At 46.2% G+C, this 245,648-nt stretch overlaps 1 protein-coding gene and 6 long non-coding RNA genes across 9 annotated transcripts; 1 reads left to right on the top strand and 6 right to left on the bottom strand.

The window, feature by feature from the left end:
- Positions 1-6,837: 6,837 nt before the first annotated feature.
- On the bottom strand, positions 6,838-11,429 carry LOC121077499. Its single transcript, XR_005824091.1, has 2 exons — positions 11,191-11,429; positions 6,838-10,139 (listed from the first exon to the last, which is right to left on the bottom strand). It is a non-coding gene; the product is annotated as an uncharacterized LOC121077499 (long non-coding RNA).
- Positions 11,430-19,148: 7,719 nt separating this feature from the next.
- Positions 19,149-149,753, bottom strand: HS6ST2 (heparan sulfate 6-O-sulfotransferase 2). Its single transcript, XM_040572474.1, has 2 exons — positions 149,111-149,753; positions 19,149-22,071 (listed from the first exon to the last, which is right to left on the bottom strand). Exons 1-2 carry the CDS (start codon positions 149,626-149,628, stop codon positions 21,369-21,371), a joined length of 1,221 nt encoding a protein of 406 aa, XP_040428408.1. The 5' UTR covers positions 149,629-149,753; the 3' UTR covers positions 19,149-21,368.
- Positions 29,808-36,607, top strand: LOC121077317. Its single transcript, XR_005823982.1, has 2 exons — positions 29,808-30,112; positions 33,444-36,607. It is a non-coding gene; the product is annotated as an uncharacterized LOC121077317 (long non-coding RNA).
- Positions 102,647-130,046, bottom strand: LOC121077316. Its single transcript, XR_005823981.1, has 3 exons — positions 128,905-130,046; positions 104,351-104,462; positions 102,647-103,013 (listed from the first exon to the last, which is right to left on the bottom strand). It is a non-coding gene; the product is annotated as an uncharacterized LOC121077316 (long non-coding RNA).
- A 5,019-nt stretch (positions 149,754-154,772) lies between the features above and the next one.
- On the bottom strand, positions 154,773-164,203 carry LOC121077551. 3 transcript variants are annotated; one of them, XR_005824141.1, is made up of 4 exons: positions 164,108-164,203; positions 163,400-163,691; positions 158,443-158,585; positions 156,934-157,017 (listed from the first exon to the last, which is right to left on the bottom strand). It is a non-coding gene; the product is annotated as an uncharacterized LOC121077551 (long non-coding RNA). The 3 variants fall into 3 exon arrangements; XR_005824140.1 differs by lacking the exons at positions 156,934-157,017; positions 158,443-158,585 and adding an exon at positions 154,773-154,851; XR_005824139.1 differs by lacking the exons at positions 156,934-157,017; positions 158,443-158,585 and adding an exon at positions 160,965-163,118.
- Positions 164,204-186,414: 22,211 nt separating this feature from the next.
- On the bottom strand, positions 186,415-193,058 carry LOC121077553. The gene is made up of 5 exons (XR_005824142.1): positions 192,753-193,058; positions 190,470-190,590; positions 189,760-189,889; positions 188,397-188,536; positions 186,415-187,144 (listed from the first exon to the last, which is right to left on the bottom strand). It is a non-coding gene; the product is annotated as an uncharacterized LOC121077553 (long non-coding RNA).
- A 964-nt stretch (positions 193,059-194,022) lies between these two features.
- LOC121077562 lies at positions 194,023-210,117 on the bottom strand. Its single transcript, XR_005824156.1, has 5 exons — positions 209,888-210,117; positions 207,158-207,295; positions 204,225-204,332; positions 202,075-202,278; positions 194,023-196,983 (listed from the first exon to the last, which is right to left on the bottom strand). It is a non-coding gene; the product is annotated as an uncharacterized LOC121077562 (long non-coding RNA).
- Between the last annotated feature and the right edge of the window lie 35,531 nt (positions 210,118-245,648).

The raw sequence follows: 245,648 nt of genomic DNA, 5'->3' as shown, positions 1-245,648 counted from the left end.
GATAAACGGGGTGAAAATTGCCGTGGCCTGCTCAGCCCAGAGCCGGGCCGTGCTCAAATCCAGGAAGCAGGGACAAGCCCTTGGACAGCCAGTGCCATCACCCCGTTGCCCCCACACACACGGCAACTGTTCCGACTTCTGTGCCCAGAGGAGCATGGTAGCACCAGCAGCTACACTTTTATTCACCTCAGCACCATCCAAGCGGTAGTAAAAAAATCCCTGCCAGATTTTTGCCAGCAAGAGACTACAGTGGGGAGCAAGCCCTGGCAGCACGGTCATTAAAAGCAGGGAGGGCTGAGCTGCTCACGGGACACATCACCCAGCAGTGTGAGGAATAAAAGCGGGCACGCAGGACTTTCTAGGAGATTTTTCTTGGCAATGAGTCTTGCGTTAGATGTAAAACCAGTAGCTGTGCTGCCGGTAGGGCTCCAGGTTGCAGTCTGTAGAGCAACGCATGTCTGATGTTCTGACCTACAGGCAAGAAGGAGGTGAGGAAAACCGGGAAAACCAAGCTTGCCTGTACCTTTGGGCCTGCACAGGGCCACATTCACAATGATGAGGCACCGGTGTTTCTGGCTGGGCAGAAGGATGGGTGGGGATTTGCACAACAGAAGCTCCGGGCAGTTTTAGATTTGGCACAGGGATCTCGGAGAGGAGAACTCCTCTCCAAAAAGAGCAGCCTTTTGACAAGGTATCCCTCATTTCCTTAATTGAACTGCCCTTTTGCAAGGAGCATCCCTGAGCCGCACCATCCTATTGCATCTTCCTCCCGAAATCTGATGCTACCCTGCTCTGATGGTGATCGGTTGTTGATTGCAGAAAAGCTGAATCATGAAACGGAGGTTATAAACAAGGTTATTTTTAACAAAGCAAATGAAGCTGGCATGCAGAAGTCGGAGCAAGGGGCTGCCAGCTAGGGCTCTCAGGTCCCAGTCCTACCCCAATACTCCCCATATCCTGAAGCAAATTACAGTCTCTCTAACCTTTAATTTACCTGCTTATAACAGGGACAAAGCAGCAGACTCCAGTTGTGCTTTCTTTGTACGACAAAGCTCCTGGTGTGACAGTGCAGCAGTGCTGGGAGCCATGCAACGCCAGGGGCTGGCTTTCGCTATCGCCCAGCACCTTGCAGAGCAATTTCCAGAAATGCAAAACAATCACGCAGTCACATGGTGCTTCAACAATGTTCATAGACGCTTTGAATGCGGAGAGAGACTGCTCAGTCTGATTCCCCCCTCCCATATTTCACAGGCTCTTCTGTTTCATTTCCCACATGGAGCCCAGTGATTTGTGCTTCATTTTACTCCCTGAAAGCTCAAAATATACAAGTTCTGTAGCCCAGAGTCTCATGTTACATCCTTCAGGCACCCGAGTGCTGTAGGGTGTTTGTTGTAAGATACCAGCCCATGGGGAGGGAAGTCTGGTACCCCTGCGGCTGACTGCAAGATTTCCTGGTGATGCCACTTCTTATCGCTCTCTCAAGAACTTACATTCTTCACAGAAAAACATATTTAATTTCCACTGGGAAAGATGTATCAACTCGGGGAAGTGGGGGACTGTGGCTGGGACTGTGTTGAGCCCTCCACACACTGCCCGAAGAGTGTGAACAGCCCCACATACTGTTTTTTTGGAACCTTCTGTACTCCAAGGCATGCCCCGGTTAACAAGCACTTCGGGTGTCTCTCCACCTTTATATAGATAAATAGTAAGGTTAATGAACTCTAGCACTTTTGAAAATATTTTGTAAATAAATAAATATATATGTATATATTTATAGGTATACGTTATATATATATACATACACACACGTAAGTTTATGAAAACTTTAGGTTTGAAAGTTTTCTGCCGTACTTTATTACAACCCTGCTGTGGCTCCTTGTTTCTGGCGGGACTTACCTTTCTCGCTCAGATTTTCTTCCAGCTAAACATTGATTGCCCCACAGAAAAAAGAAACCAAGGCATTGGCGGATTAGATCCTGAGTGAGTTCTGTTCCCGCTGTCCATTCACTGGTGCAAAACCCTGGCTCGCCTTCACCTGCCTGCTGTGCAAGCGGACGTTAAGCCCCCTCCGCGTGCCGGGGACACACGCCTGCACCTTGGCACAGGTTGGTGACGCCCATGCCGGGCACCTCCGGTGTGGCTGTGAGAGGTGGAACAGGACCAACCTTGCAAGCCAGTTCCCTCTTGCAGGTGCCTGCAAGGACATGTGGCTGCATGCCAGTGGATAGAATAACCATCGCCCCGCGCTAGTTATGGGGCAGGGATGCTGCAAGGCGGCTTTAATGAGTGCTTGAGACGCCTCTGTGATCTGTAGATGAAAGGTGATTTACAGCTGCAAATTATTGTTCTTCTTCATGTGAAGTCTATTATTTTCTGGTGTCCCTCATTTTGACTCACGCTGGAGCCCGTATTTGGAGTGGAGCAGGCTGAGAGGCAGGCTTCTCTCTGTGGGTGGCTGTGTAGTTGCTTTACATCCCAGCTTCTTGTATGCCTTAGAAATGTGTGATCTGCTCCGAGCATCCGTTTGAAGCAGCCTGGCAATGCCCATTCTCAGGTAACTCGGTCTGGGGTTTGCACAAAACTGCAGCACTCCAGCAGGTTGCTTAGCTGGTGGTAGTGGAGAGCCCGTATTGGAGACTGGATATGCAGCTGGGTTGTGTATCCCGGGGACAAGCAGAGGACCATCTGGGTGCACCTTCGATCCTGCTGCAGGGAGAAGAGAAAGGAATATAATGGGCCTCCATGCTTCTGGCTGCCCCGGGGAAGGGGAGGGGAGCAGAGAGGACCAGACAGCACCCACCCAGTCTACAGCTTCTCATTTGTGTCCCAAAACCTCCTGGGCAGCAATTACAGAGCAGGAGAGGTTTGTGTCTTTGGCACGAGTCCGGAGGGAAGGGATATCAATGTGTTTTTTGTGAGGGAGCAGGTAGATTTGTTGTTCTTCCTATTAAACTCACTATGAACCACAGCACACTCATCCCATCAGGCTCTGGACAGTAAGAGTCCTTTTGCTCTTTACTACTAAATAAAACAGTAGAAAATATCACGTGGTGCAAGAGGGTTGTAAGGTGGAGGAAGAAATACCTCTGCTACCCCACACTGCACAGGGCTGCCAAACATACACCTGCAGGAGGGCAGGACTGGTGGCTCCAGGGGGACGTATCTGTCCCACCCCAGGAGAAAAGGGCATCTGCAAACACCGTGACCAGGAGCGACTCCAGCACGGAGCATGAGTTCATGCTGCTGCACTTGTTGTGCAGCCCTCCAGCTGGGAAATAAATGACCGCTCACAGAGGCCAGCACGAGGAAAATAGAGATTTTCTCATTCAGAAGAGACCTTTCAGCCCCTTTAAATCCTGCCTCCTGTCCAGACCAATTTCCCCTTTCTTTCCCAGGGTCCATCTAAAGAGCAGCAGGTTTTAAACCCCTTTAAGTGCTGAGTTTCCCAGGTAGCCTCATGTACCAGTGACCGAGGACTGAAAGGAGCCTCCAGTCCCACCACAGCCCCTTCTCTACTGCCAGCAGCACCGACTCCACCAAACCTTCCCCAACAGCTGTTTGCCCGAACAGTTAGTTGGTCCAGGGCTGTCATTACCCTCACCATTGACACAACAGTCACGCTCTAATTTCAACATTGGCTCGCTCCCAGCAAATCCATTTGGGTCCCATTTTGGGAGCGCCGCGAGCCTGTGCCCACAGCACAGCTGCCACCGGCAGCGGCTGCGCAGAAGGGCACCCGCAACATCACCCGTGCGGGCGGCTGGGCTCCCCGAAATGCAGGCTGCTGCTGGCTCCCGCCGGTCCCTAACATCCCCTTGGGGACCAGCCATGGCAACAGCCCTGCCTGCCTTCTGCAGAAGCACCGCCAGCGTGCACGCGACTACCCGCAGCTTTGTAGCAGGAGCAAATCTGTGTGCTGAGCAGAAACAAGGCTGTAGAGCTGTGCCCCGGTGACAATATATATATATATATGCACAGAAGGAGGCTGTGTTTCAAAAGCATTTGGGTCTCTAGTGCCAGGACCGAGAGGGATAATTAACACTGCGGTCGTTCTCTGGGCCAGTCTCACCTTTGCACCACTTGCAGACCCGGGACTCCTCTGCATCCCCTGCTGAGGGACCTGGTGCTTGGGGACGATGCTGCAACCCCTCCCCGACACCATCTCGTGGCACAGGGAATCCTCTGAGGTGCTAGAGAGCTACAACCAATTCTTGTTCTTGCTGTTAAAGGCTGCAAGACTAACAACAGTGCGAGTCAAGCACTGTTATGGGGAGCATCTGGGAGGAAATTCATTGCAGCTCCCATCAGTACTGTGATAAGCCCTAAGGAAAACAGGGAAAGAAAATGTGTGCAGAGGATTCACCCTTACACCACCGTAAAGTCCTGCTCAGTCTCCTTCCCTATCCCCTGGTCTTTAACATGCTCTCGTGTTGCATTTTCTTGCTGCAAAATTTTCTTCAGAAGGTTTTTGTCCAGGGCAGAGGGGCTCCAGGTCCACCATTACCCTGCCCAGCACTCGTGTCCTGGGTGATGAAATCCAGCTTTCTGGTGAGAGGGTCCTGCACCGAATTCCTGTATCGCTCTGTGACAGTACTGACCGAGAGGAATATTGCCAAACTCTCTAAAACCTAATTCCACTCAAGCAGATATTGTTTTAAATGGTCACTGCTGAATATTGCTGGTCTTACGAGTGGTAAGGCCAGTTTTCTGAGCAGCTCAGAAAATGACATTTTACGTAAAAGCTCTGCACATCAGGATCAGTTTGCCATCTCATTAAGATACACACTGTTAAAGTATTAGAAATATTTTATTTTTAGCAGCTGCATTTTGGCAATTAACAGTTTTTAATAACCACAAGTGATGTCAAAGTGCCACACCCTGAACCGAAATCGCTTCTGGCAGGTGGGGCCAGACTTCTCAGCTTCCCCCTCCTTTTAAACAACTGCTGCAGCAAAGAGACACTAAAAGGTGGGAAAAAAACACACAATCTTGCATTGTGGTGACATTGACAGATGTGATGGTGCGGGCTGTACATGACGTTGTGATTTTTTATTAATAACTCTGCACTGCAGAGCTCAGGAAAAGAAGAAACGCCTGAGTGCGTGGGGAGGACAGCTTTATTCTTTGGACTTGCAAGGGAAGGAACATAGCGGTGAAGGCAGAAACACTGGAGGGGAACGAGGGCTCACAGGAGAGGCAATGGGTGTCTGGGAGCACCAGGTGCACGCAGCAGACAGGACCCCAAGCGTCACCTATTTCGGCTTTCAAACAGGCCGTCTTGAACCTTCCCTCCTCTCCTACCCAGCCCTGGAGGAGCCGCTCTGCAGGGAGGGCACGGGCTGTGAAAGCAGCCGAGCGAGAGTGCCAGCACGTGAGGAACATGCTGTCCAGAGTCACGTCGCCACGCTGCCGAGGGGAAGGAAACCAGGCTGTAAAGGGAGGGAGGCAGGAGGGGCAGGAGCTTCCGGGGGCAGCTGCTCTGCTCTGCTCCTTGTCGTCTGAAGGACGAGTGAAAGTTTTTGCTCTTTGGGTAATTACTACAGACACTTGGGTTTTGCTTTCACATGCCCTCTTTTTTTTTTTTTTTTTTTTTACTTTCTTTCTTTAATTAACTGTGAACCCCATCGTGGCTGTGAAACACGGATCTGCAGAACTGAAGCTCGTATAAGTGCAGTGATTTACGAGCCTCTGGAAGTGAACTGGCATTTCTAAAGAACCCCACCCAGGCCTGGCAAATACCAAGGGAGCGAGATGACTCACTGCCTGCTGGCACTCACTGCTCTCCCCCGATGGCCACAGTCTGCAGCCAGTTTGGGTGCACACAAGACGGTTGCGGCGACTGAATCCCTGCTCCCAAAGTGACGCTAATTTCCACCTGAGAAGCACCTGCTGTGACCTCCTGGTCCCAGGGGAGGTTCGGATGGGAACAGCAGCAGTGTTGCAAGGCTGGATTGAGCTGTAATCACCAGAGCTATGTGCTGAATGAACCAGCATGTTGACACAGCCTCTGCCTCCAGCAAGGACTAATAACCTGCCTTGAATTCACAAGCGCTCAAGTCACCAGAAGGCAGAGGAGAGCCCTGGAGAGCAGCCTACCTGGCAAGCTGTGGCAGAAGCCCCTTTGCTTTGCTATGCCGTGAGACCAGATGAGAGGATAGATGGGCTTGAGAAAGCTCTTAAAAAATCCTCTGTTTACTGCAGGAGGATCAGTCGAAGAAGCAATTGCCCTCTAAGCACCTGACACAGAGGCGAAGAAATCAGTTCAGCCATTTGCAGGTGTGATCTTGGCTAAAAAAAAAAAAAAAAAGACAAAGGCGTTACCACTTTGCTAAAATGGCCCCTGCCTACTCAGCTCTCTGCTCCCTCGCATTAATGCAGCCATATCTGACAACTGCAAAGTCCCTTTCGATTGCTGTGTTCCCATCGAGCCACACCGAGCTGATCCTCAGCCTGGCTCAGGGGGCATCTCTGGGCTCCCCAGGGACCGCCAGCCCAGGCAGCCACCCGCGGGCACACCCTGTCCCAAAGGCTGGCTCTGCCACCAGCCCGGCCATGCGCAGCCCCCTTCCCGCGCACCCGCGGAGTGGCGCTGGCTGCGGGTGCACCTTGGGGGGTTTGCCTACCAGAGCATGTGCTGAGTGCCGACGGTGCCCGGATTCCTGAAAGCGAACCAGCTGGGCTGGTTTTTCCTTGCCTTTTTTTTTTTTCAATAGCTACCCATCCAATATCTGCCGTAATAAAAAAGGCAAATCAGAAAACAATGCGGTCTGTTTGTGTGTTGTAAACTGGGAGAACAGCTGCTACTCCTAGGCTGAACAGGAAACGTTGGTACGAGAGCCATAAAAAGCAGAGTTTCTACTTTCAGTTGCTGTGTCTTCCTGCAACAAGCAGCTTCTGCCAGCCCTGCTGCCTTTTTTTTCTAACTAAACTCACTGTAGTAGTGGGGAACAAAACACAGGAAACAACTCTGGCTCTCAGCACTGAGTTGGGGCTTTGGAGAGCCTGAATTACATCCAAGGAGGAGAAAAATTGTTTCCCGATGGTGCCCAGTGTGCAGGGAATCTCTAACAAACACCAGCCCCGGTGTGCCCCTCCAAACCACAGCACCGCCTCTGAACACAACTGGCTCTGTCTGCCCTGGAAACCTCTCCCTGCAGATCAGGGCACCGGGAGGCGCTGTGGTTGGTGTGCATATCCATTCCTGTTGGAATCGTCTCCATCTCTGACTTAAATAAACCTCCCTGGCTCTCTGGTGGACTCAAGATGTGGCTGATGCTGAAGGGAAATCCTTTTCCAAACAGGTCTCTGTTTCTTCCTCCAGCATCACCTGTCCAAGCACTTCGTCAGAAACTAAAGGCTGCTCTAAATTTGATCCTGAGCCAGGCTGGTCAGTCCAGCCTGTATAGTCCCCACTGTATCAGAATACAGAAATGCTTTGTTTAAGTATTAGTCAGCCATTATTATTTTTTTTTTCTGATTTACAAAAGGTGTGCAAATTGCAAATGACTGTGGGAGAACAGGAGAGGTGAGAAAGACTGCGAAATGCCACACATTCCAGCAGGGCCACCGCTCACACCGTCAGGGCTCCAAACTTCCGTCCCCAAAATGTAGCCCAGTGCTTACCCAGCTAGGTGAGCCCAGCATGAGCTGCTGTGTCTCCATGCAGCTGAAAAGCTGGAAACCCTTCCCCACTATTTAACTAATAAAATGCTGGGTGTCAGCTTTGCTCTCCCAGGCTGTTGCTAGAGCTCCTTATCCCCAGTGACATGTCTTTCGGGGAGTCGCATTGGCAGACCTGGAGCCCCTCTGAAAATTTACACAGCTGGGGGCATACACACAAAAAAAAAGCACGGAGGCAAGTGGAAATAAATTGGAGATGTCTACTCTTTTCTGAAAATAATTGTGTTTGACGGGAGAAAACTTTTGTCCTATTTTTTGTTTTATCAGTGGAACAGCACTTGACAAGACCACTGCTCGGCTTTTCTTTTCTTGCCGTGCAGAGGGAAATATTTCTGCCTTAACAGAAGTGATGCTTCCTTACAGACAAAAAAGCAGCCCTTAACAGAGCTGCAGTACAGACAGCTCATCAAAGCTGCAACAAAGATGCCGTTGTACCGTAACACGGCTAAGCAAACAGCCTGCTAACGTTATCATTCAGGCCTCACATATGCGGCACTGCAATGACCATTAATAACAGAATGGGCTAAGTTCTCATACCTCTACACAGATTTCAGCCTTGCTCTAGTAGTAGCCCCGCTCTTTTCCCACAAAGCCATTGGTGAAAGCAGTCATTACAGAAATAGGGCCCTCAGAGCAGCCATGTGACATGGCACAGCGCACTGAGGGTTTAACCTCCCCAAGGCTCCATCAGTGCATTGAGATTTTATCACCGCTTCCTCACATTCGCCCTGCGAGTAGGGAAAGGAGACTGCATTGCTGCCATCATACCTTGGCCTTTACGCACAAGCACCGTCCAGCCAAGGAAACTCTGGGCATGGGAGGTGGTTGGAAGGCTGAAAATATCAGTCCCAGCATTTTAATATCAGACTCGAACATTTTAATAGGGCTCTGGGTGCCTTCAGATTGTCTTGCTGAGGGTGCTATGGTGCGTCAAAGCACTTCCCGTGTGCACACGGCATGCTGGTGTGGAGCAGGAGCACAGGTAACATCGAAAAGGAGCAGGGAGCTTGGACGCGCTCAAAATGCAACATTTTGATGCTGAGGAAACAGAAGGCTTTTTTCCCCAGCTAAAACTCTGACAAACATCAGCATAGTCAAATGGCACGCTTCGCTTCCAACAAAACTGCTCCTGCAGCAGCCCCAAACAGCCACACTGGGGCTTTGCTGCTGAAAGACCCCCAGTTTTCCAAGGGAAGAGCGTGGGAGCGGCTGGGGAGCAGGGCAGCACTCGCAGCATTGGTTTTTCCGTGGCTCCATCTAGCGTGTACAGCCCGGAACGTGGTGAGAGCCTTGCACTGAACTGAAGGACTGGATGCAATCTGAAATAGATTTAAAAATACAGGCAGTTAACGTGTATTTTCAGAGAAAATGTTTGCTCTGGTAGAAACTCTATCATTTCGCACCGAAAAACAGCTACTGGGTCAGCACGGCTGACTGGCTGCATTTTGCATGCTCACAGAGTCTGATTTCCCATGGTTTTGAACCAAAAATTAAAAGGTCAGAAAGACTCTTCTGTAATAGCAGCTCTGGCCTATTTTTCACCTATCACTTTTCCATTTATTCATATCTTCCTCAGGGACTAATCTACCTATTAGAATAATAAGGTTATTTTCTGAGTCTAATCTAAGAAAATAAATTAAAAAGTCCAAACCTTCCATTAGATCTAAGAGAGACAGCATTTCTCGGTCAAGGAGAGCCGAGACACTCAGGAATATTCGTCCAGCAAATAACATTTATTAATTATGCATATTCATACACACAGCCATGGACGGCAGGCAGCCTCCACACGCAGACTCATAGAAGGGTGCCTGCAAACTAATGTGTTAAGTAAACAGCTCTTTTATTGGTCTAAGTAGTCACATAGTAAAGGAGCTCCCATTTCCAAGTATCCGTGGAGCAAAATAATAGAAAAGCTATTAAAATCCAGAGAAAGATAGATTGCATTATATTGCCTAAATTAAAGCCTCAATTGGTACGAATGTAAACATTAAGGTTCCTACTTTCCTCCAGTTCTGAATACCAAGCAGATCTTGGCCAGCACATATAATATATCCCTTCCATAAATGTTTTTTTTTTCCCCCCTCTAATTTTTTCTTTAATCTTTGCATTTATTCTGAGGCCAAAGGCGTGACTATACTGGAAAGAGCAGATCCGCTACAGCTTCAGGTAAATAATGTGCAAGGAACAACTCACCCTCTGCACTCCATGCCAGCAATTGGCTGGAGGACCCCGTGTCCTGTGCTCTGCACGTCCCAGCCCAGCCTTCTTCCCCGGGGACCAGATGGGGCAGGGGAGCAGATTTCATCCCCTGAGGGCAGCGAGCGAGCTGGGATGTGATGAGATGTCTGCGTGTCTCTGCTGCTTGGCGTGTGAGGGGAGAATCTCAACACCTATATTTAATGTCACGATATCAGACCCACTGGGATTTGATCTAGAAATGCATCAAGAAGCATTTTGTTCTAAAAAAAAAAAACAACACCTTGTCCATCACCCCTCTCAAAGGCAGAAATGCCACGAGCCCTCTGCGGCGAGGACTGCTCCGTCTTCCACCTTCCTCCTCCCACCCCGAGGGAGCCACTCAGCACCTCACTGCGGGCATCTGAGCTGAGAAAGAGCCACCCCACCGGTGTGATCTGTGTCTCCAGCCGCCGTGCGTTTGAGGGTTTCATAGCTGGCTGCCAACTGATGAGCGAGGCCCCCGCTGAGCAAATCAAAATCTCGCAGAAAAGAAAAAAAAAAAAAAAAAAAGGCTTGTAACCAAATCCTTTTGTTGAGCAAATCCGAGGTACATCCTGCTTAATTAGCAGTCCTGAGAATTAATCAATTAATCAGAGACATTTCCCAAGCTTTGAGCTCTGGAGCAGCGTGCAAGCACAGGGGATGGCCAAGCCCCTGTGTGAGGTCCGCGAGGAAGACGCGCGTCCCAGGGTGAGAGATGGTGATGAAAGGCAGCCGGGGCTCACTGCCCTCTGGGAGCAGCTTGCTCTCTCTAAAATAAAGGTGGCCACGCCAAAGGGAGTGTGAAACACACTGTTACTGTGGCAATGGGAGCCACAGGAGGTGCAGAGCATCTGCCTGCCTAATTTTAAAGAACTGGGTATTCCTTTTTGTGTAGGGCTGTGGTGGAGATGGGGAAGATTCAACTGCAATCCCTTACCCTGGCTGGGAACTGCTGGTAGCCAAGCACCTACAGGGATATTTCCGGGAGAAAACCCTTGCTTTTCTCCCCAGGACAGCGAAAGCCATTGCTCCAGGGCTGGATCCCAGGGAGAGACAGTAACACCGGCTGATGCAGAAACCTCTCATCTCATTAGAAAGCCAACGGAAAAGGCCCAGTGCAAGGAGAACCCACCCCATTAGCCACAAGCAACGTACTGGGGTAACTGGTGGGTGCTTGGGCCCTTTGAGGGGCAGCCTCAGAAGGCCTGATCACCCCACTGAGCCCTCCCTGACACCACTGAAGCAAGTCCCAGAGCACGACATGGCACGACATCATGTGAAATGGCTCACCACGGCATCACACAGCCCACAAAGCCGTCCAGAGAGATGGGAGAGGTGCTAACACTGCTCCTTCTCAGTTGCTTGCAGGAATCACCAGTGCTGGGGATGCAAATAGCAGTGCCAGTGTGTCCTCCACCCACTGCTGCAGGGTGAAAGCTCATTTTAACAGCTGACCCTAATGAAAAGTAGATTCACCTTGCTGCCCCCCTCCCACCTTTCAGACGCCAAGGAAAGGTGCTGCACCCCTCTGCACCCACATTTGCAGGGAACAGAATCACCAGCCCAGTGGCTGGTACCAGCTGAAAGGTATTTATTTAAAGGGAACTGAATGAACTGACCTATGCATATTCAGAATGTGCATTAACACCCAGACCTTTTTTAAGAGCCTGTGACAAACCTTCTGGGTGGATGAGACGATTAGGTTGTCTCCACTGGCCTCTTGCACGTCGTGGGCTCCTGCTATGGTTCATCCAGTCGCACTAACACTGAGGCCAACAACTCCGTCTGGCAGAAGCAGCTCTTGCAGAAAGGCAGCCAAGCTTCTTCTGGAGACAATACGAAACTGAGAAGCCCCCGCTCCCCTCGGTGGCTTGATCCAGTAGTTAATCACCCCCACTTAGAAATCTGTGCATGAACCAGTAACGTGAAATTAATGATTTCTTTCATCTTCCTCCTTGGCAGCCTGCTTGAGCTGCTTGTTCTGCTGACAGTAATGATTCAATAATCTGAAAAACATTGTACTTCGTTTACAGTACTAACAGCTGAGTGTACAGACACAGAGATTTTATTTGTCCTTAAGGAAATGCTGTTCTGCAGTCTGCAGAAGGTGACAGAATGAGTCGCCTTTAGATCTTAATTTCAGATGTTGCCTCTGCAGTTTTTGGTTTGTGCTTCAGCTTGGTACAGAAGTGACAGAAAAGCAGCCAGGTCAAACAGGCTCATCCGGGGGTTAGGACTCAGGGCACGGTTTGCCAGGTTTAGCAAAGAACGAGAAGGCAGTGATGTGGGGGCCCCGATCCCCCTTTTTTACAGTTTGCGGGTTGCACAGCACCAAGACTGCAGCAACATCTCATCCACCTCTCAGATGGCTTGGGAAGGAAAACGCTGCCCTAAGAGCGCATTTAGCAAGTGACATTCTGCTCAACAGCTGAATGTTTCTGGGGGAAACGTGAGAGTCAGCTGCTTCATTTCAGATTTTCCTATCCCCATCCAAAATATGACCCTCTGTTTACAGAAAATCAATGCAGCAAAAGCAGATAATGCCACCCCTCTGCCCCGCAATGAGGAAAAGAGATCATCTTTGACAAATGCAGAGGGCCACAAAAAGTGCACTGCCTTAAAGAGCCATCAAAGTAATTTTAAAATCAATGTGATGCTTGATAAAGAGCCAGCACGACTCCCTCCAGATGGGCAGTGACATCCTGAAAGGCCTTGGGAGGGAGTTAAAATTCTGCAGGCAGCACTTTGCACGCACGGCAGCCGATGCAGCATTCTGTCATCCACAAAAAAAAAAAAAAAAAGGGAAGAAAAAAAAAAAAAGTGCATTGCAATGGCGTGACCGGGCGGTGCGGGGAAGCGTGCACCACGGTGCGTGAGTCAGCAGCGGCCGCGGGCCCGGCGAGCTGCAGGCTCTGCACGGAGCCAGCCCTGCAAGCGCGTGCCTCCAGCACAGCCGCTGCACTCTGAAGGGCACCGAGGCAGCCAGCCAGCGTTCGTTTTAATTCGTGCTCTCTCCCTGACCGAGCTCTAGGGCGCGGTGGGAGGGAGCAGCCCTGTTCTTGCTGCTGCTGCAAAAAAATCTCTGACCGTTTGAGAAACTGCTTTGGCAAACCGTGCTTCTCCTGCCCGGTCCGGCAACGGGAGGCTAGGTGCGTGCCGAATAGGGCCTGGCAGCCGGCTTATTCTTTTGGCAGAGCCCAGTGCGGTGTGGCCGCCCCGGGTAGGATCTCAGCACGGGCTGAGCCACGGCTGTGCCCCAGCTCTCCACTGTTTGTCTCAGCAACGAGCACCCAGGTGCGGTGTCCCAGCTTAGACACCCACCGAGGGCAGCACAAACACCCTACCTGGACGCAGGGACGCCTGGCAGCATGCGGCACCGCCTGGGTCACCTCCGCCTGTGGGTCCTCCGTGTGGAAATTCGGAGTGGGGCATGCAGGGCCTGAGGGAAATGGCTCTGTGATAGCCTTCTCGTTATTCTCATACATTTATACAGAATACATTTTTCTGTATTTTAAGAATTCAGCGTACGGCTGCGTTTATTCACAATTCATTACTCCCAATAAGCACCCATATTTTTTTGTATGTAAATAAACAACGCAGCCCCATTAATTTTGCACAGCATCACATTCAGTTCTACGATTTTTAATTAAAGGTGAAATAGCAGCTTGTGCAGCCTCCCCATCTCCTCACTCCTGGAGAGGATGAACTGCTTTCAGCCCCACTCCAGACCCCCTCTTCCCTCCACCCCCATCGGCTCCTCAGCAAGAAAAGATCCCGGGGCCAGCACCATCAGCCTGAGCTGCAGAGCAGCAGGAAGGTGCTGCACAACCCCCTGCTTGAGGCATGACACGTGATTTAAAGCATTGCTGCTTGTTTCTGACCAGACCACAGCTGCGTGTATGCCATGAGCCCATCGTGCTCCCCATCTCCAGGGTGGATGGGGGATTTTGCCAAGCAAGTGGTGCCCTGGCACTGACGCCTGCGCTGGGCAGACGGGTGCTCTGGCTGCAGCCCTGGCCCCCCCAGAGCCCAAATCCAGCTGCACTCCCTCTCCCTCCCTCCTCCCGTGCAGCTCTCTGTGCGGTGCGCCAGGTGGTTTCCAGCATGGGGAGGTCACCCGTGCTTGTGAATCCCCCGTGTGAACAATTTTGATACAAAACACCCTTTTCCAACACCTACCGCTGATCTCTCCGGGGGAGAATAGATGCTTGTAAAGAGAGATCTGGGAAATTTGTTTTGTCGGTTCTCTCTCTTTCGTCTGTACGTATTCAGAAACCAAAGGAGCTGCCACTGGAGAGAGGGAGATGGTGGGTTAGGTGATGGGGAGACGGAGCCACGTTGGAGGGAACTGCTCACTGCATTCACCTTCCCACACAAGGAATTAGCCTACCTTGATCTGGTGGGGAGGATTTGTTTAAAACACAAAAACGGAAGACTTATTTTTCTACTGAATCAAAATAAACACATGCCCATAAAACACCTCTGAGGATGACAACAAATGGGGCAATGCCAGCAGCAAATGCACTGCCCAGAAGCAGTCGCAGCACAACTTATCCTCCCAGAGTGACTACATCCACAGTGCTGGGGAAAAGGGGAGTTCCTGACGTTGGCCTTCAACCAAAAGCAGCAGAAATTATTACGAGTGTGGCAGGTCCCAGGAAAACACAAAAATGCCAGCAATGACTGTAAATCTGTGAGTGATCTCTGCAAACAGCTCGAGGGGACACAGCCTTGGTGTGTACCGGCCACAGGCAGTGGCACATGGGGACAACTGGCACAAGAGAGCTTCCAGCCACCAGTGCCACAGGCATCCCAACCTCGACACGAGTCTGGCATTATCCAGCTGTGCCAGCGGGTTCCCAGGACGGCCAGGGCTCAGCCAGGACATGCCTTGCAACGCCTTCCCCGCAGAGAGGATTTTGGTTCTGTGTCTGTTGACAGCTGCAGGGCTCCTGAAAGCAGCACCCTGCAGCCGGGCTTTGCCCTGCTGCTCTCTGGGATGCGACCCGGTGACGTGTGCTGCAGGGACAGTGCACGGTCCTGCGTGACAGCAGTTGCAAGGGTTGTTGCCTCCCGCTGCAGCAGAAAGGCCGTAGCAGTTCGGCACAACCCTGCAACAGCAGAAGTCGCATTGATTTGTGTCTGTGCAGGAGGACAGCTGTTGAGGGGCTTTGGGCTCCACAGGGCTCCAGACTCATCCCAGTGTTGCTGATTTCATTTTAAAAGGAGTCAAAAGGTGACCTATGAAAGCCAGGTCTGCAAAATGGTTGCCAGAGAGACACACCGGGTCTGCTCCAAGCATGGGGACAGATCGGCTCCCCGGTGGGAACTTTCCCAGGGGTCCTGCTGCTCAGAGGTGCTGGGGTCCCTCCCAGCCACGCAACCGCTTTCTGCACCGTTTCGCCGATGCTGCGGAGGGTGCTGCAACCATTCAGGTAGCCTCCATTCATCAGTCATTAGGCAGGCGTTGTCTGGCATCTGGATTAATCCCACTTTTAATTATTTTGAAACTGTGCGAGATTTCCCAGGCATTCAAGATTACGTCCGCGCTCGCCGATTCCGCAGCAATTATTCGGATGTGATGCTGTCTGTTACGACGCTTCCCAGCTCGCCGTGCCCGGAGGGGAAATTCCCGATTTCTCCCAGCGGAGCGCGCGTCTCCGGGCCGCCGGGAGCCCCCCGCCCGCCGGCAGGGCACGAAACCCCGCTTTCCGCGGAGCTGTGGCTGTGTCACGGCGAGGGACCGGCCCCCGGGGAGAAGCGGAGGCCGAGCAGCACCGGGAGGAGGGCTCCGAGGCCCCGGGGCTCGGCCCCCGCCAGCCCGCCCGGTCCCGCCCGGCCCCGGCTCCGGCTCCCCCCGGCTCCCTCTGGCGGCCGCGGAGCCGCAGCTTCGGCTGGGTGGCTTTTTAAAAAAGCTTGAGGTCGCGAAAATGGCCATCCCGGGGCAGCGGGATTCTTTGACCTGAAAGAAAAGGTCAGGTTGGGCTCCTGGATCAGGCTCGTTCCGGATTTCCTTCAAATTTTAAGGGGGATGTTTAAAAGAAAAACGTCATTTCGAAGATAATAACAGAAATGTGACTTGAGAACCTCAAAATAGCTGTTTTTTTCCGACCTTTTGTTTGGCCTAAACACCCCTTGAACTCATCCTTCCTTACTCTAGCTCTCATCACTCTCGAACTTCCTTTACAAGAAAATTCACTGTTCGCTGACAAAAGGAACACTGAGCCACCAGACAGCAAATTTCTGCTGTGGGGCTCCTCATCAAGGTCAGGTGGCTGAGAACTCTTCAGCAGAACAGGGGCTCAGATGAATGCATCCTTCGAGGAGTCATTCACAGCCCTCTGTCCACGAACGTCCAGTAGAAAATACAGTTTGCGCAGTTTATAGTTTATACCGAGGTTTATGTCAACAACTTCTTGCAAACATCCTTGCAAGTGAAAACCTTATTTGCAGTCATACAAAGGCAAATACAAGTTCAGAGAGCCGAGAATACCAAAAAGCTGTTTTCATATTCTGAAAATGAACACTCAGCCCTCGCTCTAAATGTTTTGATTGCTTTGCATATATATTGTTTCAGCATTTCATTGCTCCCAACACAAAAAGTGATATAACCTCACCTGGCTGGCCTAATGCATCCTTTCAGAGCTGAACTGCATGACAAAGCTACTGGGTAGAGACCACAGGTAATTTCGCTGATAGATCCTGTTGAAGCTTCGAGCCAAATTTGATTTTGGGCCTAAACTCGTCACTCAGGTCTCTGGGGATAGCAGAACAGTGATATTAGCATTATGGCAACACAGTTGACTCTGAACTCAAGAAATGGGTTAAATGAAATTACACTCTTCCCTGATGAGGCTGGTGGAACGGGGAGATTGCTTCAGGAAATCCAGAATTGAATTTCATAGGTAAGAGTTCAGATGTTTTGCTGTGTGCTCACGACGGTGCCGTGCACGCTGCTCCTCCTGGGCACGCTGGAGCCGCGGGTAGCGGCGGGCTGGGATGCCCAGCATGGCTCAGGAGGGCCGGATCCAGCCACAGGGGACAAATGTCCCCCTGTCCCCTTGAGAGCTGTGCTCACAGGCTGTGGGTCCCAGCTCGGGGGCTGGTGGGGAACATGTCCCTTAGCGCCTCGGCACTCTTGATGGCAAAGGCATGCAAGGAAACATGCAGCATGTCCTGTCTTTCGTTACTGCAATTTTAAAATCATGTTGAGCCATTTCTGGATATTAACTCTGGGGAAGCCTTACCTGACACCTGGGACAGCCAGTGTCTCGAAGGGGCACTAAAAGCAGAGGGGACCACACCGCCAAAGGGCTTCCCCCCCTCCCCCCCCGAGGTCTGGCAACAATCAAAGCTTTCCCAGCTCCACTCAAACGTTTTGGAGACAGGGACTTTTTTTGTAAGTCAAAGATTTAAATCCATCACCTCCTTGGAAAACATTTCGCAGCAGTCTGGGTCTGCAGCTGAAGGTGTGCATTGGATTGGCAGGTTCACTCAATTACCTGATGTTTCTGGCTGAAATTTGAGAGGGGATGTATTGGTTTTTCTTCTCATCTCCTCGGTGATTTTCATGAGCTGAAACATCAGTTGCACTGCATCCATTAGGTCTCATTCATGTCTCTGATCGTTTTTGATATTGTGAAATTTTTATAAGTTACATGAAATAGAAATCCAGTTAGTTCACTTTTACTCACAGATGACACAGTGCAATCAAATATATATTACGCTATACTAAAACATATAATTATGTTATACAAATAGGTTGCAAAGTTCATTGACAAAAATTAGCTGAGCAATTCCCTTCCAACAACCCCTATGTACTAGACACCATCTAGGTAAGTTTTAGTAAATGTAAAATATTTGCCCCAAATACAGCACTTTGCAAGACCACTGTAGCTATCAACTTCCCAATCTGTTGGAGGGCAAACTGAACAATCCAGCAAAATTGCAGATCAATTTTGTTGCGGAAGCCAAGATGGCTTTTAACATGACAGATTCCTTTTAACATTACAGATCAGTGCTACCCATCTCCATCTCCCAGTTTCACGCCAGCTGCCCCTGCACTGATGCTGGCAGCACTAGTTCTGCTTCATCCCCATCTGATGGAAACTCAGAGACATCTCATTGCTCAGAAGAGTCTTAACATGTGTCCAGGCTTTTCAAAACGTACCAGAGGGCCTGAGTGCTACCTGGTTCATGGATGTAGCTCCTCCGCTTCTAAGCTTGTCCAAACACATCCCCCTTCCTCTCCATCCTGCAGCAGTTTTCCCAACTGACAAAGTACTCCTCTCAAAAGGCAACCCCCAAACCATTTGCTTTTATGCCGGACTTCACCATTTGGTGCTTTTTTCATTGCAGGGAAGCACCTTTTGTGACCTCCATGCCATTAGCAGCTCCACTGGCAGCACTTCCAGCATACAAATATATAAAGCCATGTCAGTCAACTGCTTGTGCGCTGGCAGATCCCTCGATATCCCCATCCGCAACACTCAGGCTTCAAAAAGCCTTGCAGAGAAAACGCCCCACAGGTACTCACAAAAGGAAGGACACCTCCATCCTTACAGGGAATTGGATTAAGCCAAGGCATAGGCTTCTACAGACACCTCTGAGTCTACCGGCCCCAGTGTTAGTCCTGCTGATCTGAGGGTACATTTTGTAACCACCAAGAAAGGCCTCCATCCAAATCATAAAAAAAACCAACATATTTTCTAGTTGATTTTGGTCATTCTGCTCCTTTTCATCTCATCTGCTTTTGCATCTAATTCTGCTTTATTTTTATTATTATTATTATTATTTGTGCTTGACAATACCCCAGGAAGCAATAAAGCAGGGCGCACTGGAAACTGCAAGGCAGCACCTCCTGGCGCCAGCTCTGATGCAAAAATGGTGGGTATCATACAAAAGAAAAGAATAATCATATGTATACAAACACACATACATGTACACACACAGGAACAATCCCTCAGTGATGCAGACCATTGACAATAATATTTAAAATCAGCAGAAACCACCACTGAGAAAAGCTCAGAAAAGCAGCTAAAATCTGTGCAGTAACTACCGAACAAGAGAAAGTCCAAAGCGGCTTTGCTCTTGAAGGCTGTAGTTTAAATACACTTCAGAAAAGCCATGATTTTAAATTCCTATATTTGCCTGCCAACAGCTATTTCATTTGAGTCAAAATTACCATTCTGAACTGCACAACTGCCAATGCATCTTCACATAAAGAAATAATCACATGAAAATCAGAAGACTGTAGTTAAATTTTATTTATCAGTTCTATTGTTAAATTACACAATCAAAGTCAGTGGATCGGCTTGTAAATCTACACAATAAGACAGCATCTACAGTGGAAATCAGTAGAATTTGATATGATTATGACAAAACGGTATCCTTATATTCGTACATCCCCTATATACAATAAACAGTATACACAAAGAAAATGCAACTAGTCTCTGTAAACCATGCACACCACAGCATAAAAACAAAATGCACCTTCAGCAACAGGCCCTCCAGCTCGCTCATGGTTAAGTCCTGTTTCCAGCAGTGCCTTTCAGTTTTAAGAGCGCATTACTTTCCCTCATAAAAAACAAAGTACAACCGAGACATCATATTGGCAACTGCAGTTCTCATTTAAAAAAAAAAAATGCTGTACACGACATTATTCTCTCTTCTGAGTTGCTAATGCAGGGTATTGGTTTGCAGCCGTGCTTTTCCTTTGCCCCAGGCAGGATTGCTGCCCACCCAGGTCGCAACACAACGTCAGCTGTAACACAACCTTCAGCTAACTTAGGCGCGGAGCCTCGAGACGTTTTTAAAGCCTCCTTCTGCATTTCATGCCCCCTGCCCTCTTTGTGTATATAATATTACAGGCAAAAGGAAATAGTGCAAGTGAGCCTTGTAAGCATCGTGTATACCGGGACGAAGAATGCCGTTCTCAGGTGCCTCCGTCACCCAGCACCGAGCGGGGAGCCAAGCAGACACGCGCGCACCAACCGCGACCGAGCACGCAGACAGCGATCGCCGTTCAGTGCAAAGCTCAAGAGCGCTGCAGGCTACGTACAAAATTTCTGAACTCGCTGAATTTATAACCAAACCCTTACAGTGCTTTTTTTTTTTTTTTTTTTTTTTTTGCATAGAGATTATAGGAGCCCCTCACCTACAGCCCCATCTCCTCTCCCTGTTGGTCTTGGTGAGCCTGGTCCTGCTGGGGCCGATGGGGCAACAGCTCCAGCTCCAGCAGTGCCTGCATCCTGTTTCACCATGCAACTTTCTCATACAGTGTAACTATGGCTATGGTAATACTTGTTTCCATCATTTTTAGTCGTTGCTAGTCGGTCGTCACTAAGAAGGGCTCAAGAGTGTAAAAAACCAGCCCTATTTTTATATTGTGTAGCAAAGATTTACTGCAAGTAAATCCTAATTCAAGTGTAAATCTACTTCTTCAATTGAGCAATTCTCTTTATAATATTGCTGGGATTAGAGATTTTTATGACTTTTTAAAGACACTATACAAATATCCGCAACACAATTTCATCTAGTTTATATCACCAATTATTAAGGAATAATAAGTTCAGCATTATGTATTCTAATGGGTAAGAAAGACCTAAAATTAGATACTGTCACAAGATTATAATTGGTAAAAGGCTTTATGAAACATGAAGATGTGCTGTAACTTCTCCAGAATGGTTAAAATCATATTGACCTGAAAATTTCTGGAAATAATGCCTTTAACGTTGGCATTGAGTATGTATGTATTTATTTTTTTTTTTAATATGAGTTAGACCAAGCTTAAAACTCTAAACAGCAGTAGGTAGAAAAAGTTTAAAATTTTAAATATTTATATAACTAGAGAAATTACTTCTATTCCTTTTAAAAGCCAATATTATACATAAAACTAGTCAATATTCTTTCTAGACCTTTACTGTTCCCTTCATTGTCCATTCATTAACTTGGTAAATATCATAAGCAGTTGGTGCCCTTTGAAAACACATAATTAAATAAAATTAAGATAAAATCAAAAGGAAAAGGTTTTGCTCATATACTGTATTGTGAGAGTATGTTAAATGCTCATTATTAGGAAATGAGTTTGCTTCCCAGATAGGTTTCAGCAGAGCATCATAAACATTTTCCAGCATCCCATTTTGTATTCATAACTAATTTAAGGATTTTTTTTTTTAAATAAATGTCCAAGCAACCATTTCCGATGAGCTTACTTGGCTCCTGTGTTTCATAAATAATCCAACAAACCTAAAAAGGACAATTTAATTACGCACTAGGATTAAGTGTTCCACGTACAGTACAACATTTACTGCAAAGGCAACTGCAAAGGCAACATTTTAACCTCTTTTTGCTTCAAATATTTAAGAAGCTTAATTTGTCTGGACTACTCTGTCGGCTCCGATTTGGGTGTTGGGTTGGGTTCTGCTTTGCTTTCGGTGTCCAGCGAGTCTCCTGAGAAGCTCCCCCCACTACCGCCGCCACCGCTCCACGTTTCCTATGTAGTCAGTGCTGGAGCTGTTTTCGCCCTGCTCTTTCAGGTGCGCCTGCTTCGCCCTCAGGATCTTGCGCTGCTCCTGGCGTTTCCGCCGTGCTTCCTGGTGCTCCTTCTGCCGCATGTACTGGTACCGCTGCAAAAAAAGGTCTTTTGCATAATCGTACAATTCCATGTCTAAAAAATTGAGGGCCTCGATGCGCTGCTGAGTCTGCTCGTCTATCTCCACGCTGGAGGCCCTTGTGCTATTGTACTGCGTGAACGGCGAGATGAAGTTCATGTTAAAAGTTTTCTCAAAGAGATACTGAGTCTTCCTTTGAAATTCAGTAAGGCCGAAGAAGGCCATGCGTTTCAGGTTCTCCTTGGCACTGTCTAGCAGAACCTTGTTTCTCTGCTCCTCTGGCATGACCGACAGGTTGTAGCATCCCACCAGGCTGAGATCGGACAGCATGCGGACCTGGCGGTTATTGGCAAGGTTGTAGGGGCAATCCATGAACTCCTGGAGGGAGCAGCCCGACCAGTCGTCCCCCGTGTAGCAGCTGGGCAGCTCCTCGGTGGTCGGGGATCGCCCGTCGCAGACATGCAGGGACGCTTTCCACGTGGCTCCTCGCTGCACGTGGCGCCATTCGCTCAGGTATCGGGAGACAGGGTCACGCAGGATGGTGATATAGTAGAAATTCCTGCAAAGGGGAGAGAGAGGCAGAGCGTTTAGTCTCCTGCGTCTTGAGCGCACGGCATATTAACAATCAGAATCAATAGAAACTTGGAGATGCACTTAAGATGCTTTCAGAAACCCTGCTGCAGAGTGCTCCTCTGTGCGCTCACCTCTCCGAGGTGAAGGATAACTGAACAAAGTCGCTGTGGGGGAACAGAAACGGTTGAACAGAACACGTTGCTCTGCTTAACGGGTTTGCATCTACACAGGCTGAAGGGAACCCCAAACTTCCATCTCTGGTGGGCTGCCCATGTAGTAACATGCTCATGCTGGGCATTAAGAGATCCCCTCCCATGACCCACGATGGCATCATCAAAACATCTCCTGTGGTGGAAGCCCGAGCCCAAGCAGGCACCGGTAGCTCTGGCTTTTCCATGGCCACACCACTTACAGCCCCTTCCAGAGGAGCAGCACAGGCTGCTCCCCAGGCACGTGGGAGCTTCATTTGAGAGCAAAGTGTTGTTTTGTGCACAACCGAGCTGGGCTGACAACTTTCTGTTGCCTGCAAAGTGCTGCTTATACGACTTGTCACGGTGAGCAGCCGTGGGTCTGAGCTGCACAGGCCCTACAACAGTGCTATGCCTGCAAGGAGAACATTTCCTGGAAGACATTTCCTTTCACAGGCCAGATAAATGGGATGTCCCCAGAAGACCCAACCTCCTTGAACTGAAACGAAGATCACGGAAAAGCCCAGGCAAACACCATTTTATCCTCCTGCTTTCACCTGATACAAAGATGAGAGAGGATAGAGAAGTAAATAACAGGAAATTAAACGGTGCATTACAGCGCTTTCTAACAAAAGATATTCCAAGGGAAGTGGAGGCTTTTGTTTGGAGCAGCAGGATGGTGGCACACACAGGGAGGCTGCATGCACGGCTGTGACATGACAGCACGCGCCAGGGCAGCACCAGAAGTGCTACGGGCTGCACTTCTCATGGGGAATGTCCCTGCCCAGTGCCCAGAGGTAGCAGGATGCCCTGCCACACAGTGCTGTCAGGGTAAGAGCAATCTGCTTAAGTAAACTGAATTGAGGCAGCTCAATAAGCAAATAGTCCTGCCAGGGAAGCTCACTCCCCCGGGATGAGGACACAGAGCAGCGTGTGCCCAGCAGCCCCGAGCCCCCAGGCTGGGACCGCCATGTCCTGGGTGCTGCGTGAGGAGGAGACGGGGTATTTCTTTGCTCTCCAGGAGACATCGTGGCTGGCCACCCTCATCCAAGCCTTTGTTCCCCATCGTTTCCTTCAGCAGAAAAGCCACTAGATGTCAATGTTTTACAGAAAATTGTCTCTGGGTGAACTCGAAAGTGAATCACAGGCTCTGAAAGCATCCAGTAGCATGGGGGACAGGAAACAGGGAGAGTCACCATTTCCCTTCTCTTTTAGAGCATCCAAGCTTATAAATGATTAAATAAATGGAAAGTACTATAAACTTGCAAAACCAAATACAGCCATGGAGCCTGATAAAGCCATCAGTGGCCGACACAACGGCACCTCATGTCTGGAGAGCCAGGACGCCACGATCAGCCCTGCCACGTGTTTGCAGGCTCACCCTGGCGCTGCTGCAGCCACCCCGGGCTCCGAGGGCTTTGAACACAGAAGCAAATATGTTCCATGAGCCAAGGCCCCTGCCATGGTCCAGGGGAAGGTAATTTTTCCCAAAGCGTCATTGCAAAGCGTGGGCACAAAGAACATCTCCAAGGCAAACCCAAACCCCTTCTTTAACAGCTGCCAGAACTCCTCGCAGTTGGATCCAGTTTACTACCATCCTGCGCTAAAATAATGACCCGATCCCTCAAGCAATAACAAGTTAGTACCATAGCCGTGGCATGCCTATATATAACATATAGTATGACCAAAGAGGCCGTAGCAAAGCCCTGCTTACCCCTCTTGTACCAACCGGCCCCGCTTTCGCACCATCAGCGGTTTGAGGAGGCCGGGAGCAGAGCGGGATGCTGCTTGCTGAGGGATACGGCCAGCAAACCCACATGCTCTAAGGTCATCACAGCAATCGATGGGGAGTTAATGCAAGAAGGAAAACAAATCCCAAGCCAAGATCAATGCAGTGAGCATTTTATCATAGCTCAAATTCTTCAGCCTCTCTCCTTTTGTGCTCTTTGGTCATAGGCAGTGACAAAGTGCCTCTCTTTGCTGCTATTGTAAAAGCAAAAGAATGAATAAAATGTGTATGTTGGTGGAAGAAACTGTCGTAATGGATCACCATCACCCTAGGTGGCCGATCGCCTCATCCAGGCAAATACCTCCATCAGTACCTGTCACAGGAAGTTGAAGGAGCCCAGGTGAAGGAGGCTGAACAAAGCCGCTTGCTCGGCTCTGCAGTGAGGATGGACGTGGCCGGGCTCCCTCCAGCACCTTGTGCTCAGGAAACCAGGCTGTGGGCAGGCTTATGGGACGCCCCACGCAGACCCTGTAGCTCACCTGCTCTGAAGCACAGTACCCTACAAACAGGCCCAGCACTGTACTTCTTAGTTATGCCATGTCATACGTTGCTTTGTCAGCTGCTGGGCCCATCTCAGCTGTCTTGTGCATTTCTCCCCTTCTTCAGTCTCCCTGTTAAAATTCTACTGGAAAAGGCACCATTCCTTTTGGGAACACCAGCTTTTGGGTTAGCCCCAAGCCACACTGATCAAAGTTCGAAATCATGGCAGCTCCAAAAAAGCAGCCACACTGCTGTGCGTTTATCTGAACTGAGCTTCAAAAAGTCACAAACGCTTTAATGCACCATCGAGTGAGAGCTGTGCCAGAGACGGATTCGGCCATCAGTGCTTAGAACACCCTTCTGCTGCAATTGGGAGGCAGATTCAAAGCTTTGCAATTATTTTTAGCTCCGTACGTAACAGCTTGTTCCCTCTGCTGTCTTAACAAGGGGGTGTTGAGCTCCTGCCCATTCCTTGAAGCTTGTGCTTCAGAGCCCGAGACAACATGTTTGCAGGTAGAGCTCAGACTTCACTGTGAATCATCCCTCCAGCTTAAAGAACTGCCCTCTTCAGAAATACAGGTTTCCTAATAAAGTTTAGTTGGATGCCTATGAAGCAGAGAACAAAAGTTGCTCGCAGGCAACTTAGAAAGTAGGTTGACCCTGGGGCCACCAGGAGTCTGTGATGGTACGACAGTCACTTGTTCCTGGTAGCTCCCTGCACACAGCTATTTCCTGAGGACCGCGAGCACCGAGCAGTCTCACGATGTTGAGTTTGCTCCCTGTGCTAAACCAACTGCTCTGCTTATCACATCATTGCAAGGTTAAAGCGAGAGCATTTTGGGGAGCAACGAACTATTTGCACATGAACCATTTCTGTAGAGGAGCTCGGAAAAGGTCAGAGGCTCTCTTCAGATAAACACCCAGCTAATGGCTCACACCCCCTCCACCAGGGTGAGAAAGCTGAGCCAGGGAGGCCGTGATCCAGCAGGTCCCACACCACACCACTCTTCTGCCTGGGCTCCGATTCAGCTTTATGTGCAGCCCTGGCACAGAGGGCCTCTTTACCTGCCCTAAGAGAGCAAAAGACAAACCAGCTCCCAAACCAGCCCTGGTGCTGGCTAGAAATAGGAAATTTTTGGTCTGTGTTACTTCTACCACGTGTGGGAAGATTTTTGCTAAAAGTGACCAAGCAGAGCATGCAGTCAGTGCGCAAACCTGCTTTCAGCTGTCCAGTTCCTCAGCCCACAGCAGCCCCCTCTCTTTCCTGCACAGACCTCGGAGAAAATAAGAAGCAAACTGAAACCTCAAAGACCTCCGGTGAATCTCTCTGAGGGGTTTATTGAGATGGAGCCATCTGCTCTCTTTGAAAGATAATTCTGTGGTCATATAGTGCATCTGTGCCATGCCGTTCCCCACCTTCCCCACCTCTGCCTAGCACAGGGGCTGAATGAGAATCTTTTTTTTATTTTTTCAATCTAATGATTTTTTTAAAAAGCATCCTTGTAGCAAGCTTCTAAAAGCAACATGAAAGGAAAAAAAAAAAAGGCAAATTGAAGTCAAATTGAGGAGGTGTGAACCCCTAGGGGATGACAGCACTGAGTAAAGTCAGAGACTTCAGAGCACGTGGGGAGCTTGCAGCTCCCTCGCTCCTGCTTTGCCACCCCACCATGAGCGGCCTGGCAAAACCACTGACAGCTGAGCAACCCAGGGTCTGAATACAGCACCCATCTAGGGGCCTTACCTATTGCACCTACTCCCAGGGAAGGACACCTTAACCCCAATGGAAAGGCTTCAAACCACTGCTCTGGGGTCCAAGAGAACACTAATTCCACAAGGACAACAACTGGGGGGGGTTGGCTCCACCCTTTTAGGTCCTGCTGGTGCCAAGGCAGAGGAATATCGATCTCCGTCAGAGGACAGAGGCTGTTTAATTGCTCTTTGAGGCAGAGGAAGACTGGAGGTCGGGTGCTGGCAGCTGCCGTGCCTTCAGCCTGGAAACCTGAGCCTGGCTTGATGGAGCCGTCAGCTAGGAAGCACGAGATGGAAGCTGAAAGCTAACCACCTACTCAACATTACACCCATTAGTGTACGGATAAGCAGGGGTGGGACCGAGTGACCTTCTCCCATTTCCCCTAAGAGATGAGGTTGTAGCAAGAGGGGCTCCCAAAGGCTACAGAGGGGGAGAAACCGACAGCCCTTGCACAGGGAGCACTGCAGCCCTGACATCCCACTCAGACTGTGCCTGGGGGAAAGGTAAACCAGGACAACAGAGCTTTGGTGCACGGCTGAGGAAGCAGAGCTGTGATTAGCAGGGGGAAATACTGGGGCAGTCCCATTCTCCCAGCAAAGCTAAGGCTACCCTTTAAACTTGCTCATGCACATCAGTTTGCATCTAGGTCAAGCTCATCCAGGTGGTAAGCCTGGCTAAGACGGTTTGGACATGCAGATGGGCTCGTGCAATGAATGGGAGGCAGTTTTGCAAAAGTGTCTCCAACGCTTTGGTTGAAGACGGGGGAGAAAGGGAAATTTGGGAATGTTTCCTATTCTAGGAGATTTTTTTTTACAGACTTTGTCGTATATTAACAGGGCAGTGCGAAACCCCATTACACCACAGGTGAGGACAGACATTTTGAAAGGAAAGTTTCCTTTGAATGGAAAGGGCAGGGGCAGAGGGACAGATGAGATTTGTATCACGTCCAACAGAAAAGCAACTAAAATGAAATAAAACCCTGCAGCAGGGATTCTGCATATGAAACTAAGGATAAAGAACTGAGCTACTGAAAAAAAGAAAAATAATCATATGGTTGGTGACTCGGCACCAGGAACAACGTGCAATCAACCAGAATTGACTAATGGCACAAGGACGAGCAACATCCTCACCACCCTCCCCATAAACTGAACTAATTTATAAGAATATTCTTTTCATCTTTAAAAGCTGAGCTGTTGTTTTGGTTTTGTTTTTTTTGAGACAGCAACTTTTCCTCTTCTGTAGTTCATCTGATGAGAGGAAGATGGTCCTACACATGGGTCCAGACCCTGTCTTTGCTCCACCACCACTCCAAAACACCGCTGCAGCAGGCTCCACACTCTTCCCTTACCCTGCACCATGCGCAAAAGGTTTGTGCACTGCATAACTTTACAGCGTAGCTACGGGAGGTCAGAAACACCAGCGGTGCAAGTCTCGCAGCACCACAGGTTAGAAATCCTCCACGTGCAACTCCAAAGCTGCCAAACCCTGCAGCTGATGTATTTTAACTTTCAGTAGATGGGGCACGAGGCCAGCGTGGCGTGGGTCTCCCTTGCCCATCCATCATCCCCACCACGTCTCCAGGAGAAGTCAAACTCAATTACATCAGGCCGGGTGCCCAGAGCGCCTGGCTCCCAGTAGGTGAGGTTAATTCCCATAAAGAGTGGCCCACCGAGAATTTGATTTGCTAATACTGCAAATTGTCCCTCAAAGAGAAATACCCCTGCTGCCTCATTTGTTAGAGGCAGGCATCTGTCTGGAGATCGCTCAGAGAGAAGCGAGATGTTCATTTAATGCTGTGACTCACTCTAATCCTTAACAAACCGTGTCACCTACGGACACAATTGAAAGGATGGGGTGAACATCCTGGTGACAGCCCTTCCTCCTCCGACCAAGCATGCTTGGGAAAACCCCTTCATTCGTAAACCCCCCAAATGAGAGTACCACTTCCTGGCTGAGAGATGCTCACGCAGGACAGTTTGCAGAGGCTAGGCCAAAATATTTGGCAAGCTCTCACCCACATTGCTGGGAATCAAATGCTTGCATCTACTCCAGATTGGTCCCAGATGCTTCACATCAGTGATTTGGATAACAACAGAAGCAGCAGCTGAAAAGCATCACCCACCCACTTCCCCCAGTGCTTCCCTGTGCTCCCAGCCCAGCAGATGAGGGAAAGGGCCCCGCTGCTGGCCGTGGCAGCACGGAGCGGGGCTGCTGCGCTCCCCAGGAGCTTCAGGAGGAAACTCTCACGCCCAGCATCCCATGGTGGCAGTATGCATGGAGCAGGATCATTGCAGCCGGTCTGCTGCCCTCACCTATCACCTCCCCACCTCATCCCCCACCCCGAGTCCACTGGGTGCCTGCTCAGGGACCCAGCCCAGGCGGGCCGGGAGCAGGGCCGGTCCTATTGCTTTAGCTACGAAGTGAGACATCTCTTCATTCCGTCATTTCAAACCGAATGCCCAGATCCGCCTCGTCCAAAATTCAAAGTACAGCAAAATCTAGCTGTATAAATGACACCCTATTAAAGAAGTACATCTTGAAAGTGCAGTGCAAACTTTTTTTTCTTCCTCCACAAGCAGTTCCTACAGCAGTGGCTAACGCCACCACCTGTTGCAATACCTGGCGGAGGTGCCATCAGAACAGCAGCATTCCCTTTTACAGCCATTTACAAGGTCAAATATAAAAAAATATGGGAAAGGGGAGAAGGAGGAGAAAAAAAAACCTGCTCTTCTCTGCAGCAGTCTGCAAAAGTACACACACATGGACTTATATTCCTTTACTCTGGTCTCAGCATGGCACAGGAGAATCATAACATGCATTAGCCCAGAACAAGGGCCTAGGAGGAAAGGAGATAAGTATTTCAGAGCTGTGAATTAAAGCCTTTAGCAAATGTAAATTTACATTTCCTCTAAGTAATCATTATGTTTTCACTTCTATCAGCACCCAATGAATCACAGAGATGTTTTGTCTAGAAACACTAATGGTGGGGGTAGGAAGCCAGCAGCCTACCCACAGTAACTGCAGCAGGAGAAAAATGCCAGAGGAACCCATAAAAAGGAGCTGGATTTTGCAAGAGTGGCAATTACACCAGCCCATCGTTGCCCATGAAATTATCAAATGGGAAAGATTTGCAAAAAAGCAGCACTTTAGGCACAGAGGAAGGCAGCATTTGAAGATTTTTTCAGCTCAAGGTACCTGTTCATATATGTGCGGAGCTGGTACCTGGAACACAAGTATACTGAAAATAAGGTTTTAAAGAAGTAAAAAATATGCAGCCTCACACACACACATGCTCCCAGCTACCCTCACGCACAAACTAATTGTCCACAGCATTGCCTGCGCAGGGGAGAGCTGCCCTGCAGATTTGCCAGAGTGGTATTAATTTCATAATTGCCTGTATTATTAAGATCTCTGCAGGATACCCTTGCACACAACCAATTCAGCAAGAACAGTAGCCTTTTTCACTTTTTTTTTTTTTTAGTGGTGGATAAAAAGAGAAGCAAGCTTCCATTTTTAGACTCGGCAAATAGAAGAGTGACTCAGCGGCTGGATCCGTCCCCGAACTCGCCGCCTCCACCCAGAAGCCTCGCAGGGGAAATGTGGCAGCGCCCAGACCCATCCACCCAGCCGAGGGGCTGCAGGGAAAGGGGCTGAAGCGCCTGTTGGGAGCACCCATCGCCCACCACCGCCTACCCGGAGCAGCAAAGCTTCCCACCTCATTAACTTCGTTACACGATAGAGGCGTCTGGATGGAAGGCAGCAGTGGTGCTGAGGCAGCCCGCTCTCACTCTTACTGGGACCCTGGAGCCGCATGTGGGAGGTAAAACCCAAGGGAAAGAGAGGAGCTGGCAGAGGAGCCCCAGCTAAGAACACGTCGCACTGCCCCTCTTGCTAGGTGCTGAGCTGTAGTGATGCTGAATTTGTGGGGTTTGCCTCCAGCGTCAGGCAAGGTCTTGGCTTTTTAAAGTGCCTTTCTTGCCGAAGTCAGTTATTCCTTAAAAGAGGTTGCAGAGCACAATCCTGCCCTTAATGCACGCTAGGAAAAATACAGGTGTGGGTGATGTCTTTTGAAAATTCACCACCTGAAATCCACATAAGTACCAGGAACAATCTCAAACCCACATAGTACCAGGAACACCTTCCCACTCCCCGTGCAAGGAACCACGCAGACGCTGCAGCACCATCCCCGTCCCCAGGAGCTGTGTCACACAGCACCTCCCCGGCGCACGGCAGCCGGCACCTCCCCGTTCTCTCCTATGGATTCATTAGAAAGCATGGCAGACCTCCCAAAATGAAAAGGCAGGCAGGCTAGGCTACTGCAAAAGAGCTGGTGAATAACCACAGGATGTTGCCATAAATCAGATATTTACTACAGTATTTACCCTATCTAAATGCTGTTGCAGGAATTGGTTTCAACTTGTAACTGATATTTCTGTGGCGTGGAAGATAGAGGTTTGCAAAGCCGACGCTCCATAAGCAGCGGTTTACAGAGATGGAATAGTGGCAGTTTTTCATTTTCCAGAGTCCGCTCACCCTTCCAAAAATCTTAATGCCTCATTGATTCATAATACAGTACATAAAGATTTCATTTTTTCCTGCCCACAGTGATATATTATGGAGGCAATCTATTTTGCCACTGAAAAGTTTGCTTAGTAGAAAAATTTGGAGTTTTGACATTCAGGAAATTACAGTCATCTGTAAAGCACGATTGATATGCCAAGGCTAACATTTTCATTGCACTTATGGAGCCAGGATAACTATGCTAAGATATTTATCATATTCTAAAAAATTCCAGATTCTTGTTTATAAAAAGTGTATATTTAGTATCAAAGAAAAAGGCTTCATCTTTATATTCATATACATTTTAGATACGCCTTAAACGCGCTAAGCCACATATTCTCTGACCAGATGAAAATACTTTAATAATTTAACAGAAATCAATACTTCAGATAGTCTCTGCTTCGCGGTGACTTTTCAAGCAGGTGGCGCACAGCCGCGCACGCTGCCACGGTGAGCGGCACAAAAGCAGCACGTGGGATGGGGACTGCTGCTCTGAACCTGCCACCAAACGGCCACACAAACAGGACACGTGAAACTAAAGATTAGTGAACCCTGCGCACTTTACTTGTAAACTCTGCTGTTAATATCGTCTAGGAACAAGATGGTTTAGAGGGTCCCAGTCTCAGCTCAACACATATATTTGTCTTTTTGTGAACATATGAATGCGTATTTAGAAGCTGTACCTATCCTATTTCCTCAGCACTCACTGTAATTTCCTAATCACTGCTTGAATCACAGTAACATGCCTCCCAACTGCTTCCTATATAAAAATACGTACCGTTCAATAGCCCTGCCCCAACACTTGAGAAATCTCGGAGCTTTCAAGATCATACACATTATCTTTGAGAACTTCATATATCCCACAATGGGGAATTAACTCCAGAGAGGTGTTTATAAAATCATTTGTTACTATATCAGATCTAAATCAATTCTCTTCAATAATACATAAAAGATCAAGGTTTGGCTCATGTGAGAAAACGTAAGGCTGATGTTCATTCCTTCACAAGCCATTTGCAGATAATCTCCCATACGCCAGCTAACATAGCTCATGATAGGTTACACAAGAATGCTTTTAAAATCAAAAGCGAACATATACACTGTATAATAAAAGCACATTAATGCCACTTATATTTTGCTTGTCATAATTATTGGACATACAGAAACGCAAGGAAAAATCTTTCATAGTCTTTCTAAAATTTTGTCAAAGGAAGGCATCTATTGAAAATGTATTTGAAATGTAATTAATGAACTGATACTAATATATTCTCATTCCTATTGCTGAAAGGGGCTGAGGAATGGACAACGTATTTATAGCTGCAGCTTGCTACAATTTTAATTTCAGCTTTCATTGATTTCATTTAGCACCACGAGACGGTATAATGAAGAAATCTGTATCAATTGAAAATACCAAGTGTGCTCCTGCCCCACTAGGGCACTTCAGTAATATCACGTAATGAAAGGGGATTCTCATTTAATTGAATTGGAAATGAAACACATATTAGCTAAGAAAACTTAATCAGCGCAATAATATTAAAATGGGCCACTCAGACAAACTATTCTGATTAAGTCACTTGCAAACATTTCTGTAATCATCACTGAGACTTGTGGTGTTAATGATTTAAACTCACTTTTCTACTCCAGGGAACAAAACTGTAATTTCATGGTAGACAATTAGAATATTTTAAACCTTCTCTCACACATTACAATAGAGTCTCCTGGCAAAAGCACAGGACCCAATCCTGCAAGGAAATGTCCAGAGCCTCAACATAGAAGAAGCCTGCATGAATGCCAGCGTGTCGTCAAACTGTTTGATTTAAGCCAGGAGACAGCCCAGAAAGCACCTCATGTGCTCACTTGCTGGTGAGCCCTCCTGAAGTACTCACGGCAGCTCCTTTCCTGACTTCATCTTTAATCTTGACTAGTTGCTGATAGCACACACCAATGCACCGTAAAGCTGTGAGCTTTAAATATCTCCCAGCAGACCAGGATTTTAAAAAATCTCACTCACCCATAGTTCACATAAATGGATTTAAAATGTTCATGGAATAGCAGAATGCATTTCTAATAAAACTTTGCCGATGTATCTGTTGTGCCAAAGCTCAGCTGGGAGACATTTTTATTTCAGCTAAGCAATCAAGAATTTCCAGGTATCACAAGAGGAGCAGAACATCCCGTTTCCAACGTCTGCTCATTCCACCGCATACATTTAGTAAAAGCATGTTTTACTTAGTCTGAATTAGTTACAACAATGCCCCTAGAGAGGCACTTTTGTGGAAAATGACACTTTTGCCTCTTACACAACCCTGAACCAATGCAGGGATATGTCCATCACGTTGTGTTGACAGGAGGACCGTCTACACGGTCCAAGCGTGTGACATGCCTGGGAAGCAGAGACTGAGCTGGCAATACCTAATCAAATGCTTTCCTGGTGGTCGGCGAAAGCACATTCAGCACAGATATCAGCTAAGACACATTGCGTTTTTACGGATTTCAGATGCCTCCTACATTGTTCATTAATCTCTAGCATTAAGACGTTCAGAATCCAATTTTAGGACAGCCAAAACCAAATTCTGTTTTTGCATCTTTTTCAGTGCCGCGGAGCAAACTTCAGCCAAACTGGCAGCTGCACTGAGGTCACTGCAAAGAGGAGACACAGCAACCTGGGCCAGCCGAGGAGAGGAGCCCAGCTCCCTTCTGCGCGAGCTGGAAGGGTGATGACCAGCATCGCTGGGCAAAACCCACTCGAACGCACAGCACACAAACGACACTGTTTGCTCTGCCTCTCTCGCAGTGAGAACACCACAAAGATGGACCAAAACCTGACCTTTTCCTGAGCATCCTCTTGCTGTGATTCTTAAGCCCTGAGCCTGCTGCGCTCACCATCCTCAGCTTCCCAGGCAGAGAGCTAACCAAACAGACGGTGCTTTGAGCCCTTGGCCAGACCAGCTGGAGAAGTCTTGCTTAAGACAGACGGCATATCCTTAAAAACACCTTAAAAACAAACCGATTGCAGCTGAAGCCAAAGCAAACCTACCAGCCAGACCAAAACCAGGAGAGGCACCACCAGCCCAGCCCCAGCACGACCAGCCTAACACAAAATAAACATCTGGTCAAGAAGCATCCGTGTGTGAAAAAGGCTGCAAAGTCACCGCTTTGGCGTCTCTATCCAGGCTGCTCACATTCCTACTGATGCTAAAGGGAAGCAGACAGATCTAGCTAGAGAACTATAGTTCTCCTCTTTGAGGACTTTCTAAACATCAAATGAGGCCAAGCACTGAATGAGTGCGTTGAATCAGCACAAACCGTACTTCATCCAATAAACCACAAAAATCCAGTGTTATTCAGTGAGGTTCACAGGTCCTTCCAAAAGAAGCTGCAATTGTTCCCATCCCTCCACCCTACTCCTCAAAATATGAAAAAATGGCAAAACACTCCCCTATAAGCAGCAGGAAATGGTTCAAAATGGCATCATTCTTATCCGTGAGCATCTCCCGAATGGTTTTCAGAAGACACAGTTCTACTCCTGCATGGATTATAAGCTGGCTAAAAATGTGTGTGACATTTTAATTATCAAGTACAAATGTTACTGCAAGCAAGCAATGAAACAGATGGTGTCCTGAATTTTACAGTACAGCCACATTTTCCGGCTCAAATTTACAGTTCACCAATCAGGGAGCTTCAAGTCCTGACTTCACTGCGTTTCCCCTCACCATCTGAACCACTGCAGCCAAAGACGCTGGGAGTGCAGCTTTGGGAGCAGAACCACGATACAAGTCAACTTGCTCCAAGTAAACACACAGTCTGTTTCCAGTGAGGAACCAAAACAGAGCACAAATCTATACACCTCAAAAACATGGCACGCATGAAGTGGGAGAGTACTGTTGCCTTGGAAAAAGAATAAAAGAGATGAAAGAACAATTGCCCTGCTCAGGGGAGCAAAGAAGGAGATCTCGCTACTTCCATCTCAGTGAAGGACTTCCTGTGTTTAACTCCGTGCTTCCTTCAGTGCATCCTGCCTGTATCAGCTATCGGCCCCCAGATCTCCTCCTCTTCCCCTCCGGTGTGTTCTGCAGTCCTCTTGAAGGGGAAGGGACACAAGTGGATGCGTGTCCCTTCAGGACCTGTCAATGCAGAGTCCCGCAACACCACGGGGTCAGAGAGCAGCACGCATTTCTGTCATGCATTTCTTTTCCTCCTTTGTTACCAAAACCTATCTGTTTATATAAATGGAGAAACAGGAGTCGCAGGAGAACATAAGTACCAGTGTCACGCAACACGGAGAGGGGAAAGGAGGACTTGGGGTCCCCTTCAGCTGACCACAGCTCCCCGGGCATGTTCAGCTGTGTCTGCACGTTATCCGTGATGGATAGCCTATAGAAGACCCTTGTCAGGCTGGATCTGTCCTGTGGCTTTCACAGATCTTCTGTAACCCCTTACCGAAAACAACGAAGAGCTCCTGGGCTTACAGCACCGTGGCAAACAGCAGGAGCTCATAACCCAGCTCAAGCAATGCAGGAGGAGACAGCATGTGTCCAGTGACAGGGGGGACGGAGCTGCAGCAGCTTCCTCGGAGTTCCAGTAAGAAATAGGACGAGTTTTCGGCTATCACTGTCTTTGTAGCCAAGCTATTTCCCCTGTCAGGCTGAGGAACATGCACTGCCCTCGCCGAAGGGGCTCCTGATTTAACAGGCTGTGGCAAAACTTCATCTCTGAGAGCTTTCCTAACAGTCTGCTCCATTCATCTTCACTACTGCAAGCCTAAAACCCAAAGGGGAGCCACTGCCTGGGCTTACGGCATCACTGCTGTAATTACCACGAGGAAACATTTTCTGGGAAGGTGTCCCAGAATATAATATGCTGAACACTTCCTCTCGCCACTCACAATACTGAGTAATAACCCCTTCTCCCAACATCAGCGCTCGGCTGCCTTCCAGCCACCTCTGGGAGGACAGGCACGCTCTCCCCGCAGTGCCCAGTCTCCAGGGATGGGCACGGGGCAAAGCTGTTCCCACTGGCTGCTCACAGATGCGAAAGCACAGCCATCCCTCACCTGACAGCTCACTTCTCAACAAGAGGGTGAACAATCCTCTTTCTTTTCTCACGTTTCACCTTCTTGCAGACATTCCCTGTGACGTGCAAGTACTTGTGCAAAGGCAAGTGGCAAGGTAAGATACTGTACGGCCAAGGCACAGCCACTTCGGGACCCCAAGCTCTTCCAATTTGGCTTAGAAATGCATCCAGGAACAGAGTTTTGGAGGCTCCACAGCCAGGCAGTGATGCTTGGTTCACCCTGCTAGCTGGAAAAGCACTTCCTGTGAGGGCTTTGCCTTTTGCACGCAGACATGCTTGCTGTCACTTAATCCAACAACGTGCTGGCACCCAGAGCTGCAGATGGCGAGGTCCGCGGTGCTCTTCCAAGCCCACCTTGGGGACTTCTTCCTTAGAGGGAGGCAAACAGGGAGGCTTGCAGAGCTGGAGGGAGCCAAGGGCAGAGTTTGCCTTGGAGCACAGGTGCTCTCACGATTGCTTCTCCCCTGAGTAACAGGGAAGCCCACCCGGGTCTTTGTTACCAGGGAGAGAAGGCAAAGCACCGGCTGGCACCACCGACACCGGGGTGCAGCCTGGTTTGCAGCAGATCGATGCTGTCTTGTTTGAACTCAGCAGACGGGCGCTCCAGAGGATGAAGAAGTGCAGCACAACAGTGCGGGTTCTGCTCAGTCACGCCGGCAGCTGGATTGCTCAGATAAATAAACCTGAAAATCAACTGCTTCTGAGTGACAATGGCCTCTTCCTAGGTGTCCATTCCTGGAGGGGTTAATCTAAACCAATCTAATTTCTTCCTCAAATTGCACAAAATCCAATAAGCGCCAGGCAGCAGTGTCTTTTCCCATTTAGCAGATTAAGAAACTGTGTTCTACTGACTTTATCTGAACAATTCATTCCCACGAAATTACACTGGGCTTTGAACCTGAGGTTGATACACTCCATTATATCCGCAGGCTGAGCCATCCGCTGAGAGGCCAGATTAATGCACTGCCAAATGCCACCTGAGCAAGGTTTTCTGGTGAAGCGTCCAAGCAGGGACGTGGACACGAGCAGCGGGGTGCAAAAGGTCTCCCCCCTGCTCACGGCAGCTGCGATTTGTGCCAGGGCTCAGCAGCATCTTTAACTACATGTCAGCCCCACTGTCATTAAAACAGCAGCACCTGCATAACTCTTTTCAACATACTGAGACTGGGCTTCTCTTCACATTATTTTAAACAAAATGACACTTTCTCTAGACGCTTAAATGCGCCCCAGTCTCATCGCATCAACAGAGGAAGCATATTTTTTCTGTTTATGTGAAAGGTGATATTGGATGCATCATACATTGAAATCGTTTGCTGGCTTCCTCTCTCAACATAAATAAGAGGAAAGAAAGTCAGAGAAGATTGATTTTAAAGATGTATACATATGCATGCCCATTCTCTAACCTAGAACATTATTAAATTCTTTCATATATTCATGTGAGGACTGCAAAAGATTGTGGAAGTAGAGATGCTATCACTCATACTTTCCCGCAGTAAGGATTAGGGAGTTTTTCTCCTAATAAAAGCTATACGTTTGAATAATACACGCCCATCCAAGCTCTAGTTAGTACCAGCCAACACCTGTGGGGCACACAGCTCACAACCCAGTGTTGTGGCACAGACCTGCCTGCAGCCCAGGAGTTGGACCTGGCTGCCCAGAAGAGCAGGAGCGGGATGGAGCAGCTTTGCTGGCGCAGGGCAGGCACGGAGCACATGCTGAACCTCCTCCTGCGGTACAAGGTGCTAGAGCAGCAGCCCAAAGAGCGCAAGACTGAGCAAGAGATCTCTCATGCTTGTCAAAGCGTTGACCTTTTCACAGCTATTAAATGCTTTTTGACTTGTGAAGCTTCCACAGGTCTGAGCATCCTCTACCGAAAACACATCCCGTGTGCCCCATCCAACCACTTCCCAGCCCTAGCAGAGCTGAGCCACAGCCAGGCCCCACCTAAGCTACGTTACCCAAAGGCATTGCAGAGATCTGCTGGATTGCAAGTGATGCCAAATTCATCTAAACAGCTTTATTTATGAGTGGTGTTACATCCCGCTTCCTGGGCAGACAGATCTGCCACTAGAATTGCCTTTTTCTGCCTGCAGAAACTGTAAGTCTGCATCAACATTACATGATTATTTTAAAGATGTTATTTAGATAGCTCCATGGTAATGCGTCTGTACACCAACCCCAGCCTTGCAGAATTTGCATAGCAGAATTTTTATCACGCTTCTTAAAGATTAATAATTTAAAGCAAGTTGTAACTGTGCTAAGATTTAGTCTTACGTTTTCATCACTGCTTTATATTCTCATAAATATCCAACATTCCCAAGTATATAGGAACCTGAAATGGTATTCAAGAGGAAAAACTGCAACCAATATATCTTCCATTTATGGAATTGAATATAAGATCATATTCAAAGCGCTGCATTTACTGTCTGATTTTGAATACATAAAATATATAGCCATTACAAATTCACCTCTCATTGCAAAGCTTTGTTCTTGTAGTGACATAACTTATTGCCAGATTAGAGCCCTAAGTATAGCTAGACCGTTTTTCATCTTCTCCGTTCCCACAAACACGACTCGGAGAGACAGGTCATGCTCTCTATCAAAGTTGTGCTTACCACACAGCAATATTGCAACACGTCCCATTATAGTTATGTCTGCAGAGACTGTGAGCACAGACTTGGCTGCAGGCACCTCCTAATGGAATTACATAATTGGAGGCATGTCATCTAAATCTGAACAAATTGGATTCCCTTGTCATGCACTATTGAATCAAAACGGAAAGAACACTCCACGCTGTTATCTACGGTAAACCAAAGACGGCAAATCCGGCGTCACTAATATTTTGATAATGTGATGTTTATTAAAAATGGGGCGGGAGGACGAAAAGAGAAAGGGTTCATGTAAGGCATGCCAACATCGTGTTGCAGGCAAAAATGAGCTCATCTAAGTTTGGTTTCAGACTGGGAATTACATTAATGGCTTATGACGCTTGAGATGTTAGAAGAAACAATGGCAGAACTATGCAAGGCCAGCTGCCTGTAAGAGCCAGGGGAATGGAGATGAGGACTTCAGGCCCTTCCACCACCCGTTTTAGAAAAAGCAACAACCACCAAGATGTTTTCTCAGCCCCTGCTCTACTGCTGTTCCCTCCCATACCGGGTAAGCAGTGGTTTGGTGGCATTAACATTCACATCTTATAACCGAATTCTCCAGCCCTTGTAATTCATAAGCATGCCCTGTTTTAGGTTTACAAGTATATCAACTTTAATTTGGAATTACTGAAGGAATCTTAACTAGGGAACGATAACTGAGCTTACTGAACTGTGCATTCAGGGCAAATTTTCACTGAGCGCTCGACTCAACCTCCAGTTCTGCACGTATGAAAGAACAGAGGCATTAATTACATTACCAGAATCACTAATCAGCTCACTGCATCTTTACATTTCATCAGCTAACTGCTGGTGCAAAATCAAAGCCTTTTTTTCCTTTAATTTGGCTCTCCAACCCTCACCACAATATTTCCATGCACACATATCATGCATTCATTAAAGAAAAAAAACCACAACACAACAACGAATTCGGATGCCTTGCAGAATTCACAGTTCTCCCAGTTAATTGCTGGAGGACTTGGGCTCCCCAGCCTGCACTGAGCCATCAAGGGCATCCCGAGGATGGAGATGGGGCACCCGAGGCAGCGGCGTGCAATGAGAAGGGGAAGGCAGCATCCCAACTCAGGTCCAAGGCCCGCAGGGGTTTGGGCGACCGGCCCGCAGTTTGGTGGTTTCTGACAGCAGGAGGGGTTATCTGCAATACAACTCGAACACGGCTAGCACACTGCAGAAATTCAATTTTTAGGATTACGTCAGCACGCTGCACTTTAACTACAAAGGTATCGGCTGCTTCTGCCCCCCACCTCCAGCAATGCTGCATTTATGCAGTAGGTGTGCCAACGCCTATTTATATTCGGTGCGAGGGAGAAACGCTGTCAAATCACCAAATTACCTCAAGTTGCAAGAGCACACAGCACACAGCAGGGGGAGAAGTGTTAACTACCTACCTACCCTTTGCCTGCAGATCAACACCGAGAGGAGTCAGCTAAATATTTACTTTGCACTACCTGGGGCTGAAAATCTTCCCAGGAGCTGAAGGGCTCAGTGGCAACACCGGGCAGCCCAGCTCCTGCCAAGCATCCCTCTGGCAACAACGTGGGCAGAAGTATGCTGAGTCCTGGCCCTACAATCCATTGCAGAAGCGACCCCCCCAAAGCTGTAGCCCCCAAATTCTCTAAGTGGGTGTAACTGCCAGCTATTGTAGAGAGCCATTAATCCATACAGACGAAGGAAGCACGAGAAGAACAAGTGCTCCTCCAGGTTCCCCGGCGCTGCGCCATTCAGCCACCAGGTTGCTCCAGCCCTGGCAGTGATGCCGTCTCACCCTGACTCCTCGGCTGCTTCGGCACCGAGCTCCTGGGATCACTCACAGCATGCACCAGCACGTCACGGAAAGCAATAAATGTCACAGGTCTCCCACAACGGGCAGAGAAGCAGTAATAGGAGAGCTCATGCTCCCACTGGGACTGTCCCACCGCCGCTGAAAAATGGTCATGTCATCCTGTTTTGACGGCTCACACAGTCCAAAATACTGTATTAATATTTAGTGACGTTTCTGGATCTAAAGAGAGGGAGAAGGGAAAGGAAACATCACCAAGCAGCCCGGTATTTTGCTAGAGTTGGCAATAACTGACACAACTTAAATCTAAAGATTACTAAATTGCATGGATGCTACCTGATCCCTAAGCATCCTCGGGATGAAGGCCAAGAAGTTTCAATATTTCCCACAGGAGCATTTGCTGTGCAGATTTGCCCACCCCAGTACCGGCCTGCAGGAGCTACACCAAAATTCCCTGATTCCACGGCTCTGCACTCCTCTCACATCTTGGAAATTGTTGCTAAATAAATTGCCAAGCATGTTTACCTGCTCCTGTCAGGCTAACAGTATCACAGTGGAGTCAACTGGCCACAGCGTAAACCCAACCAAACCGGATTACTGGCTGCAGCATCCCCAATTCTTTTATCAAGCCATCTTTCATTAATCTCCAGCTCCAGCCTCCTCTGCCACAAAGCTGCGACCTTCCTCCTGCGCCCACCTCCACGGAGACCAGCCCTCCAGCCCGATGGCACCGCTTTGCTTCCATTGACCAAAGAGATCCTCTGCTGTGACTGTGGCGCACGCAAAAGACCTGAAGGACGGCCTAAACTACGCAATACATCCTCCTACCTCCACGTCAAGCACCAGCCTGTTGCAAAGCCTCGGCACATCTGGTTGCGCAAAGGACCTCGACCACGTTGCAAAGGCTGAGTCTCGCCAGGGCTGGATGCTGCTGTGCTCACGCCCTCGAGCCACACGACTCACGCCACCAGACAACGCGTGCTCGACACCGCCACGGCATGCACAGGCTGCTGCTCTAGTTAACAAGCCAGGGGCTGAGCTGGGGAACCTCCAGGGTGGGGAAGAGCAGGTCTGCATCTGGCATTGGAGCAGGGAACTGGGGCTGTTGCAGGCTTTTTATCCGATCTGGCCTAGGCGGAGCCAGGGCAAACAGGTTACGAAGCTCATTCTTGCACTCAGCTCCCTTTACGTTAGCAATATCAGTTCATAATTAATATATTACAACTAATTAATATCACTAATTAACGAATCAAAGCAAGGGCAGGGAGATAGGAGAACATTATTTTTGATAGCTGTGAAATGCACTAACAGGAGCCAGCTGGGAAATGACTCCTCTCTATGGGGAGTTCTTGCTAGTTTGATTTTCAATCAGAAAAGCTCTAGTGAATATTTAAAGAATGAATTATTATAAGAATAGAAAGAAGAAAAGCTATAAAGCACTTTGCATTTCCACTCTAAGAATAATTTAGAATACTGGGGGGGAGGGGGAACATTTCCAAACAATTATCTGCCAGAAATGTTTTAAACTGATTTTTTTTTTTTGAACAACAGTTTTTAACATTAAGCAGGTCTAACAGACCAGGCCAGCTCATAAGAGCCAGTAAACCAACCTTCCTAAAAAATAGCCCTGCTGGAATTACCTGCCAAGAATGCAGAATTGATCCTAGGAAGTATAAATAGGGCTTTTATACCCCAGCCTTGGGATGGCAAGCCTCCCACTAGTCACAATGTCCATCGGCCTCATCGCGGGTCACAGTGGGGCTGCCGCCATGTTGCAGACCCTCAGCAAAGAGCCACGAATTGGTCCTGTTCCCCTCTTGTCCTCCCGGCCATGGGAGCCCAGGCTTTGTTCGGCGCAATGGTCCATGTGGCAGAGGGATGGGGGATGCTTCAATTAGCGCTCACACCTCATTAAAACCTCTGCTTGGGAAGAGCCGTGCTGGAGTGGGGTCTGCACGCTGGCACTTGGCTAGGGTGGGGAGAGAAACCCTGGGGAATCGCCCCAAGAGTCCTCGCCTCTGGGGAGACCTCCACCAGGGCTCTCAGGCTCGGTCCCCCTCCAGTGCTGCTGGGGGAAGCTGCTCACCCCCAGTGGTGGGGTGAACACTGGGGATGGGTAGGGTGGTGTTGGGGTTACACAGTAATAACAGCTGGTTAGGACAATAAATTAGCACCTGATTAACAGGAGCGTTGGCTGCAAAACACCGAGTTAACAGAAAAAAAAAAAAAGTGGTAAAAGGCTGCTGCTATGAAACAGGGAGATTGCTTTAGAAACTACTTTGTCGGGGACACATCTTGGAAGTTGTGGGTTTCAAAGCAGAAGGAAGAGAAGTGCTTTTGTGGAGGAAGACTTCCCCAGTCGTTGCCCGAGGTCAGGATTTGTTTCCCAGGCAGGCAGCAGCCTGCAGCATCGCTGTGTGATTAAGCACAGACTCCCCATACCAGGCAGAAGAAGGGGCTGTGGCATCTTGGAAGCTGCATGTGAAAGGCTACGGTAAGCATTTGGGATGCAGAAAATATATTCAGGACAAATATTTATTGGGTCAGTAGTTACTAGTGAGGAACAGAAGCTATAAAGTGGAGATAACAAGGAATAACGCTGCCACAATGGGAAACTGCACTAATGACTTAACAGCTCTTTGCACCTCTCTCTAAAAACCTCCTAAGGGAAATCTCTTATTCAGTGCTGAAGCAGCAGTGGTGTAAATCTGCTCATCATTACATCTGACCCCCCTGCACTCCCTGCAGCTGCTCAACCTGCTACCTTACAGCCCCTGTGCCCACCAGACCCCGTCGCTGGCTGCTGCCTCCCGTCACGCCAGGCCCCAGCAGGCAGGGACAGGAGTCCCCTGGGCTCGGGGACCGGCCACGCAGGGATACAGGACTGGCACAGGCACAGCAAAGGGTGACCTGCACCCTGCCCAAAGCCCATCACTTGCCACGGGACCATGCACAGAAGGCAAACGCAGAGTAAGCAACTCCACCAGGCAGGAGAGACCGAAAACGCAATTAAAAAAGAAAAGGCAGTTTAACTGTCTTTAATTAATATTCCAAACTACGTGTAAGCCTTTAACACACAGCAGGATTGCAGTGAAAGATTTATGAGATTGGTTCACCTTTCTCGAGTGCTGCCTTGGGTCATCAGCACAAACTTATCAACCCATGTACCAGTGGAGAGCTAGAGTGAGAAGGGAAGGGTAACATCTGCAAGGATGTGATGTGACCTACTTTTACAGTAATTTGAATGCATATCTGAAAAAAAAAAAACCTCCAAAATTTTAAGGGAGAATTATAAATCAAGGCATGACAGTAAACAAGTAATTTGTGAAGTTGTACTGTCTACTCAGTACAAACAAGAGATTCATCAAATAATAAAATACTACTTTAGAAGAAAACAAGCACAATTATTTTATAATTACGGCTGCTCTAGTCTTCTGAGGGCAAGAAACCTTCCTACCTCCATAGAATCATAATCAAGACTCATCAAAGTCCTGTAAAAGCAAATCAATATCTGCTCTTGGCAGGACGAGTTAATTAATACTGGAGCGTTCTCCTGAATGCCTCCCTGGCTGTCAGTCTGAACGGGGCAAGTACAGCTCTTTCCGAATGCTCTCTACAAAAGCACACAGCACCACGGCAGCTGGGGGCGGCAAAGGTTGCCACGTCCCTGCATGTCCAGACACACGGGCACCCTGGCCCTGCACGGGCTGCGCTCCTCTCCGTAAAGGGCACGGGTGCCCAAGCATTCAAAATCGGTACAGAGCAATCAACTCCATGCTCATCTGGATCCTTATCTCCACCGAAAGGCTTGGGGGGGAGACGACTCAGGCGGCACTAGGCAGCTAATTTTCTGGTTTATCTACCACCACACATGCAGGAAAATCAAAGGCGCGTCCTTTTCACCATTACTGCACTAGCAGAGCTGGTCGCTGGTTACGTCTGGTTATCTAACGTGCTGCCGCATCACACATCAGACACAAAAGCTCATTGTTATCAGATAAATGACTCGCACTCTGCCCCTCGCCAGCAGCGATGGCTCAGTGGGTTAATACTCTGTGAGAGACTTTGGAGATGCCACTTCAAATATTGGCAATCAGAGCACAAGCTTTCATCATTCCAAGGTAGATCCACTGGAGCGCCGTGCCATTTACTGGATGCCTGTTCAATTTTATTTTATTTTTTTCCTTCTTATGAGACCTTTAAAGCCGAGGTCTTGTCTGCCCTCTGTGATTAGCAAAAAATTTCTCAGCCTTCCTGAAAGAGCAGGGGCTCACACAGCAGGAAAATTACAGCCAAGAACATGACAGCAGTTACATGCCCAGAGCACGAAAGAGTGAGACACACTCAGCAGATTGCTTTGAAGCAAAAGCTCAGTAAAACGTTATTAAACTTATTTTTAGCCTCATTTCCTGAAGATATCAGCCTCTCATGAGCACGCTGTCTGTCCATCTCCCTACTCACTCCCCCCCCCCACCGCCCGCCAGCCTCCTAATAATTTTTTAATCATTTGCCTTATCTGAGAATCCCTTGTTAAATTTGGATGGAGGATAAATAAGAGCCCAGAGGAGACACAGGGGGAAGCACCCAGCTGGCAGTGGGGAGCCGGCACCACTGGGGAGCAGCCAGCCCGCCAGCACAGCTGCCTCCCAGTTCACCTGCTGGCCCTTCCCTGCCTGCAAGAGGCAGGAGAGGGAGCTGGGAATGCTGCAGCAGAAAGGGAGATGAACCGCAGAAATCCACAGGAAAACAGGGTTTTTCTTATTGCTTTGAAATTAAACACATGTACCCCATGGAGAGCCATCTCCAGCCCTATCTTCCATCCTTCCCCTCATATATTACGTTTCACATTCCCTACCTGATCTGCTATTCTTGGAAAACTCTGAGGGCTGAATCTGAGCTGTTCAGCAAAACACGACAGACTTGTAGAAGTTACAGCTACCACTGAGACGCCAGCACCCGTTGTCACCGGCAGAGCTGTAGGAATGGTAGCAGTGACCCGCACGAGCAGCATGCACTTTTTCAGTCTAAGGCAATTCCTTCTTGTCCCCACACTATCTGCCCTTTGGCTGCAAACTTTAATGGAGCTGCGCAGTAATTTTTAGCATACAAAACTGGCAGATGCAGCTACTGCTCAATGGCGTTGCTGATCAACAGCGTTTACTACGTCCCAAGAGCACCAGCGATGTTTTACAGAGATCCCACAAGGACTGTGCCCTTGCCAACAGGAGCTGATGCATCACCTCAAATCAGGCATAAAAATGGGACAAAGATGCAAAAAGACACATGACTAGGAAAAGCCAGCTCTGCAGAGCAACACTGTTTATTTACTTGCATTGTTGCTTAATAGATTTCTTGGACCAAGCAATAGGGAATGCAGCTACACTCCACCCTGGAGCCTTCTTTAATGCTGTACCTTTTCTTTAAAATGTGAATATAAGTTTAATTTCTAAGTCACCTCCAGCTATTATTCCACACTCAGAGCACGCAGAGCCTGTGCATGAATGGTAAGGGAGCAGCCGAGGCCAGGCACCGGGATTTACTGTAACTCCCACTGCCCGCTCCCAGGAAAGGAGATGTAGGTGCTAGCAGTTGGCTGGGAGACAGAGTTTTCCTTTGCACAGTTACCACAGAGTGTCTTACTGTGACGATGGGGAGAGACTTCAGGCAGCAGAGGGCTAAGCGGTAGCAATACCTGCTGCTGGAGCCCGGGTAAGCAGCTGGGCAAACGTGCTGCTGCCCAGCCTGTCGCCGACGGGTTCTGCCCTCGCAGGAAGGCAACTCACGTGGACGCCGTCCTCTGTAGCGGCGAACGCCAGAGCAGGCTTCTCCTTTCAGTGCAACTGGCTCTCCACGAGGCTTCGCCAACGCCCTGCTTAGTGCTAAAACTCCCGGCTGGCGAGCGCCTGCCTGTCCAAGCTGGATATTCAAGGGGAGGCTCCTGGGGAAGCGGCTTTGCTTTTCATCCCACGCCCATCCCCGCCTTGCGGGCGAAGCGAGGGCAGCCGGCCACCACACGCACACGCCCGCAGCCTCTGCCCTTCGCAGCGGGTTCGCAGCAGACGGGCCCCCTGCTACTTCTGGCTGAGGGATGCCACGGACATCACCACGCCGTTTAGCATCTGTCAGGGACAGTGCTTCAAGCATTTCTTCGGCAGGTCTGGCTGAGAGGCTCTCATTATTCAAGAGAGAAAGCTAAGCAGCGTGGCGACGAGCTTGGGGGCAGTCTGGTCACAAGCAGCCGAGCCCCTTGGTGCAGAGCTGGCCGCCCGGGGCCGTTCCCTGTCCTGCGCTGGTTTCTGTGCTGAATTATCCTCTCGTGCTCCCCCGCCCAAAGAAAGCTATGATCACACTGGTAGAAACGCTCCGCTGTTTTAATTAAGATGCAAGTGCCTGGTATCCCGAGCTGCCTTGTTGTACACAAAGAACAGACTTTGCGTTCTTGCCACTTCAGGCAAAATATTTCTCTTCCCAGCAGTCAAGATGTTCCTCCGAGCACCTTATTTTCCCCCATACCCAGTGCTCCTACCACTCTGCCAAAGGCAGGCTCTGAGAGTGGGAAATGCTGCAGACATTCATCTTCTGCAAGTCTCATCTTTCCTGTGGATTTGGCAATTATTGCAAACAACACAGGACGAGCTCAATAGTAGGTGAGTGAAAAATTGGATCTGACAGTACTAATTGAGCCTGAAGTCCCATTTACTGAAAATGATCTGGCATAATTAAAAATTCACAACTGGAGACCAGTTGTGGTGAACACTATACATTATGGTTTCTCTGAATTACTCCAGGAAACACACACTCTCCAGGCTTTGGACTTGCAGCCAAAACAGCTCGTGCCACATTGATGGAGTCATCTGAGTCATCTTGCAGTAGCTCCAGATTTCGGGCGTGGGAGGAGACGGCCCCTGGCACCCAGCACGCATCCTTGTCACAGCACGGTGGCGGCTATGCCTGATTCACACCAAGCACTGGTTTCCAAATATTCCCTTATTTCTAAGATTTCTCCAGACACAGTTTGTTGCCATCTCTACCTTGGGGATACTCTCTTCACTACCAGTCAAGGCAGCAACAGGACAGCTGCTGTTTTTCTATTTTATTTCAAGTCTGGGTATAAAGCAAAAGGACAAACTCTCTTGCAAGCACTGAAGGGAGCAGCTTTGCGCACAGAAGTGCTCTCAGACCTTTGCCATGTGCCATGCCCACTGCTGACAAGCAACATCCCCAGTGCCCTAGCACAGATGCACACGCACCTTTGCGATCGCTTTCTCCTTATTAACGTAATTGGGATTTAATTCCAGCACATAATTTGCAAGCTTCCCTTAGCTTGTGACAACTTAGAGGGAATGCAACTGGAAACATCTTTGTTTCTGCTTTTAACAAGCCACCAAGATACCTCTGGTAAACAGAATATTTGAATAAACACATGCCAGTCTTCAGCAGGGCAGGATGTGGGAAGTGGTGCGTTAGTTGCGGTGTGTTCGTAGGGAAATAAAAGCCTCAATAAACAAAGCACATTCTGTTCAGCACACAAACATACCAATCACAGCTAAATAACAGGCCTTGGATCATTTATAATAACCCATAACTTTCCATTTGTAAGTGTTTTTAAGAACAGCCCTCAACCAGGAGATTTAACTGAGCGGAGCGCTGAAGGTACCAATCAAATGCTCTATCGCTACGTCTCACTCGATAGGTAGGATGCTCACGGGAGAAAAGGAACAATTACTTAATCATTAGCATTTTTAAAAGCCAACATATCCACAGCGATAACATCATTATATTTTTATCTAGACAAGTACACTGATCCTCCCATTCTATACCTAAGGCTGAAACGGAGATAGTATGCTGCTTAGTCCTCCTTCACAGCAAGGTTTTGTTGTGTGGTCCCTCCCCCCGCCAGCTCCCCTTCTCCCTGTCAGCTGCTCAGAACCAGCACGACAACCCGAACTTCCCAATAAATCATACAGGCAGCGACTCATTTAAACCCTTCACTTCAGAGAAGCAGCAAGGTGTCATCTTCTCAGCGCGCCACAGCAATTGTTAGCGATGCAACGCTGCTTTTCCAAGGCATGTCACCTGCGCCACAATCCTAAAATAGGCCATCCCAAAATAGGCCGTCAAGGCAGGAGAGGGAACCGAGTTGCACACGCAGGCATTTCCAACAGGTAACACAAAGCCTACTGTGTGCCCAGGCTGGCAAAAAGACAGCGGTCTGGCCCTGGCTAATGCTGCAGGGCATCTGGACCTTCTCGATCCCTGCTGTGATGCTAATTTGAGCATCTAGGTGCGAGACGAGCATTTATGCACCAATGTGCTCATCTGATGATGGCTGGACCTGGGCAGCTTTCCATGTGCTGTGGTGGCAGACAGGGGCACTGAAGGGGGCTCCGCACTGTCACTGTGCTGGGGGACAGCAGAGCATCCCTGGGGCCGAAGGGGAACAACAACTGTGAGCCTTGCTGTCAAACAAATGCCCTTTAACATTTCTGCTGGGTTGTTCTGACATCACCGTCTAAGGGCACCCCAAGGCAAGTCAAAGTGAAGGGAGTGGGGCTCACACCCTCCAGGAGTCAGGGAAAGGATTTAGGAAGTAGCAATCTGCTAAAAACACTGAACTTACAGGACTTCCACCCATTCCCTGGGCTCTGCAAAGTCAGACGAGCCAGAAGCAGTTTTGCCTTCCAAGTTTGCAAGAGCCTGACCTTAGCCCATCCTGAAACCACCTATGAGCAAGGCACGTGGAAGTCTAGAAGACTCAAAACACAGAAATCTGGGGAGAAACAAAAAAGATACACGCAGCACACAGTGCTCTCCCTCTGTGGCTTGAGACTATAGCTTTTCATTACAATTGCTGCTGTCCTGCTGTTTTTCTGGCACAACGTTCAGGACACTGGAAGAGACTTTTGCATGGTTTCCGCCATTATCACAAGACTGCTGTCTGTAAACTTGTGTAGTTTCTTGCCTGTATTCCTTCCCCTGGACAAACACCCCCTCCCTCCCTTAAGTTTTATACAGAAAGCATTTGTAGCAAGCCTGCTTTCATGCCGTCCCTACAGACTGTAACTCCAAAATGATCTCTAACCCTATTCACAAACAGTAGGGCTTTGAATGCTTACATATTTTCCTAATTTGATTAAATAAAAAAAAAAAAGAGTCCCAAAGTAGAAAAAGGAAAAAATCTCCTCCTGACCTGGGTTACTACTGCCCTTAGCTAAGCTTTCACGCTGTCCTTTAAGGTGTCAGCAGATGGTGACAGCAGAATACTCTCCCAGGATCACGCACAGCCCGTTCTCAGAAATTGCTGGCAAGGATGCTTCTGAGTTTGCCCAGGAAACATCTTGCCTCAAACAAATCCATATTTATAGGCTCCAGATATATTTTTCAGCTTGAGCTTATTTATTACAACCAAGGCCAATAAAACAAGAAAATTTAGGTCTACATGGACATTGGGTTCAATGAAGAAAGCAAAATTTGCATAACTTTGAACCATAATCTCCCACAGTAACAACTAATCTGCCAGTGATTATCCTTCTATTTGCTTATCACTGTCTGTATTGATAGGGAGATGAAAGAGGACAGCACTGCATTAGCAGAGGGAAAGCCATGCCAGAGTTCAAATAATCTGAAGCAAAGGCAGGTATCCAGGTGTTTGCTTTCAGTTGGGCTAGAAGTTATGCTATCTCATAAATACCTGGCCTTTCCCAAGCTGCTGGATCCCAGCATGTTTTACAGCCTTGGAAGAATCTCCAGGGTGTCGGTTCAGCTGCCAAGTGATCAACTTTCTATCTATTAAACATCTGAAAGGAGCTCAAATCTGGCGAGCTGCCACCTCACAAGCCCACAGAATAACAAGCTCATTGTAAGTCCTTTTAGCATGGATTAATTGGTGCACAGAGCCGGCAATGTGAAGAGGGCAAAAAAAAAAACAACCAAGCAGCTCCCCCTCAGAAAAGGCACAAAGCTCATCAAATTTCATTTGCTCCGGATACAAGACGAGTAAAGACTTCCGTACTACACAAGCAAGCACAATCTGTCGGTGAGTCTGGCATCAGACTTGCATCGCCCTGCTTCTCTGCTGCTATTTTAACATTTCCTGCCATTCCAGTGGTTGTTCGGGAGAGGAAATAAATTTAAAAGCATCTGGAAACACTGCAGCTATCATCGAGGTAATTAAATGAAAGGAAAACAGCCCAAAGTGCATCCGTGAAGACAGGAAACCAGAAACCCCAAGTTTTGCTCCCAGGGGTGCTGGCCAAGCCATTGGGCCCTGAGTTCTCCACCTCACTCACATGGTGAAAAAGTGTTAGTGCCTTAATGCACCACAGAGATGCAGGGAAGACTGTTATTTAAGTATTTGCATAGGGTTCTGGCTGTCAGTAGTCTGTTAAGAATACCACCTGTGCCGAGTCAAACCCAGGAGTTAACAGCTTTTCTGCAAATCACTGAATCTACCCTCCTTTTTCCTTTTTTTGCCTCAAAATATGAAATTGAGTGGACAAATCCTTTCCAGAACAACAAAACCAGAACGAACAGAATCATAGAATGGCTCAGGTTGGAAGGGACCTTCAAGGCCATCCAGTTCCAACCCCCCTGCCACAGGCAGGACTGCCACCCACTAGATCAGGTTGCCCAGGGCCCATTCCCATCCAACCTGGCTTTGAACACCTCCGGGGACGAGGCATCCACAGCTTCTCTGGGCAACCTGTGCCAGTGCCTCGTCACTCTCTGAGTGAAGAAATAAACGGTGTACAAACACATTGTAGACAATAGCTCAGTTGCTCTCAGCAAAGCTCAGACTTAAATCATATATAAGATGATTCTTAAACAAAGACCATCAATTTGCGTGTCTTCAGAACAGCAACAATACTAAGGGGATTCAAACCTCAATATAACAACACACACCACGCATGGCTTTGCTCCAAAGATTTCTTTTAACATCACCCAAATCCTATCAGCCTCCATAAACGTGCCTGCTGCCCCACCTCCCTCTTTGCATTTTCCTTCAGAGCACACCAGGCAGGCTTCCTCCAGCAGGAGCCACGGACACCAGTCACCATTGCTGAGGCGCCCGAGCCTTTCTGCATGCCATCCACAAAGCTTTCTTCACAAGGTGACCGGTGATGATCCTGGCCTCACAAACAAACCCACAGGTGCAACCGATTTCACTACAGCACGTCTCTTATTTGCCTGTAATGGCACGAGAAGGACCGCCGTTCATTTTTGGTTAAGCCCGCAATAAAACCTGAACGTCCCTTATTTACATCCAGCCTGACTCGAACGCACACGCTACACCCTCGCCCTCTCCCCACACGCTCTAAGATGCGCTTGCTATTTTTTGGCCCGGATTTGGTCGTGTGAGGAGACCACATCTGTTCAGACAGGCAGATCAGTGCTGCCCCAGCCTGAGGTAGGGGGTTGGGTCCCCAGAGCAGAACCCACGCTTCTCAGATGGGCAAAAGCCCCCGGTGGGCAAGTGCGAGCACCGCACGATGTGTGTGATCCCGGAGAGCATCGGAGAGGAGAAAAGCATGATGAGGAACAGGATGAACGTTCTGACATCCTGAGATGCATTTTTCCTGGCAGTTCCCTAGGCAAAGGACAGTCAAAGGATTGTGTTGTCGAATGAATCAATACTTTTTGGAGAGAATTTCATTAGCTGTGACACCTCTTCCCGATCCAGGGGTAACTGGAAGTCATTCAAGTCACCAGACCCCATGATAGTATCTGCATACTGATGGAGTGCTAATTGTATTTGGAACATTAAAAGGTCATAAATCAAACTGGCTTCCCCCTGGGAACACAATAACTTGATTCATAAACGAAGGACTTTTAAAATTTAAAGTCATGATCAAACAGGGAACTACATTTATTAACACTTCTTCCACTGTGTTTCAACCCCTCAGTCAAGCAGCTGAATTGTCCAGACGGGCTTAAAACTACAGTTAATCAATACCGAATGTGTTATTAAGCAGCATGCAGCCAAAAAACTGCCTGCTGTTTTGTGTCAGCCCATTCTTTTCCCGGAGAACAAATGATATGGTCAGTCCCTTTATTCCACGTAGATGCCTGTGAAAACTCAGCACTAAACCTCAGCTGATTTTACACCTCTGCCTGTCTTACAGTTTCCGTCCTGGTAACGCCTGAAAGCTGCAGCAAAGGTTGGCCTTGCTGTATACCCGGTAGGCCAAAGCAGCTTGTGCAGCTTCAGCACCTTGCTGAGGGAACAGAAGGAACTTCTGCTCTTCAGACTTTTTAAGACATTTCTTAACATGCCAAGGATGGCGAAGGTAGAGGATAGCCTGCCTTGGAAAGGGGAATAGGACAGGAACAAACTCAGGTCTCCAGTGAGGCAGGTGAAGTTTTTAAAATAACGAACAACCTGGGCATAAGGCAGCCTTTTAGCTTGCAAATGTCCTTACCCACGTGCTTTGCAAAGACCCTCCTGCTGAAAAGCAAGTCCTGATAATTGGCTTCTGCACAGCACCAACTCTGCAGCTGCCTCCCTCCCCAGCAGGGTGTCTGCACCGTCAGCAAGCAGCACTTACCCAGGAATATTTGTAACAGCGATCAGAAAAAGATATACAAGCCTATTGCGCTCTGCATGCTCGGCTGCCCGATTAGGGCTGAATCAGCTGTCATACACTGTCTGTATCACAGATGAGTGCCCTTCCTCATCTCTTACAGCAAGCTCTTTTTCACTATGCTGAGCAGCAAATACCGCCCTAAATACAGCCCCATAAAGGTCCCCTGGTCCTCTTCTTGGCTCACAAATCCAAAGGAAAATTCCCACACTCTAACGACAGCTCGTGCAATTCACCCTCCTGCAGGCAGCTAAGCAGGAGCAAATAAACTCTTCTGGGGCTACACAGAACACGGCTTTGCAAGCACAGCATGTCCAAGCCGGCTCGACCATCGTCCTACTTCAGAGCAGAGCACGAGAGCAGCCCTGGAGGCCGGGACTGCTCCAAACAGTCCTGCAGAGCAGGAGCTTCCAGGAGCTTCTGCCCTGGACCTCAGGGCAGGATCCTTCCCTCCCATCCTACCACTATCGCTGCTAGCAGCTCAAGTGTCATCATCTCGACTTATTCCTGGAAGATGAGGGGGAAGGAGAAAGGAATTAGCCTTTAGAAACGTCCTCTCGTCCTCCCTTTTCTGCACAGGAAAACTAGTCCACATAGGCTTTAAATTCCAAGCAACTTTTAGACATCTAACGGGTTGTGGAGATGAGTTCCCTCCTGCTGACCTGACAATGCCTCAGGAGGGATCACGTTTTACGAGTGCTGCAGAGTGAACCTGCACGCAGACACTGTGACACCTGTGAAAACCAGCAAGCACGGAAGTGAAGATATCCATGTTCCTTCAGCTCAGCCTCATTCTGCAAGCAAGGGGAGGGCAAAGCAATAGATGCAGTCTCTGCTGGCACTGCCAGCAAGCCGGGAAGAGGAGCTGCGACTGGAAAGGCAAATGCCCAGAGCTGCTGAGCCTACTGAGTCCTTGAGCCTTTGAAAGCTCTTCCTTTGCACACCTGGAGCATCATTTTCAAAGAAGAAGTGTCGCAGCCATGACACAAGCAATAAAGTGTATAGAAAACCAATGCTTCTGCCCTCATCCACAGAGGCCCCTGGTTGTCCACTAGGGACCTCATCCCTTGGGGCAGGTGGCAGTGCATGGGGACACGGCACAGCCCACGACCTGGTTTTACTTCCCCATGCCCTCAGATACATGTTCCAATCACGACGACAACTATATGAGAGGTTCTGATAAATATTTTGTCAGCTGTTTTATTCCAAATTCTGGGCAATTTCTCTTCCCTCTCTTTGCATGATTAATTAAATAAAACTCACATAATCGAAATGGCAGCGTAACGAACATTGTTTATAAAAGGGTGCTTCTTGATGTCAGTCTGTGCATGACAAACCCCCTACAAGAATATTGTTTGGGTAGTCCCAGGCTATCCCTCCACATTTTGAACAGCCAGAGTAGTCAGTGGAGCATGAAATTATTATTTTAACGATTTCTAAATGTGCAGGTGTTAATTTGAAAAGCATGATCAGGCAGAGGGTGGAGAAGCTGCAGCTGCATTTACTCCGATGGCTCATTCCCAGCTTCGCACTGTTTTGGGAACTTCATCCTGCTGAAAAGGGCAGGAAGGAGCAGCCACGGTCTCTGGGCTGGGATATTCCTCCAAGCGTCCTGCACATGCTCTGGGTGCCTTTGCTGCTGCACCTAAGCTAAAGGCAGGTGGGCTTGCACGAGCACCGCTTCCTGCCAGGACGCAGCTATTATCACACAGCTGTTATCACACAGCACAAAAGAAAGCGCTTCCAGCGCGGTCACTCCAACTCTACGTATTGCATTTGCTACTTGAAACACTGCCCACTTATCCCACTGCCTTATTCCTCTCTTTACCCCCAAGTCCTATAAGATCAAAGCATCATCTGACATCGATAAGCTACAAGACTCTAAGCTCACATGATGCCTTCAGCATCTGTAGACCGATAACGTTAAAAAATAAATGATCGGGGTTTTTTTGGGCAATCCATGGAGAGCCCTGCTGAGATGAGACAGTGGCTTATGAGGCTCATTACGATCGTACTGCAGCAGTGACCTTCAGCATGCAGCAAAGGAAAGCAGGATTTAGTGTTCATGTCAACAGCATAATGAAACAACTCAGGGGAAGGCCAGACCCAGCCACAACTTTCATCCTGCTAAAGAACTTGCAAAGCTGTGGCAGCGAGAGGGAGTTTGCAGACAAAAATAAGAGGAAGCCTTCAGCCTTTTTATCCCAGGCTCCCGCATTACAGAAGAAGTCATAAATAAGGCAACAAACCATTTTGCTGGATAAAAAGCCACGAGAGGAAGCAACTCACAGCTTTTCATCTGGAGCTTTCCAGCCCCCTGTGGCGGGAGGCGCGTGCCGGCCAGCGCGGGCTGGCCTCTGGAGCTCAGTGGAAATCTGAGTGCAGCCACTGTCCATGGCTCTGCACCCCCGGTGAGCTGCCACAAATAGGGTGGGCAGCCTTTGCCCAGCCACCCCCAGCCACAGCCCCTGCAGCTGCCCCGCCGTCGCGCTCCCGAGACACCAGCAGTTAATCTTGTTTCTTCTCCGCTCTCTTCCACCCAACACTTTACACCGCGCACAGCTGTCTAAAAACGCAGCGAGCCTTTTAGTTCCCTCTCATTAAACCGAACAGATCGTCAGTCCCCAGAAATGCGACGGCGAGCCGTCCGCAGCCGTGCTCCCCTACAGACGAGGGACAGATCACAGCTTCAGCCTTGTTCCAAGCTCTGCAAACCTCAGCTCCCACGCCCTGACGACTTTTCATCTCGCTACAGAGTAAACACTGGGTGACAAGCCAAGAGGTATCTGACAGCCCTTCCCAGCCCTCCTGCGCCACGTGTATGCAACTAGCTCTGCAGCACTGCCTGAAGTGTCAGACAATTTGTTTTCCACGTGATTTAGCCAGCTTGCAATTATAGATTTGATTGACTTGCTATAAATCCCGAAAGACGACCAGAACCACACAGTCACCCTCTTAGGCTTCGAATTAGTACCCAAATTAATCAATCCTAACACAGCAATTTCACTAATTTGATGAATTACAATCAACACTGCATTGTTGATTTACCCTGGCTTTGATACTTATTTGATAACAACAAAGCATACTGCTTTGTTGTTATTTTAACACTGTAAACAGCACTGGGTGAGGGAGGGGGGCTTTCTCAGAAACATGCTAAAACATTTTGCAGAGACAGCAATGCAATTTATATTGATAACATACACGGTCTGTGAAGGAGCAGAGGAACGACTGCTCAAGAGAGAGGGATGTGGGGTCACCTCTCCTCATGTACCCCAAATAGGGACACGTGGAAGCACCCCTCAAGCAGACCTGGACCAGAGTTTTGGGTGATGGGAATGATGTTGCCATCATCCTACAGCTTCTCCAGCCAGGACAGGACAGGATGCAGCACGACAATACGGAGCAGAATGAGGACAGTCAAGGAACCGTCTGCTGAGAAACTATGGTATTTTCTTCATTTATTTACTCAAGTAGGTCCACTAACGACCAGATCATTCAGAGCTGAAAAGCAGAACAAGAAGAGATAGAAGATGACACCTTTTGCTCTTCTGTCAGTTTACAAATGAAAATAAGATGCAAGAAGATGGAAATTGCTAGTTCATCTTGAAGGATTGGAAGATCAGATATCACTGAGTTTGACTGTAACCGTGAGTAAAACATTGCCTTTCACAGTCAATCCTGAACATAAAAGAGGCACATTTCAAAAAACTTGCTAGTTTTCCTATATAGACACCACATTTGAAATACTTTGTTATCAGTAAGTCAGTTAACACCAAATTCTAAAAAAGTGACTTTCTAGAATGGCAATTCCAAACCAGATGCGACTTAAGACAGATTGGGAATAAAAAATAAAAACTAACAATTAGCTGTAAAGGCAATATTGGGGGCCCAGGTTAGCAAAAGGCACCAAACAAACAGACCAAACCTCCCATCGGGGAGATAACCAGCACATATAAAATAGAACAAAAAAAAAAAGATGAAACATTGATTATTTAAACCCTGGGTCCTGCTTGACAATGCAAGTCACAACTGCTATCAGGAATTTAACAACCACGTTCAATTTAAGAGCAGTTCATTGAGGTGGATGATTAATGCTTGTTTACTTGGGGGATGGCTGCACTGGGGAAATCAAGCTGCATCCCATCCCTCTGCTGCAGCTCTGAGGGAAGCGCTCCATGTGCTGGGGAGCAGGAGGTCCCTTTGCACATCAAGACCCTGCAACAGATTTAGTGGTCAGGAATGATCTTTGACCATCTGCCAAAGCAACAGCGGCAAAGCTACAACAGAACAATGACCCAAACAGTGCTTTTTAATTATACAGATGACACAGTTCAAGTTCTTAAGTAGTTTTAAACACTTGCCTTGGCCGTCTCCCCTTCTGTGTAATGAAAATCTGCCACTGAAATGGCAAATCATTTATTGGGGGATGCTGGGGGGGCTGCCGTGTTTAAGCAGCTGGTGACAGCTATGTAGTCAACAGGCTTCAGAGAGAACAGAGGGATGTACGAAAGATGCCTAGTAGGCAAAAAAAATATCTTTATTATCTCATCTATGGTCCTTTGTATATTACAAGAAACATTGGATTGTTAACATCTTTATCTCTACATATGTGGACATAAAACCTACCAGTGTTGTTTCATAAACCTGCAGTACTGGCACATTTGTGAGGATGCTCGCCTTTGCTGGTTTTGCCCGGTGAGCTTGGGAAGAAAGGAGAAGTCATCCATACCAGAAAAGGCTCAGGAGAAACAGCTTTCAAAACCAGGAAAGCTGATGGAGAGGCTCCAGTTTTTCCTCTACATGAAAATTTTGTTGCACCTCATGTGTTAAGGAGCCCAAGCAACTGCTGGGTAGGTTTGAACGTAGGTGTCTGGGGACTGCAGTTCATGGGGCCTGATCCTGTATTTCACCAATCACAAAGACAGAGGGGCACCCTGCAGCCCCTTGCAAGCAAACACTGGTTTGATCCTTGTGCCTCCAAACACCACCCTCATCTTTGCAGGAGGATGTTTTTTTCTGTAGCAGACACGACAATCCAGTTTATGCTCCCTTTTGGTTTGATTAACGTGCTTTAATGCAATCCAATTAACAAAGTATTATGGCTTCCAACATTACAGCTTTTACAGCCTTTTCTAACCAGGAAAAACCTATGAAATATGATACAACCATTAGAAAGACGCAGATAGCTTCCACTCAAAATGCTCTCTAGCACCTGATCCAGAAGCAGATGGGGTCAGTGGAAAGACATTTGCTGACTCCAACGGGTCATGGATCAGGCACTAGAGAGTGAAATCTGTAACTGCCCTTCCTCTGGGAAGTCACTGCACATTACTGCACTCAATGAATTGTGGAGGGAAAAAAAAATCACAGATAAGAACTGCAGTATTTACATGTGTAAATAAACAACTCTTGCTACAGCGCTGTCTCAGCTATAAAAACCTTTCCTGGGAATTGGAGGTGGGGGAGCAGGGACTGCAAATGACTTTGTGAGAATTACAATATGATGGATTAGCTGAGCATGAATAGGCCAAAGCTGTACAGAAACATTAGACACAGAGTACTTGAAAGCTAGCACAAAGTCTTTCCTGGATTAAGTCCTTCCACTGTTCTTCCTTTCAAAGTAAGTAAAAACAAGGTAAGATGAATTCCTTGTCAAGCCTGCGAAGAACAGACTCCAGCACAGAAACAAACACAAATTGAATTTACTTTGGTGGCTTTAGATAGGTCACATCGAGCCCAAACTAATGCCGTATTGACCCAGTCTTACTTTAGACTACCTAACAAAGCAGCAAACAACATTGCAGGCGCTGCGAATTCACTTCATTTAGTATTGTCTGGGCAGCAAAGTTAGTCTGTTACAGGCTGCATTCAATAGACACCTATCTTTCAGCAGGAAGCAGGACGAATACTAAACGTTGGGCGCTTAGGCACTATCTGACAGAGATGAATGCCTGCCCTATTCACCGCAGCCCGCTTGGAAGAGTTCACACCCAGCCAGCGGCCGCTGGACAGCCACACAATTGCACGTACTGATACAATCCGTAAGACTTGACTAGAAGGCAGAAGTGAAAAGGCAGCGTCCTGCCTTGTAGAAAGCCCCTGCTGCGTTACTCAGTACGCATTTTGAAGCCACATGAAGCTGCCAAACTCAAGTAGTGCAGCCACCAAGAGGAAACCACATCCAGGCAGCCCCAGGTTTCACAGCGCAGGATGAAAGCCTCCTGCGCTGCGTTTCCTGCAGACACCAGACAGGTTGTCGAGCTTTCGGACATCTCTGCAAACCTCAGTGGGAACCAACCGCAGCTGCAAGAGCTTTGCTGGGAACCCTTCCTCTCCTTCATGCCCTGGAAAGCTGTGGGATTCAGATCTTGATGTTTCATTTATTGATTTTTATACAAGGCAAAGAACATGCACAGAAAGATCTGCGAAAACAGAGCATTAAGTGGTGTCAAGATGGCATTGTAAGGAAGTTTTGAATAGCCTCTCATCTTCCCTGCCCTTGTACCAAAGGTGACATTACACAGATCACACAAAGAATCTCAGATTTTTTTTCCTCCACTCATACAGCACCATAAAATATTCATCACATTCCACATCTCCTTTAATGCAACCATGAACTGTTAATGTAAGTATCACAAAAACATCAGAGCTGTCCTTTGATACCCGATGCAAAGTGGACATGCACCTTCTCTGCTCTTCAACTGGACCAGGGTGTTAGCCTTTCCTCTCTGCAATTAACAGCCACATAATGGAATGGAAACCACACTGTGAAAATCGTAACGAACCAAGAAGCACAGTTACCCCTAGACCTATAACGTGCCCACATTCTTCTGTACTTCTGATTGACGGTTAAAAATTACTTTCTGCCAGCTGTAATTCCATCAGCCAGTCCCTCGGACCGTGGGTCACCCCACTCGTTAATGCAGTCTCGGGTACCATCAAAGAGTCGCTCCCACGACTTATTCACAACTGCAGTTGCTTTCAGTGGGAGCTGCAAGATACATCAAAGGGCAAAATAAATCAAGCCTGCTTGTGCAAATAAGGGAGAAGTAAGACCAAGGATGCGTGTTACTAAGAAGTTGCCATCAGAACGCTTTTGAAGGAAAATTGGGTTTTTGACAAAACTATTTATCACAAAGGGTTCCTTTTCCTCGGGGAACTTCAGAGTATCAGTACGGTAAACATTTGAGACAAAACAATCAGAAAGCTTCCAGCCAAGAGGAGCAGTTATGCTGCACCATCTCACTGGGCAGCCCTAGAGCTGCCTTTTCCCTGCATTTTCCTCTTTCTGGACGAGTTTACCCAGTTTAAGCTACATCTCTCACAACCCACAGTAGCAGATGAGCAACTGGGGACCCGGAGCACACTATGGGACAGCTGTTCTGGACCTGAACGCGGTCTGAACACAGAGGACACACGGTGCAGTACCAGCCATGCCCCTGACGCAATGCAATGAGAATGCCAATCCTCTCTGCAATTCTGTTATTTCTCCTTGATAAAAGCTAGATTTCCAGCAGGAAAACCACAATCATTTCTTACCTGCCCTAGTTATTGCTATCCTGAGATGGTAGAGGTGCTCATTTCTCTACTTTGCTGAGCTGAAAACTCCCAGCTGAAAACAGGGAACACTCCAATAAGCAACTTCCATTTTGTTCTTATTCAATCTGCAACCCCTGCCACCCCTCCAGAAATGGCATTTGTTTGGGGACCCAACCTTGCAGGAGAAAATGGCTCCTTGACAGGATAGAAAAAAGAAGAAGGATTAAAACATTCAGCCTTGTGAAAGAGCCCTGAGAATGCCTTCCCATTTCCCTCCAATCACTTCTGCCCAAGCCCTTCCCCTCCTTGTGAGGGCATGTTACTAATATTACCCCTTCCAAGCAGTTTTGTTGTAGCTCCAGTGACTTCTAAGCTCCCACTGAACACAGAAACACTGATTACGGCCCCATAATACCTGTTTCAACCCACGTGCTGAGAGCAAGATCTGGTTTCAGAGGAAATGTGGTGCAAAGGTGCCAGAAAAGCACCTCACAGCCACACAGAAAACCCGCCTGGTGAATTAACTAAATGCCTTGCTGAGCTGGTTGCTGATCAGCATTGCAAATAAGTGCTGCCTTGCACAGCCTTGGCTCCAGGAATGGATGGCAGCCCCACTTGCACAGCTTTACACTTCATGCCTCTAAGCAAGCATTATTTATAGTCTCACACTCAACCTGCAATAAATGCGAATCAGATTAAAAACACGTTAATAGTTCATATTTATTAGCAGTGCATGGAAGATACTCATAAAAATAAGTAAATTATGATGGTGCAAGCCTGCACATTCACTTCTTCAAATGAGATTTTGGGCTGATTGCATATTAAATCATTTGGCTCTTAGATTACACAATATCATCTTGTTCCAAGCAAGTTGTCTAACAGATTCTGTTCTGCCCTTTTAGCGAGCACGCATTAGGGTCCCCATTTAGAAGCACCCTCAACCGTGCACCTAAGGTCCCATGATTTACATGGCATGCATTTCAGTGCTTTCCTTAACAGCAACGCTACTTTTGGTCTACAGCCTGGTGCAGGAAAGGGCCTTTTGAGGATCTGTTTCAGGCTGTTAGGATCTGTTTCATTGCTACCAAAGACTTAGAAGAACCTTCTCACCCAAGCACTGCTCAACAGCTGTAACGTCATGCACACCTTCCTCTACCTCTTCATGAGCTCGACCACGGGCTCTGGGGTCCTAACTGCTAAGAAGCAAAGCCAGATAGGCTGCACACAACGCTCTTAAAGAGAAGTCAAGTCAGCAGACATTCAAAAATTGGAAAATTCCCAGCACTGGCTAAGGATAGGCTTGCACAGACTCTAGTGTCTTACTGACTCAGGCTGTGTCCCCACAAAATAAGGGTCACCTGAGAATGACATTTAAACAGCTTTCAAGGTAACTGCAACCTAATAAGCACAATCCCTCTGACTGCTCAGAGAGGCGCATTCCCCAGATCCCATCATTTCCAAGCCACACAAGTTTAAATACAGAACTCATTTTGTACAGCACCAGTCTACTCCTTCACACGGGTGAATTTTCCAAAAGCAGGACCACATATGCAAAGTTTCTCCCAGGGTACATTTAATCTCCCGAAACTTGCGAGCAGATGAACACGCAAAGCCAGAAGGCGAAGGCAGGTCCCACCTCTCGGAAGGAACACTCGGCAACGGGCAGCTACCCAAGGCACTACCTGTTCCCTCGGCTGAGCCTTCTCTTCATGTGACACCAGAGATACAACAATCCATTGTTTGGGAGCTGAAATGTAGCCCTGAGTACATACATTTACATACATTTCACAGCTTAGACAGAAGCTTGGGAAAAGACAAGACTATCGCGAACGATACACTGCAAACACAACAAATATAATCTGGTTACAACCAACTGCAGACCTTATGATACTGCTGGCTGTGGGGAAAAAGAAAGAGAGACACTCTGAGAATTAATGTTCTTCCAGCCTACAGAGAAACAAATGAGTTTCTGGTGCTGAACAATTAGTACTCCTGTTAATTATGCGTGTGGGTTAGAAATAACACCAAGCTTTTGGGACTGCTTCCATTTCGATTGTTTTCTTTCTGCACTGGATAACAAAAATATATTCAGACAGCTAAATAAATCCTTCATAACACTGATGGGACTTCTTGTTCACAGCAAGCAGTTATGCAAATTGCTAATTATGAGGCAGAGATAATCATAATCTAGCACATTTATGCAACCGCATGTACGAGAGGGAAAGCTAAAGCAATAGGTGCCTTCTTGTCCTCGCTGCATTTTTTTGAATCCATGCTGATGGGCTGGCTCACTGCAAGGCGTCACAGTGCGATGCAGCGGGTACTGCTGCAGCCCAGGAGCAGCCATGTGCTGGCATGCAAAAGGGCCACAAGATATCAGAAGCTTTAGCATAAAGATCACAGTCACGGGAACACAAAGGTCTACTTTGGGTACGGAGCCCTAGGAAACAAACGTGACAGTGCATGTCAAAGCATCCCCACAGTTTTCAAATTGTCCTTGGAGAAGATGCAGATGCACTCCAGTGCACGCAGGTGCTCAACCAGGCTCTTAGGACATGACATGGCCACCCGTTCAAGTCCCACCTGCCCCAAAAAAAACCTGAAATCCTGACCATGAGCATTTGGGACAACAGTGCAAGAGACAGTAGGCAGTCCCAGAGGGTCCATTTTCTGGGATGAACTCCCTGGGGTGAAGGGATAAAAGGCTCGGAGCTTCCCCAAAACACGATTCTCCTAACGCTAATGAAGCAGACAAACACAACCTGTGCTGCAATGCTTATCCCAAACCTCATTTAACAGAAAGTTTCAGCTTCAGAGATCTCCTGTTGCTTCAGACTGAGCAAAGGAGACTGACAAAAATAAGTGAGGCAAAAAAAAACCAACCAAACAAACAAAAAAGAAAAACACCACAAAACCATGACACTGCAACACAAATGCGAAACTTCCCAGTCTAGAGCAGCTTCTATTCACTTGCTCTGAGCCAGCAGACACTTGCCTTGCTCCTTCTGTCCTGTTTCCCAGGCCAGTTATTCCAGCTCAGAAAAAACAACATTGCATTATCATTTTCACTTCAGGCTCCAAATTCAGAAGCTTCCACCACTTACTGTAAAGAAATAGAAGCGTGAACACAACCTGCTGCACCACTGGGGAAAGTGCATGGCAATAGCCTCAAAAAAAATCCTGCAAGGCAACGGCCCAGAGGATGGTCAGCTCCTGCCCCAATCAGCTATTGCTTTGGCAAAGGCAAGGGAGATGCCGTGAGAACAACCCTGTGACTTCATGTAACCAAAACTCAAAGAGAAGCTCCTGATGGGCTCTGAACTAGAAATGATGGATGTGGCTTACTTGCGCTGTAATTAAATCTCCTTCCACAAAATAAGAACAGCAATCTGTGTCCTGACAAAAAACCTGCTGCATCATGGAAACAGAAAAGAACGATCAGGTGGACCTGGGAGGAATTGCCAAGGAATTCTCTGGCCTGTCAGTGAGACATTAAGTGCAGAGAAAGAAAGAAAGAAAAAAAAGCAACTTCCCAAGGCTGGTTCTCTCTGCTAGATGAGCAACTAGCACCATGAGATGGGGTCTGGGGTGCGCACCCACCTTTGCTCAGCAGCAACCTGCCCACACACACGCACCTGGGTGACAAAAGCTGTGGGATGCAAGAGCAGCTGGACACTGCATCCAGCACCTCAAAATGTCTCCTCCGACAGCTACCAATGCAGCAGTTGGGTAGATCAATACTCTTCTGTCCTTTCCTGATCAAAAAGCACTTCAGGGCTTCGGCTAGCCCTCAGGAAGTAAAAAAAAAAAAAAAAAAAAAAAAATTGGCTAACTATCTTGGACCAGATCCTCGATACTGGTAGCAGGGTACGAGGACCGCCCTCCCCTCCCAGGCAGCTCTCCCTGTGATGCAGAGAGCTGGCAGCTTTGGTGCATCTTCATGACTTGGGGTAATACTCAAAGCACCTAGTCGAATTATGTCTTTCGCAGCAACTTACACATTAATTTCTTAGATGCCATCTGGATGCAGCTAATCCACTCAGTCAGGACTTAAGCCTCAAGTAGACAGGCCGTGTAGGACAACTTGGAGGTCTGCAGGCAGAAGGCAACCAGGCAAGGAGAAATGTGTGCAGGGCTGTGTTCCCGTGACTACTGTGCCAGCAAGCCTGGCATTGCACGTAATATGGTGGTGCTTGCAAACACTGCCTCGTGCCTGCACACACCAGACCCAGTGCATCAGAGCCAGTCTTGGCTCGTTGCCTCCTGTCACCCATCTGAGGTCATCCTGGCGCCCAACTGACCATCTTGGTACCCAAGGGACGATCTCACCGACTTGCTGAGGGCATATGGCAACAGCAGGGAAGAGCTGCGCCTAAGCACAGACCATGGCTAACTAACAGCATCTTTGCAAAAGTGAATGCTCTGTAAGACAGCAACTAAAGACTGGTATCCAAAGGCAACTCAGGATCAAGCCTTCAAAAACTGAGAAAAGCCCCAAGAATCCTAAAACTCTAGAAAATCATCCATGCTCAGTTACTTGTATTTGACTTCTGCTCTCAGAGCACTTAAGGGTCTTGTCTTCAAGCTGTCCTTAGGAGCTACAGGGTTAGAAGCTTAATTTGTTCCTGGCAGAAGAATGATGCAAGTAAACCTTAATTCCTAGAGAGGAACCATCAAAAAATACCCGCAACAATTTCAAGACATGATGAAATCCCAAGTGCTAGAAATGTTTGGCAGGTTCCTGAATGCGTTATGCTGTGTTTCTTTCTTTAACATGGCATGCTAAATTGAATTGTAGTCTGTCCGGTAAGCATTTTGCAGCATTGGTATCTAATCCTTGGTGACAAAACGGAGTATACAACAGGCTGATCAGTTGCAATTGCTGGCAATTTCCTCCCAAAATTGTAACGTAAAACCTAGGCTAGACAAAAGATACAGATCCAAGTAGTTTTAATAAAAATGGGCTTACCTGGGAGTTGGAATTTCCATAAGAAGAGTTGAGATAAAAAATGCAAAATGCCAAATATCCAGCAATTTCAAGCATTTCCGATCATCGCAGGTGAAACGCATTAGGAGAGGAACAAAAAGATACTGATTAGCATAACAACTACACTGTCTGCAGCACACATTTTTATCACTCTTAATTGCAGTCATAATTCCACTAAGAATCGAGAGTTCTCATTCCAGCTTTCTTTTACAGGACTTGTTTACACTTAAGATTCATTTATATACTTTTCAGAAGGCTGGGCTCCATCTTGCAGTTCTTACTCAGACAAAGCTCCCACAACAGCCACAGAAATGCAGACAAGACAAGGAAAGCTTTGCCTAAAGGCCTGGGTGCTCCCAGCCAAGAAAAAATATTCCCCCCAAAATATCCAGTAAGGGGGCAGCTGTAATTTATACCCTGTGGCAAGCAGAACTTCCAATTCAGAGTTTGCTCTGCTTCTAATAAGATTGCTACGTGCAGCTGGAAGGTACATTTCAAATTCATTTTTTTTTTCCTTGTGGAAATCAAAACAAAGCCATAAGAACCTCATTTCAGCACCAGTCTGTTTGCTGCCCATATAACTTTATGTGATCAAGCCTCACATAACTGTAATAAAAAGAACTCTGTAAACCATAGTTTTATAATACTAGAGCACACATTTAAACAGCTGAGGAGTTCCTCCAACCCGATGGAGCGTACTGCTTCCCATTATTCCAAGAGACAGCAAGTCTGGGATGGCTTTCACAGCTCCTCAGTGACCAGCACTTGTCCTCAGCGGCCGGATGGAAACTCGCGGGGCAGTTCGCTCTAACTGACCTGCCCCAGAACGGGAGCAGATCCCGTCCGAGCAGCGAGAGCCATCCACCTTTGCAGCGCAGCATTAGGCAGGAGTGGGCTGGGGGCTGTTTTCTTTGGTACACAGAAGTTCTACCGGGAATTTGTTGGGATTTTGTTAGGTTTTTGGGGTTCCCCCCACCAAAAAAAAAAAAAAAGAAAAAAGAAAAAATAAGGAGAATATATGAACTGACATTTCAAGAGATAAAATATAGGACAAACAGGTAGCTCCTTAGAGTTGCTAACTCTACATCGCATTACGTGCCAGACAGCCTCAGCTCCTGGAATCATGTGAAATCGGAATCCGAACTGCCATTAAAAAAAATATTTTCTCCTCCCTAATAACTAGAAAAGGCTTGAAAACCTAAACGCTTGCTTGGTCCCTAAACACTTGCTATAAGCAACTGAAGAAAACCCAAGTTTGGCTGTGATCCTGCAAAGCACTTAAGCGCATGCTTAGCTTTGTGAAATCAATGGGACTTTGTAAGCTTCTAGAGGATTCCAAGCACACGAGATTTGTGGGATCAAACGAGAAAAAAAATGATGGCCTTAAACCTTAACTTAATGGTACTTCAGATACTCTGATGCCTGGCTCATGATTTTTATTTTAAATGCTGAGGACTAAGCTTAATATGCTTGCATAAAAACAAATATTTACTGGACAACCTTTGAGACATTCGGAAGGTGAGGGGATCTTAACAGGGCAGCTACTGACCATCACAATTCCAGTCTTCCCAGGTGGGAGTCTGGAAGGACAGCAGCACAAAAAAAAAAAAAAAGTAAAAGAAACTCCCCAGTTCCCCATTGCCTCTGTGTTAATTACAACACTTACCAGTACCTTCAACATAAAAATCACTTCCATACATGTGCTACTTCAATCCCCCTAGGCTTAAAATGGAAAAAAAAAATCCTACAGGATTGTTATTATACTTCACCCCAAACCGTTACAACCTCAGTTACAACCTTGAAAAAAAAAATCAAAATAACGGGAGCTCTCTACATTTTGAAGCTTTAGAAAAAAAAATAAATTAAGATTTCAGTCAAATGTCTACCAGGCACTGAATGGCCCAGTAAGTCTTCAATCAAGGTGTGCATTCTTACCAGCTAACGAGAAGGAGCAACTATTAAGATCTCTGAATTAACTTAAACCGCTTCCCCCCCACCAAATCCTACATTCATCACCACGGACATGCTTCTGATGGGAATTCACTATTTTACCATCTCCCCAAGGGGCATATCAAGCAGATACTGACAATAGAAAATTCAATGACACAACACTTTCTTCTTCCATTACTTCTGGCTTTTAATGAGTCTGAACTAGTCAGTCAGGGCCAATTGTCTGATGACAGCCAACTGCTTTTAAAGTCACCGTGGTCACAGGAGGACAGCAAAAGGGAAAAGCAACACTTCTCCCACCCAAAATGCCCATCGCACCATAACACACTCTTCTTCCAAAGAGCTCAGAGACAAATGGAGGCTGATGCAGTTTAAGGGAAAAAAAAAGAAAAAAAAAGAAAAAAAAGAAAAAAACAGATTGCACAGAAGCAAAGGAGAGAGGAAGAACAAGCAAGCAAAAAATCCTATATTGTAAAGGGAGCTAAAGTACTTTCCAGCTGGTAATGAAGGAGACTAAACCTCTGCCATACCCTTTTTGTAAACCTGACTATTTGCAGTCAAAAACAGGATAGAGAAGACAGTTAAAAGCCATTAACAAACTACATTTTGAATTATTGCTTTATCATAAGCTATTAAACCATAAACACGCATTCTACTAATGCTCGTTTCTCATGTTTCCCCCCAAATGTTATTTTTACTGCTGGATTGCAATGATAAACACCAGCGACTCTGATATTCCTTCCACTTACTTTGAGAACGAAGATGCATTCCCCCAGCAATGTATTTACCAAGGCACCAATCACATTTTTTAAAATAAGTGGATTTGATGATGAGAACTGCAGAACAAATCTTCAGCAAATGGTGTTTATTGCCTATGCGAATGTTAACCATGCCACGCCAGCTGATATACAGGTCCTTAAAGCACTCGCTCCCTGTATTTATAGGTATAGCTCTCCGGCTCTGGACTGTGAATTAGCAGCTGAGCGAAGCCCTGCCATTTCCATGCTACCCCTGCACCTCCAGCGCTGTCGCAGCTCGGGGCCAGCACAATTTGCATCGCAGACTTGCATACGCTCATCCAAGCGCGCTTTTGCTGTAAAATTCATTCCTGCCTGAAGCTTTGCAAAGATTACGAAGTCTTACGTGCTGAAGTTGGTTTTCCTAAAGTGCTTCCAGACTACTTTAGAAAGCGACCTTTCTAAGCAGAAGAGTTTAGGTGATTTCTTTTCTGATGGCAGGCTAAGCAGTCAGTGCATGATTTGTCCAAGTGCGGTATGCTCGTGTGCCTGCGCATAGCTTTTCCCCAAGAAGCAGAAACTACCTTGCATTTTCTTCGGGCCATCCGATTCAACTTTGAAGTTGGCCCTGCAAAGGGTTGGAAAGGGATGATCAGAGACCCCTTCCAACCTAACCCAGCCCGACTCCATGCTGACCCAGATCTACCTGCAGGCAGCCCATGGCAGCATACAAAACCCACAGCCTGGGAAGGCAGATGTGTAATCCAGTGCCTAGGAGCAGGACAGCATCATCCACAAGTCCTACCCAAAAGGCAGGCAGGCTTAAAAGTGCTCTGGCATTGTAGGAAGCATGCCGTTCCCATTTTGGAGGCAGACAGAGTTTATTTTACCATTCACCCAACATGGAAACAGAGCTGAAACGGCTCTGAGCTCCTGCTGCCACTTCTGCTGCGGGCATTGGACAGAGCTTGCACCTTGCTCATTTCCTCTGAAAAATCAGTTTCTCCAGAAGCATAAACTTTGCACACGGCAAGGTAGGAGGAAAAAAATATTAAAAGAAAATCTGAATATTAAAAATTTTAGAGTTATTCACTGAATACTGTCATCTAAATTTTTAAAAGCCTGAATCCTTTTCAAACTGACTGTTTTTCTCTGACAAGAGCCTGTGCTTGCAGCAATCAAAGAAAATGAAGAAATCTCACACACAGTAAATATAAAACAAGTCAAGGACAAAGCTACAAATCTTGTCTTTGATGTGGGTTTTGTAAGAATTCAGGAGATTTTTTTTTTTAGTCAAGCTGATTAATGCTATTTTAATGTACAATAACTTGTGTTCAATAACCCTGGCCTTCCCTCTGAAAGGAGGAAAGCGTTTTACAGTTCAGTTTTTTACAATCAGTTTTGCAAAGGGCTACCACTAGATTGCATCCATAATTTTTTATGCTGACACTTCAGACAGCAGATGGCAAACCGCCAAGACTGAATTTAATGGCTTGCCTGAAATTGTAATGTTTTTGGACGGGGGGACACAAAATGTGGCCACAAAAAGAAGAAATGCGAAAAAAGCAAAGGAACTTCATTTAGCCAGGGCCGCTAATTACCCAAGTACATACTCATACTTATTCCAGAGGTCTCCATCCCCTTTAAAGTCCTCCAACAGGACAAAAACACAAAATAACAGAAAGCCCTCCAGTCCTCCCTCGGTCACTGCCGATCCCAGCCTGAAATTATTTGCACTAATAAAAGCAGGATGGAAAGAATATTAAGCACCCGGTGGCCGGCATTCACAGCGCATCTCCTGTACCATTCCTCTGCAGCAGGAGCTGAAGCTGGAGGAGGTGAGACCTGTCCCAGGAGGGCTGCTGCATAGCGTGGCACAGGGCGGGCGGCTGTCAGGGGAGCACTGCTTTTGCACCCCAAGGAGAGCTTGCAGGTGGTCACAGCGAATTCAAACACTGCAGCGCCCAGCTGCAGGGATGCTCTGGCAAAGAGGAAGGAAGAAGCTCCAGGTGAAAAAAAATGGGTTGGATGTGGGGAGGGAGGAGAAGCCGCCTCAGTCAGCCGTAGCTTTTGCAACTCATAAATTTCCCTGTTGCAACAGGAAAACCTCTCCTTCCCGTGCTGTGCTCACAGAGAAGGTCTCAGCCCCTGGGAAACCCCAAGTGTTTAGGTTTAAAGCGCTAAGCCTGGAGGGACCATCCCTTTCAGCCACGCTCCCAGCAGGTGATGCTGGCTGCAGGCAGCCCAACCTGCTTTGCTCCACCAGCATAAACCCTGTCTTTTGGGGAAGATGGAAAAAGAGAAACTCCTCAGCAGCTTTCTTTGCTTCTGCTTCATTGGAAGCGGCTCACAACACATCAGAAATGAAAATCAAGCTCAAAGCAGATAAGCTGAAGCTTCAAATCAATCTAAAAATTTTTGGCTTTACCTAACACGTCTTTGCTGTTGCAAAGAGCAAAACAAGAAGCAAGGGTTTTATTAGGATAAATTCCTTCCATAGGAAGGACTTCACTTTTAATTATACCATTTTAAGGTTACAAATTGTTTTCTGGCCCTTATTCATAATTAAATATAGATGTTCTCTGAGCTTAATGTCAGTTTAAATTCAAGGCCAGAGAAAGTAATTTGTTTGCATGTTCAATGAACAAACCATTTCTTGCAGGTTTCAAAGAACTATGCTCATGCATCATGTATAAAGGTTGCCTTTCTCCAAGCTAAAAGGTCAAGCTATGCAGACCTGAAATAGCACTTGGTCCTCTAAGGAGGAAGCGAGAGCCGCTGAAAAACATAAATTAAATCTTCCTACTTAAAACATAGTAGGTGCAAGTTTTCCAGGCCAGCTAACGCCCCACTTGCTAGCATGATCTCAAATACTCCTACCCTGGCACGTGTCAATGCAAGCTGCAGACAGCAGGCTAACAAAGTTCATGTGTTAGAGGCACATCTATCGGGGCAATTGTGCAAGGCCTTGGAATTACACTCCCCAGAGTCATTTAAAAATCGATGATGATGGTGATCCACAGTATAGAAGAGACTGCCAGACCAGATGTAAAAATGCCCGTAAAATAAAAATCCATGCTTCTCAACCTCTTTGCACCATAAATGTTTGCTAAATTACAGTGGATTGAAATCTGGAGCAGGGGACTTGTGACAAACAAACTGATGGGGACAACTCTCAGCAGGGAGTGGGGGCTTCCCACTGAGCTCTGCTTGGGGCAGAGATCATCAGGACTTCTTAAATGTATCTTTTAAAGTTGCTCCTGCTAGACCTGATGGAGTTGCAGTCAGGACAGTTTGCCTCAAAACTTCAGAGGGAACCCTCCTGCTCCCTAGGGAACCTCCCTTCTCCTGCGTGGGGCTGCCATCATCCACAGAGGCAGCCTTTCAAGTGGCAGGCTGGGCCCTCCCTCTCACCATGCCAAAAGGCACAAGAAATGCTTCTCCCACGAGAAACACTGAGTTACCAAACCCAGGTTTCACACATCCATTGTGCACACATCCTCTTCTAAAAGCATTGTTCAATCCCCTGAAAAGAGCACTGGAAGGACACCAAAATCGCTTGCTTCTCAGTAACTGCTACTGCTTTTGCTTAACTTACGAAGTAAAGAGATTTTACCCTTTTTATTTTATTTCATTCATTTATTTTTTATACAGTTTGGCAGCATTTGAAAACCTGGCTCATTTCTTGATTTATTTTGCATCACTCTTCGAAACACATTTTACCTATCAAATCCTCCACTGAGACAACGTAGGCACCTTGTCTGCACTGATACGTCTCCTGCACCTGGGTTACACTGCTCTCACTAGAAACAGCAGGGAACGCGCTGGGGTGAAAGCACACCTTCCCAATCACTGCAGCAGTTTTGAGGCTTCCACAGGACTGATACAAAAAGCAGCAAAACTTTGTTGTTCCCCCTAGAAATGAAGAGCACTGGAGAATGAAGATTCACCTGGAGAAGCAGACGGGCTGTGCAAGGAGGCAGTTTTATTGCCGTGTCACTGTCCCTCAAGATAAGCCCTCTTTGCTACCAACCCCTAACAAGCCTGGTCTGAAAAACAGCGTGAGTTGCAGCAAACCCCGACCTGCCTTTCACTCGCAGGGCTGCGATGCTCCTGCCATTACCTGCTGCATCCTGGCAGCTTCCTACGCACGCCAGCCTGACAATGAGCATGCTATTTTTGCCCTTTACATAACACAGCATTCGTAACTCTTTCTCCCTGTGCTCACAAGTTCACCCTTCCTTGCTACCCAGAAGATTTTGTGCCACCTCTGAGCATCTGCTGAATCGCACTCTGCAAACACCGCCCCCGCCCCAGCTCCCTCCTCTTGCTGCCCTGGAGCCTTTGAGTTTTATCTATTTCAAAGCGCTCGAAGGAAATCCCGAGGGGAAGTCGGGAGCACCCTAGCAGCCGTGATTTTGCATCAACATTTCTTCTGAACCTCAAATGAGATGGAAAAGGGAAGGGCTCACTGCACATTGGCTGCAAATACTCTGTACCTGCTTGCTCGCTGCCCTCCTCCCTGTCTCGTGCACCACGCACTCACTGCAGAAATATCTGTAGCCTCGCTACAAAACCTCCGCTAGATGAAAGAGCTCTTTAACAGATTTTGTGTGTTCGTAGGAAGGTACCAGTGCACTGATCACACCACGTTAGTCCCCTTTGTGGGTAATCTGAAGACAAGCTCGAAGCCTGCTGCAGGATGCTGGCACCCCGCGGCACGGTACTAGGGGTGATAGGACAGCGTGGTGCCCCGCAGCCTCCCTGCTCCGCATCGCCCTCGCACGGAGCTGAGCATGAGGGGAGCTCCTCGAGCTCCTCTGTGTGCTCAGGGCAAGAGGGGACATGCTTGCTGTGTGCAAAAACAGTTGGTTTCTCCTCAACCTATTCACCTTTATTTATTTAAGTATTTCCCAAATGGTTGCACAATAAATTATTTGCCGTGCCATTAATTATGCATTATTGACTTAATAGATGGCAATTTATGTTGACGATGGCAATATTTCCCTGTGCTGAAGGTGCTAGGTGCTGACTAGTCACCAAGAGGGATGCCGTCATCTACTCCAAACAGAACGCTTCACACACATTAAACACTTCAGGAGGTCAGATGCTAACTTGGAGAAGACTTCAGAAACAGCAGAAGTGCCTAAAACATCCCAGCAAAATTCCTCGTCACCCGTTTCCTTGCAAGAGCAACAGGGTTTGCCACTGCTGGATCATCTGGGGTTAAAAAGGAGAGGATGGAGGAAGGGAAGTGACAGTTGTACAAGAAGCACCATATTTTGCTATCAATAGTTAATCTACTGTGTCACATTTCTTAGAGAACTAAATGAAATGCAGCAAGTGCTGTGTAAAATTGGAGCTAGGGAGCAAAATGATTTTGTAGAGCAAATAACTATCTCATACTGGCTGTTTTATGCCCTATTGAACAACCAGCAGTTTATGAAAACAAAGTTTCATAAATATCGAAGCAGGCTCCTCAGCAGAGGTTTCCTTCACGTGCAGCAACAACTCCACAGGCTTACAGAGCCAGACGCCTTCAGCCCAAGGCCCTTCATCTTCAGAAAGGCCGCAGTGAAAACAAAACCTGTGCGAAGCGCAGGCTTGCCCACGCTGTTGCCGCTGCCCCGCAGCACAGTGCTAATGAGATCAGAAGAGAAACCTCAGCACAACAGGGACACCAGGAGAACTTCCCACCTCCAGCCCGTCCACGACACGACACACTAAGGCCTTAAAATCCAAACAGAAACAGCGTGACGGCTACGCAACCTGACAGTGCTGGTAACACGCGGCTCTCTGTACATTATCAAGCATTGGCTTCCACATTCGAGTCTCATGCTGTTACCCAGAGCTCCGAAAGCTGACCTGACCCATCTCTTTAGACCCTCCTCATATAAGACAATGTTACCCGTGGCCTTAGCATGGGGGACTTGACAGAGACACGAATAGGTAGGTACGTTCGGCTCCGATAGAAACCCGTCACCTCCACGACTCACCTCAGCTACGGCAGCAGAGTCAGTCTGCCTTTACCTACAAAATGAGGGCTTTTTGCCAGATGCTATCAAAATCAGGCATTTTATTTTTAACACCTCAAGCAGAGCCAATTTATTTTTTGAGGTGAAATCGTGGTGAATCTGAATTAACATCTACTAAAGTAGTCGGAACGAACGCTTAATAAAGCGCTCCAACACTTCCTCCGTTCCCCTCTCTCACTCCTCACCTCCGACAACAAGCAGCAGCACCAGCACAACACGCGGACTTTGTTACAAAGCAACCTTCCAGGTGGATTTCCCAAGGATAAGCAGAGCTTAAGAAAAACAAACAATTACTGTGAACCACTTCGGAAATGCTTCAGATAACCCATTGCCAAGCCGGGGACTGAAGAATTATTCACTCTGAAAGCCATTTCACTGGAGGAAAAACACGATCTAAACGTCAGTGGGTCTGAGGAGAAATGCTAACTACTGAAGTACCAAGGGCCCTAAAAGCAACCCAATAAAACGCAGCTTTTACGAAGCTTCCTTGAGAGAAGTCTTCATCAGTTACAGGCCCTGCGAGAAGCGGCAGATGGCCAATGGGAAGGGCCAGGTTTTCGCCATCATGTGCTGATGCCAGCTATATTTTATACTTCTCTGGACAACACTGCAAAATCCCAGCCCGCTGCTCTGCAGGATGTAAGGCTGACATTAAGCATACTGTCATTTTCAAGTCTCTCCTTGTCTAATAGAGCAAATGAATGAACCTCCTCGCATTTCTCTCCATCAGCATTATCAGAAAATCCCTGAGCCACCTGCCACAGCCCAGCCTCAGCACAGGGCTGGCCGTTCGGGTGCCATCCCCTCGTCCGAGGATGCGACAAGCCCCAGCGCAGCTTGTGCTGCTGTGAAGCACCAGAAACACCCGGTCGAGAGACAGGCTACACTCAGGACCTGCAAAAAAAGGCTTGAATACCTATCCAAGGCTTTTGCAAGCCACCTGCACTGGCTATCAGCGCTGCTCTATTTCGGAGTGTGCCCTGCGAGGGTCTCTGCAAACGGCCTTTGCACTGCGGCGACAGGCAGCAAGCCCAGCACGGCCTCGTGTGCCAAAATCCAGCCCAGCTCCCAGGAGGCACGGCCAGCCAAACAACCCACACCCCCCAGAGCACGCCTTCACAAAAAAGGGACTTTTACTCGGTCCTTTGTTAAGAGCAGGACTCCCAAAGGCAGGCAGAAGCCCTGTGCACTCCCAAAGGAAGGGGTCAGCCTGGCCAGGCTTCGCCCCCGGCTCTGCTGGGCCCTAGGAGACCCTGGGAGCCTGCGCTGCCTGCGGGATGCACATTGCTAGCACGTCTGGTGTGGAAGAGGGTGAGTGAAGGAGAAGGTTGCTGTCAGCAGCTGACTCTCCCGGGCTGACCCTTTGATAGCTTTTTGTTTTGTTTTGCTTAAATGATGTGATAAAAATCAGCACTGAATTATGCGGCATCACTTGATAAGCCCAGCCCCAACTGTTCTTGAGAATCCCATTTTAAAGTTAAATTGGAGTTTGATCCTTTATCTCAAAGCTTTAATAAGCTAAGCCAGCCATCTGCTACATAGGCACCACTCTCCTTGCCACAATTCACCCTCCAAGGGACCGGGATGCTCCGTCCCTCCCCTTCCCAAGCGTAGGGGAGACCCAGGAAGCTCTCATGACCACAATCCTGCCCTCCCACACAAGCGCAGCACCAGCAAAACACATCCCAGGGCCTCTCAGTCTCGCCCTTCCCTGTGCTGCAGGCAGGTAAATCAGCAGTTTGTTTTTTTCCCCCACTTAGCTGGCAAGCAGCAGCCTTGCTGACGGCTCAACCTCACTGGCACCATGAAAAGGGGAAAAACACCCCTCAGCAGCGCTGTTGCAGAGCACCTCCGCAAGCTGCTTGGCAGAGAAGAGCAACAGTTTTCCTCGGCCTCCACTCAGCTTCACTGGCTTTTCCAAGACATCTTTGCTGCGCTGAAGTCAGCAAGCCTCACATCTGATCCTCAGCTTAGCACAGCTCAGGTTCCCGGCCCGGGTTGTCTCGTCCTGACCCAGTGCTGCTTTTCCAACCTGGGAGGGTGATGGCTGCCTAACTGATCCCAGGGCAACTGGCCATCCTCTCCTGTGTGGCATCGTCAGCAAGAAAACAGCTGTAGCTATTAACAGGACAAGGATTTTGATGGATGAACTGTCATGACATTGCTTGCTGTAACATTTCATACTGCAACCAGCTCGTTTCTAGCCAAATGATGGAAGACCAAATCAGCAAAAGGGTGTGGGTTTTTTTTTTTTGTTTGTTTGTTTGTCCATCTGTTTTCCCCACTACAGGCAGCATTTTTAAAATCTCCAGCCATGAATACTTGAACAGATAGGCTGAACTGACGCTTTTCTAAAGTGTTAACCACAGTTCAGGTTTCCAGACCTCTGGGGCTCACACCGGGAGCACTTTTTGGACATGATACCAAACATCCAGTGATTCAGGCGGGATAGTTGGGCCAGGAGGTAAGGTGAGCAACACCAACACAACAGCAGAGCTACCTCCTGGTACCCTCAGCGGGGGCGCAGCAGTGGGACAGGGTGCACGGGGTTAAGCACAGGGTTGGTGTGACCGCAAGACTCAGCAATGCAGCACAGGGGACGCTGAGCTCAAATGTCATATTCTGAAAGCTGAGCAGACCACCGCTGCAGGATCGCTTTCCATTCGAGAGTCTGGAAAAAAGGACACCACGTAGCACGAACCCCAACGTGTGCGTTCGTGTGCAGAATGGGAACACTTGACCCTCCCTCGCCACAGAGCGACAGACTTAATGGAGCCACTACAGAGGGGAAAAACAGCAATCCATACCTCTAACAAAAGCCTTTCTGAAACACTAAAAGGCTGCGTGCTGCGAGCCGTGCCAGCCCGCTCGGCTGCAGGTCCTGACTTCCTGTGCCTTGCTGGTGACGCAATCAAAATGGACAATTTAATTAATTAAATTAAAATGCATTAAGCAATCCAGCAGGAAGGCAGGGCTGTCTATTTCGGTTCTTCTGAAGTACCAATTATTACAGCAGGGGGAAAGAAAACAGCCATCATCATAGCCCCAGTGGCATTAAAAATAAAATCCAGGGGAAAAACAAGCGAGAGCAGCAGTGAGGCATGATGTGCAGCAGCAGCCCGGCATGAGCCTGGACAAAGAACGGCCACTGCAGAGAAAGCAGTGTGGGGACCGGAGCAAGGCAAGCCAGGTTGCTCTGGGACAGCACCGATGCACAGTGGTGAGAGGTGCCTTACACATACCCAAGGGCCAAAAACGAGTCAATTTCTCCTCAATTTGAAGCCAAAAGATTGCTTTGACATAACTGGGAACACAACCTGGCCTGGGGAAGGGATCAGTCTCCTCGCTAAGAAAATCCATCTCTATGCCAACAGCATTTTTAGGGAGGAAAATGTCCTTGGAAATGCCACAGTATGAGATCCCCCACATCCCAGTTGGAGTGCTTGAGCACTACCAGAGCCAACCCTTCTGTCTGGCCTGGTGACAGAAGTGAAAATAAAACACATCCTCGTCAACTGATGCTGCACGTAGGAGGAGATTCACTGTCCCCAAAGTAAACAGCCTTTAAATTAAAGCCAATGCCTTGCACTAGCTCTTTGTTCCTTTATCTAAGCAGACTTTGGTGCAGGTGCTGGGACAGACCAGCAGCCAGCCCGGAGATGGATGAAACCCTACAGAAACCTGGAATATTGTCTCTGAAGGAGAAATCCCTTCCTGAGCACATTGTGCAATTCAGTGGAGCTCACTGACCTGCTCACAACAACCTTATATCCAAATAAACAAACCCCAAAGGAGGCCGGGTTGGAAGCTGGCCCCTAGCTTAGGCCACAGCATGTTGTGCAACTGGTCCACGTGCCACACGTTTCTCCTTTCCCTTGCCCAAACCTCCCTTTCCCAAGGCACAGGGCTGAGCAAAGGCCACCTCAACGCCACGTGCCCACGCAGGGTTTGAGCCAGTCGTCAGAGCCTGGCTGCAGTGGGCAGATCCAAGGAAGGCCCGACGCTGCAGCGATGTTTGGCTATGGCCACCCTCAAATGAGACCCGGAAGAATCACCAGGGTATAGCAGAGAAGATCTCCCACCAAAAGCATCTTCCAGTGGGATGCCGTCTGCAGCAGTCCTCCAAAGTCAACGCAATCCTTCGCTCTCCTTCCAGACCTCACAGGTTTCCCCTGCGCTCTGGAAGGGCTCAGCAGGGCCATGTTCAGGCAGAAGACTGTACTGCTTTCATTAAACTAACGCACAGCATCCGTTATTAGAACATTTATCTTCTGGTACAAGGTGTCTCATACGTATCTCCTCAAGAGCCACAGGCAAGAGATGTGGTCGCGAGGACAGAACAGCTTGCTGATATTTTACTTTTGCAAATAAAACAAGAGAAGGGACTGCAGATGCAGGGTGCCACGCAGGTAACTGAGAGGACCGATTTGGATCTGCAGCTATGGGTTCCTGCAGACGCAGGAGAGAGGTTAAGACAGAAAAATGTTTCAATAAAATAACAGTTTATAATAGCCACCTACACCGGTCCTGCCCTATCCCCCATCTTTTTGCAAGAATAAACGGTTTCTCCATTATTTTCCTATTTCCCATCCTGCACAGAGCAAGTACCACCACCAAGATCAAAAAGTTATCGCAACAGATCTCAAAAATGATTCTTCCCCCATGTCCTGCAGACTTCTGAAGGAACCTGCAGAGCCATTATCAGTGCCGGCTCCCATCAATGAGCCTTTCATGTGCTAAAGCCTTGTATTGACACTCGCTTATTTATAGCAACTGCACTGCACCATTCATTTAAACACATCAGCATTTGTGAATAAAAGATAAAGTGGACTTTGAAGCATCAGCCTCAGAACACACCAGCCAAAAACGGGATACAAAGCTCTCTAAAAGTAAAGCTGTAACGAGTTATTGGCCCCCAGCTCCCTGTGACCTGACCTATACCTGCAGAGGACGGATCTCCGTTCTCCAAGCTTCCCTGTACAGCAGCGAAGGGCTGCAAGGACTCCAGTATTTCTTGGCTTCAGCTAGTTCACCTTTAAATGACAACTGCTCTTAATTATTTCTTTTGATTTAGTATATTCCAGGTGCAAAACACCTGCCATAGAACTCCTCTGTCATCATGTTCAGTGTTGCCTGTCAACTTTTCCCTTATAATAACAATAGTTTTATTTAATTACCACCTCTCACTGAGGCTTACTAGCAGAAAAAATATATTCACTCAATGGGGAAAACAACTCTACTCCAGAGAGCAAACCAACCAAAGAGAGAAGGAAGAGTTCTTCTCAGTTGCGACAAACATAGCTAAGTTACAAGAGTGCAAGAATAAACCCAAAAGACTGAGAAAATCCAGGGACAATATGAAAGTAAGATTTAGAGACCCCAGCCTGAAGTGCCTGTGATTTTCATTGCAGTTCATGCATGGGTGAGGTCAACTTTTAACAAAGCAGAAAAAAGCGATGGAACTCTACAACTGGATGTCTGAGTGGCAGAAGGGCAAGACTGATGCCAAAGAAACCAGGATGCAGAGGCTGAACAACGCTCAGATGAGAGCGTCCAAGAGCATGGCCTTTTCAAGACCCCTCTGCAAACATGAGAACCCGCTCGGTGCTGAAATAGCCCACGTTGGGGCTGGTCTTGTGCCAGCTTAGAGCAGCTGAACTTGGGTTAATTTGGATTTAAGCGAGTGTAAATCAAAAGAAAATCAAGCCTCCAGGGAATCAGCATTGACGTTCACATGACTATATGAAACACCTCACAACATTTTATATTCCTACAGCTTCAGCTTTTGGCATCTGAGTTTTCAGTTAAAAAACATTTAGGTCTTAGTCATTCTGGAAGCAAATAATAAGAAAATAGCCAAAACTTCAATGTGACCCAAATGCAACCACAAAGTTCACAACCCAAGAAAAAAAAGTCCAGAAGTTGCTGCTGCCTCAATCCAGGGATTTTAATGTTTCAGTCAAACATAGTTCATGGGCAGAAGCTGCTACGTGAGCTCGAGTCATGGCTGCTGCTTCATGGAGCACCACACACATCGTTAGTCGTGCAAACTGTGATGCAACTTGAGCTTAAATGCTCACCGAACTCAAATCTCTTTGAGAATTGTCCAAGAACTTAATTAAGAGGCTGAATATCAATTTGGCCAAGCCCATTAACAGATGATCCTCAGGCACCTCTGACATGCCCCTGAAGTCACAGCACGGGGTAGATCTCAACTCTGAACAGGGGGAAAACTCCCAAGCAGCCGTCTACATTGTGGCAAACACTCCAGATCCAGACGTGCACAAGTGGGTATACTTTACTTTGGTCATATTTTTCTGGTCAACTTCTGGGTCACAACCAAAGGGTGGAGAAGCATACTGTATAGCAAAGAAACGGCATCTTTTTTTTTTTTTAATAACTTTTTTTCTTGTTATTTTGCTTCTGAAAAAAAAAAAAATCAGAAGAGCAATCAGGGGAAAAATAGAGGCAACGTGCATGAAACACGGGAGACATCTCTCATCTCCAGGGCACACAGACCCCAGCCTCACGTGCTGTCTGGCTGTATCTCAAAATCTGGGACAGTATCACTGATGCACCATACAAGGAGCAGTTGATTAGGATAAATCTTTACATGTAAATCAGCATAATGGCAATGTTTATAGCCACTGCTCAGCACCGCCAGCTGCTGCCTGAATCACATCAAGAGCCAGCATGGGTCAGGGAAGTGCTTCCTTCCACCCTCTCCTCTAACCCCTTTAAAATCTTCATATTCTTCTCTGTCACTGGCGCCTTGCTATAGGTGGATACCTGACCCATTTTTACAAATAACACATTCCTTCAATTAGTTAGTTAATTAGGACAAAAGTGCTTTTTTTTTTTTTTCCCCTGCAGCATCACAATACATGACAAAATGCTATGCTTTAGAAAGAAGGACATATTTGAAGCAGCTCATTACCTACAGCACCTTTTTCAGCACAGATACCACTGGTAGACACTGGCTTTCACTGGAAAGGGCTTTCTACAGGAACAGAGTAGGTCTGAGTTAAGCTGCTTTGCTCTGAGCTGAGCTGCACTCTGGCAGCTAGCGCGAGGGGCAGCAACATTGTGAGCTGCTCAGATGGTCTCACCTGGCACACAGGAATACAAATCTCACCTTTAAGTATTTTCTGAAAGTGAATTAACAGTCTGCAGGCAACGAACTCGTTTGCTCGACAGCAAGTGCACTATTCTGTGCTAATGCACAACTCTGGGTCTAAAGAGTACCACAATCCTGCGGCCAAGCACAGCAGGCAACCACTGCTGAAATCAATATTGCTTATCAATGAAGGGGAAAATACATCCAAGCCTTTGAAGACATCTAAGACTATTGTAATGAAGCTTCCTGCTCTAATCCAGCTTGTGCACACAACAAAAACAGTCAGGCTTCCGTTTGCAATTCCTGCATTTTAAATAATTCACAGAGAAATCACGAGAGCTTATCGTAGCGCACTGGGAATCGCAGCAGACACGGTTTCACTGCAGCATTCCTCCCTGGGATGCCTGTTGCTCTTGGTTTTTAGGTCCCACACAGATCCCGGGCTTCGGGGCTGACAGCTCACCTGCAGGCTCAGGCTGCTGCTCAGGTGTCCCGCAGCAAGGTGCCTCCTCAGCAACGCAGGACACACCGATGGGTGGAAGGTCCCCACGTGCAGGTACACGTGCAGCAATGGGAGGCAACACGATTCCCTCCCCCCCAGTTAGACACAGCCTAACTCCACAGCGAAAACACATCTTCAGTACAACATTTTCCCTTGTTCTCTTGCGCTTTAGCATTTCCACTCAACCATGTCCAGCCAAGCTGTTGTTATTGGCCATAGCACTGCTGCCCTGAGGGCTGAATTAGTGCTTCTTCTACAGCCAGCTCGCTCTTGCCTGAAGGGCTGCCAGAGAGGGGGTGGGAGAAGGCTCCTTCCAGCAGCCACCCTCCTGGCGGGGACACGCAGTACTCGTATAATTCGCTTTGAAGTTCCCAGCCTCCGGGTAGGAAGAAGCAACCAACACGCAGTTGCTCTTGCTCTGTAAACACCCAGTCAACAGACAGTGTTTCTCAGCACCGGCGTCTTCCCTGCTAGCTTTGCGCACATCAGAATTGCTTTGCCCTCCTCAAGGAGAGGCTTTTTGGGAGGCGAGGAGGCTGCAACCCTTTCCCTGGTTAGGCGCCTGCAGAGCCGGTGGCCCAGCGTGTCACAGAGGGGGCTGCCTGAAGCTCTAGGAGGCCTGGCCCACATCTGCTGCAGCTTCTTCTCTGCACCTTTACTTTTTGCTTTCCCATCACACGCGCTCGCTGCCAGCAGCTATCTTTATTCTCCTTCCAGTCTTACTCTGGAAAAAAAGGAAAATATGGGCTTGCCTTCCCGGTAAAAATTGGGAAGTCTGAGAAGTAACTTAGCCTAAAGGATCCATTATTTTCAAATGACGAAGAACCAAAGAAAATTGTTCCCATCAGAGCATTTCACCTGGCTTAGAAGCAAACCTGGTTCCTTCTTCTCCAGAACCCCCTGAGGATGTTCAGGGGTCCTTTAGACCCCACCGGCTGGGACAGGCCAGTGTCACAGGCATGCAGCGCCAGCCCCACGGCCTCTCCTCCCAAGCCTCCGATGGAGGGGCAGCAAACCGCCAGAGCAAGCTGCTAGCACTCTGCAGCCCATTTGCGTAAATCTCATATGCTTTCCCCTCTCCTGAGAGCCGCAACGCTTCTCGGCCCCAGCCTTTTAATCTGCCGTTCGCATTTAAGCATTCTGCTAATTAAACAATCTATTATAAAGTTGCTGCTGCAATGCCTTCCCCTCGTGTCCCCCTTGCCGAAGCAGGGCAGCACTATTAAGCAACGCGAGCAGCCTGGCAGCGCTGACAGCTTTGGGAATATGATGGCGCTGGTCCCTGAGAGAGCCAGACCCCCACAGCTCAGGGATTATGCTACACTTCAACTTGTTGTCCATCAAAACCCAGAAAGTGATCTCACCCAGCAGAAGAAAAATCAATAGCTTTCTCTTCCAGCACCAGGGGATGCATTTCATCTCCTCTCCCAGGGGCTTAATCAAGGGGCACGATCAAAGACAACGCATCGGGGATGGTTTTGCAGCAGCTATGGGTATCTGGCACTTCACAGTTTTATCCACGGGCCACTTCTCTGGGTCAGAATTCACTCCTGCTAAGAGGCTGAGGTTTGACCATCACAGCATTGGAAGTACCAGCACAGGTAAAGCCACATGGGGCACTGCCAGAAGGACAACAGAGCTGAGCTGCAGGCAGCACCAGCAACAACTTTGGTTCTCACTGAACAGCACCCAGCAGCATTCCTCCCCTGGCAGGACAACAAGCCTTGCACAAACATAGCCACACGCCTGTCATGTCTGCGAGACCAAGTGCCAGGAGTGCTACGGCACCCAGGAGCACGGGGAGAGGGGCGGCTGGAGATGCAGAGTACTTCTTGGCAGGAAGAAAGCACTTGTAACCTATCACTGAACACCCTGCCGAGGCTAATTGCTGCATTAGACATCTGAACAAACAACACTAATCACCACATTAAACAACTACAATTAATGCTGTGCTGACAAGCTAAGTGCCACGCTGCACACAACGCCTCCATCCCCAGTGCCCCGCGCGGCAACCCCTGCTGCAGGTCAGCCGCAGGGTCCGAGCCTGCATGGGGGCCGCTTCCCCTCTTACTGTCCGTCAGCTACAGCACTTTTGGCCCGCTGCTGGTCCCGCCGCCGCCTGCAGGGCTAGATCCTGCTCGACACCGCGCAGGGCTGGAGGCGGCCCACCACAGCTCCCTGACTCCGCCGGGAGCGATGCAGCACAGCCGAGCCTCCCACTGACGGGGAGACGCCAGGGAGAGCTGGGCTGGTTTCAGAGCCTGGGGCTTGGCAAGGAATTTCATTTCATTTATTAAAAACAACAACAACAAAAAGCCACAGCGTTTTTACAGTGAGGCCTGATTAAAAGCATAAATAAAACATTTTATGTCACATTGGATTTTCACACAAGGAATCAATAGAGTTTTGATTTAGTAATAATGAAGCGGAGAGCCCTGTTTATTACCTGTCAGGAGGGCAACAAAGAAGCACCAAAGGGTCTCACTCACTCTCAGCTCTTTTAAGCAGCCATTTCACACTGGTGGTATGCCTGCTACACCCTCACATAGAGGGAGAACACCCCAAACCAGGCAACCAGACATGTAACTCAAACTTTTTTCTCCTTTAACATTCACCCACGCCCTAGCTGGCCGGAGGTCCCTAGTCCTTTTATGTCACGGTTTCCACGTGCACAGATTAGAAGGGAACAAAGATGCTCCACACGCAGGACCTGCAGCCAGGGACAGCAGGGACAGTCCAGGTGACCCCACCACAGGGTGCCCCGAGTCCCACAGCTACAGCCTGGGCACGCTGCCCTCTCCTGCACGTCCCCATCACCTGCAGGACCCGTGTCTGGGGCTGGCACCGTGCTGCCAGCTAGAAGGGGCCAGGGACATGGGTCAGCCAGGCCAGAGAGATGTTAACTTTTTCACCCTTTTCTTCATTCTCCCCCCAAAATGTGCAAGTTATCCAATGAACCCAATGGAGAGACAAGGCAATAGCTTTCCAGAAGGAGTTCATGGGGAGCCCAGGGTGCTGTAAGACCAGAGGACGAGGCGTCACTGGACCCCTTGTCTCTGAGCATCCATGTTCACCCTCACGCTGCTACTGCCGGATCAAGGCAGGAACACAGGAAAAGTGAAAGAAATCCGTGATGTGACCGCGGAGCCAGGGCTGTGCAGAGAGAGGGGCCCAGGAGCAGGCCAGGCCGGCCGGCTGAGCAGCACACAGGGCCTGCGGCCAGCACCAGGGGAGGCCTCACTGCTAATTACACACAGAACACAGCTCTGCTGGGCTCTGCACTGCTGCTCCGGCAGACGTCACTGAGTGAGGTTCAGGCACAGGGGAGCACGCACAGAGGCAGGCACCACTGCATTAGTGCGGAACAAGTCCGAGCTCCGTGCATCCCCCTCTCAGGTTTTGTTTTCAGTTCCCACAGGATTCTCGTCACTGGGAAGGGAAAACGTGGAAGCACTTACTCATTGCTCATTTGTTCATCTGCGTGTTTCCAAATGAGGCTGACGAGGGTCGAACCTAAAGATGCAAGAATGACACCAAGACCCTGCTTGGGGCTGTTCCCACATCAGCCAAGAAAGAGGTGCCCAAAAGAGAAGAAAACACCCCAGACCTCTCCACAACTTCCAGAGTGATTTGCACATCAAGTCCGCTCACGTAGTCAGCATCAGGTACACGGGACTTCCAGTTAATTAGTTTCTAATGTTATTAATTACCTGTCTTGCAAGCATTCTACATCAGACGTACAACGTTTAATTTCATACATAAGAACCCAGAGCACTCAACTTCCAATATTAATCGGGAGGACTTTTTTTAATGCCTGTCTCATTTTCACAGCACAATACTGGTACTTACATAAGAAAAGCTCCGCTACACCCTATCATCTGGCACTCCGTTATCATCAAGAAGCAAAAGAACCACATGCTGTTGCTTAATTAAGTCCCTGTAGCACAGGGGTATGTGGGGAGGTTGTTTTGTTTTTCGTTAAGAGAGAGACCCCGGGGGGTTCGGCTCCCTGCAGCACTGCTCCTGCAGTGCCCCGAGCCCCTCCACAGAGCACAGATCTCAACACTCAACAGGCAGCTTCATCACCACCACCATCCCTTATTTTTCTTGGATGTTTGGAGTCAGGGTTGTACTCCCTGCCTACCCTGATCGGGCTGCTTCACGGCTTATTCTGGGAGTCGGAATATTGCACATGGAGCACAGTTCACAAAATGCTTTCATTCCCTTTTGTCAAGGGTCTGCACGCTGCTTCCTTCATCGATTGCTCACCCAGAGCCTGAAGGGAAGCAAGAAACATAGCAAGGGTGTGGGGAAAACAACACCTTTCTGCACACTTTGTAAGTAAAACAAAAGGGCGCACCTCTCCGTGGGTGCATACGGACACAGAAAACGCCCAGATTTATTTGCACAGGTGATAATGCCCGCAGCCTGAGCAACAGACAGAGGAACTGCGTTTGGCTGGTCAGCAGCCCGTGCTGATGCTGAAGACAGAGGAGCCGTGCTCCTTGCCCAGAGCAGTCCCGTGGACACCTGGGGGGCTCAGCTCTTGCCAGCACCAGCACTGCAGAGCACAAGCATGCAGCGCTTCCCTGTGCTGGATGCTAACTTCAGGCCAGCTGGGTTTCATCATTGCTAACTTCAATGGAAAACCCCGTGATACTCCAAGCCAAGGGCTCTCAGCTGTTTACAACAGCTCTACAACCGGGTGAAGTACAATAGAGTATTGGCACAACTCTGATTACAAGGTGCTGTAGAAACTATGTTTCTATGGCAACACCATATTACAAAGCTATTTGGATGTTCATTAGGGTTTTTTAATTCTGAATCTGCTTGGTCCATAATTCTCATTTTTCCCAAGATCACCTATGTGATCTGGGCTACCTGTGCAGCAGACCCTTGCTTTGCAAGACAGCTCCACTTGACTGCCCCATCAGGGAGGGAACCTTCACTCCAGGTGTGGCAGGGGCTGCAGTCCAAGATTTTGCTCTTTATCTCAGCTAAGGCAGTCAAGAAGATAATGGCATTCTGCAATGCTCTGAGAAACTCCAGTCGTGGCACATAGAACAATTTAGCCTGAAAATAGATTGAGAACAAAAGGCTAAGATCGTTAACAAAAAATAAAAAATAAAAAGACAGTAGAAGGGTTCACAAGTATAAAATCAAGAGAACACAAGAAAAATGCTTGCCAAACCACCACCACCACATTGCCAGAAGATAGAGCACAGCCATCTGCTAGAGCGGGGGTCCCACAAAGCAACAGGGCAAACACAGCACTGCTTATGCAAGGTAAGCCTTTGTTTCAAGAAAAAAAAAATGCATGCACTGTTACCAAAGTCCTGCCCCTGACACCACATCACCCCAGAGACACAGCTGCCTGAACAGGGGCTCCTCATGAACCCCAGATCCCCCAGAGGAGCAGTCCTACCACATACACAATGCCTTTCAGAAGCATAGGAGCTACTGAAAGTTACAAAATTAAACCCAACACAGGTTTTAAGAGACAAAGAAGTCTTCGCAAAGGCACCCTAGGTAGCCAACAGCTCTTGATTTTAATGCAAGCAAATGCAAATTAGTTCATTTGCACAATTCAGTACAAATAGGAACTGGGCACCCAAAGGTTTTTGTTTGAGCTGCAACATGAGGGCCCAGGTCTTGCAGGAAGTCAGCTGAATGTATGGTTTTAAGTAATGCTTATTAATGCCTTCTGCACTTAAAAATTGGTGTTCCAAGCCCTGGACCAGCTTTCCTGAGCCCGCAGGGCAACTTCCTTCTGCCATCATCAGGGAGTGCAGACAAAACGCCTACACCAGCCTCCCTCCCTCCCTCCCCTCGAGGGGTAGGCCAACTGGGAGGACACCGAACAGGAACAGACACATCCTTCCCCAGCACTGCTGGGAAAGGGGCTGCACAACACCGAGTTTACCAGAAGAGCAACTAAGAACGAACTTCCTGTTCCCTGAGCCTCAAAGTCCCTTCCCCAGTCCCTCTTCTCTCACCTCCCCCTTGCAAAAAGGCCTGACAAGCAGCACCCTGGGGGTACTTTCACAGGCATCCCGCTCCATCCTCAGCAGCCTTGGGTGATGGCAGCAATGAGGTTAGCTGGGAGCAGCTGCAGCCCTGAAACAGCAACACTGCTTCTGCTCACACAGGCAAACCTCAACGGACTTGAGAAGGCAAAAGGTACTGGATGCAAGCACTTCCTGACAGGTTTGGAGAGAGGAAATGTGAAAGCAAATCTGACGTGTCGATGGGCTGGAGAGATCATCACCTGCTGCTGGTATACCTGATCCGGAACGGTCCTGGGAGCCTTCCTGGTTTTGGATTACAGAAGAAAACAAAACACAGGTAGTGGAGAGGGGAAGGAGCTTTTGGAACGGGACCTGGGACTTCACCGTCTTGTATCATCTTCCTGTCTCGGGGCTGTCACTGAAAACCCGTGCTGCAATCTAACACCCACCTTATTTGACAGTCAGAAGTAATGCTGGGCACACGTGGGTGTAAAGAGTGAAGTCCGTAGAGGCAGGAAGGCTCTGGAAGTGTGAACGGTGGGGTTGGCAGGGCATGGCCAGAGTGCTCCTTGCCGTGAGACAGCCAGAGCTCAGCTGCCGGCGCAGCCCTCACCCGCGGGAGCAGTGCGGAGCACAGGGCAGAAGAGAAGCCAGCCCTGTTCCCTAGCAGCTCTCTTGCTCCCACATCAGGACCCTGGGAAAAGCCTCACAGACGAGTTTTGGAGCACTTGATGCACCGGAGATGCTGAGCGCCAGGCCTCTGCAGGGCCGAGCTCCTCCAGAACAGCTTGCTTTGACGTGCAGCCGTATCAACAAGAGAAAACACAATCTGACTGCTCGAAAACAACAAATATTAACAGGGAAATCAAATCCGCAGGTTTTTTTTTTATTATTTTTTAGTCTCCATACACAAGGACACCACATACCCGCTTTTAAAATGGCAAGGAAAAAAATAAAAAACCTTTTCCCCTTACAACATATAATGCAACTGGGGAACACAATGCTGCAGGGCACAGGGGAGGAGGTCTGCCACCTGTGGCATCATCAAGATCCCTGAACTTGCCACAAAATCCAGTATTCTTAGGAACAAAGAACAGTTTTAGACCTTGTGTATAACTTATCCTCCTTGGTTTAGGTTGCAGTCTATCTGCGCTTTTTTTCTGAAAAGCCTGGAGCTGAAAGACTGTGGGTCTGATCCCAATTAGCAATTTTTCCGTTTTCTGCTGGGTGAGCATAGGGACTACCCCATTTACACCTTGAAAACATGTTATAAAACAACAGAAAGATTCAGATTAAACTATACAGTACTTGAGAAAAAAACACGATGTTATGCCAGAAACCCCACAGACAAGAATTAAGAGCACTTTGCTGGTTTATTTAGGGTATACAAGAATTCATCCCCAGTGCTCGCTGGTTGCAGTAAGACCCATGGCCATATCAGCCGCACCATCTGCGACTCCATCTGAGCTTATAAGCTAAGCAATGCTGGGCATGGTACTTTCGGCTAGAGAAGCTATTCTCCGCTTCCCCTGTTGTGCAGTGCCAATGACAACAAATTGTGGCTGTATATTCCGTCCCAGAAATGGCTCCACTGCCACAGCAGAGGTTACTTAAAGTTAAATCTAATGCAACATACGCTTAAATATGCACGCACTTAAAAATAAAAATCAATATAGCACTTTAAGCACAAGTATTACTGAATCTAGAGGTCCATTACCTGCTCAAGGTATCGGTTTAAGAACAGCTATAAAAATGACCTCTGCGAACAAACTGTCCATTGCTAATAATCTTGCCAAAACCAGAAAAAATTACAGCATACCAGAGTTTGAGTTCCATAGTTAGAGGAATCACCGTGTGATGGGAGAGCTCACTAGATACCATGGAAATGTGCCACCACAAGAAAACATTTCTGCAGGAACAGAAAATGATGGAAAGATGTTTGCTTATTTTTAGCCTCTAGAGGTCACAGCCTCACAGTTAAATCCCTGAAGTCAGACAGGCAGTCTCTAGTTTTGCTCCAATGCATCACTTATAAGACATTGCAATCTTTTAAACAACCCAATTTAAGGTCTCAATTTTGGGGACATCAAAAGAAACTTTGTTTGGCCTTTACAGCTCTGTATCACCCACTGAGCAGAGCGCAGGAAGGGCCCGCTGTAATGCTTCAGCCTCAGCAAGTTGCATGGGTCCCATTCGCGACCCGCGGTGCTGAGACGACAGAAGTGGGTAGAACTGCCGAAGCATGAAATTGGTTTAAAATGATGAAGTGAAGATCTGTTTTCCTTTGAGATCAAATCACATCTGAGAACACCGACAGCAGTCTATTTAGTTCCCCTGAAACCTGATCCACACCATTGTTTTTCCATCCTCCTATTTCCTGTTTGGAAGCCAACATGGACCTACGATATACTGTTACCTGCAAAGTTTTTCACTTGACCAAATGTCACCAGGCAGTTTGGCAATAGGTTCTTGAAATGGCGAGGAAGAAACACCTCCCCTCCGAGCTCCTCTAGATGGCAAGACCTGAAACACAGTGACCTACGCTGCGCCGCTTTGGAGACGTAACACAGGGCCGCCCGACAGCAGCAGGACTGACTGGGTAGAGCAACGCTTCTGGCGGTGCTGACCCACAACTATAGGCAACCTCATCCAACCACATCCGACAGCTTGTTCTGCCCAAGCCTGGCAACTGCTTGGAGACATCCTAACACAGCATTTGAACGCAGGGGGAAATGGCCAAAGGCTGCCCGTGCTCCTGGGGAGGGAGGAGGATGCTCAGGAGGTGAGGGATGCTGGCCTCTGCTGGTGCTGGGTACTTTATTCAGACTCTCGGGTACCAGGCCCACGGTGCCATCCCAGATAGACTTTGAACACATACCATAAGAACGTGCTCCGAGGCTTTAAAAGGGCCTTCCTCCAGAGACAAACAAGCCCTCTCTTTTCACACTGTTCCTTGTTTATAAAGAGTTCAAACTCATTAATTACTAAAGAGCAGGTGATGCTTGGTGCAGTTCAATTACAGCTGCAGCATTTAGTGTATTACCACTCTTCAGCATGCCTCAGCCATGTATTATCTTGTAACCGGATAACAGGCATTCCCGTAGGGACTAAAACCTCAACTTCCAAGCAGGCAAACTGTTTTTTTTTTTTGGTCTAAAATAGAAGTTTTAACGTGAAAGCAGTGTTGCAGGTCTGCTTTCTGGACACAGAAAAAGCAGAAGGCCTGCCCAGATCAAAGCCAAATGTACAAAACGAGGTCCCTATTTTGCAAATAATGCTGGTTGGGCAGCCAGCCACAAACCCCTCTCCTTCTCTTCTGCCTCAGCAGCTCTCTGCACCAACCAAAAGCCATTGATACAGAAGCCAGCCTTCAAATAGCATATTAAAAGACCACTCTAAGCACTAGCACCCACGTCCCGCTACATTCAAATTTCTCTGGGGCCTCAAACAAACTTTGGAAACTCAGGTCATAAAAAAACACAGCAGCAGCTGCATGAATTTAATTCTGCAGGCCTAGCTGGATATAAGACATCTTCATTTAGAGGGTACCTTTCCTAAAATCCTTCTGCCCGTCCTCATTCCTACAGCAGATAGAGCTCATTTGGGCAAGACGGTCCTGACAAACCCAGACACCACCAGTTCTTGTGAGCAACAGCCAAAAAAACATCCTGAAGGAATAAAATAAGATAAAAAAAATCAGCCCCCTCCTTCCCGCCTCCTCCAAACATTACGTTTTATTGTTTGGCTGATAAAAAACAAACACCAAACACACAAGCATCTGCCAAGCACTTCTGTTTCACTTGTAAATGCACCACTGGCGAGGAGTGGTGTGCTCCCCTCCTCTGCAGAGAGCAGCGCGTGGTCCCCAGGCTGCCAGACACCGCGTCCTGTCCTGTCCTCACCTCCACCAGCGACACCAGGGCCACGTGCTCGGCTCTCACAGGAGGCATGACCACAAACGCCCACAGACACACATCGTTAATAAATCCTGGCCTAGCACCAGCAATTTTCTTCCTGTAACAAACTTCATCTGGAGCAAGAAGAGGTATCAGCTGCAATTAGCTGAAAACCGCGTCCTTGCCACAATGAGACCACAGGCAAAAAAGGAAAAAAAAAATTTAAATCACAGCTTAACTCTACCTATGTTACCCCACAGAAACCACGAAGGCAATGGCTTGAATTGGGGAAACTTAATACCAGAGGACAGATTCTGGATCCTTTAAGGCAGCTTAAGCAGGTAAAAACCAAATGGCATCATTTTTAACAACACACCTGCACTTCAAGCTGCTTTAATGAAAGGTGGGTAAATTCAGGTAAAGCAAAACTGACAGGTTCATCTCCAGTTACCAGAGCCTAGATTTCCAAGATTTAGCTCAGCGTATCTAAATGCAGTCAGAGGAGCATTTCCTACTGAAATTGATTGCAGTTCAATATATGATTTGATTAGGTGCTCACTGCAACTGCTCCAGAAGTCCATGCATCTTCCCACATTAGAAGGGGAACCTGCTCCTCCTGGCTCTCAGCCTGGGCTCATGTCTTCTGCTGCTCGTTTTCATTACTCCAAGGCTTTCAGAAGGGGCTGGAGGAATAGGTATCACCAGTACCAATTCCCTCTTCTTTTCCAGCTTCCTGTCAATTTTTCAACCTCAAACAGAAATCCAAGCTAGAAAATATTCCCTCTGTACCTGTTAGCTAAGCTGACAAAGGTAATTAAAGCAATTGGCTTCCCTGTACAAAAGGAACAGAGCATACCCTGCCCCCACCATCTCCATAACCATGGAGATGCAAAACATTTCCATCGTATTGGTATGGAGATACTAAGCAGGGCTGGGTCTGTATCTACCCAGAAGAAATGCTGCTGGTACCCAACTATCAATTCAAAATACAACCTCTAACCACTATCATTTGCACCTGATGGTCCAGCCACTTCCTCATCCAGCTTACAGTCCACCCATCCAGTCCGTATCTCCCCAGTTTCACTGCGTGGACACCGCAGAAGACTACAGTCCTGCAGTTATCGGGGTGGTAAAAATCCCCACCAAGAGCCCACATTGCAACTAGGAGTCTTCCTTGTACTGGAATAGGCTTGGTCATCCTCCTCCTCTTCATCCTCTGCCTACTGCGACATGCTCCTTGTTGGCCCAGATTCTGATCCTGCCCCATCAGCTCTCAAGCAAGCATTTATGCTGGCATTTATGCTTTTAGAAACCATAGTGGAAACCAAAAATAACAGATGCATCTGCACATGACATTCACATTTATATGGTTTGAGTTGGCCTATAAATATATATACACATCTATTTTCTCCCTGAAGAATCGGTGTTTAACTGAAAAGTAGTACCCCGTATCTCAATGCCATGAAAAGGGTACAACAAAGTTGTGCACTGTTGGTTTATATCATTTTGAAAGATTACCTTCAGCTCAAGCCTGGCAACTTCAAACTGAGCTGGGCCGTGGTGGTGTTCTGGGGGGAGGCTGTTGGTGTGTTTTTGGTTGTTGTTTTTTCTAAAATATACATATACATGCGCACACTAAAACCCCTATTAATATCCACAAACAGAAATTAGTAATAACTATTATAGGTTTTCTTTTAAAGAAAATAAATTATATACCCGACTGAAATAACCTTTAAAAACATGAATCATCTGTCTGCTGTCATTTTAAACCAGATTGATGTTATTTTTAAACATGCAGGTGAATCAGTGTTCATACATTTACTTAAGAAGGTGGGATCTGGCAGAACTGCATCAGGACAGACTTCTGGGAAGATTGTAACTGCAGATTCATCAAATTGTGCCTCAAAACCAAAACATCGTTCTGCTAAAAATTCCTCAATTGTACTCTTCTGTTCACTTGGAAAGATGATGCTATTGTTAGGAAAATGCACTAATTAGAATTCCTGAGCTAGTTTCAGGCTGAGTTTCTCTTCAAAAACTGCCTCTAAGCAAACGCTGAATCCATTGCTTTTGTTTAACTAGAACATGGCTTATCATTTTTTCCCCTTTGGTATATTTTACAGCTCAGATTTTAGTAAGAATTCCAGTTTAGAAATGAAAGAGTTCTTGCCAAGAATACATTCCTGTAACATTGCAATTTGATGGTATATTTTACTATTTTTCCCCACTTGGATGTTTATTTGCAAGTGATTAACCATGCTGTATACGCACACAATGCAAGTTATCAGTTTTCACCTACTCTTTGTCTGCAAGGGCTTAGCTACTATGAGCCAACCTGCATATTTAATGTATTTTAAACCAGTTGTATTTGCTGCATTACTGCTGCGGAGTTTTGGATGACATCCAAGCGTACTAAGTTTAGCTCCAAAATTGGCTCTTTTAAAACAATTCCCTTGTTAAAGAGCTGACTGCAGAGCCTCCGGCCTCTGCTTGGCACCACAAGCACTCCGGCCCCAGCAGCGCTCGTGGCTGCCTGGAGGGGAGCTGGAGAGGTTTGGGGATACTGCAGCAGCACAGAGGGACCAGCCATGTCCCCACAGCACGCCCGCTGCCTGCATCCCAGCCAATTTGGAGGAGAAAAGCCCCAGTCCCTGCTCCCAGCCCTGCTGTTCTGATGAAGCAGCCGGCTCGGCAGTCTCAGCCGCACTGACACAGTGATTTACTGTTGGGCAAAATCGAGTGAACCCAAATCCTCCTCCCTCGCGGCTGGAAAGCCATTTTAGTCACATAACAAACGGTAAAGGTGAAGAAGAGCTCCCTGAAAATACTCTCTTGTCCCTCCCCGCGCACGGGTACAGGTACTGGAACAAGTGTGCATGGCACACTGGCACATCTGCCAGTTCAAGTGAACAACACGCGAGGAGTCCATCTGGGCTGGGATGCTGGGCGCCATCCCTCCAGAGCACCCCCGGGGCTCAATGCAAACAAAGAAAAAGCCGGTCAGCAGGCAGCCACCTGACAGCTCCAGTGGACCCTCATTTTCTGGAAAGCTGTAAGCCAGTCCTATCAAAAGGGCAAGTGTGACCAAACCTGACACTTCCCTTTGGTAGGCCTCTTTGATAGACCTCCATACATCACAGAGATGCTTCAGGAAACATGCCCACACCATACAGACACCCTAGGATGCTCTGTAAGATTTAACTGGATTCAGAGGAACCAATAACTTATAAGACAGTATGCAGCTGCATTAAGAAAAATACAGATTTTTCTTAATGAATTATACAGTAAATATTGCCTTTATTCAAAACATCTTTTAAAGCTTCTGATTTAAATCAGTAACGTTTGAAATATGCCCCCTTCTACCCTTTTTCAAATGCGACTCTGGCAAAAATGGAAGAGCTTGACAAAGGCTTATGCTTAGGGTCTTCTGCAAACAAAGAGCCTAGCATCTTGGTACCACCCCAAAGCTGTAACATGATGCCAGATTAGATGGCCTCGAGGCCTTAGGACATGAGATTCAGTTCTTTGCACTCAGCTCAGCACAGCACACCACACAGTTGCTTCCCTGGCTTCTGTATAAAAGTAGGTTTCTGTTGCTGACTGACTTAAACCGGCTTTTACAAACAGATTTATAACTCCATTTAACTTTTATACAGATCATCTTCTACAAGAAAAACTGAACATTATACTAATCCCAATTAGATTTGAGACCCAGAAGACTCTATCTATCTCTTTATAATTATTATGAGAATGTATTCAATTTGCTACTTTCATCTAACAGCAATTACAACTGTTTACCAGTTCTAAAGCACATCCTTTAGGAAAGCATGAGTCATATTTCATGCTAATCACTGTTTATTTGGTATTCTCTTCTGAAAATAAAGGGATCAGATCACAAACCCTTAAACAGAAATGATAAGAAAGAGAAAAATCAAATGAAGTGGTGCATTAGAAAGAGATAAAAAATTAAGATCTTCCACACGCTGAATAGTTTTACAAAGCACCCATTGCAAAAATCTATCCCTAGGACAAACGCTGACTGTAAATAAGAATGTTCAAGGCAGTTCTTTGAAGCCACATAGAAAAAATTAGCAGCTGAGCAGTACTACAAAAAACTCCCTTCAAGGAGATTTAAGCTAAGTTTTACAAGAGGAAAGACTCTAGCAAAAAGAGATGAGATACCCACTAGCAGACCACTATGGAGCCTCCTGTATCTTTCTTGGGCTACAAGAACAGGCCTGCCTGCTTCTGCGTGGCACCCAAGTGGCAAAGTTTGGGGGCAATGACTACTCAAACGCAGAACAGAAATCCCTTCCTGCTTCCCGTGTCTTGGGGCACGGCGGGCTGATGCCACTGCTACACATCCAGCACTTCTCCTGCTCTCCTTGCAGCCCCTCCGTTAGCAGAGTTTCTGACAGCATGCTAAATGCCATAAACATACACGGCACTTCACCCTCCCTGCTAAGGAGTTTGCAGTTTAAATTTGCAGGCATGAAAATATCACAGAACCTAAGTCTAAAATAAACATATGTTATCAGCAATGAGTGACATGGAGAGAGAGCCCCTAGAGGCTCTAAGTCTCAAGGAACAGTATGGTAGTCATCTCTAGCCCCCTACAGTTTATATTTGCAAATGAGAAAACCGGTGGTTTATCTTACTTTCTTGCAGTGCTGTTCCCCTGAGCAGCAGGGTATGGCAGCCCCTGAAACACGGATCTATGCAGCACCCTGCACACGTAAAACAGGACAGAGTCGAGCTGCGCCTACCTCCATTGGCCAATCTAAAACTAACAGGAAAGCAAATTCCAGCTTAATCCAATTATTTGTGCTAAATTAAAAACTCTCACTAATCCTTTATCAATGCCTGGTTATTTTACCAAGGAGAGAAGCCTGGGGCTTCTGCGACCGATGGGAAGCTGCGGGAGGTAAGGCGAGCAGGTGAGGAGGAAGGCGAGCCCTATCAGCCCACCGCACAGACCCATAAGCCTGAAAACCTGTGAGAAACCTCAGGCTTGACCCCAGCCCTGGTGTCCAAGCCAGGCGGAGGGGTGCGGATCCGCAGGGCTAGCCGCACCTCGGAGCTGGTATCTGAAGAGACAGATGTGGAACTGGGAGCCTGTGGGGCGGCGTGGCTTCCCACCCGCAGCAGGGGGAGGCAGATGGCACACAGGAATCAATGCAGAGCCTGCATCGTGGGCGAGACAACGCGGTACCTCAGCACACCACAGACAGTAATAAAAGTTCTGGTCTTGTACCTCCCGCAGGAGCAGGGAAGACTGCTCCCACGAGAGAGCTCACAACAGACCCGACGCAAGCGGCTCCACCAGGAAACGTGTGTCCAGATTGGAATCCGAGGCCGCATCCTCACGGTCACAGCAGGCCGCTCACCCCGCTCTTCCCTTAGGCCGCTGTCACACTGTCACCAACTCCTGACCAGCCGGTGCACCCAGCCTGTGGCGACCTGGTGGGGAAGCACTTCGACAGCCGCAGCACGCTCGCTGTCTGAGCACAGACTTGTAGTTCGCGTGCTGCCATCTCGACAGGCTTCACAAGACTCCCATTCACACCAGCACACCCCCCTGCAACAGCCGCCGCCCACGTCTTTCCAAAGCACAAAAATAAACTCATTCATTAGAACATTTAGCAGCATGTTCCCCACAGAGGAGGAAGACGCGTGGAGACTTCTTCTGAAAGCAGCATTATTCAATGCTCAAGTTGCTATTTACTTGTTAAATGATGAAAAAGAGGAGACATCATGTACAACAACCCTCTTGAGCAAAGCATGAGTTTACTCTGAATGCTCACAACTGCAGGGTAAAGCCAAGAGGTACGTCTCAAGCACCGCAACGCAGGAAACCTTCCTGTTCTCCAGGACCCAGCAACTTTCCAAGGCACCATCAGGAGACTCTTGCTTGGTAGCAGCAGTCCATAAGGACTTCCCTCACCTACTGACACCACTGAATAACCAAGCCCAGCAAGACAACGCAAACCAGCAGAGCGACCCAAGGGCACTCTTGCTGAAATAAAGCAGAGATCAAGCTTTGCTAAACTGAACCCTTCTGAAAGGAAAAAAAAAAAAAAAAAAAAAAGTGTGCACACGCGCTCTTCTGGTTTAGGAGACATCACCAAGAACATGACCTTTCATGCTGTGGGCTAGGACAGGGGTGGATTCAGCATCAAAAGGTTTATCTGCCGTGGAAGGAAGCAGCTACAACAGAAAGCCACCTCATGGGGATTTTTAACCATGGAAAAGTTTCAAGAAATAAACCAGCGGGTGCTGCTGATGACTATGAGCCCTATAAAACATGCAGAGATTTTGTTCTGATCACCATAGGTGTGTTAAGAATTGAGAAATAGTCTTATAGTTAATAAAAAACAACTGCCAAAAAAACAGCCTGCAGTAAAAGCAGCTCATTAAACAGTTTTTAATCAAGCTGAGGAGAAAAAAAAATACTTATTTCCTAGTTGTGAATAAAGGGAGGTTGTGAAAAGTCATGGGGTAAAACCTGAAAGTTAAAATGAGATTTAAAAAAAAAAAAAAAAAAACACCAAGGAAAAACAGAAGAAATCTCTGCATTCATCCCTCTCTGAAAACATGTTTTTAGCAGACTTACAGACTTCTGAAGTCAAAGCATTGGCTCCAACAGCTCATCTCTCCCTTCCACATATCTCAGGGCAGAAATCAAATATTTGGGACATTCATAATTCAAGCTCCTTAAAATTCAAAATTAAATCAAGTTTTCTTAATAAGCTACACACCATGCACTTCTTCTTAAGGGCTTTTTTTTTTTTTTTGAAAGGTTTAATAAACGCTAAATAAATAAATAAAACATTGCACATCAAGAAGTCATAAAGTTCAAATAAGATAACCTTGAATTTAGTTTCCTGCACATGGTAACGAAGCTCCAGAGTATTGGAAATTCCTGCTGCTGTGGAGAAAAATAAATTGGGCAGACGCAGTGAGTGCTATCCCTTAGTACAAATGAACATAAACAAGATGCAAGAATGCAAAGCCAGCATGTGCGGCCAGCTATAATTTTCTGTGATTAGAGACTAAAACGAAATGTAAAACAACCTCCCAGAGTGTCAAATTAGCGAAAAAAGTCATGAACAACATAAAAAGAGGATTCTTTAAAGTCTTACAACTCCCTGTAAAAATGATGAAAATCAAAAGCAGATTCATCTGGGTATTCAGATGAGTCTTCAGCTTAGCTTCCCCTTGCACACACGCCCGCAGCCAACCAGCGTTCGCTCCCGTGCGAGGAAGCTGGGTGCTCAGCGGGTCTGCCAGGCAGATGGGTGCCCCCAGCAGCCCCCCTCTGCCCACCCCTGCAGCACCCTGGGCCGCGGCTTCCCCCCGAGCCAGCCCTGGGCAGCAGCCAAAACCAAGCCTCGTTACACAGCCAAAGGCTTTCAAGACAGGAAGCGCTGCGAGATGAGCACTCATCCAAGAGGAAAAAAAAAACAAAAAAAACTACAAAATATTATGATATTAAATCCCCAGGATTAAATTTCTTTGTTCAAGCTCAGATGTCCTAACGGGCGTTACTGCTATGCTCTGGCTAAGGTCACCAGGAACCACACCATTGTCGTGACACAGCATCTGGCCAGCACATGTAAACTGCATGTTTTCTGTCGAGGATGAGCCATGTCCAAGGACAGAAGGACTTGATGAATTCAGAAAAGGAGCCTGGCTCGCCTATGGGAAGTGATCAGTCCAAAAGTAATTGTCCTCTAGAAATACAGCAATCAAGAAATCCTCAGACTGTGTACAGAGTTGTACTGATGTGTACATACTACACATGCAAATCCGTGCACATACTACACATGCAAAACACACAAGCACAGCGTAATAGGAGAGATATCAGACACTGGCTTTACATCCGTACCATGACATAACCAAAAGTCACCTAGCAGACAATTCTACCTCACTTGAAGAGAAACCTGACTTGAAGGAAGAGCGTCCCACCACTGGGATGAACAATTTCTACCCTATCCCTTACGAACCACTTGTTGCTGAATGTCACTCTGCCCCAGGGCACTTCAGCCAGGCTGGGACACCAGCCTGGAAACATCTCTACATACTGAGCTCTGTCCCAGGCAGCGGCATTGTTTCATCCCCGTTCCTAAGACTAGGCAAGCCCTGTCCTGGAAATAATCAGGATTTGTTTTCCCGAAGAGGCTGCAAATAACTTCTGGTTCTAATGAACATTTCAACCTCCTCAATTTCCAGCCAAAATGTATTTCTGGCCAGCTCATTGCCACAGTAATACATTGCCCATAAGCATTCAACTTCAGGTTTGGAGCTTTACTAGCGTATGAAGATGCATCTGCTTCCCCGCAGATAAACAACTCCGCTGAGGAGGCTCCAGACAACACATTAATCCTTCTAAAGTCAGTAGTAATTTAAGGTCATTAAACAAGCTTAAATTTAACAAACTCCAAGCAGAAAGCTGGGGGATGGGGGGAGGGAGGGTCCTATGAACTGTCACATCTCTCAGCACATCTCTGCACAGGACTGCTTCCCAGTCTGGTTCTTTGCTACTCCAAGACCAAGAGAAAGAAGCCATCCGGCTCTGGAGTCGGAGTCAAAGGGAGACGGTACAAAGAGACGTGCTCTCCCTCTTCCCTTCCATCCCGCTCACCCGTTTTTGTAGGGAGACCAGTAGGGTATCCAAGCGGTAGGACCTTACACTGCTGATTCCCAATGCTTTAACAAACTATTTACCCGTAAGACACTAGGCAAGCGTCTAAATGCAAGCTACAAGCACAAAGATGAAAGCTCACTGTCGCAGTAAACAAAGCTACTTTTTCCATTTAATGCAGAGAGGAAGCGTTAGACTAAAGCTGGACAGCAGATGGCTGGGGCAATGGGTCCCACTGCTGAGGAGAGGCATCCCTCTGCCTCAGCTCAGGTGGCTCAAGACTCAAGAGCTCAAAGCGAAGCAGCACAGAGCACATGACTCCATCAACATGGGGCCAAATCCAGCTTTCTACAGAAAAAAATAATCAACAAAAAGGATTTTGATACTCTGTCTCATTTCAAAAAGAGGTTCCAGGCAATGCACGTACCCATTTCCTTATGTTTGCACCTGTCCTTACAGCAGTGTCCTCCCACGCCTAGCCCCTAACACCAAAGAGCTACAAAAACTTTTCCACGCTCCCATCTACAACTAGCCCCAGTGACAGCATAGCTACATGTATAGTCCATAGCTCTTCACGCACCAAGAAGGTACTCAAGTGAATGTGAAGCAGCTCCTTATTTGCACAGGTTGACCTGGTATCAGAGTGGAGATCTAAGAGCTCGGGGAGCTTGAAAAAAGAATGTCTGAAGCCTCCTAGGACCCCATCTCTCTTCATTCCTTTCATCCTTAGTTCCGGCTGCCAAGGGTCTTGACAGGTGACTTTTGCTGGTTTATCACCTTCAGAGGGCAACAGCACACAGCATAAAGATGAATCTAGAACTGAGATCACTCCTTACCCTGGGAGCAAAGCCTGGCATTAAAGGCAGAAACAACCTCCAGTAGAAAATCAGAGAAGACAGGGCTGAAGCATCTCATGAGGACATTTGACTTGCCGACCTGTTGATGCTTAAGCCTAGGGCAATTCTTAGCCTTTCCTACCCAAGAGTACCTCTGAATTTCTAACACTTTCAGTTTTAGCCAACAGCCTCTCCTTATTTCTTAACCTTTCACCCAGCAGCAATATCAGTAATTATAGATTTTTTGTAAGACATTTAGCTCCAGTACACTCAAGGGGGAATCAAAGTGGGAGGGTATGAAAGTCTGGTTCTGTCATCAAACCCAGTTCAAGCCACAGCAGGACTCTGAACTTATCTTCCTGCACAAGACTTTGATCTGAGATTTTCTAGAAAGCGATTACCGAAACCCCAAACGCAAAGCACTGCACTTGCTCTCAAATCTGGCACGAGCATACTCACTGAATTCTTTGGGATGGCATCACAGGGACAGACCAAGCTTTGAGGAGACCCCAGCATGACTGCAGAGCATCGTGAACACCGCGAGTACACGGTCACCTGTTGGCACCCCTGGGTTTGCCTATGGAGCTATGAGCCATTGAAGTCACAGCTTGCTTGTAATGAAGCAGGATTCAGGAGAAGAACAGGACTGGTGTCAGCAGTGACACAGTAAGGCCTCTTTAAGACATAAGCACTGTGATGCCTCCTTAGGACAAAGATCTTTCTAGCTTCGTGTCCTAAGGTGAATCCGTCCGGTCTTTGAACTCACACAAACTTTGTGTACCCACAGTGACGAGAAGTCATCACAAACCACCTCCTACAGGCTGTTTGAAGTCGATGCCTGCTGGCCCTTGCGATGTGAGAAACAGCAAGCAGTCATCCCCCGTTCAGTCCTCAAAGCCATACGTGGTTTTACAGGTTTTGATCACAGGCTTGCCCCCCACCATTTGTTTTCCAGGCAGCATGAGCTCTCCTCTGTGCGCACACCTAGCGCTCACCCTGCCGCTGGCAGCACAGCCCTCGCACATCTCACTGACGGGGCGAGTACCCTGCCCTGCCGCTGTCCTGGAAGGGACGGGAGACCGGGGTGTCGAGGGAAGTCTCGTTAACTCAATGAGGGTTAACAGATGAAAAAAAAATATTTTTGAACAAATCTATTCATCTTTTTTGTATTTTGGCCGCGCAACAGAAGCTCACAGACAAGGCTTTATGAGATGCTCAGCAACACTATCTGGGAAGGGTGGAAGCAGCACACTTGTTATCCTGTCCTTTGGTTTATTTACCACAAATTTCCTCTCCCCTCAGACATGAAATCCACAGAACATAATCTGAAAAAAAAAAAAAAAGAGGAAGTTAGGTCTGAGAGACACAAAAGCCCACCAGGATGTGGGCAGATAATGGATGGTCTGACTCTTTGTCAGGAGAGATGGTCTGACTCTTTGTCAGGAGAGAAAGTACTCTGCACACTGATGCTCCAGCATCAAACCCCAGTCTATATAAAAGCAAGAAAGGCAGGAGAGACTAACATCAGGCTGTCTGATAATGCCAGGCAGCAAAGCTGTACTCAGAAAAGTTGCTCACTCTCAGTTCAGTTTTTTCATAAAATGGAAAGACACTTTTTTGCTCTGATAGGAGATCATGAGTAAATACAGTTGTGGGAACAAAAGTTTTAAATAGGATATTCCATTAATGACCTGATCTTTCTCATTTCCATTTTCCAACTGTACAGGAACAACATCCCACAGCCAGAGGGAGCAAGGGACAGCCCGCAACCTCTTCCAAGAAGGATCCTGTTATGGTGTTCACACAATGCCTGCCAGGGTAAAAAGTCAGATTCCAATTGAGCTCTCAGAACGTTGGTCTTTAACAAACTTAGTTTGGTACTATAAATAGCCCTAATTTGCAATGTTTTTTAAAAAAAAATCTTGAAAGACTTTCACCAGACTTTCACTTTATTTTTTTTCAGCAATTTGAAAGTCTTCAAAGTTGCTTATTTTTTCTATCCTCCTTACAATAGAAAGTTTTCCTCAGCCCCCAGGAAATCCCTCCACATAGAATGGCAAGAATAAAGGAAAATGCTTCATGTGCAAAAAAGCAGAACTCTACACAAGCGTTTTTATCTTTTCTTAATCAAGAAGAATTTAAGTATTAACAAACTACAAATGTTTGAGAACTAATTTCATACACTTCACTTTCTCCCAAATCAGGCTCTGTTAATCTTTGAAATAGAAAAAATAGCATTTTGCATTGTAAATTACTTCCACTGCTGTGCCTTGAAGCCTCAATGAGCTACACTCAAATCTCCAAGCCAGCCAGACGGCAGAAACATCCTTAACACAAAAATCTGTACTTTGCTGTGAGCCTGACCATACCGTTCTTCTTTCAAGCCCAAGTTACATCCCTAGTAATTTGGTAGGGCTTCTCAAATGACATTTTCAGCATAAAAAAAAATCCAGCAGCTTATCCCTGGCAGAAGGGCAACAAAGGAAGAGATGTGCGTGCACCAACTCTCTGAATTAATTGGGGTCCGATGCCACATGGAGCTATCGTGGCAAATGCAACACGCGAGAGGAGCTGCGTGCGTGACCAATTAGCACTTCCCCTTGTCCCCCAAGCACGGGAAATGTTACCGCGCTTCCCCATCAGCAAGGGAGGCGGTGAGCCCGTTGCGGAGCCATCCACACCACACGCTCGACTGATGGGCTGCTTAATTAAGCATAACACCCAGCACTGGCAGGAATGTCATGGAGGTATTTTGACAGGCAAAGGAGACAGGAACCCTGAGTACTGCCCTATTTCGGTTTTAATTTCACTGCAGCCTATATGAAACATGTCCCTAGTGTCACTAGTTGTTTTCTAAAAGCAGATATAAGGCAACTCTACATGGAGCTGTTGTAGTAGATGAAAACAGGTCTAAACTCAGGTACAATCCCCTCCCAAGACAACTAGATGAAAACGGGCAGCAGTCTCTTCTTTTGCAAGTAATGCCTCTGGATTTACTCTCCTCTTACGGGGTGAAGTGCTTAAAGCAGGCCAAAACCGAGGGTTTAGAGCATTTAAGGAGAGAAAGACATTCTTGCATCTTATACGAAAGCCTTGCATATTCAGCAAAATGCCCATTTCGTTTACCACAAAACACCCTACGATCACCTGATTTAGCACAGCAGAGACGAAATGCACATCCCAGGAACAATTCCAGTTCAGAAGTATTTTCTTCAATGTTAAAGATGCACCTTTACCACAGACACCTTTAACAGCAGCACTGTACAATGGCAATGAAAATCAGTGTTGACATCCGTACTTTAAGTTTAAAAGAAAATGCAATTTACAACTAATGTACTTCCAGATGAAAGAAATCTAGTTATCTTTTATGAAAGCAATTATTTAAGCTATCAGAAATAAAACAAAGCAACAACATCTTTGACAAGTGACATGCCCCCAAAACTGACAAAACAGAAAGCAGGTAATACCTTCTCCACCAGCCTACGTTAAACAGGAGCAAGAGGAAGGGAGGGAGAAAAGCACCCATCTATTCAGGTATAAATTAAATTGACAGTGTTTAGTATCATCTGCATTAGGAGTACGACACTTTCACTGACAAACAATTCAAGCTACTAAACAGTCCTTCCCACTGTCTCGGTGCTCAGAGAGGAGAGTTACCACTGGGACTGCAACAAAAAGATGCGGCGTTCCCTATCCTGTAGCTTAGCAACTGTTTTTATTTCTTAAGGCTTGCCTGAGAAAGAGGAGAGAAAAAAACAGCATGGAGGAAGCAAATGTCACGTCTGGTTTCTTTCGGACTGGATGACAAGAGGGGCTGATGGCACGCGGTTGTTCCAGCCAGGAAGGACCGGGTGTGCGGTCGTTCCCCCATCCCACCCAGCTCCAGTCCTTGGAGGCAGAGAGAATTCTCGCCACGTCTAGAGCGCAGCCAAAGTAGGGTGAATGCATTATTTATCACCAGAAGCCTGGAGGGGAAAAAAAAAAAAAAAAAAGGAAAAAAAAAAAGATGCTCAGAGACTCCTTCCTCCCTGTATGTCTCTGGTTCTTTGGCCACATCAAAATTCTTCCTGCTTAATCTCTGCTGCCTGCTTGAGAGCGGAAGAAAAGCCTTCCTCACAAAAGGGAGAGCTTGCCCAAGCCCAGCAAGGCTTTGCTTCCTCGGAGCAGAGGAAAGCAGGCTTACAGCCAGCACGGCAGCCTGTGACCGCCCCGTGTCACTTCCAAAGATATACATATTATTACCAGAATACTTCACCTGAACAGCTTTAATAAAATACGAGGGGATATTAACTAAGCTGTAAAAATCTATAAAAAATCTGCTTTACAAGAGATATTTACCTATGAATCAGCAGTTGGGTTAATTCATTATTCAGTAGGCTTATATTTACAGTGTATTACAGCTTTGTAAATTATTTATATGTACTTGTCTCTGTCTGTGCATGATTTTCCCTTAAGAGAAGGGAAATGTTTATAATCTCCCACACAGGGAGGTTGTTTCAGTCAGAGGTAGGATATTAAAGCATCTGATGCTCCACTCTGGTTTTCTTCTTATCTAGATCCTGTTGCACGTTTGTGTACAGAAACAAACACACTAAGCTCTGCCCCAGCGCAGGGATCCCAGGGAAATCCACCCCAGCATCTGGGAGCCTTCAACTTGAAGAACACTGCTTTTTGCATGATTTAGGTGAGCATCAGCTTAGATAACAGCTACCCTGGGGCCACTGCCAGTCACAGTTCCAGGAGAAAAAGAAAGTTTACATTTTGCTTAACGTGGGTTATGAAAACCCACCATCAAACCAGATTCCTAATGGGAAGCTTTTTAGCTGCTACTGCTAAATCAGGTTATAAAATCTGCTGTCTGACCAGCAAGCACATGCACTTCGTGTAGCAGATCCCAAGAAAACCATCAGAGGGACCTGGTATCTGGTCTTCAGGTGGAGACCCCAAGGTAGTGTGAAGCTACCAAACGAAGAGCTCAGCAGCACCTCCACCCAGGTCCAGCCGACATGAGCCACGGACACAGAAAAGTTACATGATGTCTTAGACTCAGACGGCATCAACAGGAATTCATTGGACTTTTATCAGCATCCTAAAATCTGTCAACCACCCTGTTCTCAATGGTGTCAACTACAGATGAGTACTTCACAGTACTCACATAACCATAACAAATAAGGGCTGGCACCCACGTTGCTTGAGAAGTGATTCAGGTAGCTAATCTGATCCAAGCTTTCCTTTGCTTAGTAAATCAGCAAATAATGTTAAACATGTTTTTTTAATGCATCAAGCCCACTTAAGGCTTTTCATCAATAAAAAACAAAATTCAGACCATGTTTCTGTACTAAACTTCAACCCTATGCAAATGCAACTTGGTACAAGTCCAAGATAAGCAGTTTGTAGTAAACACGAGCCATGGCATTCGCCGTGCCTAACATAAAAACACGTGCAGATGGACGGGTGCTAAGCCACATCATTAGCTCAGAGCGTGCCTGCCTGTTCAGCAAGAGCAACAACAAATTCAGAGCGGGGATACTAGCAACTGTAAACAGCATGTGTTAATACTCCTATCCACTGACAAAAGCAAATCCCTTAAAAAATTACCTTTAAAATTTTAAGAACACTGATTCAAAACATCTCATCCGTTGATCTGAGTGATGACAACAGACCTCAAAAATGGAGTAAATGGGCAGAAAAGAGGACAGATAAACTTCAGTGAAGCCAGAGGCACCGTGAAGGTACCAGTGCCATGGAGGTAGGAAGCATCCAGGGAAGAGGAGCTAAAAGGACTGACGGGATGGAGCTGAGACTCAAAAAGGGCAGACCACTACTGTGATCCTATGGGGCAACCCTCATGTTGGTAAATCAAAGATCAAATTTGCTTAACCAAGGTGTAGTAGGACCTGGACTTGACAGCTCTGGATAGCTGGGGGTACACTTTCAGATTTGGGGACAGTGTGTGGTGGTGTGCTGGGAGCAGCAGCACAGCCCTGCCGCGTGCTGAACTGGCTTTGCAAGGTCTCATAACCCCTGCCCACAAAGTGCCCACATAAGGAGGCAAAATTAAGTCACGAAAGAAAATGACTGAAGTTGTGTTTAACTCGATTAAATATTAAGAACATTTCTATGTAAAGCCAGCATTAAATCACTCTAATCGCATTACCAATTTTTTTTAATACTACTGGCAACGTCAGGCTTAATTTATGTCAATCCATGCCAACAAAGAACTCCAGTCTTTTTATACCCACAAAAAATACAAAATTTCTGACCTCGAAGAAGTCTGCCACACAGTTATTGTTTCTTTTTCACAATCTACTGATCACGAAAAGTTAATGAAATTGCTTATAGGTAGGACGAAAAAAATAAATCATTTCTCCCTTTTGAATAAAGTTAATGTATTTTCCTGCTCTATCAGGAACCATGGTGGACCAAATATATCCAATTCTTCACTCTTATGATCACAGCTCCTATCTTTAGGTCTTAAAGAACATTAGCTTGTTTTCTTGTAATCTTTTCCTTACTAAATGCTCAAAATGGGATATTTATTTATTAATTCTTGTTTATTAATTTTTACACATTTTGATGATGCTACAGTTTCTCAATTCAGAACCGACTCTCCTAGATAATGATTCTTATTAACAGAAGCTTATTTTCTCCTCAGCTGACAGAAAAGTGAATTTATTCGAAATAGTTGCAGTGGCTCGAAACCTGCACTTACACCTATGCAATCGATTTACCATTGGGGTTCCCACGTGAAAGCAATACAGCTAAAAGACCAAGACAAGAATATGCAGTACTAATTTGTGTTGGAAATCCACACCACTTTAAGAAACAGTACTCCCAAACCACATTATAAATACATTTTCTTACCCTCTCACTACTGAACGAAGATTCCAAGTACATCTATTCATTATTTGTTACCCGGAAATGGGATTTTAGCCCCTGTTTTAAATAGGGTCAAGTTTTACAGGCAATCAAGCCACTGAACCGGGCTAAGAACAAGGGGTTGACCCTGCCGTGCCGCTGACCTGACTTCAGAGCACAGAAGGCACCACTCCAGCTCCAGGCTTCTTCAAACAGCTTCCTTCTCTCAGACTTGGAAAACTAGCTCGAACTAGATAAAGCAGGGACCTTATGAGGCTCTTCCTGCTTAATGAAGGAACAATGCACCCTACCAATCCTTACATTTTTAGTAGCATGGTAGGAACTGGAGATCAGTCCAAACTTCTCACATTCTGAACTTCCTTGTTAGAAAAGCAGTCCTAACGCAAAGGGCACTGTGTGTGTGCGCGCGTTTGATACGCTTTAGATAATTAGAATTCAGTAGAGCTTGCAAGTGCTATTTTGGTGCACAGTAATTGAATCCCAGTTTCTTTCCAAAGAGAGCCTGATATGAAGTCACAAATAAAACAACAGTAATTAATACATCAAGAATGATACAGATCCTAACACACAACAAATCCATACAACTTACTAAAAATGTATGCATGGACACTGGAGTTCTTTCCCTGGCTAAGGAGGAACACCAAATCCAATGCAACACAGCCACTCTCAGCATGGCTACAAGCTCGTGAGAATCACTTTAATAAACAGAAATAGAAAATACAAGACTCGAGTCAATTATTTAAATGAAGATAGTTTACATCAGCAAGCAACAATGTCTAAAGTTGGTGGTTTAAATCAATCAAGTCTTAACGCATTTAAGAGGTCTGATGAAAGCGTGCCCATCACTAACCCATCCCTGCTGTGCTTTCCTGCCCTTACTGTTTTTAAGGGAAAGGGGTGAAACCCTGACTCTGGAAAAATCAGTGGGATTTTTGTGCGCATGGGCTGTGCCCATTGCTGGAGGAGCACCTGGGAACATCAAGGACAATAATTCAGGCCTCTTGGCCAGGAGAGGACTTAGCTGACTATGCCACATCGTCAGCATCTTGTGCCGGTAAAGGGGAGCCAGAGCCTAGCCAAAACCACGACCACAGTAGAAGAGGGGAAGGTGCCCACAGCTCCCCAAGGACACGAACACAAGGATTTCTCCAAATGCAAAACAAGCCATAGGGAACTGAGCACAGACCTCCTGCCAGGCAAGGCAGAAGCACCATGAAGTGCCCAAAAAGAAGCAGGGTCCCCTCAAACATTGCTGTGCGACTGCTCACAATTTGTGAATTCAAGGCCCGAAGACGGGCACCCCAGCAGAAGGCCTTTGAGGCCACTGCTTTGGCACTCCTAAAAGGAAGGCGCTGCACTCATGCTTTCTTCCTCTCTGCCCTCCCTCCCCACACCCACGCCCAGGTGTAACACCCCTGTCCCTGTCGCTCCCTTATTGGGACCAGTTTGGGCATTTCGGCCCTGGGTCGGCTTTGGTTCATCACTGGTAAAAGGAATCGTTCAAATGCTCTCGGAGAAAACCTGGCTTCCCAGCTGTGTGTATCAAACGCGTATCTGCAGTGCAGAAGACTGTAAGCAAACGGAGAACGATGCCAACTCTTCCCCCTACAATCTGGTGCCTATTAATTTAAAATTATTTGAAAACTCCAATGAAATATTGAATTAAAATGTAATTGCAGGGGTTGGGAGAGGTTGTGGCACTAAAGCTCTTACGAAGCTGCTTCATCTACATGACATTTTGGCAGCATTTACTGCCAGCTATGCAATTTAAGCATGGAAGCTCATAGACAAAAAGAGAAAGATTCCAAACCTGCACATTTTGGAGCATCACTCCATGCTCTAATACAGCCATGCAGAGCACCGTGCTGAGCCAGGACACCTCAACAGACCAGTCTTAAGCCTCCCCCTCAGCCTAAGACACTTCATTTAAAGGAAGAAGCATTCCGATAACAGCAAAAAAAACAGCATAAAGCTAGAAAAAACTGCTCTTGATTCATTTCTCTCTCTTCCCCAACAGCATGCCATCTAAGATTCAAAGCATGCAATGTTCTTGCCCACCCCTGTGGGTACATTTTGGCAAGCACTTCCTTCAGAGGCATGGCATGCTGTAGTCATGCTCTCTCGTTCAGCTCCGTTATTTTTACCCCGTACGGACTCCCCAGCCCAGTTTACCACAGAGGCAGCTTCAGCTGATGGAAAGAAATGCCATGTAAGCCATGGTCTGAAACAGCGTGGGCAGACACTGAGTTAGATTCACGTTCTCCTGCTCCTATTTCATATTCATCACGATCCAGCAGCAGCCACCAACACTCTCCATCGGCACGTACAGTATCCCCCTTGCACAACTCCCCCCCAAGTCCTGGGGCAAGCACGTTGGCAGGAACAGCCGCACCCTGCGCCATGCAGCATCCCCCCTCTGCACCACCCTAGCAGAGCGCTAGCCCGTCCCAAAAACATCCCTCATCCCGCTGGTGGGTGCAGCCCTGCCTCACGGGCTGGTATCGTGGCATTAAAGAGGGGTGCTCCACCTCCTGAACCTGAGTTAGAAACAGAATAGCAGAAATCTCAAATATGGTTCCTCCTCCTCAGCTTGCCCTGTCCACAGCCCCAGGCTGGGAATGCTGTACGTTTCTTTGACCTCCCGCCATCCATCTGGCTGTTTCGACACCAACAATAGCTCATGCTTGAGCACGAGAGTTTTCGCACACCCACCATCGGCCGTGCATATAAATAGAGATTTGCCTGCTCAACAGACACTGAATCCTACAGCAGCCCAACGAAACTCAGTATCTTCCTACCACGCCACCAGCCTCTCCCTCAGACACCCATATAAAGATGCCTTTGCAGCACTAACCCTTTCAGGAGCAAATATGCTAAAATTTGCTAAAATAAAAAATAAAAAATTCCTACAACTCCAGCAGAGCAGGAGCAAGTTTCTAAGGCAGCAAATCCCACACACCAGCCTCACGTTTTAGCCAGGACGTTCTGCCCACAGCTCCCTCCCAGCAACTCAGCTGCTAAACTGGGACGCAGGGAACCAGCCAGACTCCTGTGCCACTTACCCAACATCTCAAAATAACCCTCACCACTAACCAGCACCTCCTGCCGGGCAGCAGGGTGCTGCCGTGACACGTGGTCACATCAAGGAGATGATGAGTTGCTGGCAGTTGTCTGCTCCCAAACCCATCCCTGCGCACAGGGGCACGTTCTGCAGACACTGCTGCTCCACCACATGTGAGATGGGTTGGCCACAACACGTCTTTCCAGCATATTTGCCAGAAACACCGTGTCTTTTGCTTCATTCAGCTTCAAGGAATGCAAAGACATTTATGCTGCTGGGACATGGCAAACACACCCCTAGTCTAGCTAAATATATTAAGCCTTGTCTCTTCTCAGGAAAAATCAGACCCAGAATCCAAATTAATCAAAGTCCACCAAGCCCCTAAACAACAAGTGCTCCCCCGCTCAGTCGCCAGCTCTCCACCAGCCCAAGAAGGATGTAGCAGTCTCAGCTGGGATGGATTTTTATTTATAGGTGCAGATTAGCATAGAGAACTCACTGTACAGTAAGTCCCCGTGAGACAGAGCCCGAGCCGACACCAGCCACAGACAGTTATTGATTACTAGTCAGAATGAAGAACGGTATGTTTTGAAACTGAACAATTTTATTACAGTCTTTGCTACCAAGACACAGTGGCTCCTGAAGACAGGCTTCAGTAAGCAAATCGCCAGGCTATCTGTCAAAGGCAATGCCAACATTATTATCTGATGGGGTTATTCAAGTGACCTTTAAGCAACTGTACGGACCTCTGATATTTGTGCAGGTCAAAGACTGTCTTCATACATTCTGAAGACATATAGTAGATATACAGCACTGTGTCAAAAGATGATTTTTTTTTTCTCTTTCTAACTAAAGTCTTTTGGATCATTAGCCATCAAGAACATTGGAAATCTCTAGCTGAGAAGTACTGAGACCCCAGGAACCTCATGTAAATGTACGTGCTTTCTACAGCCCCAAAGTCACCCAGCTTCACAGCGAGTACCTTCCAGAGCTCAATATCCTCTCAGGTTCCAGAGAGGATTATTTCACCAGGCTGGGCACTAATACCAGTTTCATCAGACGCTATAGTATCATCTTGCAAAGTTAAAAACTTCATTGCCAACACGACATGGAAAGAAATACAGTGAAGCAACTGCCACACATCAGTACTGCTGCTGGTACGTAACTACAGGTTTAATAACATGCTCCTGTGCAGCATTAGCATGACAATAGCTCAGTTTCAGCTCTTCATTCTCCTGTCTAGAGCACTTATTTAATGACTTTCTTATCTGCCTGGCTCGGTCCATATCCACATTTTCTAACAGATCTCCACACAACACAAAGTAGTGGTTTTCTGCTAACTTGTCAGCCGTCCAAGCAGCAGTTATACCCAGGTAAGCAATAAAGCAATGAGTCTGCTCACCAAGAACTCTTCCCACCTGCCAATTGATTCTTAGAGCAACATGACGAATATCAAACAACGAACTTGTGTGCCAATATTCAGCTAAACAGCTGCTTCTTGCCTTTCCCATGAAAAAGCCAACAAAAAAGCAGTTTACGCCTTTCTGGATCTGCTGGCAAATAACAGAGAGTACTCCAAATACACAGCTTTCTACGTAATACACCCACTCTGTTGTCGTAATACTTCAGCAGAAAAAAATAATCATTGAAAGTTTTGCAATTCAGGCCTAATCCCAAGCAGTTGTCCCATGCAGGTGAGGGAAATGCACACGTATGCAAAGGTTAAGATCTGTCACAGCCGAGATCGCAACAAGCACATCCTCACTCATGGGATAAACAACATTCCGGTAGCATTTCCTATAGCAGAGACACAGGTGAACAGCCTTTAGCCTCTCAAGGAACAGAAAAGAAAAGGTTCAAAGAAATTTGTGCAACTAACCATTTTTGCAAAAGCACACAAATAACCACCTCTTTCTTGCTATGACAATCTGGCAATTTGGTATTGATAAGAAACCGTCACTGCAATTAGAGCTCATAGCTCTGCAGGGCTCTGAATGAATTCTGCATAAATGATGTAGAAGGATGCACAGCTCTCTTGTTTAACCAGCACATTCACTTTTCAAGTTCGTTCTTCACTTGTGAACCTTAGCCAAACTAATTTGATAATTCAATTTTTCTTGTTTATTTCACCCTAACATTGATTTTTCTGCTTTCTCGCTCATGACTGAACATGTTAAAAAAAAAAGACAAAATAAAAAAAACATCAGCAATAAGAAATATACTACTGTTTTGTTTCTGCAGTTCCCGACTGGTATATTCTCCTTCTCCAACTACCTGCCATATTCAGAAAAGCAGATGGCATCACTCAAACAAAACTGAAATGGATGAGTGCGTGCTAACTTTTTTATGCCTTATGACGACCATCTTTATGATTTTGATTTGAAAGTGCAAAAACTACACCAGGATCCAAGGCAGTATAAAGTGTGTCACGGGAAATGGATTAACAAATGTCCTTCCACTCCTACAGCAAATGCAGATCCCACTGAGGTTTCACAAACCTACAGTGTTAATATTAATGGCACTGAGGTTGGCCACTGTTTGAGAAAAGAGAATTTCAGTTTGCAGCAAGCAGCAAGAGCCATGTGCATTTATATATGATTATGCACACACCACAGGGAAAAGCATACAACAAAAACTCACACCAGTCTGCACCGCAAATTCCTAGAGCCAAGGTGCCTTGGAAAAATGCACAGGCACTTGGGGGTGAGGCAGTGTTGAATGCATATGGAAGAAAAATATTTAGCCAGAACTGTTTTGTTGTGGTTTGGTTTTGTTTTTATACCAACACAGCAGTCAACATTGCACACAACAAATGGACAGACTGTGGCACTTCACCCTTACAATATCAAAGGAATAAAAAAAAAAAGAAAAAGAAGCAAATGTGGGCAGGCGAGGCAGGTATCAAGAGGCAAATTTCTCCAGTTCAGACGAGAAATTCATCCCTTTCTGAAGTCTCCTCATCTCTAATAAAAATGTCACCAAAAGCATATTTGCATGGTTGGGTATGCACAGACCTCAGACTGCAAGTGTCCGTCCCACACCAGCAGCCACCATAAGGGGTGCTCATGGCCCCGCGGTCTTGCTCCCAGACTGCCTACAACTCGCCTAACAGGCAATTACTGTTTTTCCAGTAACTTTGCAAAGTCACTGCAAAGACATCTGAGAATGCAGCTTGCTCACAGATGTTACTATATGTGGAGAGCAGCCGAACTGATTTTTTGTATTTAAGTATTTTTCCTTCTTCTAACAGCTCTGGTGCCTTTCTGGCAAAGTGTATCCTTGTCAGTCCATGGCTAACCTTGTCAAGGGGAAGAAAAGGCTAGGAAGTGACAGGTTTGACAACCTGTCGGATGCCTGGTGCTCTGCTCTCCTCCTGATCTGATCACTATCAAACATTAAACCACTGTTCTTCCACACAGGAGTGCAACTTGATGCTTGCAAGCGTCAGCCAAGAAAGATAGCGAGGCTGGTTAGCTGCCAATATCCTCGCTTTGTCCCTTCCTTGCATGTTCTAGACTGCCCTTTTATGAGCTGATATTTGAATATGTCACACGGGGAATGGTCCCTTTGGAGTCCCAGATAGGTCACCAAAACTGCGATTGGTTTTCAGGAGAATGAGAACTAGAGATGGGAGGAGGAGCTGTAAAGATCTGAAAGGAGATACAAGGGTGACAACTGTCTGATTTCCAGGCTGCAGAACCTAACTTGCAAACTGAACTCCAAACTCAGAGAAACCCCAGATGGACCAAGATCTCCTCATCCCCTCAGAAAAGCAAGGAGCCCCCTTCCATGCCACTTGTACTAAAAAACCCAGCGCACTGCACATCATTCACTCAGTCTTTACACACCCACTGAATGAGATCATCTAAACATAAGGACTCTTTCTGTGTGTTCAGGAGGGGATAGAATACTTTAATTCATCTCTTCCCTCCACACACAAAACCTCTGCCTTTCCAGAGCAGCTTTCCTTCAGGATTCATGAGCTAAAGCAGCAGCACGGGCTGTAAAACCCTGCTCTTTATGCTCTTGAATTCCACTGACACTGCAAGTCAATGGCTGAACAGTCAGGAGGAAGAAGCATCCTGCAATCAGGAGCTTAGCTGCAACTAAGTGAAGATGGAGCGGTAGTGTATGTTTGAAGAGGCCATTTAGCCAACAGATGCCAAGGACAGACTACAAGTAGCAATTACATTGTTCTTTCAGTGTTCATATTAAACGTATGGCAAGATGTCTTGCTGTCTTCCCAGTTCCCAGTGGGCTTAAGTCAAAACTTGCATTTGTTTAACATCAATTTGTTTTGTGAAGACCTTCTCAGTGGCAGAAGATGCCTGCTGCAAAGCCCAGCTGCTTCAACTTGCCATCTAACAAGCAAGTTGGCTTAAGCAAAAGGCGTCCTGGGAGGGCTTCTTCAAGTCTGAGGAGACCTGTGAACTCCTCACAACATTTTCTGTTAAAGTGCAATCACAGATGCAAGGCGGAGAGGTGAACAACATACACACACACAAAGTGCTCAATGCACCACACAAGCAAAATGAAGCCTGACTCGACTTCCACAGTGCTTTGAAAGCATGGTCTTACCCAAGCCACTTTAAAAGATGTCATCCTTTAGATGAGACCAATCTAACTCAAAACACCAGACAAGCTGCCAAGTACGTATAAAGCCTTCCTCCTCAGGTTTTCATAGCTTGTTTGCCTGAGAGATTGTCTGTTTTGGTTTTTTATTTATTTATTTTTGTTCAGTCTAGGGGGGGGTGAGAAGTAGGTTTCCAAGCCCATTCACCGCTAAGTGCAGTTTTACCACCTCAGGTCCTGCAGCCCAGGAGGTCGTCGCCACAGACGGAGGGGGAGAAGCCCCCCAGCAGCCCAGCTGCCCCTTCCCTATGCTCCCCGACTGCTCACCTCTGCTTCCCGCAGCCAACGTTGGATGCAGATGCGTGGACCCCACACCACAACGCCTGCCCACCCACCAGCCGTGCCTCGCTGTTCTGAATAGACAAAAGCAAGTTGGTGCTAAGCTTGAAATTCGGCTAAAGATCTGGGGGAAAAAATAAAACCGTGAGAATATCCTCTTTAAAAAGCAAGATTTTACATCTCACATCGCTTGTGGACTTCCAGGCTCACTCCCTTGCAACAGACACAGCTCAATGCTCACTTCGCTTTAAAGATCCTCCCTCTCTTTTCACACTCCAAGTAAAGGTTTCCTTTTAAACAAACAAAAACTAGGCTTTTTAAGACTGATTTCCCTTTTCAAAGCAGTAAGGAAATAGATTCCTTTTAGCATGCTTCATGCTTGAAAAGGTTACAGTGGCCTTTCAAAATACCACATGCTGTACATTCTGTATAGCATTAATGACTTGGAGGATGCACTGATACTTCCTAGTACATCTTAACCTTTTAAAATTGGGCCTTCATTGTCTTACCTTAATAAGCAGTTTGTTCACCTTATGTCATTTGTGTCTCACAAAGGCCACCCTGGCTGAAAATATACATTAGATGTAAAACCACTTGTCTTGCGCGTGTAGTTCAGCACATGTAACAGCAAAGCGACTGCATCAACTAAAACTTGTTTTTCCTCTCCTTCCATTATTTCTCTCTGCTGTGGCTAAAGCTTCAATTCCCAGGTGAGCAGGTACCTGGCTCCTCACTGCGTTCCTTCGAACCACAGGGCAAGAGGGCACTGACAAAGGTGCAAGATTTTATTCACTGCGCAGCAGTTCAGTGGCCGGTGCAAGTACGCTGGCTCTCTGGGAGAAGGCAAGGGTAGAAATCAATGAGAAATCAACAGTGATTAATGCTGTTTGACAATCTTCTACATTAATCATGCTTCCATGCTCTTGAGAATGTGAAGTGGAAAAATCTATAGTCATAAAAGTATAATTGGGAACACTCTTCCTACTTGCACTGATATAAGGGAGGGAAAATCTTAAAAAAATGAAATGTTTAATTATTAAATGTCTAATTTAAGTGATACACACAATAGCACCTGCTTATTGAAAGAAAACCTGAAGAGCAAACAGAGATCCAAGTATCCTCCCTGCCTGCTACAAGCAAGTCGTGCTCGTTTTGACAACAATCTCATTGTCTGATCCTTCCGCTCCACCATTAACAACCTGATAAAAAATTCATAAACGCACACACCTAGCACAAGTTAAAATACAGCCACAACAAGGATTCAATCACTCTTTCTGGAAAACAAGCTATGAGATGCCATGGAAAGCAATGATGTCTTCATTAGCTTTTACAGTAAACATCCCTCTTGGAAAGCAGTCTTTATGATCCACCAAAGGCAATAAAGATGTCTTCGCAAATTGATGAAACAAATACTTCAGAGGCATAGTTTTCTCCATAGCTGGTGGGAAACAGAGAATAACACCATTCATTAAAGTCATATAGAAGAAAAAAAAATCTTTATTGTTACTCTGACAACTTCACACCTGTACAAAATTAGGGTCATGCACCAAAATGGCTTTAAGCATATTAGCAAAGAATGAGGAAAGCTGCTGCCCGCAGAACGGACATCAGAGATGCTGAAGCATCTGGCAGGGATCAGTCCAGCTAGCGCAGTATGAGCTGGATACCCCCACTGCAGCTGTGCTCTGAAGTTTCACATGTAACAGTGAGGACCATTCTCTGCGACAGCTTTTCACCATTAATTTTAAGGAGTTCCTGAGCTATACAACAAGTAAGAGGAAAGGAAAATAGAAAGAAAACAAGAAGCATCCGATATACAACAGAGCTGATCTGAAATTCTTCTTGCACTAATAAGACATGATGCTGACCAACCACATTATACAGAAAAGCCATTTTTCAGCATGGACTGAGTTACCAGAAGCTAAAGAAATTTAATTTCCAGGCCTAAACCTGCAGTCTTAAAATTGAGTTTTATCCAAGGCAAGAGACCTCTGCTAGCATAGAAATACAAAATGTCTCTAAAGGAAAAGTACATAGGCATAAGGAGCACAAGAAGGATGCTTATATGAAAAATACACCTTCTTACAACAACGACAAAAACCACTGGAAGCAACTGGAAACCAGCAGCACAGGTACAACTGGGGACAGACATGCAAAACAAAATTCAAATTCCTTCCTTGCTCCAGCAACTGCTGCTAGGGATGCATTCACATGGCATTTTGGTGCAGATGGACTGAGCCCCAGGGCCTGACAACCCTCGCAGCAGCGCTGCCTACTGCAACGCCAGCACACAGCAGCACTGCTCTGACAGCATTTGTTGAGCAGTGAGCCCAAGCAAAAGGACTAGCTGAAGAAGTTGTCACTGTTTCTGTCACAGCTTTGCTGCCAAAGCAAGTACGCCGCACCCTAAACCGTAACATTTCTCATAAAATCAACTCCTGTGAGTATAACCTTCACAGAGAGGAACGGTTCACCTTAACAGCTCTCTTGCTGAGATCCAGAAGGCTCATGTGCTCTCACATACCCTTCCTCTACCATACTCCACAAGCGCTGGATGAGCCAATCCAGTTTTACAAGATTTATTGCTTAATTAATAACTTTGATGTTGGCAATTAAGGTGTGTTTGAAAGAAGATAATGAATATTTTTTCACATGAAAGCACCACCTTTTTAGTCTAGCAAACCTCTATGCAAACTATAATTGATAGTTTGGTTTAACGTGGAATATTCCTGCAGCAATTATGGGTTTTATTGCTCTATGTTACTGCACTTTGCACAAAAAGTATTTTTGTTATCATGAATTCCTTTGCTAGCAGACTGCTTAGGCTAGGAGCAAGAATGAGCATCAGCTTCTCCAGCATCAGAAATCTTGTCTTATTCCTTTCAACACAGCAGTAGAGGAGCTCTCATTCAAGACCGTGCCTGGATCACTACAAGCCTGTGAAGGACCTGGGACACCTTCAAGGGCAGCACACAACTCACTGCTGTGAGGCACTGCGTACCTACTTGTAGCTTACATAGGGTAGACAAGCAGGAGGACATAAATTGTCACCCCCATTTCTAGGGGGAAGAGAAGGAAACTGAGGCAGGGAGTGTGTACACGATCTACCAGGAGTCACGAGAGCTTCGCTGAGGAGCTGAGGTTCAAATCCTCCCAAAAGTGCCTTCAAACCACCCTTTGCCCCAGGAACCCTCAAGGAGAAACAGTTCGGCACATGGGTGCTGACACCCTGAACGTGGAGCAGGAACAAGGGGAACAAAAAGGCATCAGGCAAGAGACAGTCAACTGAGGAGGAGGCGGCCAGCGCAGAAGCATGGGATACCAGGGTTGGCAGTGCTTGCTCCTGAGCTGCCCATCAGCTGGAGGCCACCTGGAGAGAAGCCTGCTGCCCCAGGATGTCCCTGCACTTCCCTGGCCCTGTGAAGGTGAGCACAGGCAGTGCCCACCGGGATGCAGCTCAGCCCGTCTCGAGACTGTGCTGCAGGCAAAACGACAAGATTTCAGCTCCAGGGTATCAACGGCTGTTCTTCGGCCTGGAAACACTAACTGAAGCAGCCATCTCTGCTCGCTGCCAGATCAGCTTCTACCTTAGCTTGAGGGACTAGCCTGAAAGGAGTCTTGCAGTCCGGAGTTCCTGACCCTACTCCCGAGGCCAGCTTCCAAGGGACAGCCCTCTAACGACAGGCCACACGTTCCCATTGAGTCACTGGATGGGGATGCTGGGATCCACTCACACCAACACGGCCACTCAGCAGCACCGCTTCCAAGACCACTAACAAATCCCTCTGCGTCCTCTGCCAAGATCAAACCACTGCTAACTGGAAAACGTCTTGCCCAGATCCAGCAAATGCTATACATCTGCTCCCCAGAGAGAAGACACCTACTTAACCTAAAGAGAAGACACAAGAGAGTGCAGAGAGTCTCAGGCCTTAGACATGGCACCAAACATTCTTCCAGAGCTCATTCTGTGCCACCTGCAAGCCCAATTCTTGAGCTGAAGCTCCTAAACGCGCCCCATGTGTGCCCACGTGTTTTACATTCACCATCTCGCGGGCTTAGAAAGAGGATTTACTGAGTGAGAGCTGCAGCCTGCACTCTAATCCAGAAAGCAAAACCACAGGAACCAGAGTTTGTCAGCATAAGATTTACACCAAATTACTTCACCACCGGAGATGGCTCCCTAGGGAAGAAGCGCTCCGCGCTCCAGCCGCGCTTTGCCACCCAACCCGGCCCAGGACCAAACGCTGGCAGGGACCATCCCCAGCCACTCAGCCCAACGCTGATCGATCCCCCCATTACCTGCCCAACCTAAGTCACATGAAAGCGTGTGAACATGAGGCTCACAGAGCTGCTGAACAATTCAGACAGACTTACTCTAAAATAAGTCTTGGAGGAAATGCCAAATTTCACTTTATTAGCACTTAAATGAATTTAATGCTATCTATAGTTGCAGCTCTAACTATAGCTACAGCTGAAGAAGCCAGCAGAGTTGTATTTTAAGACGTTCCTTAACTAGAAACAATTTGCATCAAGCTGTGTAAGGTGCTGCTTCTTACCACGAACGGAAAGGTAATTTGTGCTCGTCCCCTCCTCGTACTGTTTAATTTCCTAGGAGGTTAGCAGGCTCACCTGGCCATTAATATAACAATATTACTAGGTTCACAGAATTGCTGTAGACCACGATCATTAGAGCAGCTGTGGCAGAAGTACAAGTTTCTACAGTTCTGTCCCAAGCCTCTGCTGTTGCTCTGCACACCTAGAAAAGGTGTATACACTTCATTTCATAGTATACCTGAGGAAATAATAAGCCAGAGCGAACCATACCATGTCTATAATCCAAAATTTTGTAACCTGCCCTGAAGAGAGATTACATAACGGAGAAGCAATGGTCCACACGTGCACATCTTGGGAAGGACATCTTTTTCCCCCAAATGCTCCTTTCCACATTACACTTGCTGCAGCAGCACAACCACAAATTTTCCACAGTGAATTGGGCCCTAATTACTGAACAGTTTGTGAACAACTGCCCTTAAAATGTTAACAGCTGAAATGATGATAACAATAATTCTGTTTGCAGTTATAATGGCCTCTCATTAGAGCCGCTTAATTAAATATTTTCCAAAACTACCCCAGAAAAAAAAAAAAAAGTCTGCTCTCTCAACTGTAAAAGCAGAATCCAAAGCAGCCACAAGGAAATGGTGGCTTTTTCCAGTTGAAATATTTCCTACAGCCAACCACGAGGAGAGACCTCACACACGTCCCTAACACGGCAGAATTTGCCATCATTAATCCGTTCATTCAATAGGAAAAGATGTTGCAGGTCTTGGTGAGCACATTTGCCTGTAAGCACTGTGCCATAAATTAGAAATGCTTAAATCTTTTACACTTATTTAGCCTTTGTGCTATCCTTCCACCCTGTTCACCCAGTGCCTTTGCTGGATGATGCAATAATTTAACATTCAAAAAGAAGAAACGTGCTTCCTTCGACATAAGCACAGCAGGACAAAGGGGGAAAGTTGTCTTTTATATAAATGCTTCCAGCATACGTGATGCCATGGCACACACTGTCCCACCTTCCCAGCTCCGCACACCTTTGCCTAAGCACATCTAATCCTCTTAGCCACACAACAACAACGAAGAGTCCTCGCGCTCCCGATCCAGCAGCTATCTTCCACACCATGCAAATGAGACTAAACAGATATCATGTAAATACATTACCATTTGTTACCTAATTAAGATTTAATGGCAAGCCCTGATTGGTTTACTGCAACACAAACAGCTGTTTACAAACAACTGCAGAGAGCTGGTCTAGGAGAACACACACAAACTCAGTCTTACCGTTCATTGCCAAAATATCTGGAGTCCCATTGATGAAAGTCAGACAATTCTTGTCATTAAAAACATATTAAAAAAGACACTAGCATGCCTTACAGCTTACATGGGGTTGTCGACTTCAATAAAGTATACAAGAGAATAGATTTGGATTATTTTTCACACTTATCCCCAAGCATCTGCTGCTGGAGACAGGCTACGGGCTGGACAGGTCTTCGGTCTGACCTGGCAGATGTAAAGATATTACATGGATTTGACACTGCTGTATCAATGCACTTGGCAATTACTGGGGCCACAACTGAACAGCTGTGCCTCCCAGCCCAGAGCATCCCTGGCACGTGCTCCCAGCACACGGCAACAGGGCAGGCACTTCACCTCGGTGCTCCTCTAGTAAAAACTGTGTGCAAGCAGTCGGCAGATTAAAAGATCACACACACACACACACCCCTTTTTCTATCACCCCCCCATCTTTTTTTTTTGGAGGGGTAGGGGGGAGGGTTGAGATTCATGCCGGTAAGCTGGGGAGATGACTTAACAGAAGGATGCAGCAGGAGTCTGTGGAGAACAAGTACTCCGCCCAGGAGAGGGTTGTACAGTTTGGGGGGGGACAGGGTAAAGAAATATGCACTACCTCACTCATTTGTAGGATGAAAAATCTTGGACATTTTTATTCTAAACCCTACTCCCAAGTCTGTAAAATATATAGGCGGCAAACAAGTGAAAACTGCGTGACATGGCTCCAGTAGCAGTATATCTTCAGTGGCCTGCAGTTCATGGATTAATTCGTACTGCTCTTCCTTTTTGGGGTGAACTCAGCCTCACGTGAGTTAGAGTACTCCTGACACATAAGGTAGGCATCTGTTTTCATCATTGCACTTGCCAGAATCATGATGTCTTTCTGGGCAACCAGTGATGTACCTTGTTCTTCCAGGCACCTTTGCTTTCCTTCCTGCCTTTGCAAAGATGTTAAAATCCATTTTTATAAATAAATGTTTTCCAAAGTGCTGTTGACACCAGTAGGGCTAAAGCCTCCATTGAATCTTCAGATAGGCGCTTGGAGGCAATATGCAAAACGCACTATAATCCCTGAAGGGGATTATACCTTTGCAGTGTGACTCGAAACACTATTTTCCAACTTGATTATGCATCACAAAAAGGTAGGTACATCACAAAAAGGTCCATCCTGTTCTACTAATCTGAGGAAAAAAAAAAAAGGGCTTGCTTGGACAGATCTGAATTCAGTTTTATTTCTCCTCCAAATAAAACTTCAAAATATTTAGGGCCTTTCTGACACTTACATAGGAAGAAGAAATGATCGACTGTGACTTTTCAAAAGCCATAGTTGAATTAACTTCAATTCAGACTTCAAATTAAAGCTATTTTAATACTCAAAAATTGTCAAAGCCCCAACAAATTGCCTCTAAAGCAGAAAAATAGCTGGTGGGGTATTTAAACGGAAGGAAATCAGGTTGGCCAAAACTGGTCAAAAATCAAAAAAGCTTTGATTTTACCTTGATAAGATCTACATTAAAAGCCTTTGCTAAAAGCAGTAATAACTTCCTGAAATACATACAAGAAACACAAATACACAGCCAAGAGCCAGAAAGCCCAAAGCAGAGATGCTAAGAAAGAAAAAGGAAGTCTCTAGAAAAGGAAGAGGGGAGAGCTGTGGGAAAAGATTTTACAGGTAACCCAGCATGCAGACCAGAAGCCGGTGCACACCGTACTCAGGGTGCTGTAAACACACACCACAATGTCCACAGAAATGGGAAGAGGCCCTAGAAACCTGCGTTAGTTAGCTGTCAGCACCTCCCACCGAATTTGGGACACAAGCACACACACGAGCACCAACCAGATCCAAACAGCACTTCTCTTCCCGCGAACTCTGTCAGGCAAACATCTGTCAGAACGTCTCAGTTGTTTAATCACATAAAATGTTTCTTTTTTTTTTTGGCACCTTATACTGAAATAGTCTATTGCAAGATGTCTCTATCACGCTCTATCAGTGTAATGCAAAAGAAAAGCTGTTTATAAATAAAGAAGGCACATTTTGAGCTTATTAGATTTTCATGTGCTTGCTAGCAGCCAAACATACATAACAGCAGAGTAATTGCAAATAAAGCACAAACATATGCATGGTCCAGGGAAAGAACCCCGAGCAGTTCTGCACTGCACTTTAATTTCCTCAAACATTATCTTTCTAATGAACTGGGAGAGTGATGAATGATCACCTTCCTCTGCTCGGCCATATTACAACCATTTCAACTGCTATCTGTTGTTTACTGTTCCTGGCCACCTGAATGTTAATTTTCTTTTCAAAACAGCACTTACTTAATATTGATCTTAACACCAGCAAAAAAAAAGATTCAGCAAAAGGGGGAAATGCATCCCCCCCAAAAAAATTACTACAGCAGCTCTTCACCTGCAATTACAGAGTTTTTGTTTTGTTTTGTTTTTTAAATAAGACTATATACTGAAGATCCTGCCAAGTACCAATTTCATGGATATGTTACGGGTAAACTAACAGGAAAGCAGTGAAACTCCACCACTCCTACAGTTCCTAGGCAGAGTTTGAGATGGGAGACCACAGAAAAGCTCCATCTCAATAGCAATGGTAAGAGAAAACATCAGAAACGCCCAACATTAAGTGATTTCACTAATACAAACAAGTTCTAGAAGCCGCCTCGTCTTTAAAATGAACAAAGCTTAATCAGAGCTTGAAAGCCGGCCAGGGGGAGGAAGAGCTGGTATTAATTTGGGGAAGCTCATTTGGTACCTGCATCCTCAATGGCAAAGATTTTTTTATTTTTTTATTTTTTATTCCTTTAGGCCCCACAACACGTTAATTCCGTGCACTGAAAAGCAGCACTGTGCAGAGTGATGAACCCATGCATGCGCCGTCCCCAGCCCTCCCCTCCCCCCTGCAGCCCCCGGGCTCGATGCCCCCCACAGCACACACGGGCTCTTCTCTCCTGGGCTCGGATGCACTTGTCTCTCCAGCTGTCTGTCTCCCCATCCTCCCTTCATCTTTACACTCGTCGAACATGCTTTTAACAAACCACTTGAGATCCTCGCAGGCAGGCTGTATCGAGGGTTTGCTGATTCTTTCTGCATACCATTTAAAGAACAACCTTTCCTATCCAGCCACACGCAGCAGCTCCCTCCCAGGGACCCTCGTCTCACACCTCAATTACAGCAAATTCCTTTCTCCAACCCAGACAAACGCATCTTTCCCTGCTGATACCCACTCAGAAAACTGAGCAGAAAGGTGTTTCTCCTAGCCACCGACCTCTATGCCTCCATCCACATATTTCTCCATTCCTGCTTCTCTACCAAACCAGCAACTTGGCTGCAGGTTCGGGGCCCTTCCCACCCTGACCACCACCTTCCAGTCCTGCAAGGAAGATCTGACTCCCACCTCCGAGCAGCCCATGCCATCCGTAAGCCAAGCAAAGCAACCAGCCTCTTGGCTTTCTCCCATAGCAAGCCCCTCAGCAAAGTCGAAGCAAAGCATCAGGAAAGCAGCTCCCCTCCTCAGATGGAAACAAATAAATAAATAAAATAAAATGCTTTGAGGTGTCTACAAGATCCTTCAGTTTCTTCAGGTCTCTGCCCAGAGAGGCAACCAGACATGGTTCTCCTGTGCTCTCCTGTGCTGACCGCAGTCTCTTTGGAACTGGGACTGTCCTGCACCTTAGAGCACAACAGGGTATTTCTCCATGGCACGTGCTTCCAAAAGCCAGAACAAGAACAGATGGGTCCCAAGACTGCACTAATTTTAACACTATATGTATTAAAAAAAAAAAAAAAGGCAGCAAAAACCACTTCAGAGAATGCAGAAGGTAGAGGGACCCTGACATACAAATTTTAGAGATGAGCGCTACTTTTACACATCACACTTCTTTTTTTTTAAAACACGAAGCTGGACTATTACGCATTTTCCACTGCAGACCATTGCTAGAAAAGGTGGGAAGACACCTTGTGCTGCCCAAGAACAACCCAAACCAAAGTTTCGCTGTTTCATTAGGCCTCCAGAAGTACATTTGAGCAACTCATAGCCATCGAGCCTTTTTCATCCGTGGATCCTAGAGTAATTTGCAAACTTAAAACCCTGCATTACCTGCACATGTTACTAGACATGAACCCACCTAAGTCAATGACACTACAAGAGGGCTTGTAAGCGCTCCTTCTATCCAAGTACTTCCCTCCAAAAGCCAGCCTATTTCTTCCTCTGTCACTAGTCCACCTGTCACATCCATGCACTGCTAGAAATCTGGAAGCCCCTGCCCTGGTAGCTTACTTAGGATGCGACCAGTCAATCCCATCCAATAGCTGTGATTAAACACAACAAGTTGTAGACTGAACAGTAGTGTCTGAATCAGCCCACAGTCTGTTTAATCAGTCTGCATAATTACAGCAGAAAGGCTCATTTATTATTCCCTTTTCAGATTCAAGTTTTCCATTTTTGTAGTTTTTCTTTTTTTCTTTAAACACTTACAATATTAGTATAACTGGGTTAACATCCATGAAGAATAGGCAGTTAGTTTTATGGATGAGATTAGCTAACAAGCTCGAACAGGTTTTATGTTTGACTTTCAGCTGATCTGGACTTGTTCAGTCATTTACCTGGTCTCTGCTGCAAGACATTCATTAACTCACTGTTCACAACATATTTTTTTTTTAAAGTCATACTTAAAGCACCCCCTTAATTATTTGTGGTCTGGCAGAAGCTGTAATACTAACCTATTAATGTTAATGAGAGAAATATAGCACGCATAATAATTATATCTGCCACTTCGTGTGCAATGAAATGAAAGTGAGCAGGTTAACTTAAGCCTGAAAGACTGTTTTAATTCTAAATTTGAAAATCGAATTTGATGGTGCATGATTAAATCTCAAATTCTGTAATTGGGTAGGTATTATTGGAGCAAGATGTTAACTTTTTAACAGTAGGAAGTTTTATGAAATCTTCCCTGAAAAGAAAAAAAATCCAAGCTTAAAAAAAGCATTCACTGTAAAACACTGTTTTGCTCTCCTTCTACAAATCTTTGATTTACTTTTGACTCAATAACTCACTAAAATTAACAAGATGAAATTATGTTTTGACAAGTTCCAGTGCTGATGAACAGATTTTCAAATCACGAATCCAGCTTCACCTCATTTCTCCACCACAGCTGACAGTTGAGAAGTGAATCATTCATTCCTTCTGGCCTTTGTGTATTTTATCAAATGCTACAGGGAACAACGAACTTCAGTTCCCTCAAGTAATTTCATAAAATGCCAAGCTTACCAATTTTTCACACTTTAATAAAATTAAGATCCATAGAAAAGAAAACATCCGTCTAGCCAAGCTCAACCATTTTGGCCATATGTTGCCATCAGAGGAACCTAACCAAAACTGAGCAAAAGAGATTACTGTACGCAATCCTGTCACTCAGAACACATACAAAATATACCACTGGTAAGCTTTCCACCACTCCTTGGCAGCATACAAGGTTGTCTTCTGCATATGGTTTGGGTTACACCTCACTGAACAGATGGGTATGATGGTTACACTTCACTGAGGATCAATAAAGAAGATTATTTGTCCCTAGAGCCAAGGAGCTGAACTCACAGCATCTTCTACACAGAGGACAGGCACACGCAAGCAGCACGTGTCCAAAATTGAGTCGAATACACACAGAGGAGCTTCACAGCTTTGCAAAGCTTCTGAAAGAGGCCGAACAACCAGAAGAGCAGCAAGAGCAGGCCCAGAAGCTGAAGACTTGAGACACTGAGGGGAGAGAGTCAAGGATCATTCCTAGGTTGAACACCAGTTATTAAAAGCGAAGCAAGGAAACTGCTCCCCCATTTGATTCTCTCTTATGTTGAGAGAAACAGGACTCAAATGCCCTACATTTTTTTCAAAAGGACACACACGTATCTTGCTTCATTGTCAATCTTTCCTCCTCACCCAAAGGACGCTGGTTTTGTTTAAGTGGCTAGAAAGGAAGCCACCCCACTTGGACAGAAGTCAGATGCACGCAAGCTTCTGGTTTCTCCCAGTATATCAGAGCTGCTAGGATGCAGGTAAGCTCCTTCAGGATAACAAACCACCAGAGAAGCACAAACACCCAATTTTCATCATAGCTACTGACAGGGGCAAATCGTAAGTAACTCCACCAAGGTCCATAGGCCTGTAGTAAACAGAGAACATGATCCCCGTGGCAATATACTAAATCCATAAAGCCTCAGGTTTTGTGTACAGATGGGATGTTTTTAAAGTGTTTAAACACAGCACCTGGGGTAGCATCCTAAGCTCTGCTGCAGTCAGCAATGACGGCAGTCTCTACCGGCTCCTCGCCCCACGAGGACATCACGCAAGGTCAGGCAGCGTGCTAGCTTGAAGGACACCTCCTCGTCCTCCTCCCTGAGAGCACAGAAATTGAGCTTCTCCTCCCCTTGCAACTCTCCCAGGAGCAGCACCTACTGGAGACAGCAGAGTCAGAGAGGCTGCATCTAAATGCAGCTGCAAATGTTTTATGTATTCTGAAAATTCAAACAACACAGCTGTGTGATCTGAAATATGACTCGGCGGAGTTAGTGTCTTACTGCAGGCAATCACATTTATTATAATAAATAACTATAAATAAATAATGAGGTTGCTTAACAGGGACACGGGTAACCTGTCTAGACAATCACAGAGGTGACGTAATCTGTGCTGGAATGTCCTCCAGATTTCAACAATAAGTCCTGATTAAAATTAGCGTGTTTTTTTGTTGTTGTTGTTATGTTTAAAAAGAAAAAAAGCTGGGCAACAATTGCTTATGTAAAAATACTGAAGCCTGCTTCTCAGCAGGTGCCTAGCAAGTTTAGCGAGTAACACCACACTCCCTAGCATGCCTTCACCACAGCAGACCCTTCAGAAAATCACGAAAACATTCTAGCACGCAGATTTTCTCACCATATACTGCCACATAGAATAAATTCTTCTACCTGTAGCAGCAAACAATACTGCTGCATCAACAGGCTGGCCTACCTGTGGCTCAACAGCACCCCACAACCATCGCCCAGGTCTTTTGGTGGCGCCATGCTGAGGGAAGAATGCTCCTGCTCCTGCCCTGTCATTTCACTGCCTGCCTAATGGAGAGAAGCGATGGCCAAACTAATAGCTAGAACATGTGACCTTAATTAATTAGCAGACCTAGTGGAAAATGCCAGCTCTGCATTGTCACTGCCTGCTTTCAAGGACCCTCTGCCTGTGTCAGCAGCACAGAGACACTGGGTCTATTAGCATTTGCTCTGGGATAAGGACAGGAGATGCAAGACTAGCTTTAGCAACCTACTATGAGAGACAGACAAAGTCTGATATAAAAGAGCAAGCACCCGTGAATCAGTTCATGGAGGATTTCTTCCCTCTCCAACAGCTCTAACAGGCTCTAGGAGAAAGCCATGGAGAACTAATCTAAGGTCAACCAGAGAGGACCAGGTAGTGAGCAGATGGCCACCTGCCACCTCACCACTCAGCAATATCGTTCACTTCAGGTGCATCCTGAAACATTCCCTCAGTTCTTCCTCTCTCCCTCTAGCCGCTTTCTTTCATCCACTGCTGTGTTCCCTTAGGTTACAGAACCCATTTAGCATGTAGTGGGGAACAGCTGGGAAAGCAAACAAAAAGAAATCAAGCCAGTACCTTCCACAATTACTCTGAAATCCTACAGACAGCTGCAACAAGCAATGCTCTTCCGGTAGTAACATATAAGAAAAACACATTTCTTATTCTATAAAAACATCCCTGACTTCGAGCAGGCCTGCAGTCACAATCAATTTCAATAACAAATTTTATCAATACTGGGCACCAGCCTTCAGGAAAAGAGCTCCCTTTCTCCCCTAAGCCATGCATCTTCCTCTGGATGAAAAAAACAGCACTCAGAACTTTTTAGAAGCAAATACTGCAAACAGCAACTCTGCTAATGTTTGCAGAATGGCCACTGGGAGCTCGATCAAGGCTGAGATGAAGAACTAACTTCCAGGACAGATGCGTGTTCACATGGGTACTGTTCCAGCAGTCAGGTCCTAATGTTTGCTGAAGATCTTCTGCATCACAGATGAAAAACTGCGGTCACGGCTACTCAGGGGGATTTTCATTATTATTTCCACAGGTCATATTAGGGAATGAAATACCTTGTAGTTCAGCAACTAAATTTATGTGGGTTTTGCGTGTGTGTATTTTTTTTAAAGTACTGTTATTGCTACCACCTGTAAACCATTAAGAAGTGCAGATGCTGCCAAGAATGTTTTGAATACCAGTATAAATAACAAAATAAGTCCAAAATGAACAAATAGGCTAGGTTCATCTCCCCCCCCACACCCCCAGGGGCAATGACCTTACAAAACTTCATACCATCCCAGACCACAGCCAGTCTTGCAATTTAGACCAGAATTCTCGCTCAAATTTCCCAGTGTCTTCTGTTTTTGCTATGTTGTCTTTTTGTTTTGTTTCATTTTGATAAAGTTTCTTCAACATCCACTGCACGTTGGACTTATAATGCTAATCAAACTTCTCTCAGTAGAGACAGAGTTTATAAATTAATCCTAGTAAAATAAATACATCAGCCAATCTTGGTATAAACATTCCTGCCTCTGATTAAGTTGAATTCCAGGACTGTGTGGCACGCATTTCAAAAGGGTAAAGGAAAGATGCATACATACAGTGCAGCACATTTCCAGCAATGTGACCCTAAAGCGACAATGCCTGAGCAGGTGTCAGGATGAGACTGAGTTATTATGCAGAAGTGCAACCTGCTTTGCTTTCCTTCATGTTTTACCCATGCAGGGAGCTCTCAGGGCTGGGGCAGTGCCTGCACTCGCCTGCTGCTTGCAAGGCTCCCGGTTTTGGCTATGCCCTCCCTGTGCCAGGCACTGGGACAACCTGAGGATGCAGCCCCATGCTGAGGGTCCCCGACTGTGCCCTCCCAGGTTCCTCGGAAACTCTGAGATATTTTTAAGTGCCCACAATACAAGTTGTACTTTCCTGTTGTACGTTAACTACAGGCACCTATAAGAAGCAATCAATAGTAGTCTGTGCCATACCCTAAGAACCCTAAAATACTAAGTGCAGGAACCATCACAGACAAGACATTACAGCATTTATACAGGCTGGACTCCTATATCAACAGCTATTTATAAACTAACTCGGCAGAGCTTTAGTGTTTGTCTACTAACAAAAACGGGTGTTTTAAACAGGACCCACGATAAGATCTTGGCAAAAGCATGAGCAACGATTCTGTCCGGTTTCACAAGTTTCCCAGTATAACCAGTGCAAAAAAAAAACTTCTACATCACTAGGGAAGCTGTATGTAACCTTTCATGCGTGGGGAGTAAGGACAGGAAGTGCATCCCTATCCACTGCAAAGAAGGAATTTCTAACCTTGAAATCAGTCTTGCTTATATCCACGTTGCTGCAGTGCTAGTGCCAGGTTAACTTGCCATGCAAAGCCCAGGGGCACAGAAGAGGGCACCAGCCCCCCTCCAGCCAAGGCAATCCCTTCTCAACCACTTTCCTCGTGAAATAAAAGCCTCAATGGTCCGAATCTCCGCCTACAAACCCACAGTGAAATCCCCTCTCTTCCACCATGGACATGATACAATTGCCTGTTAAAAAGTGAAAGCAGAATGCAATGCAATACTATAAAGCAATTAAACTGGAAAAATGTCGTGAGAGCAGAATGAACACAGTCTACTGGGAAAAAAAAATAAGAAATTGGTCCTTTAAAAGCAACAATAAAAGAACTGTAGGTACCAGATTTGATTTTAAGAAAATGCTAGCAATGATACATATGTTCAGTTAAGTTGCCAAAATGAATTAGTTTAAAAGAAAAGAAAAGTTTTAAAAACACACTTAGAAAGCATTTATGTACTGCCACTCCACTGCTGCATTACACAATGCTTTGGAGATCACAAAACGGTCTCCCATCACCAAAATGAAACCCGGCAAATTGCTAATGATAACATTTAAAGCAAGACATGGGAATCCAGTTCTAAAAATGAAGAATGTGAAAACCTGTGTGCTTGTTTAACTGACCCAAGCCAGGTACTGTTTGGAGCCTTGCTGTCCCAGCACAGCACTCTGCAGAGCCAGCACAAAGCAGGAATTACTAATTACAAGTGTTTAAGGAGGATGCAGCAACACTTCTTTCTAAGACTGGAGCACTCTGTAATGTATCACTCTGGCTTTTAACCTCTCATCCCATCACACTGCTCTCATGAGTTTTGTGGTCCCAGCATTAACTGCATGGAAAACAGCTGACGTTGCAAAAACTCAGCTCTTATTGTTAAAGCTAGCTGGGTCCTGCTCTTCAAGATGAAGCCGGCGTGGGGCACAAATTATCTCCTTCCCTGGGAGGCCGCCTCTCCAGGGAGCTGGACTTGTCGCTCCCGCACTGCAGGACGAGCACCTTTGTCTCTGGGAGGCATGAACTGGCCATGAAAGCATCACGTATGTGACGGGGAGGGTAAATTTCTGCTGTGCTGCCACCGGACAGCCAGGATGAAACCCTACAGTTCCCCAGAGCACAGAGGACAGGCAGCCTGTCACTTGCTCTCCTGCTCCTACCCCAGCCAGCACCAGGCTCACAAACATCAGCAAAGCAAACAGACAGGTGAAGACCTGCTCTGCTCAGGCTGGAGGCAATGAGGCTTTTCAGATCAGTGCCAGATCCACAGTAGAGCTGGCAGGATTTGTTTCCAGCGTGGGCAAGTCATAGCATCCCCTTAGACCTTGTCAGTGTACTTAGACATCTCCAGGAGCAAGCCAAGGATGCGCCGCTGAATGCACAAACTCCTTCCCCAGGTAGTTCAGATTCCTGGCAACCTTGTTGCCATGCTACAGCTCCCAGAAAACTTAAATTTCAACACAAAAGCAAGGGCCTCTAATGTTACCTCCTTCTGAGAACTTACCTTGTGCTCACAAATGAAAGGAGCCCTCAAAGTAACTTTCTAAACCACAGAAAATGAAAGAGTTGGACAATGTGTGTTACACAGTTTTGTTTTTCAACTCTTCAGATTTCTAGGCAGCTGGTAAGAAGAAGCGGGATCTGATCTCAATTAGCTAAGAAATCCCAGATGTTTTACAAAGCTTTACCGGTAAATTCAGCTATTGATCAGGGCACTGACCCTTTCAAGTCTGCACAAACCCAGAACTTCAATACCTCCTCCAGATATCGAGGAGGAATTCCAGACCAAGGCCAGGTCTTAACAAACCCAACTGAAGTTCTTTTTAAAGCATATTAAATCATTGCTATTAAAATATTTACGGCAAAACATGTTCAAGTATCCCGCAGGCATCTCTAGCACCAATTGCTGCAGAAACATATGTGCCCTGAAAATGAAGTTGACTGATGAGCTTTGGGATGCCTAACTGCGTGAGCTTGTCCGTTAATCCAAATTTTGTTCAGAGACTCTAAGACACACAAGTTTGATGGGATTTACTTGCTCATCCCCTAAATCTCAGGTTTAGGTATTTCATTTCGACAGCCTTCACCCTGGGTTTAAATCATGTGACAGGGCGTGCTACAAAAGTCTGCAGACGAACTCACTTTTAACTCGCAGACTGAGAGCAAGGTCACAAAGCCTCGGCTCCAGCAAGGAGCAGGTCCCTCCATTCAGAGAAAACTTCCACGCCAGGACAAGGACAGAGAAGACTCAGCTCAAGCTTCCACACGTTTCTGCTCACTGTTCTTGTTGGGTCCGACATAGGCCTGGGAAGCCAACTGCAACAAGCAGGCAGTAATCTGGGGGAAAACGTGGCATTTTGAAAGCTAAACTGAGGCAACAACTTCTGCTTGCAGGCTGTGGTTAAAGCAGGTGCCTATATATAGTTATGCTGAATGAAAATGTCTGATGTTACTTCTCTTATACAAAAGTTGCTCCTTACTCTGCTTCATTTTTTTTAAAGCCAAATCAAGGTCTTTCTGATTGCAGACCATCACCTAGAAATCTTCTGGATTTTAATTAAGCAGAAAGAAAAAGGCTAAACTGGAAAAACTGCCGGCTGGTTTGTTTTTGACAGAGTCATTTCTCCAGCATCCCCATGTCCCCTCCAAATTGCTTTTGTATCATGCTGTACAAAATGCTGAATGGCAAAAGGTCTTTACCTCCGCTGGGACGTTGGAGGACCATCTCACAGGAAGGATGACCGGCTTTCACAACACGTGGTTTTGGAGGTTGGTGTTCAATTTTACACTGTAGCTCCCAAGTAATTGTGACTAACCACTAAATCATCGTGTGTAATAGATTCCTCTGAACATTTATAGCTAACAGTTCCATTATGGTCTAATCTGGAAAACATCTAAACGACTCTCCACAAAAATTAGAGGGGAACATAAACGTCTTGATAAAAACAAGATTCCAGAGGTACTCCACTTAACCACGGTGACTTCTGTAATATAATGTCTAGTGCAATAACATCCATTTAGTCATTTACTATTTGATTTTTAAACTCATGCTTCAAGACATCGATCCAGAGACCATCAAGTCTACATGAAAGGTGAAATGATCAAGAACAAACCTCTAGCACAGTGCTGGGAACCACACAGGGGAGTGACTGGTAGTCTCTTGATGCTGCTTGGCTCACTTGCTGTCTGACTGCTGTGGATGAATGCTGCCTGTCACCAAGTGGGAAATATGAAGATGCCATTGGATTTTTATCCCTGCCCTTCCTTTGAGCCAAACGCCCTCGCCCCACATGATGACACTGCACTCACTGTACAGAGTTTGATGCCTTTTCTGGCACTCTGTAAAGAAGGGATGCACAGGGCTGTCCCTCCCAGCATGGCCAGGCACTGAGGGGAAGCCCTAAGCTCTGAGAAATGCAGAAAGCCTCAACCCCAGGTACCATCAGTCGCAGCAAGCCCATGGCACCGATCGCCCTCGTACATTCGGCAGGACACTGGAAGAGGTGCGGGCAGATCGGGGCAGATGCACACCACAAGTGCTGCAGCACGGCCAGACCTGCACCCACCTGGAGATCCACCTACCCCTCAGCCGTGCTCCCAGGATGGGAAAGAGTAATCCCCCAGCACCCAGAGCCCTTGTTCAGCTTCGTCCTCCTCCTAACTCTGTGATTTCCCAGCTCTAAAGTTTTAGGAGAATATAGCCATGGAGGGAGAGGCACGACCGTGGAAGGTTTGGAGAAGGTGCTGTGCCATCCGTGAGTGATCCTGGCTACCCTTTCTTGTCAAGAGAACAATGCCACTTTGGCAGGGACAGAAGAAGGGCTTTATACAATCAGAACCCACAGACAATACAATCAGCTAAGCACATAAGAAGCAAAGGAGGGAAGTGTTACTGATTCATTCAGTTTTCCAGGAAAAGCCTGAACTGTGGTTAAGTGGAGGACAAGCTGAAATTTTCCATTAGGGAAAAAAAAAAACACACTTTGTTTACAGAGAGAAGGGGAAAAAATCCCTCAGGTTAGCATTCAAGTACAGCAGCAACAAAGTTTACCACAGAATCTCTATGAGGCAGGTACTCACCCTGCTCCCAGCCAAAGAGCAGTGGAGCTTGCAAACAGGCTGCACTTGTTTAACAGAAAAACTGTGCTGAAAATAAACACCAGTAAGAGAATCCCAACCTTCAAAAAAAAAAAAAGTAAAGGAATAGTCAGCCTTTTAACATTCATTCCAGCAATTTTTCCTTCCATCTCCCTGCCTGTGGGGCAAGCATGGTGGGAAAGATGCGCTCACCAGGGGACGTGGCTGCTGTAGGTGACCCAAGGCGTCAGTCTAGGCCAAGCACTTGAAACCACCACCACACCTTCCTGAGCTGTGTTGTGCACTCCTACACCGCAGCCAAGGATCAAAGCCAAGAGATGCAATAAGTGGCTGCAGCCCAGCCCAGCCCTGGTACCTGCATTAAGCAAAGGCTTTTGCTTTTGTTCTTAACAGAAAGGAACGTTTCATCTCAGCTACTCAAAGATGAAAAACAACTTGTAAAGTAAAAGGATGTTGTCCATGCGAGCTAAGCAGCCTTTGTTCTGTTCCCCCTTCTACAAACACTGCAAACTCACTCCCACCAGCCAGCGCACAGCGCCGTTCAGAACCACTTGCTCTAGCACAGGTCATGCCTTTGGACCACGACACGCTATTCAGCATCTAGAATCCTCCCAGGATCTGCTTCCAAAAAAAAAGGGCATCTCTCAAGTCCCACGACACAGACCAAAGCAAACTCCCACAGACACCAAAAGGCAATGACTTCTAGCAGCCCGGAACTGCAATTGCTGCCTTTATATCACATCCCAGATGCCCACTTTCCTTTTCCACAGTAAATTAAGCCAGTCCCCTGCCAAAACTGAAACAATTAGCTGCACTGTAAAAAATGTGGTCCTAGTTAGGCAAGCCATCTGCAAGTGCTCGTGAGAGCAATGACTTCTACCTGCCCTGTGTTTGGAGGGACACCGCTTACTTGATCCTAACACCACATAGCTTGCTAGGAACAAGGAACAACGATAAAAAGCACCTGATGAAACACAAAGTCTGTTTTTAACAACCTGCCGCACGAGATGTCACGCACAAAGATACAGATGGACCACCTCATGCACTGGTGAAAGCCCGGAGACATGTTGGCCCAAAGCCTGGGCTCCTAGCGCCAGGGAACGTCTCTGCACTGCTCGCTATCCAGTGTGCCCTCTCTTGTCCCTACAGACACGCGTAGTGAGACATGCCTCAGCAAGGTCCGCAGTGAGATGAGGTGCCCACCCCAAAGCAGCCCTCGATAAGAAAACACGATCTAAGTAAGCTGAACCTATGGAGGTAAACCTTACAGGAAAGTAGCTTTGTAATGCTTGCTGCCCACAGAGCTCCTCGTTCCAGACTGCTTTAGTTTCTTCTGATGATCAGATTTCAGCTGGAGCATCAATCATCACGAGATGTCAGATCCCAGGTTTAATCAACCTGACTTCCATTATAAGCAATGAGTACAAGTACTGGAATTCTATCATGTATCAAAAGATATATAAATACCCTTAAAAAGATCTTTTAATCACAGGAGTAAAGAGATCTGAATTTCACTTATCCTGATGTAACTTTATATAGGACATTAAATATTTTTACTGTAAGGGAAAAAGTGAAGGATGATACTGTACCTCATACCCATAACTCTTTCCTGAATACACAGGTTTATTGCAGGAATCAATTCACCCTAAGGAAACCATGACTTCAGGTGACAGATGGGAAAAGCAGAAGCAAAACTGTCCTGCTATTTCCAGGAAAATAACATAACATGACAGAAAAAGCAAATATAAACCTTCAGACAAGAAACAAGAGAACCTTAGACTCCTTAAAAAAGAATACAGTGGCAGTCTCCAAAGTCCAGTTAATGTGCAGCATTTAATACAGAAGCTGTTGTAAGCCTGAAACCTCGATGCCCAGACTGCAGCCCTGCCTGGGGCAGCAGCGGCAGGAAGGGCCGAGCAGGCGCTGCCTTCAAATCCTCCAGAACCGCTGCTGAGCCGCTGTGGCCGAGGCACAGAATCTGCTTATATATTTTACAAATAACCGGATCCTTCCATAATCCAGGCTCTGAGAAATTTTTATCTCTCCATGAGCTCAGCTATTCTCAAGTCCTTTCTATCTTTTTACCTCTGCGCTGCCTGATACACTGACTGATTTTATAGAAGGGATTGGCTGACACGAGGTCTGGATTCAGCTCAGATGGAGCTGGCCTTTTGGATCTGCTCTCCCACGTGCTGGTGGAAACTCACAGAATCACAGAATGGATGAATCATAGAAGTCGAAAGTCATCTAAAACTCACATCCTCCTGAAAATCCAAATCAAGCCCACCCAGGAAAGGCATCTGTTACTGCAGCCTCTGCCTGCAGAGGCTTGGATGTTACACAGAGCCTGGAACAGCTGCACCTTCTGGATTTCCAGCTCCCCAGCCCAAACTTGACATGCTAGTCAGGACAGACATCATCACATGGCTGCATCAGCTCACCCGAGCTGCTCTCTACGTCTTTGGGCCTTTTAACAGGGAACCTCAGTTTTCATTTTTCTCAGCAAGTCTCCAGACCCTACACACACTGCTCCTCTTGGTAAGCACACAGCTGAAGTTATAGGAAAAGGAGAATTACAGCAGGGAAAGCTAGCATCTCAAAGGAGAACCAGAACAAAGACATCCACAACACAGGGAAATCCTAACTCTGCAGAGCAGGAAACTTCAGCACCCCATGGCAGCAAGAGGTGCTCGTGCCATTATACTGACCCCTATTCTGCAGAGCCTTTAGCAATACATTTAAGCTAAGTATATGCTTAAGCAATATATTTAAGCACTTTTGTTCGCACCATAGTGTTCAGGCTTGACAAGATATGGTTTGTGGGCATCTTAAACCTACTGATGCGGAACCTCCTTCCAAAATCCTTCTCCAGAAATATCAGCACTATTCTCGGTTATGTGCATGAGTTAAACGTCCCAATAAACAAATAAATAAAAAAGATTAAGGGTGAATTTTTCCAAAAGCTGTACTGTACCAAACCTCAGGTCCAACAAACACGGTAAGCCAAGCTCACAAACAAGGGTAGTTGTTCACACTCTTGTCCTTGCAAGTTACAAAGGAGCTCAGTAATCCAAACAGAAGAGCGCTCAAGCATTTGCTGTACGACATTTTCTGATGACTGTACTTCTAGAAAAACTGCTATTCCTTCTTGCATGTGGTAGCACGTTGAATATCTTGGAAAACACTGGGTAGTAAGACAGCCTGCAGAACTATTCCCCAGTTTAAATTCATCCCTAGTCATAGCCCTGTCCTTCAGCTGTCCTACATCACTGCTAACAAGCTGCAGCCTCCAAAATCCAGCAGGTATTACTAGCTGAATCTCAGCACTACCCCATAAATCTAAAGCAGGAAGTTGCCTCTATCCATAAAATTCTGAGAGTGATCATATTCCAGCCCCCAACGCTGTTGACATCCAAAATGCGACTAGCAGAATGGAAAGCATGCCAACTTCTCAGGAGAAGCAGCTGCAGGTGCAGCTACTCTTTTCATTTGTTCTCTCTGCCTTTCCTCTCCTCTGGAAATGAGGATAAGGAAAAAAGGCATTTATAACTATACTTTGCAAAATGCAGGTTATACTCAAGAAGATGGACTCACCTAGGGTCTGTCATCTGTTCCAGAAGTAGGACCGATTGAAATGGCTCTATAGGATATATTTGCAAATGAACACTGTTCAAAAGATAAGAAAATGAGATACCTGCTCTGAGGGGCTGTGGCCATAACAGCGACACATTGTGAGCAGACAATACGAGCTTAAAGCAGAGCACCAATGCTGCAGTCCTGATGGCTTTGGTCAGGACATCTGGTGTTACATACCTAGTGTCTCCTATTTAGGAACAGGTCCCTAGCTCTTCTCGCTATGCTCTTCTACAAGCCAGAGCACTGGCCTCACAGACACACCTTTAGGACATGCTTAGGGCCATACTTTAGGGCAAGCCTACTGGGCTTCTGATTTTTCCAAGTTGTTCTTTCCAAAGAGCAAAGTCTGAAACTGCTTCATCCATGAACATGGATGAAAAATTACAGAAGATGCAAGAGTTCTGGCATGACCACGTGCCAGCAGCTACGTGGTCAGCAAGCTTTCCTCTTTCTTTTGTTGGAGGGAAACCAGGCCAGGAAATCAAAGATCCTTCATGCTACATACACACAGAAATCCTGATGCAAAGAGCTGAATTAAGCTGACAAGCCAGAGGCTGAGAGGAGGAGGACAGGTCTGGTGATGGAGGCAGGACTCACCCCAGCTCTGGAACAGAGCCAGCTGTACAGTCCTGGCTTATTCCATCCCACTCACTTGTTTATCCTCCACTTTTCTCCCACGCAGACCAGAGCCAAGTAGACAGACCCCAGCAGTACCTTCCTCCAAAAAGCCAAACAACTGCCCTTTAAGTCACTTTTATTTGAAAGCCAAAACTATACCCCACATTTTATCGACCGAAAGTTATTTGAAGTCACCAAAATTCAAAGAACTACTGAAGTTTCAGCTAAAGATGCGTGACTAGGAAAACAGAAAATGTAATGGGTAGGCCATGCAAACAAATAGTTCTTGTTGTACCGGCAACTGACTTGCAGCATACTAGAACTGACAGAGTTAAAGCCTAATTTATGCCATTTATGTTTTTGCAAGTCACTCAGCTACCATCAGGCAGACGCATCCTGTTGCGTCTGACATTTCCTTGAGCACTTTTGTCTTACTTCTCCGTGCTACCACTACACTGATTAGATCCAACACCCCCACAGAAAAACAAACAGCTCGGTGAAGCGCAGAAGCCACGCAGCCGTCTTCTTCCCTACCCGCAGTTGCCGACACCGGCTGAAGGAGGAACGATGCCTGCCGCTTTTTGGGAGCGCTGCACACAGACGCCTCCACCCACAGCCAGCCCCACTGATGTCCTCAGCAGCAGCCCCGCAGCATCTTCCACGTCAGAACGAGGTAGCTGCTTGCCGAAGGAAGTTAGAGACGTGTTACCTGGTAATTTTTGCTCAAGTGGGACACAAACACATTCCCAGTAACTTTCTCTGAACCCACACGAAAGGAAAAAACAGCCCCAGATTAGCTGAGGATTGCTCCAGGGAGTAGCTTTCCCACAGGCGAACAGAGAGCGTGAGGAAGCAAACAGAAGGCAATGTTTTAAGCACTTCCACCTAAGTCTTAGTTTCTTAAGCAGAGGGGTTTTAGGTACCACACAGATTAGATTAACCTCACCTAGACCTGCTTAAGGATTCTCTCCCGTCAGTTAACCTGAAAAAGGAACTCTCAGAAGCAACTTCTCTGCATTTAACCAGAGAAACTTTGCTTTCCTTAGCAGAGGGTTAAAACAGCTGCTTTACCCTGAAGATAAGGAAGCTTGGAGAAAATAGTCCCAAAGAGTGCTTTACTCACTTGATTTGGGTGTTTGCTGAAGGATCCCACAGTTCAAATTGCAGTTTCAAAGAGCAGATTCCCGCTGCTAGGAGCAGCAGTGTTTTAATTTATCCGGCACAAAATGGAATAAAGGAAGAATTGATCTTCCAGCTACTTGGACCTCTAAGAACATCAAAACTTCACAGCCCTTTTGATTATGGAAAATTAGGAGCATTTGCTACAAGGATCTCATGAAAGGCATTGCTATCTTCATGCTTTTATGGAAATGCGCAAAATCGTTTAATGCTGCAAGATTCTCTCTCTCATAGCTGCATATATTTAGCTATATGACATCAAAGTTTGGCTCCTCCACAGTTGCACAAGCAGCTGAGAACCAAGAAGCAATGTGATGAGTCTCAACCCTAATGGATCTTACGACTTACAGGTCCTCTAAACACTAATGATTTATTTAGTCTTGAAAAAAAAATGGAGATTTCACTCAAAGCTGTATACAAGCAATATCTTAAATGGATTCTGTCTTTAAAAGCATGAATGGCTGAGGAAGAAGGCTGGAGTCAGGGAAGAAGAAAAAGCTAATCCTAATCATCACTCATTCAAAAACATCATCTTGTTACTCGCTTATATACACTACCCACCCAGAGACACCTAGGTGTATGGAAACAGCGAGTTAAGTGTTTACCAACTGACTTTTTATTTTGAAACAAACAAAAACCATACACTGGATGTTAAACACAGGTCCTACCCAGTGCGAAAAAATTACACTTTCACTGTTTACATCTGCAGTATGAACTTAAATGCAAAAATATACATACACTGCTTTGGCTTCTTATTCTCACATTAACAAATGCAATTATCTTTCATTAATCTTGCAGAGTGCTCACAGTAGAAATTAAATCATTTCTTCATGGCTGTTTAAGAAAAACTTTACTGTGTTAATTATTCATAAATACAAAAGTCTGCTACTTATTACTCATCTCAACTGTGATTCATTTCAATAATGCCTGAATAATTCGGTGCTACCCTATTAATCCCAGAACACACTGTACAATGGCCAGCATCAGCAAATCAATCACGAACAGCGAACCACGCTCGCTGGCAGGTCGAGGAGGAGGAGGAAGAGGGCAGGAGCGGCGCGGGACTTGCTGGTGACCCTCCTCCTTCCACACCAAAGCCCACTCGTCCGAGCGCCATCCCGCACCTGTGTCCTCACCAGCTTCGCAGACGCAGCCAGGGAGCGAAGAAGGGAGGGAGCAGGCAGCAGCCCCGCGATGAGAAGCGGGAGGAAATTAATCCTCTCCAGTACGCGGGGAGCGTGCATGGGCAGTTCCAAAAAAGGCTGAGCCGGGAGGGCTCCTCGGCCCCAGCGGTCCCCGCAGCGCAGACAAAGCGGCCGCCATTTCTGCGGCTAAGCGTGGAAATGAGGAGCTGCCCGGAGGTCTGCACCCAGGGCCCTGGCTGCTCAGGGAGGACAGAGCCAGCCCAAGGCTGTCGCCGCACAGATCCGATGCTGCAGGGAGGGGGAAGGGGACAGAGAAGCGACTACAGCAAGAAAACACACTCAGACCTGCCTGGTGGAGTCCCAGCTTTTTGTACCGCTCCCACAGTTATTTAAAACAAAACCAAAAAACAAAAAACAAACAAAAAAAAAAAGAACAACAAACCCACAGACCTGGCCACGCATACACACAAAAAAAATAAAATTGCATCAAATTACTGCTATTTTTTTCCCTATAAGAAGGTTAGAAAATCATCAGTGCCTTGGAAACACCTCTCTCATCACTACGCTCGATCAGCGCTTGCAGGGGGCACACACGCAGCCCGCCACCCCAGTGCTGGGACAGCACTGCCGAATACCCACGCGATCTCAGAAGGACCCTTTCCTGCATTCAGTATTCAACTACATATTATTATTTTGCTTTCTAGCAAGTTATGCAAGCTAATTTGGGCTGATACTGTACAGAAACGCTACCTTTATTATTATGGTTGTGGAGAAAGTAAATTAATGCAAAGGATTGCACACAGAGGCCTAATCCATTTGAGGTAAATCAATGCATTGCACATTTAAATTGCTCTGCTTTCCTTCAGAAAAGTACATTGAAGTGATTCATTAGGCACTGAACTGTTCACAAGAAGCAGACCAATTCTCTTAGGCATGCCAGTGCATCTCTGCTAGTTAAATTTAAAAAGCAATCAAGTCTACTAATAAGTCCTTTTTGCCGACATTTACATCAGTAGAGAACATGATTCCTGACAATTCAGATTAAATAAATGAGGGACAAATTAATTTCAGTTAATATACCTCAGAACCAATGTTCAACTTGTTAAACTTAAAAAAATCCGTCTTTTAATAAAAATAAATAACCTATTGGTGATGCTCGACTTCAAAGTGCCTTTGATAATCTTTAATAAAGGTTATCAAGTTATGAAGAGGAATCACGTGGCACAATCTGTGTATATTTTAATACAGTTGAAGCACGTATTTATAGTTTCCTTTTAATATTTATAAATTCCCAGAAAAATTAGCAGAAAGGCACCTTTTCAACTAGAAGCGCTCGTGTGTCTTAGTACAACAGCACCGCGCCATGGTGTTCACATTCCCACTCTGTTCTTTAGGAAGGACTGACCTGGATAACAAACGGAACAAACAATGCAGGGAAGAGCATCTCTGCCTCGCCTCTTGCTCTGCTGCAATCACTGGCATTTATTTGTGCGTTAAATAACATCGACTCTCCACCCACACACACGTTTTCCGAAGTTAAAATAAAAGACAATAGGAAACATACTTTTAAATAACAAAAAGTCAATTTGCACTTTAATAAAGATTTACAGCAGAAATGAAGAGACCTAATAGGGAAGATGATTTTTTTAATCCTTTTAAGATAGCCTTTAAGAAGTCCAACACTATTTGCGAAACCAGCAGCATCAATTTAGAGAGCTAGGTCCTACCGTCCAAACTTAAAAAACGTGAGTTTAAGTTCACAATCAGGACCTTCAAGACAGGGCCCTGCAACAGGATTAGGCCAAGGAATGACTTATTTATGGCAGCGATCTCCTGCCCTTCCCTCCAGGCCCCTTTTTGGCCAGGCTGCTGAGCCCAACACCACGAAACCAGACCCAGCTCGTCTCTGCCCAGGTGACAGAAGGGAAACCAACAGCCACAGCAGCACGTTAGCAGGTCACCAGGCGATGCCCGCTGCGCCACCCGCATCTCATCTCGTGGCTCCGAACCGAAACAAGCCAGGTCAGTCACGGAATCCCGCTGATAAACCAAGCGGCGTGGCATCACCCAGGCCTCACAGCACTGCCGCGACCGCGTGGTTATTTCTGCGGTGTTACAGCTGCTGCAGAGGTTTCCTGGGAGCCTCACCCAGGAGCGTTTCAAGGGCAGGCGTGCTCCCCTGCACGCTTTTTTCTGCAGGACCCTCACACCTCGCTTCCAGCCCTTCTCCTTTTCTTTATTTCCACCCTTTCAACTGCCAATTCTGCGGACAAGCGATAACCACCAGATCGTCTAATTCACACATAGCCAGACGGAGAAGTGCCGCCGGGCAGGAGGAAACCTCAGCTGGCCCCACAAGAAAAGCAGCGGTGAGAAGCCAGCCCTGGCACAGACCAAGCACCAGCAAGCAGGGGTTTTACTGCTCTCTGGCTGGAAGGCGCATCCTTGGAAAGAGTTTCTGCTCCATCAGCATCCAGCGGTTTGAAACTGTCCACCTCCTGCCAAAGCTGGAAGGAAGCTGGTCACTAGCATCGGCCCCAGGCCTCGGAGCACCTTGGGACTTCACTAAACCCCTTGTAGGATGAGGAGATATCGCGCCAATTTGCGAGGCTTAACTATTTCCCAAATCCCACTTGGGTTAGCACCGGCGCAGGTGAGCTGGTGGAGCTCAGTCCCTCGCACGGCCGTCCAGCAGCCGCTGTTGAGCGAGCCTCTCCCTCTAGGTTGCAAAACCCCCAAAACAATTTCTGCTACGTGACTTCCCCCCCTCCAGGCAGAAGCAGCCTGCTGGGAAAACCCAAGCACAGGGCCCACCCTGCTCCGGGAGGAGCAGAGATGCCACCAGCATTGCCACTGCTGACGGTAACGCTTGCTGCAGCTAAGCCACCTTCTTCCAGGGGCTCTGCCAGAGGGCCGGCTTGCAAGGAGCCACACACATGGCAAAGGACCTCAGATTTGCAAATGCAAATCCCACCACATTTCCAAGAACACGGGGATTAATCTGCTCAGCCAAAGGAGCCAAACACAGTAAATGCTTCCAGTGTGCTGGAAAACGTTTTAATGCATCTTTTCTTTAGATTTTCGTAAGATGTAATTTGGAAGAGTTTAACCAACGTCAAGGGACAAGGCAAGAACATCCACATGCTGCCAGGGGCTTTTGCCACACATCACAACGATATGGTGCCAGCGTCAGGCTTCCCAAAAACCAGTAACTTGCATCCCTGCTCCTGGTCCAACAGGCTTCTACCAGCAATGTAACATTTCTTCCAGTCGCAGACTTCCTGGCTCCAGGCTTGCTCTCCTCCCAACAGAGAGAATCTCTTCCCTTCAACACCAGCCAGGAGGGACGCTGAGTTAGCCTGACCTTCGCCCACAGCCACATCTCTCACCCGATGAGGGTATGAAGCCACGACACCACTTAAGAGTGCAGATATCAGTATTTGCTCCTATGTCTCATTACATTTGCCAGCCTAACCCCAAGCCCTTTTGTTTCTTACAACGGTGCCGCTGGATTTATTGCTATAGACAAGTTTGGTAGATACCTCCCATAATAATTAGCCAGAGCTGAGTGAAATCTGTTGTGTGATGCTCTCACGCACAGTTACTTTGGATGCTGCTTCAGTTTGGCGTGCCAAAAGCTTTGAGGCTTCCACAATCAATCAAGTGACCCAAGTCAGTCACTCCTGACTAGGAAAAGGCACATTTCTCCTTTCTCACCACTGATGCCAAGCGGCCGAGACAACCCACTCCTTTCTGCCACCACCATCAGCCCACTCCACCAACCTCCCAGGCAGCAAACCCAGAGAGCCCAAAGCATCAGCCCCGCCTGTACCTTCCCCCTTCCCTCTCCCAAGATTTCCGGAGGCTGCAGTGCTGCTGCTCCGTTCCCATCCCCATCAGCTGAAGGCAAAGCCAGCTGCAGGGAGAGGCAGCCAGGAGGACGAGGAAGAGGTGAACAGCCTTCAGCACTGATGGAACAGGCGGCAAGCAGGAAGGAGGCCGACAGAATACGCACCCTGATGGGATAGGGGAGGAAAAAAAAAAATCCCTTTCCCCCCCCACACAGACTTATGTTCCTCTACGGCAAGGAAGGCCTGAAGGAAAAAAAAGGTAGCTCTGTTTATCTACTTACTTCATATTAAGCAGCGCAGGCACCACTAAAAAGAAAAGCAAATTTGGGCAATCTACATGCTTAGAGAAAGGAAAGTATCATTGTGTTAAATCCAAAATAAAAACCTATCACAAACAGCCACCCTGAGTACTTCTACCCCAGAGCAGCAACCCTGCAGTTCCTAAAGAAAACACAAGCAGACTACTGATGAGAGAAGAGCAGAGGCTGAAGAAGGAATGCTCCAGCCAACTAGATTCCTCACGGGCACAGCCCCAAGGCTGATCCCATCACATCATACCATGGTGATGCTCGGGTACCTGGTGCTGAGCCACAGAGATCCCAGACTGGGCATCTTCTGGACTTCCTAAACAAAGGCTCAACTTTTAAACAAATGCAGAGGCTCCTAGGGAATGGTCCAGCTAATCACCAATCTAACCAGCCTCAAGAGAAGTAGACTCCCCATGCTCCTCATCACAAACCTCCACGCAAAGTAATCACGCATAAATGCAAGCTAAGACGTTTGCTGGAACAACCACCTCTCACTTGGCTATTCCCAAACAAGGCTAGGCAGCCCAGATGTGGTAACTACAGACTGCGTTATAAAGCTACCGAGTCATTCAAACCACCCTTAGAGCAGGTGCCCATTTTTTAATCACCTTCGACTATAAACACAGGAATTCCCATCCTTGCCTAGCCAAGCTTCACGTGAGGAAGCTGTGGTCCTCTGCTCCTGACTGAACCCCGTTCCCTGCCCTGACGATGGACCCCAGCCAGGCCTTGCACCCCTCCTTCCTCCTCCAAGCTGCGCCCTTCACTCAGGACTCAAGCAGAGAGGGATTTTTCCCTTCCCTCCCTGCCAGTACCGTTCAGGCTTCCCCCAATGACCACAGCACAGGAACAGCCAGGCTGGCCCTGCTCAGAGCCCCAGCCAGCCAGCACGGCTCCTCTGCCCAGACACCCTCATCCCACACCTACCACTACTCTGAAAGAAGTCATTATCTGCCCAGAAAGTGCTTAGATGACTGTTACTGGCACTAGGAATAGGTGCTACTTAACTAGTTGTCAACCGAATGTTGCTAAATCGAGAATGCAAAATAAAATTAATCACGAGACGTTACAATGTGTAGGAAGACTTGAAGGGACCATTGTTCGTTTCAGAACGTCTCCTGCTGTATTTTTAAACATCTAGAAGTTGCAGTCCAAATAATCGCCTGTCAAAACATTATTTGGGAGAACAACTGTAGCTACTAAGCAACCTGCGTAATTAGGTTATTAAAAATGCAACATGATTTCAAAACAGGCTTTTATAGAGTAGACCTACACCTAACACAAAACCATCACAGCTTCATTTTCATCCTTTTCAGCTTCCATCCCAAGTCACAAGGCCTCAGGACCTCTCTACGTCGGTTGTGATGACACACACGGCATTGCTGGACGAGGAACCGTCGCTGTGAGCTCCTGGGAAGGTACATGCAACAGTTCTGTTTTGACTCAGAAAAGCATGTTTGGTAATCCAAAAAGGGGGGGGGGGGGGGGGGGGGGGGGGGGTAAATCAGCCAAAGCCAAAAGCCACAAACAACTCAGCTCTCCAAGCCTGGCATTTCCTTCTGCCTAAGGTGGCTGGCCGAGGATGAGGACAGGACGAGGACATTTTTCCAGAGGGCAGGACTAACCCTGAGCACAGAGGGGACCCTGCGCAGCGAAAGGACTCCGTGCCCCACAGCTACAACTCTGCAGACCAGGCCCATCTCTAGGGGGAGAGAAAGAAAGATCACTTGAAGATGTTTAGCGAAAGAGACATCACGTTACGCGTTTCCATTTCTGCCGGCAAACAATGCATTTACATGACAGGTAAAATAAACTACACAGCCTGGGAAACTGGGAAGATAATGTGCCCAGAGGGCAAAGAATTAGTTCCTGATGTTTGCAAATGGAGTGCCACAAAAACGAGACAATTAAATTTTAAGGCAGTAGGGAAAACAAAAGAGCGAGAATCACAATAGCTAAGCCTCATGAAGAGCTTCATCTAGGCTACAGGAAGATAACGACGCTAACCATTTTTCTACTAGATGGCAGTGTGGTGTCACGCTATATAAAAGGAATTCTATAAAGAAATCGCACTCTATTTCAACTGGATCTGTGCTTAGACTTGACTTCAGACAGCATGATATATAACAGTACCCTCATTGTAAGGGGACCTGCCATTAATCTAACAGCGCAAGAGGAGTGATACCCTAGTTTCTAATTTCCCAGCAAAGCAATGCGAAAAGACACTGAAACCCCGAGCCGTTCCGCTGCACGGTGCGGCTGCACGCACAGCTGCACGCACAGCCGCGGACAAGCTCCGAGGTGGGTTACAACCGAAGGTGTGCTGCCACCGCACCGCTCCGGGAGCGCACGGGAAGGAAGCCCTCGCCGCTCGGAGAACCAGCCAGCCGGGCTCTGGAAACGCAGCGGCAGCCTTTAGGCAACCAGACAGCTACGGTCAGGTTAGGTCAGCAACTTCTACGGGAAGCGCAGGGATGAAGAAAAGCAGCGCCACTAAAATCCAAAAAGGCAAGCCCAAAATAAAGGAGATAGGGCTGGAGGACAACGGCAATACTTGCGGGCGATATTCAGTCCTAAGAATAACCTTTAACTCGCAAGGCTGCCGTTCGCGCAACCTGAACTTCAGCCCTAACGGCACACAGCGGCTCCCAGTTCCTCCTAACACCAGCATTTCTCTCTGGGCACCAGGCTCAGCACGCTGAGGCTGAAAAGCCCCGGGGCACAGGGGCTGCTCAAGGGACTCGGGGAGCCCCGGGGCAGCCGGGCCGGGGCCGGGCAGCACCGTGCGAGGGGCTCGCAGCTTCGGCCGGCCGCCGGCGGCCCGCGGAGACCTTTAGGACGGCGGCAGCCCGCGGGCCGTCCCTTACAGGCGGCCGGCTCGCAGCACGGAGGGGCGGCAGGCTTCGTTCGCCCCCGCCGAGGCCCCGGGAGGAGGGGTGCGTGGGCTCGGCTCACCTGGAGGGCCGGAGCCGCACCTCCTTCTTGCTGTCCACCACGGAGGGCACGCAGTTGGTGAGCTCGGTCCAGTCGGCGTGCAGCCCGCAGCTCCAGCCGGTGGAGAAGCGGGAGAAGAGCCAGGTCTCCCGCTTACCGGGCCGGTGGCAGGTGCACTTCTTCTGCCCGGCGCGGCACTCGCACGGCTGCTCCAGCTGGATGTTGCGGACCAGGTGGCGGCCGAAGGTGGTGCCGCCGGTCTTCTGGATGTGCAGGAAGACGATCAGGTCGTCCCCCTTGATGTTGAAGTCCACCCGCCGCAGCAGGTCGCCGGCGGAGAAATTGAAGCGCGGCACGAAGCGAGCCGGCGTCTCGTCCTCCGCCCGGTACGGGTCGGCGGCGGCGGCGGCGGCGGGGCTGAGGGCGCGGAGCCGCAGGAGCTGGCACTCGGTGCCGGGGCACACGTACTGCAGCACGATCACCGCGAACAGGAAGAGCATCACCAGCGCCAGCAGCACCTTGTGCGACCGGTCCTCCATCGTCGCCGGACGCGCCGCACATCGCCGCCGCTCGCTCACAGCCGCCGCCGCTCGCTCAGAGCCGCCGCCGCCTCGGGGGGCAGCCCCGGCCGCGCTCCGCCGCCATCGCCCCTCCGCCGCCGCCGCCGCCGCCACCGGCCCTTCCCGGCAGCCCCCGCGCCGCCTCCGTTCCCCCCCCCTCCCGACTCCCGGCACGGCTCCGCCCCGGGCTCGGCTCCGCCCCGGGCCCGGGCACGCGCTGCCGCCGCCTCAGCGGGGTTCTGGCAGCGCCGCCACGGAGCGCGGTGCCCCGGCGGGCGAGGGGCGGCTACACCGCTGCCCCGGGCCCTGCCGCCTTGCCCGGGGTCCTGCCCGCCGGTTCGGGTGCCGGGGCAGCGGTTGCTCGACGCCCCGGGTGGCTGCAGGCGATCCGGTGGCAACTACGCGTTCTGAAAATAAACACGAGGGCTCCGCGGGCTTGTGGCGGGCCGACATCCCGTGCACATCCATGTGCAGCCGGTGCCCAGCCCTCCTGCACCCGCCGGGTCGCCTCTCAGGCCTGGCGTCCCGGTTCGCACCCCGACGCCTTGCGCCCAGCTCTCCCTCTCCTGTTGCTTCTGCCGCCCCCGTCCCTGTCAGCCAAGAGCTGAATTTTCTAATACACACAGCAGCCAGCACAGGAAATAATTTGATGCCGCTCTCCCAGACCTTCATCCATCATCAAAAGAAAAAAAAGAAATGGCCTACCTCCTTTCTCCTCCTCTCAAAGGGCTCCTGCAGTCCACTTTAAGTAATTTCACCGGCTACGTGCGGTGTTCGGAGGGGATGTCTTTATGGTTTTTATCCTTGAGCAACCTATCCTGCCTTTCCTATTTTTTTTTCCAGTTGTCTCAACTATTTTTGAAAACATTTACACTCACAATAATAGGCAATTTTATCACAAAGATTCTAGGCATGAGAACTACTGAGTTAATTTGCTTCTGTTTATATCTGTCTCTCCAAAATGAATGGATTGCACCATTTAATGAAAATGCTGTGTTCTGAAATTCGAGCTTTAAAATTATAAAGATGTTGCTGTGCTTTATATCCATCAGTCTCTCACAGTCATTTATTTAAAAAAAAATACATTTGCCTCCAGCTTTATTTATTTTACATTACAAAATAACGAAGATGTGTGCTGGGTTAAAACTGCTCCTGAATGCTAATACGTGAGAATTAAAAGGAGGGAATAATGATGGCCTGATGTCTACACTAAATTAATATATACTATAAAAGATATGATGCATACTGGGTTGGTGTTCCCAGCAGAGCCATTATTCTGGAATGGGCTAAACAAACAATGATCATCCTTTCACTGATGAGTGATGGTCTCCAGTCTGCTGCCTCCTCACCCACGGTATGCAAATGATGCTCCCTAGCTTTGATCCAGGGGCACAAAACATTAGCTTAGGCACTACAGAAGTGAAATTCACCCCGAATGAGATAAAAATCTGCGGTCCCCCGTGGGTAATGCGCTCCCTGGTCAGGCAGGGGCATGCTTCTGCTGGTACAAAGCAAGGAGCTGCTTTAAAAAAGGAGTTAAAGGGACAAAGACAGTATGAAAGCAGGGTCGAGCCAAGCTGGTGCAGGATCTCATCTTGAGCTGACCCCTGTTTACCTGTGGAAACTTTCTGAAAGGCAGGTGCTTGTATGTAGAGGCACCAGGTATTGGCCCAGAGACAGATGAGTACAAAGCCTTCTGCCTCGAGCCCTAGATTGATGGTTGCAGCTTTTGGAAACTCTTGTTAACTTTTCATGTGGGACAGATTATCACATCCCTGTCGCTTTTTTAAAGACCTTCACAGCATCTGAATTTCACTTCCGCTTTTGGTTGACAAATGGTGACCGCTTAACCCTAGCAAAGAGAAAAGACCCATCAGCTCTGCAGTAAGCAGGCTGCCAGAGTGCAAACCAGAGCTTTATTAGGCATTAACACCTCTAGCTCATAGGAAGGATCACGGTTTCCCGTCCCCCAGCATCAGCCGCACTGCAGAGGCCCGGGCAGGGCCTGCAGGCAGCTCTGAGCCCTGCGGGCAGAGGGCAGGACTGGGCTGGGGACGCCCCGACTGCTGGGGAACCCGCAGCTGCCCCCCGTGTCATGAAAATAGCATATGTATTCCAGCCACAAACCCACCTGCCACCAGCCCAACAGCTACTGCTTTCTCTCAGAGAATGGTCTCTCTCAGCTGGAGCAGCTGATGGCTAAATGGGTTTGTGGTGAGCGCATTCAAAACCTCTCTTTCCAAAGTGGTCCTCAAAGTGATGGGGCACATGCTCCAGCCTTGTCCTCCACTAACCCAGAAGAAGCTGTCCCCATCCTGCTTCCACAAGATTTGTAGAAACAGGTAGATTTTCTTGGCTGTCGAGGCTGGGTGAAATTGGATACCAGGGTCAAAAGATGTTAGTGGGGTCAGCTAGGCAGCATGAACACACCACCCTGTTTCCTGAGGAAACAAGGTTTAGAAAGAGTAGAAAGGCACAGAGCAATGAGATCTTCTGCAGGCAGGGCACTGGCATCACATGGGAGGAGAAGCAGAGACAAGAGCAAGGAAATGCCCAGGAAAGAACCAAAGGAATGCAATCATGGGAGCTGGATAGAAACTTCGCCAGTGCCTCACAGAATAAGGCCCTTATCTAGAAAAAAGGTATGCAAATAAGTAAAGGCACGGAGCAGCAGGGTGATGAGTAAAACTAATTAGAAAATGAGGCTTGATTATTCATGGACTTGACATATCAGAGAGCAGCTAATCAAAGGAATAATACAAGTTTGCATATTCTTTGTAACGTGGGCATCAAAGCCCTCAAAGCCTCTCTTCTTGTCACTATGGCATCGCCACTGCTCATTCCTAAAACCAAGCACACTCGATGAGAGCATAACGTCTCACTCTGAATAACGCGATGCATCTAGGAGAGCTTGGAGTTTCCAAAAGCATGTCTTTTCTTTCCAGCTATTGAACTCATCTAGCAGTTACCTCTCCCTATAGATCTTACCTTCACAAATACAGACGTTGCTCTAAGCTCTTTGGATATATGGGAAACTGGACAGCCTTTAAAGGCTGGAGCCAAAGGCCTAGAAACAAGAGACCTACATGAAATTGGAAGATAATCCTTTACAGTTTCATTTTGCTGCTGACTGACTATTAAATAAACTTTGTAGAAATCACGCTTGGGACAATGGGCTTGGTAGGAGGTACGTGCATAGTATTTGCTGCGTGCATGAAGCTTTCAGAAGTATCTCTTTCCCAACACATGGCCTCAGAAACCATCCATCCAGGCTGCTCATTTCCATGTACCAGCAATTGGAGCAGGCCAAAAGGCAGGCTGCCTTTCAAGTTTTGAGGTATAAGCAGATTTTCAGTTTTACACACAGGACTTAGTCTTGTGAAAGATTTCATAGGAGGACCTGATGAGGGGCTGGACACGTACCAAGCTTCCGGGCAGCAGTCAGACGCTGAATGAATGATACCATCTCATCACCACTGATTCTTATCCCAGCATGAAATTGGCTGAGAAACTGCTGAAACATCTAGTTCCCTTTTGATGAGGACAGCCTGGGACAACTCCAGGGAACAGGATCCATGGGGATGAAAGGATTCTTTCAAGTATGCCTCTGAATCAGTGGGAAAAGTGAGAAGTTGGGACGGCTGCACTACTACTCCTGCCACTGTTTGCTTGTCTGAATAATTACAGTGATGGGTATATTAATTCCATCTGGCATCAGAGCCAAAGAGCAACCAGGCATTGAAAGAGATTACTGGTAGAGGTGTGTGAAGCACCCTCTTCAGAGGTGCTTACGAGCAGATTAGCAGGCATTAGAAAGGGTGTGAGCCAGCAAAGCACAAGGCTGCAGACCATATGGCCCAAGCGACATTTTGTGCCCTCTCCCAGGAACATATTGGGGCTGCTCTGCAATGGCAGTTTTGCAAAACACTCCTCCTTTCAAATATCCCCCGCCCCTTCATTCATTCTCAGCATGGACTTGCGTGCCGGCACAGGGCTGCGAGGGGATGGACTGAAAACTGCGCACACAAACCATGAGGTCCCCACCATCTAGTGGGTAATATAAACCTGGTGGCTCTGACCTACTTCATATCAAAACCTGCAGCATTTGCCCAGTTAAGGTAGCTAAGAGTCTAACTCAGATAATGTGGAGTGGTCTTCAGCAGCAGTTTCACACTGGAGAGAAAAGCTATAAAGAACTCAATATTTGTTGCATCTTTCTAAAACCAAGAGGGAAATCATTTTGTGTGGCTCTGAAAGGAGCAGTGGGAAAAGGGACAATATCACCGAATATTATTTCAATAGACAGTCCTGTGTGGAGTAAATACAGTGGGATTTAGTCCAAAGGCATTCAAGAAATCTAAACAGTGTATGAAATCTGTCCTTCACAGTGAAAAATATACCAATTAATTACATTGGCTTTGAAAACGATTTAGTTAAAGCAGTACCACCCTTTTGCCTGGACACTCTTCAATCTAAGAGTAGTTAATATCGATTTAACTTAATTTGGAGTCATTCTGTGTACAGATTGCACCTAAGATGCAGGATAAATATTTGCTTCTTGAAACTGATGCTGAATTCAGGCACCACAGTCTTGGGGGATTAACCTGCATGAGAGGGGATCACATGCAAAAGCAAAAAATCACAGGAAGGTCTTAAATTTCCACAGATGGGTTCTTGCAGTTACCTAATTTGCAAAATGAATGAAAAAAAAATAAATGAATGCAAAGTAAAAAGAATCCTGAACATAATCAAATTAAAAAAAAAAAAAAAAAAGGAAGCTTCGGGGCCAGCTTCCTACACGGAGCCTCCCAAGCAGCAGCACTGACGCATCTTCAGGGAGCAATCTCATAGTCCAGTGAAACAAAGAAATGCTCATTTCACAGTGAGATTTTGCAAAAGCAGATTTACCAGGGATAGCAAATAAATAATTCACAATTTATGAAGATGTGAAAATAAATTTTCTTTCTTTTATTTCAAAGCTAGTGCTGCAAGGTGCAAGAGTGTGTACAGCAAACATTCCCCTCTAAATAAAAATGAGGGGCAAGGCAAGACTTCCACTTTCCAGATATGTAAAAGTATTCCTAAAAAAAAAAAAAAAAGAAAGGAAAGAAAAAAAAAGGTCACCTTTCTCTCTGTCTTTCTCCTCTGCCATCACAAATCCACAAGGAAACAGAATATTCATGCCATATTACACTGAAACTTCTGGAATAAAATAAAAATCAGTGTTTAAAATCTGGATGTTACCACACAGATTTCAGCAGGCAAACCCCAGCTGGACTGTACGTAAATACAGAATATTGAGCACAACACTGTCTTGTTGCTTCCTGAGAATGTTTAGGGTTCACAGTATTACAACACTTTGCAATAACTCAAAGGAAAAAAACAAACAAACAAAAAAACAGGAAGCTTGAATTTATTCCTCCTGATCCCAAATTCTAGCCAGTTGGGTCAGATGGTCCCAGGGCCATGTTTTACTAGGGCTGGTCTGCTGGTCAGCCTGTGGTTGCATTACCAGAGGCACAGGACACTCTTTGAATCCCGGCTTTGTGGGAGACATGCTTGCTGCCAGTCCTGCATGTGCGGTAGCTGCCACTTCTCCAGATTAAAATAGTAGCAGCTATTTTAATCTGCTGTTGGAATACAGCTGAAGAAATTCCTTGCAATGACTTTCTTCTCTTCCTAGCTGACTGAGCAGCATGGCAGGGAGGGCACATGCAGTTAGCAACCCCTGGCCAGGTCCGTCCTTGCCCTGGACAAGAGAGTTGTATTTTGAGGAGCTGCTAGAGATGGTACCCACTCTGTGCTGCAGTCACCCCTCTGGCCAGTGAGCAGTGCAGACTGCCCCCTTCTCTGTCTGAGCCTCCTGCTCAGCATTTTGAGGTAGGTTTGGGATGCTGCAGGCCCCCAGGAGGGGTGGCTGGGGACCAGCAGCAGCCCCACCACAGCCCTAGCTTCCCCTCTTCCCCCGGTGCCAACCTGAGCTATTTGTGTCCTCCAGGCTGGGGGGTTGCACGATCGAGCATTTGCCATGTGGTTTGTAAAATCTTAGCAAGAAGGCTTAAATAAGAGGAGCTAACAGATGACTTCTTCCTTGTCTTGGACCTTTGTTAACTGCTAATTGATCTAATCGGGAAATAACTGGACAGAGGAGAGAGGGTTAATGCTTTTGTTCCTGCTCAGCCGTGGGTGGCAGGGTCTGCTGATGTTGCGTATGCACCATGCTATACACAGATGCTGCATTACAGTACGTTACAGTAACATGAATTACCTGTGCAAGGAAATGGTGAAGACAGCAATTATTTTATTGCATAGGACTGATTCCATTCCTTCTCCTGCCCATCTTCCCCTGTTAGGGATAAGTGACATGTAACATGCTGTGCACTAAGGGGTGTATGACAGCACCTCTCAGCATCAAAATTCAGCACATCTCCTACAAGGAAATGCATCCTCCAGCTTCACAGAACTTTTATGAACCTGACTAGGTCCCAGACTATATTTTTATATAGCAGTGGTAAATTCTTGTAGTTGTTTGTGTCTGAAAATACTTGGGAACAAATTGATACACTTCTGTATACTCTTCCAGACTACCTGATTGATGGCTGTTCATATTCTTAGCAGACTGATCTTGGACAGCTTCAGACTCGGGGTCTCAGCCCCTATCTAGCAAAAATCTCTTGGCTGAGGAGACTCGCCACTGACTGTTGGACCAGCTCCACACGCTTACGTGAGCTGAGGAGTTCCGGGAGCTCCCTCAAACTCTGAATTTTCAAAAGCTGGTGATATGACCCTGGAAAAATTAATCTGCCAAAGAGCTGGGACTGCCAATTGGAGGCTGTGACACTAAACAGAACACTGTAACAAACAGAAGAAAAATAACTTATTGAAAATATTATTTTCTTTCATGCAAAGAATCAAACTTTAAATGATCCCGTCTGTCACTTTCATCTGCACCCTGTTCCATTGGCTGGATTTTGCTCATTAAGATAAATTTCAAGCCAGCGGATCATTTTTACCTTCAGGGCTTTGTTGAAATGTAGTGTTTGGGACTTCCTCCCCTCCTCCATTTTTGACAGACATGACAGAGGAATACGCGTATTTCTCTTATGCTGCTTTGCAGTTGCATGGAATGGCTTTGACCTTCCAAAAGCAAAAACACCACATTCAAATTCCTCCTCCTTTCCCCCATGGGATGAGGAGCTGGCCAAACCCCTCCAATAAAAGTTTCCCATTCGACCTTGTATCATAAAACCCTCTTTTCTTTATTACTCCCTCTCCTCAAAGCTTCCCCAGCAAGCCTCCAGCCCTTTAAAAACTTGCGCTGGAGAGCTTCTATGTTGTGCAAATGGTTCAAATGCCTTTGTTTCTTCCCTGAAAAGACATAAAAGAGATTTGTTGGATTCCTTACCTCATAACCAAACACAACTATATACCGTGCACTTTGCATGTTACAGCTCCCCATGCTTTCCGCCCGAATGACTTATTTTACTGTAAGTGTAATTAAGCATTGGAATGGTTTCATGAGGGATGGAATAAATCATCCGCCACTTAAAGTCTTTAAATCAAGACTGGGTGTTTTCAGTGGGGTCCTGCTCCATGTCTGGAGCACACAGAGGCTCTCGCAGTGCATTTTCCTAACTGTATTTAATCACACGGTCATGGTCAGCCCGGGTATTGAGGAATTAGGGGATGGGCGGGATGGCCTTTGTCATGCAGGATGTAGGATTAGTTGGACTTAATGGTCTGTTTTGGCCTTTAAATCTATGAATAGAGAAAAGGAAAAAGAAAAACAAAAAAAAAAGAACAAAAGTCTCTATTATAGCCAGCATGTTTCTCCCTTCTGAACGCAGAGCCAGAGGGACTGCAGGCAGCTGGGCTTACAAATAAGTGCTGGAGAAAACCAAGGCACCCCCGTGCCCAGGCCTCTGCACGGAGCCCAGGCAGCCTCATGCAGCCATACCCAAACCTGCTGGGATTTGCTGAGGTCTTACAGAAAACATGAGGCCATGCACAAAGCTCAACTGACTTTCACTTTGTTTCCCTCCCCCTTGATATCATTTATGTGTTTCAGAACTGTAAGTCTAATGCTTTTTCTATTCCTAAATTAAGCTAATTAAAATTTTAATCTGGTAGACATTATCTTATAGCATAATTAGAAGAGAGCTTATAGTGCAGTAATTTGGTTGGTACCAATCCTTTTTACTTCAAATTGTGTTTCGTTAATTGAACGGAGCTTAGATAGGTGCTTGTAAGGTAATAAGCTAACTATCTGTTTTTAACGAATAACTTCATTTTCCCAAGCAACTGTACCTGCTCTGACCCCACGTGCTTTACACCAGAACAGTTTTCCCTTAGCAAAGCATAGGTGATTACACCCATTACAACCTGGGCATTTCGGGGACTGAGGGCACCCCTCGTATGCACCACTGCAGACTGACTCTGTAGCAAACACTAATGATCCTCTTTGGTAAATGACAAACACAAACTCTGCCCACTGACTGGATGATAATATCTTCTTAACCGTGGGTTATTGTATAATTAATTACTCCCAGAGCTTTTTTAAGTCCCAAAGAATCTTTCTATAGACTAGACTGGCATTACTCTGCCATACATTTCAAAGAGATTACTGTTAATTAATTAAACTCATCTGCATACCTAAAACTCAGCTAAACCCTCTACTGTGCCATCTGCTGTCATTTCAGACATGTAGGACTTTCAAACTCCCATAGAAATATAAACAGATTAATGATCTCTACTCAGATATAAAACAATTTCAAAAATAAAATGCCTTCCTACACTTGCAGCAGTGCCCTGCATGGAGAGGGTGTCGGGAGCTGCCCAGGCCATGGCGAGAGTCCTTCTCATGGGCTGTCATCCCACTGGGAGAGAATTCCCCTCTGGGGCTATCGATCTGGTGCTTTCCAAAGACACTAAATTCCCTGAAAGTGTAAATAAAACATTAAACCACAATTTATCTACTCCTGGGACTAAGGCACCCAAAACGGTTAACATAAATCACTTGGAACATTTATGATCTACTGACAGATTTCCCTCCTAAAATTGGAGCCCAACACATGTAAATCTTCACAAACGCTCCTCCAGAGCAGAGCCATGCAGCAGCAGAGCCGACACAAAGGGCTGGGCTGACATCCTTCTGTAGCCCACACTGTGCACGTGGGGCACAAGCGATGCTTGTTGGAAGCGGAGTACCACCCCTAGCCTTTTCACCCTGCGTGGTGTCACCATCCCTGGACACAGCCACCAAATCTGCTCAGGAACCTGCACAATGTCTGAGACCAACAGGGCCGACAGATGAGCTAAGGGCTCTTGTGGCTACCAGAACACAAACAGTGAATAGCAATGCTAGTAAAGAGCCTGGCCTTCCAGTTGGCCAAGACACACTAGCTGGAGAACTTTTTGTCAGTAAACAATTTACAGAAAAAAAAAAAAAAAAGTAGCTTTTTGTCAAAAACAGTTCCACGCAGCAAGAATCCCTTGGATAAGAATTGCCATTTCCCCCCCCCCCCCCCCCCCCCCCCCTGCAATGAAAACAAACTAATTCAAGCATAAAGACTCTTAGTTTTCTACAAAAACATACATGAAAACTTACAAGAGTGTTTGAAAGTGCTATTTGTTCATTTCTGAGGTAGCAGCTGCTTCTGAAAACATGAATATTTTTAGCAGAAGGTTGCAATGAATGTTAAAAAAAAAAAAAGGAAAAAAAATAAGAAAAAAAGAAAAAGAGCAGTTTCTACCCAGCTCCCCTTCAGGAGCTTGTTTGGGATGAACAGTACAACACCAGCTGGTTCACACCCTGCACATTTCCAGCAGGGTCTCTTGTGCAGCAGCCACCTGTGCAGGGATGCCCAGCTGCATTTGAGATTGCAGGGACATGCTCACACCATGGAAGCAAGCTGTAAGGCACAGCATGCCCAGAGAAAGCTTGCAGCATTGTTGGAAGCTTCCTCCCATCTCACCAAACTGAGCTTGGGTGCTCACCTGCTCATTCAGATCTTGTTTGGAAATAGGCACAATATTGCTCCACGGCTCCAAACAGATAGTGCTGAAGCAGGATCACTTTTCTAACCAATAACTCATTTCCAGAGTAGTCAGTAACTCTGCACAAGGTGAGTCCCAGCAGCCCTCCCTGTTTGATTTGCACACTGGTTTTGTTCAGGACGCGGTCCCTGCATTTCCACCTCTCCAACACTGGCATTTTCCAGGCTGGCAGCCAAAGGGATGCTTAGGCAGACATTCATGCAGACAGAAAGCTAAATCTGGTTTGCATTAGACTTGCTCCAAGAGAGGCTGGATGGAGAGCAGTGGCTTGCGTGTAGGCAAGGGGTCTGAGCCAATACATCACTCAGACATTGAGAGTTTGTTTGCACTTTCTGGCAAATGCCATTTGTTTGCAATGAGTGTACCACCATGCTTGTGGAAGGGAACAGTCTCGGCTGACACCAATCCCACCACCTTCCTGCCAGCATTGCCTCTATAGGCGTGCCTCTCAGTAAGGTGCTGATGGATCTGTCTGTACATTCTTGACAGTCGATACACAACATGCATCTGTTATGAAGCAAAAGGTTCACACCCCATTGTATCACCCTTCTTGAATACCCTTTCAGGGCCACTGAAGCATGGGATCACAGCACTGTTGGTGGGGAGGGACCTCCAGAGCCTCTAATCCACCCCCTCCACACCCCAAGCAGGGCTACAGCCAGCACTAAATGAGCTTGGCCACAGCTTTGTTTTGCCAGGGTGTGAAAACCTCCCAAGATGCAGATGCCACAACCTCAGCAGATAACCAAGGATGCACCTCTATCAAAGGAAAAAAAGCCTTTCCTAACACCTAGACTGAGCCTCCTGAGCTGCCTCTTACAACGTCATTTACCATTACCAAGAAGAGTCCAGCTCCATTTTTTCTGCGTCTTCCCTGTAGGCTGCTACTAACTCACCCCTTCACCAGTCTAACCGAGCCCAGCCCATCAGCCAGATCCTTGCAGGCCAGGCACCTAAGCCCCCGAACAAGTCCACAGCCCTCCTCTCCAGTTAAACTGGGATCAGACAGATATGGCAGTACAGGCCTAGATCTTGCTCTGTGCTTCACAACACAAAAGCCACTCCCTTACAGGCAGTCAAGCAAGAACTATCCAAGGCCACCACCAAGGGTGGCACAGGGACCTCCCAGATCTTCTCTGACAGCAGCACTGATGCCTGCCTCACTTGGATGCCTAAAACAGAGACCACTCAGTTATGATTTGCCCATTCACCGAGCTGTCTGAAATCTGCGGCTTGGGTAGACATTAAAGCAGCTACAGTGTCCGGGGCTCAGCAGATGCTCGCTATGTGGTGGCATCCCACCATGCCCTAAAGCATTCGCAGCCTCCAGCCTGAGTAAAGTCCTCCCTACCCATTTAACTGCTTAGTTTACATGGCAAAACAGCTCTGCCAAATGTCTTTGCATCACACCAAACAAGCTTGCCTCAGATTTCAGTGTGATTTGTAATCAGTGCATCAGCCATCAGAAGTGGGTTATTAAAATATCTGTCATGATGAACAATGTAAAATAAATGCAGATAAATTGTATTACTCTGGGTCATTTAGCTTTAAGTGCAACAGTCTCTGTATTTTTTTTGCCACTTAAGCGATATGCAGCATGAAACAGCACAAATAAATACAGATGTAGAGAACATTAGATACACTTTGTAAGAGCAAATTATGCACGTTCACATTTCATTCTAGTTAGATCAAAATTAGATGGTTTTCCTCCATTATCTCAGTGGATACACTAAAAGCCAGTGATTTATGAAAGAAACCAGTGTGAATGCCATTATAATTGATTAACCTAAGAGACTGGTGACCTACTTATAGGTATACAAATATGATTATAATTGTGCAGTAAGTAATTGAATGTTCTGCAGGACTTCTTTATAATGTGACTGTAATGCATAAAAACAAGAGGGAGACAAAGGGCTTCAACCTTGTGCAGCGATCTGCGATCCTAGGAGAGATGCTGAGAGCTTTCTGCTCCTGTCGAGGTGGATAGGTGTTGAGGCCTTGCAGAATCAACCCCCTCCCGAACAGCAGTGTTTCCCATCAATAGACTGTCACTCGGACAGGAGTCTCCAGCACACTTCACAGCTGGGATAGCTTTTGACGCGTTAGGCAGATCTCATCATCTGTGAGATGCTGTGCACAGACCCCTCCCAATCCACCGGTGCTGGAGCACTTTATCAAGTATTTCCTTTGGGTCAAGAAAGGGGGAGAGACAGCTCCAGAAACCACACAGCTACTAAATGAAGCTGTGGGTCTGTGTTTCTAAACCATCCCTTTGCAATGAAAGTCAGCACTGCTGCAGGGGGTTTGGGAATCTGCCAAATTTCGGGTCTCTACCAGCTGTGACTGGGAGCCCACCACAGCTGCCGCATCTGCTAATGGGTACGAGCATCCGTGCTGCCTGTTTTTACAGTCACAGGCAGAACACAGAAAAGCACAAGAGCATCTCTCTGCCCCCCATGGTTTGCAATCCACAGACAAAACAAGGGGCAACGGATGGGGACAGTCCCATATGCCGGCGGCTCATGGGTTGGAGCCCAAAGACCTCACCTAAACCATGCTTATGGTCTTCCAGTACCTCAGCAACGCACATACCACTAGACCACGTACCAGTATCACCCATTGCACTGCTGCTGAGGCTCTCACAGCACTGCGTGTCACACATTTTCCTGCATCTTCTACTGCCAGTCACTTCCTCTGACTTAATTTCTCTGAACTCTTCTGCATGGAGACAGGCAGCAGAGCTAACCTCTGACAATGACACACACGCTAGCTCTCCGCAGAGCAAAATTCCTGATTCCTAATTTGAGTGACTAAATATACTGAAGCCCAGTGATGAATTATTTAAAATCTATACAAATTTTGATGCTACACACAGAATTAGACTTGAACACACCCCTGCAATCATGAGTCTCTCTGCCTAAAGCTCCGCCATGGAAAAGCATCCATTTAAGCCTCCTGGGATAAATGATCTGTTACAGCTCCCTGGACTAGAAACCCTGGAGATGATGTGGAAGCCAGGACTTGGTAGGATGGGATTGAGTTAATTAGCACTGTGTCTGATGAGAGCCATAACAGCATAATGAAACAAATGAATATAAGCAGTCTAAAATGACTCCAGTGGATTGATGGGTGCTTGCTGCTGTCTGTGGTATGGGTCAGGACCACGACAGTGTGTGCAGGGCAATTCATTGCTCATTCTGAAGGAGACAGATAGGGAAGAGGGTGCTAGTAGGGTCACAGGGGGGCTGCAAGACCTTTGTGTGACAAGCTGGGGACAGACAGGTGAGAAGCATTGCTAGCAGCCCCTTGCCACCAGGGCATACCCTGCTCAGCATCAGCCCTGCTTGTGCAGAGCCAGAGCCAGCAAGCCCCAAGTCCCTGTGTAGGGCCAGGTCAGGTCCAGCATGTAGCTCCTGCAAAAGCAATGGTCAGGGATTCACTGTAGCACCAGGAGTACCTGGCTCCCCACAGATACCACTGCACTGGCTGAAGGTGCCCTGTTGCTGCCGAGGAGCCCTGGTAGGGTTCATAGGACCCCCAGCTCCAACGTGTCCTGCCCCAGCCTCTTGTTGAGCTAACACTGGCTATGACCGTGCTCTGCCCTGCAGAAGAGTGGTACATTGACTCCACTGCAAAACACAGATTTAAAACATGTCCCAGAGAAGAGCATGCACCCCACCGCCTGAGGAGTTACCTCTAAATTGTGCACACGAGCGACTGGATGAAGATGGCTGCGCTTGAATTCTGCGTCCATCCTTTCAGATGTCGGCAGCCGCCAAGGGGTGACTGACAGGTTCTGCTTTTTCTTGTGTGTTTTGCATTCCTCTCCATATTCAGGTGTCTGGAAGACGAATACATCGACCACAGCAATGCTGTATTTGGGAGAGGTGTTGGCTTCTCAAGAGTAAATAGTTCAGGAGATTTTTGTCGTCGGCATAAAAATACTGACACTGCCTGTATGGATAGCTCTGTTATCGTGCCTCAGGCTGGTAAAGAAAGCATAAGGAAAGAGAGAAAGCCACAAGTCAAACCTGTACTTTACAGCAATCAGGCTCATCCTTTTAATTTTCAACCTTCTCAAAGCCTAACTTTGACCAGAATGAATTAGTAAAGGACAAATAGAGCTGCCAAGTTGCAGTATTTTGAAGCAGAGAGATGTCTCCTAGCTTGACCAACTATTTCAGCCACCAAACATAACATGCATTAAAGTGACAAAGGATTACAATGCAGAAGAGCATGCACTATTTTTAGTCCATATACAGCCCTATATTTATGTCCACCACAGGGAACTGGAGCTGTGTGCAGCTGATGTATCTAGGCCTGAGCACAGCCTATCTACCAAAAACTAGAGAGAACTGCTGGGGACAGATAGTGACTATCAGCTGAGCTGGTAAAATGATACCTGCAATTTTGCTTAAACAAGAGAAGTAGCTATAAAAAAAAAAGAACACCCTGGCTCTCTGTCCTCTGTTTCAGACCTCTGCTCCTTCCAATTGCAGCTCTGTCAATATAAGTGTAGTGACCAGCCTGCTAATATGGACTGTGGGGCCAAATGAATCTCTACAGGGAGCACCTGTGCCCCTCTCATTTCCTCCACAGACAACAGCTGCTCCTCCTTCCTAAGTGCTGCTTTGAGCAACAGTCCTGCAGTGAAATAATCCCAGCTTCAAGTCTGTTGCAGAAATTAAAAATGACTTGCTTTTAGTTGGATGCAAGGCTTACTAATTACCCAGCAGTATTCGGGTGGCAAGTTTGCCACATGAATAATTGCATGTCCACAAAAGTGTTCCACTGGTAGGATTATTAGCAGGAAAACAGGAATTCAGTTGGAAAGCATTAATAAACCTTGAAGACAACAGCAATTATGGTGATTGATCCACTATCCAAGTGTACACAACTCCTGCAGGATAGAGGAGCAGAGGATGTTGCACAAGAAGTGTGTTCTGAGAGCTGGGAAGGAAGGCAGGGTTGTTGTAGAGGTCAGGGATAAAAATTGGCACTGTCACATTCAAAGGGTTTAAAAAACCCCACACGCTTCTTTTCCAAAGAGGACTCAAAATTAGATCATTTTACTAGTCTGCAGCATTTGCCACTTAGGCTGTTTCTTGCTTTCCTATATTTAACATGGGCAATGGAAGAGGTCTGTGTGCATCACAGGGCAATTGCTGTGTCTGGTTTCCCAGGATCAGCGGAAGCTGCAATGCAGAGACTGCAGATGCCCCAAGGAATAAACTCAAATATGCCCAGTGCACCGCTGCTTCTGTCCCAGGAGAGTGATAACATCACCAAATTGCTTCAAGGGCTGAAGGAAGAAATGCCAAGAATTTCTGCCCCAGAGAGAGGAGTGAGAAGCAGCCCTGCAGACCCCAAGGTCAGTGCAGCGGGAGGGCAGGAGGTGCTCCAGGCACGGAGCAGCAGTTCCCCTGTGGCCTGTGGAGAAGCCCCTGGTGGAGCAGGCTGTCCCCCTGCACCCATGGGTCCCACATGGAGCAGATCTCCACGCTGCAGCCTGTGGGTACCACAGCAGAACAGATCTCCGCACTGCAGCCCCTCCTTTGGGGAGCAGGAGTAAGGGAGCAGTTGTGGTGGAGTTTAGCCGCCCATCAGGGTGAAAGCACCACATCAGGTCCCACTCCCAGATCTTGGGTTTCCTCCAGTACCACACAACAGGGGGGGGTCTCTCTCTGCTGCAGGTGGGGGGGGCTCATGGCGCTCATCTGCCCGTGCTGATGCCTCTGCCACACTCCTCCACCCAGGCCCACCACTGTGGCTGGGTGCAGCCTGTGATCCGCCCCAAATTGATCTCATCACGGCATTACAGTTCATGCCAAGCTACACTATAGGGCGTTGAGCTCATTGCAGTATTTTTCCTTCTGAAAGGAAACAAAAACAAACTCTCACCAGTTTATTATTTCAGCTAATTGTATGAACCAACAGTATTTCATCTAAACCATTTTAGGAAAATAATTGGAGAACGTTCGCAAAACCCAAGCAACCATTTTTCTCCTGCCAGCGTGGCAGATGCAAACATAAAGAGTAACATGTCCATACATCTCCAATCTCAACTTCTTATGAAACAAAATAAAAGCAATCTGGTTGTGAACTGATCCAAAGCAAATACAATATTTCAGAACACTCCACATTTAGTTGGTAGGGTTGATTTATATAATGCAATCTAAGGACCAGTGTGCAAATATGAGGGGAAGAGTATTTCCCCTTCACACTTTCTTACCTCACAGACATTGTTTTTGTTCTGCATGCAAGTGAGGAGCCCTTGGCCTGCACAGCAGAATCCTTTGAAGGATGAACACTTGACAGATTTCTGTGGTACTCCCAAAAATGGTTGTTTTACAAGCCAGAGGTTCTCTTTGTCATATATAACACTTTGACGTTTATTGTGGGATCCATGAGATAATCACACAGTGGTCTTCAAAATGAGCGTTGCTGAAAGCTTTCCCTGCCTGACTTCAATTAGCAGGTGCTATCTCTGGTCCCAGTTTACAGATGGAGAGAGAAGGAATGAAAGGGCAGCATCTTCCTCAGCGCAGCTCTATGTGCAGGCTGAACCACAGTGCTGGCAGCCTGTGGGCCACCACTGAGCCCAGGACACTGAGACCCCATGCAGTGGCCTTGCCTTCATCACCCACTCTCTTATGTGCCAAGAGCTCATTTGTGTCTGAGGTTTCTGCCTTCCCTGTTTCGAGGAAGTGCTGCTCCAGCCATCGTTCCTGTCCCGTTACTAGATTTCATGGTTAGTTTCCAAGATTTAGTGGCTTTTCAGCAGGCAGAACTCCTTGGGTTCATGGCACTGCAGTCCTACTTAAAGATAATTGCCAAAGTAAATCAGAAACAAGGGGGAACCTAATAAAAACTGGAAATTGTATGCTTTAAAAGTGAAATAAAAAAAAAGGGGGGAAAGAAATACTAAAAGGATAATTGCATTTTTCAGTAAGGAGGCCATTGAAGGATTTCCAAAAACAGTTCAGTCCCAGTCCTCAGTTTGCTCTGTTAAACCTTGATCCATCATTTTGGAATGAGTCTAAGCATCCATTCCTCAGGGACCCGCAAGCTTTCTGAATGAAATCCTCCAGCCCTCCATCACAGACTGCAGGCAGGAGGGATGCCAACACCTGCTCCGGAGGCTGCTGCCGCTGCTGCCTTGGGCAGGAGCCACTCCTGGCCCTTCCCCAGCTTAACCCCACTCACCGCCCCCTTCCCTGGGAGAACCAAAGCTGCATGTTGCTCCGAGGCCACGCACGGCCGCATTGCTGCGTTATATCCAGGCTCTCTCAATGTCTGGGCTGCAGCAGCCTCACAGCATCGCAGGCAAGTGCGAGACATCACCAGGCTGGGCCGGCTCTAACTTACGCCTCCCAGGAGTGAGGGAGGTCAACAAGAATAAACATAAATGCAATGGTTTTTTTGCTGCTTTCACCTTGTTCCCAACAGTTACATTTAGCTGTGTCTGCACATAAGGATTGTGAGGAGTGCACTCGGGGGGGCTGTGTCCCAGGGTACCTGCATTTCATGAGCAAGTCAAAACAGCCACGCCGTGAATTAATGCCAGATCTTATGGCAATGCCAATAAACAGAGACACTAATTAATACCCGCTCATAATTCAATTCATTTAGGACTCAGATTGCTAACCAAAGCTCTTCTTCCTCCGCATCCGGCTGTTGCAGACCTTCGAGCAGGGCTGGATGTTTTCTGGCTGCTCCCTGGGCAGCGAGCTCCAATGTGAGCTGATTTACTGTCGCTCTGCCGGCGGCTGGGCTGGGATTCATGCAACGTTCAAGGCCTTTTCTGCAATGAAATACGCCTGACGTGGAGGTCAAGCAAACTGCGCTGTGTTGCATTCGTAAGCATTCTTCAATTAGCACTGAAGACTGTCTGCGGTCTCACAGTTCAAATATTGAAAGTCTGAGGGTTGTTCGAGGTCGAGCATGGCTTCAGCTAGGGCCTAGCCCTCCATTTATTTTTTAAACACTGGCTTGTCTGCCATCTTTATTTACCATAATTAATACTCCATAATGCGGACTCTCCCTGGACCTGTTCTGGGATGTGCTGTACTCCTTGTTCTTGTGCTGAGTAGTGTTTGCCCACCAAAACACAGACATGTCTTGATGACTTGGATTTGCAAAGGCCCTTTTTTTTTCTTATAGAATTCATATTATCAGTGCAGAAATTCCCCTTCTTGTTCATGGCAGAGTGGCCCACTCCATTCCAAATGAAAATGTGGATGATTCCATAATTACACACTGATCTGTGTTGAATAAGCCTGCTCAAATGCTGTTTTAGTTCTGTGTGGCCAGACGTTATCAGATTTATTCTATCTAGAGGAAGTCGCATCACAAATAAATAACTTCAGTGGTACATGGGAGTGTTTTAAAAGCAAGTTATTTGGCGAGCATTCCCCTTTCTTCTCCTCCTTATTCAGCCAGTTTATAGGGCCATTAACGAACGCAGCCTGGGCTAAAAGAGCAGATTTAGAGACAAATAGACAACCTTACCGCTCTTCCACTTCATGAAGTTTTATTTTGAGTCCCTTCCTCCTCGTGCCCTCTAGAGACTTCATGCGCTGCAACATCTTGCGAGTCACTGCTGCCAGCCCAGGAGGGCGGACAGGCAATGAGCTCCTCACAAGACAGGGGGCCTTCCTGGTGCCTGCTCCTTGCTGTAAGCGCAGTGTCGCCAGCCTCCTTGTGCACCACTTACACCTCACTTCCTCGCACACACCCATCGATGCCCCCAGTGCTCCCCCGTGGTGAGGCCAGTCAGCACGAGATCCGGCCACAGGTGGGAAGGACCATGCCACACTCTCAGGCAGATCAGCAAAGACGCATTTCCCTCCCCAGTGACACCAGTTGTGCAGACCACAGGCACCGGTTCTCCCCGCAAGGTTGCTTTTTTCATTGCCCGCGGTCCCTTCCTGATGCAAGTATGACAAATGCCAGAACTCTTCAGCTATTTTTCTCTAGGAGAATTAAAGTTTTAATGATTAACCTTTATAAATTATAACAGCAATGCTCTAAATAATAAATAGTTTCTGGCCAGGTCTAGCCCTCTGAGCTATTATTCTCCAGCATGATATGCTGAGCCCCCATCTGCATTTATTTTCCATACTGTATTCAAGTCCTCTTATGTCATTGAGATAAGCAGTCAGGAGATATGTGTTTTCCAAAATGATGTCCTCATTCATCATTTCTTCCTCGCTGCTCAGCCTGATTACATTTAATTCAAGAAGAAAGAAGCCTCGCCTGGGCCCACTGAGCATATAAGGTTAAAAAAGCAATGCAAATGAAGCAATGGCTTCCTGGAGAAATGGCTACAGAAAACAAAATAACAGCATCGCTTATCAGCACTGGGGCTGTGTACTCTCTTCCTCATTTCAGAGAAAACTCAGAGCACAAATGACCCATTCATCAAGATCAGCAGGTACAATTCTGCTTTAAACACATATGCACAGCAGCAACCACCCTCTCGATTAATAGGGAAAGAGCTTTGAGCCTTAATTTCATCTGATATTAATGCAAAGCTTAATTACAAATACAGATAGGGGAGTGAAAGCTTACTGCAGCCTGAACCCTTTCCGGAGACACTTGGCTTAGGAAGAAATATCTTTTGTTTCTACAAGTTCTTTGTCGCAGTATTTGGCCGCTCCAGGATACATCAAGGAAAAATAATGCCAAAACATGTCTAGGCAAAATGTAGCACTGAGCAGTGGCTTTTTACAGTTTGAGGAAGGATTCCTGGTCACATTACACAAACACACCTTTGCTGGGAATGCCCAGGCTGCAGCCTCTGGCACAGCCACCGCTTGTCCCCACACTGCTCAATGGCAAAGACAATACTGTTGGGAAGCATGCGTGGCACAGAGGGGGACTCAGCTCAGCATGGGGCATCCACATATGATGCCGATGGGTGTTGTGGATGCTGGTGGGTGCAAAACTCTGTGGGGCAGCAGCAATGGCCCCCTCAGGTCCACTCAATGAGCTGGGCTGACTTCTGCAGAGCCAGGCTGGCACCCACACGGTTACAGAAGGAATTTCCCACTAGGCAAGGCAGCTAGCATATTTGCTCTCATCAGACTTCAAAGAAATGCCAAAGGAGCCAGGGAAATGAAACACATACTGAGCCAGCCAAATGGGCAAATAAACACAGGCAAAAAAGCTAGAGCCACTGATCAAATGAACTCAGACCAAAACTCCGGATTTAAAATGGGAATTAAAAGGGTCTTAAAGAGCTGGGCAGCTTCCCAGAATGTCCAGAGGGCAGCAAATCTGCAGTTCCAAGAAGGTCAGACAGCAAGCCCAGGACCTGAGCTGTGTCCCTGGCATGGCCATGACCTGGGATTGAGCCCATGGACACATTAAAAGTGCATTTTCTTACTGAAGAAAATGCCTGTGTTTCACAGAAAACACCTATTTTAGGATAAAGACCACAGGGGTTATTAATAGAACAACTGTATAACTCAGCTTGCATTAAATGCAAATGATCAGAGACAGTTTTTAGCACTGGGACCATTTTTCCACAAGTGCATCTGAAATAGCTAGCCAAGATGTCCTGAGTTTCCTAAAGCTCCCCAAGACTGTGACATAGCCAGCAAACAGGGTGTCAGCTGCATTACCCATTTTCCTGATGTTTTGCTCACAGTGCCCCATGAATGCTTTTGAAACAAAGCCTCAAAGAGACTGAGATGCCTAGTTCCCATTGTAGCAGCTTTGAAGAATAATTCATCCCAATTTGTTTCCTCTCCTTCAGCATGGTTCAAGCTCAGGCTGTTATTTATAGGCTTAGAGTTTTGCCCAACAGCTATGGCAGTGGGATTCTTTCCATCGCCTTCAGTGGATGTTGGGTCCTGACCCATAATTTGCATTTAAAAGTACACCTCTCTGTTCTCCTGGGACATCTCCTAAAGGTTCCTGTGACCAGACAGGCACTGGATAGATACAGGTGCAAGAGAAAAACATGCAAAAGATTGGGAAAAATTCATGCTTCTGCACCTGGAGCAGATAGGCATCTTATTTGGGTTGATTGCATGTCTGTAAAAACTCAAAACACAACAAAAATAAATGTGCAATAATAGGAAGACACCTATTATTCAATCCCACATAATACAAGTAGTCACGAGCTGATCGGAAAACCAAGCAGAAGATTTTTATAGCGGAGACATGTCTGGGAGCAAGAAACCACCGTGAGATGCCACCACATCATCCAAGGGCTCTTTTCAAACAAGCAGCAGAGTTTCTGGGGACACATCCAGTGCACAGACGGGGGTCTTCTGCTATGGAGACACGAGGCTCTTCTAGAGACCCAAATAATAAAATGGGGTTGGGAGAGAAGCAACCCATGACCTGTCACTGCTTGAACCTGCCTGGGTGAATCAACACTGGACTCAACCTGCCCTCTCAGAGGCACCAGTGATACATGCACCTAGGGGAGCAGGGCAGCTGACCACTCTGCCCTGTACAACAAGCTCGGACAGCAAGGGAGGGAGGTCATGTTATCCGTCTGAAGCTACAAAAGCAGGCAAAATGTAATTATAATCACCCAAGCTGGAGTTCTGCCAGGACATCAGGGCTAATGGTCTTGCTCTTGCAAAAGTGCCATGGGATTTTTCAAATGATCACAGGTGGTCAGGACCTCAGTTTCACATCTCATTTGGAAGATAATGAAGAAGTCTCCCATTTATTTTTTGGTCCTAAGGGAGGTAAGGACAAATTGACTATGTCAAAGGGTGTGAGGATTTAGAAATGCAGATTCTTTTGCTGGAGAGCTGACTGGTAGCTCTGAGAGCCAGGAGGGATGGCGGAGGGAAAACAAGGAGCAAGGAGGAAGCACATGTGATTTCCTATGCCTCCACTTTTTCTGAATGTGCCATGACTCCACTGACATTGCTGAAAGGAAGGTGAATCTTTTTTCATATGAGTTATTCCTGCTGTAAAATATATTTGGAGGGAATGAGTTTTATAAAGCTATCTCTGAGATAATTGGCAAGGATACTCCACTCTCCCGTGAAGGTTATGAGTGGGTTACAAGAGGGTCTTCACTTTAAACTTGGAGCAATGAGAAATTAATAGATCTTACAGTGTCAGTCCCAAGGCAGAGGATCATGATAAACTGGAAACAGGCAGAGAGGCTCTCTAAGTTACAGAGGGAGGAAGAGAGACATATCAGACCCCTGGGAGCTACACAAATTCAAACCGACACCTCTGCTGAACACAAACGTGGCGATTGCCAATAAAAGGTCAGTGTGATTGGAGAGGCAACAGATATTGCCTTATCCTCTGAGGAGAAGCAAGCGCAGTGTCTCTAGAGGCTCTGCGTGTTGCTGGGCTGGAGTAGGGAGCTCTGCCCTGGGAAGCTGCTCCATCAGCAGCATTGGCAAGCGCTTTCTTTTAAAGTGAAAGCTGCTGTGCACATGGAGGATGATTTCATTCTTTCCAGAGATAATTATTTTCATATCTAAATCCTTTGCAAGGCATACGTTGCATACATTGTCTCTTTTTTTTTTTTTTTTCTTTTTTTTTCCTGCCAGGAGCGTAAAAAAAAAGTGATCACACTCTGGAAAACTGTAGAGAAGGGTTTGGACAAAAGGAAGAATTGGCAAGAGCTGTTCTGGAAGGTCATTACGTGGATATTGGCTGTTGTATAGATGGAGCTGCCTGAGCGGAGAAAGAACTGGCTGCGTTATCGATGAGAACGAGTAGTTAAATGAAAGCAGTTTGGGTTGCAAAGCATAGACTGCCATTGAGATCAATATTGGAATCAGTTTAATTAATTTGTATGATCAATAACCTAGAAGGAGGAAGGCACAGACCAGCAATGCAATTTGTTCACAATACAAAACAATCATGGCAGAGCTGTCAACATGCAGGGGGGCGATGCCTCCGGCTCAGACCAGGAAAAGCGACGTGCACGCAAAGAGCACGTGAAACGTCAGTAGGGACAGACAGCAAAGACAGGATTCATCTCAGTGATCTCACGCAGCAAAACAGGGACTAAAAAGGAGCAAAGCTTAGCCCTCAAGTGCAGCACTCGACCACAAGAGCAAGAGAGACGTCACATGGGTGTGCCACGAGGGCCTAGGCCAGAAGTAGGGAGGGTACATTGGCGTCAGCAGGGAACTGGGCAAATCCAGCAGAGCTGGGGGCTTTGATTTCTCTGTATGGGGAAGAGCATAAATTACATGCTGAAGGTGCGGAGAGCTCACGAATGTAGAGACATCTTCACAGAGCAGAAACCAAGCAGAGGGGTTTAGCTGCCCCAGGACCAGCACAGCAGCAAGCAGACCCTGTAAGGCAGCAGGTCTCTGATATGGGAAGGCGCTGTCAGAGGGGAGGCGAGCAGAACTGGGCTTCATGCTCCTCCTTTGGGTCCAAGAGCATCCTGCGTTTCAGCCTGCAGGTGAGTGGGGAACATGGTTCAAGCTAAAAGCACTGACTGTGTATCAGCTGTGACTGCACCACTCTGTACAGGAGCTGTAGCAGAGCTCTTTCAGAGAAGGGCTGATGCTGGTTAAATCAATTTCAGAGACGACTTTGGGCAAGATTCTGATAAATTGATTTTTTTTTTTTCCCCTTTCTTGCTTACACTGAGGGGAAGCATGGCTGCTGCCAGCGCTTGTACATGGGTGACGCTGTCAGGTTGCCAGCTGAGCCTGTGGTGATGGAGAAGGGGCCCTGGCAAACACTGTCCCCATTGGTGCCAGGTCCAGTAGCAATGGGGAACGCGCCTCGGCTGTGAGCAGGGAACACCGGTGCCACTCCTATTTCTGGAGCAAAGAAAGCGGGGAGTGTATACGGGAAGGTGAGGACATAAATATCAGTCCTTGGGGAGAGAAGCTGATAATTCCCTCGTGTCTTCTGGTCTGCAAACTCTGTCAGAGGCTTTTGATTCTCTCAGAGCAGAGAAAGGAAGAGACAGATGCTGAGATAATTACTATCCTGGCAAAGAACTTTTTCTTGTATCCAGAAGGAGAGTTACGGCCTCACAGCTGCCTTCAGGATAGAGTGAAAGCATTTTTTCCATGGTACATTGCAATGGCAATTAATTCTCTCGATGAGCTTAAACTAACCTTTATTTTAAAGAGGAAGATAACTAGTTGTATGAAGCATCTTCTAACCTGACATTTACCAAGGACAATGGGATAATCATTTGAAAAGCAATTAAAGGTACTTTTTGTTGGTGGTGGTATTTTTTGTTTGTTTTGTGTTTTTTGTTTTTGTTTTTTAAGTTTCCCAGTGCCTCTTTAAGATGCTGTAGAGACTATGGACCCCTTGCTCTGGACGACTCAGTGTTTGTCCTTCCATAGCACATTTCCAAATGCTCAGGGCTTCTCAGAGCCCAGTGCTTGGGGCCAAACTTTGGCACAGTCTCTCTAAAAGAGGAAATGCTTCCTCCTGGAGGTCTGATCATAGGATTGGACCATTCTCCCGCATACAAGGCATATGAAACTGGTTTGGCTCTTCTCTACTACACAAAATGAGTTTGGTGAGCTTCAGCCCTTCAGCAGAAAATGTTGAAATGTTTTAAATTCTGAGAGCTGTCCCCTTGACCTCAGTGCACTCTTTCAGTTTTTACAGAAGACTTTTTTCACCTAGACAAACATTGCTAAAGTGCTTTGAAGAGGAAAAATGCCATATAAGTGCTCAACTCCATTCTATTATACTAAATAATCCCTTTATCTTAATGGAAACAATATTTGGACTGTTTTAAATAATGCATTCTACTTTTTTTAATCAACAAAACCTTTATAATAATGCATGTGTAATTACTGCCAAGAACACGACAATATCTCATTCTAAATTACAATAGAGGAGGCAGCAACGAGCCAAAAGGCGCAGTTCATGGAAAAACTAACAGCTTGGTCTTGCTGGTACTTTTCTTATGGAGCATTTAGTCAGGAGTTAGCATAAAGTGTGACTTGCTCCAAGACAAAAGAAGACATGCCTGCAAGGGCACTGAGGTGGAACCTGCACGGAGCAGTTAAGATGCTGCAAGGCAGCTCTCCCTGGAACCACCCTATTGGAAAGGACCTTACCCAGGGACATAGCTCTTTTTCTTTATTCCTGCTAGTGGAAATGAGCTTGTGCCTGAAAGAAACCTGATACAGGGGACACAGAGGAGGTATGCCTCACTTGTAGACATTTATCTGGTTTGCAGCTAGGTAATGAATGTATGATGTATGGTGGTGAGCACTACTACTTCTGCATGAAACTCCTTTCCTCTCTTGACTCACACTACCTGCTTTGTCCAGCAGCACCCTTGAACAAAACATTGCTATAAAGGTGGAAATGCAACATTTTACTTACATTGCAAGTGAGCACAGGGTGTGCTAGCAGGGAGAGAACCAGTGCCACTTTAGTGAGGCTTGAGCACAGCAACGTACCAAAGGAAGACATCAAGGCAAATTCAATCAAATATTTCAGAAAAGTCATTTGCTGCATCTTGCAGCCCTAGATGCACTTGGTTCAAATCCTCTGTCATTAAAATGAATTTCCTAAACAATTTGCCGTAGTGAAAAGCAGGCAGATAAAGTTAAGAGCCACAACCTCCGCTGGTGCCAGTCAGCCTCCACCCAGGGAGTGGGATGAGAAATGGAAGGGAATTGGACAGGCTACCAAGCAGCAACCAGTAGCTCTGAAAGCACTGTTTATTTTAAAGTTTTCCTACCTTCAAGTCTTTGACATCTAGCACATGCAGCAGCAAGATAAAATACCTCCAGTCCCATCTAATTGTTTTGTGGGACGACCTGTCAAAGCATAATTAGATCATTCCATGCATTGTTGTTGTGGGGATGCTTTGTGATCCTTGAATGTCAAGCTGTCAAGGAGACAACCCAACCTTTGAAATAACAGTATGTTAAATCCAGGGGTTATTTATTATTGGCAATGTTGCTTACATGGCTTTAGTGCAGAAGCACTGTGAGGGAATGGCAAACTAAAAATCCAAGACGCAATAATGACAGTAAAAATGAACAAAACAAACATGCAGCAAATGGGATCTGATAAAAAAAAAAAAAAAGCCACTGCAGAAGTCAGCAGAAGAGCTTCAGAAGTCCTCATGGAGCACTGTACCTTACCCTGACCTGTCTGCTTTAATATTTGATCTCCTGTGCTGGCTTCAGCTGCTCCAGCATGATATCTTGGGGCCTCAGATCTCTAAAAAGCTATGCTGCTGGATTCTAGATGAACACAGAAAGTCCGGATAAGATTGCTTACTAGAGGGAATTAGGTTACAATATTACTTTAGGCAGAGAGACCTATGGGAAAATGACGTGCTTTATATAAATAACTCTTGCAAAAGTGTAAGGGGGGGCCTGGGACAAGTTGATAAGAGAAAACAAATTGCATACAAACAGATGTTTTAACAGACAATACCTAGCCACCAAACTAGGTAATGAAGCAACCAAAGAGGTTTCAAACACTGCAAGACAAAGCGGGGTGGGCAAACATGCACTTACAGGAGTGCGTGGCAAGCACTGATGCTGGCTGCAGCACCCCCTGCACAGAACGAGCAGCTTGTGCCCCTCTGCCTGCCTCCACAGCCCCGCTCTGTCCTGTGTGGGTGTACAGCACCCCACCTTTGTTGCAGATGTTAGGAGCAGGCCTGTGAGGGCAATATACATACGTGTCTTCAAGAAGATCAATTCGGTTGTATAGATCTCCAGTGGTGGAGAATCTGCAGCCACTGGAGCAGGTCTTTGCCTTGGCTGTTAATTGTTTTGCAATGTAGTTTCCATCTGAATTTAGCTAAGAGATGGAGGAGCGCGGCTGTACCACCCAGCTGCCTTTCCCTCAACACGTTCGCCACTCAAAGTACTATTTAACCTCCGCTTTGACAAATCAAGAGACAACTCTCACAAACTCTGTGAGGCAGTTTCTCAACACTTGGATCATTCTTGTGTCTCTCCTCCGACATTTTGCAATTTTTCTCCATACTTTCAGAAATGTGGACACCAGAAACAAGCACAGTACCCAGCAGCTGTGCACCAGTGCCAAACCCAGAGGTAATACAACTCCCTGCTCCTACTGCCTACTATACTTAGCCATATGCCTGGGAAACTTACTGGTCTTTCAGCTGCAACCACAAGTGGGAAGTCACATGCATTTAGTTTTCCACCATTCCCTTACTGAGCTACTGCTTCCTGAGACAGCCTCCTCCTCCTCAGCCTGACCTACATTCTTTCTTTCTAAATGCTTGACCTTGCATTTGCATGTCTTGAAATGCTTATTTGTCTGCTTGCACTTGGCTTAGCTAGCTGCCCAGGTTGTATATCAGTGAACATCTCCTTGTGCACCATATTTCCAATCTTGAAATCACTTGGAAAGCTTATCAGTACTTTCAAAACATTTTCTTCCATTCTCTAGGTAAAAATGTAACAAAAAGCATACGAACAAGAACTGATTCTTAGGAACAACAACAACAACAAAAAGAGATTTCATTCTGAACATAGGTTGGCCACTGTTTAAACTATTTAGTGATTAAATATCATTTTTGATCGGTAGCAAGAATTTACAAAATCATAAATGCTTACAGACATCTACATATATTAGGTCAATACTATTGCTTTTATTGACCCTGGGTGTAATCTAATGAGAAAACATCATGTTAATGTGACAAGGTCTAGTTTTTGTAGCCTTGCATTCACTGACATGAATTATCTCACTTTCCTTCAGCACTTTATTCACTAAAATCTGCCCTTTTATTACCTGACCCAGCATCACCACCCAGCCCCTGTCCCTCACTTTCCCCGATGTCTTTTCTCCAGGCTCTCTGAACTGTCCCTGCTTTCTCATATCAAACATTTCGGTCTGGTCTAATGAATCAGGACAGACTTTGAACAAGTTGATTGAACTTGGTTGCAAAATACAGTTCATTTTAGGTCTTTCTTGGGTGTGTCAGAGAGGGACGTAGCTTCCACACATCCCAGCTTCTTTGTCCCACGCTCACTCTGCAGTGTTGAGGAGTGCCATACTGGAACCTGTTAGTGTGGAAGCATCTCTGGTTTGGAACCGCACAGTCATACCACAACAGCCTCTGGTGGCCTTTCCTTTACTGCAAAATTAATCGCAGACAGTTGTGTAATGCTTTCATGAAACTTGTCTTTGTAGAGACCCTGCAGCACCTTGCCTGTTTCTCACAGAACACCCTTTACCCAATTCCTAGCAGAAAATTCCTTTAACACTTTATAAATGACGGTTATTTGCTAGGAAATTGGTTCAACATTACTGGATGAATATCACATATAGGATTGTTACAATGATTCTGCTAATGGACAGCAAATTTATGACAAAGTTGTATTTCCCCTCCTACCATGTGATTCCCCAGAAGTTATCCAAACTAAGGAGGACAGGTTATTGTCATACCTTCCCAAACCTTCCTTTTTTATAAAAGAAAGCCTCATTTATAGAAGGGAAATTAAATACCCTTTGCTGTGGTGAATTCTCTAATGCTTGGAGCATCTGCTTCAAAAGATGTCAAGTGAAAGCTGTGTCCTCAGTCAAGCACAAGAAATTTGGCTTAATGCAAGACCCAGCAGAAGAACCCACTCCCCCCATGATTTCTAAGTCAGATCAAACTGCCAGAGCAGTCCCATCAAATGCAAAACCCAGGCTTTGCTCAGCCTTACCCACCATCTGAACATGGTTTCCAGATAGTTCACATCAAGTCTCGCTGTCCTTACATCCTTTATTCATTACATTCCTTTGCAACTTCTACTTTCACAAGGTAGGTGGTTTTGTTAGCCTTTTTATGACAGCAGCAGTGAAAAAAAAAAAACACCTGTGGGACCCATGTTCACTAGGCAGGCATAGCTGCCTGGAACATCTTCCTGCTCCACAGCTGCGCTGGGTTTATTGTATCTACAGAGGGGGCACCAGCGTCTTCCAACTGCAACCTTTACAGCAAGACCACTGACACACATTAAGTGTTATCTGTCACACCAGCCCTTGGCAATCCTACATGGGAAGAAAGGGGCAAGCAACTTCCTCAGTCCCTCACGGAGACGAAAAGCACAAGAGCACAAGCCTGACATCAAGGAGAGAAGGCTTCTGAGATGATCAGCAGCTGATGTTTCTCTTGCCCTTTGCACACGCTGCAAAAAGGCGACGACTGTGCCAGGTTTTTCAGCCAGGAGGTTATTGATATTTATAGCAGTGATATAGCAGATCATTTGGACACGGAAAAGAGACAGGAAATCAATTATCATCAACACATGTCTCCATACTGCTAACTTACTCATACAAATCCAAATAACCTTCCCTCTCCACACTCTGTGGTGCTCAGGACAGGCACAGGACCTGACCGTTCTTCAAAGGGCCTCTGAAAACAGGAGGAAATGCAAACAGGAACTTCTGGAAGCAAAAGCAATTGCTTTGCATGCAATAAGGACTGCAATGGACTGCAATAAGCACTAAATGGAACTAACAAAGCGCTAGCAGAATAACAACAGAGCAAAAGACATTAACGCTGAGCTGTAAAAGAGACATTACCGATCCACGATCCACGTGGCAAGTTCAGCTTTTTTGCCACCCTTTCTCTGCTCTGTCAGGGATGCATGCAGCTGGCAGAATGCAACACCCTGCCTGGCTCTCCCAAGCCCACTGCAAGCAGACATTCTGTAACCGCTGTCCTTCTCTGAGCCTCATGCTCTGGCCCAGAGAAGGCCAAAATTCCTGTCAAGTTATTGTATGATCAAGGGGAGAAGGGGTAGAATTGGAAGAAAGGGGTAGGATCTCTGCTGCACAGGCATGGGAGATGCTGAAGTTCCCTAGATGCCCATTGCCATCGCACTGCACATCACTGTATCCGCTGCAGTAGCATGGCAGTACTTGGTGCCCAGATACTACAACAGAATTTTTGTTAGAAAATGTCCCAATCTGAGGGAGTAGGAGGGTGAGATATACTGGCCGTCTTCTTGTAGATAAATCTGGGCTTTCTAGAAGCTGTAGCACTCTGCAGCTAAGCTCAGGGAGCTGCAAACAGCAAACCACCAAGGAGCTGCGCAATACGATACGAAACCAACTCCTTTTGAGTATCATCTAAGAGTGAGAGCGTTCCCACTAGAACTACACACAGATGAAGGAATTGGTCTATATGGGACAGAGCAAAACAGTGCAGCCCAGAGCAAGCAAACATGTCCATGTCATAACACCTGCAGACATCGTGGGGATGGGCCAGCAACCAAGCCTTCTGCTGGGCACTGCAGCACCCTGAGCTGGAAGGAGGATGGACGGCCCGAGCATCACGTGGCCAACGGCTGTCATCTCCATGGGGGGACACAGAGCGTGTTGGGAGCAACCCACACCGATGGCAACGTGGGTGTTACCTTGCAGCCCAGACTTTTTGCATTAGTGAGTCCATTCCTGCTTCCCATATACTCTTTCCTTTGTGTACACAATCCCTCTCATTAGGAAAGGTGCCTCACAGCCCCCATGGGAAAGCCCATGTTTGCACATCCAGACTAAATCTCACTGTTTGGGATCCAAGGAGAAGCTCAGCAGGAGCCTGTCTCTCAGCAAGGCTCAGGCATGTGTTGCTGTGCTCTGGGCTTCCCCGGGGGAGAGATGCATCCCACAGAGCCTGAGTCACACCGGAGACTTGTTCATGTCTGCCAGCTCTGGCTCTCCGAAGCTAAAACAAGACCACACGCATACTCCAAGACGTCACTAGAGGTGCAGAGCCAAGCCCTTTGGTAGGAGCTGGTACAGAAGAAGGGCAGAGTCACAGCAGGAATATAGCTGTGCAGTGATAGGCAGCTGCTGGGTACACAGGGGCACTGGTGGCTCTGCACAGCCCAAGGAGCTCAGGGAAGGATGGGATGTCCCCTTCATGCAAGCTTCTTCATCGCTCCTGGTGTCCCCCACCAAGCACTGGAGTCCGCACCTACCACACTCCCTCTCCCTTCCCTGTGGGTGTTGTGCACCTGGCATGGGATGTCCTCCAAAGTCCTTTAAAACTGCAGATCACTGTGTCTCAAGCTGGCTATCCCCCAAAAAATGACAATAATAAAAAAAATTAAAAAGATCTTCCTGTAAGCATCTGAAGAACACTGTGGTCCAGGACGAAGATACTCCTCCTCCAGCTACCTTCCTACACCAAATCCCTTCAGGGCTGTGCAGCCTTGGTTCAAACCCAGCATCTCATCATCCCGAGCATTCAGTGATTCACCAGCCTAAGCGCACACTAGGCAATTCTGCATATGTCCACTGTTCCTGTCAATCTGTCTCCCTGTGTACAGACAGAGAGAGAGAGAGAAAGAGAGAGCAGAGATCTCTGACAGTGGACAGATTAATAATACATTTATTTTCTCCATGCATCATGAGGAAGAGGAAGAGCCGTAATTCAAGAGCCTCTGAGAGTTTTGCAAGTTTTTCACAATAGGAGACAAGAGCAGGAAGGGAGCTTTTGTGCTTCAACTCTTTAAAGCTGGTGCCACTCTGTATTTTAATGTAACATTTATAGGTGCACAAAGAACTGTGCGCACCACAAATACAACGTGTGGTTATTAAACCAGTCGATACAACCAGGACATAATTTTCTCAAGCTCTCAGAATCAAGAGACAGCAGCTTTATGTAGTTCTTTTTGGCACTGATGGCTCCCCAATATGTTTTAAGGAAAAGCTTTTTGGGCACCCATAAAGACTTCAAAGTGGAGTTCTCCGTGGGGAAAGCAGCATGGCGCTGCAGAGTGGGGCTGGTCCAAGACACCAGGAAGGGTCTGGTTCCCCTGTGCTGCTCGCTCTCACTGCATACTTTTTTTCCAGAGCCCCCAGAAAGTTGGTTATGAGGGTGACCTCCCTGCAGATACACATTTTGTTCATGAAATGGCTGTGGTTATATAAGCAAAATACCAAACCCCTCGAAATTGCCCAGCCGTACAGCCCTAGATCCACTGGTGCTGTGCTGAGCACTGCTCTCGGGGCACCCCTGAGCTCTCAGCCACCCAGAGCCAAAACAGGCGGCTCCGCTGGGGCCCATTTAAAAGCTGGTGCCCTCAAGTCAGACAGGCAATTGGAGCAACATCTGCTTGACAAGTGAAACGTGCACTTTAAGAAGAAATGCAAAGCCTAAATAGCTGAGGCAGAAATCTGACCTGGTTGGTGTTCCTGCAGGGCTGGGAAGCAGCAGTTCCAGCCCCGCTGTCCATGCCCTCCTCTGCCTCCCCTGCCGGCCAGGAGCTCTGTCCCCATGCCCTCTTCCCCTCTCATCCTCGTAAAGTTTCCCCAATGCCTGGATGAAAAAGATGACACAGAGAGAGCACACACTTGTCCACTTAAACATTTGCATTCCAGTTTAGGGAAGGAAATTGTTATTTAAAAAGCTAAGGCTATTTCTCACAGTCTCTATTATTTTTTTCCCTCCTAGCTCATTTGCACATTCACCTACTTTCAAACAAAGGGAAGCAGAAGATGAGATTTTCTGATATCAGCGTTGCTTTACATATCTGACGGGTAGGTACAAAACAGGGCGATAATGAAGGCATGTTGGCATGTATTAATCAGAAACGCACACAGAAAGGCACAGGCTGAGACTAGTAATTTATATGTCTTGCTTTCTTCACAGTTTTTTTTGAAACCTTAAGAAGAGGAAAACACAGAGAAATCTGAATAAAAATTACCATCAGATGTCTGCATTTTGGAGAGCAGATCTGAGCAGGTCTCCCTGAGCGTGCCAGCCCTGCGAGGTCATGGTATCCTTAGGGCTGCACAAACTAGAGCAAAAACAGCAAACTAGAGCAAAAACCCAAAATAAGATACGCAGACCAGGATGTGCTGGGAAAAGCTAAGCTTCCGGCTTGGCCGAGAGACCCATAAGCTAACCTGGCCAAGAAACTGTCTTTCAAATGCACAGTTTGCCTGAGAGTTTGAGGGTAAGGAACAGTATGCAGAAGACCCTTTTCTTAATGGCCAGCTACTGTTTTTAGACCACAGACCCTGTCAGTACAAGCATACTAATCACTTTTGTTTTTTAAAACTCCTAATGAAAATGACAGCACAGGGAAATGCTATTTTACCAATAGGTAGTACAATCCATACCAATAACCCACCAAAGACAGCCAGCATGCGCCAATAACCTACCAAAGAAAACCAGTATATGTGACCTTGCAGGACAGTCTGAGTCCCTACATCACACAGACACTAGATGCCATAAGGATGAGGAAAAAACAACTTCAAAGGAACTAAATTCAGCTAAGAGTGTAAGTCATATTTTTCAATATGCCTGCATTATTGGTAACTCTTATGATCATGACATAGCATTATGCAGCCTCATATATGCCTATGCTAGATACTGTTAGGCCATCATTTGAGCCAGTAGAGCTGCAGTTCCATAGGCATTTCAATTATAAAACTCCTTTGCAGAGATTAATAACATAGCTCATGCTTTAAGCCAAGAAGCAATTTTTCCCCCTTCAAAATTTCATTAAAGTCTGCTGATAGAGCAAAAAGCACAGTGACTTTTTTTTGTACTTTCAGATGCTACTTCCATACTCTCACTATAGAGAAATTATGCTCCAGGCAATTAGTTCTTAGCTGGGACTAGTTGTTCCTGACCTCTAACGTTTCAAAGGAAAACCCAGATCCTACACAACTCAAATACCACTGCAAGAAGTCTGTACAACAACAGTGATTCCCCTGCTATAACAATAGCTATAACCTATATAGCAGAACTTGTACTGGAACAAAAGTATCAGTCTCAATATGTTGACCATGTCTTATGCTGGATACAGCCAATTCCCAGTGATATAACATATTTAGACATACTTCTGCAAATGACTACACACATATTATAGACTTGAGCTGCACTGTGGAGTTTGATGGGTCTAGGATACTACCCCTAAGCACATTGGACCACTGCATTCCCTGACTGTTTTCCATCATAGTAATGGCTACAGACTATGACCAAAACACATTGCTACACCACTTCACATCAGTCCATGACTCCTAACGAGTGTCATTGTGATTTACTACCCACAGTGTGTTCAAGACGGTGGAAAGAAAAGATCATTTGCGAGAAAGATCCTTCTAGCAAATCACTGAGCAGTGACTGAAGCTGTGTCTGGGAATCACCTCCCAATCTCTGTCCCCACTGCACCTTCTTCCCAAAGCCTCCACCTACGCGGGCCCTGCTGGGACAGGGCCAGCTCCATGCAGGATGACCTTGGTCCTGCAAATGGGCAGCAACAAGTAGGTTGTTAGCAGCCCAGTCCCATCTAATGTGTTCCCAGCACCCGTTTAAGTCCTCACTCTAAACAGCTTTTTGTCTTACAAGATGCCCTTTACAAAAGCCAACCACCTCATGGAGCCACCACCAGCATTATTTCTGATCTCCACTGTCCTGTACTAAAGGGCTGCTGTCCCTTAAAGACATACCTATGCTTTTTCCATGCTCAGTTAGTCTGGTGGATTTGGAATATTCTCCCAATTTTCTTTATTTTTTCCCCAGATCTCTGCCTTCCCTCTGAGCTTTTTTCCTGGGTTTCAGCGAACCAAACAGCTAGATTGCAGAAACAATCATCTTTAGCTGAAGTGAAATTGAATCATAACATTACAGGATTCCTATCCATAAACATTCAATTCTCAATTTCAGCCTGTTTTGTCTTGCTTTGCCTTAATGGTCAATAGAAAGATTCTCTAAGACCTTGACAGGATAAGAGAAAACTTGTTAACATAATAACATCATCTCAGGGAATTCATTGCAAAGCTGCTGAGGGCTTTCGGCTCCTTACAAGCTGCCTCAGCGGCTTGCTCCTGAGTGGTGCTGGCAAAGATCTCATCTCCTTCTCCCAGTAGGGTTTTGTAGGATGGGTCCAGAGCCATCTGTAAATTGGAGATTCACATTATTAGGTGAAAAGATGGCTGAATGCACACAAAAATACACCTGCTTCTGTTACTAACAAAAATGTGCACAACACAGCAGAGTCAGAGAGATAAAATGCCCCATCTTTTATAACATATGTCAGGGCTGGGGACATTTGTGTGCCTCACCTATATAGTGTGGTCTTTCAGACAACACCTCATGCTGACATATCTTGAATTAGTGTTCCAGAAAGCAGCAAAATTATAATTCTTTCTTCCTTTTTTTTCCCTCTCATTTCCCATCTCCAGGGTGAGAACTCTGCAAGAAGTGAAACATTTTGTTTCAGTAAGATCAGGAGTCAAAGAAGTCTTTGTGCCAAGAGGGGAGAGATGAGGTTTGTGATGTTCTTTGGGTGCCAGGAAGCTCCTGCCCTTACTTTGGAGACACTCTCCAGAAAGCCGGGCTGCCAGGACAGACAGCCATTAGGACAACTGCACCAGGTGCTGTGCAGTGGCTGTCAGTGCTCTCCGGTGTGCAGGTCCCAAGGTTCTCTCTAGCGAAGATGTAAATTCCAGGAAAGGGAAATTAAACCTGGCTTTGTCTGGACTGCTGGCAATAAACCATAGACCTCCAGAGGGTGGTCTGAACCACAGCTTGAAAATCTTTTCATCCACAGCCCTTGCTGCTGACATTTGCATAATCTTTTAAACTATACAGCCACAAGCAAAGGATGCTAAAGGTGAAGACTATGGATTTTTGTTTGTTTGTTTGATAAGAAACTTACAGTGGGGAACAAGCAGAGCTGTTATCTTTGCAACAGTCCAGCACGACTCAGCTTCGTGCGAGGCTGACAGGGGCACAGGCAGCTGGGAAGTTCCACTCACAGCTGGACCGGCTCCGCAGCCTACGTAACACAATCCAGCCCAGCAAAGGCAAAAACACAGCTGTCCCCATGTTATTAAATAACAACCTGAATATACTTTCACAAGTACAGTAGCTAGTTGTTTGGCTAATTAAACCATTAAATTATGCTGGAAAATAAACATTTGGAAGTTCCAAGAAAGACAAAGCCATGAATACTAAGAACTCCCCAACTTAGCGTGATTGATTAGACAAACAAACCCTATGTATTGAAGAAGTGTTACAAAAAAACATCGCTTTCATCAAGTTTTAAGCGAATAGTTGGGGGGGGGGGATTAATTAATTACACCCTGAAACATTTTACTGATTGAATCCATGACCCCAGCTCTTGTAAGGTCATCTAATGATAGATTAGTGCTGCACAGAGTATCACAAATGGCATTTGCGCTGGGAAGCTCATTGTATGAGACGTCAGGTCATGTAAATCATAGGAAACAAATACAAACATCCATCAGAAAAATGCAGAAAGTCATTACAGGCAGCAGAGAGGAGCTGAATTATTATGCAAAATTTATTTTGACTATTAAAATACAAAGAGGTGACACAAAATTGTCCTTTAAACAAACATAAACTACAAGCAGTCTGACAGGAGGTTTTGTTTATAAATGTTTCATCTTTTCAGAGTACCATGGCTGTAAACAGTACCTGAAAAACAAAGGAGGGAAAAAAACCACACCATCAACAAAACAATGTTTCGATATTTGGGTCTCCAGATCTTTTATTTTACTCAAGATAGAGCTAGTCTTCCTACATCTAAATAATCAATGCAGGATAGGAAGGAATAGAGTGTAATTACTACATGTGAGTCATTTGTTACGGATCCTGTCTGCTCAGAGAGAGCAAAGGCAAGCACTGCTTCTAGAGAAGCAATTATTTTTTTTTTTAGGGAGATGCACTAAGCAGTTTGACAGAAATATGTGGATGCTCAAGAGCAGAAAACCAAGAAGCAAGAGACACTAAAACGGAAAGGTTACTACCACCCTCCAAACGTCCACACAGGAATCCACTCACCGGTTCTCAGTACCATGAATGAATCCAAACAGTGAAACAACTTCTTCTGGAGTTCATTTCCTTGCTCAATAAAATAACCCCTCAGGTGCTCTTCCTATTTCTTTTTCATTTGCTCAAAGAAGCCAAACTCATGCCCGTTAACAGAACAGATGAATGTATTTTTGGTTTGTCGACCAGGAAAGCAAGTTCTTTAAGTCCCAAGTACAAGAAGATCTAGACTCTCTAGCCATAACTAATACTGATGATTTTGAAGCACTAGAAATAACAATCAAAGTATAATTCCCCCATATTGAATTCAAACAAAAGTATCTTTTTTTTTTTTCTTTTTAAAATCTCACACAACATTTACAAGATAACCTTTTCAAAGCAATATCATAAAGTAGACTTAGATAGTCAGGAAGGAGTTTGGGAGCCTTTGCTCTGAATTGCTTGGCTGGTTTCACAAAAGATAAAATCAGGGATGATAGGTCATGTTTTTGGGTGGAACACAGATGCTTTGGTACTGAAACACCTCAAGGGTAGGTCTAAATTCCCCAGACTGCCCTAGAAAATCACAGCATACCTTCCTGAGCGATGCAGGTTCCTTCCAACAGTCACAGGATGATGTCTAATGAGTCACATCTCCTCTTAGTCTTGTTCCATCTTTCACTATTGTAAATCACTCTAATCTCATTTTATGAACACTGCACAAGAAGGCAAGCACTGAAAATTACAAATAATAGGTCAAACTGTGATTTGTGAATAGGGAATGCAATATCCTTTCCATTACCTGGAAGTTGTTTGTATGATGGAAAGGAGGAACTGGACCTTACAATGAAACAGAATAAAATAGATTTATTGGATCTTTTACCATCTGAAAAAATGTTTACAGTGTTACTAATGTAAGACTGATTGATATCAATTGTACATTTCTTCTACTGCTGCTCCATGGTGGGATAAATTAGTATGCTCTGAACTTTCCTTGGGTAACAAGCCATGAGTACCCGACCACTGCCAGCCTCAGTACATTCAGTACTGCCAATATAAATTGCCTAGTCCCTTTGCAACCAGATAAATGGAGTACAATTCCAGCAAAATAAACACAATTCCAGCACTGAAAGAAATTGCATCTGCTGGTGATCCCTTTTCTATCAAAGCACAGAAGGGGGTTGTGACAAGAAGCTAAACATTGTTGTTGGAGGTGCAGTGAGCAGTTGAGTTCACCCAAAAACAGAGAAGAAAAATACTCTGAGATCCAGTTCCTCCTGGCCATTTTTTTTGGAAAGCACTGAGAGTACAGCATTTGAAGGAACCTAGTCAGTACCTGGGAAAGCCCCTGGCCTGGTGAGCAGTGAGCCCAGCAAACCTGCACTGACAGGTATAAGCATTGGGATGCTCCTATGGAAATGCAAAAACAGTGCAATAGGCATAGGAAGGTTGGGGTGGGATAGTGGGAGTTTGCAAAAAATGTTTAAAAAGTCAATGCAATCAGTTGCTGTGCCATTTTGTACCAGGAAAGGTTCCTGACAATATTAGAAACAGTGACCTTGAACAGCCATGTACTTGGCAGGCACAGCTGAGCGGGGCGAAGTGTTTCCAAGCTGAGAACAAAGGCAGGTTTGCGGAGGTCTGGTTACCCCTGGGTGTTGTGACTGCCAGAGCTTCATCTGAACCACCTCGTGCAGGGGCACCCCAGGGAGAGCTTGTACCCCAGGGCAGTATGTAGGGGTAAACCTCTACAGAGGCTCTTGGGAAAGGGTGCATGGTGTGATCCATATCTCATGCTACAGCTCTTCCTGGGAAGCTGCCGCAGCCCTGGCTCACCCCAGTGCCCCGCACACTGCAGGTGCTGGCACAGACATCCCCACACACCTGCAATGTTCAGCTTAATAGATGGCACCACACCATGGGGGGCTATGTATGTCATGGTGCTACATCGTGGTGTGGCTTAATATATAATCCAAGAGGAGCTCACCTGGTGACATCTTTATCTTGAAAGCAGCAGCAACTGGGGTGTGCTATTTTCAGCTTCACAGGCTTGTTTTGAGCATCTCTCCTGCTGTTTCTTGAGTCGAAGCCCCAGATGAGTTCATCCCAAAGGATAAAGCAGCGATACTGGAGGTGAACACACAGGAAAGTGTCTGGAGTGGAGAAGGAGCTTGCTGGTCTGCCCCGACCTCTCCCAACACCAACTCCACATCCCATTCAGCAGCCCTCACTCCTTTGTCCCTGTTTGAAATGGGGACAGTGCCAGGCACACACTTGCTACCAGAGCACCCAGCCCTACTACTGCTCTTCCAGCTTCGGACAACACTATGATAAACTATTGCCGTGTTATTTTAAATGGGAGAGGCTTATTAGAGTCTCCTGTAAATCAGGCCTGAAATTGCCACTGTGGTTTCACGATAAGCCTGAGTCCTGCTGAACAGCTCATGCAGCTTCTGTTTGAAATTCCTATTTTAAAACCACTTTTGTGGCTCCCCCATGAAAGCAGTTCGATTTGCAGCCATACAGCATGGTACGGTGTGGCCCGCCAAGCCGGGAGAGGCTCTTTCCCTTTAATGACAGCCATCTGCAGGTTCCTATAACTTAGCAATGTTCCCAGCTATGATTTATGAAGGGTGCTTAGCTTTACGGTATAATCTTTACTATTTTACAGGGTTCCCTTTTTCTCAGTTAAATGTTGTTTTCTGAATAATTCCAAGCTGCCAGTAGGTTTACAGAGAAGAAAACCAGAATGAATCTCTCCTTGCTTTTATTTACTTCTATTTGAGTACTGTGTTTCTGCATCCATTTTGGAGATTTACAATGGTATTAAGTTTGCTTCCCTCGTCCTCATTTTATAGATTTCTGCTGCAATCATTTTGAAAGCCAGAAAGCTGACAGGAAAATTAGGAAATTAGATAGCATGTTCCTATTCCCTCCAGTGCCCTGATGAAGAAGTGAGGAGGAAAAAGAAAATGAAAGTGTAATAAATAACAGTATATACCCTGGAGTCCCCTTGCTGGTGCACCTCCTCTGGGCATCCCCACCGCATCCCAGCCTGGCAGCACTGCTCTGACCCTGGGAAAGGTGAGCAGCTGAGCCCTACAGGGGCTTCGGGAGGCTCCTGCGGTGGCTGTTGAGGCAGCAGTGATCTGAGTGCAAAGTTCACAGGCTAATTGTTTATCTAATTTTAATTGCTAATGGTGGCCTGTGGTGCAGCAGCTCCCTGCGCTGAAGTTATCTCAGCCGAGTTTTCAAGATTATTGAAAATAATCACCCCAGAAAGAGAGAAGTGATGGCAGTAACCATAGGATTTAGGGGTGATGATGGGGTGGGATCCCTGTGTGACTTACCATGCATGAATTGGAACACCAACTCCATCACTGGCTCCACATGAACACCCTGAGAGCACAGAGGAGCCTCATTGATGTTATGTGCTGGACTCATCCTGCATCACTCCAAGCATCAGGGGGATTGCAGAAACTGCTGGAGGAAATACTTTTTCTTTCACTTGAGCTTTATTTTTTGTCTGAGGTGGCCACAGTGGCAAAGTGATGCCCTGTAGAGACCCTCCCGCAGCTCATCATGCACAGGGAATTGCGCTAATTTGCTTCTGCACCACCAGCTTGCTAGGAAAACAACCTTCAAATCAGCCCTTCAAATCATCCACAGGACTGCATGGACCCAACTTTAAAACCTTTCAAATCAAAATAGGTATGCTGTGAATTGCAAAGGGTTGCTTATCTAGTGACGAGCAAGGGCTGGTTATCTCACAGGAACTGGTACCACCTGCAGCCAGTGACAATCTCACCCATAGCATGAGCAATATTCATCTAGTTGTAGGTTTCTGTTCTGTTTTAGCTGCTAGTTGTTGCAGGCAAAACAAAAATACTGGAAATCATCCCAGCAGGTCACAAAGCTATCTATTTTTTCAGATTTCTTCCCACATTGGATTACAAAGATGAGTTTTTAACATAGTTTGGTGCTGTTTCCAGTGTTGTGTCAACTACAGAAGTGGTTTGCTTGCTCATTTTACCCCCAATACTGTTGATTTTCCACCTACCTTTAAAATCTGACTCATCCATGTTGCATGAGACACTGGCCTTGGTTCAGGTTAAGAATAGGTATTTTCATTTAAAGAGAGAGAACATTCAATCCAACTTTTCTGTTCTTTATGGAAACATCTGCAAAATGAAGCAACAAAACACATCAAAACACTGAAATTGCCCATTGAGAGAAATTCTGAAATTGCATTCTGCCATTGTCATTTAGCCCAATAAGTTAGAAAGAGATTCAAGTATAGTTTTTATTTTGTCTTCACAGACTCAAGCTTTATACAACATAAAATATAACTTTATATTAATGGTTGATATGATATGCAAATAAAAACGTACCTACTTCTTACTGCACATACTTTTTACATTTGTTTATTTTTATATCTTAAAATGCAGGTTTAAAAACTCATTTAAATTATAATATAAATTATACTCATTGGGTGACTTGTACTTTGATTTGACACTTGATATTGTGATAGGTAAGGGAGCATTTTCTAGTGCTGCAAGTATATTGAATATAAAATATAAAGGTTAAAATGAAGGAAAAATGTAATACAAGTAGACTAACAACAAAGTAAAGAAAAATCAAACAGGCTGCTGGCTGCAGCATGGTAGCCCAGCTGTCCCAGCGAGACAGCCAGCTGGGCAGCAGGCAAGGAGGCTGGGCAGATGTCTGGCTTCTGCTGATGGCTTTGATGGCATTGACGTGTTCCCACAGAGCATCTTGATACCATCGAATCAGCATTTTCCAAGAGAAAGGGGCTCAGAAAACTATTCTGCTGGAAAATTGTTGACCTGCTGTATTGGCGGGTGATCATTCAGCAATACAGCTGAACATTGTGCTTTAAAATAAATAAATCAAGCAACAAACCCTATTCTCCCCAAATTAGGAGTTTGGTGCTCTTCCTCTTACATTACAAGCAATAGTCATCCCTATCCACCTTCACATCACTCATGATGACCCAGACCTCTACCCTTTTCCCCTTCAATCTTGTCCTTTGCAGGCAAGAGCCCTAAACATATTTAGCTTTTCCTTCCACAGAGGCCAGTCCTTATGTCTAACAATCTCTCTTGCCTTCTCCACACCTTCTGTTGTTCTCCTATGGTATTTCTGCAAGGGGCAACCAGATCTGCAGGCAGGATTTGAGGTGTGGGGATTTAGCCATGGCATAACAATGCTTCTTGTTCTCAGAGCCTTCCTTCACCCTCCCCATGGCTGTGAGAATGGTGCCAGCACTTGGAGCAGCTGCAAAGGTACCAGAACATCTTCCTGCTAAGGGTAAGTGCTAATTTAAAGCCCACCGTTCTGTATACGTAGGTAGACCTGTTTTAACAGGGGCATTAATTTGCACTTATCCGTGCTGAATTTCACCTGCCAGTTTATATCGCACTGCCACTTATTTCTGTAAATCGTTCTGCAAACTGCTGCTGTAGGTCTGGCTACTCTGCACAGATCTCTGTCACCTGCAAACTTCGCCGCCTCACCACTCATCCCTTTTTCTGGTTCCTTTCTTTTTTGGGCAGCGTCCAGCCCAGATACATGCAGGATTTCTACTGAAATTTCTATCCATTGTGAAAACAGATCTAGGACTTGATTCCTAGTCCTTGTTTCATACCTTTTACCAGGCCAGGAGAAGATCAATCTTGAGAGAGCCTAGTCCTGTTAAGTCCACTCGGTGATTCTCTATTTTAGAAGCTCTTTGGATACATAAAATAGGTCTCTAGTTCTAATATACATCATCCACTGTCATCCTGCTGGCCTGCTTTCTGGTGCATTTGCATGATTTTGGTAAGCGTCGAATGAGCAATAGCTGTTTGCAGATTGCGTTGAGGCAATATATTTTTTTTAATTTAATGTTTCTTCCAATTTCTTCTTACCCTCTTTCCTCATTCTTCCATATCATTTCATTCTTTTAAAGTGAAATACAGCTTTTCTAGGATATTTTTCCATAAGGATGCTGAATTTGATAAGAATAGCCACTACTAGGGAGTAGCTCATTTCTGGTTATATCTTCAGTGAAATCCTCAGGTATAAATCAAGAGTTGCTTCTCCTCACCTGGTCTTTCTAATTGTTTCAAATAAAAAAGGTGTCTTAAGGTATTTTCAAACCTCGCCTATGTCTCATGACCCCTCGTGCCATGGACAACTCTTTATGGGGAATACTGCAGTCCCCCATCGTTACCAAAGAAGGTGCTACTTTCTTTGCACAGTTTCTGAAGGTTTATAGGGTTTTAGAGATATTCAGAAAAGCCTAGGCCTAACAGAGCTGGGAAGCAGACTTCAAAGCTACCTTGTGGTTGTCTCAGCTTCAGCAAACCAACACCCGCAGCACACTGGGGAGGGCGGGCAGCACAGTCCCGTGGGCAAGCATGCAACATTCATCTCCCGTCTGGTGAAGCGGGGCCGCTCTGTATTGACCAGGTTAGAATTAGAATTGATTTTCATAGAACGATGTTGTTGATCTTCTTGGATCGCGTTACTTTCTTCTCTGGTTTCTTGTTTACTTTTCAACAAAGCTGGAGCTTTCTCCACCACAGGTTCAGCTGTGTCCAGAGCTCCTGCTAAAGGTGGGAGAGATGGGGAAGGGGCTGCTGGCGCTGGGAAGCAGGTGATGAAATACTGTACAAATCCTTTCTAGTAAATCAAATTTAATACTTTTATGCTATTACAAGCTCCATTGAAAACAGTGCAAAAACTCTTCGTAAATCTGTCCCCTAGGTGCCTTATGTCTGTATTTATTCTGTCTTTTGAAATTCATTCGTTTACCCAGTTCAGTTTTAGCTTCTGGGTGTTAGTTTTTATCCAACATGATTTAATTTTATACTCAGGATTGGGTTTAAAGCTTGCACCATGAACTAAATAAGTTCATTAAATGCTCTAAGTTTCTCTGGTTACAAGTATAAATTCATCAGCACAGAAATAATGACATCTTAAACCTATTAAATTTAAAATATCTTTATGCTCAACCCCAGAGCTCAGATATGCCAACCAATGATAATCAAATGCCACCCGACCACTCAGAAATTCCAGGGAAGAGAAAATGAGCTGGCTTGAGTATGCCTGCGAGGCAAATCAGACTGTCAAAATCCTATCATTCTTGGGAGAAATTTACATAGCTCATATTAAACACACCAGAGAGACTGGGAGCCCGGAGTAATTAAATGCTGGGAGGAGGCATGATACTGGACGTGACACAGCCAGGAGGCCTGGCTCCAGGGGTGGCAGTGCAGGAGAGTTGCCCACGGGGACCTGGGTGGCATGGGGAAAGGGGAAGCACTGGGCTGTGCACCCACAAACTCCTTTCCTGTAGCAGATGCCTCTGGTTGCAAACTGCACAGGAGGGGGTGAACCCAGGGTGCTGCGGATTAGGAGCAGCCACCAGTTTACACCATCATTCCTGGCTGTAATACATTAAAGCACTAATAGCTGCCTTGCACCGAATCCCTGGTCCCCAGTCCCAGAGCACAACTGCACTGCAGTTTTGGTGTGTTTTTTTTTTTGTGTTGTTTTTTTTTGTTGTTGTTTCAAAAACGCAATTGCTTTTGTTTAACACTGGTTTACAGCAGATAGACCCTGTCACTGTACAAAACATAAGGGACCTTAATCCTCCTCTTATTGACATGACATACCGTAATGGCTTCTTTGGTTACCTATCAAGTTACTGTGTACTTAGAAAGCTTTAATCTGTAGATTATTTACTCAATAGACTGTAACGGCTTCGCATAATAGCCCATAACGGCTTCCAGCAGTTATGGTCTATTGTGTCACAGGGAGTTTGTGTTGATTTTTCCCCCCTAAATCTAACTCAAAGCATCTAAGGTAATATATGGTATTGTGCTGGCCTAATAAGAAGTGCCTACACTCTCATTTTGTTCAATTCTTTTGCTTTTAAAAAGTCAATATCAAGAATAGCATTTGTTTTCAGAAAAGAGCAAGAAAAATAGAAAGCAGCCCCTGCCTGGAGGCTGGGAAGGCATCCTCTCCTCCACCGACCAGAGAACAGAATTGCAGTCATCAACCCCATCCCTGATCTTGTCTTGCACCATCTCCTTCAGCACAGGCTGAAGGGCTTCATTCGGGCTGGTCTCCCTTCCCTCTCCAGCTGTGGACATTCACAATACCTCTAAGAATTTTATAACTCTTGAAGCTTCTGTCTCATGGCCAGAAGTGGGCAGAAAACTCAGAGATAATGGAGGCTGAACATAAGTTACACCCCCTTGTGCTCAGAAATTACATTAATGACGTGCAAGCTAACCTACTTCCACAACTTTCCTATTTACTTGTTAGTGTCAACAGTGACAACAAGGGCGATAATGCCCCATGAGAAGTTGTAATAAAAAGGGAAAAACGTATATTCAAGACTCCATTATCCAGGCTTGACATGGGTCTGGATGCTGCACATCTAGAAGATGTCACGTAAATGCTGACTGCCATGTATGCAGACTGAAAGGCTTAATTTCGATGTACTGTCACTATGAAAATTACGGTAACATTAGATCATCAGACTACTGGCCATTCTCTGCACAAATAGGAAAAGGAAAGGAAAACATATGGATGAAATTTCTTAAAGGCATTTTAAATTCTCATTGTCTGTAAGATGTTCAGAATTTGAAGGACATTTCCTACCAGGTGAAAACAACTTTAATTTTGAGCCTAACTGCTCCAAATTGATTTGATTTCATTTAAAGCCTAGCTAATTAATTAAAGCCACTTGACAATGCCCCTTTAATGTTTAACCAAAGAGCACACTGTACTCCAGCTGAGCTGCTAAATGTTTATGTCTTATTAGCAGGGATCCCAAAGCCTAGAGAAAAGGATTTCCATGCAAGTTCTCACCACATCTTTTAATTACACCTAAACAACTCATCTCATTATAGTTCTACTATGAGCTTTGCTCATGAGAACACCCTGCCACATGCATTTACCAGGTACAAACAAGGTACACACACTTATGCTCACACATCTCTCTGTTTTTAAGTGGAAATTCCCCAGCTGAAGACCTCAGAAAGTCACTCTGCTCCTTTTTTGGCACAGTGAACACCAACACTTGTTTCTACATTAATTGCAAATATGAAACAAATGCATCATTAAGACTTGCATTAAAACCAAGTTAGTATCAAGCAATACGTAGATTTGTTCCTGGTAATCAATAAACTCGGGGAAATTGCAAGTAATGGGAGCCGTGGGCGGTGTGGGGAAGGATGCGAATGGCTTTCCCTGCAGGATCTTTCACCATATGCTTCTCCCCATTTTCCCCCAGAAGATCTGTGCACACACTGGAGAGCTGCACAGGCTGAGTGCTTCGGGTACCCTGCTGAGCTCACCCCTTCCAGCCACCCTCCCTGAGCTCAGGTCTCCATGCAGCTCCTGCCCAGGGATTTCAAAAGGCAGAGCCAGGCCCTTCAAGCCAAATTTTTGTGTCTCCCCAGCTGAAGGGGTGAGGTGCCAGTGCTGGTCTGTTAGACAGGGGCGGGATGGACGTTCGGCAGCTTTGGTGGTGTTTTTCCACAGTGACGGATTGATTCCTCCCCGCCTGCAGATGGTTAGTCACACAGAGCAGAAATAACGCCAAATGCAGTCTTCAGGTGCCATCGGATCGGAACTCCCTTCTTACCTCAGTCTGGGGGCTGAGATGATAATTTGCTTGCACTTGAGTAATTTTTGAAAATATAAACAACATCTTGCCACATGCTGGCCTTTTTCTGTTTACTGGGTTTTATTTCACTTCTGAAGAAAGCCCATTGAGACAACAGAGGGATTCTGCAAGGAAGTATTGGCTGAACGAGTGAAATCATTAATGCCAGCTCAGGAGTCCTAATTGCCCCAAATGAGTTACAAGCTAAAATAGCCTGGCCCAGTTATTAGCAGCCAGCAAACCCTTAAGAGCCGGGCATTGCAGCACAGAGAGGAGTCTGCATGTGAGGCACCATTCTCAGCCCTTTCCCTCTCCCCGTTGCTTTTCTAAACAACTCCTTTAGGATTTATACTGTCAATATGGGATTATTCCCTATACTTCTATTTCTTGTTCAAATGTATAGAAATTAATTTTCTGGTCATAATTTCAGTACCTCTGGGACATTAGCAGGATGGAAGTAAAAATAGAACATCATTACAGTGTCAGGTAATGCGGATGAGTGTGACTAATAACCTGAGTGTCATTGATTTAATAATCTAATAATGTCTCTGCACACTCAGCGCTCAGACTCACCGATTGCAGATCAAGATTTAAACCCAGCTGCAGCTGCAGATTAGAATCAGCACCTCAGCTTTAGGGATCAGGACCGATGATAAGCAACCCATGGCTGGTATCCAAAAATGAAAGCAAGGGAAGGAGCCGGATGGCATCTGCAGCTCTTGCCGCAAGGGAGACAGGTTTTCCATTGCCCTGGGTGACAGCACCAGCAGGTCACAACTCCCCAGCAGAGACATTTTCCTGTCTCAAAGAGACATGTACAACAAGTAGGAAAGGTCTGGTAGCTTTCAAACAGCCGCTGGCCAACAATAACTTGGTCTATGGTGATCTAAAATGCAAAGGAAAAGTGCATTAAGGTTAATTACGACACCGACTGGGAAAGGTCTGATCCATAGGCTCAAAATGAGAGGGAAGGGAGGGGGCTTTGAATCTGTACACAAACCTTCTAATTTGGGATAACCTGGATTATTCATTTAGAGAAACTGCACCATGACAGCCCTCAAGCTCTATACAAGGCAGGATTTCCTGGACCTTAGAGCATCCCTGCCATTCAGCCAGGCACTCCCCTCGCCATCCTTTCACACCCTGGAGGGCGTACATTTAGGTACATTTACGCAGGCCGGGTGGCTGCAGGCAGCCCGGGGGATGAGGCTTTGCCCTTCCAGCACAGACCCACATGTTGGGGAGCACAGCCCCTGCTGAGCACCAGCACTGGGTCTGGCGCCCCTGGACAGGTGGTGATAGTGTCGCTTCCCCAGCATTCCCAAGGACAAGATGACAAATGGCTGTCACCCACACTGTCCCCCCCTTGCCACAGTGCATGAAACTGTGCAGAGATGCCAGCTAATGAGACATGACATCAGGTTTATTATAATTTGGTTCGAACAGGGACTATTGATCTTCTCAAACTGTGTGTGAAAATCCCATTCCCTGGCTAAGAATCTCCAGGCTTAGTGTGTTTGGGCTCTTTGTTTTTAATTTTTAATTTTTTTTAATTTTATTAGCGCAGCAAAATTTGACTCTACCTGGGACTGCTCTGGCACCATGGAGGACAAATGTGATTTAGGCAAAACCTTTGAACACAGTAGATTCAAGCTCCATCCAGGCGATTCATTTCCAGACCACATCAGTCTTCTCCAACACCACTTCATCTCGAACATATTTATTTGTTTCCAGTTAACTTCACCGAGATAACAGGAAAACTCCCCAGGGAGTTGCCATAGAAACACCCGATGGAGACCAGGCGAGATTAGGGCAGTGGAGCCCGAAGATACTGTTAAGATTAAGAGAGATCTAGCCACAACTCTCCAAGTATCACTCTACTGGAAGAGGAGCGAAAACAAGACTTAAAATGGAAAATGGTTAGAGATGGAGCAGCAGCTGACAGCTCCTCTCTCTGGGGATACTCAGCACCACAACGCAGCAGAAAAGCTGGCGCTGCCTCACTAGGGGTCAAGCAGGACCAGTGCATACTTTGCAAAAGCACTTGGGAAGTTCCTGTTTTGTCTCTTCCAGGTGCCTCATTGCAGGCAAACTCTGCAGCAGTAGTACTTTGCCCCCCCTCTGGGAAGCCCTGCTCCACAACTAGGGTCCATTTCTAATTAAGAAATTAATATCTGTGGTAACTAGCTCTTCAGTTGCGCAGCAAGTGACTTACACAGAGTCCCTATCACTGGGATTTTCCCAGATGTCGGCCTTTGGAAAGGCTCTCTGACAGCTTTCCAGCCTCAGAAAAGCTCTGCTGAATCTCAATGGTACGTGCGACTCCCGTCTGCAAAACTGTTAAAAATGTACCCAGATCTTTTTCTGTGCCTGGTGACATCGATAACCCTTTAAGCAAAGTAGTGTCCTTCTGCATAACGGACTGAGAAGGATGGGATTAAATCCAAGAAAGAAATATAACAAGAAGTCAAGGAGCTGCCTACCATTAGCAACGATTTGAGTGTCAGGCAGTCTCGTTTCAGGCAATTTACCAGTGCTTTTGTCCAAGCTGTTCATTCAACAAAACACTATTATGAAAATAGATGTCATTAGAAGCACTTTTTAATATAGAAAATATTCTTTTTTATTTTTGCTATTCAAAAGTGTACTTAATCCCATTTTTCTATTAAACTCCGTTAATTTTCCTGGAGTTCAAACAGAAGGCCCTGACTGTAAGAAATTGGGGTCATGGTTTTCCTTATAAGGAAAATTTTGGGCACAGTTCCTGCGCTTCCTGCTATTTGATGCTCATACACACAAATGCTGAGAACCATTAGAAATTAAATATCCTTTAACTGCAAAATAGAAGGGAATTCGTCAACAATATTGATTTTTTTTTCATGCACGTGTAGCTCCTTTGGCAATTAGCTGCGAAACTGCTGTTTCTTTCCTGTGAACCAAATTTTAGTTGCAGTGTTTTCTGTATTCTAATAATAAGCTTTTGTTCGCATTATTTTTTCTCATGCAAATTGTCAGCCTGGATTTGCAGGCATATTTCTCCTGCAGCCAATGATGTGGTTAATTAAAATGTACTCAGTGAGTCAAAGGTGGAGCTGATGAGGGAGCCTAAATAAAACAGGATCTTCATCAGGCAATGGATGCACACATGCTTGGGAGCTCAGGGACAGACAGCCCTAGGAAACAGATAAAAAGATGCAAAAACAGAAAACTCCCAAACCAATTAAAAAAACAATTGGTTGGGACCAAATATCTAATATAGTTTTTTTTTCCTTTTTTTTTTTGGGGGGGGGGAGAGGAAAATAATAATAATAAAAAAATAAATGGATAATAATTTTGAAGGAAAAGAAACAGATAGTAGTTTTATAGGAAAAGCATATACTATAGACAAATATGTGCCTCTCACTCTAATTGTAAGCTGGGAGGTTGGCAGGACTAGGTGGAATCTGTGTGTGTGTGTGTGTGAACATATATCTTAATTGCATTCATGTGGTTGTGGGGTGATTTGATATTGAGATAACTGATGTCTGATTTTTATGTGCATTTCTGACAGGTGTGAAGGATGCGCAGAGCAGGGAATGTATTGAATGTATGTACAAAGTTGTGGAAAAGGTTCATGATGCCATAACCGTCAAGTATTAAATCTCAAAAAGAAACAGGCAAATTCTGCTTCTAACTAATTCTCATGTAAACTTGTAGTGTTAGTAGATGATACTCATTTCTTGGTTTATGAGCACCAGAGAGGCATGTCATAAAAGGGAGAATAATATGATTAAAATTAATGCAAAATACCATAGGACGCATAACTTTCAAGTTTCTTTTGTCCAACACTGGGACTTCTAGAACAAGCTAGTATAACAATCTCAGAGCATATTGCTTTCCACTGTAATGACACAGAAATTAATGTTCCTGGACTTTTCAAGAAAACTAGACTTTTCTTGAACAACAGAGCTGTAATTGATCACTAACTGGCTTCAGCATCAGAACAAACACTTAGCTAAATCACTCAGCTGCTCCAGGTTCATTTTTGGTGTGCTAACATCTTGTGCAATAAACACAACGAATGAAATATGGAATTACTCTAATAACAAAATCATTCCTAATTGTTAGTCCCTGGTATAGCAAGTTTCAGGAAAGAAATCACACTTCAAATAGCTTCGTGCAAAGTTACCCTCAGACAGCCTTCTGCACTGAGCCCTCACTGCCACGAAGGAGCAGGAGCCCAGCATTGCCTGGGAAGCTCATTTCCTCCTATGTAACACTTGCTCACTGAGGTCACTTGGGTTGCCACAGACTGCTCTTCCAATTCATCACATCTCATAATTTCTGAGTTTTATTATTTCATGTTAAATTTATTCATTTAAGTTTTGTGAACTTATTTTCAAAACTCTATTTAGATTCTATTCCCTCATAAAATATTTATCCTTAAGTTCCATGCTGATCCTGTATAAAACAAGGTCTTTTCAAATTTTCAACTCTACATTGGCCAAACCATATAGATTCTTATGGAAAGCATAGCTGGAAAAATCCTTAAGTCACTGTAATTAACCTATTTACACCTTAATTTTCATATAAGATGCTAAGGAGCTTGAAAAATTAATAAGATAGTCTGTGCTGTTTCCAGCTTTGTGTTGGAGTTCAGACTGTGCCACCACTCCTATGCACAACTCCTGCCATATATTGTTTAATCATTTTGAAGATGAGATGATTGCATTTGTGACCCATGAGGGCTCGTCAAGCAGCTCATCACATTTGCAAACCCCCGTAGCTTATATAGGGTCCCCAGACATTCTCTTACATATTCTGAAAAGAACTGCTGCTGTTTGTGCCTCCCATCAGAGCCGCTATTTAATTTCCAACTGGATGTAAATTAACACATTTTATTAATCAGACAGCATTGAAGTCTGAACAAGAAATTTCAGCCATGGCAGAGCCTCCTCTCAAATTCATAGCGTGGCCTGTGTGAAAATCCCCTGGCTTTGCTCATGACCAGGAGCAGATCTTTCTCCTGTCAGAGACATGCTTGGAGGCTAATGAAGACAAAGCCCAACAGGAGCACATGCAAAAAGACAAAAAAAATCTTTCATATACTAGCTATAAAAATGCAGCTTACACAGTGCATCGTTCTAGGCACCAATGAAGTCAAATTACCAGTAGAGTTAATCTTGATGTAAAGCATCTTAAAGTTAACAATATAAAAAGACAAATTAGCCACACATGTGAGTTAGACAGTATATAAAAGTCTGACTCTGTAGGTCAGTATACAATTCTCCCATTCTCACTGAAATGTAAAAAGCCTTACATTTGGGCTCATTCAGAGATTTATGACAAAACTTCCTCTCTCCTTCCTGCTCTCCTTATTCCTCACATAGGGGAAAAAAAAAAAAAAAAAAAAGGAAGGTTGAAATGAAAATTTTTACAGTGATGTGTGAGACCTGGGTGACTTCCAGTGCGGAGGGAACTGGCTCTGCAGGCTGCAACGCTGCCAGGACAACCTGGGGAAGGAGCACAGGATATCTGCTCTGGACCCAGGCAAATGCCTGAGCTCAACATCTATGGCTTCCTCTCTCCTTTTAAAAATACATCTCCTTATGGTTTTGTTTGTTTGGCTGGTTTTCTGCTACTCCATTTGACTGTGTTCCTCACATGAACACTGATTATCACCCCCTTTAGTTTTTAGATTTAAGAGGCTGCAGGCTCAGCACTGGAAATTCAGCATCACAATGTTTTTCTTAAGGAAACATCAGCACTCCGGGTAAGAAATAACCCTTAGAAATGCACAGCCTTTGATAAAGCTTTTCCTTGGCAGACCACAGGCAGGACCCCTGCCAGCCTTGCAGCTGCACACCAGTGCTCTTAGGCCAGGGTATAAACGTGGCCCAGCATGTCTGAGCTGGAGGGCTCAGCACAAGTCTGTTCCCCCCATCCCAAAGAAACTGATATCCCAAGAGCTGAGACATCTTGTGGGAACTGATATTACCTTTTAATTTACCAAAGCAGCTGGTCCTTCACCATGTGATAACTTGCTTCCTCAGGGGTCTGCCAGACTCAGGATCTCCAGATGCAGTGCTGGCCCCAGAAGCCACCACACTGGCTGATGAACGTATACCCAACATGGCTTTCACGTGGTGAAGAGACAAGGGTTGCACACACCTCTATTCCCTGCTGCCAGCACCACTTATTGCTGGTTTTGGAAACAAAGTGAAAATCCACGGTTAATGCACTTTGCCAGGAGATCACGCCTCCACACCTTTTGCATTACAATAACATCAAATTGTAAAGTGTTTGGGTTTTGCATGCACCTAGATTTCCGAATGCCCATCAACCCTAACCCCAGGCACAGAACCTCATGTCTGACTGATTTTAACTGTAGTCTGATTGAAGTGTTTTGGAGGGTCATCAGAATCCCGAGATGTTTATCCTCATAAGCTTTCTGGATTTAAAAGTGACAGCTTCTACTGGGCAAATTAGGCAAGTCAATTTTAAAGCCAAGGCAAGACATATATGGTATAATTAATTCAAATTTACACACCCACAAGCTTCTGAAGCCTATCATCAGTCAGGTGGGTATGCCTGCAGAAATGTCCAAATAGAAGTAATTAGCAAGAACCTTAAGACTAAACATTTCAGAGGAAAACAGAAATAGGCCGTGCAAAAGCAGTCTGGATTGCAGAAAAACAAATTTTATCTTCCTACAGAACTTTGTTATTAACAGTGGCCAACAAAGCAAAACACATCCTGTAAATCTGATTCTTTAACGTTACATATAACTGTTCAGTATTCAGCCTCTGTGGAGAATTACTGGAGTGTATCCTATGCTACATATGGTCTATGATAGGAAAAGATACCTCTGAAACACTGTATAGCACAATGCCATTCAGGAAATTGGAGAATATTGTACTTTGCAGTTACAGGCTTCAAATGTCACCTGCTGATTTTTTTCATTTACGAAAGCAAAGCGTCCGAAGATATTTAATGTGATCAGGTGATAGAAGCAAAAATATCAAGGCCAAAAAAGCTTATCCTGAGACAACAAAGTTATTATTTGGGTGCAGAAGTAATCAATTTTGATGTATTCTAACACGTGGTCTCGTAACTTCAGCTTTTTATTTCACGCATTGGACAAGGCTGTTGGAAATAGAGGCCAGGAAGTAATTTCGGACCATTAGGTTGTGGGTGGCTCGTAGACCATCTCTGGAGCGCAGTCAAGCTTTTCTGAGCTGCCAAATGTTAAATAGTTAATTGTACAAAGAGGAACAATAGCCAGAGAAATGTTGCTAAGCACAAAGGGCGGCACTGCTGGTGTACTGACAGCCTAAATACCGTGCACGCTGCCCTGATGCAAACATGGACCAAACTGGGGTAGGTCTTGCCAGCAGTGCAGTGCAGATGCACAGCACCAAGTCACTGTTAGGAGAATATTGCTTTGGTTTTGATGTTTGTGTGAGAAGTTCACCTCCAATCCAACAAGAATGGCCATATTTGCTTCTATTCAAAAAAGCTTTCCTTAGTGACAAAGTCCCACCTCCAGACCATGGAGGCATGAAAGCAGAAATGGAGCTGGATGCTGAGCCCCCAGAGAATGCAGGGCTCCACAGCCCCCAGCAGCTTGCAAGAAACACCAAAACTTTGCCGACAGAAAAAGCACAGCAGCCTCACACTACCATTACCGATACCCTTACCTTTAGTTCTCCAAAAGAAAGAGAGGCTATCTGAGCAGAGATTCTCATGAGAAGGAATATGCTAGGGAGGAGAGGGAGAGAAGGGCTGGACATGCAGTTCTACCCTGTGCTAACCTCTGCAGCCACTGCTTCTCCACCCCATCCCTGGGGCAGGAGCCAGTGATTCCACAAAAAGCCCAGTAAGCCTTTCTTCGCCAACAACCCAGACAGCAGAGGAGGCAGGTCTCCTTGTGCCAGCTGCACCCATGCTGCATTAGATGACTCTGCAATCACAGAAACCCACCTGGCACCCCAGGAGCGAGCAGGTGGAAACTTGTGACAGAGGAGGCAGGCTCAGCAAAGAGGGGCAAATTTTCTCCTGGCTCTTCTCAGATGTAAACGGCACTTCCCTAAGCGATGCTGAATGACACCACCCTCCTCCACCCAATGCTCCCAGTTGCCTACTTACATTAGCATTTGCCAGCTGTCAAGCTCTTGCTCAGTTCCAGTGAAATCTCCTGGATTTTCTCTGCTTTCAGTGATTACGTTGAACTGCTGGGATCAGCTCCTGCTGACACTGAAATTGTCAAATCACCCTCTACTTTTTTTAAAAATCTTTTTTTTTTCCCCCTCTTCCTTACTAGCCTGAACAATGCAAACCCCAGCACATGCTCTTCAGCAGGATGCACAAATGACAGCCACCCTCCTGGGGACTGTCTCCTCAAGGTGAGTTGAGGCTCTTTGTAACAGAAACAGCTCTCAGAGACACTGAGAGCACACATCACTTAACAATGAGATCATACAAACTTAACGTCTTCTAGTGCTGCCTAAAACAGAGATGAAAACAAGTCACCTCCTGTCTCATGTGAATGGCCAGGTTGGCTCAGAGCAGAAGTCCCTCTAACCCAGTGTCCTGTCTCTGACACCAAGGAGTCATGGATGTCCACAGAAGAGGTTAAGAACAGGACAAACACACAACGATAATTGCCTGGGGGGTGCGCTGACAGTCTCCAGTGAGCTGGGCTTAGTGACTTTCTGAGCTGGAGGCAGTCTCTGGGTGTGTAATAGCCCTTGCTGTATCACTCTTCCATGAACTCACCTAATTGTTTTTTGCACCATTTAAGCTTTTGGCAACCACAGTCTCCTGTGGCAATGAGTGCCACAGTTGAACAGCAGGTTGTGATAGGAAACAGTGTTGTTTGCACTGACAAAGTCCCAAGGGACATCTAGGTTTGTTTTTTCACCCTGGGTGACACACTTGATGTTCACACATCCATGTTCAAAGCCCCCACAGCTAGCCAAGGCACCACCCGGCCTGCTAGCCTTCAAGCCTCCAGGCTACAAAGCAAGCTCAGCCCTGGGGTCTCACCTGTGTCTTCCAGCCCCAGGGCTGCTTTCTAATGGGCAGAAATAATCATTAGAGGCAGAACGAGACCAGGACCCCAGGGTGACCAGCAAATATAAAGGACTAAAAAACTCAGCACAGTCAAAGTTTTACTTTCTCACAGACCCCACAGCTCAGCAGCTGCATTTGGAGAAGCCTTTAAACATCTGGTTTACCTGAACATCTTAGATCCACTCTGGGCTGTAGACCAGAAAATTTTGCCAAAAGGCAGGCATGGAGATGCAAGATGTATGCAGGCATGTAAAGATCCCTCCGTTCCACCCCTTTTTTTTTTAATCATTTTTTCCTAAAGCCCAATTTAGCAATCACAGTAGAGACTTAGTGTTTTTATGCAAATTCTTAAATTTACAGAAGCGCTGAGCTGAGCTGGGATTTGAAGTGAAGGCTTACTTGCTATTCCTCCTGCCATTTAAACATCATGCAGGGGTACACTGGTAGAGGCAGCCAGAAATAGCTTTGAGACTTCAAAAGTGTCAAAATCAAATTCTGAGAAACTAGGGATGAGAGGGAACCAGCACAGTAGAGCCCGGGTCTGAACACTCACACAGGGCTTCCAAAAACAAGGTTTAGATAACAAAGTCATCACTGGTGAGTGCCATAATCCTTGTGCTTTGCTATAACTAGTATTTTCTGCCAGGCTGTATAAACTAATATTTTCTGATGAGAAATTGTTTTGCTGAAAGTTTTTGACTGGCTCTCTGAATCACGCAGCACCCTGACATGGGTTCACAGCTTTGCCAGATAACACATTTCTGCCCTGTGACACCGAGCGGCTTCGCCTCCATCCTAGCACAGGCCAGGCTGCAAGAGTTAATTTACTGTAAGTTGCTGATAGTGTCACTGACAGTTTATCACTCCTGGGCTGGTATGTCTTTAGCCTGATTTAAACTGGTAGCAGCTTGGATCTCATTTTTAATTACAGTTTGAGTATAGCTGTCTGGTTATTAGTATAGGCAAAATATTGGCACGCCAATCAGGTCATAAACCATCAGCCGGATCACATAGAGGAACAGCTAAAATTCCATGCATGCTACTGTCACAAGAATCATTCCTAATAATGATGCACTCTATGACATATAATTTTTAGCAAGTTGTGTTTAAAAAACAGATTGCTTTTCTGATATACTCTGCCAACAAGGTATTTAACAGAGCTGTGCTGGCTCTAATGTCCCCCTTTCGCATCCTTTCAGAGACAAGAATAGATACATCACCATCATGACGTTAGCAAACTTGGAGACTGCAGACATTCCATGAAATAAATTGGGAATGGCAGGCTAAGTACTTGAATTGACGATGCAGGAACCACTGGGCCTGTCTTCATCTGACACACTATTGCTGGGAGAATCAACAATGAACCCTGCTGCCTTCAGCATTCATGACTGCAGCTTGGCTGGCTTTGCAGGCTGGGAATACAGCTGCAACATCACCTCCACAAGGCCCAGGTGAGTCAAAATTAAGAAGTGACAGCCATGCCTTGGTGGGTGACTTGCTGCTATCCTGCTACTGAGCCTGCCATGTGCTTCACTTGCTACTTTAAATGTGTTTTTTGCTTTCCTCTCTAAGTGCCTCAAACACACTGCAGCATCAACTTGTCAGAGTGCTTTCTTGAACAAAATGACCTGCCAGCCATAAAGCTCTTGACCTGATCCTAGACTTGATAAAAGTCTGGTGAAAAACAAACAAACCAAACAAACAAAAACAAAACAAACAACAACAGAAATAGCTTACATTAAGGACCAAAAATAACATAAGTAAAAAGAATGACTTAATTTAAATGATGAACTGAATAGGTAATCAATCTATCAATGTATTTCTAATTAGTCAGGAAAAGAATGGCACCTTCAGATGTTGTATGAAAGTTGTGAAATGGAGTGAATCTGAAGGAAGCACAACCCCCACATTTGGCAGACAAAGATTGCCAGTCTAGCACATAGTCCTGCATGAGTGGCTGCCACCAGTTCTGACCCACTAGCGTGGTGTGCTGTTGCCGTACCTACCTTTTCTGCTGCTAGAAGTGCAGGCCCTGAATTTAACCCAGAAGCACCAGCTCTCCTCTGGAGATCCACAGAAGATGGTGTCTCATGGCTGTGCAGGAGGCATCTCAGGAGGTACAGACCCACCGGACAAGCTATCTCCTGTGAAAACAATAGAGAAAACAACTGAGTACTACACGTGTAGTCCAACAGTAAGAAGGTGGGAAATGACCAACGGGTTTCACAAGCAAATCACATCAAACCAATCTGGCTTCCTCCTTTGACAGGATAATTAGTGTGGAGGCAAAGGGGAGCAGTGGATGTGATCTATCTTGGCTCAGGAAGGCTCTTGACACCATCCCATTTAACTTTGACATAAAGTGAGGAAATGGGAACTAAATGAAAATTCACTGCAAATCTACATTTTCAAATTGTCTATCTGCAGCTCTCCACCACACACAGCCTTGTCCTGTAACCCATGTTTCTGCTAGCATGATGGACAGTTCACCTACAAAACTGTAAGCACATGGCTGCTAGGGGGCACATCATGTTGGACAACAGGATCATGGTTCAAATGACCTCTCCAAATAGGAGATATAGCCCAACATCACCATGGTGGAAGTTCAGTGAGGTTATTTGTGGAATACAACACCACAACAGGTAGTTTGAGACTCTCTAAAGCTGTCCCTTTTCCTTTTGGAGGATCAGGCAGCCCCATTCATTGTGAAACCTTCTGCTGAGTCTGCCTTGAGAGCTTCACCTTGCACTTAAAACTGAGACCATTTCCAGTAACATCTGGGTTTCATTTGTTCTTCATTTTCAGGCAGGTGGCAGCATCCCTCATTTCTGACCTGTGCTGTTGGTTTCTGAGGGACCTAGGTGCTTGCCTTCCTCCCTGAGCTTGGGCCAAAAGTTTTTAAGTGACTTCTGCAAGTGTGACCAACTCCTAAAAAATTATGTTCTTTCCCAAATCTTAACCGTACCTTTATATTTCTCCCTTTTCGGAGGCGTATTTTTACTCTTTAGCATGATCTTGCCTTTAAAATACCACGAACAACATTTGTGGTATAGATAAATAATTTAAAGAAAAGAAAATGGATGCTCTATCAGAGTACACAGCTGTTCAGCCATCCGGTGGGGCATGCTAGACTGGGATAGTCAAGGGCTGCATGTAAGCCTGATTGCCCATTAAAGAGACACACATTTCACAATGCTGCAATCAAGGCTCTCTGGAGAATTAAGCATTGTGCCCACATGTAATATGTCAGTTATTTGCCAGCAGGGGAAACACTGCAAGAAGTGAATGAGTTTTACTCTGTTCAGTGACATTACTAATGACTCATGCAGGATTATGGGTAACAAACCTTTGAAATGAGAGGTTGAGTTGTACACTACATTATACATCTGAATTTCATGGTATATTAGTGACAGTGATTGGTAATACAATATGATGGGAAATTGCTAACATCAGAGAGAAGTTAATATGATGCACTGCAATTTCTCAAACAGTTCCATACTTTTTCTAGCACCACCCATAATCTGCTCATTACTGTTTGGTAAAGAGCAATCCCTCTCGTGGAGTGAGGGGCACCAGTGCTCTGACAGCTGGTCATAAATTTGAATAGAAGATATGCAATCTGAAACATTCATGTTTCCATGGATCGTTACCCAATTGTATCTCCTCTAAGAAGCAGGTGATTTTTTAACATCCTGCGACAGTTTGTTTCTGCCGATATTTTCTCTCTCCAGATGAATCTGATGCCAGCTCATATCTCATAGCTTTTCTTCCCATTCTCATTCTATTAAAATGGCTGATACAGTCTATACACACGTTAACTAAACACCAGTTAATGGAGTGTAACTAAGAAGAATGAATATATTTACAAAAAGAGTATTTCTAGGCCATTAAAATAAGCATAAAACATCTGACATTATGCATTAAATTTATAAATGTAACCACAAATTTATGTTTATAGACTCTGGCAAACCCCGTGACCACATGTGCCCCTTCGGTTATTCTTGTTTCAGTCTAAGAAAATTTTTAAATTCTTTACTTGATATAACCTGCAATGTTTTGTGAGTGATTTACAAGGCCAGTAAATATCCACCTGGCCTTCTCCATTTCTAGATTTAGTGTTTTCTGAGGGAAGAGCCCATGAATAGGTGAGTGCCCTAGAGTGATGACCCTGAAGGCCAAATCCAACATACCTGTATAGAAGATGCACCAAGAGCATCACCCTCCCAGAGGATTCATTTGAAATGGTGAGTCATTCCCAGGACAAAGTAGGAACAGCAGTCTCTGTGCCTCGTCCATACTCACCCCAAACCCACTGTTGCTTACTTTCATTTCTTCACTTGTGTCTGCATTGGTGGAGGTGGCCATTTCAATTTTTTCTAGCTATTTCAAGGTTATCTCTCTGTCCAGCCATGAGTGTATGGAAACATTCCAGGTTTAACAGTGGGAACAGCTCATTTTTATGGGTCATTCATCACTGACACCTAGCACTGACCTGCTGACCCGTAGCAAAAATAATCTCTGCTGCTACATTGCGCTGGGGAGCTGAAGGGATCAACAAAGGGTCATTAATAAACTTTAGTACCATGAAGTGTCTTAGTGCTTGAAAGCATCAGACCTGCCTAGGAGCATGGGGTTGATCCAGTAAGATCATAAAATCATAGAATGGTTTGGGTTGGAAGGGACCTTAAAGACCGTCTAATTCCAACTCCCCTGCCATGGTCAAGGAAATCTCTCACCAGACCAGGTTGCTTAAAGCTCCATCCAGCCTGGATTTGAACACTTCCAGGAATGGGGCATCCACAGCTTCTCTGGGCAAGATCTTGAAGTCAATGACTCTGAGGCCGAAGCGAATTCACCCTTTCATAGTCACCCACTCCTCTGTGTATCTGCTTCTCTTCTTCCACTGGTCTGTTCTGTGCATTGACACCTCAGCCAACCAAGCACCCCCCAGAGCTGTTCATGTAGAAAGTCCCACACAAAGGAGTCTTCATATATCCTGGAGACTCCTGGTGTTACCTTGAGATAGGTAGAAAACAGAATTACACATTCTGCCACTGACACAGCTCAGCTCCCATAACAAAGCAATGGATTTAAAGACTATTATTTGATTTAATCCTGCTTTTGCTGGAGAAGATCTTGGATGGATGCCCAAAACACTTTGTTGGCAAGTCCATTGAAAGCCATAGCTGAGATCCCATCAGCAGGTAGGGACAGGAACTGGATGGTAATTATGACGAGTGAATAGAAGACAATATCTCCCTCCAGCATTAAATTCAAGCCCTGACCTTTTCCAACATAATGACTAACTCAACCTTTACATAATAATGTGTGTGATATTTGGAGAGTATAACATATGTGTCATTTTAATTAATTGAACAGAAATAGATTTACAGAAGTAAAATGAATTAACCAATCAGCATTCACCTTTCTATCTATTTGATGTCAGAATAATTAGTTTATTCTCCTAATCTCTTGACTCCTCTAGAAATCATAACCTCACTGACCTCTATGAGAATAGGAGCTCATTTGAACAGTGTCATAATTGTGCTCTGGGTGCATTATCATCTGGTTTCATTTTTATTAAGGTAATCTTATCCCTTCTTATTATGTCTCTCTCTGAAAGGCTGACCCAAACCCTGGGAAAGACTTCAGTTCTTTGCTCAGTAACATCAGTGTACTTTGGATCAAGACCATAGCCAGCTCAGAATCCTTCCTCCAAAAAGGCTGGTCTTGTTGGATGGTGGATCAGCAATATCTTTACTGTCATTCTGTCTGTCTGTTCAGACGTGTCCTGACATTGGCAGTTGCAGACTGTTGCCAACTAGCAAATGCTTAAACAAGATCACAATTTGTTCCAGAATGATAAAATGACCCTACCAAGTGAATTACACTGTGAAAAATAAATGTAAAATACTGTGTAGATGCACAAATGATTATTTCATTATCTAGCCAATGTATGAGCGACAGATACAAATTGTTCCAATCATAGTGTGATGAAAGAGTAATGAACAATGGGTTCTTGAATGAGCACAGGAAGAAAATAATGAATTGCAGTTTAAATGAAATCAGGAGTCAATGGACTGGATCACAGACTGTCCTTCAGACATAGGAATTCTGCATTAGTTAAACATTGTCATTTGGAGAAACGTCCTTTAAGAGGAAGAAATCTAAATGGGTCGGGAAAAGAGACAAATAAGATAACCCTGGCCACTAACTTGCCTTTGCAACCTGGATTGGAGCATTTCTATTCCTGCTGCTTTGCTAATTCAGATGGTGATCTACTGCAAATTAGCATCTTGCACTCTGCAAAGTTAATAGACCATTTGTACTAATGTCTTTTCCCTATTTTAACCTTACTCCACCTCTGCTACTCGATTACTTTTAGGTGACATCTTGTGAGATCCCTTGCTCATCACATAATTTCCACGCAGAATGAGGACCAAGAAACCAAAAACTTCTGGGGAAGAAAGGTTTAGTGATGTTGAAATAACACGTGGCAAAGGCTCTTTTTTTATGTTTGTTGGAAATATTTCTGCAATAGCCAATTTTCTCTTCTTCAGTTTTGTTTCATACCAATAAACCAAGAATTAGGATTTTTAACATTATTTTCACAGATACGTGTCACATTTCCTGTATCACATCTATCCATCACATTGCACAACATCTTGTTAGATCTATAAAGAAGCTGCATTTCACTTGCAAGCGTGGGACATCTGACCATTTTAGCTCACTGTACAGAATTTCTTTACACTCTAATAAGACATCTTCCTCTGGAAATAGCCCGCAGAAACAAGCCTGTTTCACAGACAGGGCTGAAGGAGTGACATAAACCAGCTCTGTCAGTTTGCCTACTGATGCTCCACTCCTGCCACATCCAGAGCCCACGCTGCTCCCCAGCACCTGCCCTCCTGTTCCTCACACAAAAGCAAGCATAAGAACAAGACAGACAGCGCACCAAGTCTCACACGGCTCTGTAAAGGTCACAGCACTCAGGGCTGGACGTCCCCAAGGGAAAGGTCGTCTTTTGTTGCCTGCTGCTCAATAACCTCAAGATATTTGAAAACAAGAAAGTCCCAAATTAAACAGCCCTGAGACCTGTCAAAAGCCAGACAGCGATGGCAAGAGATAAAAATAAAAATAAAAATAAAATAATAGGAGAAAGCAAATATTTTAGTGCTTTGCAGACAGAATTAAGTACTTATTTGGAGGAAAAACTGCAGGAGAAGGGTGGCATCTCTGTTGTGTAAGTGACCGAAAGGCCACCTGCTTCTGCCTGATTCAATAGCATCCTCTGCAAACGGTCTCTCCCCTGAAAGGTCCAGGCAAACTTCATGCGCCTGCTTTTTACACGTGTGATAACGTCCTTCAAGCACTATATACATCCCTATTGTAGGCAAACTACCCATGCAGAATCAGGCAAAAGCCAACCACACCACTTAAAGCATTTTGAGATCTTCAGTTAAAAGAGACCTTACCTTACAAGTGCCTCATTCCTCAGCTTACCAGATCTGCATTTCAACAGCCCCCGATGTTAAGCACATGAGCCCCTCCATGGACTTTCCTGCAACTCCATAAGGATCTCCAGGGATGATGGAGCACAGGCCAAGACATCAAGCCTGCCACACCACAGGCAGCATATAGACCTATAGGGCACTGTTAATGCATAGAGAGCAGGGGTAACACAACTTCCTGAGGCAGTGCTGAAAACTCAGGAAAAAGCTTTCCTCATAGACAAAAGGAGACATAATTCTCTGGCTTGCTGATGGCTCTCCTAGTTTATTTTGGGTCTAAGATCATCCGTAACATAGCGTGATGTGATCCTTTGTGGCCTCCTCCAAACCTACCTGGTGCCAGATGTTCATTCAGTCAAGTGAAGTGGAAGTTCAAACACTGTGAAGAGCCACCCATCCACCACCTTGGATTTGAAATCCAACTGAAAATATTCACTGGGGCGTACTATGGAGAGCTCTGCTCCTGTACAACTGTCAGACCACTTGCAGTGCAAAAATATATGGCACTCTTCCTCAGTGATTGGATAGGCCTGGGAAAAACACTGGCACATGGGAGGACAGGAGGATGCTCCCCACTGCCCTAGCCAAGGTTCCAGTCCCTTCTGTCCTGTTTGATACGAGCAACAGCACTGTGGTCTCGAAGAGGTGTTGGCTTTGAAAGGCATCAGTCAGCAGGAGCACTTCTCCTGGATGAAAAGTTGAGCAACAGTGACAGCACTGGGTTTTAGAAGGTGAAAAAAAAATGCGTTAGGTTATTTTGGGTAGTTCATCTAGAGATATGATCTGGCATGTGCACGAGGACAACCGGGATGATCCGGGAACTTGGCATTACAGTTCAAAGCCCTGAGACAAGGCAAGGCTCCAGCTCCCTTGCTTGCAGCTTTCCTGCTGCTGCCTGCAGCAGTGCCTGCAGGGAGCCCTGCGCTGCAGTGCAGAGGAACCAGCTCTGCCTTGCTGGCATTCCCACACAGCAGTGACCCTGCCCTGCAGAGCATGACAGCTCTGAGGTGCTGCAGAGGTTCTCTGCAAAGAAAACAAAGTGCAAATTACAGAGAAGATGCACCCTGTGCTGAGCACTCCAACTTGGGTGGCAGAGCCCTGCCTGCCCCAGGAACTGTGTCACCCTCAGATGACAGCACAGTTTGGTCAGTACCAACAAAAGCAGCAGCAAATGCTTAACATGGGCTAGCTGCTAGCACCCACATTACTCAGTCCTGACTCATATCAAGGCCTGTGCTCTCTCTGCTTCACCACTTTCGTTATCCCACTACTCAGACTACGCTGGCACCATCACCTGTGTGGCAGAACTGTGAGCTGAACATGTTTTCCTCAGGTGGGCATCCAAACTCCACCTCAGCCCTTCTCTCAGCCCGCCTCCTCAAAGGGAAAGGGAGAGAAAATACGATGCAAAGAGCTCAAGGGTCGAGATAAGGACGGGGACATCGCTCAACAATTATCGTGACAGGCAAAACCGACTCAGAGTAGGGAGATAGTAAGATTTATTGCCTATTACTAACAAGCTAGAGAAGTGAGAAACAAAGGAAAGAAACCAAAAACGCCTTCCCCCCATCCACCCTCTTCCACCTCCTCCCCCCCAAGTGGGGCAGGGGAGCGGGGGAGCGGGGGCTGTGGTCAGTCCATAGTACTTTGTCTCCGCCGCTCCTTCTCGGTCACTCTCGTCCCCCGTGCTGTGGGGTCCCTCCCACAGGATGCAGTCCTTGCCAAACTGATCCGACATGGGCTGCTGACAGGCAGCAGCTCTTCAGGCATTGCTCCAGATATGGGTCCGTACCACAGGGTCCATCCCTCAGGAGCAAACTGCTCCAGCCTGGGTCCCCCACAGGCAGCAGCTCCTGCCAGGTCACCTGCTCCTGCATGGGCTCCTCTCCACAGGCTGCAGCTCCGGCCTGGAATCTGCTCCAGCAGGGGTCCTTTGCAGGCCGCAGCCTCTGTCATTGCAGGTCCACCTGCTCCACCATGGTCTCCTCCACGGGCTGCAGCGTGGAACCCTGCTCCACTGTGGTACTCCATGGGCTGCAGGGGGACAGCCTGCTTCACCATGGTCCTCACCACAGGCCGCAGGGGACTTCTGCTCCAGCACCAGGAGCACCTCCTGCCCTCCTTCTTCACTGACCTTGGTGCCTGCAAGGCTGTTCCTCACTCCTCTCTCTTCCCCAGCTGCTGTATATCAGCAGGGTGTTTTTTTTTTTTTTTCCTTTCTTAAATATGCTCTCACAGAGGCACAAACAACATCACTTATTGGCTCAGCTCTGGCCAGCAGCAGGGTCCTTATCTGACATGGGGCAGCTTCTAGAATCTTCTCACAGAAGCCACCCCTATGGCCCCCTGTTACCAAAACCTTGCCATGTAAACCCACTACGCCCACTGAGCCCAGCGCTCATCTCTTTTGCTGCTCACACCTGGAAGCTGAAAAAAAACTCCACTACATCTGTGCCACCAGCCCACCTGGCTGGCCATGTCCCCTGCATACAGCACCTGCCAGCCTGAGAAACACCTCAAGAGGCAGAAGCTGCCTGCCAAAGGGTTGGCCATACCTCCTCGCCCCCATTGTTTGGGGATTTTGGAAATAACCACAAATGCCTTCTTGCTTTCCTTGCAGAAAGCCGGGGCCAGGCTATGCAGGAGGGAGGGGGTAAACACCAGGAGCCAGCCTCTTCATTAAGCAGCAGTCCACAGCAGGAAAATGCCTGGAAAACAGTGCACTGCGCATCACCCAGAAGAAAGCCAGAAAAGCTGGCATGGGGAGCAGTAAGCATTTATGACGGGAGAGCTGGGGCGGGTTGCAGACTGCATGTTATAAGTGCGCCTGGGTACGTTATTCACCTTCCATGAGAGCATGCGTCAATGCAGGGCTTTCTGTGGGTGTGCATTTGTTTGGTTGGATTTACTCTGTCCTTGTTTCTGTGTGCATAGCAGCACAAGTAATGAATGCGCCTATTAAAATCCAGCCAGAACATTTGTCGCTGTAGCTGGTAGAGAAGACTCCTCACTCCAGCGATATGCTGCATTTCTTTTTATTTGTTCTGAATGCTCCACACACTTGGTTCAGTGTTTTTAGACTCCAAGACAGGTGCACTGGATTGATTTCTAATGTAACTCATAATTACATATATCTGGTAACAGTCTCGCTGCAACCACCTGAAGCAGACTTGAAGACAGATTTTGCTGCTTTAGACCGTGGCTTCCCCATGTCCTTTATGTGGTTACAGAGCACAAGGACTCATTCTGGATTAATATTCGATAAACAGGAGCTTCAGTTACCCAAATGTACATCAAAGGATAAATGCATTGTCAGCAAGTGAGCACAGCTTCACTGAAATCCTTACTGGTTACATAGCAATTACCTGGTTTTCAGTGTTACATTTGATTGCTTATGCCAGTCAGACTTGGTTGGTTACGCAAAACTTGCATGAGATTTTGAAGGTTCATCAGAAAAATACTAAATAATAATAAAAGTTCGTTGCTCACAGCACTCAGTAAGGAGCCCAGCGTTGCCTTTATCACCTGCAGAGCTGTTAATGCAGAAGTTAGAGAAGTTCAGAATGGGCTTTCAGCACTGGGCATTTCCTGACTCCCAGACCTTTGGTTTTCTTTCCTTATTGTTACATTAACACTTGTGCTATGGAATATTTATGATGCACACCACATGCTTAATGGATTTCCTCCTTTATTTGAAGCGAGGCTGCATTAATACAATACTCACAGTATTCAATCTGAAATCCATCAAGGATTCATGGGCTTAATATTACCATCATTTTTAATGAGAAAGGAAATCTGTAAATCAAATGAGCAAAAGCAAAAACAAAGGCTGAGTGGGAGCAGCAAAAGCAGTTCAACAGCATCCCTCATATTAAAAGCACCTGGAAGTGAACTCTGATAACTGAGCCAGTTCTAAAGCTGTGAATTACAATGCAACTCTCTGCCCCAAATCATGGCCACAGTTCCCAGAACAGGTGTCAGCACACCATCACACATTCCTCTCCCTATTTGCCTGTACTGCAACATACAGGTACATGAGCACAGTGATAGGTAAGAAGTATTAGAGCTGGCCTTGGGACTCCAGTGGTATCACCAACCACTCCTATTTATATTTTCTCATGGGAGGAAGAAATCAGCTGAAAAACAGGCATGTATTGTGGTATATTTGTTAAGATCTCATTTGCTGGACATGAGCTACTTGGCCTTGTGCTGTTGGCACAATTAGATACAGATGAATACTCACCTTTCCTCAACCTTGTCATCTCTTAGTGCAACAGCAAACTTTCTCCAAGCACATGTACCACTAAGTGGTCATGTCACCAGGGGCAATGTGGACCATCTGCAATGAGGGAATACTTTGCCCAATGTGACTGATAAGCTGTTGTTGCTGACTGATGTGATTTCCTAGAATTTTCTGATATGTTTTTCATAATAACATGAAAATGTTGATAGGGAAGAATGACTTCTTATCTTCTATGTTCACACACACATGCAAGTTAACCCTGACTACTAACAGAAGCAACAGATCTCACTCCTAGTGAGTCCACTATAACACCATATAAATCAGTCCAATTGCTTGAAGTAACAGTACAACATTGAGTGTCATTTAGCCACAAGAGGTGCACAGAAAATAAATACGGAAGTGCAAAGACAAGCTGATGCTTTGCAGGTACAAAAAAAGTCTCAGTGGATGATATTTTCATGAAAGGGCTCTAGAAGCCTTTAAGGCTGGACCTCCTTCTTGGATACACATTAGTACACTTGAACTCCCTGTATTAGTTAATTTGAGTTCCTTGCTTCTGTTGTCAGACTCTGTTTCAGCAAGAGACCTTGCTGAAACAAAATCCTTGGTCAGGATATGACCAGCTTCCAGCTACTGCTCTCTCCCCCTTTGAGGATAGCAGGGCAATCACACATTTAAAGTTATGTCTTTTCCTCTGCTGGTAAAAGACACCCTTAATATCACCAACTTTAAAGGAAGATCTTGCAATATTTCTATTCATCATCATGCAAAGGGCAGAAGTTACAGATTTAAGAGTGGAAGGTAATTTCCCATTCTGCACTCAGCAACAAGGAATAGTGCCATAGGCTTTCAAACAGCCAATCCATTTTGTTACTTCACTGACAAGGTTAAAACAGTCAGAAATATATTGTGAACATATTGGAATGGAGCATATTTTTTTGCTCATATGTATCTAATTTCCACCGAGATGTTGGGTAAGGAAAAAGTAATTGATAATGTGAGTTCATAACCAGTAGCAGAGTCACCAGATAGGAAGCAGAAGGCAAGGGCTAATTTACTATTTGCAGAACGTTTGATTTCCAATGAAATGGACACATTCAATGAAACAAAGCAAACCTGACGGTGCAGGAACGGAGCTGGGGGATGGCACATTGCTCCCCGGGTGCATTCAGGAGAGAAACAGGGACTGTGGAGATGTCACAGGCTGGAGAGAAAATCCCCCAAGACAGTTCTACTCACTCCTGTAAAACTCTGGGTGCACACCTGGTCAGAAATAGGATGCAGACATCTCCAGGAGCACATCCCAGACAAGACTTGCTCTGCAGCATTTCAGACCATCTCTCTCCCCAGCCATGGCTTTGTCAGGGTACTTCTTAGGTGCCTGCAAGCCCCCCTCTGCTGAGCTAACACTGTTTGAAGCTCACTGCTGTTCTGCAGCATGACACTGAAAGCAATGGTACCCAGCCTCTGACTGAACGCAGACAGGAGGCTGAGATAAACTACAAAGAAAGAACAGTGTCTAAATCAGCACATGAAAAGAAGCAATCAGAAACAAGCAGATTAGTCTGCATTACAGTGTTTCTACTCAAAAATGGGTAAGGCTGCTGCAAATTCAGACCCGTGGCAATAAAAAAGCCCTTAGGAAAGCAGAGGGGCTCAGAAGCATCTCCTGGAACAGGCTCTGCAGCTCCATAAAGAGCCTGTTGAGCAGCTTGCACATATGGGCCCATTGTGCCCAACTGTTTTCACTGCATTATTTATTCTTTCAAAAAACGTAACATTTTTGAAGCAAGGTAAATTATTTTTCTCTCTCCCTCCAAAGATTAAAAAACGGCATCAGTGGAAACAGATGATCTCAAACCTGAAAACGCGGTCACTTGGTGCAACTTTGTTTGTTTGTTTGTTTTTTCAAAAACAAAAAACACATTGTAAGAAATAGCAACCTGGGTAGAGTTTGAACTGCCTGTCCCCTTTTTGGCTGCTTGTAGTAATTAGTTCATACAGAGAGCGTGCCCTTGCAAAGCGCTAGCCCCACGTGTAATTCACATAAACAAAATAAGCCATGGCACAGAGAAGGGAAGGAAGATGTGATGGAGCACAGTGGATGAATATTGATCCTGCAAACAGTGTTTAAGCTCCACCAGTCAGCACAGTGCAGGTGGTTACCCCTTGCTGTGAGCATACCACATGCGTACTGACATCCAGAGGTGCTGAAATATCCAAGGGAGTGAGCTCAGTCCCTGCAGAGGCAAAAAGAGGGAAATCCAGCCTCGGAAAGGTTCTAGGCCAGCACAGATCCTGAGGCAGACTGGAGAGGGTTGGTGCTACCACTTCCCCATGCAAAGTGGTTCCGGGGAGGGAAGAATCACATCAGATAGGGACATACTCCTGAATGACCCATTAAATTCCCCCGGGGGGCAGGGGGATGAGGCCACAACCCACCCCACCCCATCCATTTGGGCTCACTGCTCTGGCTCACCATAGCCCAGGCAGTGCTGCTGTATCCCAAATACCTTCTGTCCACGCTGCTGCTAGCTCTGCTGTAGCATCTCCAGTGTGCTGTGCAGAGACACACACACACACGTCTGGGATGCCGGACACTGCCTCCTTGGCTCCAAGACTGGCGTTGCATCCGGAGGCATAAGTTACTTGTGGGTCAGAAAACAGCATGCAGAAGCAGCAATTGCAGCACTGGCTGATCTTGGTTGAAATCCAGCAGGTCCACACCATCAGATTTTGCTGGTGGCTGAAGACAAACCTCCCCCCCGGCATTTTTAGATGACTTTGTGATACTCATCTTCCCTTTCTACTATTTGCCTTACACTTGAAAAAATGTTATCTCAGGAGTCCTTTGAGCATTAAAATTTATGCCATTCACGCTACTTTCTGCAAATATCTTAAAATATTCCAAATGTAAGGACCTTGGCACAGTGCCTGGGATCCTGTCTTTTCGGATAAAAGTTTCAGATAACCGACACTTCCAATTACCATTTCTCCCTGAAGAGGTCATCTCCGATTTGGCTCCATAGCAGTGCAGGGAAGGTACCGGGGCTCCCTGAATTTCACAAAAGGTTAAGAAAACTGCACAGTTGCTAATTAAACCAACGCACATTGTGTTTGACCTAGTTCTGCCTTGCGTTCAGGAGGTTTTACCTGAGTATCTTCAAACCACTTAAAAATTAAAATGGTTAATAATGCATCAGAGCCAAATGTTACCCAGGGGCTTGCTACATGGGGAATCTCAGTTTTGCATGTGGATGGCATATTTCTTACTGACTGTGGGAAGGGAAAACTACAAGTCTAACTCCTTGCCTTTATTCAACAGTGCACATGCTTATGTCAATTGATTGATGCCCCAAACCTATTTAGGCTGATTTTTAAAAAGTGCTAAATAACACACCAGACGAATCAGGGGGCAGGAGTAGACCAAGCTGTTCATCCAGTCCCCAGCACACCCATATGCACACTCCATGATTACCAAGAAAAACATTTGTGCATTTCCACAGATCCCTGTTATTGCCAACTCCTCCTTAGGTTTAATTTCCAGGGGCAAAGAGCAGGCCATCTCAGAGCTCGGGAACCAGGGCTTAGAAATTTTGTTTATGCTGCTGTGCCCTGTGCTGACATTAGATGAAATATTTATTCAGGAAAGTTTCATTTTACTATAATTTTTACTTGACTGCCACTTAGTGGCAATTTAAAGTAATAGCTCGGGGAGGTTTGTTGGCAAGCCCTACAAATCAATCTAGTATTTCAGTGACTCTTCCCAAACGTGTGTGGCGGGTTACCCTTTCAAAGATTTGGTTTTCACTCCACACATTTCCCACGGGTTATGAACAAGGTTACAGAACCCTGTCTTCTGTAAAAAAGCAGTAAAACTATCAAGCCCATTACAAAGGCAACCTCCATTTCTGCGGTGCTCTTCTTTCTTAAAAAGGCTGTTATTTTCCACCAGCATGCACCTGGAAAGGACTTTCAGAGGTCAGGATCAGAAGTACTAAAAGGTCCATCAGTCCACTGGTAAGGCAGCCACCACTTGGCAGGTAGGTTGTTGCTGCCTCACCCCGCAAGAGGGGTCTGTCTCCTGCAGGGGAAAAAAGAAAATACACGTTTCTGGCCAAAAAAAGCAGACTTCTGGTAACCCATGTGCACCATTTCTGACATCCCAACACAACATCTCATGGGAATTCATAGCGCAAGGGGAGGACAGCTCCCAGCTCCCACCTGCCCACAGTGTTGGGACTGCATTTCTGAAGCAAAACCAGTTCATTTTTCTGCTGAAATGTCAATATTTTCTATGAAAACAGTGAAAATAAATCATGTCATTGTGATTTTATAGGGTGAAATTACAGCAACAGGAATTATCACGACAGAGTAGAATTTAAAAAGTCAAGTGAAATTTTCAAGAGAGGAAGCTTACACACTCCCAGCAGAAGTTCTGTGCTCAAAGTCTGGTATCGTATCCACGTGATGCAACAACTTATTTCTGTAAGTTTAATTTCTATCTGCATAATTGCACTGGCAATGTCAAAAAAGATTTTCTTTTTTGGCATTCTACGTGCAGGTGGAAGAGAATGTGCTGAAGTTACTGCTTGATGGAGCCTTCGTATTGCAAAGGCTCTGAGGTTTTTGTTTGTTTGTTTTTAAAACTGCATTGATTAATGTTCAGACAAATTTCTTGGTGTGAAATAGAGGTAAGTCCTTGTAACCAGACCCTGAATTCAAACTGCCATTCAGATTGTATTTAAAAAACAAGAACAAAAAAGCGCCAAGATAATAATAATATTCAAACCTTAGAGAAGCCCTCAATTTCACCTCCTGCTCTTATCACGGCTCTTGCAGAGGTACAGCCTTGCAAAGTCATCTGAAGGGCTCTCTGGCACCTCTTCTTGTCCCCATCCCTCACACACACCGCAGCACACCCAGCACTGCATGAGGTGGCTTTTGCTGGAGGGGTGGCAATGCATCACATACAAGGAATACCCTAATTCCATTTCCTTGCTGTTCCCAAACATGTTTGGAGAAACCACACTAGGCTGCTGTGTTTTGCCCTGCATGGATCAAAATGCCACCCTGGGGAGCAGAGAAGTGCCCCAGGCCGTGCACACAGGTGCTCAGGACCTCCAGGTCCTGTTCTCAACCTGCATGGGGACCCCTCACCTTGCCCATGGAGACCACAGCAGCACCCCGAGACAGCAAATTCAGAAATAGGTCAAAAGAAGCCATTTCTTGCACCATGGATTTCTTTGTTATGAATTTTAATGGTACTGCAGATTAGTTCAGCTGCTGAGAGCGGTTTGCATCCCATTTGAACATCTCTACCTGCTCCAGCATTAAGATGAAATGTTTACTTTTCATATGGCTGTACTTTAAGCTGTGCTGCGGGAATCCAGCTTTTCAGAGCTTGAGCCTGACTAGGAATTTAGATCCCTTTTCATCCGCTTTATCAATTGTCTCCTCGTGGAAACATTTTGCCAACGCTGCGGATGATTAAAGGCTCAGGAGCACGTGCCAGGAGGCAGCCCCAAGTGTTCTGCCATGGGGATGTCCCCCAACAAACACAGCAGGACCTCAAGCAGGGTGACTTTGTGCTGCTGCCATTTCCGTCTAGTGGCAAATAGCACTGCAGACACAGGGAGAGCCTCGCGTTAACCCACAGCAGCAGCAGAGGCAGGGTGAGCTCTGCTGCTGCCTCCATCATGGTTGGAAGCTGATGTCCCTCCTCGGGAGGCAATGTTTTGCTCAGTGCACCTCAGAAAGCTCCCATCTCATCTGGCACTCCTCTGTGGTCAGCCCATAACCATGCCACCAAACCCAGTCCAGTGCCATGTCTGGGGCTGCTCACAGCACGAGGAAGCTGGAAAGAGAGCTGGACACCAGGCTGGGCATTGCATCCCTGAATTAGCACAGAGCAATGCCTAGCAGAGTGATCTGCTGAAGAAGTATGCCAAAAAATAAAAATCTTCACAGCTTCCATGCTTCTGACGTTGCTTCCCTAATTTCCATTGCATTTTACTCCCTTAGAGCCATAAGAAGCATTCAGATGGAGATGCCTTGGCTGGTGCAGATGCACACCCATCTCTACCTGAGGGTAACTTGAAGAGTTTGGCTGACAATTACATGCAGTTTCTCAGGTCTAGAAAGAGCCATCCATATCAGGCAGCTGCAGGAGCAGGTAGCATTTAGCTTGCTTCTTGATAGAAAAGAGATGATGGTAATAACATGGAATTAAGATATATAAATATACACAATAGAAATAAATCACACAAGTGGGATAAAACACAATAAAGCTGTCTGTGGTAGAGATACAAACTCAATAAATTTGTTTGAGGCACAACTGGTTATTGGGGGCTCTCCTGATGTGAAGATACTTTGCCTTCCTCGGGAAGACACTTCAAAGCAGGACTTTGTGCTTTTTGCTTGCCCATACACAGTGAGAGACAGAGGCAATGGAAGCTTCTAGGAACGCACTTGCAATGCACGTTTCATGCTCCCGATGTAAAGTTCAAGGCACTTTATAGGTGGGAGAGATTCCCCTCACCAGCATCCCAGAGCAATGGGCTCGGCAGAACAGCATTTTTTCCCTTTGAGCTAATATTTTAGGGGAAATGGGATAACTGCATTTTTTAAAAAGGACAGAGTTAAAATTCTGGCACGCTAGCCTTGCCTTGCCCAGGGCAAGTAATTTTTTTGACAGGTGAATAAAATATCATTAGCTTCTCCACTGCCGTAAGTCATCAAAGTGAAGGCTGGGCGAGTAACCTCTCCAGACAGTCCCAGGGGACTGCATTGGCCCCTGGTTTCTAAAGAAGCAGAGAGGGGCCGAGCTGGGAGGCTCCCATTTTATCTAAATGCATGGGAGGCAGACAGCTAAAACCTCTCCACAACTCTGACTTTTTCCCCCCGAGTGTTAAAAGCTGACAACAGCATAGAAATGTAGATTTCACGTTGTCACTCCAGCCTTGACCAGCTATTTGTGCCCAGGTAGCCCAAGAGCTCACAAGCTGCGCTGTATATTGTATCGCGGCATTTCTGAGACTGGCGGCATAAGTTAAGGAGAGAGAATGACAAATCTGAAGCTTTTGTCCAAAGGTCACACACTTGATGCTTCTTTCGCATTTGTGTGAGTTAATTTACTTTAAAAAAAATCTTCACAACAAAGAAAAATGAACAGAAATCTGTCCCTGAGACTGCCGTGGCCATGAACTTCCAAAGCTATTGTGTTTTCTATAGAAGAACAGGAGACACTGCCATCGAAAATGCCATTGATATTGTAACAGATCATTGCCTAAATAGACCATAACAGCCCCCATTTCAATGGTTACTGAGAAACGCTTTAACCCCTTCACTTCTGAGCGCCTGCACAATCTCTGCGTGACACATCAAAGGAGACATACCAGATAGTATGAATTTCACACCCTTTTTCTGCCTCTGTCAGCATTTCTGAGCTTCCCTGTCCCTTTCCTTTTCTACACTGAATCAGAGCTATCGGCAAGTCCAAATCCTTTTAAGCACAGGCAGAAAACCTGGGGTTAGGGCATTGTCTCACCCTCCCCCCCCACCCTGAGCAGCACTCTCTGAACCACCCAAGAGAAGGCAAAAATTTCCAGCATCGCCTCTTGCTCGGTAGCAGTTAAAATGCCAACACTTTACTGCAAGGAAATATTTATCTATAGATAGATAGATGTACACACACACACATTTCATATATGCACGCATACCTGGTTTTAGTTATCACTGGACCAAACCCCAAAACCTTCCAATGACAAAAGGATTTTTTAGGAAAAATTTTAAAAGAAAAAAAAAAGTGGCTCTTGTCTTCCAGTCCCAAGAAGGCTGTTGCAGCAGATCCCCATTAAGCTCCTCTTTGAAGTTACTCATTTACCTTGTTCTTGAAATTTTGCCATGTCCCACCACTGGTGCACCTTGTCTTCATTAGGACCTCCTGGAACATTAAGCTAAACTTCTTTTAAAATGTGCCACACTTCCTTGTCACCTTGACTTACAGAACCTGGGGAGGAAAGAATGAAGGCAGGTTTCTTCCCATAATGTTGCACTTTAATCGAATCTCAATCCTTTAATTCTTTACTAATTGAGCCTGAAGCCACATTCACCATTATTTAGTGTGGGATAGATGCCAGGCTAACCAGAGTTGACTGCGCAGAGCATCCTGCCTTTCCTGCACCAAGATCCAAACACACACCTCCCTGGATTTGTGCCATGCTTTAATTTCTTCTCATGCTTACACATACGTTACCCATGTATGTGTATGAGTAAATAAACATAAAGCATGGAAAAAAAAAGAACTAGCTTCCCTTCTTATTTGGTTGTTCACCTCAAGTTTCTCTAGGCTGATTTTTTTTTTCTTCTAAATATCACCCTGCAATACAACCATTTACTCTTTTGTGAGTTTTAATAGCTCCTTGCCATAGCCTTGCAGTCTCTCCTCCAGAGGGATACAAGCAAGAAACACACAAGAAGTACTCCAACTTTCCATGGGGCTCAGGGCCTCGTGTTTTCTCCCTTCTGAGAGCCCACTCAGCTATTTGCCACCTGAAAGCAGCATGGGGCCACCAGCCACAGGGACCTTTCAGGAGGCTTCCAACTGTTACTAGTCAGTTTTGAATTAAGAAATAATTGCAGAAAATAAATACACTTTTTGGTGAGTCCCACAGACAATGGGAGTCCTGGGGAGGACACCTCTTGGGCTGAGGGTTTGTTAATCCTAATGGACTTGCAAGGTTCAGACCCAGCCCTTCTCGAGTGCTCTTCAGCTCCTTCTGGCACCCCAGGGAGAAACCCACCCTGCGTGGAGCCTCCTGTGGGACCCACAGGGCGCACACACATCCTCCAAAGGGGCTGCTGTGGGACTGAAGTGCTTTGCAACCATACACAGATGGACCAGCAGCAGCTCTGGGAGGTGCCACGGTGGCAGCGAGGATGCTCTTGGTGCTGGCATGGACAATGCAGCACCCATGTTTCAGCCCACCTCTCTGCTAATATCTGAGCAACCTGTGCCTTGACAAGACACCAACCAGGGCATTATTCCTTTCTCTATCAGCTCTGGGGAGGAGAAGGTGACTATTATTTTTCATTTCAATCCCGTTACTTATGAGTCTTAATTACTTTGCCGTCCCCAGAAGATTCAGCAACAAATAACCACAAAAGCAACCCCTGTCTGCAAACTAAAAGGCAACTGATTCACACAGTTGCCACAAAATGACTCTGATAACTCTGTCCTGTTTCATGTAGGCCTTTGGGAGAGCCCAGTACAATGAGAAATAAAGCTACACTTTGCAGGGCTTCAGTGGCAATTTCCTCCCCATATGTTTCTCAAGACACTCTCTTAATTTAGTTTGCCTATAATGAATTCTGTCATTATTCCAAACATCCATTCTCATGACCTAGTCTTATAGCATATCACCACCAAGTATCTTTTTTTGGCTATACAATCTCCCTGGGGAGCTGAAAATTGTCTCCGTCTGCAGCACAACTATGCTGGGGAGCAGCCTGGAAAACAGATCCGAGATTATTCCTTTCTGTGTCAGTCATTTAAGCTTCTTTGTGCTAAAGTTGACATTTGTCTCAATGCTGTCTCAATAGGCCCCGCTGGCTGGGTTTCATTCAGTGCTTTGAGCTGGGGGAGAGCTTGCCTCTTGTTTTACTTTCAGGCCATTATTGTGCCAAAGCGTGAAGGGAGGGAGCTGAATAACCACAAACAGGTGAGGCGGGGAGAGGCTTTCTGTCTCTGCTCTCAGCTTGCGAGAGCTGAGCTCTTTGGATGCTTTTCAAAGCCAGGAGAAGCCAAAAGCAATAATCCCCACCATGGGAGCAGGCAGGAAGGAAGGGTATCTGGTGTTGGCCAGAGATGTCCCAGCACAGGGGAAGCGCATTCCCGCGCAGTGACATCGCGCTGCGCCAGGGCAGCCTCAGTGAGGCCAGAAACATAGGGTTTGAAAATCATCCAAGCTCCACACCCACCTTGACTGGAGCTGCAGACGAGCAGGGCAGTGAGGGATGCTTTTTTTTTTTTTCTTTTTTTCTTTTCAAGTCTAATTCATAAGACACAGCTGTTATGAGGGGTCTTAGCGTTAGCCACTGCTGCCTTCCTCTACCTCTGCCTGCCTCCATTAGCAATCTGGAGGTGTCAGAAAAGGGCTTTTCAGTAAATCAGAACCATTTATCTTCCCTTTTCCTCCCCACCCCATGCCTTCGTTTAATCAGCCTTGTAAAAGAGCTCTTTTTGCCTGACCTTCACACAGCTCCAAGGGCTGGTTGGCAGTGGATGAGTGCCAGTGGGAAGCACGGGGAGCATCCTCCATGGGACACAGCGCTCCTGGACTCCAGTCACACTGTCCGGTGTCCACAAGGAAGCACACAAGAATCATCTCCAAGGCAGGGTTCTACCCCAACTTTCACACGGCAAAGCATCCCCCTCCCCTTTGGAGAAGTATGATTATCCACCTGTAGTAACACTCCAGTAAGTTCTGCACTCCTGCCTTGAATGGTGTTCTGGCTGCATCCCAGCCCTCGCTCGCTCACTTCAGGCTCCACATCTTTAAGAAGAATAGGATGTTATGCCATAAACTCTTTAAAGCGAGACAAGGAACAGCAGGTTGTCAGGTAACATCAGGCTTGAGCCTCTGCAATTGTGCGAGCTAATCAGTGATATTACATGCGTCTCTCTCATATGACTTCAGACATCTCACACCAAAAACTCCTGTACCAAGGGATTAGGGAAGAGGCTGGGAATGTTAAAACTCTCCACTGGAAACTTGTTTTGAAGTGTTTACAGCCAACCTGTCCTTTACCTTGTGAGCCTGAGGGCTGTATGTGCATGGGGCATCCTGCCCAGCAGCAAACACCACTGCCCCACTGCTGCCCACAAGCTTACCCAACAGCACGGCAAAGACAGACTACCAGCAGGAACGTGGTTCCCCAGGCTGAACCTGTGCCACATCAAGAACAAGCATCTGTACGCATCTTAGTTTCCCACGGTGCAAGTCCTGGTTTAATTCCCAGTTGAACAGGAATGCAGGATGCCCCAGTAGGGCAATACGCCCCCCAGAAAACTTTGTGCAATGGAAACAAGCTCATTCCCCTTGTAATATGCAAGAGCCACATTCACTCATTAGCAGTATTGGAGGGGATATCCCTGACTATGCCTGAAGGCATACAGTCACCCACCCCAGCCCAAAATCTAAGGCTTGCATGAAGCAGAATGAATATCCAGGACCTCAGTGAAAAGATGGATAACATTTTCAAGAAGAGGAGGAAAGCAGCAGAGGACATTCACATCATGGTGATGCAATACAACTTCTCTGTGTGAACAATACAGACAAATAACGCTCCTAGGTTTGGTTCAAACAGGTAACCCAAACAGCCCAGCCCAGGGCCTGATCTGGCCCTTTCAGGTCTTCAGAGGTAACCCAGAGTTTTCTCTTGGCATTACAGTTACGCCACAGACCCAAGCTCTTAGATGTCCTTATTCAGCTCTATCTCAGCCCCTCCTGTCGCATATTTTTGGAATGTGAACAAGGAGTGTCTCTCGCAGGGTGTTTCTGTGACACCCCAACACTGGCAGCCGCTGTGCAGTGCAGGCACCATCACACCCACAAGCCCAGAAGAACACAAGCCCTCCCAGCTAGAAAATGCACGTCATGACCACAATGGGGTTTGAAAGGTTTGTGGTAGAAAACAATTTCTCTTCTCAGGGCCTAGTTTGGACTGATGTATGAAAGAAAATGTTTCCCAGCCAACATTAGCTGGCAGAGCTGGTTCGTAATCAGCCAGGACAGATGGGAACACACAATGCCTTGAACCCAATCAAGAAAACATCCCAGGAATGCCTGTTAATGCGAACCTTTAGTGGGGTAAAACGGTCATTCAAATCAGAGCAGGATGATTGATTCCAACCTAAGAGAAAAGCACAAATCAAACTGATTCCTGTCCAGGGGACAGAAAGGTTTGATCTGAAGCAAGACTTGACAGCACATGAATTCAAATATTTTCAGCTTCCAAGATAAACTAATACAATGGAAATCTGGATGCACAGGCACTGAGAAAAGCTGGATAGAGAAAGTCCCATTCGTATATTTTGTAAAACCCAGTGAAGGGTTACATGCCAGCTCCTGCAGGCCTGTAGGCAGTACTTTCCTCCTAGGTAGTGGCATTTGCTTACCTGATCCAACAGTAAACGGCATTTTCCACCTCGATGTAGCACTGCGGAAGCAAGCAAGCACTGGCCCTTTGGAAGGGCTCAGGTTTGTGAGTGCAGTCACCTCCCCTTCTTAAAATTTCCCTCCATGCAGAATTATAATCTTATGTGTCAGTATGCATTTTGGTTTATAAAACAGGCATGCAACACATTTAGAAGAAAAATTGCACCTGTCAAATGTCCTACCCCATGAAATAAACCTGTGTAATTTCACTTTTCACCTAGTAAATACCCAATCGTTTTCCAGAACAGTCCTTTCCAGTATTCAAAACTGTTTCCATTAATATTAGAAGTTAGGAGGGTTTGGGAGAAAAGGAAGGAATTGATTAAAAGCAGATGGTATTCATTATCTTGCTAATCACAATCCTGCAGGGTTTTTACAAAGAAAAAAAAAAGAATGAAAAAGCAACATCAAGAAAAGGTCATGCTAGGACTTTTCAAATAAAACATTAGAAAAATAACACTTCCAAGGATTTACTCCACTCTCATGAGAAAATCAGCTTGTTTCATATCACAGCTCAGCCATGCTGGGAAAATGCCTTTGTGATACAGACATCATTCTCACATTTTGTGCTGGGACTGCAAACCTTTGCAGAACATCTGAGAAAAAAATTGTGGCAAGGATGATTACCGTCCGCATGTCCTACTGCCTCTGAGAGCACTGGTGTACCTCCGAGTGGCTTTTTTCCTAAAGGGAAGTCACAAATAAGCAAGCAAAGCAAACAAAACCAAATAGAAATAAAACAAACAAGCAGTTTATTGGCCAGAAACAGCATAGTGGGAAAACACAGGGATGGATTATGTTCAAACTGACTGGCTGGAGTTCACTCAAAACAATTTTCTTGGGAGGATTTTTGCTGTTGGTATCTGATCCTGCTCCCATTAATGTCAATGAAAATACCGTTATTAACCTTCCACAGCACTGGGACAGGGAGAGATGCTGGTAACAAAGACACTGGCACGTTTTCACGTTATGAAGTCACCAGAATCAAAAGGGTCATGTTCAGCTTTGCTTCAAGACAGCAAAACAGGATGCCACTCACGAGGAGGCGGTTTGCAAAAGAAAATCCCAGTGGTGTTTTGCAACTGCAGGGGCACAAGCATTTGTTTGTTCATGACCACACTCTCCTCTGCCTTTTTAAAATGCACCACTCCTTCACAAAAACTACCCAGAAACTAAACCTGTAGGTGCTCCAGCATATCTCCAATCAGCTAGCACATTAGGACTGGTGCCCCAAAGGTGGTGGGTGGGCTCAGGGTCAGGGCCACAGAGGCAAAACTGTCTGAAGACAGGATGCAAAAACTGGTTGGGACACACTCAGCCTCTTGGGCTTTTAGGCACTAGAAAACCACCAGCAGTTGTCACTGACAAGAGACTTTATTCTTCTCCTGTGATTTTTTTTTTTTTTTTTAAATAGGAAGCGGTTTTATGACATGCAGCCAAAATGTTCCACAAGTAGACATGGTACTACGTAAGCCAAAGAAACTATGCACTGGTGAGATTTTGTGGTCTTCAGGCTGAGATTCCTAAGCAGCTATTTATATGATAATTTATTTTTTAAACCACAATGACTCAAGACTGCCTTGAATGGCAGCAGATTCATTGTTAACAGTCTTTCTGTGCCATCTCACAAGATACTAAATAGCTGAGAGAGGACGACCAACACCACTCCTGCTCCCCATCTGGGTACTTTTAGTACATCTGTGCTGGTATTTAGACTTGACCTAAGGTTTTCCATCAACTATCCCCAAATTCTTCTGCTGTCATTTTCTTATTTCCAGGTCCTTGCCTAGCAAAAGGACTGGTCTCGTCTGCAATGAATTCCATTTTCAAGATGGTGTGAAAACATGTGAAATGGAAAGGGAGAGAAAGATAGATTTAGGTTTTGTTTGGAGGCACAAGTACAAGAAAAATAAGCAGACCTGTGAACAGTTACAAGCAGAAAACCTAGTTTTCTGCAGCTTTTGCCTGTGGGTTTTCTGAAGGCAACTAACCACCATTGAGACTCACACTATGACTTTCTCCCCAAGGGGACCAACTTGAGTTCCCCTCGACCACCCTGATATTTATTTTCATGAAACCTAGGAAGCTTGATCTCTTTGGGATATTGACCCACCAGGAGTGGAATCAGGCAGTTGGATCAAAACCTATTCAGATGGGGAAACAGCCACACAGGATGACTCTAATTCTCACCTAAACACCATTTATTATGAAACCAAATGAAAACCCCAAGGCCCCTTAGGTATGTGAGGGGGCAGCATGTTGTACCTCTATGGGATTATGTCTAGTCTCTGCAACCTAGTTGCATAAGGACATTCACGTGCATCAATTTAGCCACACAAAAACGGAACTAAAAAGTCACCAGCATTCACCAGACCTACTGCAGCATCTCCTCAAGGAGCTCAGCAATATTAAGAGTAGTCATCTCCAACAGCCCTGTTCAAAGGTCTCCTCTTCCCCAGCACAAAGGGTTAAAGCCTGACCGTGTATGCACACTGAGGCACTGCAGGTTGCATTCCTCAGACCATTTTTTTTGCCTCTTGTCGTGCCTGCAAGGCCAAGTCCCTGTGGTATTTGTGAAAAGAATGCCGGAAAGCATATATTTCTGGTTAGTTAGCACTTACTAAGAAAAAAAAGATCCCAGATAAAAGAAAGGGATACTGTATGAATGCTGACACTGCAGAAAGCTAAGTGGTAGCCCAGAGTCCTGTGGGGCACTCGGTTCTCCTGTTCAATGGAAAAACCCCACCCTGCGTGCTGAGAACAAAGTGGGGTACGCAGTCACGGTGGGCTTGGTGGTGACCGCCCAGCGGTGAGCTCAGCCCGACACCCAGCCAAGAAAGACCACCACACCCAGGAGAAGCAAAGCCCTCCAGGAAACGAGATTCTCCTCCATGAGTTTTTGTTTTAATAATTTTGTTTTACTTTCATTCAATTTCCTCAACCTGCAAGCAATTCTGCTGGGTCAATCTTCTGTTTCCACAAAGCTGACATCCAACAGCTCCCTCTTCTCTTTCCGTCCTTCTCCATCTACAGGTATAGATGGAGATATCATTAAAGAAGAAAAAACACCACCATAATAAACAAACCAACCAGATATCTTTAATTTTAAGTTCATAGTCAGCATCATGCATAGCTATTTTGGAAAAGTGCAAGGAAATAGCCTGTTCTTCATACCTCATCTGCAAGTAAATAGCACCAGACCCCATGTCCAGTACTCCTTAGCTGAACACCACAAGCTGCCAGTCACACAATGTGTCATGATCCTATCCTGGAGCTAGAACCTGAGTCACCTGGTAGAACCAGAAGAAAGGCAAAACATCCCAGTAATGCCCCTAGTCCAGCCAGGGCTTCGTGCTGGGGACGGGCACTCAAGCTCAGCAGGTCCTTGGTGGCCCAGCTGCCAACCTTTCCAGTGGAGCAAGGGTGTTATTCTTCCTCCCTCACCCAAGTCACCTGGCCAGACCCAGACTAGATCTTTAAACAGTAATCCTTTGGGCTAGGACCATATATGGCAAAACTTCAGCCAAAAAAGCCAGCTTTTCAAAGGAAAGTCTGCTTGTCAGGATAGGTGTGGGTGGTCATGGAGGGAAGAGGGATGTTTATCCATCACCCATAGCTGGGCCATCAAAATTTAGCCAGAGGGGGCTTCCTCAGCTGGAAAGACATCACCAGTCAAAACAAAAGCAATACAAACAAATGCTAAACACATTCCTTGCAATATTTTTTTTTCTCCTTATAAATACTGTCACTTGGGGATCGTGAGGGAGGTTTGCTGTCCGACTTCCTAGGGGGGTTCAGCCCTGGGAATCCACCAGTACTACTCCTGCATGCATGGCACAACATAACCACGTTTTCTGTGCCTGGGGAGCATCACCAAGCCCTCGGCACACAGAGTGAAGGAGCAGCCATGGGAACTTCCAGCAGTTCCCTGGGTCCCAGGAGAGCAGCTTTGCAGGAAAGGGTTCCAGCTGAGCAGAAGAGATTTTCCCCAAGACAAAATGCTTTTCCTATTTCCCCACCACTCCCCTGAGTTGATAGGAAACTGTTTGCAAAACTAGAAGTATCCCCCATGGAAAAGTCTGAAAGAATTCAAAGAATGAAACAGCTGCATTCTTTAAAAGTCACTGGAGTGGAGTTTGATGGAAGGTAAGATCTTCTCCATAGTGTTTTTTAATGCCTTTAAGAATTCAGTGGCAGAGATCTAATTTTCTGTTAAGTTCCACAAGGAGGTTACGAACAAAATCCATCGAGATAAAACCTGCTGTTCAGTACCACACGCTTGGGTTTCTTTCATTCTTTCTTCCTAGATAATCAAACCTTCACCTAGATACTAAGCAGCAGAGGTTTAGCTGTAATTTTAAGATAGAGCTCACACACTGAAAGACAGATCATGTCTTGAGCATATTCTAAACATACTTTTAGGCATTAATTCTGTTATGAAAGCTCAAACATCAGCTACCGACTATAGACAGAGATGGCTCTGCAGTTACAGAGATAATCATGCTGGTACACGTGAAAACCAAGCGCACCTTTTCCAGCACACTGCATTGGGAACCTCTGACTAATACTGCTGCATCAAGGGGGGCTGGGGCCAGGCCCTGCTGACTTGCAAGCTGAACTCACAGGTTTGCAGGTCACTAGGATAATTCAGGATTTACTACCTCATTTTTGGAGATTGTTTTCAGAAACCGATGGTTTGTTATCAGACATATTTTACCCCAATTTATTTTAGTTCCAGACCCTCCTCCATCCAGAAACCCTAGAAATAGGCTGCTCTAGAAGAAAGGGTGGGAGGATGTTGTTTAGCAGCGAATGGACACCATCCCCTCCTCCAAAATCAGTTCCACAACAGCGACAATGTTCGTTATAAACTGAGAACATCCCAGTTTTGCACCCTTTCAGAACAACAGGAATCCAGTACATAGCTAAAAAACACAATAAACAAGCCTAACCCACTGCACTACTATTCCTGAACTGTGGTGCAATGAAGCATAAATTTAGGATCCTGTAGGTTTCCAAGACTTGAATTTCTTTTAACTTCTAATAACTACCTGTGCCTGCAAATATGCCCTGTGTTATTCATCTGTGGACTAAGCACCAGCCTGAGGTAGTCACAGCTAGGGGAAAGGGCTCAGCTTGATCAGCTGCAGTCATCCCTGGTTGGCCACCACAGGTAGCGCAGCAATTACATTGCATTTTGCTAACAGCACATCCCACAGAGCCAAAGGAATTGATGCTTGGGTTAAATGAGAAGGCTCTGGGTGTACCTCTATGAAGAGTTCCTAACTTCCAAACAAAGTCACCACAAGGTCATCCAGCTGTAGAGGCAACTCTAATTGAAAGACTTTCTTGAGACTTCAACTGCTTCTATAAGCAATGAGAAATTAAAGTAGATAAGCCTGGCAGAGTGAGGGCCAGCTAAACACTCAGTCAATTTAAGACATAAATATGAGCATCATACTTATTTACCTAGCAAATGAACACCACTCAGAGTGACCGGTGCAACGATAATATTTGGACACTGGTACACCAAGTTCATGCATACAAATCACTGGCCCCTTTAATAAAACTGAAGAATTCTGACATTATTTTACCATCCTTCTACAATCACTTTTGCCGACTGTAGTCTCTAGAATTATGTCCATACATATGCTTCCTAATTCATCCCATTAAGAAGGACATTAGAGATGATGATGCTTTATTTTCATTGCTTTAGAGATATATGCTGCAGTGCTTGAGGCCTGTTTTTTTGGACAGGGCATATAATTGGTTTGAGATCTCATGAATCTAATGAGGTATCTTCCCTGAGCATGCAGTAAAAATATATATTTCCTGTCCACATCACAGTCCTAGATATAGATGTTCTGGTTTTCTGAACATGTCACATTACCCAGGTCTAAAGGAACACCTAGGACTGAACTGCATTTTTGGTTTGCTTTGAAATCCCGTTTGAACAAGCAGTGAAGTGGGGAGGGCGAAAGCTAAATTTTTATGCTTTATGATGGCAAAGTTTTTGGTTCCTAAGACAACCGGCATGCTCACTTTGATTAGAGAAAAAGAGTCAAAAATTACAACATAGCTCAACATTAAAATATGAACAACAAATTTTGTGGAGGTTTGCTGAGCAACCTGGGGATGAGATCCAGCAAATCCAGCCAGCTGATGCTAACCATGAAAACTGCTGTAGAAAGTCATCAGAAATGGCAAAACATCATGCTGGTGGGGCCATTGGTAACATGCAAGAAGGGCAAAAAGCAGGAGGTTAATGGCTCAGATAGCCTTGGAACAGTGCTTTTAGCTCAAAGCTGTCTTAGTTCTTCCTTGCAGATAAGGTTTTATGTCTCCAAGGGGGTAATAGAGGCGTAGAAGTGACTTGCCAAAGATCATATAAAATATATCTCAGGCAAAACAAGGCATGAAACCAAGAATCACTGATTGACAGCGCTGCAATGGCCCAAACAAAACACCCAGGCCAAGTCCTTCTTCCTAGAAGCTCAGCTGCTCACAATGCTTTACTTTTCCAAGAGCGGCTCTGCTCAAAGCCCTACACTGGAAGGAAAGCAGACAGCTCCCCCTTCCATTCAAACTGAAATACTCCACATGGTGTTAGAGCAGCTCTCCATACAACCAGATGCAGAGAAAAGACTTTTTGCAAGTCTGCAGAGCAGTATTGCACCACAAAGTCTCTGCATTACTAGTTCTTTTGTTTTGATGTTTCCAAAAGGAACCCCACAGTGAGCACAGACCTATCTGCCCCGGGGGAGACTCATCCTGAACGTTTTCCATGAACATTTCAGCAGCGCCAACGCTGACCATGTAGGAGAGCAATTTGGAAAGTCTGAGGACATGGATACATTGAAATGCTAATACAGCTCGAATAATACTTCTGTTGATCATAAGATCCACCAGCAGCCACATGCTCATGCCCTGGACTGATGCCTCCAAGCAACAAAAGGGAACTCTGAATGAAAACCAAGCTGTTGTCAACCCCAACTACTCCAGCCAGGACTCAGTGCTCAGGAGGACACAAGCAGGAGGCTGCAGACATTTCTAGAGGAGCATATCCGTCACTGACCACCATCTGGAAAAGCAGGACCTCAGTTTTACTTGAATGCTATCCAGGATTTTCAAGAGAAACTGCAAGCAAGGGCAGAAACAAAGACATATTTGAAACTCTGAAGCTCAGGGTTTGCTCTGGCGGGACAGCAGATGCTCAGAGCACAAATACCCAAGTGTGCATTGCGCAGTCCCAGCTGCTCTGGTAAAGGACTGCGAACCCTGGCGTGCAGATACAGACAGAAAGACAGAAGAGTACAGAAATAGCAGCAATGTACCTTCGGTTCTTAAAACAAGCTCAGAGTCTAAGGAGCAGGCAACAGTTTAGGAAGACTCACAGGCTTACAATTCCTCTGTTCTTAGGATGCGTTAGACATTCAGAATCAGCTGCTGTATTCAAGGAACCAGGTAAAACCCACTCGGATGCACCCTCTGCCCATACCTTTTTGCTGCACCTGTCAGTGATCCCAGCCCAGTAAAACCCTGAAACAGAGAACTGATGCAAAGCCGTCACTGAAGGCAGCAAAAGGGAATGGCCTGACACAAAAAGGATGCTGCTGATGAGGGCAGTGGTACCAATGTACCCAGCAAGCACAGGGGCAGCTGGCACTTGCAGCCCCTCGTCCAAAGCCCTGCCAGAGCCCATTCCCCTTAGCTAAGTTGGCAATGCCATCTAGTGCATAGAGGCAGAAATAGCAGTGTCTGCGGGCAGACAGGCATGCACGGCACCAGATGTGCAATCCAGATGTGCTCTCAGCTTGGGCCATGAGGCCCACGATGGCACCAGACTCCAACCTGCTGCCTTCAGTACCGGTGCCCTGGCCATGCTCACAGCCCTCACAATGCACATTTAAGCAGCCTCAAACATCACCTGCCCTAGATTTTTCCCACCAAAAAAAAAAAAAAAAGAGAGCCTAGCCTTATCCAGAAAGCTCCACTTGCTTTGAGAGGAAAGGGAAATCCTTCCCTTTCCCCAAAGGGTTTCAATTTAATTGTTCCAGCTTCATCAGCTTGTGGTCTTTACGGCCAATATAGCTCAACATTTTGGCTCTCTGGCGTCACTCGAATGTAAAACATCTCCCAAAGAAACATGTTTTTCACGCAAGACAAACACTCTCGCAGTAACAAGAAACATTTTTCTTAGACATGAACAAAGGGCGAGGTTTCTGCAGACAAAGGAACTGAAGGTTTCATTTTATGGAGCGCATTCTCTGACGCAGACCAAAATCTTTTTGCGTTTTGGGGTTGTTTTTTTCCTGAATGCCTACTTTTTCCAAAAATATATCTCATCTGATTATAATTTTCACTAGTGATTTAAAACTTTAATGAAAATAATTTGGCTTTTAGAGTACTTTTAACCAAAAAAATGCATCTTTCACTACAAACGCACGACCTCTATAACCAAAGTATGTTGATGGCTATTGAAAGCAGATATTTTGTGAAGAATATAAGTTGTGAACTTTTCGCTTTGTTGAAAAATGAATCTATTTCTAGCTCTGTAAGATACAACCTTCTCCTAGTGTTCTCCTAAGCTGTTCCTCAACCTGATTTAAAGGAGACAAGTTTATTTAAAGCTTTCGACTTCTTCCATATCATTAACACAAAGCATTCATAAGGACTCTGCGTTGCTCATTACAAACTCCTTGCCTTACATATTAAATGTACAAAATGCATTTGTATAAGCACAAAAAGGTAGTGGCAGAAAAATAATAAAATAAAAGGTATATCTAGGCTTGATTTAGAAGTAGAGTTTAATATAGAGACCAGATCCACCCCACTTGCAACCATTGAAGCCAGGATGTCTACCCACACCTGTACACTGCATTAGTAGGATGATTTGCCCGTAGAGCAGAGAAGATATTTCTCTGTGGCTACCGGTGTGGTCAGAGGGTCACGTTCACCTGGGCCATGCAGGGACTGGGCACAAGGCTCCCTGCACATGGGGCCTGAGGTGGGACAGGCTCAGCCCCAGCGCTGCTGGAGGCAGTGGGAACTCCTCCACAGACTTGGAGCAAAGTCAGGGCTTAAGTAGCAACTGGAAGGATAAAAGCTTGTGGGATCAGGCCTTAAACCAACAGCTCCTGACTCATGACAGCCTTGGAGAATGTCTGAAATAACCAATATTGTTACAGGCCCGCATGTTAAAATAAATGAAAATCCATAATGTTAATAGACATTAATTCATGCTAATGGAATCACTGCTCCAAAAGCCGAGTTCATAAGCCCAGCTAGGCCACTACCACCGTCTACACATTAAAAAGATCCAAAACATTTAAATATTGACCACATTCCTTTGAAATTAATAGTATTTCCTTTGGATTACGCATTGATCTCAGCTGAGCTGTGCTTGACATCTGGAGCAGTTAAAACAGCAACCTGAACAGCCATAGTCTGCCACTAATTTTGAAAGGAGAAAACCAATTTTAACTTATGCGCTCTCATTAAAACCACTCGGCTGTCTCAGTACTGGGCCCAGCAGAGCTGCAAAACCACTGCCTGCAATCGGCTGAGCCAGAGTGGCTGCCACTGCTTCAGCCCCGGGGCTGCTTGCATGGGTCCCCAAAATCCCTGTCTTCCTGGGGAAAGGCCCCTTGAGCACAGCTCTGATGGTGGAGGAATCATTTCATTGCTCTTAGCATTGCCTCGCCTGACCATCGTGCACGTGATGGGGAGGTTGGAGAACTTTTAGGTTTTGGTGGTTTTTTGTTTGTTTGTTTGTTTGTTTCTCCCCTTTAATGCTTTTGAAAAATCCATTGCTTCCTCCACGCACTGACACAGGACAACTCACAGTTGTGCTCTTGGCTGTACTCAAGTTCTCCATGCAGCTCTTAATTGCACAGGTTTAGCAACTGCTCACAGTGGGAACTCCTTCTAAAATGATCCTGGTGTGAGCAGCAAGGGCATGAAGCTGAGGAAGAAGCAAACCACCCTTTGCAATGCACCAGGAGCAAATCCTGCTGGGGAAGGTTTTCCCTTCCAGAATCCTCTGGCTCATTTCTGGTTCTTGGCATTCCCTGGATGGTACAGCACTAAACTTGTGTGAAAACCTGACTCCCACCACCCCACCAGCTACCCAGGGACCTTGCCCCCATCCACCCCGTCCCCATGAGGCTCCCCAGCAGCTTCTCCTGCCTGATACTGCCCTTGCAAAGCACAGACCTTAAATTTTCCCATAGGTGCTGCATCCAGCAGCACAGCAGCAGCAAGCTGGGGTGTTGTGGGGGCACCTGACGAGACCAGCATAGCTATCTGCTGTCTATACACTTCCCCCTTCAGCTAGGAAGCCAAATGTCAGAATTATTTAGCATAAAACACACAAGCAATTTAACACACCTAATTTATTTGGCTAATTATTTTCAGACAACGAGGCTCCGGAAGACCTCAGTCAAAGACAACAGCTTCTTTGTAATCTGTCCTCTTGGCCTCTGGCTGGCTGCAAGCACTCCCTCACCCACACAAACGCTGGTCCCCAACTGTCCCTTCTGGTGGGAGCACTGCTCAAACTCCAAAATCCCACCACTACATTATAGCAACAAATGCTCATTTGATACTCAAGTCTAATATTTTTGGAGGCATAAACATCCTAAAAAAATACATAATGAATAAACAGTGATTATGTATTCTAAACTTCTCCAATTGTGGACTTTTTCCCCCCCCCATGGGAATAGCAGAAAAAACAATGCCATGACACCAGCCAAATTTCATACTTGCCCCCAACCATGGAGGCACCAGAGCCTGATGTAAGTCAGTGCCTCATCTTCATTTCCTGATACATTTTACCTGGAACATCCTCAAAAAGCCAACACAGACCATGCTAGTGCATGGAAAATTCAGAGCAAACAACAAACTCATGTAGGTCTGTTAGAGTGGGAGACACTTTTCCTGTTATTCCACACACCTATCCATGCATCAGAGCACCCAGCTTCTCACCTGCAAACAGGACAGGCTGACCACCCCAAAGCCAGAGGGATGGTTTGAAGAAAAATGCATTGATTCATGCCTCTAGAACCCAGTCACACAGGCACAGATTTATTTAGGATTTCCCATAGCAGCTCTGATACATATTCACTCCATCATGGAGATTCAAACGAAGGCAGCCAATAAAAAGGAAAGAAAATGAACTCAAACAAGCCTCTTTGTTAAATCAGAATAGCTTTTCTACAGCAGCGACTTAGTTGATACAAATCTGTGACCTTGCCAGATAAAAGTCCCTGGAAATGCAGATGCACCTCCTGTTAACATCAGTGAAAAGCCTCCTGTGGACTTAACAGTCTTCAGATCTGCTTCTTGCACAAGACAACAAGCGCATGTGTGGTATTGGCATGGGGGAAATGGCTGAACATGTACAACAATTAGCTTTATAAATGTAAGATTTCAGCTATTGTTTTACTTGCCTGTCCCTAGGGATCCTCAGCATTACTGTATTATTGATGATGCTAAATTGGGTTTTCAACAAAGCTGTTTTGAAGGCTAGTGAATGCCAAAACAGCATTTCAAGCCATTAAACTTAACAGACGAAACAATTTCTTCTAAAAATAATCATAATTTCTTTCCACCAGAAAAAATACAAGCCTGGCCAATTCCTAATGTTTCAAGTTTCAAGCAGGCCTGTATTTTACAGCTAGACTTGCAAAGTTCTGAAAAAAATCAATTTACATTGGAAGCGGTAACAGACCTGGACTGTAGGTAAAGAGCAGCCACTCTACACAATGGGGCTGTGAGCAACTACAGGCTAACAAATTCCACCTTGCTAATCCTGAATTTTCCCGTTCCAAGGAAAAAAATGCAATGTCTTAACTCCTGCTAACATCCTCACCATTATGTTGATGCAAATACAATCACGAGGCAATTACCAGCCCAGCCAAGGGCCAGGCATTGTGGGGCTGACAATAAGTCGGCGAGCCATTTAGAGGAGAAACAAATAGCCTTAACCTCCTCCAAGATTTTAAGTCTCATTAGTATAAATCAGTAACCCAATTAATGAGGGTTTTAGCATATTGATTTGCATCAGATTACATGAATTAATGACACACATAGCAGGAGACAACGTGGCAGGAAGCGCTGGGAATACAAACGGCTATGTAAAGGAAGGCTCTGGGAAGATGAACAGCTATGTAAAAGAAGGCGATGCAGAGCACCGATTTTGACTGAGCGTGGCAGAAGCCTCCTTCCAGACACGAACAGAGTTCCTCCATCATCTTGCTCACCCTCTGGTAGACACATGGGACAGCTACAAGGACACGGCCCCAGCTTTTTCCCCCTTCTTCTCAACCATACTGCAGTGCACCCAGCAGCCCAGCGGATACCCACATTGGCATTACTGGGCCAAAAACCCAAGTAGGTCTGTAGCCTATTTGCTGCCCTTCTCCATCGCTTGGCCCCTTTCCTGGGCTTCCAAGAGAAACCGGCTTCTGAAATGTGTAACAAGGTTAGGCGGGTTTGCCAGCGTGAATTGTAAGAGCTGCTTTGGGAAGAATATGGAAGCTCTTGTTTTTAACAGTTGTGGTGATCTGTGGCTGGGGGTTAAAAGGACATAGCCTCCGGAGGAGGCCACACAAGCAAGAAGATCCACAACAGCGCAAGAACTATGGGAAGAACCAGCTAAGTCAGCGAGGAACAAGGGGCAAAGGCAGTGAGAGCGGGCTGGAAGGAGCCCAAACAAGCAGCCAACAAGGCAGAGCAGGCTCAGGAGCAAAAGCAGCTCCACCAACTGCCCCAGCATCAAGCCCATCACACCTGGGAGAGAAAACACAACACTGGGACATGCCACCAGCATCCCCCAGAAGGAATCATGCCCAGGGACTAAATGTTCATTTGTCATCCGGTAACTCTGCGAGACCTGCGGGGTTCAGCAAACGCCTCCTGCCCAGGGCCCCTCCATCTCGGCAGGCTGCCCAGTGCCACAGACTGCCAAAGAGGACGGCCCTTTCAGAGAAAAGGGACAAAGGGGACGCCTTCCCCTCCTCCCGAGGCGGGCAGCCCCTCCTTGATCCAGCAGCTATAAAAGGGCTCTCAATCCATGTAATCCATTAGACACAAATTACAGCAATTTAAGCACACTTGACCCAGAATTACAGCAAGCCCATAAATAGCTGCATCTTCCCAGGCAATTTACACTGTTACATGCCCTCCAACAAGCAAAAGCAGAGGATTTAAAACAGAAACAAAAACAAACCATAAAAACAAACAAACAAACCCCCAAAAAACATGATGCCTGCAACAGCAGTATTGAGAAGAACTGAAAACCAGTACTAAAGGTTGGTTTACATTCAGGTTGTCCTCAAAAAAAAAAGCCACAGTTACACAATCTCTAATCAACATGTGTCTTGCACATATGGATCACCTTAAGCCATTAAATCACAGCCACAAGAAAGAAGATGGTGTGAAGAAGTGTGGCATGACACCACACAACCGTTTGGGACAAGGAAGATAACCACACCAAGCACAGGGGACGCTGGCACAAGGACAGCATGGGACAGTGCTGACCAAGGCAGCTGCTTCACCCTCCCAGGGCAGCTCCTTGCTGCAAATCTCACCCTGGGGTGTAACCCTCACCAGCCAGGTTGGGAATTGCAATGCTCCTACATCAATTTTACCACTCTGCTTTCATTTCTATGTTTTTAAATTACGATTATCCTTACAGACAGCATCCAAAAGAGAAGCAGCAGAGGAAGGCCACCTCAGCCCATCCTAAATGGAAAAATAAAACCAACAGCATTAAGGGGAAAAAAAAAAAAAAAAGGCTGTTTTCTTCCAACAATGGGAGATGGATATATCCAGGCTTGGGTTTTCAGCCACAGCCACCAGCTTTCACTGGCACAATCCTTGCTCTTCAGCATCCCCAAGATGCGTCAGGAGTGTCTGTGTTGGCAGCAGATGCCCATTTGTTGCTCCCAGCTGTAGGGATGTGCAAGTGCATAGGCCTTCCCACCAACAAGAAACGCTGAGGTTTTGTGGTGGAAAGTGACGTGCACAAGAGCAGCATCCCTGGTGGAGGGTGCCAGTGGCCTGGTTTACTGCTGCTGCCAGCACATCAGCCGTGCACCATGCATCATTGCTTTCACAACAGGGGACTGCACAAGAGAGGTATGAAGGTAGAGGGTGTCAGTGGTGGGGTGACAAACAGAGCCATTAGTTACTGTAGGACGTGCTACAACTAAAAACGTCCAAAGAAATTGAAAGGATTTTTTATGTGCCTTGCTCTGAAATGTCTGATACCAGATGCTACTATGAGCAAGGAGCCAGGACCAACTCAGAGGTCTTACCTGGTTCAGCAAGTCTTGCATCCGGCTAAAGCAATTAGAGGATGGGGAGGGAAAGTTCATCATCATCAGGTTTAAGAAATAATTGAAGTACTGAGAACTTGCACCTTTCAAAATACATAAGCTAACTTGCCCATGAGGACAAATGCCACGTTAAGTTCAGCCTTCACTGCAGGATCACCCATTTTGCTGCCCAGAAGCCTCCCACAAGAATAACCACAACAGGAGGCAGTGCCAAGGCCAGAACAGCACCGGGGCGACTCCTCCTGCCGCTCCGGTCACCGGTCCCGACTTCGGGCCACACCATCCATCACAGGATGAAATGAGAGGCTGTTTGAATACAGGAGTGCCGTTGTTTGCTCTCTTTTTCTCCCTTCATTACTATCAGAAGTGTAAATAGGCAGGCTGGTCTGCTGGGGAAACCCATAGCGACCTGTACGTGCACATCACCTGAACGGCCGCTGCAGCACAGGGCGGCGTGTGCTTCACTCAGAAGAGCAACAGAGTCACAGATCTGTTACAGCAGATCCTTTCACAGACTGGATTTTTTTTATTCCACCTCTGGGAGACAGCACCTCAATGCCACCAAGAATACCACCTTCTCTGGTCAACTTTGTTTTTGAAGCTCATTAGTACTTGCATTAATTTTAATTATTAATTTATACACGGGAATTTTTCTTTAAAGCATGACCATAATGGCAATGGTTATTTGGAAAAAAAACAAACACTGGAAGAAATGGAGCAGATGCCTTCTGACGAGCAAGCAGCCAGCAGCATGCCTCAGTCCCCACCCGTATGGTTTAGTTTACAAGCTCATGTCAGAGAGCCAATTTCACACACAAACACAAAATAAAAGCAGGAACACAACTTTTCATCATCCTACACTGATGTTTACTCTTGTTTCCTGTAGCCCCAGGTGACAAATCTGTCCTTGATATAGCGGAGGATTGTTGTGCTATTAACAACATCAACTGGACAAGTTTAAAACTCATGTCAGGTCTTCACATTGTTCACTTTTACCAAACTAATGAATAATAATTAGTAAGCAATTAGATGTAAAATGATAAATATAAATTCTGAAATGTTTTCCTTTAAGTACACACTGGGCAGAACGCTCAAAAGCAGGAGAATTTACAAGCAACTTTCTTACATATGAACATTTATGCCAAAAACTGAGATCTTGGAAAAGTCAGCCACTCTGAACACAGGGCTTTTGTTTCACCATTCTCTGAGCTCTGAAGAAGTTTAATTTTTTTTTTCTTCATTTAACTTTGCCGGCCTGCCAGCTGGGTATAAGCCAGAAGGGTTATCCAGTCAGACCTTACTGTGATATATTTACAATGGTAGTGCATCTAAGGTTTGTTTATTTCAGGATTAAAATTCAAATGGTTAGAGCCATTTAAATAATTAAAGGGCAATCAGAAAATGCCATGAAACCAAACAAATCAGTAAAAGTCATGGAAACCATCAGCAATATTTAATTCAGAAATTCTCTTTGTTAAGGAACTTAGCTGAAAGAAAACAGCTGGATGTAGTTCAACCCTCTAAATTAAAAACAATCTAACAAGGTCTATAGGGATAACTCTTTCAGCTACATATTGGAGACCAGATTCACTTCTACCAAGTAAATGTAATAGCACTCAAAGCTAGAAAGGAAATTCCTCAGAACTGAGGTAGTTTCTAAGTATCAGCACATTTTCCAATTCCTCACAAGGCAACTTAGCTATTTACAATCCATTTTTTCCCACACATAAAATTTATAACTTTTTCAATTTTATGCTTCCATGATTTATTTTCTAAAGAAAAATAATCTAGCCAGAATATCCCTACTCTACTAACATCATGTTTTAATAAATAACGGGCTACTTCTAGTAAAATTAAGCCTCCAGGATTGTTTATACCAGCCAAGAATATTCCATCTTTATAGCTTTGCAGAAATTTGGTGTGAAAATAAAGTTGAATATAACGCTGACCCTGAGCTAACAAGTAATTAATGCTTCAATATAAAAATAGAAAATTATCCTTACAACACAAGGGTGGAATACAGCAAACCCTCCCTCTCTCTGGATTGCTCTCCTGGCTGGATCCCAGCATCCAGCCAGACCTAAAGGCTACCTAAAGCAGGAGGAGACACATGCAGAATAATTTTTGAGTCTTTCTGAAGACTTCCCCCCCAACTCTTTTAAAAATTATTTAATATCTTT

Source organism: Cygnus olor, chromosome 13 (genome assembly GCF_009769625.2).
Source record: "Cygnus olor isolate bCygOlo1 chromosome 13, bCygOlo1.pri.v2, whole genome shotgun sequence".
In the NCBI taxonomy this organism is placed as follows: Eukaryota; Metazoa; Chordata; class Aves; order Anseriformes; family Anatidae; genus Cygnus; species Cygnus olor.
Note: the sequence above shows the minus strand (reverse complement) of the source record. Positions and strands in the feature narration are given on the sequence as shown.

What these genes read in the sequence shown, in the direction of transcription:
- HS6ST2 (XM_040572474.1), bottom strand. Translation starts at nt 149,628, where the DNA reads ATGGAGGACCGGTCGCACAAGGTGCTGCTGGCGCTGGTGATGCTCTTC. An exon ending in GTGCGGCTCCGGCCCTCCAG is followed by an intron (nt 22,072 to 149,110) that starts GTGAGCCGAGCC and finishes TCCCCTTTGCAG; the next exon opens with GAATTTCTACTATATCACCA.